Consider the following 284,353-nt stretch of genomic DNA (forward strand, 5'->3'; position numbering starts at 1 on the left):
AGTCAAAAGCGCTCAGTTTTAGTTTTTATGATTTTTAGGCCCTGTAAATTCACTAACGAAGTGTGGTTGTAAGCACTCTGTGTGCGACTGCTGGTTCATCGACTAGTTCAGTTTTTTCAAACAGCGGTGCCATTTACAACACTAAGGTGTGTTTATGTTATAAGCAGACATGAGTTTATTTACAAGTTCGGGGGGTCACGCAGCCCATAGTTAAAGATGGCGGTTAGGTTAGGAGAATGGGTAATGCAAAAAGTTGATTTAAGCTATTTAGGGTTTAATTGAAGTGTGGTTTAGGTTACTCTGTTATAACATTTAAGTTTGGATAACAAACTATGAAAAATAGGTTTTAACGTATGCTACGTTTTTTCCAGCGTACTAGTTACAGCGAAAACTAATGTGTAGTCCACATTCATGTAGTTTGTTACTTACATCTACGAATAGGGTACAGTATAGCTGAGTACGCCAGCTAGGCATTACGGGTTCTAGAAAACGCTTCAAGTGTGGTTGACAACGTACAGAGTAAATGCGGTCGAAAGATTTCACTTGCAGTATAGTATAGAAAAGGAGGGGATTGATAAAAACGATAGGATGAAGTTACTTCGCGAAGTTTGAAGTGACCAATCAATTCATAGTAATTATAATTTTTGAAATAAAATTAGCTTCCTCCAAAGAAAGCGATAGATCTGAAAATTTCCTTCATAATTCCCAATAAAAATCTTTTTTAAATGTATCTGTGTATTTTATTGTTGTTAATTTAAATACGCCGGGTCATAGTTTCGACCAAACATCAATTGTCAACGGCTTCTTGGCTTTAAAATAAGATAATTACAATTGGAAATGCTTTTTATGGAGTATTTCTCCGCGTCGTCGAATATTTGACATTAGACTACGTTTGAAACTTTGAAATACAGGTATATGACGGAAAATTGCCCTTATTTCCTATAGAACTTGCAAGATGCCCGATTCCAAAATTCGGGCCCGAATTTATACTCACACTCTACCATATTTGAGTTGTAATTTCACTTTCTTTACACGATTGTGCACGCGCACAGAGTGCTAAACACCTCCGACAGAGTGGAAGCGCAACTTAGAAAATAATAAAAAAAATGGGATATAGTTTGGTACTCTGAAGGTTAACTTTATATTTTTCCAAAAGAGCTTTCGCAAGCATAAGCTTTCTTTTTCAGATTTATAGATTCTTTAGATCAATAGATTTTCCTAGAACATCTGAAAAAGCAAGCTTATGCCTGCGAAAGCTCGGTTAGAAAAATATAAAGTTAACCTTCAGAGTGCCAAACTATATTCTGTTTTTATTTTATATTTATGCAGTTGTACTTTCAGATAGATATATACAACTAAAAGGACTTTAAGGAAAAATGAATAGAAATATCTAACATAATATAAAATGTAGGCCTACACCAAAATAAATGTAACATTATCTGAAAATAAAAAATGCTTTTCAAAAGAAAACTGTATTAACACTTAAATTTTATATTAATCAATTACATGGACCAGATTTTATCGGTTTAACAAATTCAGGTGTTATTTTGAAATTACCAAAATTACAAACCTCAAAGCAAGGTGTAAAGGTCTAGCATTACCTAGAACAGTTAGTACGGTAAGATGTGGGGAAAAGTTCAATACTTTACTGAGTCACAAATGACTGGAAAAAGTTTATTGTTTGGTAAAAATTTACCATTTCAACATATTCTAATTTTAGGTTTGATTTTATAATGTTTAATATAAAATGTACAAACAGAAAAGTTTGCCTTCTAGGTATTACGAATACTCACTCAATTTGACAGAAAATCAAAATAAGAAAACTTGCAAATGCATATAAAAATAACTTTTTACATAAAAATTTATTTAACGGAGAAAGTACATTAAAATTAACAAAACAACAAATTGAAAAAGCTAAAATTTCTGGACGTGGAGTCGAAAATTACATTACAATTACAAGAACAAGGAGGTTTGTTAACTGCTTTACTTAAGTTAGCAAAAATTATTTCACCGTTTCTAGCTAAAAAAGTTATACCAACCCTCGGATTAGCAGCAGTTACTAGTGCTATTCGAAGGAAAGTTAATAAGCCTGTACGAACATAGTTCGCCATTCAGTCCACCTTTCAGGTACGCAAATGAAATTCGTTTGTCAAGCATAATAATAAATGAAACTTTTATCAAGTTTAGATATTGATAAAATTATGAAAAATAATGCGTGATACTGAAGAACATTTAGTAAAGACATGTTATCTGAAAAAATTAATGAAAATGAATCAATTATTATTAATTACACGATTATACACGACTACTGTAAAGGAAATGAAAGTCATTAGGTTTTTTGTTATAATACCGAAGGCACAACATGTAATGAATCATTTGATAGTTTTGGACTTATTCCTCCAAATAAAATTATCAAATATGTACAAACCATTAGGAAAAATATCATTTATAATTATTGACAAATTCAAAACATAAATTAAATTTTGTGTAGGTATTACTGTAATTATAACATCATGGAAAGAAATAAGGGAAGAAAGGCAAATGAAGTTTTATTAGGTTTTCATGAAGAGTCTATAATATCTTGAACAAAATGGTTATGAGATTTGTCACAAAAAGTAGAGTAATACTGGAATTATGTTACATACAATAAACATTGAACATACTGCGTGAAAAAAAAACTAAATGTGTTACTGGTACTGAATTTATGTACAAATCAAAAAGGAAATAGATACATATTAAAATGTAAATGTGCTAGTTGTGGTATAATGAAACATAGTTTTCTTGGTACGAATGAGTTCGCCCTACGGGTAACAGACAAGGTGGATTACTGGATGTTCATAATTTAATTGGAAAATTATCTACACCAAAAGGTGGATTTACTCTGCCAAGGCATAAATAATCTTATAACTCCCTTGATGACAAACAACTTGATGCGAATGATAATCCTTTACCTTTAAAAGAACCATATAACCAAATAGACGCTATTGCAATAAAAAATAATAGGCTTATTTGTTACCGTGACCACAGTAATATGGCGATTGTAATTGTGAATTGTAATAAGTCATATAATTGGCATTTTAAGAAGCGATCGTGTGTTCTCCAGTTAGATGAAATGTAATATTTAGACAGCTGTGTTTTACTTGGTTAATCCTGTTATTCACACATTGAATCACTAAACCGACATAGGCTACTGACCTAGTATATGAGTGTTTTCAAGTAGCGTCGCATTTTAGAGTGTATGAAGTTTGATAGTGTTTGTGGTCAAAAGCCTCCGTGACGAAGAATATGTTACATATCTATACGTAGCAATGCAAGTAACGTGTCTTTCGCTGATTGGCTCATATAGGATATAAAAGCTTAGACTTGGTTAAAATCGCTCTGGCTCCTCTTCTTCTCGGTTTTTACCTTCTCGCTTATTCATCATTCAATTCAAGTGATAGTCCTATTCGGATGAGGTAATGGATATGAAATTGTTTCTGATGTGACTACGACTACATTTGGAAAAATTAACAATTTAGACTTTATGAATGTTGTGCTGACTTAAAGAAACAATCAGAGATAGCATACGCAACGGAGTCAAAGATAAAGTAGTCAAGAAATTCTAAAAGAAAGACTAAAACCTTTGGTTTTAGGCCAACCTAGAACAATCACATCGCCATCCCCACAGTAATAAGAAAGGGGAATCCAAATGTAATAAAACGATGTTAGATAATAATCTTTCGCAAACCAAAACAAAAGCGATTGGAGAATCTCTTGATAAAAAACTTGTTCAAGCCGCAATTGGAACTAAATATAAATTAGGATTGGGTGTATCAAAAAACACGGGAAAAGACGTCGTGGGAAATCGAACTAGCTAATAAATTACATAAACTAAAGAAGAAAGAATTTCTCTGGTGTCGAGTTATTTGTAAATTTATTGATGAGATTTGTGCAGCTGATTTGGTAGAAATGCAACAATTTAGTAAATGGAATAGAGGTTATAGATATTCAATTATGGTAATTGATGTATTTTTTAAGTTTGGTTGGATAGTTCCTTTGAAAGATAAACAAAGTTGAAACAGTTTAGAAACTATACCAAATGCCGCTGATTGTGCAAACATGATTTTTCTTGTTAAAGTTCTGTAAGAAGTGAGACGAATTGAGAACCTTTGATCTAGAAATGACTTTAAACACTGAACCGTTTTTGAATGCTTGAAAAATATAAACATGATTGCATGTGCGTTTTCGTATAATTCTGTGATGGGCAATCTGTATCGTAAAGTAACTCCATTGCCATGCTGTTTTGATCACTAATGATTGCTGGTTGCCTATTTTTTGTAATATTTTGAAAATAAAATATTTTGCATGCATAGGCCTATACCATGCAACTGTACATTGGGCCTTATTACCTTCGTTTGCTGATAATAAGGTCTGAAATTTCGAATCATTTTTAAATTATTTTACTGATACGCCTGAAAATAAAATAACTTGTGACCCATCCTATCAAACGACCAAATACACAGAACGAACATAGAGTTAAGAGCTTTTAAAAATTAGCGGGCCATATTTGCTGCATGTACCTTATATCATGTTTCATTGTAATAGCATCCACCTGTCTAGGTAAAGGTTGGTCGCTAGCATCAGGTTGTTTGTCGAGGGGTTATACGGTCCAGTATAGGCCTACCCACGATTTGACAAAGCCAATCAAACTTTCGGATTAGGTACTTTTCCTGTGAGTGAATGTACATCTAATAACGTTCTTCTTTTGTTAATGTAAATAAAACTATGTTTAAGAATACAGCAGTTAGCAAACACATATCGTAAAATGAGTCTGTTTCCTTTCATTTTAAGAGTTTTTTTGGTTCCTGGAACACATTTAGTCCTTTTTGTTTCGCGTACACAATAGGTTTCCACTTTATTGTATGATTAGATAAAATTTGCAAAGTGTTTTATGAACATATCATTATACAATGAAGGTTTATCATAAAAATCTAATAAAACTTACTCTGGTTTTTGATTGTTGTTTCGTCGGAAGACACAATAAATGCAAAGTAACAACATAAAATTGAACTAATATTTTGAATTTGTGTGTCATTGTAAACATTTTTTATGTTTGAAGTGTCGATGACCTTAAGTCATTATAAACAAAAACCCAATAAGTTCCAGCACCACTGAAGTAGTCTTGTACATTCACAATAGTTGACTCGTTTAGGTTAATTGTTTCAGGTAACATGTCCTTATTAAATGTCCCATGGTCATTCACTCATAATAGTGTCAAAGTCTAGATTAGGTAGCGGCTTCATTTTATAATACATATAGCCTAGTTATTTCTTACGGCTCCATTTGTTGCACCTTGGATAGCTCCAGAAGCTGCTGCTAATTCCAAAGTAAGTAATGCTTTTTGGCTAAAAAGGTTAGCACCAGTTTTCCCAAATTGACCAAAGCACCTAAGAAACCTCCTTGTCTCTGCAACTGTGTTTTACGAAATTTAATTTCAACCTCATGTCCGGAGCTCCTTGCTTTATTGATTCTCTTAATCTGTTGTGAGTTCAAACTTGCTTAATCTGGTTCTTACACCAGTTTTCTGTTTGCATGCATTTGCAATTTTCTTCTTTTGATTTTCAGCTAGGTATATCGAGTATTCGTAGTACATTTTATGCATAATATGTTTATAGCCTAATATTAATCCTAAAATCGGAATATTTTTAAATGGAGAATTAGGTCGAAGGATTAAGCCCTCTCCAAGAATAGGTTTCTGAAAGTATTAGAGTTGTCTCTGCGTTTCTGGTAAAACAAGTTCTTTACCGCCTAATAAACTAGGGAGCAGACTTCCAGCAAGATTTGCCGGAAGTGTACATAGAAAATCACCCTGTTTCGATGTTAGAGTTTTAGATAGTTTCAAAGTAACTTCAGATCGTTTTGCTTTTGCAGAATTAATTTTATAAACTTGTTGTTGAGTTAAACCAAGACATTCCAAGTTTAAGGCCAGTTTTCCTTTGAAAAGCGTCTTTAACTTTTTGTTTGTTGTCTCGTGTTAGTGATAAACCTACTTTCATACACATTTTATAAGTATGCCACATAATTTATATGATGACATTCATCTGTCCCGATAATTTTTAACTGAAGATATTGACCAGAAATAACTACCGCATATACATGAAAGGGACTATCAGCAGTATTTCTATACTCCTGTAATTACTCTATTGAGTGCTATTTGTCTTACAACTGATACGCCTTAAACTTGCGTTAACAAAAATCATATTATTCATCTCTTGTTTATCTGATCGTTCACTGGATTGATACGCTACAAGAATACATCTTGGAACTTCAATCCATGCTGGTGTTGTAATTCGCCATGTCATGTTTGTCTCTGTTGATTGGAACATCATCCAATACACTTTCATCTGTTCGAAATACAACTGTTTTATGTTTCCATTTGCTAACCGATAATTGGCGTAAAGTGAGAGGCAAGTCCAACAACAAGTTGATCTTATATGAAAGAACATTGCTAACTGAATGTTCAGGTAAAATAGTTTTGAAAAATAATTAATTCTTGGTTAGGTAATTAGAAGAAAAAGGGAATGGCAAAATTGGCGTTAATTGTGACGTAGATGAAGGCTATTGTGACGTCATAGGTAATCACAGAGAATATTAACAAATTCATAAATTTAGCAATACCTATTGTAGATCGCGTGTGTATCTGTTACAGCTGTATAGATTGCCCTAACTGCCAATAGCTTGATAGGTGACAGCTTATAGCCCAACCACGGCAATCAGTACGGGACAGATTTGACGGGTAGCCTATGGTCTATAGCAGGGGTGGCCAAACTGCGGCTCTTTGAGCCTTTGATTGCGGCTCTTTAATGAATTAGCATTGTTGAATTAGACATGCAATTTTTCCGGTCTAGACGAGTTGTTTGATCAGATTATGAAACAATGCGTTCTATCACACGTATTAACAATGGACTCATTGTTAGCAATAATCAAATTACACTCCAAAAAGTACATTATTGTACAGAAGTGTGCTAACTTGTACACTGTAGTTAAGTAAACTGTCAGATTGAAGCTGTACGTCAGGGCTGACCTAGTTTTAAGTCTTGGTTACGGTTATAATAATAATTGCAAAAAGAGTTGGTGAAGCCCAGTTGGAGACTCATAGTATCACCACGCAGCACTAATGTTAATCAATAGCTACACTTCTTTGTGAGTGAATAAATTCGTGTTTTTTGTTGTGTTTGTGTTGTGGCTCTTTTAAAACTGGAATATGTTATATGCGGCTCGAGCATGAAGCAGGTCTGGCCACCCCTGGTCTATAGTACAAACTATAGACTCTATACTCTAAGTCTATGCGATCCAAAGGGTACGTATATGCTATCTCTGATTGTTTCTTTAAGTCAGCACAACATTCATAAAGTCTAAATTGTTATATTTTCCAAATGTAGTCGTAGTCACATCAGAAACAATTTCATATCCATTTCTCATCCAAAAAAAATTGAATTGAATGATGAATAAGCAAGAAGGGAAAAGAAAGCGGTTTCAACTAAGTTTTTATGTCGCTATGTGAGTAGGGATGTGCCGCGAGGAAGATTATCATGAAGGTCGACACGAACGAATCCCGAATCTATTCGTATTAGAACGAAGCAATAAAATTTTCTCCAAAAGTTGTCAAGTCTTGCTTTTAAAATGACGTAATCGATAAACAAATCGCTTTCTTTCGAAAAATAGTGTTTAAAGAAATAATCGAAAAAGCAAAATCGTTAGGAAACGATCTTCATTGTGAGTACTGCTGACTCTAGTTTAGCATTGTCGGAAGACTAGATCATAATTTTTTACGAAAGTCAGTAAATATATAAGTAATATTGTATTCGGGTTCGCCATTGTTGGTGTTCGTGTTCGCCCGAATCTTCCATAAAGGCGATATTCGGCGAATCTATTCGGGTTTGGGTTCGTATCGACACATCCCTATATGTGAGTCAATCAGCGAAAAACACGTTACTTGCATCATGCTACGTATAGATCGTATTTTTACAATAATAACACTGAATTTTGAAGTGTTCTTGTTGACACAGTTCTGTGATGTAAATAGTGTTGTCAAATTGTTACTGGTTAGAAAGGAGATATTGTGTGACAAATCGTTATGTATAACTGATAACCTTAGCTTATTGTCTATACCAAACGGATAAATAGAATTGACCTTGGTTTAATCGTACTCCTTATAAAATCTCTCTTGAGGAAATCCAAGGTTTATGAAAGGTCTGTATGAAAAGTGTGTTTGTAGAAATGGGACGTGATAAGTTCTTCTGATGTAATTACGACTAGAGTTTGGAATATAAGAATTTGAACTTTATGAACGTTGTGTTGACTTAAAGTAACAAGAGATAGCATAATCATCGGAGTCAAAAAGAGTTATAAACGAACAATTAAAGCCTTTGTCTTTATGTCATCCAAAAACTAATAGGCTGTGATGATATTATAAAATTGCTTGCAAATCGAATGCCGCATAGAATACTTGTTTACGGAAATCGGCAAAGCAAAGCATTGCGTTACGTAATCGATTACTCTCTGCTTATCGTATTAAGTCGTGACAAAAATGTCGTGCATGCCTATATTGCGTGTGTTATTATTCATAGTTGTTCAATATGCGTTACAGTCTACTAAGTCAACCCTAGAAAGTGGTCGACTTTATTATGTAGCTGTCCCAATGCTTTTATTTAAAATGTAATCGTTCAAAGAAGCTTCAATATAATCAGCATATACAGTTGTCGTGGTGAACAATTAATTCTAAGATTAAGAAAAGCGAAACAACGACCTTGAGACTCATTTACCATCGAGGACATTAAACAATTCAACGAACAAACATTGTAATTGAAGTGGTCGCCCTTACAGGCTAAGGAACGATAAACAACCATTTCATTACAAGGCCTATAGGGTGATAATGTTCGAATGAAATTGTTATAACTTATTATTCATGAAATTGTTAGCTCATTCATCTTATTTTAATGAAATTGTTATTTTCTTTCATTCCTAACTGGCACACTACCTAATGGTGTAACAGTATGAGTAACTTCAGTTGCTGTTAACTAGGCCTAGGGGAAACCAGTGTAATTTGGACCCCTTAAGCAAAATCTTTGATAATAACGAAAGTCCTTGGTCGATTTCTTCCAAACTTCACTTGTTTATTCACATACATGAAAGGTACAACATAACGAAGTATCGGGCTTAAATAATTTAAACTGGAGGTGCACTACCAAATTAAATTTTTTCATGCTAAGGGTCCAATTTACACAACTGTTGTGTAAAATGGACCCCTTTCATTTTTGAACAAAACATACAACTTAATATTCAATTTTATTCGGATAGCACCTAACTTCACTGTATAAGTTTCTAATTCAATGACACTGCTGGTAAATAGTCAATTTTAATTTTTTCAAATGAGGGGTCCAATTTACACAATGTGTGATTGTGCAATCTGGAACCATCGATAACTCACAAAAATAGAACAACCCATGCAAAAACAGAAACACACATTTACGAACAGTTGTCGCAGTAATAATACTTGGAATCACTAATATCAGCACATTCTTCATGGGCCCATTCCTTGCAGTTTTTGCATTGAATCCAGTCTTCATCTGCAGAATCTCCACACACCAGGCAGATGGAATTCTGTTTGTTCTCTGTTTTCCTTCCTCTCTTCTGTTTCGTTTTTTGTGCACCGCCTCTTTTTGTCACATCACTGTCTCTTTTATTCAGAGTGTTTTTATGAGGAGAACTTGTCAAAATTGTGGCGCGTGAAGATTTTCGCCGTTTGGTACCAGGATTCATAGATCGGATTCGCTTTGGTAGAGGGCTGATATCTGTGACAGTTACAACACTTTTTTTTTTCTCAGAATAAGAAATGGATGAGAGTAAGCCTAGAGGGCTGGCTTGCATGTCAGAAACTAGATTGCTGGTTTCAGCTGTTTTGTTGATGCAAGCAGGAGTGGTGTTAACTGCAGTTGAGCTTGCATTTTCCACTAGAGCTGAGCTTGTGGTGGCGATTAGATCATCTGAATTCTCAGCTGGATCGGGTTGATCTGTGACATCAGCAGCAGCAAAATCACCGTCATTAGAGACCAGCATATTAACTGGATAAATTCCGGCCTTTCGAAATCCATTCACCGCACAGCTAACATTTGCAGCTTTTCCATATGCAAGACCAAACAAACGACAAATTTGAAACGCAGAGACTGCTCGTCCAGGATTTGCACGCAGCCACTGCTCAATTTGTTGATAATAATAGGTCTTCAGTGGTTTGAAAAAAGTTAAATCTAATGGCTGCATCCGATGACTGGTGTGTGGTGGTAATGAAAGCATAATAACACCACTTTTTGATGCCAACTCTAAAGCTTCGATATTGTGCGTGTGGCTTTTATGTCCATCTAAGATCAGCAGGACCCTCTCTTCTTGGCTAGGCTTTGCATGCTGGCTGAAGTGTTTTATCCATTCCAAGAATATGTCGTTGTTCATCCATCCCTTTTTCTGAAAAAAGGTTCAAAATTTATTACGAACTATTGAGCATAGAGAGACTAACATTTTGTAAAGCAAAGCCAAATTTATGCACCATACAGTGATAATAAAACCAACTTTTACAAATAACAAATTGTCAGTATGAGCATAGTTTAATTAATTTATAGCCCAATTGGTTGAAACATTTGAAAACACTAGCAAACGTAAATAGTGCAGGCTATAAAATTTGACATCTTTAGCATCCCAGTGGTAACAACCACCATTTTGACAGTCCTACATAGATTCAATGTCGGCACACATAGCATCAACATAGAAAAGATGGGTTTTGCCTGGTAGGATTGCTAGACAATTAAACATGACTCACTTGACAAGTGAACATGCTTCCTGGAGGAGCTCCATCCTTCAACTCTTCCTTCATACGCACTCGTGGAAAGATGAAGCCTGGTGGGACAAAATTTCCTGCTGCACTCATGCAACAAATAACCGTCACATTTTGTCCTCGCTCTTGACTAGTTATCGAGCCAACTTGATATTTCCCCTTCTTAGCTAAAACTTTTGACAATTTCTGAACAACGTTTATCCCAGATTCGTCCATATTATAAATTCTGGCAGCAGTTAAGTTGTTCTTTTCATAAATGTCATGAATGAGTTCAAAAAACTTAGCTATCTGTGGTTTGTTAAATCCGGATGCTCTCGCTAGTGATGTTGCCTCCGGGGATCGAAGAGATATTTCTGGATGCCTTTTCAGAAATCCTTTCACCCTATCATAGCCAGCAATTTTCTTTTCTTTGTTGAATCTAGTAGAAATGTTATTAGCTTCTGCAATTTGGAATGCAAGCTTTTGAAGGTCCATCAATGTCAAGCCATAAAACCTGGCTTCCATATCTTCAATATGCTTTGCCAATTGGTTTTCAATCTCTTCCGGGAGGTCAGTAGATCTTCCTAACATCTTGCGGCTGCCAAGAGCAATCTTGTTCTTCTTTTTCAGTCTTCTTAGAAGAGTCGTTTTGGGGACATGAAACTGTTCGGCTGCTTTTTTTATACCCATTGTGCCATCTCTTACAGCCCCTATTGCATGTCGCATCGCTTCTTCATCCCACTTTCCATACACTCCTTTGCTCTTACGCTCAGCTCTTGTGGTCATGTTTGTACTAAGTTCAAGATCAGAAGGATCACAAAATGAAAGTTTAATATCCTAAGAAAACAGGTAATGTTATCTGCCTCTACGTGTAATTTAGGGGGGGAGGTCCAAATTACACGTTTTATTGCGGTCCATTTTACACAAATCTAATGTGGCATTCGGATAGCCTAATAATTGCAATAATTTATATAAATTGGCATTTTGCATAAGTTTGCATTTTCTCTGGCTGGAATTAAGTAAATGTTAAAACAGACGTATTTATCGTGTTAATCTCTTATTCAAACAAGAAATTCTGAACCGACATATTTAACGCAGATTGAAGTGTTTCAAATAGCATTGTTTTCACGGCGTAAAGTTTGAGTGTACTTGAAAACGTTCAGATAACGACAATATGCGACACGTGGTTTTATGGTAGCAATGATTGGTTCTAGTATCTTTAATCACAATCGTAGTTTCAAACCAACATGTGATGTAGTAAGTGTGTCAAGTGGTTTTCTGTACTGGTGTAAAATCGATTTGAATTCTTTGTGATGAAAAGCTTAGAATAACATGGACACATGTACACGTGTGATAGCAGTTAATTTGGCACTCGCTCATTGGTCAATATTTTAGTATATAAAACAAGTGTTGGATTTAAATCGTCTCTTGGAAATTCTCTCTTCTCTGAGTTATTTCCCTTGTTCTGCTGAATTGAAGTTATTACTGAATTATTATGAAAGTGGGATCATGGTGTAAATATTGCTAATTCGATACAACTTATTCGGACAATATAACAACTAAACTTTATGAAGTTGGTGTTGATTTAAGAAGCAATATAGAGACAGTAAACGCAACGGAGTCAAAGACAATCATTAGCTCGGAGTCAAACAGTAGACTTGGCTCAGGCCAGTCTAAAACCAATCCAAACACTACCTCATCCCATAAATGGTGACCCGACTTTCTTCTACAACAAGAAGAAGAACACTGCACCTCTGAAGAGCAAGTAACAAGACGAGAAGTTCACCGCAACACACTCGGATTACCACTACTCTGCGACGTTGGATGTCTTTGGGATATATATCGAACTGCTTATCATTGCGGTAATGTCTTTGTTATTATTTCTTCATTACCTTGGTAGTTTTCTATTCATTTATTGTTAGTTTATGGCATCTTTTCCACCAATTTTCGGCACTAAGTATAATTTGCGCTCGACTAAAACCAAACCTACGTTATCGCCTATCTTTAATAGGACAACGCGATCGACGCCTACCCCAAATTTTATAAAGTCGCTCATAGAAACAAGTCCTACATCTAGAACCAGTATAATGTCTAACCCTACAACGGAAACCCTCGCTACTGTAACCTCCCTAGTAACTGTACCCGATAGTAATATAAATCGGTTGCCGGATTCAAATGTCGTTACTTCAGTTCTGAATGAGCCGATAGTTTCTCCATCGACATCGAGCAGACAAAACCCCGTCATGTCGACGTTCGTAGTCCCGCCAAGTGGTAGTTTTGCCTCCGATGGTTTTCCAGTCGATAGAGGTGTGCGCGCCTCAGGATCGTCGCTGAATATACCTAAGCTTTGGCCTAAGAATATTTTTGCCTGGGTATCTGTTGTTGAAAACATCTTTGTGGAACATAACATTCTATCAGAACGTGCGAAATTCTTACATGTTATTTCGGCTTTGGACTCTGGTCATATAGATCGTGTTAACCATGTAATTTTGAAACCGAACGCCGAGGAGCCATATCAACATCTGAAACATGAGTTAATCAAGCAGTTTATGGCCAGTGAAGCTTTGCGCTTGAACAAGTTATTATCTGCTACGGACATAAATAGCACGACTAGGCGTCCTAGTGATTTGCTGCGCGATATGCGAAATACACTTAATCAACATGGTCAAATTGATCCGATGGTGGAAACGCTTCTCAAAAAGCTTTTACTCGATAGACTTCCAGCGGATGTTCGCAAAATTTTAGCGGCTTCACCAGAATTGACTTTGAGTGAATTGGCGGATAGAGCAGATAACATTTTGCAAGTATCTAACCCACACATGTTTGCGGAAACGACAGAAGGCAAATTAGACGCGAAAACAAGCGCTCATCAACCTCCACAGGCGGATGCTACGCAAATGCTTATTAATGACAATTTTGAACAACGTATTACTCAACTTACTAATGCTCTAAATCAAAAACAAAACGATACAAGAGGTTCTGCAGCAGATAACGTGTACCGTTCGCCGCCGTCTTATCGTGCTCCACAGAGATATCGACATACTCAGGACCATGCAGGTCATACAAATTTTCGTCAACGAGTTCCGTTTGCGCACCAAGCAACATTTCGTCCGGCTTTTCGTCCTGCCCAGGACGGGCGTAGGGCTGGAAGTAGTCACTTCAACAGACCAGTTGCGCAACAGCATAACCAACCACCTGTATGTTACTATCATGCTATGTTCGGCCGAAATGCTTACAAATGCAAGGAACCGTGTGTTTACCATGCCAGATTTGCAAAAAACGACCAGGGTTCTCCTTCACGCCTTTATTAAATTCGGTGGAGGGGAACAGAAGTCAAAGACCAACGTTTTATGTATATGATTGTAACTCTGCCCTTTCATTTTTAGTAGATTCCGGTAGCGATGTCAGTGTCTTACCCAGTAGTTTTAAAGGCACGGGAGCCCGACATCCGATCACGATGCAAGGCCCCACTGTACGCTCCAGAATCCGTTGTTCTGCGTCGAGCAAGCTCAAATTGGATTTAGGTTTTTCTTTCTGCTGTCCATGGTCGTTTTATATTTGTGATAAGTTACGCCAGCCAATTTTGGGAGCTGACTTCTTACGCCATTACGGTCTTTTGGTAGATGTTAAGAACAGACGTTTACTCCATCCATATTCTCATGAACAGGTTTCCGCCCAGTATTGCGGAGGAATCAGGAAGAAAATTGGCATATCTAGCACTGCTCTGGATCATATTATCAGTGACGATGACGTGGGCATATGTGAACCACTTCAAGCTTCAGCGGCGAATACGTCACGCTGCGACCGAAGCACTTCAGTAGATAAGGACCCTTCGGCGACACAAACCGTTTTGGACGCGAACAACAGCGATTCTAAGCCACCTTTGGCGCTGCTGGAGGAGTTTCCAGAGATAACTGCACCCTTACGGCCGAATTTGAACCCTAAACATAACATTAAACATTATATCAATACAACAGGACCGCCTGTTTTCAGCCGCTGCCGACGTATATCACCGGAACTAGCTCGCGTACTACGGAAGGAGCTGGACAAGCTGCTGGAAGCCGGAATCATCACACCCGTTTCACAGGAATCACAATGGGCATCCCCCATTGTTCTCGTCAAAAAGAAGACAGGTTCATATCGATTGGCGATTGACTACCGGATTTTGAACCTCCAACTTCCGAGAGACACATACCCCTTACCTCATCTACAAGACTTTCTCAATGAACTCGATGGTAGTACCATATTTTCGGTTTGCGATTTAAAAGCGGCCTTTCATCAAATCCCCGTAAACCCTGCAGATGTCAGTAAAACTACCTTTACTACGATTTTTGGAAATTATTCCTATAAATTTTTGCCCTTTGGCGTCCGGAACGCCTCTCAGACCTGTCAGCGCTTAATGAATCATGTTTTTCAAGGTGTTTCCAACGTGGCAACCTTCATTGATGATATTTTGATTTTCTCCAAATCGCCGGAAGAGCATAGGGAGCACTTACGCGCTGTATTTGAACGACTTTCCAAATTCGGACTGGTGATTAACAAAGAGAAATCCATTTTCTTCCAGGAGGAAATCAAGTTTCTGGGTCACATGGTGAGCAAAAACGGGATTCTCCCCTTACGAGACCGCGTAGCTGTCATTCGTAAATATCCATTGCCCGATACGGTCAGGGAGCTTCGCCGGTTTCTGGGTATGTTTGGATTTTATAGACGCTTTATTAAAAATTGTGCTGCTTTACTTATTCCCCTAAATTCGATGTTGTGTAAAGTCAAACGGCCCAGTCAGAAATTGGTATGGTCTGAAGACGCCAAGCAAGCTTTTAACGACTGTAAAGAACGTCTAGCTTCTGCGACGGAGCTGTGTTTTCCCAAAATCAATGCTAATTATGTTTTGTCATGCGATGCATCTGGGAAAGCGGTTGGTGCGGTTTTAGCTCAATGCATTGACAATAAGTGGCAGCCCTTGGCATTCTTTTCCAAAGCGCTCAACTCAGCACAGAGGAACTACAGCACTTTTGATAGGGAACTAACTGCTTTATTTTTGGCCACCCGGCACTTTGCAGATATTCTGGTTGGCAGGTCGCTTACCCTGGTCACCGATCACCGCCCTTTAACACAGGCCTTCCAAAACGCTGGAAAATCTATGTCCCCGAGACAAACCCGTCAGTTCAGTTACTTATCTCAGTTTACAGACAAGCTTATTTACCAAAGTGGACTTAGTAATGTTATAGCGGACAGTTTGTCCCGTTTAGAAATCAATGCTTTTCAGTTGCAGGACTACACTATCGACTATGAACAATTCGCTCAGGATCAAATGGCTGACGCATCGGTAACAGCACTGCTGACCGACCAAACTGGCCTGAAATTGGAACGCCGTAAACTCCCGGATTCGGACCTATCGATCCTGGGTGACATTTCACAGCAGAGGTTTCGACCGATTGTGCCGACCGCGTATCGTGACGTCATTTTTCACAACATTCACTCGCTCTCACACAGTGGATTTAAGAGCACACTCAAACAGATTGGCGAACGCTTTGTATGGAGTGGTATGAAAACGGATATCAAAAATTTCTGTCGCACATGTTTGCCATGTCAACAAAGTAAAGTTAGCAGACATAACAAAACACCCTTACAGCCGCACAGTGAACCCACAGAACGATTTCGGTTTATTTTGGCAGATATTGTTGGACCATTGGTGGAAAGTGACAATTGTCGTTACATTTTAACATTTGCTGACAGGTTCACGAAATGGGTTGAAGCGATTCCTATACCAGACGCCACTGCAGCGACCATTGCCAGAAATTTTCTGCTGCACATTGTTGGACGCTACGGAGTACCTGAGCAACTTCACACCGATCGTGGTCAGGTGTTTATGAGCAAACTTTTCACAGACTTATGCAGGATCCTGGGAGTCAAGCTTGTTCATTCCCTGTCCTTCCGACCTTCATGCCTGGGATTTTTGGAACGCACCCACCGAACGTTAAAAGGTGCCTTGAGAGCGTGCGAATTTCCGCAGAATTGGACGGCCAACTTGGGACTAGTACTTTTGGGTTTGCGGACATCGCTCAAGGAGCATGTAAACTGTTCCCCAGCTGAGCTTGTGTATGGCTCTACCTTAAGAGTTCCCGGGCAGTTTTTCGAAGCCCTGGACGATGACACGCCCTCACCTTCTCAATATGTGCAACATTTAACGGACTTTATGGCTACCTTGCGGTGCACACCGCCAGTACATCATGCAACTCCGCCAGTGTACATAGACAAAAGTCTTGCGGACTGTACGCATGTGTTCGTTCGCGTTGATGCTTCTAGGCCTAGCTTATCTCCTCCGTATGCAGGACCTTATAAAGTTTTGGCCAAATATGACAAGTATTTCACATTGGCTATTGTAGGACAGCATCCTAATGTGTCAGTAGACCGTCTTAAAGTAGCTCATTTGCCTGTTTTTGATTCTGTAGATATAGTCATTCCGCCTATGAAAGAGACGGATATAGTTGATGAAGTGGTTCGTGATACTAATGATATCTCTATCGCTGCAGATTCCAACGTTAATTTGAGTGGACTTCCGACCTATCCGGTGGAAACTGCTGGAGATCTTGACGAAGAGGAGATAGACTGGGACGACTTGAACGATATTTCACCTATACGCACCACACGACGAGGACGTCAAATTCATTTGCCGAAGCGCTTTCAAGAATAAGCATGTACGTGCCACTTGCCTTGTACTTGATTTGCATAGTTGTGGTCTCCCAACCGACAATTGGCTTACAAACCTTTAACCTGTGTCAACCACATTACAAAAAGGGAGAATATTTTATACCTCCGCCGGAACCATGTTTGCATAAGAAACATACTGCAATTCACCAATGCACAGCCACAATTTATGATCCTAGTCACCGTTTAATCGACATCGAGGTTTTTGTATGCCGTACGTTTATAACTACCTCAATAGCAACCCATTATTTTTTTGGATCCAAAAGTCACGATGATAGTACAGTAGCTGGACCGGCTCCTAACCCGGATGCTTGCGATCTTTGGAGAAGAACCCTTCAAGCACCAAATGTTGGAGAGTTGAAGCAGCAAAACGAATTTACATGGGCGACCAGAAACAAAGTCAAACGCAGTTACAGCTGGCCCTCTACTACCACTACACGAACAATCAATGGCATCCTGAACAAATCGATTTTGAAGTATGATCCGGTAACGCAAAAGCTCATGTCGAGTATCGCCACTTTATCGAAGTGCCAAGTGTCTTCGGGTTCCTGTATTGTGGGAGCCAGAACATTTATATGGAAATTTAAACAATCGTTTCAATGTCCTCAGACTGTTCCTCAGGGAGTCCATAAACTGTTACTACATTACCACAAAGAACATTTATACCGAGTGCAAATCAAAGCTCTTGGGATTAGTGTGCATCATCGTGCAAAGTGTGCTGAAAAGACATTTCAATGCTACAGCCGAAACGCCATTTGCACGCCTACAGGATTGATTCTGGTTCCGCAAAATTGTTCGGAGCTTGCAGCTTTAGACTTTTACAAACCCGCGACAGTCAAACAGCAATCCAACGACGTACATAGCCGCTCGTCCAGTTCGGAAGCCGGTGCCCTTGCAAGATTCATGACGGAAAGCAATGACAATATGGCTGACCATGTGTCTAATCTAGTGGACGATATACATTACCTAGAGTGTCAAGTTGAAACACTCGTCTCATCTCTTTATGCGCTGGTCGCACGTCAATACCCCGGGGAAACCTTAACCGCAATTAGCGGACAGAAAAAAGCAGCCGTCACCATCGGTGATCTTATAACGGAAATTCAATGTTACCCAGTATCGGGAACCGTATTACGAAGTCTGGTATATAAGGGTCAGTTTTCTGCTAGGCCCTTAGTTGAATTCTTCTATAATAATGGTACCAAAACGCTCGGTCAAATCTACCGAGACGGAAATCTTTATAGAGGAGTTCGATATGTAGAATCCTATGTTCCTGGTCGCATATTCTCATTTAACATTGGTAACCAATTTTATCAATTTGAGAATTACTCTCTGAGTCAAATAGACTCGGATGTGCAAGCCTTACGTCCGTCCTTCGCACCAGTGAACTTTACAGAACCAGACATTGATTTTGAAACCTTTATCGATGACTATCCTTCAGAAGAAGACCAAGGATTTGAAGACATCCAAAATATGCTAGTATCGATGAGCCATTTCAAGCTCGCACATGATAAATTTTACCATTTTCTAGATGCAAATACTGATCAAACTAGGGATTACGATTTCTCTAGCGTCAGACACACGATCGAAAATACCTTCTCCAATGTATTTTTGAGTGTTTTATCTTCTATTACAAATCCTGTTTTAGGCGGGATATTGGTTATTTTACTATTCATGGCAATGTTTTGGGGCTTTGTCTTAACTATTTGGGCAATTAAGTTTTACAGAGGCCATGTAGTCGACTTGGCACGATCTCTCATCTCTCGTGTCCGTCGCCTCCGTCAGCCAGCCATGGAAGAAAACGTCCCTCCCGACGATGCTCCAGAAAACAGAGAGGATTTAGTTGTAACACAAGAGGTCCGGCATACCGATGAAAACCCCAATGAACCGCTATACCCTAATTTACGTCAGCATTAGGCCTTGTCGCGGCGTTGTCCTATTACGGTTATGACGTAGGTACAGCGCGAACGTCTTACCTTTACATTGCGTTTCCTCTTGTTCACATAGCTGATTCATACCTTGTGTTTGTGTGTTATTTTCTTATATGTAGGTGTCTACTTATATGTAGTGTGGTACTAGGCTTTGTGTGAAATTACAATTACGATTCTTTTATGTTCCTTTGGTTTATGGTAAAAGTATATAAAAAAAACATATCAAAATATTTAAAAACCCTTCTATATAACATAGCATTAGTGAAGAATGTTTACTGCTGTATTTTTTTCTTTTGCATATTTCCACATGTGTACGTTCATTGACTGCAAGATTCTGGCTGGAGAGAAAACAAATTCTGCATTCACATTGCAAGCTGACAACAACAATCTTGCAAGCTGCCAACGCCAATATTCCTACCTCGAAGCTTTTTGGGTTAGGGGAGTTATTGTGGCATTCGGATAGCCTAATAATTGCAATAATTTATATAAATTGGCATTTTGCATAAGTTTGCATTTTCTCTGGCTGGAATTAAGTAAATGTTAAAACAGACGTATTTATCGTGTTAATCTCTTATTCAAACAAGAAATTCTGAACCGACATATTTAACGCAGATTGAAGTGTTTCAAATAGCATTGTTTTCACGGCGTAAAGTTTGAGTGTACTTGAAAACGTTCAGATAACGACAATATGCGACACGTGGTTTTATGGTAGCAATGATTGGTTCTAGTATCTTTAATCACAATCGTAGTTTCAAACCAACATGTGATGTAGTAAGTGTGTCAAGTGGTTTTCTGTACTGGTGTAAAATCGATTTGAATTCTTTGTGATGAAAAGCTTAGAATAACATGGACACATGTACACGTGTGATAGCAGTTAATTTGGCACTCGCTCATTGGTCAATATTTTAGTATATAAAACAAGTGTTGGATTTAAATCGTCTCTTGGAAATTCTCTCTTCTCTGAGTTATTTCCCTTGTTCTGCTGAATTGAAGTTATTACTGAATTATTATGAAAGTGGGATCATGGTGTAAATATTGCTAATTCGATACAACTTATTCGGACAATATAACAACTAAACTTTATGAAGTTGGTGTTGATTTAAGAAGCAATATAGAGACAGTAAACGCAACGGAGTCAAAGACAATCATTAGCTCGGAGTCAAACAGTAGACTTGGCTCAGGCCAGTCTAAAACCAATCCAAACACTACCTCATCCCATATCTAAGCTGAAATTTCTTTCAGGCTCTTCACTAAAATTTTAAACTGACAGTCTAATACTGTCATGGTACAGTATCTGCGAATGTTTTAGTTGTCTCGAAACGTTTAAACTATTTTCCTACCTGCCTCTAGCCTCCGATTATATCGAAATGACGCATGACCTAAAATAAGATCAAGCACCCCTAATAGTTTACTTGCGTTTTCGTAACTAGACCACAAAAGAAACGAGACCAAACACAACTGCTGCCACATTTTCTTGCTAACTTCTTCCATGTCGCGTGATGTTTGTGACGTCACCTACCGCGATTAGTCTGAAATCAGCCTTGGTCCGATTTACACAGGGGTCCAAATTACACTGGTTTCCCCTACCATATTTTCAGCACCCAAAAAGAGGACATTTTTTGCCGGCAAGTAAAACGAAAGTAGAATTGTTACGTTTGAGTTTGATGATGTTTTACATTTCCTTGGTAGTTGCAGGCAAAAGTTACAAAAACAGACAGAAAAACAACAATTTTATTTCAAATTTATTTTTCAGATTCAGCCCATGAATACTTTGCGGTTCCCATAACTTTTGCCAATAAGGAATGATCATTTTTAACGAGATCGTGAAATTGTTTACACGAAATATCATTGAAACTATATACAACCGTCAAGATGCTCGAAACTGGTCTAACTAATAGGCTGTCTCTTTCTTTGCACCATTGTGGCTGCCTCAAAGAAAAAATGCGTTCAACATTTGCATTATGGGCCATAATGCTAAAGTAAAATTGCGCGATTTTTAACAGTTCACTAAACATTTCTTCGGTTCTGCAATGCTGGAAATATTCTGTCCATTTTTCATGTGCCATCATTTTAGAAAATGCAGCTGCATCAGTTTCATGCCGCCTTTGCACAAATTTACACAAGCTTTGGTACTGGTCGAACAGTTTAGCATCATCAATGTCAACGTTTTCTCTGCCAGATAATTTACACATGGCTCAACGTTAGCCCATTATTTGGCGTTGGACAGAAGCATCCCAATCAAAACATTTGAATTCAGCAAATGAATTGGTCCATTTATCCAAGTAGGCAACACAGGAATCGTACAATGGAGATACATCTGACATGAACAAATCACATTCCCGATCTTTTCCCTCTTTTCTGAGTTTTGTCAGTGTTGATTTTACTTGAATCGATACGAACATTTGTCTTTTCCTTTCTAAAATGGTTTGTCTTTACATAGTTGAGACTAGCTACAACTTCAACAAGAGATATCTTTGATTTCTCGATGTTTTGAACTTGTTCATGAAAAACAGCCACAAAGGATTGCATGTGTCTCAAATATTGTTCACCCAATGAATTTTCAAAAAAATGTTTTAGAACAATAGGTGGCTTGTCAATGGATAAAAAATACGACTTTAAAGCTGGATAAATTTGGAGAATTCTAGACAGGCTAGGATAAAGTGAAAGCCATCTGGTTACGCTGTGTGAAAGAAGTTTCTTGTACTCGATATCCACAAATAGACAGAAATCTTTCAACTCTTCTGTCCAAACAGTAAAAATAGAAAAATGTTGGTAGGTTTTGTAGATAATACTTTCAACATCAAGACTGATCTGATTTGCACCATGGTGTAAACAGTTATTCAAAATGTGTGCTGGGCAACCAACACCAACTAAAACAGGTACGTCATTTTTCAGATGAGTAAAAACGTTGTTACCTTTCCATCGGCGAACTTGCGACAGATCCTCGCATGTAAAAAGCCCAGCTGTTACAGAGAACGTCGAGCAATGTTTGCAATAACAATCAAGAAGGTAGGGCTGGTAGGGCAATTTGTTCGAAAACCTTTTTTAAACGAGCAATTCAGCATGTTTCATGGTTACAGAAATTTTTTGGAAATAAATACAACGTCTCGCCTAAAAGTCTGGTTGAAAGTATAAGCAACTAACTCGAAATGCAAAAAAAGAGGACATTTGGGCATTTTTGAGCGTCCTCGGAGGAACATTCACTTTTCTTGAAAAAAGAGGACAAATCCTCCGAAAAGAAGACATATGGTAGGCCTACTGTTAACCCTTAAACAGTAATTACGGGCCTGGGAGGCCCGGCGAGAGAGAAAATTTTTTTAATTTTTTTCTTTTTTGGTTTTTAGAGCTGTTGCTCCAGAAATGCCTAAAATAGTGTCGTTTGCAAAACTTAAAACCGGTTTACAAGGATTAATAAGTCCAAAAATTATTTTGTAGGCTAAAAACAAAAGTATACCTCAAATTGCAATTTAGGGCCTCCTAGGCCCGGTAATTGTAGTTTAGAGTAAACTTTAGAATTATAATCTATATAAGTTACAATGCATTTGTACAGTGGATCTCAATAAGATGAGTTCTTTTTTAAGTGCACTCAATAACAACCAAAATTTGTCATATGTGTGCATAGTTATGTGTCGCTGCTGCTAACCGGGGTAGCGAGATGCTCGGAGCGACTGCGGTTGTGTTTGTCAAAAACATTCAATCATTCACATTCCTGTTGCTACATCCGTGCATTATAGGCTAATTTGGCCTAAAATCATTTTCTCAAAACAAATACAGCCGATGTAATGAATTGAGATACGATTGAGTGACTTTTTCTTATTATGTTAGTATTGGGCCTGAGAGGCCCGTAATCGCTGTTTGTGTTACAGAAAAGTAATTACAGTTTAAGGGTTAATTAGTATTCCTTTTAAGTTTGTGTCGTACTGGTGTCATTCTGATTACCTTACGAGGTCATTAGATTGTACTAGCCATCGTCTTTGCAAGCTCTGTGTGAGTCCATGTTAAATCACCAAGTAACATTAGTTTGTTGCATGGTGTCAGAAGTGGGATTTAAACGTACGCCTCCATTCGGAGGTCCCAAAATCAATATATCGTCAGCGTCTCCTTCATGCAATATAATGAATGCTTTTTCATTGATCAATCCTTGCTTCTCTTTTATTTGAACAGCATGTTGACTGAGTAGAGTGATTCTAAAATTATATTTTGGTTTCTCAAAAGTAATTTTGAGAGTGACTGTGCATTTTAATTCAATCATTTTGCTGAGTTCCAACAATAATTTTTGTCGTAACCTACAATTGTATTTGCTATCTTGAGTAATTGAAATGGAATTTTCTCATCAACAATACTTACCTAGTAAGATAAAGGTTCTTAAGGAGGTGTCAAACACCTAAAACTAAGATCTTTATGAATTTGTTGGACGTCCTATGTAAGGCTTTAAAAAACATGTTTAGTAGACCAATCTGAATGCAGCATGGTTGGTGTTGTTTTCTAGCCTGGGAATTACCCTAGTGTTGGCGTGCTTCAATGTCCCAGGTCGCGTGCAGAATTATGCTAAAAATTAGCATGAAAGGAGCTAAAATTGTTTTTTTAGACCAAAAATTCTAGTGTTTATTTCGCGGCTCTATAAAAATAGTTTCAATCATGGTATTTGATGGCATTTTATGGAATGGTAGTTGAAACCATGCTAAGTTGACATGAAAAATTTCAGAGAGACCCATGGAGAATTTTTCGAGTAATCGTCTTTTAGTCAATTTACTGTATAATAAAACAAACAAAGATTTTATGGCATTTTTTGGTGTTTGACGCTACCTTAAGAAAGTCAAAATCGTTTTTGTTTTGGTCCAATGAGCATCAGTGTGGGTTGGCTTGTTATTGTTTTGGCTGGTTGCAGGACCAAGCTAAGGTTTGAAATTGATAGTGAACGTTTTGTGTTTTTTTGAGTATTTGTCTAAATCTCGTTGCTAACAAAAATTTATGACGTGTGTACGGGTAACAGCACGTTGATTTAATAACTTTGCACTGGAAAGCCTATCTCTTTAGATAGGTTACTGACTCCTTAAATTCCCCTGTTAACAATGTACGTATTTTTTGCAACTACGTTCAGCTAGACTGCTAGAGGATACTTATATAGTGTTTAAATTTTGTTTTCAAAAAAGTTTGATTGACTTGAACTAACTTGAAATTATTCACATGATTTGCCACAAAATTTGTGATGTGATTTATATATTCAACAGCTGCAAAATGGCTCGATTTCATGGTAGGCCTATATGTGTACAAATACAACAATGTAACATATTATAATCTAATCCCAATTAAAATGGGAAAACATTGTACCAAACAAAAGGCTGTTACGAATTTAACTGCAGCGTTGCAAGTTTTTGCAGTTTACGAATTGTCTTTTCATCGAGTCTGCACAGATCGAACTTTATACCATCGGTATCTTCAGTATATATCCCAGATTTTTGTATAATGGACGCAATCTATAAAAATATCAAAATCAAAGATAACTCACACTTCTATATATTTTTATATTTTGCGATTAAAACACTGACAATTTCAGGTTAATTTCATTGTATCGTATCACAATATTTGTCTTCGGACTGAGAAAAGTTTCTGCATGACATGGCAATGATTCCTCAAAGCCCAAGCAGCGATTACCGAACTTGTCTTAGTGCATTTTCTGATTGACACACACTTTTTATTTGGTTTATTGATTTTTTATATTGTACTGCTGAAATCTGAACTGTTTACAGGAACCACTGGACAGGAGTATGTGTCGTTTATGCCTTTATCAAGGTCAATACAATGGTAGCGTTGTGAGCATCCAACCCGGGTAGCAATTCTATAAGCCAGGCGCTCCAAACACTGCAACAAATAGAATTCAAACAGCAGACATGTTATATGTATTCAGCCATTCTACCTCTTGTTTTTCTTCGTTGTCAGCAGTGACCTTTCAAAATATAAACACTTCTAATCCTTTCCAAGTGCATAATCTTGACTAGGGCTTCTCAAACGTTTTGGGTATGCGACCCCATTTTAGACAAGTAATTTCTATTCAACCCCTTGATAGGTAGCCTACACGTTAATGATATTAAAACAATAAACGTCCAATTACAAATCTCAAGTTTTATTTTTGTCTATGGCTAAATCATATAAGTGCACACAATCCACAGAAGTACACTAACTGTAGCCTGCAGTAATAAAAGAATCTCGTAATGGAAACAGTAAAACAGATAAAAAATAAATCAATTTATAAAAATTAAATTTGTTTTGTGACCCCCAAACGGGGCCGCCAAAGGTTTGAGAAGCTCTGATCTTGACTCCTTTCTGCTAACTGTTTTAAAAATGGTTTTCTTGTTGAAAACAGATCCAGTTGTGCATCAAACGATAACCAAAAACCTCCGCGCCAGTGGTTTAATGATTTAATATTTAGTTAGTGATATAATTTTTGTTCAGTGACTGTCAGAAAAAAAAGATAATTACGATTAAGCTGCAGCGTTCTTTGGTTGTGGACGAAGGTGGCTGTGTGTCGGGACTGTACATAAAACAGAGCTCTTCGCAGTAGCACAAATGATTGCCCCATTGCCAATTTTGTACTTTATTTCTGTTGTTGTTGCCCCAACTCGACTGTGCACCTCTCGGTGACATGAATATAGTGATCAATGACCTTTAGCAACTGACCTTGATACTTGAACTGGGATTTCTATGTGACAAGAAGTAAGGCAATATCTCGCAGTAAATGAAAAGTCTTATCTCCCTAGCCCAATAATTCTTTTCTTTGAACTGAAATGTGGAAGCTTACCAAAATACCAAGTTAAAAACTCTAAACTACGCGACTGCACTGACACAATAAATATTTGGGACCTCACATTTATCAAACCAAAAAAGTGTAACAACATGCCACATTCCCACCTACCTTCTTCATTGTTTCTTCGTTATTGACATGGTTAAGATTATTTTGAAGAGTTTGCAAATCTTTAAAAAGTTGATCTGTGAGCCTTGAATATGTGTTCATATCAGTTCCAGTTTCCACAGAAACCAACACGGCTTTGTGAGAAAGCAATGTTGTATCCAAGTCGTTTCTTACGCCTCTGTAACATGATCAAGGACTAGAAAAGCACTTAAAGAGGGTATCTGTTGTTATTTTTCTCGATTATATGCTGCGGCTAAAACATTATTTTTTTGTATTCTTTATTCGGTTTTAAGTATGCATCAATTCTGTATCAGTCAGAAAGACCGATATACAGAACTGTATATTTTGCAGGGACGTAGCATCATTAGTTTCTGGGTATACACAAAGTCATTGCAACGGTAACACATGAATTAGGTAAATCAGATAAAAAAAGTGGTAAAATATTTAAAAAATTTTGAAATGAGCGATTAATAATTAATTCTTATTTAAAGTCTGTCATACTGTATAAAGGTTTTAGAAACGCACTTTAACTATTAAATTAAATGCCAACCAATTCTTTCAATCTAAATTACCAATAATTCTTTTTCCTAAGTCACAACCTACTCGAGCATTTTTCAAAGCAGGAGTGGCCAATGATTAAATTGGCTCATAAATAATTAATTCATGTCGCTAAATTGACTAAAGGGAATACAGTATATTGGTGCCTTTTCGCTAGGATATGTTTGATGAATGAGACATATTCTAAAATATAGTCTTCAGTGTTTGTCATTTATCACTGTGGTTGATGTAAACCGAATATAAAGGTAGAAAAATTGCAAATTTCCTGTGTTAATTTGTTATAACTGGCCAAATTGTTGTTAAAAGATTACAAAATGAACAAGAATATTTAAGCAAAATTTTATGTTTTCCTCACACACTGGCATAATTGTTTTCTCTTGTCTGTCTAACGTTTGCATGTGTTATCCTTTATTTCTCTTGCAGAATATCAGTGATTACATCAACCCCAGAATTTATATATTTAAATTCTTCCTCGAATCATATTTGACCGACCTGGAAATACTGATAAAGAACGGCCAAAATTCAGTTCCTTAATGTTGCTGAAAAAACGACATGCTGTACAAACAAATACGGCTGAAAATATAACCTTAAATAATATTAAAAAACACTAAAACTCTAAGTGAGATAAAAGTTTATGTGCCAATATTTTAAAGTAACAGCCTTTCTACAAACGTGTAAAAACTGAGTTTACTGTCATTAGGAGATCAATCGTAACCAAAGATTAAGTTGTATATTTGTCTGGTGACAAAATGTAAAGCTGTGTCATTAGTTTTTAAACACTTGCAGTACAAAGTGTTAGATTCGTTAGGAAAGTGATTGATATATCTGACAACGGCTCTCACATCTTAAATTGTATTATTGTGGTATAGTACTGTATTGACCTTATAAAATTGTTGGGTAGCTATACGAGAATGACAAACGCTAGAAATTTCACCTGTGATCATAAGTTGTTTCTAAATGACAAACTTCTAATGAATGTTTCATGGCAACCCTATCAGAAGATCCACAGGATGGATTTTCAGCTTCTCTAAAAACGTTGATGCTGAATCATCTAATTACAGCATTTTTGCAAAAAATACCACAAAAAATCTCCAGCAATTGACCACAACCTTATGTACGAATTTGATCCGGAAGTCGAAGAATCACTGTCTGAGTCGCTGGTTGCAGGACAACCAATCAGAGATGGCATATGAGATCCAGGTGGATGTAGTTCTAAGTCCATATGCAAAAATAGTAAACGTTAGCTGACTAAAAGTTTATAACTATTTTAAAAAATTTATTTCTCTACATACACGATGTCTACATCAGTTACACGATGTACTCTAGCTTACACCATCCTTACTCATCATATAATTTTTTGTTGAAAATAAAAAATTCACTGGTAATGTTGTATTCAGGGTCACCTAAATCTCCCAGGCCATACTTAGCAAATGTATGCGGGTTTGTATTGTTCCATCCCTGACAAATTAGTAACAAACTTGACAAACTCAAAACAAAAAATTTACAAAAAATGGCTTTATATAACTGCTTTTGAATCTGCTAATATTTATTTAGCCTTAACTTAGTAGCAGTATATTGGGCATTATGTCACTAATCTGGATGGAAAGTCAACGGCATTCTAGTTTACCTTTTAATCAAATCTAACGTTTGCCACATTTACACCAAAAACTAACCTGACCTTTTGGTTTTCTATAGCATTGATATATATATTTTTTATAGCATTTCACTAATACCAGTTTGACTAATCATGGCTAAATGTACAATACTTTTAGGTTTTTAATATACTTCTATCAATTAAAAACTTGATTTAGCTGATACCGCAAACAGGCACTGTTTAAAGTGTCTCTGCAATGAAATTTGTTTATTTTGAAGTAGTTGTTGTACCGAAAAAGGTTTTAACAAGACATTAAACATCCAAAATATGGACCAACTTCAGCAAGCTAATTTCACGTGGGCCGAGAATGTCTGCTTTTGTCTGAGGCTATGATGTCACGAGCACCAAATTTGTCACGGTGAAAGGAAGCAGGATCATAAGCCATAGAGAGAGTGCTGCATCCTGCTGTTTTCCAATAATACCCTGCTATTGTTTGTTGCTCAGTGATTGACAGGCTGCTGTTCATGATGTAATCAATAGCAGCATAGTTTTTCAACAAAGAAAGCGGTTTATGCGGCAATTTAAAAAAAAAAGTGTGCATAGGTTTTCAGAAAAAATGTAGATAAAGATTAGTTGTGTGAGTGGGGATAAGGTAGTTTATGTTCATGTAGACCTTAGACACCATTGATATAAAGAAAACAGTATGTTGTCCAGTTTTCAGCAGCAACCAAGTGTAGAGTTTATAGGGCAATCTCAGTCTGCTGTTCTTTACTTGATGAACACCAACCCAGCGATAAACATCACCACAGCAGCTTGTCAATTATTGATTGGTAAAGAACAGAAAGCTGAAAGCAGCAGGCTGCTGTTCAACAATAACAAGCCTCTCTAAATCAATCATCACTAAGTACATGACGTCACAAAATTCAAAGGTGCTACTCAAAAACAGCAGGCTGCAATTGGTGATATCACAAGAAAATTGTAGCATGTGCTCAGATAAAACAGCTGTTGGGCGTAAGGCTTTTCTTTTATAGTGTTCGATATTAGGTTGGCTGCTTCTTGAAAAGTTTGGAGTTGTATTTGTTGGTGTTTAGTACTAAAGTTTTTAGCGAATAGACTTGGGCGTTTTTTTGTCTGAAAAAATCTTTTGCAAGCCTGGCATAGTACCAGTAGTAATAGGCCAAGCCTAGTCCAAAGGGAAGGCAGTTGTTAGTGCTATTGTGCACACTTACCTAGACCTAACTAAGCTATTGTACTACTGGCGTCGATTCCCGGTGAGATGAGTGGTCATGGCTCCCTGGATTTTACAGAAATGAGAAAACTAAAGTAGTCATACTAAAGACACAGTGAACACCATAGTGAAAAGTGTGGCATAGTTTCTCATTACTCGATATCAATGTTGTACCTATATTGTTTCAGATAACGTTTTCAGAAATCATCTGCATTGTCACGAAAGGGGCAAAGCATATATATGATTAAATATAAATAATGCATTGTAATTTGAAGTACAGCAACACGATTATAGAAGTTTCTACCCGAATAGAAAATGCAAAACGAAACAAGGACGGTGAGAGCAAAACTCTTACCAACCAAAACTAGCAACAAATATTGTTTTAAAACAAAGTTGCTGCACTTGCCCCATCTTTGGTGTGGGCAAACCCGGTTAAATTAACAATTGCTGAATTTGTCGGCAAGGTTATCTGAGGCCTTATAATAGCATAGTAGCCCACATCTAGAAAGTGTGCACAAGCTTAATTTTCAGTTATTGGCTGTTCTGAACCAGTAAGCCAAATGTTTGAGTGTTACTGTATGATTGGCCAATCTACTAGTAAACTATAAGTTTACAAAACCATTTTAAACTATGACATCTGTACTGCAATAGTTACTGTGTATTTTGGACAGCATGCTTCTTGCATGGCTTAGTTTGGATTAATTAATACTATAGATACAGCAAAACCTATTTCTACCTTCAATGTACAATCAACTGCAGATTCTAACTATTGTGAAGGCAAGTGTATTGTATTAGCTGAGTTCGCTATAAAACTGTAGTTAACTTGCTTGCAATTAAAATTTCTAGAAAGTAAAGTTGGTGCTCATTATGTAATGGGAAAATCCAAAATTTTGGAATATATTTTGCGAGTCCACTAAAAAAGTCGCACCACAGGGCAAAAAGAAAGTTCAAATACAAGCCAAACTAAGCTTTTAAAAGTAAATTTATTGGTATAGAATACTTTAAAAAATCTCGTTTGTTATTATTTACAAAGATTATGGGTTGAAAACTTCATCGCAAGGGCCTTTCAACTAATGAAAGGTGTTGTTATAACGAAAACAAAATTACTTGCATATAAATTTTCATTAGTTGATTGTACTTTGATATCCTTTTCAGTCACACTTTGTAATACAGTACAACTTAAATACTCCTACTGACCACTTAAAATATCCATTGTCAAACTTAAACTATTAAATACGCAACTGTTCAAGTATATAAAATTGCCATTTATAGGCTTTGTTGCTATCGAATTAGAAATACATTGGCTGCATTCACTTGTGCATGATTCACTGCAGCTTTAGTTTACAAAAAATTATTGCTTTAATACATACCCCCACTAGAGTCACTGCCAGACAGCTCGCAATTTTTGGTAACTAGAAAAACAAAAATTCAATACACAACAAAAATAATACATTTTATGTTAAGTACAATTATAATTGGCATATAGTAGGAAAACATATCTAACATATCAAACACATATCAAAGTGGGGTAAAGTGATCAACAAGGCACGTTGTGCACATGCCTGTTTTTCCAAAACTAAACCATGTGCATAATCTTTATTTCGGCTAATTTATTCTACCCGTTTCGGATGAGAATCAAATTCTTCTTCTTCAGAGCATAGGTCAAATCGAATGAAATTTAAAAATATATATAGTATGGAGAACTGCTCAGTTTCAAAAGTGTAATTTAAATTATAAAAAATTTCTGTACATGCTAGTTACAGTAAACAATATTTATGGTTTGTTTAATTTAGCAAGCACTAATCGATAATAATTAATGATGGTTGATAACTGGTTACAGCATTAAGCAAACGTGAAGACTATTTATGAGCTAGCATTCGATTAGCTTTAAGGTTTTATAAAAGTGGCAGCGAGGGGGCCAACTGCACAAGTGCTGTTGGGGCAAATTATGCAAAGCATATGCAATGAAATGCTGAGCAGAGGAAGACCCAATGACCTTCACCAGTGAGATGAACCCAACAGCAACGAGGCACATCGACGTAATGGGGGTGTAAACATCCGCTCATGTATTATTAAGCACGAGAGAAAACTTCAAGGGTTGCGTTGGCAGCTGAAACAAAAGTCTACTACAAAATGCAAGAAGTGTGGACAGCAACACTTATTCCAATAACAATGCCTTGCGTGAGGGAAGGTCTACCACAGCTATTACAATAAAAACCAATTTGCCATAGCATGATGATTGAGAAGTGTCTATTGTATCGAAGCAGACCCAAATTACAAATTAAAACAACCACAGTAAGTAATCCTCATCACTTTTTTGCATATGTACTGTTTTTGCATTTGCGTTGTATGAAGTATTTGCTACAATCACTTCCGAAAATCTCTTACAACTGGCAAAAATATGTTTCAAGTTTTATGGTTGGGCTTTAAATTTTTGAGAATGGCTATTTTGTTGTATGTAGAGGTACGTTACGTGACCTGTTATTCAATATTGGCGCTTAAGTGGGGACAATTGACAGCGTACCAATGGTATTACTTTAATCAATAGGAGGTAACAAAGCAGATGAACTTACAAGATGCTGCATGTGGATTAGCTGGAGCAGGGCAGATGAAAATAAATACAGTAACAGGAATCTTTTTACCAAAGGAAAGGTGCCATCCATCAGATATTACATATTAAATTATAATTAAATGAAAGTAAAAACTTGAAATTAAATGCGCATGCTTTCTGGGTATACTTTAACTGAAGTTTCAATCAATGAAATATTTTGTTGCGTATATGCTTGAAGTACGTGGTCACATCCGAGAATCATATAGTAACATGATAAATATTTTTAGTGCAGTGACTTTTGAACCTTTTTTAATGATATACCTTCTCCTGTTAAAATAACACTAACACTCAAGTGAGCGAATGGACAAAAACTAACATAAAAATGTTGTGATAAAGTGTCAGACAATTTGGGTGTTTCTGTATGTATAGTTCATTGCATCAAATTTAATTTATTAACAGTGCATTTGCAAGCAGCAAGTTTGCATCCACATATCTGTGTGGACAAAGGTCATTTAATGAAGCAAAAAATTAAAAAATAACTTTTGACTATGACAGACAAATCACTTCTGAAATTAAATAGTTCTGATTTAACTCTAAAATTAATTAATAATGTCCTGCTAAAACAGAAAACTCAAAGGAAAGCAAAATAAGTACTTACACACTAAAACTAAAGCGGCTTTACGAGTTTTACATAAAACTTGTAAAATTGTTCGTAGGTATTACCTGACGTAACAGTTGCAATATTTGTTTCACTACTTGTAGTGCATAATGAAACATTTGAATGTTCTTTGGATCTGCATTAAAAAAGGTATAACTAAATTCCTTCAACCAGAATAACTGCAACAAAATATAATAATAATCATAAAAAGAAACTTCAAAATAGTTTGGAACAAAAGACATGTAGCATAATTCCACATATTACACAGTAATATTGTCATATTTTCCACAAAATTACAATCCCAACCAAGTTTCAGTTTTTGACAAAAATTGGCATGAAACATTACACAAAAAAAGAAATAATTTCTACAGAAAGTAAATAATTTGAAACTTCCTACCAACTGAAAACTTACGATTGATTTTGAAAAAATTTAAGTTTTTATGTAAATCATCAAATGCAGTATTTCATCATTGAGACATTCCTAATTTAAGATGTTAGCAAGTACAGTAACATATTTCTGAATATCACACTGTAGTAACTCAATCTAAATAATGCAGTAAGGGCCAAGATGAGTACAGCATATTATTACTGTTTAAGCTGCGTGGAAAGACTTACAAGTGGGCTGGATGTTTTATGATCTTTCTGTCCGGCTTATTTATCACATATGTCACACTGGGTCTTTGTAGTTATTAACTGCTTAATGATGTTAGCATACAATAGAAGTCTTGCTTTGAAAGAGAAATTACCAATGCAGATTGTCGCATAGTTATTGATCAAGCACAATGTTTATTGACGAACTCAGTCATAAACCGTTTGCAGATGTCAAACACTGTTAGTTAAGTAAAATTAACTATGGTAACTTATAACAGTAACTTATGGTTTGTTGGACTAAAACGAAATGTAACAACCGGCAAAATTTTTTACATTATGATAAAAAGCCTACTATACTCAAGGAGACAGTTCTGGTTTATGCCAATGTCAGCGAGTGAAAAAAAGGGCAGGTGATGTGTGCCGCAAAAAATTACCAAGCAAATAATTCTACACCTTCTCACATGCATAATAATTCTACACATTCTCAAGGCCACAATGACAGTGAAAGGTTTTTGTTCTAAAAACTAGCCTCAAATCTGATAATACTGCCTACAAGTTATAGCCATGGAAAAAATATAGATGGCTCTGGATTGAAGATATGAATAAAAAAAAACACCAGGAAGTATTAAAGGTGACAGCAGATAAAGATAACGGTAATATAGATCAGGGGTATTCAAACTACTGCCTGCGGGCCAACTGTGGCCTGGCACCTGTTTAATATTGGCTCGCATCCATGACAGAATCACGGACGAAAAGAAGGAAAGCCATTGTTGGTACAGCTGAAAAGAAGTTAGGGAACAAAAATGTTTGAACCTCCAATAAATACATATTTATCTTCACAACCAACAAAGGCAAGCTATTTCTTCTACTGACGTTAAATACAAAACTTGCTAAGCTTTTTTATGGATACGTAGAAAGAAATCCAAGAGTGAAAACAGTAGAAAACATTATATTTATCATAAGTTTCAGTTGATACTACAACCATCCTACATTTTTTACTAGTTTTTGGAAGTTGTTTACAAATTTTCAGAAATCGCTCAAACTAACTTTGTATTGTTTTTAATGCCAACTATTATTGTCATACTTCAGTTTTCAAAAGGTGAACAAAATGAAATTATACGCATTAAATTATAATTCGTCACAAATATGAATTGATTAAGCTGAACATTTAAAAGGTTTATGTACTGCAGTAGAAGTAGCACAAGAGCTGAATACGTTCCTTGGACTTCTGCAATTTGACACCGGTAATCGGCTGGACAGTTAGTGACCACATTAAACAGAGGAATTGCATTACTATGTCATATTTGAGGCGTTTACAGAAGGCCGATGTTGCATATCCAAGTTTATTTCATTATCTCATTTCAAACCTTCACCCTTTTTTTATCTCACTCATGTTTATCTGTTCGGTGCTGCGCGTTCTGCTCTTGCAGCTATCCTCTCTTTGTTGTTTTCTTCTCAATTTGTTATCTTTATTTCGTTTTGCGCTTTTTCTAATTATCACGCTGCCTTTAGATTTCAACGCACCAATTACCTTGAAGTGCATTTATGCCTATCCCTTCTACTGTATATGAAAGAATGACTTCGAAAAACAATATCTATTGCACTTTGGTTAAGACATCGATATTAATACTGAAAAATTAAACAACTTTAATTTAAAAGTAGTTGCACACATTAACTAAAGTGTCAAGTCTCGCCGGAGCTTTGCCAAAGTTTTGCCATTACAACAAACTAACCCAGAAGCTGTGTGTTTGGAACGGTTGTATATCATCTGAGTAACAATTCATTTGAGTGACAGTATTTGAGTGACATAATTATGACATAAATTATTCATTCGAGTGACGTAATTAACCCTCACCATCACCCTAACCCATTACTGTAGTTTGAACAGTACTTACCAATGTTTCACTCAAACGAACTGTCACTCAGTTGATATTGACCTAAGACAACAGTCTATTATCCAAGGCCATTCTGAAAAATCTCAACAGACTTCTACCCTAGGGGACTGATGCTGCCTAAACAGGGCCCACTGTAGAGTTGAACGAACCAAAGCCAAAATGGAACATGGCCCATGACCCAATGTGTGAATGTGGACTAGAGATTCAGACAATGGAACACATCTTGCCCCTTGTCCCTTGGTTCATCCTATGATGACAGCAATTTAAGAAATGTCACCAACAATGCTCTGGTCGGTCTCTGACACTGGCATAATAAGCTATAAATGACTAAATATCGAAACCAGGAGGGTGAACCGATATTCTGCCTCCTATAACATACAACTTGGGGGCACATGTACCAGCTGCACAGTAACTTTTACAACAAGTTGAAAATTCAAGTATCAAGGCATCTTTGGCAATCAACAAGTGGATCGTGGGGTGGCAAAAAAAGCCCTGCCAGACTTTGCAATTTTATCACCGTTATTAACTCCAACCTCACTGAACTTCCACTGCCCAGGATGGATTGGGTACGGTTAGTTGTTCAGCAACTCCAACAACTTCCCAACTAGTGGATAACCCTTTCGAAAGAGCATGTCTGTCGTTCCGCTATTAAAAAAGCGTACTGTGCCCAAACTTGAGTGAGCTCGTGCGCAGCTTTGTATGAAACAACAACTACAACACATTTTACTTGAATCATGGTAGTATGTCCAAATGCAACAGTTCATATCAAGTTTTGACAACTAGTTTTTAGATGAATAGCAAAGTTTTCAGCAGGGATTTCAAAACAAAGACCGTTAACTGGTGTAAAAATAAGAAAACTTAAGCTTAAGTCCTTGTGTTAATACCTACATGGAATGTTGCTACATTAGCTCATCAAAAACGCACATAGTCATATTCAATTCCAACATAGACAATATACCGATCAGTCGCAAAGTATTGACACAACGACAACAGGGTGTTGTTAAGTAATCCATTCATTTATTTTACACCATGCCTATCAAGTTCTACAAAGTCAATAAATTTTCTAACTTAGGTTAAGTTGAGGAGTTTCTACAGCTACTTTCAGATGGGCGGTCTGATGAGGTGTTGCGACAAGTCTTAAACCAGCTTACTTCAATTCAAAATGTTAATTAGCATACAGTTCATATACAGATATTACCCAAAATAAGCAAACAAGTTTGTCCAAAAGTACTGGGTCTGAGTGTGCTTTATGAAGAAATGTCTATGATTATGATGATTCTATGATTTCTAATTTACATATTAAATATATTTAATTGAAGTAAGCTAAATATAATTTAATAAGCTGCTAAATACAAATTAATCTAAAATAATCGAAATTAAACATACAGATGAACCATTTCATTATCTTCATTGCATTCGTGACGAAGTTTTCTACCACCGTTAATTCCAAGCTCTTCATTAAAGGAAACCATCGTCTTTTCATGTCTTTTTGGGTTGAGAAATGTCAGATGCTCTTTGCATAACAGAATTTTTAATAGTTAGAATGCTGGGAACTATAAATGAATAATAAAAGGAACAGCATTCACCTTAGCCTATACAGCGACTGTAACTGAAGTTTTAATACAGCTGCATTTTGCTTGAAGTTTATTTTGGTAAAAACATAGATGTGAAATTGTGAATAAGTATTCAACAGTCCTGGCAATAATCACAATGCAGATAACGTTTCGATGCCACATTCAGCAGCCACCAACTTTTAACTAGTTTAAAACAAATACATAGTTTGGCAATTTTGTTGACTGCGTGATATGAATTAAGCCCACTAACCTACTAAGTCATTGTCTGGACAATAAACAGCAAGAGTCCATCCAAATACCAGAACAAAATTCTACGTGCTCATATGCCACTTTGTATCAATGACTTAGCAAGCAGGGCTGACCATGTCTGTGTTTTCTTCAACAAACTCATTAAATGTGCCATTCTGCATACTGCATTCACATAAGTGATGAATTTGTCATGTCACATGCACACCTCATATTTTTAATTGGGCTAAAGACATCAAAATGTTTTATTGCAAGCTAAAACAAGTATCAAAAATAAACCCGAAAATTTTATATCTTACTTTTCACATGGTACTTAATGGTAGGTTGACATGCCCTTAAAATCTTAGAATCTTAAAACTGAGTCTGCCACTGTTTTCTATCATTTTTATTTCAACAGAAAATATCAAAAAGTACTGCTTTTAAAATATTTTCTGATTCTTTTCATAAGACGATTTACACCACAAATTGACAGAATTGCTGAGTGGCTGAGATATCTAACAATCTGATATAAATTTATGTTAATGTATTTCAAACCTGACTATCTCAGAAGATTAGGCATACCTGCTTTTGACTGAGAAACTATTAAAATCAACAATAAAAATAAACGAACTGTAGGCTGAACAAGATGTAAAGCAAAATACAGCTGTTCAGCTGGCCAATCTGACGTGGTGTTGTAACATGTCATAAATTAATTCTAGCTTCAGCTTTTTAAAATTCCAAATACTAATTAGCATACAGTTCAGTAAGTCTAAAAATGTTACTAAAAAAAGCCCACACATTTATCAAAAAGTTCTGGGACTAAAAGTGTGACACGAAGAAATTTTGATCCGTTTTCTTTGAAACATTTCCTTGATAACATTCATTACTATAACTTGGGGAGAGTTGAAACAGACCTGTACCAAATTGCTACAATTTGCACAATCAGAGCAGATTTATTCATGTTAAACTTATCCCTCATCCCTGAGTAATTCCCTCATCAAAGTACGGTATATATCAAAATTAAGAATAACAAGATGAAAACGTAACTTAGGAAAAAAGTCTTTTGACGAAGCGACGAGTTGGATGAAAAAAAATCATACTGAAATAATCTAAATTGTCAAGAGCATTTGCAGATCAACATTACCAAAACATGAACATGCAATAATGAACTTTCTGAACACTTGCAGAGGACAATCTGTTTATATCATCAAACCATACGACAACTTCGCAACAACAAGTACAAAAGGATTTTATTCAATTATTTGAGTTCAGCAAAGCAATTAATTTAAGTTCACCCAAAGGTCAAACTTTTCTTATAAATCTTGGTTCATCAACATTCGGTCATGAATATTTACTCTTTCTCTTTCCGAAAAAGACCATAGGTCAAAACCAGCGTGACTGACGGGACAAAAGATAGAATTTTTAAAATTATTAATGCATTATTATTAGTTTTATATAAGGTTGTAAAAAAAGAAATGTGTTTTCAGTTAATGGTAGTTGCATGTTATGAAATGGCATCATAAATTTTTGTAAAATAATATAGTAAAAGTTTTGAAAACCACCTTTTGTTAGCGTGACTGACGGGACAGAAATTAACATGCATTTTTGGGACAGTGTAACTGATAACAAATTTCTATCTCATTCTTTGATAAATCAAGGTGTTTACTTGTAGATTTCATTGTTGACCCGAACTGTGCTTTAAACTAATTTCAAACTTTGGCTGCAATTACTAAGTATAAAATTATAGTGTATTGTGTACGTGACAGACGGGACATTTTGTATGTGACTGACGGGACAACATCTGAAGTAATAAAAGGACACTCACAGTTTTTGGATCAAGTATTAAATAAAATCATCTACTCAATTTAACAACTAAAACTAAATAAAATTTAATTAGTTTTTTAATCTGAATAACAATTTTAAAGTGCAGTAAAACATTGAAAATACAAATTGACAATTCAAACAACTAACAAAATAGCAAGCTGTAAAAACATGACAATAAACTTCTATAGCACTGTATAAAAATAACATTTTTGTCCATAAAATCATTTTAAATTGCAAATTGACTTACAAATAAAATATATATGCCCTGCAACTTTTGAAGAAATGCATCTGAACTAGTAAACATAAATAAAAAAAAAACGACAACCGTAAACAACTCAAATCTAGAAAACTTTAAAACTAAAATAACAATATATTTTAGCATCTGATTTTTATATGTTCTAAGCTATGTTATGCATTCCTCGGCTATTTATAAGAATTGATACATCTTTCATCTGACTAAGAATGTTATCTTTGGTGTACCAAACAGTGTCATGATCCGGTTCTAGTTTATAACTTAAAGATGAGCTATCTGATTTTTTTAGGCATTGTATTTTATATTCACCAGCTATTTTATTTATTACAAGCCCATAAAAGTTTTCTGCTAAGTATTTTACTTTAACCTAAGATCCAATAGCAAAATCTTTATTATTTCCTCCTTTTGGCTGAACTAACAATTCATTTGACCCAATAAATGAAAAACAGTCCATTTGTTCATTATTCACAAGCGAATGCACAGCATACCTAATTTCGTTTGGCGTAACTGGTTTAAAAAAGTGTGCATCCCTGGCATTGGGGATTCTTTCAATTTCAATATCATTTGGGTGCCACATTTCATCTAGTTTTGGGATTTGGGATTTGGGATTTTATTTCTTTCTCGGAAACAAATAATACATTTATATACAACTTATACAACATTTCGTCATTACAAAAAACTATCAAGCTGCATACTGCTCTACAACTCCAGCTTAACAAAACCACAGTGACTGAAATAACTTGTTCAGTTGTTACATTTAAATACATATCCTTTGTTTGACTGACAATTTAAAATCAAGAATTACCATTGTTATGTAACAAATGGTTTTATCCAAACACAGAATAGTAATTTTAGTAAATTTAATCATGTTTGTTCAGACCAAAAATTGTCCCGTCGGTCACGTGACTGACAGGACAATTTTAGTTCACCTACAAATTTAAAGTTAAGATATATATGCCAAAAGCTTTTAGTTGTGAGAATGTCCTGCTTAATGTAGGAGATAGCTATGTGGAAAGAAAAACAATAATATCAGTAATGCATTTTTTATCAAACTATGTGCTATTTTTGTGACTGACGGGACAAATTAGTGGATGTTTTTTTGCAAACACTTACTTCCATAATATGTGCAAAAAGAGTAATAATTGTCCTATGTACTAAGCACTAGAAAAAAATTAATGTTATAAGAAGAGGTGAAATTTACATTTTTATATGAAGACTTCATACCAGATACACAAATGCTTTTATATATAAAATACAAAAAGTATAATAATTCAGAGTGTCTTTTTCAGAAAGGCATAGGCTTATACTCTAATTAAACATAAATTTATTTGTCATTTTTGTTGATTCAATTTTTGCTACTTCGCAACATTATCATGGAATCATTATCATAAGCAAGAGCTGAGACGACATATCACAAAATTGTCAACACATAGCCTGGATAAAATATAATAAAATCGTACATGTTCTGCAAATTACTCTATATCATTAGATATTATTTCTGCATTAAAAAGGCTACAGAAATTTTCTTTACATTTTCAAACAATGTTACCTATGAATTCACAGAAGTTGTGGTCATTGATGTTGACTGGATTGAATTGAATTGACATGACAAAGAAATTTGTGTAGCCATAGATGTTTTTCGTCACATTATGCAAGGGAGTTATGGTGAGTGTGATCATTCATACAAATAGTGCACAAATGCTTGCATGCAATTTTGATCACTTTTTAATAGACATGTTGATAACATTTTACTATTCTCTGATTTTACATGAACTTGTATTTGCTCTATCTAGTCCAGGGTTTCTCAACCGGGGTCCATGGGGGTGTTCTACAGGGGCAACATGCAGATGCTGAGCACTAGTGAGCTATGGTGTAGTAGTACGGGACGACGAGGAAAAGCGAGACAGAAGTTTCGCATGTTTTTGTGCTTGTGCCAGAAGGCTACTGCACATGCAGTAGCGAAGTAAAGTGTTTTGCAAATGAACAGTCTACATTTTTATTGATGAGCAGGGGGCCACGAACCACGAAAGGTTGAGAGCCACTAATCTAGCCACGTGTATTTTCATGATATGGAGGATGCAAGGGATTGTTTTGAGAGCAAATGAGGTACCGTATTTTACGGACCATAAGGTGCAATTTAAATCCTTTTTTTTCCTCATAAATTGATCGTGCGCCTAATGCAGGGCTTCCCAAACCGGGGGTCGCGACCCCGCAAGGGGTCGCGTAACGAACTTCAGGGGTCGCAGAGCGTATACCAATTTTACACGAAGTACAAATACAATCGAAACAAAATATCGTTCCAGCCTAATCAACATTGAAACCGCCTTGAGACCAGAATTAACAGATATTGAGCCACGGCTGGACTTGCTTTGTAGCAGAAAGCAGTCGCATCAATCACACTGAATAAATGTGTGTGCTTTTTTGTTTCCAGTAGCCTATATATGTGTAAAGTAGTAAGTAGACTTTGAGTACTGGTTGCTTGAATTCAGTCTTTACTCTTTGCATCTCAATAAATTTCACTAATGACTAATGTATGTTTCGCACTGCTAATTTAATCAATTTAAACGTGAAGGGTCGTGGAAAACTTCAGAAGTTTGAAAGGGGTTGCGAGCAAAAAAGTTTGGGAAGCCCTGGCCTAATGTATGTGCGTGCGCCTAACGCCTATAATAATGTATTATTATATAATTAAACCACCGTCTTACACAATAAACTACGATAAAACTAGCAACTCATTTTTTCTTTTGATCATTGTACTATTGTGACTTGCTTACATTTATTACGTAACAAGTAAACTTGCCGGTGCGCCTTATGTATGAACAAAAAACTAATCAAAGCAATTTATTGACAGTGCGCCTTATAATCGGGTGCACTTTATGGTCCGTAAAATACGGTAATAGTAAAAAAAGTTTGGGAAACACTATGTTAAATCTTGTAACTTTAAACTCTCAGGAAGTTATGGATAACATGAACAATTCTGCTGTAATTGTGCTCATTAAGTTTGGATAATAATTAGGTCATTACTATTCTAACGCAACTCACTTACCTCGATTAAGAATATACGTTGATGAAGTTGCACTTTTTTGTGAATAACCTTCTGAATGCCTGCCAGGTGAAGCATTATGGACGTCCAGATCATAGCTCATGGAAGTTTCGCTTGCTACACTTGACTCCTGTAAATGTTTGGTTGATTTGCCGTATAGATCATTGTAAGTTTTTTGTTGAGACTTTTTTATCTTAGATTTCTGTGGTTTCTGGAGACTTTTTTGTGGTTTCTCTTCTTTTCCAGTGCCATCAATATTGCTGCCAATGTCAGAGTGCAAAAACTTAACCATTGTCAAAACATTTCTGTCAGGTAAAAATAATGCTTCGCGACTAGCGCTTCGTTCTTGTTCAATCTTCGGTAGTTTCACTTCATACCCTTGTTTCCTGTAAGGCATATAAAAAGTATGGCTTAAGCAACTCCGTATATAAGAGGTTTGCTTTTATAATATATCAACAAATAACTAACATTATTATAAAATAAACAGGAAATAAAAGGGAATTCTGTACCTTTTCTTATTTTTAAAATCCTTTCCAGTATCTTTGTTTTTTATTCTTTTCATTTCAATACTTCCTTCTTTAGAGAACAAAGGACGTGAAGATTTACCCAGTTTTATCTAAAAATAAATTTTCAGTAAACAATTTCACAAAACATTGACCTGCTTATACACGAATGTTGCTAATTTGACAAACTCTAAGCCCATGATTAAATGCTACAATGACCACTAAATTTAAGACATATCGTTGACATTGGCATTATGAATGAAATGTTTTCAAAAGATTGCATATTTTTCAATTATGCTGTTTGATATATCACATTCTTGGTTTTTCACAAACCACCCCCTTAGGATTACTATTGTATTTGTTAATTTTCGAAGCTATGATAAGGTGACATACTTTACCACTACAATTGTGATTTACATGAGTTCTGCTAGTACATACAATCACAATAATTCTCTGTTCAGATAACTACTAAGTTTTTTATTAACATGCATTATTCCAAATCTGTTAAGTACCACCGAAAAAGGCTGAAATAGTTTAAATTGTAATGAAATAATTGTAACAAGGGTAAGTACAAACAACTTTCTCAAGCTTAGTTGTTTTAACTGACCTACAAACTAATACAAAGCGCAGAAAAAACAAGATGCACAATTATTGTAATCTCAGAAATAATGCCAATATTATTTGTACAAAACATCTTTTAATCAGTATTTGTTTTGTCATTAATATTCCAAGTTTTTGTATGTTACCCTATAATTCAAATTACTAAAGAATTTAAACTATTTCTAGAAAGTCACTAAGTACTGAAAGTACAAGTACAAACATCATTTGTGTAGGTATCTTACAACTTATTTTTTACTTTCAGACTGCAGTCTCCAAGTGTGACTCATGCTTATGTGTTGGTTGATCTTTAAAAACTGTTGCCATCTCACAATGTCACCAGGTATTAATGACCATTGCATTAGCAAAGTTTATATTCAATCATACTTTAATGCTAACTTTCAGGTCTCCCTTTATTTTCTTGTAAAATGCTAACAAAGTAGCAAGGAAGGAAGTCACATGTGGGCTTCATACAAAATCATCTGTATGTTATGAATAAAAAGGAGAAGAATTGTACACATACATGAGCAGATGATATTCAATTAAGAAAATATTCAATCTGAAAACTTCAATGGTCATCGTCATGAGAGCAGTTCTTCTTCTGCCAAACTTCACTTGTTATTGTTGTGGGAGCAGCTCTTCTTCTGCCATCAGGGCTAGATATCAGATTTAAGTTAAGCAGCTATCACGTTGCACTGTCGTCCAAAACTTGTAAGCCATTAATTCCACAAAGAACATGGCAGATAATACAACTGAGAATACATGGCCTGCAGTTTGCTCTTACTTGACATGCTCACAAACTGAAGAGTTTGTCACTCCCCATTTGAGTGGATAATGGATTCACCTGATGTCTTTTCTCAGGAAATCATTCATCATCTCTCATTACTTAATGCAGAATTGTTGCATTACTTTCCAGATGCCACAAGTTGTGCCTACAGCACCAATCCTTTCTCAGTTGATCCAAGCAACTTATATGTTGGGACTGGGGGGGGGGGGGGGGGGCAATGGGGACTGATATAGATTCATGAGGACCAGACGCCCAAGACAAAATACGAAGAATGTTCTGGCTTAGTATGGCCTCTTCATACTCAACGCTAGCTTTCCAAGCTGATTTACTACTGATTTTCCTTTCTATGTGGGAATGAAAGCAGGGATTTTCAGTCATGATGAACATCAAATCAAAAGGCCGAAACAGACTAGGTGCGCTTGTACATGACTTGCGATGCGCTGTTAGCAAATTTATGCTGCGCATGGATCAACTTGTGGAAGGTAAACAAAATCTCATTAAAATTTAGCTGTGGTAAACAAAATCTCATTAAAATTTTCTTGTTATTTTTATGTATATCATTCTTCTGAATAAATTAAGATTTGACCAAATTAGTTGTTCTGCAGCAAGTGGTATGTGTTGACAAAACAGGGTGCCCAAGTGGTACGAGATCGTAAAAAGGTTGGGAACCCCTGGGCTATAGGCTGTCACCTATCAAGCGGTTGGCAGTTAAAAGAATCTATACAGATGAAACAGATACATACCTGATATACTGTAGGTATTCTTAAATTTATAAATTTGCGAGTGTTGTCTGTGATTACCTATGGCATCACAAGGGCCTTGATCTACGTCACAATTAAGGTCAATTTTGGCATTTTCTTTTGCTTAAAATTACGTAACAAAAATTTTTTTAAAACTATTTCATGAAAATATTCAGTTCTTTCATATAAGATCAAATTGTTTTTGGACACACTCACTTTAAAGAAATTAATGGGATTATCGCATAAGACTTTTTTGTCCGAGTTTCTACTTTCATCTGTTTAAGTGCATATTTTCTTGAGCAAAACGTTGAAAAGAAAAATACTTGTAAAACATGTACTTGCAACACACTTAGCTGCCAAATACGCAATTGGACCCCCTGCTTTGAAAGGAAATTGTCGTCTAAAATATCATTATCATCATCATCATATGACATTTGGGTTTGAATCGTGTTTTAAAGTATGTGGTAACTTGACACGATTTTAAATGTTTATGCTGCACAGTGTTGTCGTCCAAATCAGATAGATTTATATTTGTACATTACATATCACGACTGCACATGTATGAGCGTAAGTCTTTCATAATTGTATTTTATCCTGAGAGGTGTTTAGTCACATGACAATGCAACGCTCAGTAATTAAAATGAGCAGCAGACGTGCTGGGAAAAACTTAACTGCATTCCCACAGAAACATTTATTTATATTAAAGCAATCAGTTTACAAAATCAAACTCTAAAACAAAAAGCAAGACATTTCAAAGCATGGATGGGTAAACAATAACATTCCGTCTTAATTACTTCATAAAAAAATTTCAAATGATGCACTTCACAACTCATCAAACCTACATATAAATAAGCTAGAAGTGCTTCAATGTAAACAATCGGCATTGCTTCTCTGCGAAAACAATTTAAACTCAATGATGATCAATGATTTTCAACCGCATGTCAAACAGAATCCAATGAATAATTTCAGTGCAAATTTTCATAGGTTTGTTGTTTTAACAGTAATTAATGACATGTGAACGGTTAAGTTACAGTAATTTGGCCGATGAAAAAGAAAAAGGTTTTGATAAGCCTTTAGAGCTGCTATGTAAGACCCCTCCCTCACATCTAAAGCCCAATGTATTTCTACGAAAGATAGCTCATATGCAAGTATATAAGGCAATGAAATTTGCATGGCTCTGTAAGGATGTAGTTTTCTAGTTCACAAAATCGTCTGTCCGCGATAAACCTTTTCTTAAGCAAATAGCTAACTGCATGTATCGGATAATCACATAAAAATGCCTGAAGAATTAGATATGCGATTGACTGATGTCATCTGTATACCTAACCTTTCAGTGTTAACAAGATACTTGTATCGCCCTGCTTGTTGCTACAACTACAACTGGTACCACAAATGAAAAAAAAAACTTCCAAAAGTCACTTCATAAGTGCAGTGCTCCTTACACTGAATGAGGGTGCAAGTCAGCCACATTTCTTAGTTTGGTTTTAACTAACCAGTTGGTAAATGAGGATTATTGCTGTTACATGGAGGCAATTGTCTGTTGTCTTATCTCTGATCCATTTTACTCCCCGTGGTGATCACCAAATCATGTTACCAGTACTTCAAGATGTTCTCATGATGGCTCATGCCTCCTCTTCAGGGGCAAAAAGAAAAGGTTGTGTAGTGCCAATTTGTCACCACAACTACGATTGGTACCAGAGGAGAAGTTGCTTCAAAAGGTCACCTCACAACACAAGGTTTACACCCTTTGACACAGGAGTTGGCCACATCTCTTTGACTGTGACTAGCCAACAGCAAGCAAAAATTATTGCTACTACACATTTAATTCTTGACTGGTTTGGTTTATTTTTAAAAATAGTTTGTCTTAATCCTAAAACTTTGATCTGATTCCTACGTTGATTTTATTGTTGCCGCAAGCTGTTAGTATTTGCTGTTAACATAACTTCTGCCACAGGCACAAACGATCAAAAAATATGTCAACACAGAAAATCTATTTTTGTGTGAAGTGAACCATTGAAGGTTGATACTACCAACTAAACGGTTAAATTCACACTGCTATTTTACAAGTGAACGCTTCCCTATTGCTCTCAAAGTGTAAGTCGGTTTGTTTCCATTAAGTGGTAAGTTTTTTGTTTTTTGAAAATTAAAATTCATTAACACAAATTTACCACCACAACAAAGCAGTTGATGGATTCAGCGACACTTTATGCTCATGAGTAATAACATCATGAAATAAAATGCTGTGGTTGTAGTAGTATGGAAGTGTTTTTATATAATAAGCATAATTTAGTAACCTTTTCCTCAGTCCCACTTTTCCGTTTCATCTCTTTTTGCATATAGAAATCTTCCAGCTTTTCAACCTCACCTTCATTCTCATCAGACTGCATTTTTTCATGGACGTCTAATAAATAGTACCATTAAACAAGAAGTGGCATAAATACTTCGATTTACTATTTGGTATGGAAAAATCGTATGCACATATAAGATGTTAAAAAGTTTCCAAACACTTGGAACAGTAATTCCAATAACCTAAACCTTTTTTAAATTGTCTAAAAGTGAAAACTTCACAAAAAACATTTGTCAATAATAATCACAATCCATATTGCATTCGTCAAACCAAAACTTTCTAGAAAAAGTCAATTTTGTTAATATCCAGTGTGGTAACGGGGTATGTTCAAAATAGAATAATTTACTATTCAAGAATAGAATGTTTCATAAACTATATGGCATGAGAGACTATGATAAGTTTTTCAGAAATTTCTAGCAATAATCATATCATACTAACAATTTTATTTATCTTAACCGGAAACGATTAATTTGGCAATTTTAATTGAAAATATAGAATGATTACAGTTAATATCTGTAAACAAAAAAAAGATGGATTTACACAGATAATTTTTCACGAAAAAGATTTATGCTTGTTTAACTCAGCCAGCTTACTCTTTCACCTGATTAAATCAAATGTAAAAAGCGCTGGAGCAAAACCTGTGTGGATCCAGTTGTACTGGATTATTTAGTGGAGTAAACCAGACTCCTTATGCTCTTTTGTTACAGCTTTTAGTTGCAGTAGGACAAATATTATTTATTAGGAAGCTTCATGCTGATTTTTATAAGTTTTCCCATCCTGACTCAGTACAAAAGACTTGCTTATATCGATAGTAACAGACTTTATACCTTTATCATAAACAAAATAAGAAAAACGGCAACAGTGATTATGACAAAAAGCAAACGGTTGTTGAAGCAACTTTTATAAGAAAACGAGCAAGAACAAAGCAAATTGACTTTCATTTATTTGAAAAAATTTATTCATTTAAGGAAAATGATGGTTACAGCTACCAAGAACCAGTCGAAAATTTAAAAAGTTTGTAGTCACAGGCACCTGCAAGTGAGTCCGGGATGAAAATAAGCACAAAAACTGAGGTACTCTACCATTCAAGAAACCCTGGTCAGTGCTCACTGGAGCAGATAGAGAAGTTAAGTATCTAGGAGTGCAATTCACAAGTGTTGGAAAACAGAACACTGAAACAAAGACACTGGAGAGAAAAGAATTGGAAAAGCAAGAGCAGTCATGTGTGAGCTTCAATGTCGATTGTCATAACTTGAGATCTTTCAAAGACCGCAAAGCTCTCAATTGTTAAATCAGTTTTCATTCCAAATGTCACAATATGGCCTTGAATGTAGGATAACAACCGAAAGCATGTACTGATGGGCGTAGGCTTTAGTAATGGGATTTTTATGAGGGTTTCATGGTGAACGTTACTCCATAAAGTGCATAGCAATAAAATCTCTTAAATCTCTAAACGTTGAGCCCCTGCCTCAGCGGATTGAGAAAAATAGCCAAATTCGATTATCGACCGAATTTATTTTAAGATTCAGCCAAAAACCAAATATTTAGATACTCCTAAAAACCTGTCTGAAAATTCTTTCATTGCAATAAAATTATAACAACAGCCGATAAGATTGTTGTTGTTCGTAACAGGAAATTAATATATCATTAACGTATCTTTCTGTTGCAAGTTACTACTAAGTACGCTTAAATTCAGTTTTTTATTTCTTTAATCACATAAGCCCCATAAGTTAACACATAAGTTCTTTTTTCTATAACTTCAGTTTCAAACTGCTTCTAAAAACACAATTCGGTACACCTTTACTTAGGACCCAATAGAAAGAGCTTTTTTATACATAGTTGTTCAAATAAGTCTAAACTTTAATTCAAACGAAAATAAGTTGAGCTGTAACTACAGCTGGACATACTATATACGAAAAAATCTCCCACCAAAAAATTGAAATAAAAAGATTTGAAATGTTGTCACAAAATAAACACTGAGGTAATTAACCTAGATCTTGATCAATGAGAAAATGCCGCTGAGTTTAGTGTAAGTCAATTAAAGACTTTTCTAGAATAAAATATTCAAGAATAGTAAAATATTCTGTATTGTACATCCCAAGACACAACCAAATTTGAATGCAACAGCTTTCCTTACGTATGTACTGTATACCTTTATCTATACTGAATTTTTTTTACACAAGCCAAGTATAACCCTGAAACAAGTTTGTCTTAAAATAAAGCAGAGTACAATTCGCCTATATCGACTTCGGCTATATCCACACCTTTTTTGATCCTCCAGAGAATTTAGTTCATTTATAGTGAAAGTTACAGCTCTTCTTTTCACTCAGGAACGTAATCCCACTTACGACTTTATGACGTTATTGTATGACGGCTTAGGTTGCGTAGTCATATTTGACGTATGATGTCACTATGACTTATTACGACTTAAGCAGTGTCCACAAATTGTCATGTTGGATAGCTGTCTTATTACTATGTGAAATACAACTACCATTATTTTTCACAATCTTGTTTGTGTTGTTCTTTGCCGTAGTGTACGCGAAAACATTAAATTAAGCGGCAGTCCTGATTAAAGTACACATTTAACCCTCACCATGCCCTCACATTGAACTAAAACCGGAAATTAGGAACAGTTTATATTAATTCGTCTATATCGACACTTTTTCTTCACCCCCTTGAGGTGTTGATATAGGTGAATTCTACTGTATGAGCCAAGCCAATATAGCTCTGTGAGTTTTACTCTAAAATCGTGTTGGTTTCATCATTAAAAGGAGACATTACAAACTAGGCACTTCACCACCAATTCAGTAAAGCCTTTCTAGGTATCCAATATTCCTGATAAATGTGAAAACATAAAGCACTGTACTTTACTTAACACTAGAACCACCAAGCACATCAATTGACACATTTCAAGTATTCAATTTCTTGTATCTCTGCCGGTCATCACCATTTTCTGCTAAGACTTTTTGACAATTATTTACTTCTTAAAACGTTCAGTTGATCTGACTTTTGGGGGTTTTACGATTAAAACAGCGAATTTAATCATGTACCTAATTAGAACAATCAAGCGCGTCAATTGACGCACACAGCTTAAAATTTCACACTCAGTCTACAGAAGGTGTGATTGCAGTCTACAGAATAATTATAACTTGCCCAACGCATTTCTGGCAGATTGAACTGGGATGTGACGCTTGATGAGCTGGACAAATTTATTTGACTGGTAATTGCAAGAGGGATTTTTGGACAGAGATCTCTGCCAATGGAAAGTTTGTGGGATGCAGCGTGGGGGTAAAAGATGTTCAATAAAACTCTACCAAGACACAGATTGAAGGAAATAACGCGTTTCTTACATTTCCACATGAAGAGTGAAAGCCGGCAAAGGGTAATATATGACAAATTTTGCTTCGATTCCTCATTGTGGAAGCCTTTTACTGACAACTCTCAGAGGGTGTATGTGCCTACCCTTACATTGCAATTGACGAACAACTACTTCCATGTAATTCTAGATGCAGACACAATACATGCCGAATAAACCTGACAAGTTTGGAATCAAGTTCTGGATGGCAGTTGATACGAAGACAAAATACCTGTACAATAGCTTTCCATATTTGGGGAAAAATGATGCAGGGATGCTTTTGTAAGGTTGGCAACATACATCGTGACGCAGCTGATGCAACCAATTTTCAAACGTGGCTATTATGTCACTCGTGACAACTTTTTCACAAGTCTTGATGTTGCTCTGCTTTTGGAAGAATAAAAATGTAGTATTGTTGGCACAGTCTGACAGAATCGTAGAGAACTACCACAAGCCTAAAAAAAGAAAGAGCATAGTTCCCTAGTTGCATCTACTCAAACAGCTTATGTTACTTTGACTTCGTAACAGTGTAAAAAACAAAAATTGGTACTAATAATTAATGAGCACACTACATCCTCATGTAGAGATTCCTTCTGACAACAACCATAAGAAAAAACCAGAAACCGTTTTATTCTATAATAATACAAAAGCTGGGGTTGACTTCATTAACCAGATGGCCAGTAAAGGCTGCAAGCAGAAGGTGGCCGATTCACATGTTTTACAATGTTATTGATCTAGCACTGATCAATAGCTGGATTCTTTTCTGATACATTTGCAAGTCAGGCATCAGTCGTCAGAAGTTCATACAACGCGTGGTTGAAGAACTTACTGGGACAACTCTAGGTGATGATACTGAACAAAATGCAGCTGCACGAAGAAGCTCCATTGAAACTAAAGAACCTGCAGAAAAAAGCGGAAAAAATGCGCAAACGCCGTAACACAACGACGGATTTGTGCAACACCTGCCGGAGTACAGTTTGTGAGAATTACACTATCAAAACTTGCCCAAAATGTGTTGATTGAATGTAACCAACGCTTGCTTATCTTTGTGAACTATTACAGTTATTGTTTTGCAAACAACAACATTTTTTATATTTTTTCTCCTTCAAGTTAATTTTCAAAATTTGCAGTTGATGCCTGCCAGGTTGCGCTTGAACTGTGTGCTTCCTTCCAAATAAAGTATAACATGGTGTTATTTTGCGTAGTGTGCGCAGTTATGTTTAAAGTGCAACAAATGACATTTATTTCCATTTCTACTTCAAGGATGTTATTCTTGCTAAATAAAATGAATGAATTGTATTTTATGAGTGCTATACGTCAATTGATCCGGTTGGTCGTTCTAGGTAGTTTGTAAGCGAGGTCGTTCCAGTGTTAAGAGATATAATTGCTATATGGAAATTAACCATGATAGTAACTTAATACTTTTGGTATATTTTATCTTGAAAAATACTAAAAACATGTTTTCATCTTACACATATTTACTTAGCTTATAGATGTAAACATTTTGTTAGAATACAAAAAATTCTGCGAGGTTCAGTGTCATAGCCTAGATGACTTGAACTAACCCAAAACTCGTATTTCGTTCATAACCTGCACATCAGGGGTTCCCAACCTTTTGTCCTTACACTCTAGAATACTTTTGATGTGTTTCGACCCTTACAAGAGTAGAGTAATATGAAAGCATAACTTTTAACTCCACTTCAAGCCTAACTGCATCCCAGTTTAAAAAATGCAGTATTCAACTCATAAAAGTTTCCCCACTCTTTCGCGATTAAATACTTTAGGACAAACAATTGCCTATCCATAGGTTTCACACCTGTTAAAAGACTATCTCGCACCCCTGATTGGGAACTCCTGCTGTACATCAAAAGAATAATCAATTTAAAACTATTTACATTTTTCCTTTCCAACATTTTTCATGATGCTTCCATCTGTGTGATTAAAATCCTGTAAAAATAACATCATATACAAACCTAAATGAGATAGTAAATGTATATAACCTACATCATCAAACAAAAAAATAATAACAAGTTAGATTGAAAGATGGATATATAATTTGAGGTTTTACTAATTATATTACTATTTACATTACATATACTAATTACACAAATTCCACAGGAATATACAAATGACACAGGAATACAGTACACCTGAAGCAGCAAGTTTATGCTTGCAAGAGTTCGTGTAGAAAAACATAAAGTTAACCTTCAGAATGCCAATAAAATATCCCAGAAATGTTGGTTAGGATGAAAAACACAATAATATTCAAAAATCAACAGTATTGAAAAATAGTTTACTCTTTAAAAATAAATAAGTCCTTTTTAGGTCAAATATAATGCTTAGATTTTGCCTAAAAATTTTATTCATTGCATTCCAATGTAAATTTGATCAGCTTTTCATTTATAAAGGATAAAGACAGTGCATGTAATACTTTGCGACACTTGGTGAAAAAATTTGCCACTTCTCCAAATAATCTTTTGCCAAAACTTCAGTGTGAATTGTTTCTTTATGAACGTAAGATGTTACCTACTTATGTGCATAGTAAGCAGTGTGGCATTACTTCAATAGTTTCGCAGTGTCACTACCCTACTCGATTTAGTGTTATAAACTTTTACTTCATGAAGGGACCAAGTTTAAAGCTATATCGCAGATCAGCGTGGTCCAACTTCTTTTCATCGCGGGCCAAAATCAGAAATTTTTTTTATCTTGCGGGCCAATGCTTTTAAATTAGAACTGAAGAAATGTGAAATTAGAACTGAAGAACAATGTGACATTGATATTAGAACTGAAATTAGAACTGAAAAAAGTTCTCTTGTTTCATTAAAACTGAAATTAAAATAGTTCAAAATTTAACTATTAAATGCTGATCAATGTGACATCTGCGGTCGAGGTTCTTCCTCGACTATAGCGTTGGTATCCACGGGAATCGTAGTTGTGGCCATGCGAAGGCAAGCCTGAAGAGTGAAGAGCCTCATTTCCAAATTGATTTCGATTTTTTGTTTTAATATTGTTCATTGCTGAAAACGTACGTTCACAAATGTATGTACTTCCAAACATAGAGTACAGCTTCATAGCAGCGTCTTTTAAAAGGGGAAACCTCTCCTTTGAGACAAACTTCCAAAAGCTTTCAGGATTTTCCATTTTCTTTGAAAACAAAAATTGATCGTTCTGAAGTTCACATATTTCGAGTTGAAGCTCTGGTGGCTGTGTACTAACGCTCACGTTCATGGGATTGTTGAATAGCGAGAGGAATCTTGAGCTTGCGAAAGTCCGCAAACCTGTTGCTAAATTCATCGATCAGCAAATCTATATTATTTTCGAATTGAGTAAAATCGGCACTTGGGTTTTCTTCTTTGATGGAGAGCAACAGGAAAAATGAGTCAGATCGTTTCGTTCCAAACAGTCCTTGAACAAGCCCAATTTTGAGCGGAAACCTTCTACATGTCCCACTAAATTCGAAATGCTCTGCCCTTTCCTCTGCAAACTCAAATTTAGCACATTCAAGTGATTTGTTATATCAGTTAGAAAAGTCAAGCCGCTAAGAAATTCATTGCTTTGAAGCTGCGCTTGAAACGCATCTGTGAAGTTTATCATCTGTTTATCAAATTGAAGTTATGTTGCCAGATTGAATCAAAGCTGAATATCAGTTCGCGGGCCAAAAAAAGGTGCTCACGGGCCAACTTTGGCCTGCGGGCCTGCAGTTGGACCACGCTGTCGCAGATGATAGCGCTAGGTTATTACAGGATGGTTATCACAAATGCTGTTTTCTGCTATTGCCCAGCTTCGGATAGTGCAGATATTCCAGGCATTTCTATTAAGTGTGCAGACATATAAAAAACTAGTTAGCAATATTTTGTGCTTATACACATATCCAAAAAGTAGGTTACTTAATTTGCACCAAACATTTGTAACAGCAGCTCTGAATGTTTAGGTAAGTTTCGTAACTATTGTTAGTTACATGCAACACCACCTTTGACGATGTTTATTGCTTGAACAATGTTCATAACACACATACAGACAAGTAAATCATCCTTTTTGCGCAAAAAACGGATGGAATTTTAGCTTGTCTGCATTGCAGTTAAGTAATGCTACATTTTGGACACATAGCTTAACATCTCATCGTTGCCAAATTGCACTCAAAAGTAGTGATATAACGCCTGCAACGGTTTTAGGAAAGAGAAAGGAGATGGTTCTTCAGGAGAGCTGTATCATCATCTTTTTCCTCTTGATCTTCCACAGCGTGCTCTTTACAAGCTTAAAGCTCAGCTCTTATGGTGATTTTGCTGTCATAATTTCTCGCATTTAGCTCAGCATGACCTTCTACGTATTCACTGAAGTTCATCGTCTTTGATCACAAACCAGTCACTTGTGATCAATTTCTAAGTTATCTTCTGGTTTTTAAGGAAAAAAGCATGCATTTTCGAAACAGTTTCTGATCTAAACAACAGAAACTGAGTTTTAAACTTTACTGAGAACCTTCATTACTTCCAAAAAATTAACTTTAAATTATTCCTGCTCCCCAAAAGTAAGATCTGATCTGAGCTTGCATCTGTGCAAGCTTCTTTCTGCAGCACGCTTTAAACAGAAAAGTACCCAGCATCCATAGGTTAGGTTTTGGCTGTTGTATAGAAAAACAGGAACATCAGCTTAACATTTGTCAGACTGCTGACGTAAGGATGGGAAGTGCAATTGTCAATAGTAAGTAAAAATTTTTGCAGTTTTTTCTTGTAATGTTCTGATGTACCTTGTAAATCTATGATTTAGAATCAGCTCACACAGAGCGAGCATACATGACTGTTGGTTTATTCGAATGACCTTAGTGGCAATCAGAAGGTTAACGAACGTACAACACCAGATTAAAGGGAACAGTAATCATTTAATCAAAGGAACAGCTTGTAATAATTTATGGGTAATTAAAGTTAAAAATGCTGTTTCCACATTAGGTGGCATAACATTTAGGGAGGTGGTGGCAAGGCTAGATCAAGCAGTTACCACGGTAACTAGTATAGCGACCAATATATCAGCAATAACAATTTCTTACAAACATTATCACATTTCTTATTTTAAGTTCAAGTTTTTTTTATCTATGTTTGGAAAATGGAGGGGTGTTCCATGCTTTAGAGTTGGATTTGTAAACCAGTGGAAGCTTTTTCCAGTGGAAATATAATATTCCATGTATACCCGCATATAAGTCAATTTTTTGACAAAAAGATGGGGCAAAAAACGAGAGGGGGCTTACACACCTGACTAAAAATTACTCATTGGCCAAATTTTGATGGTGTGATAAACAGACCACATGTGATCATCTTCAAACAACAAAATTAAAGAAATTTACATGCGAAGCAATTGCTCACATATGTTGACATGTTGCTGAAAATTATGGGCATCGATGTATCGGTAATTGAAATAGTTTTTACTTGACATTCAACTTCTATTATTAACTTTGTTACATTCGTAGCCTACTTTTATGTTAAGTTTTATTACGTTGTGAATACTGATGAAAGTCATTGCAAATACACCATTTGACATTAATATCTTTATATGAAAAGAATAAAATGAATGTTATGGTTTACCATTGACACATTGAAGTGTTCCGTGTTGGTTGTCGCATGTGAAAAAACAAATTGTGTAAAAAGTCTATTTTGAGGAATAAAGAAGTATAGAAAAAATATATGTTGAGTGTTTAGCACATTTATAGTTTAATAACAAAGTTGATGTCTACAAACATACATTTTAATTATGCCTACTGTCGGTAAGTTTCTTGGACAAATTTTGTTCATTCATTCACAGCACCAAAGCATAAAATAGGTAGGATATATAAACTCACTTCAGCAGTTTTGGGCTTGCATTACTGCTTCAAAAATAAGATTATGAACCAATGTATAAAGTACTTACAGAATTACGAAACAACAAAGTTAAAAATACTTTTTGCATCTTAATTATGCGTACAAATAAAGTTAATAAAGAAAAAAATCTGAGTACCGAGCTTTCACGACTTAAGATTGTTTCAGTAAAATTAGATTTCATTTTGTTAAAATCTTTACAACTCGCAACTTCACAAGGTATGAAACCATTACATTTCAAATTATAGATTTGCTATCTTTACACGAGAAACCATTGGGATCCTTATTAAAAAGATAATTTGGTGTTATTTTAGTTGGCTTTAAGCCATTTAGGTGTCGGTATTGTTTTGGGCCATTTGTCAAAAAAACTTCCACAAGAGCCAGTTAAAAAACTGCATGGAGATAAGATGTACTAAAAATGTTAAACATAAGCTGACACAGATTTCATTATTTAAAATTATAAATTAAGCATCACTTCAAACATAGTCTACTAAATACTGTTGAAATAAATAACATGTGCAAACTATGTTTACCTTGTAGATTTTTTTCACTTTAGGGGGTGACGGAATAGCTTGAGCTTTTACAGTACCTATGACATAACAAAACAGACTATGCAAAATATATTTATGCAGATTAAACAGAATTTCTGAAACATTATATTATAACCTCCAGCTTTTAGAAGTCTCTTCTTAAAATCATCAGCAGGATTTGTGAATGTCAACATTTCTACTCTAGTGTGATTAACTGGAGGCATGTTCTCCTTGTGCAAAAACATGTCGTAATGAAATCGAACAGTTCTGGGCTCCGACTACACCAACATCAAAGCATGATTATTTGACTTGTTTGAATAATCACAAAAGCATTATATGGTTACTTAAGCACCCAGCTTAAATGAGGGTGTAAGTACAAAAACAAGTTGAGCTTAAAATCAAAGAGCAGTAGCAAGTATACATGATGGTGAAAGGTTTTATAACATTATATAGTGGTTAAGCAATTATTGCCAAAATTTATATCGCAAATTTGCACTCCTTTTATGACAAAGAGAGCGTACATTATTACACTGTACCAACTAGTAAGCTCGTGGTAGAACCCCATTTCACATCATTATAAGCATCACATAAAATAATGTTTGGTTAAATACCGTATATTTCAATGTATAGGCACATTTTTGAGTGTGTCCAAATAATCTGAAAAATTAACCATGGGCTTATACGCCAAGTATAAAATGTTTACTAAAAATTTACTTTGACTGCATCAAAATATTTCTCCCGATATTACTAACCTGCGCTCTTTCCTAATCAACGCTAAATAATGCATCAACACAGATCTCGACTCCGATTACAGTATCACGCTTATGAAAACCATATGTTATTCAAAAGCTTATGAGGCTGTTAACAGTTATAGCTCCAGAATAAACCAATGTCAAACAGTAACTTTAAGTTGTTTGTAAAGAATCTTCTTTTGAAGTGGAAAAGTTTGAAATGCCTTGAATCATATTAATGATAATATTAGGCAACAAATACAACAAAGGTCTCCTTTATGGACTACTCTCTTATTGTAGCTTGAATGCCTCAAACTTTGAAGCTGGAGTGGAATACTGGAGTAAACTTTGTTTACAAATGGATACAAGTACCAGGGCAGGTTGAAAATACTAGAGGTGTACCAGACTAAAAGTGTACCAAGCAAAAAAACATACAAGAACGTCAAACACACCTCATCATTCGTCCCACGGGCAAACAAGGAACATGTTCCAATTTTAGAGGTTTGTTCGAAAAGAAAGCACACAAGCCACCTGGAAACCGAAACCCACCAATGTGACTGGGGATAGCGAAGAATACTTTTATTCTTGGAGATCCTGTGCGTATCCGCTCACCAATCGGTCCGCGGCTAACAGTTGGAAACTAGAATGTCTTTTCTCTAAAAGGAAAGCAGAAACTACGGTGTAACTTAAATATTGTAGGGATTTCTCCAATACTGTTCACCTGGCTGATGGGTGGAAACTCTTCAACTCTGGTGTCCAACGGTTTCTGCGCAGGAAGGTGTGTGGATACACACAGGTCCCCAGCTGGCAGATTGTTCAGAATGTAGATGAATGAATTCCTTTAGGAGGTCGAATTCGATTAGAGGGAAAAGCCTATATTGGGTACAGGTATATGCATCAAGTTCAACTTCGCAATACAATGAGTTTCTTGATGATGTGGAGGCTGCCCTGCAGAGGGTGGCACCCAATAAATTCACACTTCTATTGAGAGACTCCAATGAACATGTTGGAACTGATAACCATACATAGAAGAATGTGATTGGTAAACATGGTAATGCAGGTTATTAGGAGAATAGAAGGTGTCTCTTACAACTATGTTGTAACAACAATCTTAACATTATGAACTCAGGCTTGAGGCGAATACAGGAAGAAATGTATTTGTATTCAAATGCGAATACAGTAGCTCCATTTTTGTCAAATACGAATACAAATACATTTATTTAAAATGTCCAGAATTCTAATTTGGAATACGAATACTTCACCAACTATATTTATGTATCGACTGGGTATAAACCATCCTCAGAACTTCACAGTAATGCTCAGTCTATAACAATAGAATCTTTAAAAACTAATACACTACAGTAGACTCGTATAGACTATAGCAGATGCACTAGGAATAACGTTTACAGTCCCTTTGAGCAATAACAAGGTGATAAATACAGAAAAAGAGAAAGCAGCAAAAAAACTGGATGTTGAAAGCTACTTTTTGACAGTTTATTGTTAACCTAACTTCAATATTATAACATAGTAACCTAGACCTAACCTAAATCCACCTTTAATCAAACCCTAAATAACTAAAATCAACTTTTTTCATGTCCATTCTCCTTTTTCCTGGATGGAGCAAACTGATCAAATTTTCATTACCGTATTTTACGGACCATAAGGCGCAATTTAAATCCTTTTTTTCCTCATAAATTGATCGTGCGCCTAATGTATGGATCAAGTAGATACGGCTTTATACGGTATACGCTATAGCTTTATACGGTAACCCATACTCCTTAAAATACGTTGCGTTCTATAGCCTGGTGCGCCTTATGTATGAACAAAAAAATAATCAGAGCAATTTATTGACAGTGCGCCTTATGGTTCGTAAAATACGGTAAGTCTTGGGAATACGCAAGAGATGTTTATGACTGATTAGTTGATCTCAAAAAAAGTGTATGGTCAAGTTCTTCGAGATAAGCTCTACAGCAGGGGTGTCCAACCCGTGGCCCGCAGGAAGGTTTTGAGTGGCCCGTGCGGTATTTGTCGAAATGACTTATATTATCAAGTGAATCGCCTACATAATTTATGGCGAACTTACATTCCGAGAAATTGGCATTTATTGTTTGTTTACTAATTTCTGACAGCCATATGGAAAACTCGCTTCGCATTGCTACATCCTCCATCTCACCGAATATTGCCAAACTTGTTAGAGAAAAACAGTACCTAACTTCACATTGAAATGTCGACATGTAGTAAAAACTTTGTTGAATTTGCTATATCTTGGTATGTTTATTGTTCTTATAATTGTAAAAGAGGATAATACGTATTTCTAAGATTAGACTTTTGGTGTGAGGGTATTATTTAGAAATTAGCAGTAAACACTTAAGTGGCCCGCGCAATCATTCGTAAATCGCATGTGGCCCTTTGGCCAAAAAGATTGGACACCCCTGCTCGAGAGTGTATTACATGAGTAACGTATTGATGGTTGCTTAATATTCGCCATTAAATCAATGTACAATTGCTCTAAAGTTTGTGCTCGTTTAAACACTGTTAAGTCAAAATATTTCACTGTGGATGTAGAACTCTGCCATTGGTGTGTGTTGTCACTTCTCCTTTTCATAGTTTACATGTACTTGATGGACAGGCACGGCCTTGCCGAAGAGTGTGTCACGATTGAAAGCAATAGGATTGGCCATTTGCAGATGACCTGGTTCTTCTGGCTTCTTCCGAACCTGATCTTCAACATGCACTCTATCGTTTTGCAACTGTTTGCAAAGAATAGATATGCATAGAGAAAATTGAAGCAAGTTTGCCTTGTGTTAATTGTCATAATTAGCCCTTATTCCTACGAAATTCTCAAGCAGATCTGATGATATTATAATGTTATTAGTGTTTAATTTCGTGTGTTTAACAATAAGTGCTGTACTATATTTTGGTATTTATTTATTTCCGTGTCTAGTATACGCGACCAGGTTTTGATTACTTTCAAATAATGTCATTCGTACTACAGCGCTTAACATGTAAGCTCTGATATTAACAGTCTAGTAATAACAGTCTGTTATTTACAGTCTACCGAACGCAGCTCTATTCTGTGCTCTAAAAACAGTAACCGTTTCGTTGAAAACAAAAATATATCAATATTCAAAACATTGTCAGTTTGGTTTTGGTACTATGATTGTTAATCAGGCTATCAGGGGTTAATGAGCGCATTATCAATGGAGTCAGATTAGCGAACAATCGATCAAGCAATAATTAACAACAATACACAACCCAACAACATGCCCAGTTAGCACAGCCTCTCAAGAAATCCTGATCAATGCTGTGCGAAAAAACACTGAAACAGGTAGAGAAGTTCCAGTACCTGTAAGTGCAATCTACGAGTGATGGAAAACAGAATGCTGAATTAGACACCCAAATTAGTAAGGCAAGTGCAGTCACGTGGTGAGCTTCAAAGTCCGGTTGTCATGAAGTAAAAGCTTTCTAAGACAGCAAAGCTCTCAATTTTTAAGTTAACTTTCCTTCCATTTTTAACCTATGGCCATGAATCTTGGATAATGATCAAAAGAGTGTGCTCATGGGTTCAGGCTTCAGAAATGGTATTTTAAAAAGGGGCTTATGTTGCAACACTATTAGATCAAAAGCTGTCACAACTTAGTTACTATGTAGAAAATTTATTTTTGTTGACGCCTAACCAAGCAGTTTTACGTAGCCCAACGCAACTATAATAGTGGAAATAGGTCATACAAATCAAACAAGAAAGCACGGAAAACAGTCAGAAGCCTAATTCGTTACTTATAAGACTTATTGATGGTGACAAATGCGTAGCACATGAGGTCCAATTGCAATGGATTAGTCATGTCAACCAGAATGCATCTGCAAAGACTTGCAAACCAAGCCATGCTTGCCACACCAATCAGTTAAAGAAGTTAATCAAAATCCAGGTGGTAAAATTACAACACAGACCTGGCTTGGTCACGACTAGATACCCTTTAGCCGAACTGACAGACATGGCAAAAGATCACAAACTGTTCCAGGAGTTCCCAGAACTGCTGCGCTCACGACCATCATGAGATGATAAAGTGGATATTGAAGAGAGAGAGAGAGAGAGATACGATTTTATGTTTCAAGGCAAAGTTACGGAGTTAGTTTGGTTAGTTGGTATTACCATACCAAGAACGTCTGGGAAAATTGCAATTAATGAGATTGTTTGGACTCAAACAAAGGTGGGGTAATTAACTGAGTGGGTGAAATAGAAATAAACATAGTGATGAAATCATGCATTTAAGGCAGCTGGGGCGTTGAGATGTTGCAACATCACTCTCCGCAGTAAACATTTTTTGCACGCACTGCTTAAACAGTTTATTTTATTGCTTAAAAACAATTACTATTACTTTGTTTAAACGTTAGTTTGCGACACAACACATTTTCTAAAATGCTTTTATGACAAAGATGCAAGCATTTTCCTCACCTTGCTCTCTGCCGATTGCATAATTTTTTCCTCTTACGTTTCTTTGAAATACTTGTATTTGGTTTAAGTGCAGTCTAGCGGCAAATGAAACCGCACTGGTGCTATCAAAATGCCTGGCGGAAATGCAGTTAAAATTTTCCCACTACTAAGTGTGTCAGTGGCCCACGCTGGCTTTTAAATATTGTTAAATTGCTATTACGCTGTTATCAGTACTTCTGTTTCACTTCAGTACCTGCACCCCATCTGCAGCCCAATCCCAGTCATCATCCCTTAATCCGTCACTGCGGCCGAATATCTGTACCACATATCACTGATATACTTTGCTTTAGTGCTCTTGAAAAGGCTGCAGAAACTCTTATATGTATCCAATGCCAAATGAGAGTTGATGTCGTTGATAGAAATTTTTTCAACATAATATGCTTTCTTGCTCTAAGTTTACAAAATTTTAATTTAATATTTTTACATAATTTTTAATTTCTGTTTCATTGCCCTTTGGACACACAACCACTTGTGCCGTTTATGCCAAAGTAGAGTGCAGGTTTTCTTGTAGTACTACTGGTTTACCCTCTTCACGCTAACTTCTCAGAGTTGAAAGCCAAGCGAAGAAGCCAGGAATACCATTTTAAAGTTTTTGAATTGAGCTGAGAATCACACCCGAGTATCCTGCATGGAAGGCAGACACTCTAAATATGGGCACCAACTTAGGGAGTTCACACCCAGACTTTGGCAAGGTGTTGCCTCTTTTTTTGAAATCCTAAGACACATTAAAATGCTCAAAGTTTCCCCAAATTAAATTTTTAACAATCTCTGACTGACTTCTTAATGTGTCAATGTAAGCACAAAACTTTATTTCTGGAAATTGCCTTTTAGCCTATAGCCTTATAGCCCCATATAAGTCTTTTTTAAGCATAAACTATTCAAGATTTTTCCCTTAACAAAATTGTGTGGAAATGTCTTTTAAACAATACAAAAGTTAACTTTTACCTCTTTGGCAAGCGTTATGTTCTCTGTCTAAATTAAAATCAGGCGCTTGCAGTTTGAACCTTATTTCGTATCTATTGCCTATTTCTTATCATTTTAAAGAAGGTATTATTGTTTCAAAATAAAATTCTTTATTTCATTCAAAGTTGAATATATGGGTAAAAAGAGACACATTTTTTTGTGAAAGAGATAATTAAGCCTATTTTGTGAGGTATGTGTTCGCTCAATCTATTCTCGTCATTAATCATTGTTTTTTCGGGTGTCCGCATGAAAATGTTTCAATTACAGTAAGCAAGCATTTCAGTCGTCAACATTGTACATTCTAATAAGCGTTAATGCATACATATTTTGGCTTTGAATGGATGGTCGTATTCATCTCTAAAAAAATGTCGTTGTACAAATTTTCCAAATAACAGAACTGTACAAGTTATATCCTAGAAATTCTCTGAAGACATTTTATCTGAAGAAGTGTTTACAGTATTCTTATATCATACAGTATTCTTGTATTCTTATATCAAATCTAAGCGATGTGAAATATTTCACGATTTTACGCTGTGTGAACAGAAAGAGTAATTTTGACAATTACGTAACTGCAAAACTTGACATGTTCTGCTTTGCGCATGGGGTAAGTTACTTTTGTGACGTCGCCGCATGCCCGCTTGTTTTGCTAAGCTGACGCCTGTAACTCTAACCACTAGGCCTTCTCGCAACTCTTGTCTATTAGGAAAACAGCATATAATATGAGGGAACAATGCTTGTCAGTATTACTACAAGGATTATTTCAATATGCAAGTCATATAAAGCCAAAGTGAGTGACATCATCTTCACACATAGACACATAGACAAATATTAAAGCTGGCAATCGTGGGAGTGCAAACATGTTATAGTTCTTATGACATTGAAATAAAAACAAAATTTGATAAAAAATCACTTATCTCCAATGTTACAATTTAAGGTATTAATAGAATGTAAATCTTGAAAAACAAAACACTAGATCATTTGAATTTGTATTCCATAAATACCTACTTTTTCCAACTACCTTGGAAAATAAAATGAGAGTTTTTCCATTAGAAGTATGATCTAGATCAGGTATGCACAACTCAAAACAGTACACGGGCCGTTTTAGGGAAAAAATATTTTTCGCGGGCCGCGTGCTAACGTTGTTGTAACTAACGTGTAGCCTACTTTATATAATGTGACCGATTAACCGTCGAATAAGAGATATCGTTGAGAAGATGGTTACTATCAAGAGACGGTTGCCTCTCGCACTACAGTATCTAGTTTTTAACGCTTATCGGCGATAAAGCATCGGATTCGTTGATTGTGTAACTGTAACCGTGGAGAAAAGTTTATTACTGTTTTGTTCTATTTATCTCTCATAAGAGCTTGTAACTATGTTTCGACGGTTTTATAACAAAAGTAACCCCTCGACGGTGACAAACAATAACAAATCCAACGAAGTATAAATTCCTAACATTAACAAGAAATCTACATACAAGACAAATATCAAAAAATGAAATTTAATGAGAAACGTTACATCTTTCGTTCGCAACAAGCTAGTCATAATTAGGCGAGATGCTGGAAGTTGATATTTTTAGGATATCTTCCAAATGTCCATCAGTAAGCAAGGATCGTTGCTTACTCTTGTTATAGTTCATTACTGAGAACGTTTGCTCACATATATATGTGCTTCCAAATAAGCTGAAAATTTGTTTTGCCATGGTAAGCAAATTTTTAAACTTTTCTTTGGGCAAAGACTTGTAAAATTCTTGCAAACTGCTTTCTCCATACTGTATTTTGTTTTGTACAAAGATGAAGTTTGCAAATCAATGACCTCCATTTGTAAATGTGGAGGTGCTTCTTCCGGATCTATTAAAAATGGATTTTCAATGATTTTTAGCTGTAGTTTTTCTTCACTGGAAAGAGAAAGCCTGCTGTTAAATTCTTCAATCAGGAATTTGATTTGTTGAGCATATTTGATTCCTACCGCTGAATGCCTCTATTGCAAAATATGCTGTGAACAGGTTGGAAAATGTACCAATATTCCATCTATTTCGTAGCTAACTCTGGTAGCGGTAACATTTACCGGACGCTTAAAAAAATTTCGTTCCGAGCAAAGATTCTTAAGTAAACTGTCTGCTTTAAGGTTCCTTTCAGTAGCATCTAATTCAGCTAGGTTCGGGTGATTTGATTCAAAATGGCGTCTCAGATTATACTCCTTTGGGACTGCAACCACATTTCGGCAAACAAGACACAGTATTTTCGAGTTTGTTACTGTAAATAAATATTTACTTGTCCATTCTCGGTTAAAGATTCTGCCCTCATTTTCAATCTTCCTTCTCTTGTTTTCAGTCATAACGCGATTACGGGGTACTGTATATTTCACAAAATGCTGACAACTCAACCAACAGTAAAATTCTGATGTACACTAACACCTACGGTACCAGACACTACGTTTTGAAAATATTCATCCGCGCACGTGCTCTCTCGCTTTGTGCAGAAACAAGCAACAAAGGTTGGATTGTTCTTGTAAAATTTTTCAGCAAAAATGAGCGAAATCACGGAATATCTCGCGGGCCGCATGAAAAGGTTTCGCGGGCCGCATGTTGTGCATGCCTGATCTAGACAAAAGATATAAAATTAGTATACTTAAATGACCTTGTTTTTAAAATGGATATCAATCAAAATGTTAAATCCAGCATAACCACTTTTCTTCACTTCATAAGGGGGGTGTTTTACAACATGTTTTGGTGGGTCATATGATTCGTGCAGCCAAAATACAACCTTCAAAACAAAATAACAAGCAATTTAATGGAATAAGAACTGGTAATTGATGGCAAAAAAGTATGAATATAATATATAGGTTAATAGTGAACAAACAAACTAGAATAGGATGGCTCACGATAGAGTTAAGTTGATTACATATAGAGAATCCACAATTTGCTTGCTACAAGTGCAGCCATGCAGGTATGCGAAAGTTTCGCTAAACTATCAGACAATCGCAGTTACTAGTGATTCCAGGAAATGATTAAAATAGGCTAATGTTTGCTCACAAAGGAATTGTAACATTTCATCGGCAAAATGGCATGCAAAGCTTCCTTATCGTAGGACAATTGATGGACAAAAGTTGAGCTAATAAAAGTTTGATATTTTGGCTTGTCTCTGCACTTAATGCAAAACGCAAATAACAGTTTGAAAAGGAATTTTTTTATCACATTCTAAATCTTTTTATTAACGGACCAAACATATCTTGAGTGGTCCTAAAAACTTTAACACCTTTCAGGCAATTTTATCATATCGAAAATAACGCAAGTATTAATAAACAGTAATTTTCAAAGGCTTTTATCATGTAACCACAGTCGTACACCAGGGTTCTACGACAATTAACCGTGTGAAATTGACTGTGAACAAACTAACCGGGGACAACTGACCGTGACGTAAATTGACCTAGAACCAACTGACCGGAATCAAAATTGACCGGGAGGTAAATTGACCATGCAAAGTGCTGAATTATTGTGTTTAAGTTGATGGTAGTATATTATATGTAAAGTAAATATTTGTTTGTAATTATTTCCTTTTTTAAAAAAATTTATTTTTATTTCAATACAAATTTAAACATTTATTTAAATAAACAAAAAGACTTCCAGAAATACGAGTAATACATTAAAACTATTTAATTACTATTAAATTAAAATATTTCATACAATTGTACGGTTAAAATGCATAGCGGTTGATTTGTGTCGCCGGCCAATTTGTTGCCGGTCAGTTGATCAAGGCCAATTGTCGCCAGGTAATTTGTTCACGGTTAATTGACGTGATCCCGTACACCAGCAGCCAACATGATTTGACAACTGACATTTAGTACCAAGTAGACTTTGTAAGAAGTTTTAGTGAATGTTTGTGAGAGTATACAACTCCATAGTTGCACCCATGTCTGTCTGTAAATATACAAGAGGGTGATTTAGTTGCACAATTAACAAAAACGTTTTTGCATTTTTGCTGCGTGTCCATGCAGCTTTCTGTCTGACAAGCGAGTTGTATGACCCCATGAATGACCTCAACTATATTGCGCTGTTCACAAAAAATACGATGTACACATGACCGAATTTCAAAAGATTTCTTTTTGAATAAGAACAATTGAACATGTTAGCAATCAAAACATCAAAGTGTGTAAATGCAGTCACGTATAAAACAAACCTGCTTTTCTGTCGTGCATCTGCAAAAAAGTGAAGATGTAAGTGTGACCGCAGTCAGATTGTGTAAAGGTACGATACCCTTTATTGTAACACAAGGTGTCTATCCGTATCCGAAAAGATTACAAATCGAAACAACTGTGTTTAATTTATAAAAATAAACTTTATTACCCAACGATAAAACTTGACTGTTTATCGACTTTATAAGTTTGTCAATATCGCTCCTATCAACATGAAATTTGCTACAGTGTTCTCTCTATTCTTTTTTACCTAAAAAATTGGCTTCATGGAAAATAGTTTGCCTACTTATGACCCAAACGTGAGTTGTGACTGAGTATGTTTTTAATAGCAGCAACGTTTGTTTGTTGAACACATAAATTAAATTATTAAATAGCATATAATAACTAATTTTTGTTTCATATACATAAGGTGGAATTTTGAACAATTTTGAATGGTGAAGTAATTAGACTGAGAACCACTGACCTAGCACAACACAAGTTCATTGCATATATAACAATCACATAAGTTGACAATGTCTACAAAAAATTAAATGTTGTTTTGTTAAATACAAGACAAAACATCTAGGGGCCTGCATGCCAGGCATACACCGGATGCTGAAATTGTGTTTTTCACACAAAAGTAAATGAGGACTCATTACATTGATATAAAACAATAATTGTGCAATAACAAGTTTTGTAAAAAAACGTTTATCAATAAATACCTTTTCTACAAAGTTTTCAATGGTAATTCCATCAGCTCCTTTAACAAATACCTTCCATTCATGTGTATGACCTAAAGGTGACGGAACATCTAATGCTTGTGCTACATGGCCAAGTTCCAGTTTAACTACAATCTGTATTTAAAAATAAAATGCTCAAAAGTTAAAACCTCTGGTTTATGATAGATTAACAATGAATTACTATTACTGGCGATACAGAATTTACACACAATAAAGCACAAACACAAAAAAGTTTTTGGACAAAATTTTGGTAGGACTTGAAAAAAAATTGAAACAAACATGTACTTATACGGTACATGCACATCCCTTATACAGTAAAAGTTTCTATATATCCGTTTAAGTGCATCAATTCTATATGCCATCCTGACTCATTGCTTTTGCATAACCCATGTCAGGGAGAACAAGGCGAAGGAAGAAATCACACATCATACGTTGAAAGCTATACATTGTACAGGGTTAAAAAAATGATTTACTTTATCTTTTAAAGCAAATCTTTAAGAAAGTTAAGAATATTTGTAAGCTATACGTTGACATACCAACATTAATTTAAAAATTACTAAATAAAAATATTCATTAATCCATTCTGAATTCCATTTAACATCTGAAACTCAATGCCTTGCACAATACCCACGAAGCACACTTAAGTAGTTAAAAGGAAAAAGAGACACTTAGGTGGAGTCCTCGCACAGCATGTTATCACTGCATTGCAGGATTAACAATTATTTCATTTTCTCTTCTTTGCGTTACAAAATCGAGATGCCCAAGCAAAATGTAACGATATTTTGAAATATAATGAAACATGCGTTCAGAAAAATTTGAAAAATAGGTCAAAATGTTTCCCTGGCTGAGGTTTGTGCTTAATGAGCCCACTGGCCTGAAGCCTATTTTGGCAATTTGTTGTCTGATTTCTACAGTATATTGATTTCTGTCAGAACTGTGTCGGGCGACTTGTGCTGGCTTCTTGACGTTGCATCGCCATTTTGCTTTAGAAAATACTTTCATAAAAAACAATGAACACAATGCATAGTGGTACTGGAAGGCTCTACACCAGTGGTTCTTAAACTGGGGGGCGTGTAACATTCATAAGGGGGGGCGCGAGAGATAACAAACTGTCTATTACATGAGCTATGTCGAAACATACTTTCTTGACTTTCGCTATAGGTTCATTTTTACTAAAATTTTAAAGTGTGTCACGATGGCAATTGTATTTTTGAAATTTGGATTCTGAAATACGTCAATTGTTATGTCATAATATTCGGTGTCTCTCCGCATTGAAGCGTATTGTTTTCATTTACTCATTCACGCACTCCTAGCTCGACGAATTGTTCTCTTGTGTTCTCTTTTTGCGGTGACCTGTTTTTTTCTCACAACGGGGGGGGTGGCGTAACAAGAAAAACTTTTACAAATGTATCACTTGTAGAAATACTAAATTTACACTAAATGCATTTTCTTTAGTTTTACAATTATGATGTATACAGGAAGCCAGATGTTTTTGCTACTAACCTGTAAATATCTGATCAGTTTACGACGTATAATTTTCGAGTCATTAACGATTGAAAATTTGTGTGCAGTGTCGGCCACACATAATAAAAATAGTAATGTCGCGCACCCGGTTTAAATAGGGTAAAACCAACATCAGCCAATATTAAAACCGTAAAATGAAGTGAAACTTAATATATTAGTATTCATTTAATAACCAGGTATTTTAGTAATTAAACTAATTGTATTGACACAAAATGAGTGGAAAAAAGAGAAAGTATGACCAAAATTATCTGAAGTATGGCTTTATAGCAGTGGTTCCCAAACTATGGTACGCGTACCACTAGTGGTACACGAAGGTCTTCCAGGTGGTACGCGAGCAACTTATCAAGTTCACACCAAACGATCACAAAAGATCTTTTATTGTCGTCGGCATTATTTTAATTCACATAAATTAGGTAGAGCGTGAAATTTCATGCTTTATTCCCTACTGAATACTAATTCCTTAGGGTATTGACGCATTGGATTGTAAAACAGGGTTTCTTTGTAACGAAACAGAACGTCATAAATTACTACGTAACAAATCCTTGAAGTCAGTTTTTGTAATACCTTAGTTATGCTGTAGCACTGTAGCGAGGGCGGTAAAAGTCCGACTAATTTTTGTTTAATATTCACGAGCCTTTAGTAAACATTTTGCCTATCATTTTTTATTTTTGAATTCTGGAGTTTTGTGGGACCACCTACAATGTAGGATTGTAGGTGGTACGAGAACGCTGCATGAACCAAAAAAATGGTACGCGAGTAGATAAAGTTTGGGAACCACTGCTTTATAGATACCACAGTGAACGGAAAAGTCGTACCGCAATGCGTGATATGCTTAGAAAAGCTAAGCAACAACGCTTTGAGACCAAGTCGTTTGCAGCGTCATCTTCATGAATATAAAGACAAAACCTAGGAACAAACTTGACTGTGAAGCCGACCTAAGATGTGCATTATCTTCTACAAAGCCTCGAATTAAACGATTGGTTTCCCAAAAACAACTCGATCCTTCACATTAATGAAAGTTAATTGAAAATAAATTGTTGTTTTGTTTAATGCTTTTTTATTTTGCAATGAGGTGGGGCGCGAATTTTTTAGGTACCGTCAAGGGGGGCGTGTGCCAAAAAGTTTAAGAACCCTGCTCTACACCCTTGTGAAAAAAGCATATAGAAATCTATCAGACTTGAGTGACCACACTGTGCTGCATGAAGGCTTGCAACTTGCAACAGCGTCATTAAAAGCAAAGTAAAACGAACAAAATAAAACGAGGTGGATAAGTAGCATTTTGCCATACAGTTATCTGGTTAGTGGTCATCGGTGTTATCTCATTTTATTTAATTAATTTATCAATTTCTTCTTATCTGTAATCTGCTGATTACATCATTTTAGTATTGCCATCTTATTTAACAACATGTTGCCAGTAATTTGAGTAATCTGCAAGTCCGATTGCCAGGTGGTGGAGACTTGTGCAAAAGTATATTTTTCACAAACTGCAAACTTCACTCCATGGTATCAGTGCCAATGCTAAAAATTTGTCTTTAAAGCGGTTATGTCTTTATTTTCTTTAACTATCAGCAAAGGAAGAAGTTTTGGACATGTCTAGAGCGTATTGTTGCATTATAATAACAAACATTTTAATTGCGTGAATAAATGAGCAGCAATCACAAACACAACTTGTGTCATTGTTATTTCGTTACACATGTCATTCCAGCTAAGCTAAAAAAAGACTAAGTTTAGTTTAATATAAATAGACAAAAAGGGCTCAAATCTTAATAATTCATACAATAATATATGTGGATTTCCTTATTCATTGCGATTTATTTTCTGCAAATAAGATGTTTTTACAAAAGTTCCCTGGAGCTATTAGTCATCCAGGTTTTGTAAAACACATTGTATCAAAGGCTATGGTGCAATAAAGATATAGCTTTACATTTATATGCATCTGTGTCTGGTGTGTCTGTGACTCTGGTGGTCAGGAACACAGTACATCCAAAACCGTAAGTTTTCGTTCAAATTCTTACAATTTCACCTCTCTTAATAGTGCATCTAAACCAGTTTTAAAAACCGATGTTAAGCTCTTATCTCCATTTCCTAGGCACAATATTCAGGCTTGGTTTAGAACAGCAGAAGCTATTCTCTCTTATTATGGTGTGTCTCAATGTAAATGAGGACAAGTAAATTCTGTCCTTACTGCCCTACCTAATGCAGTAACAGCTGATATTGCTGATTTGATTGTATGAGTCACGGTTGCAAGACCTGGGAGCACCCAACGTGCCGAACAAGTGGGCAATCGCACCCCTAACGCCCACACTATTGCGGGGGACCACCCTGACAAACCTCCTTCTTAGAGTTTTTCAAAATCAGAAATTGATACTCTTGTGAAGCAGAAGGCTAATTTCATGGTAAACAACCCGAAACATGACAATTACAAAGACAAGCCTTGTGGTGATAAAGGTAGGAGAGAACAACTACAGAATCATGGCAATAACTGACGTCAGCAAAAACGCAGAGAACGAGGTAACCATGAAGATTCAGGCTTCTGTTGGTATTAGTATAATTTTAAATCTCGTACTCAAAAGTATGAGACTCCCTGTCGTAGGGTTCCCAATCGGAGAACCAAAAGATTCACCTTTAAACGGCCAAGGCGCCTTAGAGTAGCAGTTTCCGACGATCCATCGTCTGCGCTTTCTAGCCGCGCAATTTTTTTAGAAGATCATATTTCTGCTATTTCTTACTTAGTTGATTCCGGTGCATCATGTTCCATTATTTCACCCGCTTTTGCCGCCTGTAAATTGACTCGTGTTTCTGAAAACGAATTGATTAATGCTTCCGGCAGTACCATTGCAAACTTCGGCAAACAACGAATAACCTTACGTTTTCAAGTTCTTGGTTTGTTTGAACATGTTTTTCAGATTTCCCCAGTAGTTCACAACATTATGGGTGGCGCATTATTTATTTTTAAGTTTGAAATCGTGGTTGATTTATCCCATACAACTTTGCGACCTCGAGAGCTTCTCTCTCAGGCCGCGGGTTGTGGCTTTTGCGTCATCACTCAGAACATTTTTGGTAACGTACAAGCATACAGCCATTTTGTCGAATTACCCTGATTCATACTCCATTGCATCTTTTACAGTACCTCACTTGGGTCAATTTTGCTACAAGAAATTGTTTTTTGGCATTAAGTCCGCACCAAATTTTTTCCAATATTTTATGGACAATTGCTTATCCAGCACTGAATCCTTTGCTAAAGTTTACTTGGATGACATTATCGTACACACTCCGCAGTACCTATGAGGATGAACATCTGAAGCTTTGTAGATCATTTTTGACAAATTTAATGAATATGGTATCATCATCAACCCGAAGAAATGCATCTTTGGGAAAACGACTGTATGCTATTTGGGTCATTTGCTCTCAGAAAACGGCATCTCCCCACTGCCCGATAAGGTCTCTCGAAGCTGTTGAGGTATCTCCCCAAAGCCGTTCAAGATTTTCCTTTACCCACTTCTTTTTGCAAATTACTGTCTTATTTAGGACTCATCAACTATTACCACAATCATGTCCCCAAACTGACCTAAGCGGCCACGCCCTTGACTAATTTTTTATAGAAACGCTTTTACAAGCGAAGCAAAATTCCATGGACACTTGAAGCCGAAAAGGCTTTCCACGATACCAAACGCGTGTTAGCGGATGCTGCTATCTTGGCTTACCCCATTGAAAACACAACCATGACCATCTACGTCGACACCAGTGACGATGCCGCAAGGGCGTTTCTACATCAGAAAGTTGGTGACAAATTACAGGTACTTGGATTTTTCTTTCATAAATTTCCAATGTGATCGTAAAATGTGCATTATGGACAAAGAATTAGGCCTTGGGTTAGAATTGAAACTTTTTCGAAACGAGATTTCAAGTCATAAATTGCTCTTGTACATTGACAATAAAACTGTTGCCCGAGCATTTTTGAATAACCATGACACCACGAATGCGAAACGCACATACATTTTTGTATTCATTTGATAGTGGGTCGACAAGATTCACACAGTATCTGGCACCGACAATGTGTGCACTGCTTTGACTGCACTGTATTGACAGCTTACATAAATCTTGCTTTAACCAGGAATCATTTCCCACACCCGATTGACTATGCTGACTTAGCCGCAGCACAACGAACCGATACTGCCATTCAAGCCATTTTGGCTCATCCTGAACGAAGTTCAACACAGATTGAAGAACTTCTCGTTTCATCGAATTTTACATTGTACTGCGATGTTAGCCAAGGCGTCACACACCCAATAATTCCAGCCACTTTTCGTAAGCAAATTTTTGATATGTATTATTCCCTTAGTTTTGATGGTATTGCAGCTACTAAGTCCCTCATGTGCCCGAAGGTTGTTTGGCCTTTCATGAAAGACAATAAGCAGGTCTCGAGATATTATAGTTTGTTTGTTGCTCTTTAATTTGAAGCTGCCTAGTGATTAAATACGTTTTTGCTCTTAACTCAAAAACAGCTAATCCAATTTTCACCATTTATTTTAGAAAACTGAACAGAATGATTTGATTAAATTAAAAACTGGGTAGCACGCCTATAATAATGAAATGACTCATGTACAAGTGTCAAGACGTGTTTCATATAATATATTTTAACCACTCCACGCTATAATAATGAAATGACCCATGTACAAGTTTCAAGACGTGTTTCATATAATAATATTTAACCAAGTTATGCCGAATATGCAGCTAATTACTCGGACTCGGCATGATAGATAGTAGGCCAATTCGCCCTCGAATCCAACTCATCACTTGCAAAAATCTGGGCGTGGTTGAAGGTAGCATCTATGCTCATAATCATCTCGAATACTTTACAAATGAGGAGGCTTAGCGACCATGTTTAAAATATCTATTTATAAACACTTTTGATAGCAAACATACTCACAGCAATAACCATTCTTCGATTTTCTTTTTCTTCAATCTTTGCGAATGAAGTCCCAAACAAAAGTAAATAAACTTGTGAAGATTAAAGATAGTAGATTACATCAAGCTTGCAAAGCATCAGTGAAAATAGAAAATGCACTTTACCTCTTCGATTCTAGTACAGCAAACAATTAATGTATGATAACAAATAACCTACAGGAACTGTCAAATGGAATGTATTTGGTACTGAGTTCATAATTTTTTTTTTATTAAATTGGTGAATTCTATTATCATCTAGTTATCCTAGTACTAATAAATCATACAGAGTAAACTTAAAAACTGAGCGTAGGCTTGTGGTATGCACAAAAAATTAACCAGATTATATTTCAGGAAACATATTCCAGAATATGATACTACTAACAATGTTTGCTCAGACAAAGATGGAAAAATATTCGGCTGGTTCAGAATATAAATATGTAATACATTTCTTCTGGGATTTGCATTCGCTCATATGTAAAAGTATGATAGCTCATAAATGATGAACTACTGCAAAATAAAATGGTCGTGTAAACTAGAAATCAACTTGGCTAAGTTCAATGGGTCAAGTAAAGTTTGTCGTACATTTGGTGGTTTAGTTTTGAACTAGTTCTAATTCAAATTTTTTTTAGTTTGGGGGCCATGCAAATCTTCCGTGCTGTAGAAAAACTGAGTTCACAATTTGTATATATAAGACCCTTGAAACTTTGCCGTTTTTCTCTCATTCATTGATTAATATAAATGGATATTCTGGATTTTTCAGGGGGAAGAAAGATTAAAAAGCAGCACAGTATGCAATAGATATTATACGGGATGCATAATTACTATTGCTTCATGTTCAAAGGTTTCTGAAGACATTATTTTTATAATTTAGGCTACTGTTTTATAATAGTTTTTTCTTGAACTTAGTTAATTTTCTGCTTATAAGTTAAACCAAACACATCCATCTAAAAGTATAACTAGTTACCACATGTATGTACGCTAATAATTCTCCGCTGATTTGTTTGATGTGATTCAAACTAATTTTAGTTGCAAAAGATAAATTTCGACTACTAGTGAAGTATTTTAAACTATATATGAAGCAAGTAAAAGAAAGTGAATTTTTTATTACCAATAGCTAGTCAATTAACTCCATATTAGGACTATTTCATACTTGACATTGTTTGTCATGATGTGGTTGAAGTGTACAAAAAGCAGATATAAAATCCCTTTACTGTTATGCTGCAAAGTGCGATATTGTTTACTCCATTAATTATCATATTTACTGGGGTATGATCCGCACTATTTTTGAAAAATCACATACAAATGCAATATGATCTGGGTACCACAGAAAATCAAATGAACACGAATGCAGTGATAGAGATTAAGTAATCCTTAAATCATGGTAGCTTACTTATTTTGTATTATTTTTAATAAAATCTCACTTAAACTACTATATCTCTGTTTGGTGTCATGGACAAAAGACTTTGACAAAGCGTATGCAAAAATTATGTGGTAAGTTTCATGGGATGATATTGAGTTTATCTCCTGATATCAAACACTCAGGAACAAGTATTCATATTTGGTCAATAAATAATTTATTATCTCTGGAAACATATTTATGCACAGATACATCAATAAAAACATTTTGATAAAAAGCTTATGATATCCATTACTTATTTTTGTTATTGTAACATTTACGTTAGTGTCCATTATTTTTCTTAATTATACAAAATTTTCTCTTAACCTTCCGTCGAGCGCAATAGATTTTTGCATAACGTAATTTCGTTTATCTTGGATTCTGATTGGTGGAGATAAACCCGCATTTGAACCACCCTCATAAACCACGTGCCTATAACAATGTAAACATTAGTTGCAGATTCGAGATTGTAGAAGACAGATACAATGGATGAGATCTAGCAGGCACATTGCGCCCAAATATGGCAACAATGATAAGGGTATCTAAATTTTTAATGTTTACTTTACTTGTCTGAGAATGTCTGTTGTTATAAATGTACAAACAATGCATTGTGATTTACTCTTTATTTCAATGTTACTCCGTATTTTACTATTTTTCTGTTAAGCACATAGCATGCGATCGCGTAAGTTTACTCCATACATAAACCAAGTCTAATTCTTTGCTTGTTATATGGCTTATCTTAGACTACTGAACTAAAAAGACAAGTAAGAGATATTTTGATCATAACAAGGTAATATGTATGTTGGAAAATTCCAATGATGAGAAGGATTGTGATGACGGCAAAGATGATTTCATCTAGATATCGTATGTTCCAAAGCCCAAGAAAACTTTTATTCTGGTATCTACTCTACATGTGGACAAAGAAATTTACCGATTCAGAAGACCTACTAAAAGCATCAGCAATCACGTTTTACCATGCAACAAAAAGTTGTGTTGATACTGCAGACCAAATATGTGCTACATACAATGTCGCTCGAAACATAAAGCAATGGTCCATGGTAGTTTTTTTTGCCATGCTGAATATAGCTGGAATTAATAGTCAAATGGGAATGGGAATCTGGGGAATGGTTTTAAAACTGGCAGGAAGTCAAGACACAGGAAACACTCCACAACCACCAGCAAAAGGACAAGATGCTCTCCATGCAGCCGAGACAGCAGTTGCAGAAGGCTTTCAAGATACGAATAAAAGAAATGCCACATGGCGCTTTGCTTAGAGCATGCCAATTTTGTTTTTAAAATCATGCTTTACTGAAAGTGATACTAGAGAGCAAAGCAATTGAAGCCCAGTGAAAATGTATACATATATCATACTTCTACAAAACTTTGTTGCAGAAACATGTTCTATGCCAGATACATAACATATTGCAAATTGTACTTTTGATTTTTTTTTTGTTAAAAATTAATTAAATGGATAAAACTGATAGAAATGAGTTGAATTTTTAAAGCAGTAAACTAAACTCTCGATATATGATATTTCAAATTTTACAAAAATTTTTGACATGTGCCTGATAGACACATTGCGCCAGTACATGTAATAAATTGCATTGCGCCCTACCAAGGTTTAACTAACCTATTTCTAATTGCATTACTTAGGGTTTATTGCGATGAGCAGGCTATTCTTTGGCAACGTTGTTTGCTTGTGCGAAGGAGATTTTTTTGAAACAAATTAGTGCGAACAATGTATTTGAAAAGCACTGTCTCAAAAGAAGTAAAAGTGTTACTCGGTATCTCTCTCTTCCTTTCGTTTTGCGCTTTCTTTTCGACAATGTGTTTCTCCTATGGTCACGTTCCTTGAATTTCAATGTGCTGCGTATCTTTTATCGTATTTATGCCAAGCATCTTCAACATCCTAATTAAGCGAACTTTTTTGGAAACTTTCCAATTACAAGTTTGCTTGTGCATAAACTTGCAATAAGTCACACTTGGGTGAAACATAGTACTGTGACGGTTACGTCACGAATCATGAGTTGTTTTTCGAAATGCTTGAATTTTATTTTGGGATCATGTAATGCAGTTGTTGACCGGACTTAATTTCTCTTTAATGACGTCAGATAATTTCCTCGATTGAACTGGTGTGTCATATATATATACCGATGTAATGTGTGCAATCTTTCCTTTTTTACCGTTTTCACATGTTACCGAGCGCAATGTAACATTCAGTAAGCTTTGCCCGAAGGTGAAAGCCTTCGTGTCTGATAATAAATAAAAATGGGAACTTTATCATTTAGTAATATGCATAGACAGAATTAAGCAACTAACAGCATAGTCACGTCGTTTGAGAAATGAGAACTCATATCATCGAAGCAGAAGTAAAACAAGTTATCAACCATCAATCGTCCTCGCTCATATTCCAACAATAACCGCCAATGCACGCGGTCTTTATGACAGATATGTTTGTTGTGTAATACTTCACACGAGTAATACATAAACGAAATATTAATTTGTCATAGTACCTACCTACACTTTATTAGTAATAAAAGTTTTAAATAACAGCAACTACTTTTCAGGTAATTAGCAATATCCACTGTGATTTTATTGCAGGCCAAAAACATCAAATTAGCCGCACTGGTCCGCAAACAGACGCGGTGGCCGGTGAGTATAGATGTTTACAAAAACGATTAACTAGATTTGCTTCACGAGGCCTGTGCAAAATAAACATGACAAACGATGCACAACTAAATACAATAACGGGCAACTGTACTTTATGATTATTCTCGGTACCTAACTAGCTCAGAAATTAATTAGTTACTCTGGTAAATCTGAAACTTTCATAGTTTATTACATCGTAGACCTAATGCTATTGAGTTGCAATGCCAATAACGATTCGAATTAAGACTCACTACTTTTTGTTAATAATAATATGTACTGTATTATGTTTGGTGAACGTACAATGTATATATTGCAAATAGTATTGTCTGCCAACAATATCAAAGTCAATTACTTACCTCTTTGAGTTTCTTGGCGTGTGGCTTTTTTCAACTTAGTCATGAAACCTTATCAAATGTTATTGCTTAACCTAATAAAATTTATGCGTACAACAAATTGGGCTAAGACGATGTTTTTCACCTTTTTACGCAATTTATTGAAGTAGTAAGGCAGTAGCATTATATAAACGGCCCGCGGGCCGAATCCGGCCCGCCATGCGAAATCGTCCGGCCCGAGACATATTAATTAGTTATCACAAGAATACGACCCGCCGTGTCTTATTGAGTTTCAAACTGCAGTGTTTGAAAAAATTGTGGTATTGTTACGCCATAAGTACGTCGTACTAGTCTATTGTTACGCAATAAAACTGGTGAGAAGACGGTAGACTAGTATCTCGTAATAAGTACGAGATTGTCTGTAGAGTAGACTAGACTAGTCGTTATAGATATAAAGAGAGACGCACACCAGCTTTAACCTAAAGTTTGTTATAATTTAGGATGTTAGCGAAACGTCGAAAGGTTGATGATGAGTGCCGAGGTTTTAATGAAGAATGGACGGAAAAGTACTTTTCCATACTACACTTTGGTAAACCCACGTGCTTAATTTGCAATCAGTCTGTTTCTGTAAACAAGGAATTTAATATTAAGCGTCATTATGAGACAAAGCATTTGAAGCTTTCGGAGTACAGAGGCCAAACGAGAAAATACAAAATTAACTGTCTTAAACTCTGCTTGGAAAATCAGTGTAGTATATTTCAAAAGCAAAACACTGAATCAGAAAAAACACTCAGGCAAGCTATGAGGTCGCCAAAGTAATTGCAAAAAACATGAAACCTTTCACTGATAGTGATTACGTGAAAGACTGTTTGATGGCCGTTGTCGAAGTCATATGCCCGGAGAAAAAAAAATTATTCTCCGATGTTAGCCTTTCTGCAAGAACTGTCACCCGACGAATCGAAGAAATGTCACAGGATGTAAAAACTGGCCAACACGATTGTCTAAAAAATTTGCAACTTCAGGGGAAAAAACAACTGATACATGAGATGTGGAGGCACATACTCGCATTTGAAAGAAAACTGCGACTCTGGGAATGTCAACTGGACAAAGAAAATTATGTTCACTTTCCTATACTGGAGGAGAGCAAACCTAGTAGCAACACTGCATTTGTCACTGTGATACGAAATTTAATTACTGAATTTTCTTCACGCTTTGCCGACATTCGTTCTCTACAAAATAAATTCAGGCTATTCAGTACTCCGTTTGATGAGGACGCCAATAACATTCACGAAAAATTTCAAATGGACCTTATTGAAATGCAATGCAGTGACGAAGTGAAGGCAAAATTTCATACGAAGAGCATATCGCTGCTTGACTTTTACAAAACGTACCTTCTTGAAAGTGGTCTTTATCCTAGCTTGACCAACAATGCAAAAGAAATGGCATCGATGTTTGGTAGCACGTACACATGTGAAAAAATGTTTTCAACAATGAAATTCACGAAGAGCAAGCTAAGATCACGCATTTCCGACGCCCATTTAGAAAATGTTCTGGTTCTTGCTTCATCTGACTTGTCACCAGATGTTGAAAAACTTTCACAAAGCAACCAGCATCAAGTGTCACATTAATATTGTGTTGTTGAAGTGTGAATACATAAATTTTGCTCTTTTTGTGATTGGTATGATTGAGATTGCAGCAATGTAGCGTAATATACTCAAGTGAGTGTGAATTATAGGAGTAATGAAAATTCTGGCCCGCCAAAGAGTTGTACACTCGACATTTGGCCCGTGACTAGCAAAAGGTTGCCGACCCCTGACCTAAGGCATAACACCTGATAAAATAGAAAAAAGCACCAATAAATAATAAACAGCATTAGATGCTACAAAACGTTACAAAGCAAACAAACAACAACACACGAGCAATTCACATCAGAAGCTTCGTTGCCAACTCTCGTCTATTTATAGACTTGACATCATTTAATACACGCCTCAATGCAGCAAACTTTGGAACACGCCACTTGCTTCCTTTTCCCGGTTCGGTCCTCGAGGGACCTTTGATATGTTGTAGACAGGAAGAAAATAAATATCGCGCTGCGTTAATGATGTTTGCCTTCTTCAGCGAGATTTTGTTTTGCTGCATAAAAAAATTACCCGGGGTCTACCTGGCAAATCGTCCTTGAATTTGTTGACTATAGTGCGGTCATATCTATAATCTTGCACCATAGCGCACCGGATGGGCTTAAGCCGAAATAGTTTTCCAATACATTGCCCTAACTAATTTTCAACTTTCTGTTCGAGAGCAGGTTTTCGACCTCTGCTGATAATAAGCTGATCTTCTTTAACTCGTTTCACCCTTTTTTTTAGTGAAACCCTCTGGCATATTTCATGCTAGGCTAAACTAAGTGTCTCCCCTTATCTCGATTACTTAAGCTGCAACGATACTCCAATAACTTTTCTCTTTTTGCGGTCACCACAATTATGATATCATCTTTTGCATTCCTATCAGGAGAGCTTTTATTACTCACCACGCTGAAAGCGAAAATGATAAGGCTGAGTGATTTTGAAGTTATAAGGCAGTAAGCGCTTTAATGCCAGCAGTAGAAGTGTGCCTTTTAACGACAACTACAAGGTAGCTTTTCATTCACAATTCGAAAGTAGCGACCCACTTTTCATCTCTTAAATCAGGGGTTCTTAACCTTTTTATAGTCGTGGCCCACTTTCTTTTGCTCTTGGCCCACTTTCAATGCTGATCAGCTAAATTTTGGACCTGGACCTGAACCTGGAGTTTTGGGCGACACAAAATCATATAAATCATTATCACTTAAATGGTATAATTTGATCAAACAACAATGCTAATTTGGACGTTACAAAATTGTCACCAACTAAATAAAACTAAAATTTTCACCAACTTTATAATTTTCCAAATAGCTATGTGGCCCACCAGTTAAGAACCCATGTCTTAAATGGTTAAAGGCTTTACCATCCTATTTCATAATTTAGTGAGTCATAGGCGGAAATAAACTGCTTTATGAAACATATTTAACATATAAGATGAAGGTTTACATTTTAAAAGACATTAAAGAAAAAAACTTCAGTCACGTGAAAAGTCATTTCAAGACCACTCAGGTGATCTGCGTTTTTTAATGTGCGAAATGTGTACCAAATTCAAGAGCATGTTACTGTGTCTGACTCTGCGGAAGATTGAAAAATGTTTTACCTGTGATCGAAGATTAAGACCCTGCATTAGTAAATGACATAAAAACTTCTTCGCATTACCAGCGGAGAACGTGCAACAACAAAGTTCAGACAGCCAATACAAAACATGTTATTGGCCTAAAATCAATAGCCTGACAAAATACATTCAGATAAGAAGGTCAGACCACAAGCAGTGACCTTATCTTTATCGTGTGGTTAGATGTAAGATGGGTCATAAAAAGTATAAAGGCGATAATTTCTTTTTTGTTTGTTTGTTATAATGATCGGTTCGCATTTTTTTGGGGACAAATCTGTGTTTATTATTGAATCTTAAAACGCACATGTCAAAATTATCAAGGGTTCAAAGTGATGAACATTTTTGTCTCAAATGCAGTCTAACTAATTTCAGGGGAAACGTTTCTACATTAAAACTTCAATCCAAGAATAGGCACGGAAATGATCCCAACTTTGACATCAGTAAAAACATAATTAGGTCTGATCACGTCACGCAGTGGAATATCAAAAATTGCTATCAACAGCTCATAAAGAACAGGAAGAACAAACTTCGAATGCAACCGAAGTGGAAAATAATGTCGTTTACTTTTCTACATGACAACAGTCTACGTGAAAACATTCAACAATGCCAATTTAAATACAAAAAAATTGTTGCTCAAATGTAATCACAACGTAATTGTTAGGCATAAATTAAAAAAACACGCATGGCTGCGTATGTTTCACTTCTTAGTGATACTGTAGGACAGCAGAAGTTTCTATCCCCATGGAAAACAAGAAGTTAAGGTAATTTATTACATGAAAGAACAAACTATCAACTCGGTATATATAACTAACTATAATAATCATATATATATAACTATATATAAAATACAACAGTGGTTCTTAATCTTAACATGGGGTATGTAAAAAGGTTTTGGTAAGTTGGCGAATGTCATGAAAGGTTTTTTTAGTTGATTGCTGAACCGATTATTATTCAATAGGATAATCGGTCATTATGATGTCATAATAAGTTACATATTAATAATATGAGGTGCTTTGCCAAGTGCATTAATGGTATGTAACACGTGATGACGGTATGGTTCTGCAAGGTAACAAAGGCTACATACATGGTAATACGTATATACACTGTTGATTAAGTAATGAGATCATTAGAATAGTTTTATCACAAGATCTCTATATCGGTAAAGAAGTAATAGAAAAATAACATTCAAAGATTAACTCGTAAACTGAAAGTCTTGCAGAGGTTGGTAATACAGATGCTGAGTTTATCGGTCTTAACTTATGTTATTTTGACCTAATTTGCCTGTGGAATTAATTGTCTGACTCTATTGTTGCGTGCGGTTAGAATTCTCTAACCTCTGGTCAGCCGAAAGTTAGCAATATTACAACAGATATAGTTTACAAGAAAAGTTTTTTATTGTAGGTGCTGTACACTTTCTCAATATTACGCATAACCAAAAACATAGTAATACCACTGCTAATAAGATGTCTATTGAATTGCAATCACCATGACTAGCGTAGTACGGTCGTACAACTCTCTGTATCTCTCCGTCTGATCACTTTTCGCATAGAAGTTCGAGCTTATAAAATGTGGAGCGATGTGAGCGGAAATATCCGACAAAAAAAACACGAACATTACAAAACGTGTAAGGAGAAAAACGTGCGTTTTGAAACAACCTGGTAACGTACTAAAAGGAGTTTTCACACGAAGTTATTCAGTGCAAGTTTTCAAAGATCCAACGATAATTGCAGTGTTATCAAAAAACAGAACTCCAATCAATAACTGGAAAACTCTTTTCCAAGAATTATGTAATGGTATTAAAATAACTGGAAAGCTCTTTTCCAAGAATGACGTAATGGTATTAAAAATGCCACCCAGGCCGCTAGATTCCTCCCCGCTACGGAAGGAAAAAGATAACAATTAAAATGTAACATACTGATAATAACAAGGGTGAGCATTCACAAACAACAGTCGTGTAATGGAGTTATAGACAAATGAATGAATAAGTTTATTTACAGATGATAAAATAACTACATGTTGGAGGGTAACTCCGAGAGCAACAGGTTTTGCAAATATTGTTTGAACTGTTCGTATTGCAGTGTAGCGATCGTGATAATAATTGCAATAACTTATATAATTGGCATTTTGCATGAGTTTTTGCATTTTCTCCAGTTTAGATAATGTAATGTTTGCAAAGCTGCGTAGTCGTGTTAAGCAGTTATTCAAACAAAGGACTTTAAAATGTTTCAAGTAGCATTGTATTTTACCGCGTAACGTCGATGGTACTTTGGTCAAAGTTTCGGTATAATAGAAGATGTAACATAGCTTGTACGTAGCAATGTATTGTTTCCTAGTAATCTTTATTCAATCGTAGTTCCAAATTGACATGTGACGTAGTTAAGTGTGTCAAGTGGTTTTCTGTACACGATGTAAATCGATTTGAATTCTTTGTGATAAAAGCTTAGATTGTAACATTTGACAAGTAGATACGTTTGACTGTATGGCTAATTTGGCAAGCGCTCATTGGTTAATACTGGAGTATAAAAGCAAATGTTTGGTTTAAATCGACCCTCTTGGAAATTCTCTTCTCTCTGAGTTATTTCCTTTGTTCTGCTGAATTGAAGTTATTACTGAATTATTCGGAATTGGGATCATGGTGTAAACATTTCTAATTCGATACAACCTATTCGGAAAATATAACAATTAGACCTTATATGAAGTTGGTGTTGATTTGAAGAAGCAATATAGAAACAGTAAACGCAACGGAGTCAAAGATAATTATCTCGGAGTCAAACAGTAAGACTATCAGGCTTGGCTTAGGCCAAACCTAAAGCCTAAACACCCGACACTACCACCATCCCCATAGCAGAGTTTCATCATTCATCATTTCGTCAATAAACTGCAGCAAATGGGCCAAATGGACAGCAGATGTGGCTGCTATCATGGTAAAGATTTTTTCCACTAAATGAAATTGTGGAACCAGCTGGAACGTTTCCTCCAGTCGCTGGAACCAAAGTAGTAGATCCTCAGCCGAAGTGGTTGGTGGCGCAGGAAATGCAAGAATCGGCACTGAAATGTCTTTTCCATACAGCTGAAATTGTTTGTGTACTGGCCGAAGCACCGTTCTTTGCCAATCCGCCAGATCAGCGCGCCGGGGCATGAAGGAACTAGAGCCTTGTTCCCCAGGTCTGATGATCGGTAGTTGCGGTTTCGGTAGTTTCCATTGACTCTATAAATAAACTAATATTTATATACTCTCTTCGAGTAGCCCGATTGCGTCATCTGACGATAGGTTTAATGGTAACGCTTTTTTGTCTTGGGCTTTGTTTTCTTTGCTTTATTAATTGTGAGCAATTGAAAAAGCTTACGCCTAGCTGCTTTGGATGTCTGGTTTTCTAAGCAAAAATATTCAATTTCACCATTTTTTTTTCTCGTTTTCATTCGCTTGTTTTAAAGTAAGCCATGCGTTGTACATCGGTTCCTCACTTTTAATCTTGTTCTCAAATCTATTAATTATTGAACAATGATTTTTCTTTGGATGTCAAGCTTAACTCCAAAGATTCTAATCTTGCTGGGGATCTTCTTCTCAGTGGAGACAATACCTCAAGAAACTGTTTTTTGGGGGTTTCTGTCGTGACTATGCTTGGATTAAAAGAGATTGACCGACCAGCAATATCTACATTTTCTCCTTCCTTCGAAGCACTGGTTGAAACTGTATACGTTTTAAATGATTCATCTCACGTGTTTTCTTCGGCCACCACCGGTGCAGTGTTCAGGTCAAAAGAATTATACCAAATCGTTGAGTAAATCGTCGGATAGATTCTGATCATGTAAATTTAAAAAAGTAAAAAAGTAATCATGCGTGGCTGCAGAAGTAATTGGAGCACTTGGGGAAGACGTCGACACATCATTGCAGATGCCGGAAGGAAAAGAAGCCATTGGGAGTAACGTGATGTAACAACCACTATTTCGTCTATTGACCATAAACCACAAGCTTTGAAAGATTCTTTGATTGTCACGGGCTCTGAACTTTTTTGCAAAGTAATGGTAAGTGCTTTACTACAAGTAAAACCGGACAACAACGCGTACTTATGATATCTATGGAAGTTACTATAGAAACAATGTACACTATTGATTTCAATATACGTAATCTAAAAACATAAGTTTAATTAGGATAAACTAAGTTGTTGCTTAGGTAGTACAGTTTTGGTTGTAGTAGGATTGGTAATGACAATAAAATGGTATGCAAAGTCATCCGTATATAGCAAACAGTTTTAATCGACTACAGTAATTCTACCCCAAAATGGAATCGGTAGGCTGGATAAAAATTTTTTTTGGCTGCCACAAGGCTATTTCCCCAGGAAAAGTCGTACATTCGAAGCTATTTTTTACAGTTAGTTGTAAACTCAACTTTAATGTTATAAAAAATTAACTTATACCCAACTACCTTGTAAATTAACTTTAATTAAACCTTAAATCCACTATTTGCATAACGATTCTTTTTGCCTAACCGTTTATCATTAACAACAGGCTGTGACTGCGTGACCTACTTTTGGTTAAATAGTCACTCTCTCTTTAATCTAGTCTATTGTTGTTGTAATTTTTGGAACTATTAATTGCAACATCTATTATTGTCTGAAAAGTTAAAACACTGCTTCCGGCAAATCCGGATCTCCCGGCTTCGTTATGCACACACTACGAGTTAATTCAATTACAATAACGCACCGGATATTGGCATGTGATAAAATCAATAGCTGTGAGGGTTGGGGGAAACAATGAAATGATTTAGATTTTTGTTTCGGGAAAAACAATTTTCGACACTTGCATACAGAATCCTAGTTTTGTACACTGATGATACCGGTAGTTGTAGTCAATTTAAATTGAAGGACAAACTCAAAAATAATTAATTAAACAACCTGGCATTCCTTTGCCTTAAATCTCAGAATAGGCTAGTAACCTACCGGCCGTACTGCAGAGTATGGGCTTATTCAGCAAGATGTTATGTGCACCAAACAACCAAAAATGACAAGTGTGGTTATACAGAAATGCTCGGATGCACCAATTCATAAGTCATTTTATTTTTTGTCAAAAGCATGGTGGGGCCGAAAAGATCAAGCCAGTTGTTATTAGCGTGTGCCAATAAACAGGAAAAAGTGATAAAGCTGAAAGGCTTAAAAAGTGCTCAAAAAAATTAAGGTCATAATTGCTAAACCCATTAACACCAGAAATGTGTGGTTCACAAATACACAATAATGTTTGCATTTTGACTAATTCAAACTCTAAATCAATTAAAAATTAAGTGGCATAAGTTCTTTCCCAGTTATACAAATTGCAAAATTATGCACTTGAAGTGTGCCACTGTACCTCATTGAAAGCAGTATTAAGTGCACCTATCAGAGTAATGGTACATATCAGTCGATAAGGCGGCCTTCATACCTAAGAGGAAGATTTTGACGATTACAACGTCACACTATGAACTTAATATGCTTGGACTTGCTGAGGTTTCATTCAAATACTGTATGGTACATGGTATATAATCATCTTTATCCTCAGACTGAGGAAAGTCTTTGCACAACTTAAATTCCGGGACCATTACTCAAACTCTGATTACCAAACTAGTCTTTGTGGAAGTTCCAATTGTCACACAATTTTTAGTTTTCTTCTTGATTTTTGTAATGATGCCCAAATTTATAACTGTTCATCAGGTCCATTGAACAGCATCAAGTATCGTTAGTGCTTTGCTCAAGGGCATTGTAATGGTACGCCACTGAGTATTGAACACGGAGCTCTGCCTGCTTTATTGCGAGCCCCGCACCCTAACCACTCAGGTATCGAGCCGACAGATAGTTTTAAAATATGAAAGCAATGCCATATATAAATACAAGTAGAAACAATGAATTAACAGGAACAAACGGACAAAACCTTGAGGGCTTGAAACTGGCAAAGTGTATATGAGGTGTACCATTCTACAACTATAATAAGTTTGCTACCATATTTTTTCCTCCTCATAGTCAATTATTAAAAGTGGTATCACAATCTTTATCTTTAAACTGATGGTAATCTTTGCATGATTTAAACTTAGACTTGCCAAGACTTACCAAGCTTGTCCTTTGTGCCATTTTTGATGGATACACCTTTTTTAATTATTTTTTGTTATTGCCTGAACTCGGAATAGTTCACCAGGACCACCTAAAAAAACAAGCTTCGTTCATACTTTGATATGGTATGGTAATCTTTATCGTCGAACTGAGGATAATTTTTGCACGACTTAGACCCGTTGATTATTCCTTATTGCTCGAACTATAGTTACCTAGCTAGCCTATGTTCGAGTCACGTTTTTCACACATTTTTAATCTATAGTATTGCCTAAATTTAGAACTGTCCACCCGGTTCACTAAATAGGAGCAAGTGTGGTTAATGCCTTGCCCAACAACATTACAATGATATGACGCCACAGATCCTGGGTTGCATTTGTTACGCGGCCAGCACTCAAACCACTCGGCTATTGAGCTGAGGACATTTGGTAACACAAAAACTGGCAACTTGACAGTGACAATTGTGCCACATATATTCTCAATTCACTTACTCCTGTTCACCATAATGTTGCTGTTTAATCTTAATGAAATAAAATAAATAATGATGAATTTGATGTTTTTTTTGTTAATTTGTGCCTAACTGTATCGTTCCTGGTTTGGTTTAACGGTACTGTAGCAGTTTTGGTTAATGTAAACATTATGATACGCACGCATATTATGACCATAATGGTCTGTTTCCAGGATGGTCATAATAAGCTACTGTAAAGGCTACTGTATACCAGTACTGGGGAGACTTGAAATCATTTAAATGCAGTATTCTAATTCAGCGCCACCAGGTCACAGAAAGATAAATTTCAATGGCAATCCTTGTGATGATTTATGCTTTGTTTTTCTAGTAAAAGACGTCTTAATTATTTTGTTTTACCAAATTTGGAATGATACTGTTTTAATATTTTATTAGTAGTATGAAATAAAACTTGGTAAAAGTGTGGATAAACTTCCAAAGTAATTAGTTTACATAAGTAGCACTGAATGGCTCATCTGGTATTAATTGAACCAACCGAGTTATATAATATCATTAACCAACACTCCTTACATCCATGTGTTAGTGATCCAAATTTCTTGTTATTGCTAGGTAAGTGCTACTAATTTTTTTAATGTTTTTATCCCTTATACTTGAACATACACGCCCTGTATAACTGGCAATTTTGCCTAAAAATAGGGTTGTGACTGATAATAGCTTGTATAACAAAAAGTACAAATAAATGATTTGAAAATTTATAAATCTTAAATATAATATAATGATCTTAAATTAAATATAATCCAAAATTAAACAACTGTTTCCATTTTCTTATTTACTACTGGTTTTCTCATAGTTGCTATTACAGTTTACTTTGTGCCATATCTCATATTTCTGTTGTACTCTTATTACGCAATATCGCATTTTGATACTCTTCTTAATTATCATTTTTTGAATTTATCTATGTACATCCGCAGCATGCAAATACACAGGTTTACTTGCTGTGACACATTTTTTTCACCTTTTTCTATTAATTTATCTTATTGCAACTTACAATTTGTAAGATTTTTATGATGAAAGAAAGATGTATAGCCTGAAATTATGGTCAACATTTCACATAAAAAGTAATGTATAATTACCGTATGAACTTGCTTTTGTTAATCGTTGCAATTGCAACTATGTTGTATCTTTCCTGAAATGGTCTCTTTTAATAACAATAATTATATATTAGACGTGACTCCCACTTGTATTCACACTCAGTTTAATTTTAAACCTTACATGTAAAAACAGTTTTTGTGTTATCCATAAATCATGCGCTGTTCAATGCTTTCTTGGCCCGCAAAAGTTAAAAAAACGCTTAGGCATATGACAACATGCATTCCAGCAAGGCACATAAATTTATGCGTTCGATTAAATTGGCATAGGTCTAATACGCAACTCAGTGCCGGACAGCAGAAACAAGTAGGATTGTCAGGTGTTGTTTTCTACCATTTAAGATGCTGTCACATTTTCTAGACTGGTACTAAATGTTAAGTTTACCACTATGTCATAGGTGGTGACATTCTGAAGGGCATCAAACCTCTTTGGGACTTTGCAGAACACTTATAAGCAGAAGCATACTTATTGCAAGTTTTTTTGAGATTACAGAAACAGTTGTATGGCTATAGTGATGCTTTATAATCATATGATTTCCAACATATTTTCACATAAATACCATTATGTTGGACTGAATGTATAGATGCATGTATGTGTTAAATCTTTCTGTTATATTTTCAACCTAGTATTTGAAATCTGTTTTCCGTATGTGAAAAATTTAAATAAGTCAATTAAATCGTAAACAATACATTAATCTACCGTAAATACCATCATATAAGCTTCCTCCTAGTTTTTCAAGCCAAAAGTTTGTTTTTAACATATACCTGGGGAATAAGTCCCCTCGCGATTTTTACCTGCGACAAATGTTTTGCGTCATCAAGAAGAAGACTATTTATCGCTACTTGAACGTCTACTTGATAAAGACAGTATAACTTTTGCACGTGAACCCACTACCTGCCAATCAATTGTAGCCCAACGACCAAATTTGTAAGTTAATTAAATTAAATTGTGCTGGCACATGAAGTATTACAATTAACATGACAAAACATGAGCCAGGTAACCATGTTTCAAAATACGAATTATTGCAACCGATCTTATTTGTTTGTCTTGCTTCACTTTTGAAGGTGGCGTATGGGTGTCAAAAGTGGGTCAATTTATTTATGCAGTAAAATTATTAAAAATGCAACTACTTCAAAATTGCTTCATGGGGGTTCGTTTTGGGAACTTCGTCAGGGCAGATTACAATAATATATTATATTATAATACATTAAAGAATTAATTCACCAGCTGAGCACCTTTTGTTGCTGTAAATAACAGAAATTGTATGTCAGCCAAAAAGCATCTTGAATAACCGGTATGTCGACACTCATGATTTCCAGTCCATAATTTCCAATTACTTAGTGTGCAAATTTCTTCAAATTTGTTGTTTAAAGATGATCACGTGTGATCTGTTTACCACACAAACAGAAATTTATCCGATAAGACATAAATTTTTTTCCAGATTTTTGGTGGGACGTATTAGCCCCTCTCGTTTTTTGGTCCAATGGTTTCATCAAAAAGGGGTCTTATACGCCGGTATATATACGGTACTTCCGAAGCACATCATTTATGACAAAGAATTGTTCATCAACATCGGATCATTAAAATTTACATTGGTCTATCTTGCTAAACACGAAGATATGTAAAAGCCTGAAAGAGCCATAAAAGTGTCAACACACAGCCACAAAAAAATTATTATAGAAAGTGACTATTTAATTGTAAGCAGGTCAAAATATTTTTTGTTTTGCATTATATATATCCTGTGTTGATCAGTGTTTAGTTTTTTGGTGATCACTCATACATTTAGTTTCATGTTTCAACCATGGTATTCCTAGACTTCTTCTTTAAAACCACAATTTTTTGATGCAATTAATTTTTTATTTTAAGGTTTAAGGTCCAAAGGTTCATAGCCATAGATAACTATTGATCAGGAAGCCCTTGAGCAAGCATATTTTTAATCCAATTTGTATTTTTAGGCCAGAGTGGAGTGCTAGAGAACTACTCTTTGTTGGCTTGAATTAATTATTGGAAAACTGATTACAATATGAGTTACTCACACTTAATTCAAATAAATCAATTTTGTTACTTTATTTCTCTACAAAGGGAATATAATCTATCGATTAATATGGCTTTAGTGCCTAATAAATCAATTACTATGGTCAAATCCTAAAGTTATTTGAATCAAATTTATTACCAATAAAATGCTTTCGTTTAATAATTTGTTACAAATAACAATTACCCCAACCTTGATACAGTGTTCTCTAAAGATAAACCTGCTTTAACAATTTTTAAATTGAAGCTTTTCCATAAAAATACAATGAAGCACAAAAAAAACATTTACAACTTGAAGACCATATGAAGGTATCAATACAATTACATATCAATCTAGTAATATGGAGTACTCATAAATTATTTTTGGGTGCCTGTATGTTACAGGAATTCAAAGAACAATAAAAATTACCAAAATAGGAAAAACAAGCTTTGTAATCAGTAAGAGGAATAACTATTGAAAGCCGTTTTGCATAAATTGTAATTTGCATTTAAATGATTTAAAAAATATTTTTCCAACATACAATGATAGCATACTGGTATATGAAGAACATAGGAAAAATCTGTGCCAAAGACTTAAAGCTTACTTTATCCTATAAGAGTGGTTTGTGTTATTTCACTATGTTTGCTTAAAAACTAATGCAAGTTTAGCCAGACATTTTGAAATGACAACATTGTTTAGTAAAAGTAGAGATTCACCCATAAATGTGAGTGGAAACATTGCGCTTGGCTATTCAAAGGATTTTTGTATCAAGGAATTTGCCAAGCCCATGTGATCACCATATTAATCTATTATAAGCTTCAACACGTCATGAAAATTCTCTGATATACCTCAGTAACATAGAAGGTAGGCTAGTAATTGACCACTCCCTGATCATAGTTTAACTTCAAAAAAGGTAATTTTTAAGAAATAACTATTTTACCATGAGGTTATCAGACAGACTGCTGTTAAAGATAAGCAGTTAAATTAGAAGTTCTTTAACTTGAGGCATGAAAGTTTCTAGAAGTTACAGCTTGCAGCTCTTGTCTGTCAGTCTTTTTCACACATCTTTTCTGTTCTCAATTCCAATAAAACAGTAATTCTGTTCAAGCTATTTTCTGCATGAAAACTGGAGACAAAATAAAATTTTTAATTCAATTTCACTTCAAATTAAAAAATTTGTCTAACCCAAAAATGTAATGAAAAATTGAGTGTGTCAAGCAGCATTGAGGCCAGCTGCCGATCAAATATTTAATATGTACCATCTGATAAGAGTGGAAATAATGATCTATCAGTTTTGAAGTGCAGGTTAATGCAAAGGTAATAATCATTACAAGTACGATGTCTCACCTATCGAAAAATACTTGCAGCAGCATCGAATGACCTTTATGATTAAATCAAATATGAAGGAAAGAAAGACATAACTTTTTTTGCCTTCTGTCATGTGAAAAAACTCCCACCAAGGATTATTTCCTAAAGGTTTTTATTACTAACCAACTATACATAACAAATTATTGTTGAGTTAAGTTATTGTTAAGTTAACAAGTTGAAGAATTACTTTGCATGTAAAAAATCCTTAATTTTATTGTTTAAAGATGATCATTTGTAATGAGTTAATCGTACAAACGGAATTTGGCCAGTCGCATAAGCACCCTCTTGTTTTTTTTAGCCCAACATTTTCGTCAAAAAAGACCGCTTATGTGCCAGTATATACGGTATATCCAAGGTTCCAGTTAATACACCAGTTGGCAGATCTGTCAACTTCTACTGCTACTAAATTATAGATTAGAAAGTAAATTAGGTTAAGTTTAGGGTAACAGGTTAGTATGCAACAACTTTCAAGTTAAATCAAGAAAAAAATATGAGAAAGGGGTTCAAATACACGATTTCTTCCAGTGAATAAGTGACAGCCTGTTATAAAAGCGGCAAAAATAATAATACAAATGTGCTTGGCTAGCATTTTGTGTACGCTTTGTTGGTTATCATGAGGAAGTTTAGTTCCATGACCAACGTGCAAGCACCAAGCAAGATATTTATATTTCTGATTTCTTGTGGAACCATTTTACTTGGTGAATAGTAAACAACTTACATTTTCTCACCAGAATTAACAATTGTAATAAGTTTGTGTACTTGGAAAAATATGTTATCGTTTGTTTTCTCATACTCTTTGATGCTAAAATGATTTTTACGTTTAATAACAAAATCATTGTGTTTTGGGGTGTAGGCATCAAAATTTCTTCCAATTTAAAATGATAGGTTATGTTAACTATATTTGGTGCTTTGATTCCAAATCTGGTGTCAGATGTTTCAATCTTGTTCCATTTTTCATTTATTACCTTGCATTTTTTGTATTTATAGAGGACGTTAATATTGGGCTTAATTGTTATCAGTTAAAACATAATGTCCCGTTGCAAAACATACACCTGACGTTAATCACACACTTTCATTATTTTATCTTGTCAATATGGTAAAATCAAAATAATATTTAAAGTTAAGCAAGTTTTGTTGTAAGTTTTTAAGAACTTTTCATTCTGGACGACCATTTAAAATCTCGATGTAAGACAAGCATAACCCACTCCCTTGATGTTGGCATGAAAAAGACATTGATAACAACCTTCTTATCACTGTTATATTTTGGAGAAATCTTTATTTTTATATGCTTTCAAGATGTTACTTACAGCACGGTTTTCCAAACTAGGCTTCTGTGGACCACTTGGGATCTGTGCCCATGTAAAAAAATACAAAAGGTCAGACATAGATAATTAAATTAATCGCTGCAGTGATTTGTAATTAAAATGATTTCAGAAGCTTTCGCAATTGTACAAGCGACCCCGTCAGTCCCATTGATGTTGTTAATTTTGTTAATAAATATAATTCAATGTTATTTATTTTGTGTTTTTTGATTTGACAGAAAAATTTGACTTGACAAAAGACTGGGGCCCCAAAAATAACAGATTCTCAAATAGGATTTATGGCCCAAACGTTTGGGAAAACCTGATCTACAGCATGTTACCTATTGCATATTAGCTCGGTCTGTCTGTAGTTTGTTTAAAAATTGGTCACAAGGAAATTAAAATTTTTCAAGTAGCGAGCTTTAAAGAGTTATACATACCTTTCTTGGAATCTAGTGCCAACGATAAACTTTTTGATATCAGAACCTATAAACATGCCAGCTTTTAATTTTGCATCGCTCTTAAACTGAAACACCATATCGTATTTTCAGACATTTCAACACCACAGCTTAATATGGAGCGATTGTAAATATACATTATCTGAACCAGCCAAAATACATTGTTGGACATTTTTTTTTCTATTGTGTAAATTTTCTCACTGAGGCCAAACCTTAATAGCTGAATGACTGTTGTCATGACCACCATATCAATGACATTAGAAGCACACGTTGTTTAAATCCAACGGAAATCCGAACAAAAAAAGATATAGCTTTCACATCACTGCATATTTTCCAGCTACATTTCAAAATTTTTGTTGCACTGTACGTTTTTATTTCCTTGCAGTGCTTTTCCCTATATATGTAAATGGCTTGTTATTGGTTTTGTGGAATCAACAAATAATTTCTATTCAACAGTTTTGTATGTTATTCCAATCCATTTATCAATCAATCCACATTTGTAACAAAGCATTTATTAATACAATGCAGTTGTTTCTTAAAAATAAAGGCTTTTTCGCCTAAGAATGAAGATGTTGATTTTCTAGGCCTAGTGGTTTCTATTGCTGAAACCTTAAACACATAATTTCAGCTATCAATGAACAAACCTACATAGATATTTACATTTCATGAGCAAAATTTGACATTAACCCATTTAACGACACATGTACCAAATTCATCACAAGCAGTATGTGACTCTATCAGTATAGTGCATACCAAAAAGTGTTACGCATTTGTAACCGAATGTCAAGAAAAAGTGACAGATTGGTCTTTTTGATTAAACTTGTAATTAAATGTCATCAGGTGCTTACAAATTCCACGTGAACTTATCTTTTTGAAAATTTTTTTTTGAGTTGAAAGTGTTTTAAGGAAGGAGTGCAAGTGTGTCTAGCAGTGAAAGTATTTTTTTGTAGTATCTATCAAATTTAATTATTTTGTTTTTCAGATGATCTATAAACAAAACATCGGTATATTATGCCAGCACTTGCAATTGGGCTATGGTGACATAAAACTTGTACATCCCGATTTCAGTATACTAGTTATTTAATGCAAACTGCATAACAGGACAGTGTATATACCTACACCTTTTTTGTAATCAAAATTCGAAATATTATTTTAATCACATTATATTTACTTTTTTGATACCATACCAACTTACTGATATAAAAACCACAATAGACTTACTATTCAAGAACCAATAGCCAAATTGTTACTGCGTTACCACCCATATAATGGTTACCCATATTGTCGAAGGAAAAGTGTATTTGAGAGAGAGAGAGAGAGAGAAACTAGCGTCCCAGAATTCTTAGAGAAACCTTGATTTTCCAAAGATGATGACTGTAGGAGCTCTGTGACAGATAATGTGATAATTCTTGTTGGCAACGATGTTTCACAGAGTGATTTGTTTTTGAATAGCGAATGTTCAGTCAGACTGGTGTGTATGATGTAACAAAAGCTTTGTTTGACTTGAATGGTGGTGGTGTAATAATGCTTGCTACATGGTTTGATATCTTGACTGGAGTTAAGCTTGTAAATAATTTATTTATTCGCTTATTGATGTAGTTAAAAGAAAAGTGATTATTCAGTTCGAAAGAGGAATGCCTTACCGTATTAGAAATGATTTAGTTGTAAAAATTGACCTATCCTACGTTGAGTAACTATAAAAATTTAACGCTCATTTTAGTGCTGCTTTTGCAAGCATGTATGTGTTTTTTTCTGTTTCTCGAATGGATACTAAGTTTGTTTTTACTTTTTTCTTGAATGGGAGTTTGATAGTCAGCAAGTTGTTCAGGGGCAGGCATTAAGTTTGGGAAACACAGGCTTAAATGACGATAACTTGACCAAAATTGGATTAGAGATTTTTGGGCAAAAATGTTTTGACCGCTAGATGGTCTTAGATCAAGGAGCAAAAAACAAACAAACAAACTGTATATCTCGAGCTTCATTTGTTGATCCCCATGTTTTCAGGGGGCCTATTGGGCTTTCTACTTTTCCACATGAAAATGAGCTACAACCTTTACTTTTTGAGATAGGAATTTTTAATCCCCTAACTTTCAATGACAACTAGTGCACCAGAAGTAGACAGACATGCATATCAACGGAGACAGATTAACGATTAATCAATTAACTACTATAACCAAACCACTAGTTGACACAGTATAAGTATAAAGTATTACGCGTATACTTAAGGCTATTTAATATTAAATTATACCCAAGCCAATCCTAAAAAATCGACATTCTAATTGATTTTGTTTGAGATATTTTCTTTTTGAAAGATGTCTCTTGCAATATCATTCCAATAAATTTTCAAATCCAGCTGATGCTTACCAAGGTCTAATGGTTCGAAAATGCCCCCCAACCAGTTTTGTAATAATATTTTAGATGTGTCATGAAATTTTCATAGGCATTAGCTTAGAAATATACACTGTTAGTCTTCCTTTTTAACTCATGCTAGAATTTCTAATTTACTAAATATTTTACAGATGCTCGAAAAAAAACTGAATACGAAGAAAGTCATGTTATCACAGCCAGACAAGTAAATTTAGATGAGGCAGAAAGTTATGTTGTTCCATATGATGCTGAATTGGAATGCAAAACACACATCATTGTATATGACAGTAATACTCGTTCATTAAGAGAAAAAAGTAAGTACTAGTTACTACAATGCATTGTTACTAATAATAACCGGTTGTGGCTCAAGCTTAGGATTATATGTTGTAACACCTCCACTTTTGGTTAATATTCCACCTTTGTTGATGGTGGCAGAATAATGTTAACCTCAATAATATAATGCAATAGCAGAATAAGGTTGAACGTCAAACTCAATGAGCAACTTTACCTATGGTATATTTGATATATTTTCTGTAGTGAACCTTATTTTCCCTAGGATACCATATTTCAACTGTCTCTTCATCTCATTTTCAGTTAAAAATGCATTCATTGGTAAGAGCCGTAACAGATTACCTGACTATTTGATTATTCAGTAATTTCCACCAAAAATTGGAAAATTTAATTTTTGGACAAAATAGTTAGTTTTGTGTATTCTAATAAGTGTATTTCTGTGCAACTTACATGGTAATTTTGCTTGATTATAGTTGAATTCATCAACTTTAATGCATTATAACATTGCAAATTATAGGAATTGTGGATCAATCTGCAACTTGTTTTCATCTCCCCCACCAAAAACAATTTATTTTACAATTTAAGCTAATTCATTGAAAAATGCTTGTAAAAGTATGCAGACATTCAACAGAAATGTCATTGAAATTACAATACAAAAATACTTTAGGGAAAAAGATACCTTTGTCATATTTTTCTCATACATTAGTGGTTGCTATTAACACAATTTTTAACTTTACTTTACTAGTAATAGTTTTATCCCCACCAATCCAATGGAAAAAAAAAACTAAATAAAATGATTGATTGCTTTGTTGCAAAAAAATGTAAAAATAACCCATTTTAACAAGTTTTAATCATTATAGCACGGAGAGAAAGATTTCTGGAAATGGAATGTTGAAATATCTTTAAGTTAAAATTGAATAATTTTACATGAAACACAACAAAAATTCAAATTTTTTAAAAAGTTTACTTAAAAATTAATAATAACTTAGCTGACATATTTATTTTCTGAATTTCGAAATCCTCACATATAATATCTTAACAATAATATACTTAACCATTTGTTGGCCAAAGTTATCAATCAAAAATGCAGAAACTTATAATATAATGCCTTAACTACATTTGTTGATAAGCTTTTGCATTGCTTTCTTTATCAGATGAAACACAAAGTGTATAACCATAAAATGACCAGGTGGGTGAAAACTGGCATATCGCTGTATATTATTCAACTGATGCTATAGATTGAATAAAAGTTAGAAAAAGTTGCTTACTGTCAACATAAGTAGAATGTGTTGGATGACATGCATTTCGAATCTGAATGGTATAAGTATGTTTGTGTGTGCATATTTGCAGAATTTATGAATATACTGTATCTACATAAACGTGTAAAGACACAATACTGTATGGTGCAATACTTTACACTTAAAGTGCCTTTGCAGTAAAACTTTTTTATTTGTTTAAAAAGCACTAGATAATACATTTAATACTTTTCAAAATAACTGATGAATTTTTTTCAGGTTCAGCAATAACATGTGCTTCAGTAATGGCAAATAATGGGAGTAAAAATCCAGTCAAAATTCTACGGGGTGGTTTTGAAGACTTTTCCGCTATGTATCCATTTTTAAGGACACAAAAGATTATATATACGCCTCAGGTACTATTTGTACGCTTAATCAGAAAAGTTCAAAATATATTTTTTTATCGATACAACTTTTACCTTGTTTTTTAAAGTCATGTTATTGCTTACAATATTGCCAGTAAAGTTTTGTAAAGTTACTGTTACAATGTTTTTAATGTTGGTATATCATGGACTGGTAGCATTGTAAAATAAAAAGCTATAACTATGAATTTTATACTGTATAAAATATTGCATAAAAATATTGTATATATATCATATAAATTATGATACTTTTTTTAATTTATAAAGATAGAATAGCAATTAGACAGTTAAACATAAGTTTCATTAAGGGTAAAAACTCTTTATTTGCAGGAACTTGATTTAGTTGAAACGTTTCCCTGTGAATTGCTTCCAGGAATACTATACATTGGGTCTAGTGAACAAGCACAAAGTTATCATATTCATAAAGAGTTGAAAATACAAGCACATATTAATGTTTCGAAAGAAAATGATACTATGTATGTTACAGTTAGCAAAATTATATTATATTTTTCACTGCTTTTTGTCCAATTCATCATATATAGTCAAGTATGTTTATAAATATAATATGCTACAGTATTTGGTCATAATTCAGTTACACAAGAGATGATACCAAAGCTTATTTACAAATTCCGATTGATGATACTGATGATAACAATGAATTTTCTTCTTACATTGAGCCAATTGTCAACTTTATTGGTGAGTATAAGTGAGCGAGAAATATTATCTTTTGCTTGAAATCAAGACACATTCCTGTCAATTTATTATGGTAATGTCATTATTATTATTATTATGATGGTGCTAACGTAGCATAGATACAAAATGTTTTCTGTCTTATAAAAATACAGTTTAAAAAGTACATTGGTGTACATATATATTTTGAGCCAATTTTCGTTAAAGAGAAGAAGCATATCAATTCCTAACAAAACATTGTTGTAACTCTTATGTTTTTTGGTATCGAAATCTTTGTTCACAGGCCAATAAAACTTTTTGCATTACAACTTAAACTCATAACACAATGATTCTTCATCACTTAAACACTTATAGCTGTGATTTGTGCATTTTCTTGTGGTTGTATTTTTTATTTTTTGTTTGGAGTGTTGCCCAAATATTTGTAATTGTTTTCAAGTACTACTGAACAGGTTAACAGACTTTTAATGCATTGCTCAAGGTTAAAATTATAATAGGGTAAGGCCTCCAGATAGTACGCTTTGATTGCTTAGTTATGTTTTAAATGTAAGAGTAAAGTCTTGGGATTTCCGACTTACGCATAAAACGAACACAAGGATGTCATCTTCTGTCTCGGCTCTTGTATTCTATATATATACATATCACAACTGTATCATAGCTCTTTAAGGCATAAATCTATTCTGTCCAGACTTAAGTGAAATATTTTGCAACCTATTTGCATTTTTTGGGATGGTCTGATCATCTCTTAGTATACACCAGATAAAGCAAGGCTTGTGATCTAGGCTTGAGCCGCAATAAACTAAAAACAAAGCTGGCAAGAGAACTGAAAGGAAAATATCAAAAATGTTGCGCTTGCCACTACACTACTTCGCCCCCCAGATAAGGCTTGTGATCTAGGCCAGAGCTGCAATCAACTAAAAACAAAGCTGTCAACTGATCTTTTAAAAAGAGCGTTGCCCTTTTTTGTTAATGAAAAAAAGAATGTTTTCGTTCTTTTATTTAAAAAGAGCGTACTTTTTTATATTTTTTTATCAATTGAAAATATTTTCACTCGGTGTGTTTTTGAAAACCAATCATAATTTTTACACTGCAAATTTGTTTTGTTAACCACGTGTCAAACAGCAACTGTGATTGCTTACCATTATATGTAGTAAATGTTAGGAAATTTTATGGAATCCCATGTTGAATAGTTTTGTTTTGATTGTACCTGCCACACACGATTGCTAGACGAGTAGAGTATTAAGAACCTTTCGGAGTTGCAGATGCCGACGTTCAACATTTTAATATTCTTCACTTTCCTAGTATATATGAGTTAAGTTATAAATATCACGGCAACATGAAGCAAATTACGACACTATGGTGACAACTCGGCTCATATGAGTGAGTCTTTCTATCGTCTTATCAGTCACCAGTCTCATCGATCATTGCTATCAGCATAAAAACAGAGTTTATATTGAATCGTCATCTCATGGTTCGGACATGCTTTGTGTTGTTCATTTTTTTCCATCAAAAACTCTGTTTGAAAAAGTGCGAAGAGTGAATAACTCTGGAATTGTTCTCTTGTTACTTAAAAAAAACGTCGCTCTAAAAATCATTTCTAAAAAAAGACTGCATTTGTACCCAAGTGCAAAAATGGAAGCAGCACACCAGAAGTGAGGGAACCCTTATAGTTGCAGGACTCCTCAAAATAATAAGCAGACATTTGATCCATGTCGGACATTGTGATTGAAGACATTCTATCCTTGTCCTATGTTGTGGTTGCGGGCGCATTTAAAATCCTGTCGGAGAAACTCGGCATTAATTTAGCTTGCTCTATACTCCCTGAGCTTTGTTGCGGTCACCATTGAGGTCGATCAAGATGTCAGTACATGCATGAAGCTTCATCTCACTCTCGTGAAGGTCAGTTGTTCTTCTCCGGTAGCACTGGCATAGATGCATATCGGCAAATATAAAAAACTTCATTTGCAGAAATTAACTAGAACTGATAATCGTTAGGTAATCTAAACCACTGAACAAAGTTAAATATGGAAGGATGAAGACGCAAACGTTTAAAGAAGAGTAATCATCGAAGAAACACAAATTAAAGAGAAACGAGAACTTAAAGCAAAATGCCCAAAGCATGCCACTTGTTGCCAGAAAGCATTATCATACCATTATGTATAAATCTATGATGAATTGAAACAACCTTTGTTAAATTGAAAGGACGTGTTATGTGCATTGACTTGTACCACAGTCAAGATGGAAATAATCTTCTTGACTAGTCTAGATGGTAGAAGAAAAACTCCACTACAATGAACTCTATTAAAAGAAACAGTTGCTTTTAAAGAACCTATGTTAAATACAAGTTGGTTATAGGAGTGAAGTGGATGTTGGATGATACTACAATTAAAGTACTGCCTTTTAGCTTGGTTAGCATAATCAAAGTTACATACATTGACTGTGAGTAACAGTATTTATCTGAAATAGTGGAACACATTAAAATTCTTTGAGTAAATGTTTTTCTTTTCTTTTCGTCTATTTCCTAAGTTTGTCATAAAATTTTCTATTGTGTCACACTATTCTTGTTCTAACTATTCTTGTTCTAAAGTCCTCCTGCTGGTGTTCTATAAACAGTATTCACCACACAGGTTTACATTAATGTGGCCCGCATTCGATATCTATTGGCTCTACCATTGTAATGCTTTTGGACAAGGCATTGACAATGTTTGTTCCTGTTTAGTGGTTCTAGTGAACAGTTCCCAATTTGGGCAAAAAGATGCGGAAAAAATCAAAACAATAAACAATAAATGTGTGCATTTATTGAAACTTGTATAAAGACTAGCTCGGTAACCAAGCTCGATCAATCACGAATCATCGCCGAGTTTGTCATCACAAGGATAAAACTTATCACTGTGCTGCGTTAATTTTTAGGTTACTAAAGTATTGACGGTTCTTAGTGTACTTTTTGATGCTGAATCCAAAACTGTTAACCGTTTTCTTCCATCAGGTCTAGTTTTTTGGCAAATTGCATTTGAAATTTTTGACAACTTCAGCTTTCAGCGTCTTGCGATTGAGATGTCATAAAAATGATTTAGCAATTGAATTAAGTTTTGATGAAACTTCAGTGACATCACAATGAGAAGAACATAATGAATGCACCTGATGCTTGAAAAGTTAAACATCTGAACTTGTTTTTACAGGCTAGGTTAGTGTGCAGTTTAGATGATAGTTATTAAATTTTATTTGGAAATTAGCTATGTAAAGACTTATGTGCACTCAATACTTTACTGAGCTTGAAGTGAGCTTGAGCTGAATTACCTAACACGGGATTTAAATCTCACCAAAGAATCCGCTCAGCTCCTAGGATCACGACTACGTGAGAACAACTTGCTAGCTCCACGCACCACATATTTCTGGTATCGGTATAGAGATAAAGAGTTCAGAGAATATTTCAATTATGACGAAGACCATTCCCTAGTATACTGTCAAGATGTTTCAGGATTAATATCAGCTTTGGGCATAGACTACAGTTCGGCAGAATGGCGATTGTTTTTGGACTCATCTGTAAAGAGTTTGAAGGCAGTATTACTAGACAATGGCAATGAGATTGGTTCTGTTGAGCACTGTTGGACATTCAGTGAAGCTCACTGAATGCTATGAAGACATGAAATCTCTTCAGTATAGCCAACACAAATGGAAAATATGTGGTGACTTAAAAATGATTTCGATACTTCTTGGGTTACAGGCCAGTTACACTAAACATCCATGTTTTTTGTGTCTGTGGGACTCGAGGGCTAATGATCGCCACTACACACAAATTAACTGGCCACCCAGAACAAGTTTTACTCCTGGTTTTAAAAATTTCAAATCTGCTTACTCTCCACATTAAACTTGGTCTCATGAAAAACTATACCAAGGCACATAAAGATGGCCCAACCTTCACGTTCTTACAAATGAAATTTCCCCGTATCTCTGAAGCAAAGCTACGAGCAGGAGTCTTTGATGGGCCACTTCGTTTTTATTTCACACATCGCATTTAAAACACATTTGTGATGTAAGTGTTTACATGTCTAAAGTGTAATATATTAACTTCTACTGTTAGGTTGAGCGCCGTTGAACAAAATTATGTGTTAGGAAGCTTTCTTGGTTAGTTGTAAGTGCCTTTATTTCAACTTATTGAAAACCTTACCTTTATTTCTTACCTTTATTTCAACTTAACTTTAAAATGGCTTTCATTGCAAAAACCTTGCATTCAAATAAAAATACCATCTTGCGAAAATTGACAACATGCATGACCAATTAAGCTGCCACAGAAATTAGTTTCTTTGTGCACAATAATGACCAAAGCTAGCATAATTAAATACGTGATGAAAAAAAAACTTGACCTGATTGAAAAAAACTGGTTGCATTTTTGAGTTCAGCGCAAAAAATGATTCAGAAACAGTTAAAACATCTTTGAATTTTGCGAAATAATTTTCAAACGCAGCACATTTTATGATACCATAACAAATTTAACAAAAATTGACATTTTTAACACTGCTGACAACTTAATGATAAACTTTAGATTCATAGATATTATTATTTATTACTTTATTATTACTAAAATATTAATTAAATTATTATTACCATTATCATAGAATAGATTCAATATATTATTTTTGTTATTAATAATAATAATAATTATATAATAATAATATATAATATTATTATTATCATAGAATAGATTCAATGGAAATAAATTTGCTGTGTATTAAATGCAGATGTTAACAGAAGTAATTTGAATGCAATCCTAGTATGGTCTAAAAATGGTGTAAGTAGGAGTGCTGCTGCTTGCCTTGTATATCTGATGGTATACTACAAATGGACTTTGAAGGTAGGTATTTTTATTATATGCCCACACTATAAGTATGGAAGAAAATAACTGGTCCAATTAAAGCTTTTCCTCTGCTGAGTGCTCAAGTATGGCGTCACACAGTCACTGGTCTATATATCATTATTAATTATAGTGTTATCATATTTATTCATCTACAAACACACATTGGGGTGGCATTTTATTTTTCATGAATAATTTACTTGAGACTGACCGCGGTTGTAATGCTGGAAAACAACATCTAACAACTTTTTGTTGTTTCTGTAGCCTACTTTATTATGGGTCATTCCATACAAAATCAACCAACCTCAAACACCCTTACCTCTCAGATTTTTTTTGTGTTTTAAATATGACAGGGTAGAAGAATTAATACAACACAAAAAATTTTAGGGTTCTAGCGTAACTGAGTTTTAAGATAGAGGCCTTTGAAATTATGGCATTTTTGTCACATGAGGAACCTCTTTTCTTTATTTGCTTCTGGCATCCACAGCTTTCATGGTAAAATACTAAAAATTAGCAGGATTCAATTCTTGATTATATTCTCTACATTACAATAAAATTGAATCGTTTATTGCTGAAAATTTAGGATTTAATGCTAACTGTTCCAAAGTTTGGATTTTAGCGAGGGAAATGTAATAAAAAAAATTTTTGCTTTTAATGTTTACGTAGATATCATACATTTTATTTCAGCTTTAACATCCCATGATCAATCTCAAACTCAGACCATGTTAAATTTTTCTTAGCGTAATACATGAATTTGTAAAAACTATTGGGAAACACTGTGATTTTGCAGAAAGCTGCATATGACAAATTATGTAAAATAAATGATTTTTTGCTTGTTTGTACTTGGTTTAGTTTTCCGAAGCTGGCTTGTATGTGTGTTGTTGTCCTTTCATGTCCTTCTCTTGCCTCAAATGCATAAGATTTAGATCGTTGCATAAATGACACATATATTAAAACGAAGCGCTTTGGTTGTTTTAAAAGTAATATTTGTGTAAATACAATTCTTGGTCGCATCTAGATATTGTTATTACAAAAGGTGACCATAGTTTTTACAATCATCTGCGAATTAACCGATATGTACATTTACTGTCTCTAACTAATTTTTTTTTAATATTATCTTTTAGTTTCTTACTACGTTGAATTTCTGAATAACAGGGTAGTTTTAACAATAAAATATGCAGTACTGAGAATGGACAATCTGTGCCATCAGTGTAATCAGTAAAAATTACTCGAAAATTTGCCTTAATTATTGTGATCTCATGACTTGAGTAACTAATTGTTTATTCATACAATTGCAATTTAAATTGAACAAATACGATACCGATGTGTTTAATGTCAAGTATTAGACTCTACTGATTTTGAGCTTTGGAAATTTTCCAATATAATTGGCTGATTAATGAAACTTGGATTCAATTTGCACCACCCCTATTGCTCAATGATCTGCAAAATGCTTAAAATATCGAACTGCATAATCATTGTAGGAGATTTTCATTGAACTTCTCATTAATTCTTTTATGTTCATAATCATAACTGTTATAAAAGCGTGGTATTCCAGTAACTGTTGACAGCTGTGAGGATGTATGCACATTTATATATAAATCACAGTACAGTATTATTCATTCGCTTGTTTTGGTGGGCCTTTTGAGGTGGGGAAGGCTTTCAAAGCACAACCATCACGCTCAGATTTTCCCTAAACTGCTGGCAAAGACATTTTGCGATGGCGCTCTGTACAACCTGCACTCTGCTGTAGAAAACACTTGGGCTTTTTTTGCTAGATTGTTTATTAAATCATTTCTGCGAGTTTTAGGATCAATTACAAACCTATCTGTGTACAGGGGTAATGGAGTTTTGAATTGCTTGTTATGGGAAAAGAATCTTGTTCTACAATGTACTTAATTGTGAAATTCTGATGAAATTATCGCTAATACGTTTGTTCTAAAATCAGTAATCGATCCATCAGAAAAAAAGACGTTGGCAAAAGTATTATAAGTTGACATTGTGGAACACAGCTTGTGTTACTCTTAAACTCGCTGTCATATTCTTGAGAGATCACATGCTTCCTGATAATAATCTTAGCTTAACGAAAGAGACACGCTCATCTTTCTCCATTCCTTGGAGGATAACTGGTCCGCAGCTTCTTAATATTTCTCTATTATATTGATGTTCTTCCATTTCTGGAAAGCACTTTAATGTGCACTAGTTCAACCTAAAACTGTTTACAGCTGTGCAATACTTGAGTCAGGACCTGCTGGCAGTAAAAATGCTTAAGATTGCTTAACTTAAAGACTAACTTTTTATGATGTTTCTGAACAGTTCCATATATATTGTAACAGTTCACAAAAATAACAATAACCATGTCTTCTGAAACTTCTTCTGCTTTGCAATTAAGAAGCTTTCACTCAATTTGGTAATCCGTTTTTCATCTTCAAGACGACGCACTATATGACAAAGCTTATTATGCAATTCAAAAATTTGTACCTGTTTTAGGTTCGACAAATCTTTTTCATCATTACTTAAGAAACAATTTACCTCGAACTTTTCTGTGGATTGAAGAGTTCCAAAGTGTGTACTGGTGTTAGGTTTGACGTATCTTCTTCATCATTACATAAGAAACAGTTATTTACCTTAGCATTTTCTTCACTGAATCTTCTGCGGGTGCTGGGTGGATTGAAATTTTTTACCACATTGTCATCAGCATGTTTCTTGGAACATGTTTTTAAATAATGGTGATAATTATACTGGTTTTTGTGCGTTGAGCTCCAGAAGCAAATTAGTTCTAACACCATTTGCCGAAACTATGGTCACAGGCATACGTTGGATGTGATGACGTCATTTTTGGTAGTAGTGTATGTAATTCGTTTTGAACGTTCTTCCCTCATTTGAAAATATTGAACTACAAAAAAACATTTTTGATGTGCGGCGAACCTTAATATGAGGTCATACGCATACGTCATATAAACTGAAGTCAGTTTGTGGCTTGTCATGCATCAGATAATTATTTAAATGCTGTAACAGAAATTCAAATGGGTTTACAAAGGTCAGAAAAAGTGTATTTAGAAATAAGAAAACAAAAAATATGCCTCAAATGCAAGCATTAAGTTAGATCCATATGAAATGCTGAAGCTAATACTCGTGGGATTAACTTTGCCAAATTTCGAGGTAGTATCACTTTGTGTACAAGTATGTGGCCTATTTGCCTCACTATTCAGACTAATTGTGTTCTCATGTGTGATCAAATTGTGTACTTGCTTTTGACTAGCTGCAAACTCCCTAGGTGCTGCCAGCCATCATGTATCTGGCAAACTAAAAAATGTTTGTGATGATTTTAGCAGACAGCGATGTAGTAAGCGCCAATGTGAGAAAATCCAAACACCCAATAACATCCTCAGCAACTGTCATGCATTTCGGCCTCCATGCTTGATCATTAACATAAACAGCTATTCACTCAAGAGATGCCTAAATAGCCTAATTTTTGATCAGCATTTGGTCTCAATTGCACATGTGAATTTTTTATTCAATCAATTTATTGTTTTATTAGAGGACGAAAAATTGCGCTGATGGTTGCAAATTTATTAATAATACTGCACAACTAAAGCAGCAAAATTTCGAAAGGGTAAAAATGTGTATCAAATTGATATAATTTTCAGAAAGACAAATTTATAGCATCAGCACAGCCACTAAACCTGAATAAATAGAAATAGTTATATTAATTATTTAAATATATTACATTAAAAGAGTTAAAAGCAACGTTCACAGAATTGGAAGACCATTTCAATGTCAGAAAAATGTTTTACTGAATAGTTTTTGTGCGATGCTTGCATTTATATCAGACTTAACTAGAAATATTCTTTATAGTCAGGAAAATTTTTCAAAGTTTCTAAAAAAAAATGTTCAAAATAGCGTTTGTTAAAATAAAAAATTTTACATTTTTTTTTCTTAAATCTGTAAAATCTAGTTTCTTCTCAAACAATTTCTTTTTGTAAGAAGAAAACATGATATTTATGTTTATGTATAATCTAAAAAATTATTCATTGAATGTTCCTTTTATTTCTCAGAAAAGTTTTACTGTGATACTCTTTGGAAATGTTTGTACTTTTAGGGTAAAAAGAATCTGTAAGGTCCACAAGGTGCCAGTTATTCGGTCATTTTTTTAATAAAATTGCGGGAAATATAAATGCCACATGACAAAATACTTAAACTTTTGATATTTTTTACTGAATATGCAAAACAATTAACAGTGTAAAAAGCAGTTGTTTGGACAAATTTTGTTGAAGTTTATTATTTCTTGTGATACAGATCGCTGTACAGTTTATGTAACCATTTTCAGCATCTAACACAGCACAGTGCTAATTATTCTGCACAGTGTGTATCTTTGTGTATCACAGTGTGTATACAAATTTGAGATGGTGATTGGTCCAACCTCATATCCAACAATGCCTTTAGCAAAAGGCTGATATTTTTGCAGAAGTTTTAGCTGAGAAGCTTATAAAAAAAGAATGCACTCAGACTTAGATGCAAATAGGCTTATATTAGTCTTTACCAGAGGTGAGGCAGATATAGTTATCTGCCCTCTATTCTGATAATAATCATGAGTAGCCTCTGTGTTTTTAGATGGTGGGTTTTCGGGGGTCTACAAGACTTTCCTAAAAACCAATTTTCATGAATAACAATAACCTGCATTATACTAATTCAAAATGTATGAATCTTACCAAATTCACAAATTCATACAATGTTTATGGTTGGGAGTAAAAGTGTTTTCGGGATTTTGTCACTGGAAAAAGTGCTTATTTGAAAATTGGGTGGGGTTTCCGATTACTTAACAGAAAGTAATAGTAAAGTTTGAAAATGCCAATTAAGTTCTAAACATTGGCCTCAAGCTAAAAATGTTAAACAAAGTAATTTGAAATAAATCCCAACCGAGTGGTTTGCGAATTTCTGTTTGCGCTACTACGAGCATGTAAAACGAACTCCATCCAAGGAACCGACATCCCTTTCAGATGATTTAAGTTGATACCAAAGTAACAAAACCCTGTTCAACAGAGGTTGGTTGTGGGAGTGAGGTAGAAGACTAGATGTTGTGTAATGTATAGTACACTCAATGTATTGCCTGGTAGTTTGATTGAAGCTGATCAACTTTTCAATATCACGTACACATATAGCGTAATGCAATAAGGACTTAATTTAAACTCGTGTCAAACTCAATCTTTTGCCTCAGGAAGCAGTTTTATCACACAACGGTATAACTTGTTACGTTTTGGTGTGACTTCAGCGAAAGGCTGGAGCACACTGGCCTCCAAGTAACAGAACTTAATACAGCTTGTCCTTTTAAATTGATATAGGAGCTCAACGTATCGTGTCAATTCATCCAACTATGATATAAACAAAGACTTTATTTTAATTTTCGGCAGTTTAAAGACTTGGCTGAATCCAGTCAAACAGATGGTAGAAGGATAATTATGCGTGTTCCGCAGGTTTAAGTACACTTTGTAACACATGCGGTATGTAATTAAGATAAACTTGGCAAAGAATTCTGAAAGTAAACGCTACGCAATAAATAAAAGTTAAACTTCCATTAATAAAAGTAATGAAAATTATAAATTTCCCGACCAAATTGATTCAAACTAAAGAAATTGATATAAAAAATAAATTTTTGGTCCATTGATGATAATGATGATTGCAGGAAGGATGATCATCTGAAATGTAAGCATCGTTCGCCAAAGATACAAATAACAGAACAGGTACTCAAGACCAACGATCGCTGGGAACATAAGCCAGGGCAGGGCTTAAGAAATGTCACTCGAACACAAAACCGACCATTGCCACAAGCGTAACCTAGGGCACAGTGTAAGCCTAGTTATAGAAATAAAAAACCGACCATCGCTGGGAACGGAAACCAAGGCACAGTAACGGGAGCACAGGAACAAAGACACAGGACTGACTGCTGGAAAATCAAGTTTAACTCCAAAAAAACTGCTGATAGTTTCATTTGTTTTGGACATTCTGCCGTTTCACAGTTAGTGCTGCTCAGAAGGTTTGTTGTCAGCGGAGATAACCACGCACAGTTTATTAATGGGATGGAGGAACTTAGAACCTTTGGCCCTAACAAAAGCTGTTTGACCTATGCCATGTTTTTTTAGCAAATGTCTTTACGACACGGCCCATTAGCCATTGAGATCGTGGTAAGTTATTTTCGGCAAGAAGAACAATGTTGTCGACCAGGAGATTTTCTTTTGGCGTGCATTGATATTGCGCTAATACTCTCTTGACCACCTCAACCAAATTTGGTCAGCTGGGTACTGTACTTAATTCCACCTCTCTGTAATTCCAACCGTGCGAAGTGGAACATGTCTTCCGTAGGGCATGGTTGGTGTCCGGTAGTGTCGTTTACTCATAGCAGATGATTTGGTGTCAAACCTGTTTTGCCATCAATGTCAAGAGTGATCGGGGTCAGTGGACATGCTTCATTCATCATTGCTTCTGTCTTCGCAAGAAAAGTTTGCAGTTGATTGACCGTGAGAGGGCGTTTGCCAGATAGGGATAATAAGATGCGACGCACAGACCGGATCATTTTTTCCTATGCACCGCCCATGCGGCTTGCGCCAAATGGCTTAAAGGACCATACGATGTATTACTGTTGGAAGAAAGGCAGCAGCTGGGGTTTTGTTTCAATTTTCAATGGATTCTCTTAGGAGGCGTCTGCACTGACCATGTTGGTGCCATTGTCGAAGTACATATGCTTGATTGGAACTCTTCTTGAAATGAACCGCTGGAAAGCGTGTGTTGACAGGTCGCATTCTTGCAGACATGCAGCTGGGAGGTGGATCATAACCTATGGACCTAGTTTGGCAGCGAAACGTCGATAGTAGAGGCAGTTTGCTAGCGTCCTTTTGACTGCAGAAGTGGATTTAATGATCCAGAAGCATTGTATGATGGAGTTGAGGGTAAACTGTAAACCCATATGGCCGGAGAGTTCATGATGTTGCCAATTCCGTCAAGTGGGACATTTGTGGGATGATAACAGGGTGGCCGTCTGAAGACAGTCATTGGTACTTTGTCCAACTTTCCGCATACGCATAAAATGCCGTTTATTATAACGAAGAATGTTTCGGGTTTCCTGTTGAACTGTTTAAAGTCATTGCCAGAGAACACCTTTCATTCGAATTGTGCAGGCAATTCATCAACCGAACCTGAAAAAACAACCTGGGCCTTTGAAACAGCCTGTCTTGAGCAGTCCGCGTACGTTGGTTGCTCGGGGGACAAAGTCTACAAGATTTTTTTTGTTGGCACATGTCTGAAGTTGGGACAGAGGAGTGTTTGGCGATGAAGTCCAGAGGACTGGAGAAAAACTGAGGAAAACGTTTACGCTCATTTTGCAGGCTCTGGATGACAATAGAGGATTACGTCTAGAAGATAGGAGAACACAGTTGAAAACTCATTTCTTTCTTAACCATTAAATTTATTTTCATGGCCTAACTATGGCTGCCATCGGCTCGAAACACGGGTTGCTCCTTTTGACCCTGGGAGCGAGGTGTCATTTTCCCATGCAGAGAACGCAACGTGCATTGTGTTCTGCATCCAAGATAATTAGATAACACAAAGCTCAATATGCCAGTCGTGAGGCATGGGAAAAGTAGTGCAGCTGGCATCGTTTGACGTCATTTACCGAACGAAGGTCAAAACTCTGTGGTATTGAGACTTCAAGTAGTTTTGATGAGGTTAGTAACCAAGTGCACCATCGTTTGCTTCCATTTTCGATAGTAGGTTTGTCCCATTCCAATTCTTGCTTGTAAATCATAGGGGCCTCCAGCACAACGGGAGTGAAAAAACCAAGAAGGTCGAACAATGAGTTTTTGTCGATAAGATTCTTCTTAGGGTGTGGGATCTCGCCAGTAAAAAGATGGCAAACCGTAAGGTGTCAACGTCCCATTTCATACCCAACATGCGTTGATGCGAGACATGCTCCAGTAAACCAATGCATCGTGATGGTGATCGTTTCTCTTCCGGGATGGAATCCGTTACCGAGTATTAGAACCACTTCGTAAGCCTGAAATCTGCTTGGGATAATAAAGAAGAAAAGAACAAAGGGCTTCCAAACCACACCAAAAATCTTACTCATTTTTATCATCCAGTTATGATTTTATAGCACTTCATCCGCACCCTATCTGAACTTGCACAGAATTTAACCAGATGCTTTACACATCTTGTGTAGTAGCGATACATTTGTCATCTAAGAGAAATGTGTCCAATAAAAATCATCATAAATGGTCACTCTTTGTTTGTAATGTAAATAAATTGTAATTAATGTTTGTACATTAAAATACAACAAGACATAGTAAATGAATAATTTTTTTCCAGTATGCTTCAGAAACCCTGTGTTAATGTTGTGGGGATGGCGATGTTGCTTGTTTTAAGGTTGGCCTACAGCCAAAGGCTTCTAGTCTTTCTTTTAGAACTCCTAGACTATTTTGTCTTTAACTCCGTTGTAGGTAGGCTTTTTCTAATTGTTTCTTTAAATCAGCACCACATTCATCAAGTCTAAATTGTTATATTGTCCGAAATATAGTCATAGTCACATCAGAAACAATTTCATCACCATTTCACATTCGAATAAAGCATTTACTTCAATTGAATAAGCCAGAAGGGCAAAACAGACAAAACTGAAACGAAGAGAGAGTCTGAACCAAGTCCAAGCTTTTTATATCGCTATATCTTAGCCAATCAACGACAGACATCTCAGACCATACTACGAGTAACATATATGTCAAATGTATTATTCTACGTCATCTAAGCTTTTTCACCAAAGTACCATCAAACTTTACGCTGTGAAACACAATGCTACTTGAAAGACTTCAACTATAGGTGGTATGTCGCTTTGGCGCTACAATATTTGAATAACAAACTAAGCAAGAATAATACACTTGTTTAAATATTCAATTTACATCTAACCGGAGAACACACAATCGCTTTTAAAATGCCAATTATAGAACTTATTTAAATTTATTATCACGACCGTCACAATGTTATGCCAAGTTTTAAATAGTTGTAGTTCAACCCTTCAACGTTTTGCAAATGGCCAAATGTTTAAGTATTGTTAAAGGTAGGCAAAACTTAAATTAGCGCACATTTTCAATATGGTGGGGGATAAAAAGACCAGTCTACATTTGTAGATTTTTGCAAAATGAGCTACCGAATGAGGTTTTTCGTAATGATAAGTTTGTACATAAGTCTTTTTATTCATATTTTAAATATATTGCACTAACTCGCCAAAGTTCAATATTTACTTTATACTTAACACTTTTGAGTTGCAGGGCAAGACTTGAATTTCATGAATTTTTTTATATAAAATAACACAGGATGCATGGAGGCATTTGCGTTCATGCAAATTTTCAATAAGACCGAATCGTGGACTCATTCGTCAGTTATCTTCATTTGAAACAAAACGCAGGGGAAAGTTGGTTACTGACACTAAAGATCCTTATTTTTGACACAATTGAAGGACGAAAGTGTGCTGTGCCTATGTACATTTTAGCGTAGAATCTTTTGCTGGAATTTGTGTTTGAATTCACTTGTTAATATTTCAGATAATCTTGATAATAAATACAAACTCTTTAAAAACATTAACTCCATAAACATTAAAAATAAGTATCTCCATTAATTTGAATTGTTTGTAAGTGTGTGTATACTGTAAGTGCAATTTTGCACCGCAAAAACTTAAATGGGGAAAGTTGAAATGATGTTAAGGTTGCACTTGTAGTTAGTGATATTAGGGTTAGAACATTTTTTGTCGGATATAATAATTTATTAGTGGTATAACTGCTAAAACTACAATGTATAATGTAATGCATATGCAATTTGTCGATGGTGTGTGTGTTGCATAACTATGTATTGCGCCAATGGTTTTTGCTTGGTGAAACTTCTGTTTTCCTTTTCAATGGTATGGTTATCTTTATCCTCGGACTGAGGAAAGTCTTTGCACGACTTCCGGGCCTCGGTTACTGAGCTGACCTTTGTGCAAGTTCCGATTGCTACTAATTTTTGTTGTTGTTGTAGTTGTATATAAATGTATACAGTGTAATGAAGTGGTTGTTTATTGTACCTCAACCTGTAAGGTTGAACCATTCCACTACAATGTTTGTTAGTTGAATTGTTTATTGCGGGTGATGATACATGAGTCTCATAAGGTCGTTGTTTGCTTTTCTCACCCACAGACTTAATTGTTCACCTTAACGGCTTATTGTCTTATGAAGGTGACAACAAAGTTGTATAACTTGATACTGAACTTCTTCAAATTGAATTCGCAATGGTTGCACAGAAATGACAACTATATATTCTGATTATATTGAAGCTTCATTGAACGAATACATTTAGATAAAACATTGACACAGCAACAGCGGGGAGCTGCCACTGCAGGAACTATGTTACAGCCATCTTCTTAGCACACAAAATAAGAAAGAATAACTCACGTCACGATTTATAACGATACACAGGAAGTCATGCATAGGCGACACGTAAATCAGCGCTTCGCAAAGTAGATTCCCCAAACCAGGAAGTATGTATTATTTTCCATCTGTGTGCTATTGTAGCGGCCGTTATGTGGCTTTTTAGTTTGTCGCTGGTTGGCGCCCTCGGGATGCTCCCAGCACGTGTTGATTCCCACACTGTACGTTCGTTTACCAGTTACCACTCCATTCGTTTTTGCACTGCCTGCGCGCAGGACATTAGTTCGAGTAAAGACTTGAATTAAGAAGGCCGTGTTCTTTTCCTTTAATATGTGAGTGAAGGTAACAGACAACTGAAGTAGCAGCCTTCTGAGTAAAGGAGTCAGCAACGTAACAACACAACAACAACTTACCTTCGTCATACTATAAAATACTCCGTACATCACAACAGTATTGCCCGAATTCACCATGTCCACTAAACAGGAGCAATCGTTGTTAACGCCTTTCCCAAGGACGTTATGCGCTCTACGCAGTTATTTTATTTCATTGCAATTTGACTCTTACAGACAATTAGAAGGTTGCGAATTCTGTCTAGAAATTCCTTACTGAGGATCCGATTAATTTCAATTTTAATGTTTTCAATATTACTTCAAACAAACACGAGACTTACAATAATTTCACTGCTCATAAAAAGGATTTTGAAAACCCATTAGCAATCAAAGCCCATCTTACTACATTACAAGATCACTTAATCTCTTCTCATTTATTCATATTTATCACAAAACATTAAACTGAATCCTCAATACTGGTACAGAAATTATAGAATGCAACGGTACATACAGTAGCCTATATACACTGACACTGAAGGGGAGAAGTAAAGAAACAAAGTTCTATCTAGAGAAGCGATGCACTTATATATTTTGGTCTAGAGGATTTATAGCTTAAGTGTTAATTATAACAATGCATTTACAAGCAAAGGATTTTTAATATGTACATATACAAGCAAAAGTTTTTATTGTAGGTGCTGTACACTTTCTCAATATTACGCATAATCATGAACAAAATAATACCACTGCTTATAAGATGTCTATTAAGTTACAACCACCATGACTAGCATAGACAGCTCATCTGTTCGTTTTGGTGATTTTCTCCCTCTACACTTCTACAGTCTACACTCCACACTACAGTGACTGTAGAGTCTACTTACTCTACACCCTCAGGTCCAAGACAATTTTAGCCTGAACGTGTGCAGTATTTATGCGTTAGTTAGACGTTTTTTGAGTTAAAGAATTTGACTTTGATTGATTAAAAGCACTTAGTTAGGACTGTAGTAATCATAAGCTAATCTAAATTGAGCCTGCTTTTAAAAAGTCTACATAAACCGAACCTTCTATATACGTACGGTGCCGCAGGCCTACATAGCTTACTGCTTATTATACCGCATGCAGCTTACCAAGTACAATACCACATGTAGCCTAATGTGTACTTTTAAGAGCTGTTGCTCCAGAAATGCCTTAAATAGTGTCGTTTGCAAAACTTAAAACCGAAGTGTAAGGATTAATGAGTCCAAAAAAAATTTTATTGGCTAAAAACAAAAGCACACCTCAAATTGCAATTTAGGGCCTCGGAGGCCCGGTTCTAGTTTAAAGTAAACTTTAGAATTATAATCAATGTAAGTTACATTGCATTTGTACAGTGAATCTCAATAAGATGAGTTCTTTTTTAGGTGCACAACAAAAATATGTCATAACAACCAAAATATATCATATGTGTGCATAGTTAGGTGAAGTACTGCTAACCGGGTTTGCGAGATGCTTGGAGTGTCTGTGGTTAGAGTTGTGTTTGTCAAACACTCATTCATTCACATTCCTGTTGCTACATCCATGCATTATATAGGCAACTTTGGCCTAAAATCATTTTCTCAAAACGAATACAGCCGATGTAATGAATCGAGAAACTATTGACTTACTTTTTCATATTATTTTAGTATTGGGCCAGAGAGGCCCGTAATCGCTGTTTGTGTTACAGAACAGTAATTACAGTTTAAGGGTTAACACTAATTAGCCGATATTAGCTGCTGTGATGTTTAGTTTTGCTCTGTAATCAATTGTTTTATAATGATGTCCCATTCATATAATGAAATGAAAACTCAATGAATAAATTAATACAGAGAAAGGATGAGGCTACACAAATGTTTATTAAGTTAAACGATAAAACAAATTTTGCTGCCAGCATGGTCTTACAATCTAGATACCAATTAAGAAATGGTAAACTCGAAGATAAAAGAAGTGTTTTTCTTAAAGTTTTGAAATGCATGCCAATGCTTTTGTCTTTCTTACTAAAGCTTTTGTGCAAACTTTTGCATAGTTTCCACGCTTTAACATTTAAAGCATAATTATTTAGATTACAGTTATTGTGCAATGCAACAGCATACGCCACATTTAATTAGAAAAAATGCATATGTTTTGTTGTTGTTTATCTAAGTGTTTTGGTCTACTTAACCCATGTCAATATATACATTTTAAGAAATGATATTTGTGACAATGTGACAATGACAAGAGCAAGTTTTGCGCATGCTTTTGATGCTTCTGATTACTATACCTATAGCCACAAGGGTACCGGTATTCTGTCATCCCTTTTCTCCAAATTTGCCACTACATTGTCATCTGCTTTTATTTTGCCACATGTTCTTATATAGAGGTGATGATCGTACTGTTTTCTGTTGCGTTTGAAAGAAAAACCTTTTTTGTTATGGGGCGAGCCTCATTATGACGTCATTTGTTACACATCAGATAATTATTTAAACGTTATAACTTATATCGCAATGCATTTATAAATGATTGTAGAAATGCAAAATAATTCAAAATTTGACGTTATTTATTGTGTCACACAAGTAAGGGCGAAGTTGGGTACATATAAAATCTTTTCAATAAAATTATTTGGTTATTCCCCCGCACTATACTACATCATCAAATAGTTAGCTGCAAGCTAAAATGTTATTAATCGTGACAAAAGAAATTCAATATGACATAATGGAGGATATTTGAGTCGAGTTTAAAATATCAAGGGATGGTAAAATGAAAATGCAGGGTATTGGATTGCAGTATAGGGTTAACTTTTTTTTGAATTTCTCTTCACAAGTTTTTGCCAACATTATTAGGTGTATTAAGAAAAGAACTTGATCTAGGTCAGCGTGGTCCAACTTCTTTTCATCGCGGGCCAAAATCAGAAATTTTTTTTATCTTGCGGGCCAATACTTTTAAATTAGAACTGAAGAACAATGTGACATTAATATTAGAACTGAAAAAAGTTCTCTTTTTTATTAAAACTGAAATTAGAATAGTTCAAAATTTAGCTATTAAATGCTGATCAATGTGACATCTGCGGTCGAGGTTCTTCGTCGACAATAGCGTTGGTATCCACGGGAATCGTAGTTGTGGCCATGCGAAGGCAAGCCTGAAGAGCCTCGTCTCCAAGTTGATTTCGATTTTTTGTTTTAATATTGTTCATTGCTGAAAACGTACATTCACAAATGTATGTACCTACTTCCAAACATAGAGTACAGCTTCATAGCAGCATCTTTTAAAAGGGGAAACCTCTCCTTTGAGACAAACTTGCGGCCCGCGGGCCTGTAGTTGGACCACGCTGGGCTAGGACAACAAGGCGTGTAACTAAAACCTAAGAGAACCTTTTGGACAAAGTGGTATTGTTACGCATTACAAAGGATCATTCACAAAGTTTTTGTCAATAACAATATTATTACACAATAACAAAGAAACAAAAATTGAAGTTATGTTGCCAGATTGAATCAAAGCTTATTATCAGTTCACGGGCCAAAAATCGGTGTTGGCCAAAGTTGGACCACGCTGATCTAGGTCATTCAACGCTCTTCGGTAAATCACAAATTTCGTTATCCATGAAGTCGTTCGGTATTCATAAACCTGGTTTTACAAATTTGCAAAATTGAAGTATTCCAAGGACTGTTTGTTGTAGCTAGGGCTGGGGCGGACAGTTTATTATACCTTTGCTTGGCTTGCTTTCATATCGCCATCAACAATGAATTGGTTAGTGACCTTAAAATATCTGCACATAATTTAGATACTGAATCATGCTTGGCCTAACTCACTCCACTGCTTGCTTTCCGTTTAAACTATCCAAAGTATAAAACTACATGCATTTTTATAAGGCTTGTTGGTTATGGGGGGAAACGTTCAGTACAGTAACTATTGGCCATTAATATCTTCACAGAAAATATCGAATGTGTTCATTAACGATGCTATCTGAAAAGCGATTGTTATATCCCAACTTACACGCTGCTTAAGTGCACACAGATGCATCTAAGTGCAAAGCTGCATCTGTATTGTTCCATAGCCTTTGATAAAACGTGTTTTAACAAAGCCAGGAAATCAGGTAACACCAGGGAACTTTCATAAAACATCTTATTTTAACTTAGGAAGACTTAAAGTTGATTATAAATACCTTGTGGTTGCGATTGTATTTATAAGAACAGGCAGGTTTATAATATCGTCTCAGAACATATATAATTAACATGCTGACAAATTTTGGAGTTGGCAAGTCTTCTTCATCAGAGTGTGAGAAACAGTGCGATAAGAGTGCAGCCAAACAACTACTGTAAACATATGAACTCATTAATTGTAGATTTTTTATAAGAAAGAAGCCCCATTTTCAAAGGTTTCTTTGTTACGATATGAGTTTAATTGTTTGATCAATAGTGCTTCGGAAATTTTACTCAAGGGTTTTTGCATAATTTTTATATTTTGAAGTTATCCATCAGGTTTTGGTTGTATGTGCATTTTTGGCAATCAAATATGTGATCTTTGACTGTGCGTGGTCTTACCTACATAAGAGCATATGAAATGGCATGAATTGATACACTATGTTTGATTGTAGAGTTTTTGGCTGTGGTTACCTACTATGAAGGATGTGTATATGCAACATAACTGAAGGTTCAAAGTTTTCTTGATGAGGTCAGTTGTCACAATGTAAACGTTATAAACAAGTATACAACATCGTACATAACAATATTTGTCTGTATTTAAGTGTTATTTTATGTACTGATTTCTATACTAAAATTTCAGCAACTTAAAATTGAAGTGACAAATAAATTGAGTAAGGTTAGCATGGATGATTATACAGCTTCATTAACCGATTTAAAAGCCTGTTCAAGTGAAGATAACTCAACCTGTGAAAGCCTGTCTTCAAAACCAAAGCGAGGCAAGAACAAAGGAAAAGTATCTAAAAAACCTTTGAGTAAAGGGTTATTTAAATGCACAAATTCCTTAAAGGAAGATCATGGGATGCCGTTGTTTGGTGTTTCATTTTGTATCAATGGAACCAGAAAAGACTATCCCATGTTTGCTACTGTTGGAAGCAACAGAATTACAATTTATGAATGCAGAGAAAATGGTTATATCAAGCTTATCCAAGCTTATTCTGATCCTGATTCTGAGGAAAATTTTTATTCTTGTGCTTGGACATTGGATACCACAAGTGGTCATTCTCTGCTTGCAGTCGCAGGTTCAAGAGGAATTATTCGAGTGCTTAATGTTTCTACAAAAGAGTGTGTTAAGCATTATATTGGTCATGGTAATGCTATTAATGAACTAAAATTTCATCCTTATTTACCTCATATACTACTAAGCGCTTCAAAAGATCATTCTCTCAGAGTGTGGAATATAAAAACCGATGTTCTAGTATGTGTATTTGGTGGAGTGGAAGGACACAGGGATGAAGTGCTAAGCTGTGATTTTGATCTGAGTGGCACGAAAGTAGTTTCTTGTGGTATGGATCATTCTTTAAAAATCTGGAAGTTTGATACAGATAATTTGAAACTGGCGATGAAAGCCTCAGAGGTGTATCAGCCCAATACTAATGAAGAGCCATTTCCCACGCTTCATATCCACTACCCTTATTTTAACACAAGAGATATACATAAAAACTATGTTGACTGTGCAAGATGGTTTGGTGACTTTGTTTTATCAAAGTCATGTGAGAACTGCATTATTTGCTGGAAACCTGGTGGTGTAAATACACATATCAAGGACCTCAAACCAAAAGAAAGTAATGTTTCTGTTCTTAGTAGGCTTGATTTTCAACATTGCGATATATGGTACATGCGGTTTGCAATTGACTACTGGCACAAATATTTAGCTGTTGGAAATCAATATGGAAAGGCTTTTATCTGGGAACTGGATCACCTGGACCCTGTTAAATCCAAATGTTTCACACTTTCTAACATACGTTGTACAACAACAATCAGACAAACAGCTTTTTCCAAAGATGGAAATATTCTTATTTGTGTTTGTGATGATGCAACAATATGGAGATGGGATCTTCAGTCTTAGGTCGAAAAGGAAAAGCTTTGTCAAGGAATGTATATCATAAGAACAGTTAAGACTAAAGAACTTTACACTGTTCAGTTTCATGTTATTTTTAACACCAACGATTTTCTATGTTTTTTATGTAGTCAGTGTATTACTTTTGCTGGTCAAAAGAGCGTCTCATTCACGCACCTTGCTGAGAAAGATTGCAGTGTTTTCGCTGCGCCTGCTCTTTTTAGCAATACAAAGGTAAATGCCCAATTACCACCATCATCACTTGTTAATTACTTTTAAGTTGGTCTCGAAGCAGTCTTCCTTTATTCACAGCATAAAATTAGTCCCCAAGTAGCCAAAAGTCTTTTTTACTTTCATAGTGTTGTTTGTGCAAAAAAAGAGCCAAGAGCGGATAGTCCTAAAGTAGGAGCATGCTAACGCTCCCAATCAGAAAAAAAGACTGTCGCTCACGCTCCTAAAAAAAGGAGCGCGCTCGTGCCCATCTGTTGTTAAAAGTTTAGGCTGTGACATTTTAACTTTAAAACCAGTTTGTGAACACAATCCTACGCGATTTTACATGCATAATTCCATACAAAATGTGCCCATATGAATATTAACATAAATCTTTTGCGTTTTTTAAATCGTGCTGAAGATGCTTTCAGAAGCTAATGTTAAATTCTTACAAAAGCATTAAAATGGTTAGACCAATTAGAGATTAGAGTATTAGACGATATGAAAATGATGTATGAAATAATTGGAAATGGAATTATTAAAAATAATACACTTTTGACTAAACCTTCTGGTTAAATATTTATCAAAAATAATTGAATTAGTGGTTAGGTAGTTATCGGCAAAATATCATCGCGAAAGGTCTCAGTTTTTGGCCTTAATTGTGACGTACATCGAGGCTCATGTTATGTCATACATTAGTCAAGTTGCTTGAAAACGTGGTGTTACTTACCTTGCACAGTAGTCAGCTGAAGCCTGACGTGCATAGATATCTTATATATAATAACTAGATATCCAACTACCTTGCGCTTTCAGAAGTGAAGCCAGTATGGGTCCGCCATTTTGTCAACATATGCGACCAGAAATGCTCTGGCGCATATGTGTTGAATGCAACATATGAAAAGATTATGTGACATTGGAAAATAGTTATGAAATGGAAAGACGTTTTTTGATGCAGACGATGCTAAGCAATATTGCTAAAGCTCAATTGCATAGTTAAAGGGTGTTTGGCGTTTAAATATGGGCCCAGATACTGGAACGGCCCGTACCGTACCGGTATCATTAGTGAGCATTTTGTGCGAATGGTAGGATGTTGTGGCGTTCAGATATAATCAAATTAAACAAGTTCTATAATTGGCATTTGTTAAGCAATTTTTGTGTTTCCAGTCAAACTCTAAACAAATTTGAAATGTATTGTTCCCAGTAATCCTTATTCAATCTTAGTTACAAATCGACATGTGACGTAGTTAAGTATGTCAAGTGGTTTTCTGTACCTGATGTAAATCGATTTTAATTCTTTGTGATAAAAAGCTTAGAATGTAACATAGACAAGTAGATACGTGTCATTGTATGGCTAATTTGGCATTCGCTCATTGGTTAAAATACGGGAGTATAAAAGCTAATGTTTGGTTTAAATCGCTCTCTTCTAAACTCTCGGATTTTGGCTATTTTTTATGTTCTGCTGAATTATTCGGAATTGGAATCATTACTGAATTGGAATTATAGCGATGTTTAAATGTGGAAAGATGGTGTAAATGTTCTAATTCGATACAACCTATTCGGACAATATAACAACTATAGACTTTATGAAGCTGGTGTTGATTTGAAGAAACATTATAGAGACAGTAAACGCAACGGAGTCAAAGACAATTATCTCGGAGTCAAACAGTAAGACTATTAGTCTTGGCTGTAGGCCAACTTAAAGCATACCACCACCATCATCCCTATAATGTTTCTGGCAATAAATTGTTGAAAGAAATTATTTATGTATCAATTATTTGCTTTGGATTATCAATTAGGGCAATCACATTGCCTTATGCTAGGCCTATACGGTACCGGTAGGCAATTAGCCTAGGCAACCTTACTCATTGATACAGCTAAAATACAAATATTTACAAAAACAATCGGTGATAGCGCAGTGCAAACAGCTCGGCTTTTCGAAAAACTTAAATAGAATTAGGCCTATACAGAACGAATTTACAATCGGCTTTTAGCCTTTCTCTCACTCTCTCCCAACGCTTTTGGGCGCATGTGTCATCGCAGGCTTGCTTCACTTTTCAGCGAGAGTTGGATATCTAGTTATTATATATAAGATATCTATGCTGACGTGTAAGTCATGGGAGTTTAGCCTATGTCCAATTAGGCGTGATGTGCAGAAGTTTGCAACGTGAAGGGTTGTAATTAAATACATTATGAACCGTTTTAATTAAAAAAAAATAAAATCAGGTAGTCCAATCATTTGGACCACATAGGCAAACCGGCATACATACATTATATTTGCCAATATACATGCATTGGCAAAAGTAACGGTATCATATCGTACGTTTTCTGCTGAATCAAATCCTTCATCACACAAGGAATTTAATACATCCCAGACGGGGTCACTATTTGATACTATACCGGTACAGTAGGCCTATTGGTTGCCGTGGTTTGGCTATAAGCTATCACCTATCAAGATATTGGCAGTTAGAGCAATCTATGCAGCTGTTACAGCTCCATACGTGGTATTCAGTAGCCTATGTATTGCTAAATTTCCGAATATGGTCTCTGATTACCTTCGTCTACGTCACAATTAAGACCACTTTGCGATTTTCTTTTGCATATTATTTAACCAAGAATTATTTTTCAAACTATTTTACCAGCATATTCAGTGAATAGTGTTCTTTCATAGAGGACTTGCTCGATGACTCAAAATTTAACTGTGACGTGACACGTCTGGCCCTTGGCGGAATAACTTGCAAAGTAACTTTTCCATTAACTTTGGTAACTTGGCTCTATTGCTTAACTTTAGGTTTCATGAACTTCTAACATTTTTCTTGGTTTTACCACAAATATTTGCTAATTTTTTTTATAAAAAAAAGTAGATCGTTATTGTGTAGATGCACGCTTTTGAGAATCATTTAAGCTAGGATTACTACCCGACTGCTGATATTAGTCTACGTAGGTTTTATAAGCGATAGCTGTAGGCCTACTACTCTCCTAAATTTTCTTCCTGTACAACGGTATTAACTTAAACTAATATAATATAGATATAGACACTTTGCACAAGTTTTCAAAAGCAATAGTTACCTTTGTTTGTGCAGTACATATGCTTTTTTACAGGATTAAAGATTACAATTGTCTATAGCTGCACTAGACACCGCTATATCAAGGGCGATGCTATATTAATATATTGAAAATTGAAATTATCTAAAGCCAAAGGCCGTAGCCTATTTGTCCTTGAGAACTCCTTTGTCTATTTAACTCTTGATTCCGTTGTGTTTGCTATTGCTTATTGTTTCTTCTAACAACCACATCATTCATAAAAGTCCAATTCTAATAATCCAAAATGTAATCGTACTAATAGTATATTAGAAGACTTTCACTCCAATTCATTTGCAGATGTTTTCCAAACTAACAGCAAATCATGAAACTTTCCCAAAACCAAAAGTATATTTTTAACATGTTCAGTCGATGAAACATACATACTTTATGTGTGTCGTAACCAATGACAAATCGACACGAATGCGATACGTCATAGAAAGATATTTTTCCTGACCAATGAACTTGAAGGGACCGTTTTGACTTATGAGGGTGTCTTCAATTAATTACCTGTCGAATTATCTGACTCTTATTGTTGCGTGCGTTTAGAATACTCTAACCTTTTGTCAGCCGAAAGGTTTTAATGTTACAACACAAATAGTTTACAAGAAAAAGTTTTTATTATGGGTGCAGTACACTTTCTCAATATTACAAATAATGAAGAATGTAAGTAATACTACTGCTTATAACATGTCTAGTACATGAGTTGCAATCACCATGACTAGGTCGTCTGCTGATTTACGCAGTTAACGCTCTCTAACTCTATGATTCACTCGACTATCCCTGTTCGCTGGTAAAAGTGCGGGCTAATATAAAGTGAAAGCGATGTGAGTAAAAATGTTCGGCAAGAAAAAAGCTGCGAGTCGTAAAAGGTGCAACGGGTGAAACAATATTTTCACATTGTGATACATAGCCTATAGCTAAAGTTGACACATTGAGAAATAAATTTAAATCAGTGTCAAAGTCAAGAAGAGGGCATTTCCAAAAAAAACTTCTTATTAGCACAGATGTTAGAAAACAACCTGGGAACATACTAAACATTCACATGAAGTTATTCAGAGCAAGTTTCCAAATATCAAAATTTCGCACGGGATGGAACAGTGGAAGTGTTGAATACTGATTTTTAGGCCACTTCCGGTTGTGCGTCTTTGCCGTTATATTATGACAATCATTTTTCGTCAGACTTGCAACTTTTACGCCTTCGCAGTCTCTGATTTAAGTGCATTTACGCTTTGCCAATACTTCATTAACCATTACCTTTCTGGTTATGGTATTTCGAAAAAAATTATTTCAGACAGAGGATCGAATTTTACATTGTCTGCTTGGTCACAATTAATGAAATAAAATTATTTAGGATGCAAGGTCAAGTTTACCACAGCTTAAACGCCTCGATCAAATGGACTTATAGAATCGTACAATGGTAAGCTTTCGAGCGCCATCAATTGTGCAATTGGTCAGGGTGAAGACTGGTAAGATCATCTCATTATTGCATTAGGCCTATCTGCATGATCGTGCCCATGCACTGTCAAAATCAGTCGTCCAACCGTATTCATTTCTGTAGGCCTACAGCAAATGTTCTGGGTCCTTATCACTATATATTTTTCTTCGGCAGCTATCAGAAGTCTCACAACACTTTTTCGACAACTCCCCGTTCTTTCGACAATGTCTTACTTACTTGGAACATGAGTCTTAAGCAATTCAGCCGCACCCCTTTATCTTCTGGAAATTTTTTATTCAACTGGAGCTGGCCTACTATGGAGGAAAGTGAAATGTGCAACTTCCTTTTCCATACCACTATTTTTTACGTTTTCGTCAAGAATACCTTGTCCTCTTCAATGGTTTCGTACGCTTGTGGGGGTGGCGATGTGTATTGTTTTGAGGTTGGCCTAAAGCCAAAGGCTTTTAGTCTTTCTTTTAGAACACCTAGAAAATTGTTTCTTTAACTCCGTTGCGCCTGTTTTCTCTAATTGTTTTTTTTTTCTAAATCAGCACCACATTCATAAAGTCTAAATTGTTATATTGTCCGAAATATAGTCGTACTCACATCAGAAACAATTTTATCACCATTTGACATAAAGCTATCACTTTTGAATTCAATAATGAATAATGCAGAACGTAAACTGATACGATGAGAAAAGAGATTTTAACCTGACCTAAGTTTTTATACCGCTGTATCCAACCAATGGGCGACAAACTCTTTCTCCAAAAACACGTGCCCCCGCATCAATTCTTGTGTCACTACGATACGGAACTTCTTTCAGTCAACGACCGTTAATTCAATACTACGAACAAACCGTAGACAACAAGTGGGACTACTGTATCATGGGAATATCGTACTCCCAGCTGGAGTAAATCGAGTTGAGGTTTACAAGACCGGCAGATCTTTTGTGGTCCAAATTCAGAAAAATACGTCCTTCACTCCAAAGACAAAACTTTCATCCACCATTTGAACATCCCGCTCACATCTCTCAGGAAAAATATAATTCTTGAGATTAGGAACGCATCCTCAGCGAAATCCCGTCCCCTCCAGACACCTTTTCTGATATAGAATCGGTTCTGAGCACTATTTCTCAAACTGCCATTCCGAAACACCTGTACGGCCTGGGTGGTATTTTTAATACCATTACATAAATTCTTGCAAAATTAGCCAATTTTGAGCCTTGTCAAAGCGTCATATTAAAAAAACTAAGAAATTTTCCGGTCGAATGCGCATGTGACGTCGATGTTGACTAGTTTGTTACATAGATATCTTATATATAATAACATTATTATAACATACAGTATATAATAACTATGTTATAAGATATCTATGGTTTGTTATTGTTTTGGCAATAGCTGGTTGCAGGTCTTGGCTAAGTTGTAAATTTGGTCTGGGTTTGAATTCTTTGGTATTTTGGAGTATTTGTCCTAAAATTTTAAGCTCAAAACTTGCTGCAAAGTTTAGGTAGTTGTTATAGAAAATTGAGTACAAGAATTTTTTCCAAATTAAGACTGTAGACAATCATAGCCTAGATCTCGTTGCAAGCCAAAATTCAGGGGAGGTTTATGATGTGGTTTTGCAACAGTAGCGTCTTGATTTAATATACTTTGCATTGAAAAGCCTATCTTTTTGAATTGGGTCATGACCCCTTAAGGCACTATTTGCAACTTTGGAGACATTGTGATACAGTGACAACCCTAAGACTTATCTGGAATATTAGTTCATTTTAGAATCTACCACAGCTATAGGTACGGTAATATTCACCAGTAACAATAGTTAAGCTTACGCTCGGTATGATACAGACTATTGCAATACCTACTTAGGCTACATGCGGTACCGTAGGCAGTAGGCTCACGGGCCTCGGCACAATACATAGAAATCTAGGGTTTGTAGACCAAGTTCTAAATAGGGCTCAATTTAGATTAACTTGTGTTTTCTACAGTCCTAACTAGGTGCGTGTAATAAATCAACGTTAATTACTTTAGCTCAAAAAACCTCTAACTAATGCATAAATCCCGTGCATGTTCAGGCTGCAATCATTTTGTGTCTTGGACCCGAGTGCATTAAACAAAAAATTTGTATGAAAGCATTCCGCTGATTCACACTATGGCTTGTATGTCATAATGAGGGGACCTAGATTTCTAAATTCATGACACCTGTACATGTTGCACAAAGCACTTATGCGGTAGACTATTTGCTTTAACTGTTTGAGAATTTTTGCACTATTATCAAATGTAGCGCCTTTGACTTCTGACAATTGACCCATTTAGGGTTACCACATTTGGAGTATATTGGTAACGCACCAATCAGTTCTCTAGCATATTAGACTAAAAGTTTAAAATTTACTGTAAAAGTTTAATATTGCTGCATGCTGATTTGCTCGCTCAATCACTTGGGCAACTTTCAATTAGAGAGTTTGTTTGCAATGCACTCGATTAATAAGCCATTAAATTGAACACTAAAATTTAAGCCATTCCGATGGAATGCTTGCAAGTCTTATACCCTTTCTCTTATCAAACAAGCAAATTTAGGCGTAGCATGTGTCAACTGTTGAAGAGGGCCTTCATGCTGCATAAGGAGACCCAAAGAGTGAAAGTAGCCCAAGCAGAGGCGCCGACGTCCGGGTTACAGGGTGGCCACCCAAAAACCATTGCCAAAGGGCGGTGGCCAATCTGTTGCTTAAAGAATAAAAATACTTTTTGCCTTAGAACAACTTAAAGCCAACTAATAGGTCAAGGCAGTGCAACAATTTGCAATGAACACATCTTGCATACCATCAGATAAACTGCTTCCCTACTCTCGTGAGACTGTATTTTATTTAGGCCTGGCCTCATAATTCTTGGGAATAGAGCTATGAATCGTCCTCGTCGATGAGCGATTGTGTCAACTGTACAGTGCTTCCTTGAACCATTTCACACATTACATTTTACACTGTTTTTGTGTTTACACCAAAATTTTTATTTTTTTCCCTAACAAAGTAAAGAACAGGAACAACTGTAACATGCAAAAAGCTAACCAAAACATATATATAATACTATTGTTTTTTAAAAAATAGGTTTTAAAAATTTTTCGAAAATTTCAAGTCGCAAAGCATGTGAAACTGTCTGAAATGATGTTACGAGCTTGACATGAAGTAACCCAAAGCCGATATGTACGATAAATTGTTCACTGCTGAGGCCATTTTCTTTATTGCAACAAAAATAATAAAATTTGTACCTGAATTCATTGTTAAAGTTTGTTTGATGTGTTGTTGGAAGTTATTGACCATCAACATGGTTGAAGTATGTTAAGGCCTAAGGGGACATTCAATTTTGAGTATTTACATCAAAGCATTTGTAGTTTATTAGTGTTCCGGTTTTGGCACGTTTTTTTTCTACTAATGAAAGGCATTGCACTACGCTGTTTGAATAATGTTCTTTACAAAACGATTACAATAGCATGTTATGTTATCGTTTATATTAATCATGATGTTTTGAATTGTCCTTTATATTAATCATGATGTTTTCAACTGTATCCCTTGTTTGGGTTTTTGTCTTCTTTAAACAATTGTTTTAGTATAAACAGTTTCTCAATGAGATGGGGTTAAATTCCCCCACACAACGCTCCTTGTTTTATTCGTAATGAATTTGGAAAAATTCAAATATAATACAATACATACAGGTAATGGAAGCCCACACGCTTGTGACCCGCATGTGACCCGCATGTGTAAAAATGAATTAGAATTGGGTAATATCGTTTGATTATTGTGCAACATAGTAATTTGCAGCTGTGCCAAATTAATACGTTGTTAAAAGCAAAGTGAATATATGCGATTCTAAAAGTTGTATTTTGCCACATGATTGGTCGGTTAATTACGTTACAGTAATTGCGTATGCTAGTGCAATTTAGTTGACTTGCGACTTTGGCTTACTGCCTACAATTGATTGACAGGCAGTTGATACAAGTGTAAAAGTTTATTTGTCTTTGTCCTTTACAACAGTTGCTCCATGTTGTCAAGGCTAATGTCTGCCACCTACAGTCTAAAGCTTTTGTCTGTTTAGTTTAGGCATTAACAAAGAAAAAGTCAGACACCTCTTGAGAGTTTTATTTTGCCATTATTGTTTCGTTTGAAATTACTACTACATGACGGGATTTATTTTTGTGTTTTTTGTTTGTTTCTGACATGAACTTATGGATTAATTGCCTGGATGATTTTGTCTTGTAACGTCACGCAAGCATAATTTTCTTGTAGTGTCACACAGTCAATTCAGTAAGTTAAAAAGGTACTGGTTCTAAAATGTCAATTTTTACATAAACAATGGAACTATGTTCTTGATAATTAGCAATTAACTATTGCTTGTATCTACTATATTGCTTTCTAAAAATAGTACAGGTAGCATTCCGTTTTTAAGAAATTGGTAGAACTAACCTGCTATAAATAATTTTTTTTCTGCAGCAGAAAGAAAAAAGAAATCAAGAGAAAAACAAAAGGTTACAAACACTAAAAATATACGTAGAGAGGGAGAGATGAAAAGGGTGGAAATGAGGAAATACAGAGAAACACAGAAAAAAGGGAAGAAAATTTGAGATCAAAATAGCTTAAAACCATATAGGGTAGGAGAGAAAAAACCAAGGTTACAAAATAAGACCGTGAAAATGCAAAGTAAAAATTAGTAAGCGCAACGTTATCAGAAAGCATGTTTGGTTCTGCTTTTGCAAGAGGTGAGGCTATGGAAAAAGTTTCCAGACCATTGCCAAAGAGAGCATTGCCCAAAGAAAGAGAATATCAGCAATTGTTTCCAAAAAGTATAGCATAAAAAACTTCCATCGAAGTTTCACATAACTGCTCACCAAAAGCTCTTCGATACTCATATATATATATATATTGGATAATCGCTTAAAAATGTCTGACAAAATGGGTGCAATTAACCAGTTTCGTCTGTATAAGGAAACAATATAGAATCTATTACTAAAGTATAACTTTGTAAGAATATGATTATAATTATAAATTTTATAAATAAAATAGTAAGATGTTCAATAAAATTAATTTTTCACAAGCTATGAAGGTTTCGTAAGCGAAAGAACTAAGCTGCTAAATGAAGAAAAAAAATCAGTATATGCAAGAAAAAAACTAACAGCACCAAATACGTATTACTGTTATTTACGGACCATAAGGCGCAATTTAAATCCTTTTTTCCTCATAAATTGATTAAATTATAAGCCGGTGCGCCTAATCTATGTGCATAATGTATGTGCGTGCGTCTAACGCCTATAATAATGTATTATTATATAAATAAACCACTGTCTTACACAATAAACTACGGTAAAAGCAACTAGCAACTGTGATATTCACTAGGCTCATTTTTTCTTTTGCTCATTGTACTATTGTGACTTGCTTACATTTATTACGTAACAAGTAAACTTGCCGGTGCGCCTTATGTATGAACAAAAAACTAATCAAAGCAATTTATTGACAGTGCGCCTTATAATCGGGTGCGCTTTATGGTCCGTAAAATACGGTACATATAAGCTATAAACTGTCCAAAAATAAATAAACTCAACTTAAGCTATAAAAAGCAACAAGTATATGTGCGTACAAGAAAAACGGCTCTAAGAATAGAGTAAGACAAATTCTGAAGAATTGTGTAACTTTTTCAGTAAATTGAAAGGAAAAGCAATAAAAACACTTGGACAATTAATTGCATTCCATTTTGAAACCAGAAAAGAAAAATAATTTCGCAATTTTTGAGGATGCAGCGGGTTACAACTTACAACGATGATAACAAATTCCATCTGAAATGATAGGCGATTTGCAAGATGTTCCCCAACGTTATATTGCAGAAACTCCATAATTATTGTTATCAAACAGTTTTTCAACTTGTCCAGCATAGTGAATTCTGTTATACTGAACGAAGCAAAAATCGCCCACACTAGTTTTTGTTTTTTAAGCATTGATGGTCATTTGTTAGCGTATATCAAACAGGACTTTCTAATTTGGAATGGATACAGTGAAAACCAACAATGTCTGGTATTTTGCGAGCATTTGCAAGTTCTTCAAGCTTTAGTTTTTTTTGTAAATTGATGATCTCATGAAGTGGCAAGTAAATCACTTTGGTTTTTTCACTATGCAGTCTGGCTTTAGTAAAAAAGAAAATGTGTCCTCAACAATACTATGTCGAAACGGCCGACCATATGTTTCACTTCACAGCACCGCCTATGCCATCTACAGTTCATTTTCTGTGGGAGGTGGCAAAGACATTCCATGAGATGACAGTGAAATGTTTTTTTTTACAGTTGTCCCAATGCCACATGTTGCTATGCTGCATGTTGACAAGCTATGTTGTATAGTTAGCTTTATAGAGATTATCTCTTATATTCATAATTCATAATTTGTGTGTCATAGTTCATAATGTGTATGATGTGGCTCTTTGCGGTTAACACAGTAAGAAGTGAGGCTCTTAGTGTCTGACTGGTTGGCCACCCCTGTCTTATACCAAACATAAAAGGAAAACCAAATTAATTAACTTCAAATTTTGATTTTTTGGTAAATGACCATAAGAATTTTTTTGTGCAATATATAGCCATGCCACCATTTTAATTACTGTACGATGCCTCTTTACAATGTGTTTTTGATATACTTAAATCTAAACAAATCATACTCAATATGCAACATAATATTTATGTTGCTTGTATCGGTAATTATTTGTATACTGCATGCTGGTAAGGTGTGGAATGCTTGTATGTATCTTGTGATATGATTAATTAATAAATTGTCATTATTTTATTCCACTGTTTGTGTACTTTGGGAGAGAGCATATTATTTTTTTTACAGAATTTCAAGTATTTTTGTGTTTCTTTGCTGTTTAGCTTTGGGTTTTTCCTATTATTCAAATGGAGGTGAGTCTTGAAATAACGTTGGTTTTATTCTGTGGTTAACTACAGAAATTTACACTAAAGTATGAATTTTTGCGATAAAAGTATATATTATGTTAATGGAACTGTTAGATGGTACGATACATGTTGTCCAGAGCTGTAACTACAAAAATATTTTTGATGTTTTGAGCTTTTAGGAGGTACTGTTCTTCATAGAATATCCAGTCTACGTGGGACAATATTTTTAGAAATTTAAACAGATAAACAAAAAATGGACAATTGAATTCATACAAAAGATAAAAGAATTCTTACACATTTTACGTTGCCCTTCGAATATGAAGACGTATCAAAAATTCTTAATGCATTGTAGGATATAGAATTTAATGATGAATTGCATGTACAATAACATTGATGAGAATACGCTATATCAGACACACTGTAGAACTAAAGCTGCAGGAGGCTTCACAGTTGGTTTGTTTTATTATATTGTTATGTTATAAAGAAGCTTCATCAGGTGACGCAATACTCAAATGTGGTTAAAAAGAGGTACGAATAATTGAGGAAGCGCTGTATATACCAAATAACTTTTGTATATATAATATAAGTTACAACTTTAAAAATAGCCGTAATTTGCTAAGGGACTACTGAATTAGTCTACAAATTTGATGCTGGCTGAAGCGTGTTAACCCAATATAATCAGCAATAAAAAAACAAGGTATCATAGGATGATACTCTGGAGTTCATTTTTCATTTTTCTCAACACAAGATTTCGCAAACAAAAACTTGCTTCATCAGGTGTACTAAAACATGGCAAAATTTATTTCAATACCGCTAGGTTATGGTCTGTTTGGAAACAACAAGCACAATAATGACGATATATCTACATGCATCCGAGCTATCACAATGTACTTAATGACATAACAGAGTTTGAACAGAACGCTTATAAAATTTACTGCGGCAAAATATAGCCAGTTTGCAGTTAATGAAAAACATTAATAAAGCTATAGTGCACTGTATTAAAAATTAAAAAATGAATGTTTATTTATGTAGTCCCATAAAACTGGCATCTCTGTTTTGGCCGTCATTAATGCAATTAAAGAGGTTAATAATATGTTGTTCAATTCTATGCTCAGGGCGATTGTTAGAAATTAATTTTTGTAATACGATGATGCGTAAGACTGTGATGTTGTAACCAGATGAGTTGAAATGTTCAGCTACGAGTTTACATTGAACCCACATAACTAATAATGCAGTATGACTGGTATACTTGTGCATATTCCTGTTGTTTTTGGTTTTGGACCTCTTTTAGGCCACGAACCTATATCATCATTTCTTTATCGAGCTATTAATTTTATAAGTGTTTTAGTGAAGCAGTTAAGTATGAAAAACAACGTCTTTGTGCACTTTGTGATAAAAGCACTAAATTTGCAACAGTGCTACCGGTAGTCTATGATATAAGTTCTGTATTTAGATAGGAAGGCACTTCTGATTTTACCAATGGAACTTCTTCCGGATCGATGTGAACGTCTGTATAACACAAGTAACTTAGTTATCAAAAGCAGAATTTTAATTATAATTACAGAAACGAAACCTGTTCATATTGAAACCAAAACTATAAATCAAATTATACAGACGTTTTCAATGCTTCTTTACTTACAATGGTATTCACATCAATCATTTCCGAAAATGTTACCAAAGTGACATGTATTACTGAACTAGACATCAGACCCGCAGTAAACCTAACGCAGTTATAGTCACTATTTAAATATGTTAGACTACTTTGAAAAACCACCATGAAATCCATCCACATGCAGTATGCCTCATCTCAGTGCTTTTGTTGTACCCTAAATGTCTGGTCTACTGTTTAAATACGTTAATCTCCTTAGCAGAAACATAACTCAATACACTTAAATCCAGCTTTCACACATTTGCAAAAGCCAGTACCACCTTTTTTGCACTTGTTGTGAATGAAAGCTTGACACGATTGAGCAGACTCAGTAAGACTTGTCCAGATGGGCTCCCAATCTTCTGCTTTCCTAATCCACTCCCACTTACAAGAATATGGCACCTGAGTATTCTGTTGCAAGGCCTGATTCCAGCAATGTAAATATCAAAAGTTAATTGCTGTATGTGAGTATTCTGCGGGATCACACGGATCCAGACCATCCTCCAGGAGCAAAATCGGAAATGCCTTTTTATCTAAAAACAAATTTTATATCATAGATTACAACTTCTGTAAATTTGGTGCTTTTATGACAAAGTGCACAATCATCTTGCTTATACGCTATATTATTTGAGTTTGTTGTTGTTAGTATTCGTGTTTTCCTGAAGATGACATTTGGCAATTCTTTTTTCTTGTAGTGATAAAGAAGACTGTAAAACTTGGTCATCGCCAACATGAAACTATAATGATTTCCAAACTCACGCAACTCGTATATTTAAATTAGTTGCTTACGCAGTGGAAAAATGCCAAACAGATAAAATGCTAATTACTATTAAAGAAGCGTGTACACTTTATTAGAAAACACGATTGCCCGAGGGATCAAACACAATTTACAAAAACACATTAAAGTTATATAACACAAATCGTATTATATTAATTTTTGTGCTCGTCTCGTCCCATCCCTACTTTTTATTGATGCTCTGGCAGCTGTAATTTTGTTTAACTGTTACAGGTAAATGAAAAGAAGATTGTTGTTGGAATATGTGCAATGGCAAAAAAGACCCAATCAAAGCCAATGCAGGAAATTCTTACACGGTTGGAAATGTTTGAATATATTTCAGTCAATGTTTTTGAAGAACGTGATGTCATTGAAAAGCCTGTCGTTGAGTGGCCACACTGCGATTGCTTAATATCATTTCAGTCATCAGGTATATTCTTTCGAAATATTGTAGTTCAAAAAGTGTGCAAAGAACGAGGTATTATTTTTGCAATATAATGACAGAATATTTGCCCATATACTGTAAATACCAGGATTGCCCAAAGTTTTAAGTGTTTGGGCCACAGCCCCCTTACATTATTCTTTTGCCTTAGGGGGCGCTGCAAACATATGTTCTTAATTTTTTGTGCTAAAATTTTGGACATTAGCTTATGAAACGGGCTATATACGATTATATTGACTTTAATTGCTAGACTGGTGGAGGGCTGAAAAAGATTTTCGTGCTGGCCACACTTTGCACAGTCCCGGTGTATACCATATACAGCATATATACCATGCTCATCTTGTGCGTGTATTTTTAAGCAGAAAAAAGTAATAACTCAAGGTGTGAAATAGAAACACAAAACATATCACCAAACTGTAACTTTATAACTGTATAATAATATATATAATATAATAATTTTAATGCCAGGCCAAGATTATAACTGATGAAGAACATTTCCCATTTGTAAATACAGTGGAACCCCCGTTAATGACACCCCAATAACGCGACTACCCCGCTATCACGACCACTTCAACGCGGCATGGAATATCCTGTATTGCAATGTATAACATTATGATTCGCCAATGCAGCCACTCTGGTATCCAGACCGCTCCTGCAATAAAGTTAGCATGAAGCCACTAATCGAACCCCACCTAACATGACCATTAATCCATTTTTACAAAAAAAATTTCAAAATTTTTATCTCGCAATTAATTGCAGATGCACCATAACCATCTAGGACTGTATTTTAGCAATGGCTGCCACTATATAACTAGAGGCCATGGGCAGATGCCTCACTAGTCAGCTATAATGTGGTAACAGGGGAAGACGGGGAAAAGGGGGACACAAGTTTCTCACATTTTGTCATTGTACTTGCTGTACAAAATTAGTGGCACGAAGGCTACTTCACACGCAGTAATGAAATATAAAGTATTTTACAATGAACAATCTGTAATTCTTATTAATGAGCAGGGGACCACAGATTTTGAGTGTCATGAACCATGAAAGGTTTAGAACGATTGGGTTAGTGCATGGCATAGGTGTGCTGAAAATAAATCCACAGCGACTGTTCCTTTTTATCATCAGTTTTCATCTGGTTTTAAAATTTCCAGAAGCTATGAAACCGTTTCAGAAAAAAATATTGACCATATTCTATATGTTATGATTACGAGATTCACAACGGTATGTACAAAGTTTCAACAGTTGCATTAAAACAAGCGTTTTTCAAAGAGTTGTTAAAGCACAGTAGAGAGTGATTGATCTCTTATCGCATTTATTAGATGCGTAGCGCAACAACGCCTACTATTTCGAATGAAATGATTATTCTGCATGTCTCGTATACAAGAGGATTACAATAACACACTTTATACTCTAGGGCCTAGGCTATATAAGCTATACTGTCCTATGTCCTATTGTGACATCATAGTTCAGTACGAAATCCACTAAAGCGGCCACTCCGCTAAAATGACCACCTCGTTATGGTCCCACAGGTGGTTGATTTACTGGGGTGCTACTGCGTAACAAGAGTTTTTGCTGGGATTAATGTTTGTGTTTCCAGCAATTCAATAAATCAACTTCCTACATGGCGTGAAATTCTCACTTCCAAACCAAGAAGTTCTTGTGTTTCTTGAACTACACCTTACATGTATCGCCTGAGTTATAGATAAGTAATAGACCATGAACAGAACAATCAATGCGTGTTCTTCCACTGCAACAGACTAACGCAATCTAAGCCTAAGACCTTTCGGAACTGAGCCTGAAAAGCTTGAGACATACTGTACAAGCCTGGTTTGTTTACAATCTTTTTCTTTATATTGTGCGCGCCGCACACAGCTACCTACAGGTATTTAAAAAAATTGATTTCATTTTTTGTTCTGATATACAAAATAAATTGAAATACTTCTTCGATTTCAGATATTCTTGCTGGTTACGGACCTGAAGTAACGGGTGTGAAATATCATTGTACCATTGCCGATGTATCGGCCCTTCTCAACATTGGCCGTTTTTACCTCACACAAAAGCAAAATTTAATGTTATATGGTATTTTTCTTGCGTGCAGCACCATCTAATACTGTATATACCGGCACATAAGACTTTTCCCATTTTATCAAGCCAAAAATATGTGTTGATTGTATGCCTGACGTATAAGCCCCCCTTGGCGTTTTTCTCTTGCAGCAAACGTTATGCGTCATTAAACTAAACAACTGTTTACCTCTACTTAAATGTCAACCAAATTGTGTGCATTGACGTTTTCAATTGTTACTGCTGCAAAAAGGATACATGCAACCTAAATTGCTAGTTTTCCACAATAATCGCCAAAGAAAAAATTCAAGACATGTCTCATTTTACACATCTCTTTTCTTGGCTAGCAGGTAATTGTTTTAGATAGGTAATATTTTTAGTAATGCAGAAGACTGTAAAACTGATCGCCAACATGCAAAACTTAAAAAAAAACTCAAACTCAGACACGTTAACCATGAGTAATGAAAACAAAGACAAGATGGCGTTAAATGGAAATTAATTATTCGTCCTAACCATAGCCATAGCACAAAGTTTGCAAGCAATAAAGGCAATTGAATTTTCCAGGTGAATCCACTACCTGCCAATCAGTAGGCCATGGGCCAAATTCGCAAGTTGATTAATTTGTGCTAGCACATGCAGTATTATAATTAAGATGAAAATGCGAACTAAATAGCCGTGTGTCAAATACTGTAATGAATTATCTCAACTGGCCTTATTTGTCGTCTGTCGTTTTAACACAGTTGTAACACGAGCAGTTGAGATGCTTTGTCTGGTGAAAAATTTAACCGCATTCCCACTGAGTCATTGTTTATATTAACCCTTAAACTCTGGGCGTTTTGCCAATCACTATTACCTATGATGTGAGTTGCTAGCAACCCGGTGTATGTTTTTGTGCTAAAACTGTACTAAGAATATGTCAATCATGTGAACAAAGAAGGGAGATGGTAACATGTATCTTTTAATCAACGAAATATTTAACAAAACTCCAAAAACTTAACAAAAGATAGTTAAAAACAGCAACATAACGAAGTGCCAGTGACAAATTGCTTGGCTACTCTACACAGTATGAACAAGTAACAGTGACAACTCTGTGCTCAGTGCAGCAAGGTTCACTGTAGTTGCTGCAATATTCTGTTGTCTTGCGATCTAACGTTGACGGGCAAATGTAACATCTTCTTCTTTTTTACTCATCAGAATGGCAAGTCTCAGTGGTTGGCTGTTGCTTCTGCTGTAATAAACATTTTTGCACTGCCACTTTTGTAGGTCTTGAAAGCTGTGGAATTTGCGTTCAACAAAAAAACCAAGGTTGAAGAAGCATCATTCCGAGACTTTCCAAAAGCAGCTTTCTCCATATTTGTTCGTTTGCTCAATAACCATCTCTAGTATGTTTTCTTCAAAAAAGCATAAGAGCGCTTCTACTTCATTTTCAATTGATTTTGCATCTCCTAATGGACCTTCATCTGTGTGTCTTATGTTGCAAGCGCATATGCGAGAAGGAGCTGAGCAAGCTACAGACCATACACTTCAATTTTTTCCTTTGAAGGATGAGTTGTCCATGCTCTGTGACGTTGATGAAGAGAGCTGATTGTTTTCATCTTCATTGCCGCTACTTTCGGAATCGGAAACTTTTTCTTCACTATCATCAGTGGCATTGTCCACTTCCTCTTCATTCGGTTCAAGATCACTCACTTCACTAACAACAGAGCAGTCATCATCAACCTCTTCGTAATCTTCCGACCAGCTATGGATCTTTAATCTAATGTCAGCAATATTTAGTCTTCTTTCCATTCTAGAAAATTTTTTACAACAAATGCTTTTATTACAAGTTTTATTGTATATTGTCCACATACTTTTATGTTTGTGGTACATGCATTTGTTATTTTATCATAACGCACACTGGAGATTGTTTGTTACACTATTCCCTAAGTGAGTCGCCAGCGACCCTATAGGTTTTACAAAAAAACTTTAATTAATTTTTACCAAGTTACACTTGGTGTTTATAAAAGTAAAAAAAAAGGAATACACAGAGCAAGGCGGTAGTGGGGTGTATAGTATGGGAGGTACATGGTTGCAAAATTTCATTCGGGTCGCTAGCGACTTAACCTAGGTGTTTAAGGGTTAACACAATCATTTTGAAACATGGTCGACAAATCAACTATGTGAGACACTTCAAAGTATCAATGGTAAACCATAACATTCAACTCACTCTTTTCCTATAACGATATTGATGTTAATTGATTGCGTGCAGTGAATTTTATCAGTATTCATAACGTAATAAAACCTAACATAAAATAGGCTACGAATACAAAGACGTTAATAACGAAATTTGGATGTCAGCCAAAAATCTTCTTAATTACCGGAACGTTAATGCTCATGATTTTCAACAAGTCAATGGACTTGTATGGTCTAGTCTGGTTGTACGAACAGAATTTGGCCGATGAGACAAATTTTTTCCAAATTTTTTGTTGGGTTTATATGGTTCTACTATTTTTTGCCCAATATTTTCATCAAAAAAAGGGGGAAGGTGGGCTTATATTCCAGTATATACAGTACAGTCGAATTCGGTTAATTGCATAGTCAATTTGCCAAGCCTTTTTATGCGATTAAATGAATTATGCGTTTATGCGAAAGTGCAAAGTCAACTTGTTGTCTTACTTGACGTGCAAAGCTGGTCACGTGTAAAACATCAACACGCAAAACACAACGTTTATTGTGCATTGCGATCATCCATTCATTCAAACATGCAAAACACTCCAACATTTATTGTTTAATGAAAAACAATACTGTGCGATTATTGTTTGTTTAATTTTATTTTGCATGCTTTCATTCATTTGTGTTTCTAAATGAACAAATGTGGTCATGTCCGCCCCTTTAAACTGTATTCGTCGGAAAATTGTATCAAGTGCATGCAAAACTTCTTTATTTTTTAGTGTTGTCGCAGCGATTGCGTCAGCAGAGCTTTTTTTGTTGATGTCGTCTTTTTCAACTTGTTTGTTTCATAAAACTTCTTCACATATTACGGCATCATCTTAATGCAACGCTTAATTCAAACTAAAATAATGCGAATGTAATGTCTGCGTATTGACAGTCACGTTTTAATGCTTAAATTCGGCATTGTCTGTTTGATTGTTTTGTAACAAAGCGCAGTACAAGTCGCTAAGCGTACAAATTGCGTGTGCGCTCCCAGCATAGACACCTTAAATAGAAGGACTGGTATCTTCTATGCTCGGTATCTGGAACTTGGGTCCCAAGTTGGAACTTGGGTGCCATCATAATTTGTGTCAAATACAGAACCTACATGGTAAAACCTTCATTCTGGTGTCTCTTGGGGGGTTTTGAAGGGTGAGGAATTACTTTTTCATACTTTTAACCTTCTACAAGGTCATCTGAAGGTCATTTAAAGGTCAAATCACGAAAAAGTAGCGCAAAATCACTCAAAATATTGCATATTTTCTCACTTAAACAACTGAAACACACAGTATGTTCTTCTGTGACTGAATTAAAATGTATTCATGGACAGTTTAGCCTGGATAGTTCAACACAAACATGTCCAAGACGAACAATTTAGTTATTCTTGAAATAAGATAATTGAAAGTTAATTTTTCTACAATATATATTTAACATTTTTAGGTAAAAATTGCTAGAACAATGTTATTTCAAGGGACTCATCGCAATGAAATTTTTAGAAATGAGTAATCAAACTACTTGTTGGCATACTAAAGATACTTGTTCAGTTTTTAGTAGAGAGTTTTTCTTTTCTTCTCAAACAGCCGAGTTGTCTTTCTTTGTCACTGCTGTCAAGCACAAATGCTTTCAAAAGAATGTTCGATAAAGTAAGACATGCTCCTTGAATTACAACCATTGGACTATCGATACGACGCAAAGCATGGCTGAGATGAGCTCGGCAGCAATGCAAGTTGCACTTACCAAACAGTTTATACGCTGAGTGTACGAAATGTACTGTTGAGAGTAGACGTACAGTTAGTCCAGCTCTATTTAAGTTTGTGAGAAACTCCGAATTAATCCGATGGTCGTCATCATTTTCAGTTTCGATACTCAAGATATTAGCTAGATATTTGTGTTCCAAATATCCAGCTAGAAAAATACGTTTATGTTTGACACTGAGATTGATTGCACTAGGTCTTCAGTGTCAGCAATGTTGATGTCAAATTGATCATCATCAATGCAAATGTTAGAGGTGCAAGGCACATCATGAGACTCGCACGGAGTTAACTCATATTTTAAAAGTGCATGGAGGTTTTTGGTTTTTGCAGCTGCCTTGATATCTACAATGTCAATATAGAAATTACCTCCACTGCGTTGTCTGGCTTGACCAAAGAACTTTTCAAGGGCCTCATCAGCAAACACACCAGGTAGAACGTATATGAAGTTGTGCTGAGTCAGTAGCAACTCTGCGGCTTCGATGTTGGCTCTTGTAGACAGTACAAATGCTTCTGCAGTTTGATTAGTAAGCTTCTGCGTCCGACCTCGACCACCTGACCATGCACAAGAGGATATAATGTCACAAGTTTCATTAAGTTTTTTGAAACTAGTGCAGTTCTTGGTCCGTGGTTGACGACACTCATCACGCATGTTAATACCGGAATATCGATCTTTCACATTCATCATGTGAAACCAATCAGTGATGAGTTTGACAAAAATGATGGTGCCCTCGTTAATGCCTCGTTAATGCATGGCATCAATCCAGCGGTTTCGTTCTACTTCATCAGTTGGAAATGATACCACTTTGGAGTACGGTTCCACCCTGTAATTGCCTCGACAACCATATACATTACATTTCTTAGGCATTGTGTGTTATTAACAGAGACCCCTGAAAAAAATTTGTTACGATTATGCAATAGAACTAAATCTAGAGTCTATGATTGGGACCCAAGTTCCGTAACCCGAGAGTGCGAGTTACTAGTCCTTCTATTTAAGGTTTCTATGGCTCCCAGTGCATGTTGTTTTCAATTTTATTACTTATTTTCAATTGTATTTCCGTGAGAGCTATATAATATTTTTCAACACTTGATGCAACTAATGGGCAATTTTAAGCAAAACCAACAATTTTTGACAATGATAAATGTCTGAATTTACTCTTTGATAACATGCTTCTTACTGTTAATGTGACTTACAATTTCAGAAAAAGTTTTATTTGTAATAATTTTGCCAAGAAATGCCAGTTTAGATTTATCTGCGAGTTAAATGCCGTCATCAAAAGAGCCACATCTGGCCCGTGAGCCAACTGTTCCCGACCTCTGGTTTAGAGTGATGGCTGCTTTGAATCTGCAGTCTCTGATGTGTAATCTCTTTTTGCTTGAAGTGTGGGAAGTCTTATTTCTATACGAGTAAATGTTCTTCATTAAGAGAGCTAATAAAAGGTTGAAAAGTATTTCCAGAAACTAAGGTTATACAAAACATCGACCGAAGCATTTGCGAAAATGTTCCAACGCTGATGCATTTGTAAAGTGACCAATAAATTGGTTTTCCAATGGTTAACATCAGCATCGGTACACCTCTAATGTGAAATAATGTCATAATGAAGTTAACAACGCTGAGAAGCGTAACTTTTTATTTAGAATTTGTTAACTAAATATAATTTACAACTGTCATTATGTCACTTAAAGTTTGTACCTCCACGGCAAGACATCGTTTTCGCGACGTCTTTGGCAAATCCACAATCTAGGCTTTTCCGAGCACGGAAAACATCCATGCTTTTGGCCATGATGGTTTTGTAGGGAGTGGGAGTGAAGGATTAAGGAAGGATTTACTTACCATGTTCTGGTGCCAATTGCTGCTGTTGTTTGCTGTTTAAGCAGATACAGCTCTTTTCTGACTCGTCGCTGTAAGAGACAAATATCTTTTGGCAGCCAGAAAAGCTTCTTTTTCTACTTCACGTTTGAAACACTTCAACCTATACCGCTCTGCTTCCTTTTTTAGTTAAACTTTGTAGTCTAAAGGAGCCTTCAACTTTTCCCTATAACAGTATTATTTTTCAGTATTTTGTGAGAGCCATTATTTTTTATTGCTTGGCCATGGTAAATAATTAACATTATAAGCTTAAATTTATGTGAAATTGAAGCGTAAAAAACGTCTTATTTTTAATTTAACACACTTTAAATCTAAAAAACTTTATATAATAAACTTAATTACAAGTTTGTTTTCTTGTGTTTTAATTCAACATATTGCCAGTAATAGTCCTACTTTGCTGTAACGCATCTTTAACGCTTAAATTGTTGTACCAGTACCGTGTTTCTTGAAACATTTTAATTATAGATTATGGTGTGGCTTTGGTTTATTGTTAAATCACGAAGTTTGAAGAAATACAAACCATTTTACCAGTTAACGTGGTAAAATGCTGGTGTCATCAAACATATCGTCCTTCAGCATTCTAAGTTTCATATTGTTTACAGTATTAAATCGGTTATATAACTTTGTGGCAAATAAATAACCTCTCGGTTTGCTCGACGAGTACTATGCCAATCCCTTGATCATATACTCCCCCTCCTTCAGTGCATAGGTCACTGCTGCTTATGGTGACGTATCAGATCCGGAAACAATCTTTGAAATAACAATGAGCTTTTGGTCACCTGGAACTTCACTTATACACACATGAAAACGTTCAGATGAGACGGTTTTCTCCAGCTGAAGGATTTTTCCATCCCATTTTAGTATAACACATTAAGGAATTGTGTACTGTATTTTTTGGAGTAGAAATCATGGCTACTATTTTTCAATTTTGAACATTTTGTACTGATCACAGCTTGCTTTACATGAGCAACTTTTCTTTGACGCCGTGCTGTCGTTTCTGATATATTTGTTGAATCAATTTTTTGGCCAGCAGCTTTAACCACATTAGCAGCTACCAAGCTAGGGATGGGTAATTCAGAATACCGTATCCGGAGGATTCGAGTCCTAAACTATTCAAATCCCAAATGCTCATTTATACCGAATAATAGGATTCGGTTCTAAGAGCGTGAGAGTGCAAGTGACCTAAAAAATTGTGGCGGAAGAATTGAGAAAAAATGAACATGCGACACAAAAGCAAGACAAATACATGCTAGTTTCATTGCATGCATTCGGTTGAAGAAAAGAAGCGTAACCATTATTAGCATGTGTCGCACACACACATATGTGCATTTTTTTGAGTTGAGCAATTTGAGTTTGTCTGCTGTAGGTCTATTGATGCTCGTAATGTCTTTGTTATGCCTTTTTATATCTTATATTTTCACATCAACTGAAGTATCTTCTGACTCTATGCCATTTCCCAAGGAACATTCTAGTTGATACTTTGTCTTCTTCTGCTTACTTTCAGACTCTGCTTGCTGTTTTCTTTCTCTATATTATTGAACTCTTCTTCACTTGGCACTGTCGCACCGGTATTGCCTCATAGCAAAACCGATGACACAACCAATCTGATCTCTAGTAAGCCGCTGTTTCAAATGGTCTAGGTCTTATTCCTATTCTTATTCAATTATTACCGATTATTTACAGTTTTTTAATATTTCTTTTGGACTTTTCTTGCTTATATCCATTGGTATGTCTAAATGTGTTTTAAATCTTTCTTTTTTATGCTACATCATACATCTATCACTGCACTTGCTTGATTTCTATAATCCTTCCATTTATCGTTTAGCTGAAGTATTGTCTTTTCAATTATACCTCTCATTATGATTAAATGTTTAGATGTGTGTTCTTTCTTATCAGCCAAAGTCTCTTTGCCTATTACCGGTCATAATCTAACCCGAAGTTTATCAAATTTCTCTATGGTCACATGCAGTCACACTACCAAATTTTTTACAGTTCCATTCCTTTTTACATTCAACTTGTGAAGGAATCAAGCAAGAACTTGAGATTTTTTGGTAATGTACTATTATGAAACCTTTCTAATGTTATTTGAATCAGGTAAAATTCTATCATTATTCTCATCTTGTTATCTAGATTGTTAGTTCTCTAATCTCTGAAAATATAAATGGATGAATCAACTTTGAAACAACAATCACATTCTGTCATCAAAATGAGTAGAATATATCACTCTCAATCAAACATGTCCTGGCTACTGAAAGCATCATGGTTATGCCAATTTTGAAATTAAAAAAAGCAACAACCATGTCCAAAATTTAAACACTGAAACGTTCTTGTAACTTTGCAGATCTGAAACTCCTTGCATGAAATCGGTCCGTGGAGAGTGAGAGAAAGAAATATTTTTTTTTACCATTCAAAGTAAAACTAAATTATCACAATACAATTCAACACAATTAATTGCTGTGGGGCAGCGAAAAGACCTCACAGTCATCCAGGTCAGTTGTCCCGGATTCTATTGCAAAAAAAGTATAATGGAAACTGATAGAAAACAAAACTGAAACTCAATTAGTTAAAACAAAATCAGAGACATACCACAGAAACAACAGCAGAACAGTTTCTTTTAACCAAATCAATAACAATATGATGCAAAAGAAATCAACAATCATACATCACCCTATTTACAATTATCCGAACATCACATCCCTTGCACTTCTGAATTTATAGGAGAAATATTTACAAGACCTAATTTTTTTATAATGTTTAATAGTTTATTCCAAAGGTCCTCAAAATGTTAACTTTTACTATTTTGGTTCGGGGCAAGAATAAGTTGTCCTGTGATGATCTAGTGTTATATTTGTGTACTGTTTGGATTTCGCTGAAATAGTCATTAAATCTTTGGGGAAGAAAACGTGTGTAATAATTATGCATGAATTTGCCTGTATATAATAAATGTTATAAAAAAGTTATAGGCCGCTGCTTTAAAAGAAAACAAGGCAAAACAACAAACCAAATGACATACAGTGGTTTAGCTGAAAGTGCTAAGCAATATGGCGAATGAATCAGACAGTGGCCAAAATCAGAATTCACAGTTTAGTGTAATTCCCGGATTTTTTGTTGTGGATATGTTCAGTTTATCAGTCAGATGTATGTTAGAAAAGATATGGTGTCATTTGCAGAAAAGTGTTAAGCACTATACTTCTATGAACAAATTCCATTTGATATGTGTTGCATAGAAGCCCCTTTTTAAGAAAATAGGTAAGACCAGTAACTACCAAGATGATGAAAAGGCTTTTGGCTGACATTTATTTTTCGTTATTTAGGTCATAGCATCCTCAAGCTATCTATATTCAGACTTGGTGTATTGTGAATATTGATTTATTTACTGCAATCACACTGTTAGACTGCCAGGGAGAGTGGAACGAAAATCACGAGCGCCACATTCAATGCGGTTGGTTGTATTGATTCAAGATACTGGTGCAACGGATAAACAAGCAAACTTGACTTGCTCTTGTCTTCAAAGTTATTATTTTACAAATACAAACCAATACAATACAGTAACTGTGTTGAGTGGTGAACTCGAGTCCTTGGCAACCCAACCTGTCAACTACCAGAAAAACCAGCCCAGAATTTTTGAGAAGGAATTAAAAAGGAGCTTCATCTACCTCTTACACAAGACATGAAATCAAATCATGTTCATTCATCGCAATTTTAATGCACTGTTTAGATCTCTTTTTATAACAATTAATTAGTGTAGTTTACCAATAATTGCAATAATAATGAAATGCAGATTCAATGAAATTGTAAACATAACGAAACTATTTACTTACATTCTGCATTTTTTGCCAATTGTTTAATTGCGTTCATTATCCCAATGGTTTCTTGGTTTGCTGAATTATTTGATAGGTAAGTAATCAACACACAGGAAAATGAATTTGACACCAAACCAAAATAAATAGTTTTGGTCGTGCTTAAGCTGTTTACTTGCCTAGCAGCACACCATGCCATAGTTTAAGGATAATTCTATTTACTGCTGCAGAGGCATGATGGTGACATTCTCTTACACACGAGAAGTGACGCTTCTACACTGTGTACTATCCTGTTAATTGTAGTAGTTTACAGGCTATTGAAAAAATATTAATATGGCATTCATAGGTCAGTGTGCCAATGTTCCAACACTCTAAAGTCGCCATGACACACTTACTGTACTCTTTATCCCAAGATATTTGTTTTGAGTACTGCCAGTAAATAAACACACTCAATGCTTGACATTGTTTTGTGTACTCTTATAAGTTTTATAGGCACCACTCATTTTTAGAATAAATGGTTGTGTTACATTGGAATAAGTAAATTACAGGAATGTTACAGCATAAGCATAAAATAAACCATAGAATATAAGGAGTTTTTAAAGCCCCATATATTGCATGTCGCAACATTTGTTTCATTAAATTACAAATATCATTTGGAATGTTATACTTTTATATAGTAGTATGTCAGTAATAGTTTACTTGTATTTTTAATGAAGGATTTCCGCTGCAAAAAGCTTTAGATTATGCTGCATTACGTCAACCATTTTTAATCAATGACTTGGAAAGGCAATTTGCTATACAGGACAGACGCCTTGTATATAAGATTTTGCAGCAAAATGGAATTGAAACTCCACGTTACGCTGTATGTGACAGGAATTTCGGAAGAGGTACCAATATCGAATTTACATTTTTGTAAATAACAATATTTTTATTACTGTTAAATTTTTTTAGTTTATATTTAATATAGTATATATCCAAAAATCTAAAATAAAATTTTGGTCACCTGTTTTTTTAAATTACTCACATACTTAGCAATATGTGTTTGTGTCTTTTTCTTCTTCGTGTGAAGTAAATGGTTCTTTTTTCTTGAGAGTGGAAACACAAACCTCATATTGTAGGGCAGGTCTTTGTTAGCCAGCTCACCAGGTTTTCATCCATTGTTGTCAGATCACGGTTCCCACAAGGATGGCGGTATGTGGGACAAGATGTTATGACGTGGTCTGCAGTCTGCTCTTCTGCACCACACTCACAGGCCGCAGATGGAGCCATACCCCATTTGTGTATAGTTGAGCGGAAGAGGCCAACGCCAGTTCGAAGGTGATTGAGCTTGGTCCAAGTACACCTGGGAAAATTCATTCTCGGTGGTTATGTTCTGGCCTCCGAAATGTAACCATGGAGTCTGGAAGAATTTTATTGCCACTCCATGCCCCATTTGTAATCCGCCCAGCTTGCCACATTGGTGCTTGACTGGTTAAAGTCATCCAGTAAATCCAATGCAGTAGGGAAAAATGGGTGCCTCGACTTAAGCTGCCGGTGTCCTCTAACTGAAGGAGGCAGGAGCCGGTCATGCAGAAGATGCCCAGGCTCCAGTGCTCGGCGTGCTAGAGACAGTGTGGCTCTCTTGCGGCGGAGCTCAGATGGGTGGATACCTGCTAGGACAAACAGGTTGTCTGTTGGTGTGAGGCAAAGACATCCAGTCACTAAACGCAGAGCGTCATTAATTGGCTTATCTATGAGACGAGTGTGAGCACTACGAAACCAAACTGGTGTGCAGTACTTGGCGGCAGAGTGGAACAAAGCCAAGGTAGCTGTGCGAAGTGTTGTACCTCCAGCACCCCAGCTAGATCCTGCCAGTCGTCTCAAAAGCCCAACGCGTGTTCTTAGTTTTTTGCGAAGTGACTCCAGGTGTCGACGAAACGTGAGTGCCCTATCCAGCTTTATGCCGAGGTATGTTGGTTCGGCAGTGAAAGGTTAAGGGAGAGGACGTCCATCAACAGTGATGTTGACCTCAAGTTGTGCCTCCTTGTTGTACAGGTGGGAGGCAGCCGTCACCGTTTTGGTTACACTGAGTTTCAGCTTCCATTTCTGGAGATAAGTGGATATGGTTGCCATATCCTGGGTTAGGGACCCCTCCAACTCCTGCCAGTTTTCTGCTCTATTATTAATTGCCAAATCATCAGCGTAAGCAAACTTTTTTGCAATTGTTTCTGGCAGGTCGTGCGAATAGATGTGGAAAAGGAGGGGAGCCAGGACTGATCCCTGTGGGACACCATTTTGCAGGCGTCGCAATCTGCTTTTTGTGCCATCACCGGTGGTGAGGGTAAAACTGCGATTTCGGACAAGTTCCATGATTAGAGAAACCATGTGCCTGTCCGGCAGTAGGCGCAAAAGCTTGCAGGTGAGGCCACACACGGCACCTGCTTTTTTCTTAGCCGAAAAGCTGTCCTCGATTTCTCGAGTCAAGAGAGTAACTTGGCCCACGGTTGATCTTCCGTGTCGAAATCCAGCTTGCTCTTGAGGGAGCAGTGGGTCTATAATAGGTTCGACACAGGCGTAGATCAGTTTCTTCAGGATCTTCAAAGGGATACACAAAACGGAAATTGGTCGATAACTCTTGGGATCCTCTGTCGGCTTCATCGGCTTTGGGATGGCAACCACAAGTGCTTTTCTCCAGATTTTCGGAAGCTTGAGTGTGTGTAAGCAGGAAGACAAGAACTTGTTTAGCCAGGACTTTAAAGCAGTTCCGGCATGGATAATCAGCTCCGGGCAAATTGAATCAGGGCCTGGAGCTTTCCCAGACTTTAGCAGCTGGAGGGTGCTGGCAAACTGTTCTGGAGTAAAATCTCCAGAGATTGTTTCACCAGGAGGTGTAGGGATCCTCCAGAGCTCAGCCACTTCATTGTTAACAAGGTAGGCTGATTTGCGATCTTTTGCTCCATAGACCCAATTCTTTACTAACTGTGAGGCAATACAGTTGGCAGAGATGGGGCATGAGCGATGCGTTTGTCTGGACCTGCCAGTCAGGTTGTTGATTGTGTTCCATGCCAGTCGACTGGAATGCGTAAAGTCGATGGTGTTGAAAGCCTCTGTCCAACGCTCTCTTCGTTTTTCATCGAGTCGAGCGTGCAATTCAGAGGCCGCTGATTTTGATGCCTCGCCCTGCTGGGCCTTCAGAAAGGCCGGTTAGAGGCTCTCATACTCCGCATCCCAGCACAGTCTGTAGTTATTTCTACGACCGCGTGAGATTGATCGCATGGCTGCTTTAACGATGGCAGAACAGAACTCCTGGTAAGCCTCGTCTACAAGGCCCGTATCCGGAGGTGGAACGTCATGGGCGAGCTCGTTGGTAGTGAGACTATATAGTTCTCAATTAGCCTTGCGGAAGTTCCAACACTTATATGGCTCACTTGGACCTGGGAGAATAGTTCTTAGAGTCATAATAAACGAGGGTCGATGTTGGGACCTTGGAAACTTCTCTAAAACATGCCTGTCCAAGTTCCAGCTAATGTGGCCAGTACTCGCGAAAGCCAGGTCTGGGTTAGTACCAGTGTTCCAGCGACCAGAGAAGAAGCTTAGAGCATCCATAGGGTTGTGCAAAAGCACAACGGTACTCTTGGTTGCCCAGTCAATCAAGCATTCTCCATATAGACTGGTGGAATTATAACCCCAGTTCGTATGCTGGTAATTGAAGTTGCCAGCATAGATACTAGGGTGTGGGAACACTGGGATGGTTGTTGGTGTTAGTCGCGAGGTCGGTGGCTTGTACACATTGACAACTTTAACACCATCACTGTCCACACATAGCCAAACGTTCAGCTGCAAGATGTAGGGCAGTGGTTGCCCGTACTGAACGTCCATATTGTCACCTCTTTGTTTCCGTGGCCGAGGGTCTATCCTTTTACCACCACGGAGACGTCTCCTTGTTTTCATCATTGGCCTGGTTAACATCAGATTTCCCAGTTTCCAGGACTCACCGTGAGGAGGTTGATAAAATGATCCCCATGTGTTTGTGTGATTTCAGGTAATTTATTTTTTTTTAATTATGTTGGATATTCACAGAAAACAACTTTGAAGAGTATGAAGATCACATTGTGGTTGGGAACGAGGTATTTCATAAGCCTTTTGTTGAAAAGCCAGTGGATGCTGAAGATCACAACATTCACATATATTATCCTTCTTCAGCCGGTGGTGGATGTCAGAAATTGTTTAGAAAAGTAAAGCAAGAGTAACATTATGACATTGTTTCTCTAACCAAATTAAACTGTTGTGGATAAATAATTAAAATTCTATTTAAATTTTTGATATATTTGACACAAATGAGGAAAATACGGATTTCTAGCGGCCTGGGTGGCATTTTTAATACCATCACATCAGTCTTGGAAAAGTGTTTTCCAGTTATTGATTGAAGTTTGTTTTATGATAACATTTCAATTGTCGTTTTGATATTTGGAAACTTGCTCTGAATAACTTCGTGTGAAAACTTCGTTTAGTACGTTACCAGGTTGTTTCAAACGCGCCAGTTTTAACTGAATGTAATCCCCATTGTCAACGCATTGCATCGGAAATATCCGACAAAAAGACACGAACATTTCGAAACGTGCGAACGAGAAAAACAATGCGTTGGCAATGGGGATTACATTAAGCTCATGCCAAGCAATCATTGAGGTTTAGTTTAAGGAAAAATAAATTTCTGAAAGCGCAAAAAGTTGTTAGAGTTCAAATCGAGTTAAAAATCTGCTGAAGATTATTGGAGAACATTTGAAATATTACCGTAAATTCTGTTTAATTTTTTGCAAGCATTCAGTAAATAAATAAATAAGCAAATTGTAGTTTCAGTCTCGTTTGTGCAGAGATTCAATTAAGTATACTAATACTGCAGGTAATGACATGTCAGCTTGACATAGTTTTGTTTTTTTCTAGATTGGAAACAGAAGCAGTCAGTACTCGACACAAAGCTGTGTAAGAAGATCTGGTTCATACATTTATGAAGACTTTATGCCAACAGATGGCACTGATGTTAAAGTTGGTTTGCTTTCGTTTATTTAAAAATATCCTCTAGCCGAGCGCTTCACATGCAAAAATAATTTTTTGTGACCAAGTGTTGGAATTATTTTTTTTTCATATCTGGCCTATTTTTAGTTTTATGCAATAATGTTTATTGTGTAGTTTTTAGTTTTAATTTATAAATTCTCACATGACACATAGATTATGCTTTTGAAAAACCTTAAAATTTGCAAAAATCAAACTGAGATGTATGAGGGCATACAAAACTGAAAATAAGGTTTAATACCATTTTTCAAAAATTAATTTTAAAAATACTATGCCTACTACAATCACCAATTGCCTTGTCCTGTTATGAAAATCATGCTATCATTAAAATCGCAATGCATTTTTTTAACTTCATTTCAGTAAGGCAGTAAGGTGCAATGTGCAAAACAGCCTCAGGCTACCAGTTAGGAAGATTTATTGTGCAGGCTAACTCTAGTATAATAGTCTTTTAGTTTCTAAAAGCGAACCTGCAGTACTCGGCATAATGCACAGTGTTGCTCTGCCCTTTTGTCTATACCTACTGCATTGTGTCTTAAATTCCATTGTGTGGATAAAGATTATCTGCCAAGTCAATATGTTGCCTTAACTAATAAAAATTTTGCAGTTTTCCTCAAATTTTATAGTGAATAACCTCCACACCAATATACAATAATCAAAAGAACCAAATTTATCATAGTTTAGTTATCTTATTAACCAGATAGTTGTTGTTTTAGAAATATATATGTCACATAATACAAGGCATCTTTAAAAATCATTTCATTATTCTACAAAAAGAAACACTATAACTAACAACCAATAATGACAGACAATAAATATTCTTAATCCGGGTTTTTTATTTCGTTAAATTAAAGAAATTTATGTTTGTCATGTGTCAGTTAACAATTGTTAATGGATAGAAGTTGTCAACTTGTTGTTATGTTGCTTTTCATTTTTATTAGTGAATGTTTTTATGAGCCAGACATTATTCAACCATCCAGACTAGATGTTGTGGCATGAGTTGGGCAGCAACTGTATTGTGCTATTGTCCAAAGCTTGCAGGCAATGTATTCTGTGAGGATAATGGTAAAAAGACAGTCGAATATAAAACATGTGCTACAATCAAGGACACCCCACACTTACAGACTGCTTAGTTTCCACTGCCCATTTGTACATAGTTTACCGATAATTCCTTAGTTTGTTTGCAAGCAATTAAACCATATCCAGACCATCCCGGGTAAAAATAGTTTGGCAAGGTGTAACTCGACATCAGCGATAAAATTACGATGTCTGGCAAGACTTTTCGGTCACTCCATGTTCTGTTTTTATTCCACCCAACAAGCTGCACTGACATCTGAGTTCATGACTTGTTCTAACAGTTGCTAGGCATCCTGACCAAATTGGTGTCCCAATTTTAGTTGTCAGGCTTGCTTCTTTACTGAAGCAAAAAACTTCGAGTCCGACAGTTGAGGTGGTTCCGTTACCCAACAAGTGAAAGAAAGAACAACTTTGAGGCGAAGTCCAGTACATAGGATGTTCGCACAAAGTTATCTAGTGGTGAAGATGTCCAGTCACAGTATGCGATGTCCAGTTAATGACAATGGTTTGACGGTTGGTGTAATCTGACACCAGAGATAAGTTCAGTATCCAGCAAGAGAGCAAATTAGATCAAGAGCTGTTATACAGTGAGTAGCAACCCCAATACCTCTGCCTGAGCTCACCAGTCATCTTATCAGACACCTGTTAACCTGTTGCTTTTTGGTTGATAAGTTGGACTGTTGTCCATGCCATTTTGGTTTTGTTCAACATTAATCTTGATTTCTAGAGGAAAGCCGTTTAGGTAGTCTTGTCAACCAACAGTGTTCTTACTAGGTTGTTTTGGTTGTAATCAGTTATTACTTGATCGATTGTTAGTCTGACCCCATTCATATGCTTATTCGTTAATCACTGATAAGCTAGTTGTGCATCACTGTACAATAACCAAACCCACAATGTTCTTGAGTATATTTGTATTATTGATTTACAATGAAATGGTAATTGCTTTCAGAAGAAAAAAGTCCTACTAGGCGGTACTAGGCGGCAGATCTGTCGTGCGACTTAATTATTTTATGACATTACTTTTCAAGACACATTACTTACAGTACATTTTATCAAGTGGACTAAGCATAGATTTGAGTTGGATATTAAATACAGTAGGCCTTGTTCTTTTCATGTTTTAGTTTTTTCAGAATTTTTTGTTACATCTTTTGTAGTGGTGATTGAAGCATATATACATTTTATAGGTATACACAGTTGGAGCCGAATATGCTCATGCGGAAGCACGTAAATCACCAGCACTTGATGGAAAAGTCGAACGTGATAGTGAAGGGAAAGAAGTTCGATTTCCGGTTATCCTGTCAGCCAAAGAAAAGCTAATAGCTCGTCAAGTTTGCTTGGCTTTCGAAGTAAATTTCTTTAATTTTGATAATATTTCTATTAATATAAGAGCTATAATGATTTATAATGCAATTATTTGATAAAATAATAGACAGCACTGATATTGTTACTGGTATAGCTTACATGACTTTGTACCTTTGTTTTGTTCAAGTGCTTTTCAACCCTTTGAAATCGTTTCGCACTTTTTTATGTCACAAAATCATTACATTTCACTGAAGGAAAGCCAACTGAAAGTAACTGTTCGCTCTTTCACAATAAACTGTCTAAAAATGTTTGCATTTTAAAACGCAAAACCTTCTGAAATATTGTCATATGTCACCATTTCTAACAAAATCATAGCAAGTTAAATATTGTTGACACGTTAAATGATTATTAAGAAATTAACTAAAAATATACGATGTTGAAGTGTGAAGATTCTGAAAAAATTTTACACATACAAATGATTTTTATTCAGATTTTATCCGCATTGTGTTTTTCCATTTTTTCTACAGTTCTTTTGTTTACAATCTGACAGGTTGAAAAACACTGTTCTTAATAACGGTAATTGTAAATTGAGGAAAGTATTGGTGCTTTCGGTAAAATGTACCAGATCCTTGTATGGAATAATTCTTTTTAAAGAAATTTAGTCGGTCCCGGTGTTAGGTGCTTGATGCCTGGTTGTCTGGCTTTTGCTATTTGGTCCGAACCTTGCTGTGGAGGTAGTAGAATCCAGTTTTTTTTTGTTTTGAACATTGTTATGGTGGCAGTTCTGTCTGGTATTGTTCTGGTTACGAACCCTGCTGTAGAGGCAGTCGATTCCGACCTTTTAGGTTTGCCTATTGCCTAGCTGGCAATATATAGCCGCTTAGCCTACCGAGTAGCGCAATTCTGGTTTCCACTATTTGGTTTTGAAACGTGGCGTAGCTGAAATCGATTTCGGTTTTAGGTTAGTTTGCTTAGGCGGCTTTGCTTAGGTATTCACCCATTAATTTCTGTGGATTAGCAACCATTATGCACTGTGTATTCTAATACACTCATTTTGAATTTACCACAGCTAAAGTAGAGCCATGGTTTGAAATTGTGCCTTTGTCCATTTTTATGCCTCTGTTTAAATATTTGTTACATCTTTGGCTTGAGTTTTGTGTTTGTTTTGATCACCTTTTCACTTTTAATGCATATGGTCGAAGTGATTTAGCATGATGATGCACACATCAGGGACATGTAACATGGCAAAGGTCGTCAAAGGAGGTTGTTACAGGTTACTTCCCTCATGTCACTTAGATAGGATTGGGGCATTTGTTTAGGTTAAAGTATATGTTTCATTGAAAACAATAGTAAAGGGAAACTGTAAATGTAATTGAATAGATTCGATTATAAATTTCTTTTGCTTAATTATTTACAAACATAACAATTTCCCAATCTTCTAGGTTGTTGACCGCTGATTTATACCACATATAACAATATTTGGCAAGTTTGTACTTTTGCTAATTTGCTAGATAGATTGTCAATAATTGCCTAACCACTATATATTAGTAAAAAAATTTACTCCATACATAGCTAACCTCAATTTTTATATAACGTTAGTTCAACTTGTTTTAGTACTTGCCTTAGTACTTCTCAGTAAAAATATTGAATTAACTAAGCAGCTTTTGCAAAAGATGTATCATCAATTCGTCATAAAGGACCGCCTTGGTATCATGACCACTTTAACTTAAATCAAGAAAATAAAATAAAAACAGTATAAATGCAGAATAAATAATAGAAGAGAGTTATTCATATAACAATTTAGTATTTTATGTGTGTTATAATAGCAAACTGTCTGCGGATTTGACTTCTTGAGGGCCCATGGAAAGTCATTTGTTTGTGATGTCAACGGGTTTAGCTTTGTGAAAAATTCTATGAAATATTATGATGACTGTGCAAAGGTTCTTGGGTTAGTATTCACAATCTGAAAAAAAATTAATTCACAAGTTGCTATAATTTTAATAAATTACAGTTTTTCTTCTCAGAAATATTATAATGCGGGACTTGGCCCCACAATTTCACATTCCATGGTCAATTCCAACTGATGCAGAAGATATTCCTTTTGTCCCAACAACTTCAGGAACTATGTAAGCTAGATAGCTTTCCGTGCACAGTAAATCCTGATAGCTTTATCGCCTTTATGTGATTAATTACAACTGTATTTGAAAATAGACATCAGTTAACAATGTAAATGCTAGTTGCTATGTATTAAAAACTGAAAGCACTTGGGCTCATTTAACTTATTTGGACAACATGGGTGGTACAGCATCAAAGCATTTTCATACACTAGTCATGATAAAATTGTTTGGGTGTGGTCCAATGTGCTTAATTTCTTTGTTATCACTACAATATCAAGATTATTCTTGTCAAAACAATATTATGTTGCTGTTTTGATGACTACAAACTATTTTTGGCACCCCTTACATATGAGTTGAAATGTTGATGACACTTTCTTTTTGCGTATGCTACCCATAAATGTGATGTGACATCTTAACACTTTTGTAATATCAAACACTTGTGTTTTCGACATTTAATTGGTAACCTGTTCAGAAATTTTAAGCCTTGTTTTTTTTCTATCCTGCCCAGGATGGAACTACGTTGTGTTATTGCTGTTATTCGTCATGGTGACAGAACACCAAAGCAAAAGATGAAGATGGAAGTTAGGCATCAGAAGTATTTAAAATTTCTGTTGTTGAGTATCAACTTGTTTTAGTATAAAAACATATAATAAATAACCTACTAAGTGCTGGAATCAAGAGGTAAAAACTGATTGCTCTTGATTGATTCTTTGAATGCTCTTATTTATTTGTGTAATGTAATCTAATTAACTCAAAACTGTCCCCAACTGTAAGTTAGGTCAGGCCTAATTAACGCAAGATATTTCTGATATGCACCTCCGGCGTCGTTGAGCCTTCAAAAAAGTTCTAACTTATGGGTTTGTGTAAAGTGAGGGTCAAGTCCAGAAAACAAATTGACCTTAAATCAAAAATTAGTTGTCAATAAATTTCCTGGAGAAAGGATTTGTACGTAGTGGTTATGGAAAAAATGCAAATACATCGCTTAATTATGACGAAGACAGTGGCTCTTATTTTGTCACAATAAAAAAACAGTAGGGTTGACTCAGATATTTGATCAAATAAGAATAGAATGTTTCATGTGGCCGACAAGTTATAGGTATAATTAAAGCGTATTTTAGTGTATAACAGGTATATTTTGCGTTAAACAAGCTTAAAGTAGCTTATTAGTATTTGTGATGGTATGTGTGGATGCTAAAGTACAACTCAGTTGTGGCTGGTAGGGTTAACCCTAGTCCGGTACTGGTAATTGCCGTAAAACAAGAATGCTTTACTAGTTTATATAACGTCATCTGTCGTGACTCGACAGTTAATCGAACGACAATTAATCGAACGACAGCTGATCGAACCGACAGCTGATCGAACCGACAGTTGATCGAACCGATAGTTGATCGAACCGACAGTTGATCGAATCGACTGTTAAAAGAACGACAATTTGTTAAGGGGTCAATTCCCAATAGAAAGACAATTTTGATTGGGCAACACAGTGATGTTGCGTGTTCGCACTCAATGCGTCATATTAAAAAAGTAAGAAATTTTCCGGTCCAATGCGCATGTGACGTCGATGCGGAGTAATTTGTTGTTGTTTTGGCGACAGCTGGTTCCAGGTCTAGGCTTAGTTGTAAATTTTGTGTGGGTTTGAATTTTTGGTATTTTGGAGTATTTGTCCAAAAATTTTAAGCTCAAAACTTGTTGTAAAGTTTAGGCAGTTGTTATAGAAAACTGAGTACATGGATTTTGTCCAAATTAAGACTGTTGGCAGTCATAACCTATATCTCGTTGCAAGCCAAAATTCAGGGTAAGTTTATGATGTAGTTTTGCGTTGGTAGCTTCTTCATATCTCTTTGAATTGGGATGTAACCCCTTAAAAGAAACACAATTTATCGAAACAACTGACGATATACACTGTTAAAAGAACGACAACTGACGAAGTGCACATTTCAATCGCATTCATTTATTTACAAGTTGTGTGCAATTGCTCGAAGATAAGTCAATATTCGTTGAGTCATAATTTTCGACTATGCTCTTCAGCCATTGTTTGACAGCGTCGTAGCGCTTCTTCCGAGGTGGGCCAGCAATTCCAGCATTCAATTGCTCAATCAAGATTTCGTTGGAACCTTTTTCCTGCTTAATTTTTTTGACGAGTCTGCGAAGCGTCGGATGGGATATTGAGACACGCTTGCTGAACGTATTGTGCCATCCTTCAATGCTATTATTCGTTCGTGGAAGGTCATCTTGAACCCGGTGGAAGACATTCCAACACCGGATAGTATATAGAGGTTGACGACGATTCCTGCGACGCAATCGTCCAATCCAAGTAGTTTCGAAATAGTCAATGTATTCAGACAAGTGCTGCTCATCGTCGTCACTGAACGTGGCCAAGAAGTCCTCGAACCGTTGTACAACGTCTTCAGGCGGAACGAATGCCAGTGCCTGGAAGCATTTTATGCGAAGGGCGTGCTCGGCATCTTCAGTGAACCACCGCTGCAGAGAGAGAGCCTGAATTTTCCGGAAGCTGCATTGGCCAAAATGAAAAAGGCAGCTGAGAATTTCTGCCCGAGGGAAGCTGGAAGACAGAGCATTATATGCTGCCATTTCAAAGTCTATTGTTACGGTTTCTGGGGCTATTCCTGGTCGCTGTTGTTCCAATAAACAAAAGATGCGATTGTACGGGATCACGTCAATTGACTGTGAACAAATTAACCGGCGACAATTGGTCGTGATCAACTGTTTATCAAACGACAGTTTATCGACTATTACCATATCTAATTTAAACCTCGGTCATGAAGCATATTGTTTTTACATTGCGACGGTATAAAGTACTCCATCTACGTCATAAAGGAGACAAAAATTGCGATACAATTTCGGAAATAAATGCTTAATCACAAAAAATTATATTAGACCAGTTTTGACTGTTACAAACTATGGAATGAGTGACAATTTCAACTGATGATTCTCAACTTACTAGAGCAACCTGACATGGAGCAACACATATTTGGTACAAAAAGCAGTCAAAGAGTGGCCTTTGCTGTTGAAGCTTGATGGTGCTTAGAAAAGCTTGCTAGCACTTAGAGCAGCTTGAAATGTGACAGCACCTGTATAGCTCAAAACATGGCCCCTCCTGTCAGAGCATGATCATTATATGATTGCTCATATTTAGGTCATGTTTAAAACGTTCAAATTAATTAAAGTAATCCCATTCTGTATCAACCAAAACTAAACATAATTTTTGAAAATCTTGTTTTTCTGGACCCGCTGATAAACCGCAAGTTCTTCTTTAAAAATTGCTAAACTTGGGAATTCTTCCATACCGCAAATACTGAAAAATTTAGATTTATAGCGCTGTGAAAACCTTAAAATATTTTTTGTTTAATATACTTCTAAATATGACATCAGTAAACATCTATCTGTTTTATTTCTTTATAAAAGCAAGATTGTACTTGAAAAAAATTGCTCGGTTTATAACCAGTATACCAGATTTCAGATTTTAGTCATCATAACTGTACTTTTTTAATGCCCAATTTTCTGCTTTTATAATACTGTACGCAAAAATTCTAAAATCCTAAGATACTTTAGTGCTTAGGTTTTGAACCCATATGCAAGCACTCAGTAGGGTTCTGACTAGGAAATTTTTTTTGCCTGTAGCAGGAATCAATGAACATTTTGGTATCAATTTAGAAAATTATAATTATTTTGTTCAAATCGTAAAAATGTCCCGCACAAACTGACTTTAATTTTTGACATTGGTCCAAATGTAAAAAAAAATTTACAATTCAAAACTTATTCTTTGCTACAAATTTAATGTTCAAATATTTGTCCTTTTTGCACTTCTGGTAAAGTTCTTCCATCAATTTGACTCCCCTTTCTGCAATTATGTTAGTGCGTGGGACATCTACAACGGACTTATCCAAATTCCAAAGGGTTTTAAGGCTCCAGGACATTCGAGCTCAAAGATAGCATCAAATAATCTTTGTTATATTCCATCTTTAAAGGTTTGGTTAGAAAACCAGGCTTCCTGCCACGCATTTGCGATGAATGAGCATGATATCTCCAAAGTTACTCTCCATCTAGGGATGAGGAAGTAGGCAATCATAGCATAAATGGCTCTTGAATTCCATCTAGCATTGTGTAGAGATGGAAGTTCGTGCCATTTGATTAGTGGAAATCTACCATTTTCTTTGAAGAAGCGGAATGCTTTGCACAACTCAAAGAGAAACTTAAAATCATCCCTCCATCCTGAGTTTTCAACCATTTCCATCTCAATTTCTGGCTTGTAGGATTGCTGCAAGTTTTCGTAGTGTTTCACCACATCATCTACAAATTTGTAGTAGTTGAGGGTTAGTTTTGCTGAAGACGTTGGATTGAAGAACTCTAATACATGCTTTAAGACTCTATCAAGAATATGATGTTGGCAACCAATATACTGTGGTTTATCAAAACCCTTGCTGATCATTGCATTTTGCAGTTTCACAACAACGCCATTCAGCCGTCCAGTATTAACAGATGTTGTATCACATATGATCATTTTCAAATTTTTCCATGCATCATATTCATCTAATAGGTTTTCTATACTGCTGAAAATATCTTGAGCTGTTCCACTTTCGCATTTTAGAACACCCAGTTTGATTTCTCTTGATGGACTTTTCAAGCATACTACCTGATATTCATGTTTGCCAATCTTTTTTCCATCAAAGTGTCAACAGAAATTATTCTCCTCTTTCATAATTGATTTTAATTTTAGCTTTGCGCATTGTTGCTATCTCTTATAACTGCTCTCCAAACACCAGATTGTGATGGTGTAGGAACACTGATTCCATCATCAGCCAGGCTAGCACAGACAACTGCGACCTTGTTGGTTGAAAGAGAATTGCGTATAACCAATTTTGATGCATGCGATGTAGAAAAGTGCAACACTGGTTTTGACTGGGTAATATTGTCACTGTATTCTGCCATAGTACTGTCTGCATCACTTGTACAACTCTCGACATCAGTTGATGTTGGCTCATCTTCTTCATTTAGTGTGACATGATGTGAAGCCACATTGGTACTGGTATGTGAAGCACTTGATGTTCGCACTCTCTTTGAAGGGTGGATTGAAGATTTTGGAGCACTATTGTTGGTTGAATAGCCAATTTTTCCTTTAGGTTCAATTTGTAGGTTATATAGTTTTTTGTCTTCTTGGCACAGTCACTCTCCTTCTATCTTGGTAATGTCAAACAGGTTTTCTGTTTCATCTTTCAATGAATCCAGTTTTCTTTTTCTATTTTTCTCCTGTTTCTCCATCAATTTCCGTAGCTTTGACATTATTGTTTGCTTTTTCACCGCTGGAAAGTTCAATTTTGCCCAGAGAATAATTAATTCATCAGCTATTAGAATCGTTCTTGTAGTCCTGTCCTTAGCTTGGTCCAAAAGTTAGTGGTATCGCCCGATAATGTCTTTCTTTTTGGGAATGCGAACATATTTACTCAGGGTTTCAATCATTGGCATGTTTCTTCTTCTTGTTGGCTTTACAGCAAGATTTTTCGTCCAGGATACCACATTCTTCTTAACAGGTTCACTTGACTTATGGTAAGCCATGATATGAAAAATTTAATCTGTGCAATCACAATTTACCAAAATAAAATTTCAAATCTTCGCAATTGAAATTGTGTCAGTCAAATTCAAATTATTCTATATATATATATTATATAGTCTATATCTACAAAAGAAAGCCCATCCTTCATACATTGAAAACTGGAAAAATTTGGTGCGGGAGATTTTTGTTTAAACAGTCTTAACTTTTGTGAGTTTTCAAATCAAGACATAAAAGTTCATCATTTGTGACTACAGGACACACAAAATTTTGAATTTTTTTTCAAGTTATAACCCTAGTAAGCAGTAGTAATAATAACTACTCAAGTGTCAACTCTGGTTAATTCAGTGACAGCAATCGCTGCAGCTTAGAGTAGTTCAGATTCTGAAGGAGATGACGAAGGCAACCTAGAATTTGTAAATGATTTGACTAATGGATCACTGAAATTGGTCTCCATAGACTGTATTGACTGGAACTGTATTTTGAGCTTACCATAGTTTCACAAACCAACCAGGAGTTTAACGTGGGAAACAAAAGACACGAATTGTCACATACACTGCTACGTCAACCTGATTTCCAAACAACTTTGTACAATACACGCTCATCCTGACACACCGTGGATTGATCGGGACTGACTTTCGCCATTTCAACTGCTCCTATAAACATGGATTTTGCCAAATTCTCCTTAAAACACCCCTAGCTGCCGCTACATTGAGCCATTAGGCAAGGGTTTTATGCTCCGGTTTTTAAATGATGCAGGACAGATATGCAGCAGAACTTCCTTAATCCTCCATCACACTTTATAGTTAAATAAATTGCTCAAACTGCATTAAAAGACTGTCACAGTGTGATACAACTCGTAATCAAAATGCAGCACTGTAATGATCTCATCACCAATTCTACTAAGCTCAATCACGGAGGAACAGGCCATACTTTTGTTGATAGATTTTGCTTGCAGAATATATAAACCACATTTATAAGACTATCTACTTCTCTCTATAGAGCACAGCATATGAGCGAGTAAACAACAAAACCTTTGCAGACGGGCGCAGCCGAGAATGAAGCCACCTACAAAAACAGTAGTTGTTTTGTTGTGAATCAATAATACAACTATATTCAAGAACACTTTCAGTTTCGTTAACCTGCTATGATGCTCAACTAGTTTATGAGAAGTTAATGAACACGCATATCAACAGTGTCAGATAAACAATTAATCAATTAACCACGATAACCAAACCACTAGTTGGCACAGGCCATTGCGCAGCAATGGATATTTGGATATTTTATTGTATTTGGATATTTAAATATCCAATATTTGGATATTTCATTACAAGTAAAAATATCGTTCATTTTATTAATATCGCAGAAGGTAATGCGTTATACCAATTTTCAAAATGTAAATTAAACGCTAGACCCCAAATAACGGTAGTTATAGTCAACATTAATTAATGACTACCATGGTGAATATATTTGTGAAGAGCGCATTGCTCCTGGACTGTTTGAATGCTGAACATGTTTAAGGTATTTGGATATTTCATTGCAAGTAAAAATATTTTTCATTTTATTAATATCCTGCATATTGTTAATACGTAACAAAAGTAGGGTATGCAGCAGGTACAAGCACGGTTTATGGGTCTGCTGCACATACCCGGCATACACATACTTAATGCCAATGAACTGTATATTACATAGGAATCTGACCGGTTTGACTATCATACCAAAGTTGTTAGTTAACTAGAATTACAATTGTTGTTTCAATGCATTGTTTAATGACTTTTTTCAGGAAATTAGCAATTAGTTGACCAATCACAAAGAATTGGTTACTTGCAGCATGTGTAACAGTTGCGTTATATACGGTACCATGAACACTATTTTATACATCCAGATTTTTTGACTTGTTTACCAAGTACAATGGCCACAAAACAGGCAAGTTGAAGTTAAAACGTCCCAAGCAGTTACAGGAAGTGCTGGATGTTGCTAGATGGTTGCTTGCTGAACCTGGAGCTATTATTGAGGAAAAACATCACAAAGTGGAGCAATTAAAATCTGTACTAGAAATGTAAGTGGTGAAAAACAGTTAAATAATGTTGCATAGTCAATTTATAACAAGCTGGTAAGTAAATCTTACTTGGTTTATCAAGGTATGGACATTTTTCTGGCATTAATAGAAAAGTACAGTTCAAATGGAGAAACCCCAATCGAAGCTTATTTTCCAGTTCAGAGGATGGTATTACATTAATTTTCTTGCTTCTTTATAAATAATGTCTTTTTTGTTTGATAATCATCGCTTTGGTACCGAATTTATTCGCTTTAATAGTAATGGTACATAGATTTCCAGAAAATGTCAGCTACTTGTTAGATGCTAGAGTTTTTGGCCATCTTGCTACATATTAATATTTTGTTTTTTTTGTGAGAATTGTCATATGCACCCTTTTGCACCCTTTTGCAAGGTTAATTTTCCCAGGGTTTTGTTATTTGTCTCCGGGTAATAGTTTTTTTTTGGCATTTTACATTTTCTCCCAGTTATCAGGGCCATTGCCCATTACAGATATGTGCAAAAGTTGAGAACGGCGAAATTTTCAGTTAAATCAACATTTACAGCGACCCAAATCTTGTCAGTATTCTCTCTTTCATAAGAATTTTATGCAAGTAAATATGGTAGTGATTTTGTTTGTAAATGCAAGTAGAAGTTTTACAAACCCTAAAAGTGCATCACATCTGAATGATGTACATTTAAAGCCAGAAAAACTACCAAAGTTTGGATTACAATTACTTTTACCACAGATTGTTCATTGTTTGTTAATGGAGGACATTTGTCATTCAAATTAAACAATTCATGATCAAATTAACCTCCATAAACAAATTAACAACAGATGTCAAAAATTTAATAAAGATAGTTTCGAAAAGTTTTTTAAAGGTCAACATAAAAATTGCTTTAGTCCTAATATTTAATTTAAATCGCTTCTTTTGGTTAAAAATTTATTCTATGCTACATGCTACAAAATGTCACCATATTACTGAACAAAATGTATAGATTCGACAACTATTGATACATCAAAGTGAATGTGAAAAATTCCATGTCAATAGAACGTCAATGCGTATCAACTATTGATACGTCAATGTGAAAGTTTTTCTAACTTATCACAACCCCAGTTAAACACTGTGTTGAATGATTTAAATAAGACAAAGCTGTTGGTCTAATATTGGACTGTTATTATGGTCTGTATTGGAAGCTTTGCAACAAAGTATGCTGGCTGTTGTGGTCATGACCAGTATATTGATATATATGTATGCAGAAAATTTTTTTTAGATCTGGTTCCAAAATTAGTGTATTGTAACTTTGTTTTAATACATAGTACTTTGAGTCAATTCATTGCTTCTGTTGACTCAGGACAATATATCTTAAACAATGACCATATTTGATTCATGAAACTCGTTTGAAACTAGTTACAGTATATGTAATGTAAATTTTGAACTTGCTCAGTTCCTTGTATCCTTTGTTGTTCAGTGTATCTTGCAATTAGATCAAAATTACTGTGGGCCATCCTTACTTTTGATATTAAAGTGGGGCGGGGAACTAACCCCTGCAGGAAGATCACAGGCAGAAAAATTGGGACAAGCTTTTCGTTGCATGTATCCAGGTGGTCACGGTATGAAAGTGTTTCATGGTAGATTATTTAGGCTTTTTTCTAACTACTTGCGAACAATGTCTTTTTAGTATGGTTATGAGATTTTTAAAAGTAAGATCTATCTTTTGTGATATTTAGGTGATTATGCTGGATATCCTGGATGCGGCTTACTGCGTTTGCACAGCACATATCGTCACGATTTAAAAATATATGCCTCAGATGAAGGAAGAGTTCAAATGACTGCTGCAGCTTTTGCAAAGGTGTTGTATGTAGGATTTTGCCTGATAATGTATAGCATTCTGTTCACCGAGGAGATGATGTTTTTAAACATTATTTGTGTCTTAACAATGTTACAGTAGTCGCTACTTTATAAGCCCACCTTGCAACCGGACCATTTTTGGATTATTAAACGGATGGGCTTATAACACGGAATGTGTGTTTTCGTCAATCTAGAACAGGGGCGGGCAACTTCTTCGGTCGGCGGGCCTGATATGAGAAAATGAAGTACTTGGCAGGCCGGATTCCTGAATCGATACATTAATCGTGTATTTATCCACCTATACAATTTATCTTTCAATTTATTTATCCACCTATTTATCCATCTTTATGTGACATTACCATTCAGATTGTTAAACTTCTTCTTAAAGAATAACTAACAATCACTATATTTGACGTAGTAAGCAAGTAGTGAGGAATTGTGGCAGACTGTGGCCGCAGGCCACATTATCATGTAAGACTGGAAACTGTCTGCGGTCCACTCAAAATCGCATCGCGGGCCGGGTCCGGGCCGCGGGCCGTATGTTGCCCGCCCCTGATCTAGAACCTATAAATGAGAGCCTGTAAATCAATGCCTGACAAGATAACAAAAGAATATAGTTTCAGCGATTTTTTATAACTTTTCACTGCACGCTTGTCTAAGTTTCCAAGTTACTGTAGTTCTTAAAATTCTGAATCTTTCACACCCCGCAACAGTTACAGTACATCACAGTACGATTATAGACGAATAAGGACCAACAATCACGCTTCTGACACAACACTTGTATGGGAAACTGTAGTTAGTTTGCTGCCCAGACTGAGGGTGTGCAGCAACAACAGCTGCTTGGTTGCATTTAATGTATAGCCTGTCGTAGTACACTACTTCAAAAACATCGTCATCCATGTACTCACGCTCAAATTATGCAAAATATTTATTAAATTTGGCTTTTTGAACAGAGTTTTAGGCTTATAAAGCAGAGCATTTTACTACAGGAACATATGGAGTAAATCGGGACCATGCTGAATTGTGCTTAATAGGCGGCTGGATTTATTTTTTAACCGCTGGCATGTAAAGCCACGGCTACGGTACTAGCAATGAATTTTTTCAATAAACCTATTTGGGTCTTCGGTGTAAGTGACAAAGTTATTCCAGGCATATCTGCTTGCTTTTCCTTGGGAGAGATTATAGCTCAGACAGAGAAGTAAAAGAATCAAACATTTTGCAAAAATTCAATGTTGCACAAAGTTACATAACAAAATTATCTAGTTCTTAATAATGGCTTAGGTGTAAGCTATAAGGCAATTGCTTACACTAGGTATAAGCTGCTTTCAATAATAAGTTAAACAAATTAGACTTAAATGTAATTTTAAATCTAGTTTTGGTAAAAGTAAAAATAAAGCAAAATGGTTTTACATTAAAAAACACTAGTATAGTTCTGACATTATCACTTGAAAGTAGGGATTTGCCTTAGCAGAGTTATACAATCTTTGAATTCTATCTGGTTGAACAAATCGTATTGGAATTTTACCGGTTCTTGATAGCACTTGGATATTATATGTCAGCCTATTTTTAGTTTATTAATATGTGGCATGTATTGAATATTCTCATAGATTCTAACAAAACTAATTTCCTCAGGGTTTGTTGGCTCTGGAGGGAGAACTCACCCCAATTCTTGTACAAATGGTTAAAAGTGCTAACATGAATGGCTTGCTTGATAATGAAGGTGACAGTGCAAGTGAATGCCAACAAAAGTAAGTGGTTTTCCTTTATCTTAAAGTAACAGGAGTTTTTTGTGCATTTCTACATATTTTTAATTGAATGCTTCATCATCTATTGTTACCTTGCGCTATTGCTTCCATATTTTTGCAGCAGAGTTTGAAGAAAAGTTTTTTTGAGTTCAACCCAACTGGGAAATTTACATTTAATACACTTTGATCTCATATAGCCTTAAATGATTTATTGCCAAATCAGAGTACCTATGGCAATCTTACTCCTACCTACAATTGAAATATAAATTTTCTCTCTAGCAAAAAGGTTAAAAATAAGTTTCTAACAAACATAAGCAACAAATGCATTCAGTAAAAACAGAAGAAATAAGAAATTGTCTGCAGAATATGCTGAGTATCCGACGAATCGCAATACATATTTTATTTGTCATGCGGATACACATTTTTATACTAAATGTCATGGAGGTTTGCATTTTTTATCAGTGTATTATTTTATCGGCATGACTTATCAGATAATTAATGTTTAAACCAACTTGAGACGTTGGCTGCAGTGATTGGTTTATTTTTTTGTTACCAAATAGCTGCCTGGCTCAAAATTAAGTAACAGTAATTGAAACCTTTTTTTGAACTGTACAATATTTGTCATAATCTGGTATAAAAACATTTTTCCTGCAAATTGCCTTCCGTGAGGGCTGCTACTGGGTAGCTTAAGTTGGCACTAAGTAAAGATTTGCAATCATATTATTTCTATGAATATCAGTAAAAATTTTGTGAATGATAAAAATTGTACCGGAGGTTTGCTGAACATATGTACATTAGAATATGCCATTCTTCTTTTTTGTTTAGAGTTAAAGCTAAGCTGCAGGAAGTCTTAAATAAACCTGGACCAGTTTCCACTGAAGATATATCACGGGTAAGACATAATTTTAAAATAGTTGACATAGTTTTTTTCAATAAAATATAAGGGAAATGATTTTTTCTATAGCACATTAAATACTGTATATACTAAACTTTGTTGGTAGTGGAATCCAGATAATGGATAAAATCATAAATACCAAATCTAAAGTCTGGACGGGAATATTTCGTATTCTTTTAGAGCAGTTTAAAATCAGGTATAAGGATTTCATTTCATCTAGTGGATAAACTAATTAATCATTCCTATTGAGATATAATATTATGGGAAATCTGCCATTCGTATGTATCATGCTTATTATGACATTTACGTTGAGCTATGACAACGTTTACTATGCGTAAAGTACAGCGCTATGTCAATAATATTGCAGGCTAATTTTCACCAAACCGTATTAATTTCGGAGCTGTCTTTAAAAAAAACAATGACAACTTAAAAATACACGTGCAACATTTTTATTGTCCGGAGGTGACATATGAGAAAAAACACTGTAAATTTTCTAATTTCGAAAATGTGTGTGAAGCTGTGATAATTAATGAAACGTTTCAAACACATAACGAAGAAATAAAGAATATATCTTTGTAACGAAGCTTGTCAAAATAACAATGCAAAATATGTGGTCTATAATGGATGCCACTGATACACCTACAAATCGAGTTGGTATGCGCAGTGCTAAAGTCGCAAACAAACAGACCCAATGAATGAAAACATAAAAACGCTGATGGCCCCCAAAAATTGGGTTCAAGATGGCAGTATGGCCCAATGGTTCCACCCCTGAATAAGCTAGTGGAGCCTCTCATCATCAATGTTGGGAACCTAATGAAAACCACTTAATTCAGAAAATGGAGCCTTTTGATTATTTCCTTGCTTATAAAAACCAACATTGTTTTATGGTCTCTCTTTTTTTCCACAAACCCCAATAAGTTTATATAGTTTATACTTTACAACCAAGTAAGGTAAATATCAAAATGTCACACTTTTTCCAGTGAAGAGTGGCAATGCGGACTCCATACTGAAGTGCCAATGTGCAGTACTGGTTTGACCAAAGTTTATGGTGTGTACTGGTGAAGGGTCGTACTAACTGCCTTGGCTGGCCGGATTGTGTCTCGTTAGCTACATGTTGAACATGTATATTCTAAACCCAGCTAGGGCATGATCAAAAGCTTGCAGCCTTACACTTACTAAGTCTATTATGCGATAGCAATAAAAGAGAATTGTAGTTGTGCAATGAGACATGGAAAGTTTGTCATCAAAATAGTATACTGAGGTGAGTACAGTGAGACCTCGTTAATCCGGACCACTTCGTTTCGTCAAAAAATGTCGGTTTAGTGGGGTATCCAGATTATCCGAAAGTAAAAAATCAATCAATCTTGCAAATGCAGTACCGTGTTCAAAACGCAGTATGCACCTTACTCCAATTCTAAGTACCGAGTTTCTGGCTGGACAGCAACTAAAATAAAATTATATTTTTTGTATGATCCGACCCAGTGTCGAACCCCAGAACCACCGTATTAAAGACGAATGCTCTAAGCCAGAAGTGACGAACATGCGGCCGCAAATCGGTTTGACAACCGCTCTTGCATGGCAAAGCATTCCGGCGGGACCAGCAGTCTTGAACTTTCTTTGACCTGTTTCTAATCTTTGCGCAATGCGATATCAAAAGCTGATAGCACGATTGAGTTGCAGCAGTATGTCTTCAATAGATTGCCGCACTCAACCAATGTACTGTACGTATTTTTTTTGCGTCTGCGGAAGCGTTGTTTGTTACTGTTGATGAACAATTTATTTTTTCAATTCTAAAATACTGTACAGTATTTCATAGTATGACTAAAAAGCTGTGCGGCTTACTCAGCTGTAACAAAGCTTTTTTATTTTTTTTTACAAAGCGCAATGCTGTACAGTACTGTACTTTTGAATCAATAAAGACCGCAACGTTATTATGCGTAAATAATCGGCTATTGTTTCGTCAACTAACTACATACTGTATTAGGACAATCGTGAATCATTTTCGCTTAACTGTTAATAATCCGGTTTATCGAATTTTATTGCTATTGATTTAACACATTTGTTCCAAAACTTTTGTGTCGGAGTCGGACAGCGGGGTTTCCGGATTAAAGGGGTAAAATGCATAGGAAGAAATCCGTTCCCGGCAGTTTTGTGTCGGATAGCGGGGATTCCGGTTCATCGGGGTCCGGATTAACGAGGTCTCACTGTATATGGGGAGATCAGTAATATTCCCAACTGATTCGAATTCTGGATTTTTTTGTTTTTATTTATTAGTGTTGCAACTTCTCCTAATGCATATTTTTATATCCATTAATGCACAACACTGGTAAGAGGTCACATGTTCAAATGCATCAAGATGTACATACATATGTCATGCTATGCACCCACAATCATTTTCTGGTATTTGATTCTTAATTTTTAACGGTTTTTAGACGTGTTCCTTTTATACATGATTATCACTACGGCTTAACCAGGGTTTAATAAAATGTTTGTGTAAAACCAAAATTTCTTTGTTGGGATAAGGCAGCATGGTTTCAAGAATTACATACATTACATTACAATACATAGGAGGAAATTCATTTCATGATAAATGTGAAACAGTGGAAGTTTCAGATTAATGAAAAGTCAAAAAATAAGAAATATTGTATTTCAGAATTGCTTAACTACTGTTCATAAATATTTTTGAATGATAGCATTTTCCCAAAATGTTTCTTTTCAGTGGAAAAACCTTGACTTTCATTTGTAAAATTAAAATAACTTTCTGTGACCTTTCATGTTTTTAATTGGGTGCGATGCCATTAACCATTTTCATTGTGCTTATTTATCAGAATGCCATTTTAAGTTTTCTTTAAATGAATGTTAATTTTTAAATTTACTTGGCCTTTATGCTATGTTTGTTATTTAATTAGGACAAACAGCCTTTTACATGATTTTGACAAGGAATCATCTTCATTTTTAGTATTCAGTTACCTAATGCGCCTGAAGACATACCGTATTTATTTTAAACCTTAGAAATGCTAGGATTGTATGTAATTCGATGTGCATTGTTAAAACCATATTAAATTGTTTTCTCCCTATTTTCCTGTTAGTTATTCTTATTAGTTAGTGTATATGTTTATATTAAATGCAGGTTTTGGATGAAATGTTAGTGTTTAAATAATCGTTTTTCTAGATTGTTCCACTTAATTCTCAATCAATCCTGAAAGCCATAAAATACTTAGAAAATCCACAAGAAAAATGTAGAAAGATTTACAAGCTTATGAAAAATTTGACATCTCAGGTTAATCAAAAGCTTGCTGCAGACAGAGGGAAAGGTAATATTTTGTATCCTGTGTGTGATTGTATTTTGTAATCTGTACTTGCTTTAATTTTCCTGTTTTCCTGTAATTGATATTTGGCATGAGTGTTCCAGCACTATGATGTTGACACTACGACCAGCTGGTGGTTTTCACACATAAGCATTTTTTGTTGAGTATGAAACAGTGAATACTCAAACTCCATTCGTAAAGTTGACATCATAGAATGTTCAATTTTTGTGTCAAATTAAATATTTAAAGTTTGAACTTTTAATTCCTGACAAACTACAAAACTGTTGATGATACACTACATGGAAGCTATGACATCAAAATGACCATCAGCAGATCTACCTTCCATTACAACATAACCTACCATATGAGTACAGTAGCTGTAGTCTATAAGAGCAGTCTGACAGTAGTAGTCTTATAGTAGTAGCCTAGTCAGCATCGTATAGCAGCGGTGAATAGGCTAGTAGTCAATAATCTGGTCTGATCTCAACCTTTCGTTAACAGTCTATTGGGGAGTATTGTTTCATGGTAGGTAGTGTGTAGGTATTGTGCTGTAGTAATTCTAATTGGCAATTTCTGAAGACTTTTCAATTGTGACATGATATAGGCAGTACGTCTTGGCTACATACTGGTAGGCGGCTTGCAAAAGTTTTTGGCGACTTGCATGATAAAGTGTGCATGACATTTTTTAGTGTTTATCCCTTTCAAACCTGAATTTTTATTGAGTGAATTTTGAAAAGGTATTGACGTCTTTTTTAAATATGTGTTTCCAAAAAAAAATGGAAAACTTTGTTCGCTGTACATTGTAATACTTCATTGATACTTCTTGTATAAAATAATTTGTGCTTTGAATGGTTTAAAAATTACTTCTAGGATTCACAGAAGAACACTATGGTATAAAACAAACAAATTTATTACAATTACCGTAATTTACACTTCAAAAGTAATTAATTTATGAAGACAAATTTCCCATTAATACGCTGTCAATTTTAAACATCAACGTGCCATTCTTTAAAACAGTCTTTTATGCTGGTTTGGCACAGATCACATCGGACACAAGATTGGGAGTCAGTTTTTTGTCTCGTGAACTGCAGCAGATCATATAATTTTGCTGTGTCCGTAACAATATTTAGTGATGATACTAACTTCACCAGACAAACTACAACTTGTGATCTAATTAGGAGAAGAAGCCTTTACCCAACAAAATGTGTGGTCAAGTTGTAGTACAAATTCCTCATCATTACGTTCAGCAAGAGTGTCATCGATATTAATTATTGCTTCATTATCACCAGCAGGAGATGCTGCATTTAAAAAACTAGATCTTTCTCATCTACAACAATCAGAATCATTACCTGTGACCATCTACACAATCTCCTCGAAATTAACCAAGAAAAGCCTATATCTCATTTGTTTACTAGCCATCTAGATACGAGAAAAGTATGTAAAACAATTCATTGTTTTACGTCACAGGTTACTCAAAATACGAAGTTCATTGTTACATAAAACGATGACTGTATAGTTTAGGATGTGACATTTACTCTTTCGAGCAAACGTAAAATAAAAATTCACACAAACGAAATGTTGAATAAGACAAAAGATCACAACAAAACAGTAGATTTGGGTTGCTTGTGAAAGAAATAGTGCTGATTTACGAAATGAATATTGTTGCTCATCGTCTGTAACTAGTAAATTTTTTATAGGGTGCAAGTGGAAGAATTACAATTAAAAGAATAATAAACTGGTTAAAGACCATGGACGGAAATATAGTTAAGTAATTAAGCTGGATTCTGTACATAAACTATTGTAGGTGTAGGATATGTATAAGACACTTCAAATATTTTCAAATAAAGAAAAAGTACTCATAAAGCTGAGTGGGACTAAATACTTTTAATTTTCTTTTAATTTACAACATACGAGGTCTGTTCAAAAAGTATCCGACCTTTTCCATTCCCTCCAAAAGAAGTGCCATCTGCTCCAAGTTTTTCTTGGGGCATGTATGTCACTATTACTCTGGACGTGTGAATCATTTCAAGCCGATCGGCCATGTCACTCTCTCTGTGTTAACCATTAAATGCAGGTATATAGAATGTGCTTGGCGATTTTTTTCATTCAAAATCGCATTTTAATGACAGAACGCATTGAACAGAGACATTGCATCAAGTTTTGCCAAAAGCTTGGTGATAGTCAAACTGAAACAATTCAAAAGATTCAGCAGTTTTTTGGAGATGAGGTCTTGGCCTAATTCAGATAAAAGAATGGTTTAACTTTAATCGCTTTAAAGATGGATTAACATCACAATGCCATCCACAAGCTGAAACGAGGAGGTGATCAGGAAGGTTCGCCAATTAGTACTGAAAGATCGTCACTTAACAGTATGAGAAATCGTTGCAGATGTGGGAATAAGCACGGGTTCAAATCATTCCATCTTAATCGAGAATTGGCATCTGCGGTTGGTGAAATTCGTTCCCAAGCTGCTGACGGAGCAACAGAAGGAAATTGCCCAGGACGTGCTGAATTATCAAACCATGACCCAGAATTTATGAAGACTATCATCACTGGCGATGAAACATGGGTTTATGGTTACGACCCACAAACCAGGTTTCAATCCTCACAATGGAAGCATGTGGAATATCAAAGGCCCAAAAAAGCACAACAAGTTTGCACCGATGTAGAATTGCTGATGAGCTGTTTATTTGATTCTTGTGTCATTGTGCATGACAAGTACTCACCAGAAGACCAAGAGTACTATTTCGAAGTTCTATGTCGCCTTCTTGAAAGAAATTTTGTTATTACTGGTAATGACTCAAAGTAAAATGTTCCGTGTGTTTGCTTCAAATTACTCAATGTTCCCAACAGTTTGCTTTTAAGAATAATATGTGTTTATGGGTCTGAAATGTTATTAATAAAGATGATGTAAATGTACATTGGTTTTAAAAAACATAGCAGCTTATTTACAAAGGTTTGATGCAACATTCACATCATGGTTGTAACAACATAGCTAATATTTGGAAGAGAAAAAAATATTTCTGTTTTTTTTAGCTAGCTCTGTAACTGGTTATAAATAAAATCACTATCTGAATAGTGTGTTTCACTCATTGCAGAAAGTATTTTCATTTTCTGTTTTTAAGTTAATAGTTTATTACCATTGTTACTGCCAATTCTTGCGAATTGGACCTACAGTACATCTGCATTATGCAACTGTTTTATCTACTTGTAGACCACAGACTGTATCATAATGAATCTCTAGAAATCATGCTGCAACGTTGGACAAAACTGGAGAGGGATTTTAAAATCAAGCAACATATGTTTGACATTAGCAAGATACCAGATATTTATGACTGTATAAAGTATGTATTCAAAAGCTTAGTGTAGCTTATAGACTATGTTTTCCTTATTGAAAAAAACGAAGTATTTTATTTGCTTATTGCTGTGTTTAAGCTAATCTGTTGTGACCACCAAATACAACCTTCTATTTTAGTTTTAATATATTTAATATCATAAATATTTTTCTATGCGTAACATTGTAGTTATAATGGTTAGTATCGTCGCTTCAGGGCTAAGCATAGTCATACAGAATAAGAAGTAGCCACAGATTTTTGTGCAGCAAATTTGCTTTTCTATGTATGTGTGATAGTGCCTGGCTTGCATTATTTTCATAGCATTATAGTAGTCAGAAAATTTTTTGGTGTACAGTAGTTGTGAGAGCGCCTGGCTTTTTTGTATTTGTTGCACGGGGTTGCAACATGATGACACCAGCCTCCCATAATCTCCTTCCTTATGACATTATAGTTGCTTGTTTCTTTTGGTGTGTCTTACAAATATAGTAGTGCCAAATTCAGGCCAAAATACAAAATCTTAATAAAAGCAGATTAAATACCTGCAAATGGTACTTGTACTTGGTAACTACGGCTTGAGCAGTGATAAACTTTTATCAATATAATTCACAAAGGCAGAATCCATAGTTTGAGGATAAAGATTCTGATGCCATACTTCAGGTTTACTGTTCATGTACTGTATTTGATGTAATTAATACACGAAGCGCAAGTTAATATAATGTATTGATGTTTTGCCTATGGAGAATTTGTTTTGAAGCTGGTTATTTAGTCATAATTGTTTTAGATACGACCTTCAACACAACAGCAATTTACAACTTGTAAATTCAACTGAACTCTACACCATTTCAAAAACACTGGCAGATGTGGTTATTCCCCAGGTACATGTCTGTAATGTTGAGAAATTGTGTGATAATTAATTATCTTTATGCACATTTTTAATGTATATATTGCATGTAGAAAACTGTTTCTCCAAGCATTAGAACATCTCATGAATTTATATTCATCTTTTGGCTTTTGTAGTTTTTTATTTTTAATTAGGGCGGCATTGCTCAATAAATTATACAATGCATTCACAGAGAATATAAAATCATTGTGTGTTGAAAATCTAAATCATGTTGTGCAAAATCGTGTGTGTTGTTTGGAATTTTTTAAGGTGAAAATGAGGCGTGGAACATAAGACATACATAACCAATTGCTAAAATGTTTATTACATTCTAGGAATATGGTATAACAAAGTTAGAAAAAATGGAAATTGCTCTGGGATACTGTGTCCCGTTGCTGAGGAAAATAAGAGTAGATTTGCAAAGAAATTTGGATGAAGACACTTACAGACTTAATCCCAGGTATATATCAAAGAAATCAAAACGAAATTAAAAATAGATTATTCAAGTGATTATAATTAAGATAATTGTCAACAGTTTCAAAAACACTGTATGCTAATTCAAATACCAGATTCATACACCAACGGAAATAACACAATTACCTTGCATGACTCAAGTCAAATATGTATCACATCTTTAATAAAGATAGTTGTTAGTTTTAAATTACAGCAAGGTTATAAAAGCTTTGCATTCAAACAGTGATAAATGTAGATGACTTTAGACATGTGTTTCTTGTTCAGCAGTTCAGAAGTCAACCCAAATTTGGTTTGCAAGCCCTTTTACTTTGGATCACAAGAAACTTATGCAGCGAGATTGCCGACCAGACTAAATACAACATAACCTATAGGCTATAGATTTATTGAAATTGATGAAAATGGGAGTTTATTTTGCTGGCTTGCTTCAAAAACAATGAGCATTTCTTACAATTACGTAATTTCCAATACGGCTGAAGTTTTTTATTCACAAAATAATTATCGCATTTTTTCGATTAATAAGTTTCAGTTGCTGGTTAATAGTAATCTGTTGATCTTTTTAGGTAGGTGGTGGTATTCTAAAGGGTTTTGTAAACAAAGACGACTTGTAATATTTTTCGTTTTACAACATAGCAAAATAATATAGACTAGCAAAATAACATTACACTCTTATGAAAGCATAAATATATATAATGTTTTATATATATCTACTACTTTATATACTGTATTTTAGCCTAAACGTACCTGCAATTTGCTCTGTCAAATTTCCTTTGTGTCTTTGCAAACATTCACATAAACATACTGCATTCGCCGTGGTATTATCTTCATATTAGGGGAAATCTCTGAGTTATGGTAAATACAACCATTATCTGAAGTTTTTCGCTCATTTCACTCGTACTTTGGTATTGTACTTGCTCTTTAATATGATGGATTAAAACTAGTATTGGGAATTTGGTTGATTATCCCCAGCTGCATTGCATTATACATTGGCCACTCTATAATCATAAATTGTCAAATCACTTTTTGTAGGCAAAACTATTAAGTGAAATATGACATGGTAGATTCCAAGTTTTGTTGTGAAATTAGAATGTTCCAATGTTTGAGTTTTCAGCAAAGCAGAGCAGTTTCATAGGTCGATGAATTACGAAAAATGTTACCCCCAAATTCTGTACATTAAATGTACATTTTTGACTAATCTAGGGGTATGTACATGCACCTCCACTGGTTTCGACAATTGCAAAACCGCTTTTGTGATGTAATACTGCACAATGGCTGCGCCACTAGTACAAATCTGGCCTTAGCCTAAGTGATCATGTTTTCTGCTATGAAAGGTTATTAATACAATGTGTTTCTTGCAAAGCGGTCCATAGTTTTTCACAGCCCAAGAATGTTATAGGGATATGTTAACCAAAAAAGGTTAAGAAATACAGGGATAATCACTAACAAGTTTTGGCTATCAACCTGATCGTATTTACACTTATTAGCTCAACAAATATTTTCAGCCTTAATTGCAACAATGATTTTCATGAAAAGCACATTACTCTCTGTTGTCAATAGCGACTATACCCGATTGTTGTTGGCCACCAACCCTCTCACTATGACTTCCCTAAAACTTTTACAAGCAAATTACTAAATTGTAGCATCTGAAACAGAAACCAAAAAGTCTACTGGACATCCAAAAAAGTATGTAAATTTGTTATAAGACAACATTTCAAATGAAAAAATAAAATTTTTGATCAATAGCAGGTTGCCAAATAAATCTGTGACAATCAACATAGAACATTTAAAAAATTGTTAGCTTTTGTTATAAGAAGTAATAACTGGTAAGCCAACAGATCAAGAACAGTTTTTGCACACTAAACATTATCTTGATCATAAAACTGTCAAAATAAAATTTTGTACATGTATGAATTTTTAAGATAAAATGCATTGATTTCATAGTGAAATAACCCTTATACACATTTTCTAAATGTTCCATGTTTTGTCTTCTGTTACAAATGCTCACTTATAAAGTTTTCAAACAAAGGTATTCAAGGGGAGTCCTTTCACCTGGGCGCCATGTTAGAACACGGTTGTACTTCACTAGTGAAAGTCATATCCACTCTCTATTGACAGTGTTGCAGTATGGAGGATTATGTGATGTATGAATTTTTTAATTTTTATAAAATTAAACGTTTTACTTTTTGGCTTTCTGAAATTTGTGTACAATTTACATTTTGTAAATGAAATACAATTGTAAATTCCTTATGCATTGATTTTTCTTTCAATCAACACTTCAGAGTTTCTAAAAGAATACATTATTGAATCAGTATGGTTAATTAATCATTTTAGTATAAATTTCCATTATTTTAATATGTATATTGTGTATATGTAAACATCATATGTTTTGTAATGCTATGCAGGTAAATAATGATGAGCAGTGGAAAGGGGCAATGGAGTATGTTGATGCTGTATCTGAACTCAATTATATGACTCAAGTAATATTATATATTGCTCGTCTGCATGATTTGATTAATGCAATTTCCCATAGGTTCTCAAACAAATTTTGACACACCTCTCGATTTAAAGGTTTAAAATGATTCCAGCAAAGGAAATCTTAAAAATATCATTAAATGAAGGCAAGCATTTCAGTAGAACTGATGTTTTATAATGAATCTGGGTGCTGTTTTACTATTATGCACAATGTCACTCAATATTGAATACCTTGACCTTGTAACATAAAACAATCCCGGAAATTGATTTCACTAAAGCCTTCCGCTAAATTGTGTGCTTTCTATCAAAAAACTGAAATTTATAGACAAGCTTTATGGCGCATTGTTTGGAGACCACTGCAATATGTAAACTAATTTGCATGTACCTGTAAAGTCAAAGGTCATTAGTTCAAATCCAATATTTAAGATGACTTTAGGTTACGTGTGAATTATGCCAACTCAAAACTCTTCACCTACAGTACATGGATAGACATAAATAACATTTAGTTCACACAATGACAATGAAGAAAACTCAGTAACTCAAGGTTGGATAAACTCGCTGTATTTTATCAGCACTGAAGCATGAGCAGTACTTATTAATTATTTCTAAATTACAGTCGAAATAGGTTAATCGCATACATCGGTTAATCGCATAGCATTGCATAATCCCAAACCATTCCCATTGACTTGTGAAGAAAATTCAACGGTTAATCGCATAAGGGTTAATCGTATAAATCGGTTAATCGAATAGGAATTCTTGATTGATTTGTAGACTTGTATCACTTAACCGCATATTTCCTTTGATGAAGTGTTAAGTTGCTGAAGATTATCCTCACCAATAAACAAAAATCGAAAAAAGGCCTTCTCTACAGTGATTATGAACCACAAAACTACGTTTCATTTAAGGATTGTTACGGATGGTTACATCACAATAGAACAGCAAGACTAATTTTTATTTAAGGATTCATTTCAAGATTTATTTAATTTTATTTTTCAAGATTTTATTTAAAGATTTTTAGGATTTATTTAAAGATTCATTTTTTTTATATTTGTTGCGTCATAATGCATTGTGTCATTCCAAAAATCGGCGGAGGAGCAAGAATGCGTGCGCCGGTGTTTAAAAAAAAGAATAGCGGAGAAAATGTAGGAAATGCATACATCGGTTAATCGCATAAAAAAGCTTGGCAAATTGACTATGTGATTCACTGATTTCCACTGTACTTCAATAAAAAACTCATCATTTCAAGGTGTCCGCTAGCTGTCACGTTAATGCTGATTGTTGGTGTCCTGTGAAATTGTTTTATCTCCTCACTGTAACTCAATAATTTGTCTCATTGGAATTAGGACCACCAGCAAGGTTCAATTACCGGTATGGTGCTAAACTCGGTATGGCAGAGTTACACTTGCTTTTTGTAATGAGCCGTAACTTGTTTTGCCAGTGAAGGAAAGGCTGATATTTCTGGATTAGGTTACTTTTTATGTGCCTACATTACCATAGGGAGGTGTACAAGAGTGCCGACACACAATATTACAAGCACCCGATAAATAGTGGCTTTTTTTCTAATCATGGTATTCTATCATAATATTTATCTCCAATCAAAGGAAAATCTTTTCCTGATTTAAACTTGGCAATGATTCCTCAACACTTGAGCCCCAATTACCAAACTTGTCACTTAAACAAGTTACGATGGAGTCTTATTTTTCTTTTGTTTCCTTGCTACAGTTCAGAATTATTCATCAGGACCATTAGTTTCAAATAACTTTGCTCAGAATGTTTCAATCAAGTTGTAATTATTGTTTACTTTTGCACTCTAATGCTAGTATTAATAACAATTTTCCATACCATTTCAACCTCAAAAGATTCAATGTGAGACGTATCGGCAACTTTAAATGGTAAACTATGGGGTAACCCATGTAAAATTTAGGTCTGTACCAATGTTACAGATGTTGTATCATACTTGTTATATGGGATTTATTAAATGCATTGAAATAAATGAAATGGACATTGAAACCTGTGGACTTGAAATATTTGTTTTATGGTCCTTTAGCTAAATCATATAGTGCGGGGGTGTTCAAATGGCGGATCTCGATCCGGATCTTTTCAACTTTTTGTGTGGATCTTCCAATGTAGTCTTGAAACATTCTTGCAGCTGTAGCACACTTCACTTTTGACATTTACAAAGTTATAAATATGTTGTAGGCCCTACAATGTAGGGAACATTTACATAAATAAAGCACCATTAAAATTAAAGCATGTCCAATATGTTTACTATTCGTATCTAGTGGATCATCACGTTGTGTGGTTTGGCTGTGGTGGATCATGGCAGAAATCATTGAACACCCCTGATATAGTGTATGTAACAATAAGTCGCTGATAGCCAAAGCATTGTACAGTTTGAGAACAGTCACATTGAAGCGAATTATCAGGAAATGTAAGTTGCACATAGTAATGCAACTCTAGCTGATAACACACTTCCGATGACATTCTTTTAAATAGCAGGCTTTTTCTTGGTAAAGTATCAGAAACCAAACTGATTTTAGGGTACCAAAATGCGCAATTTAATGTTTGAAAGCTGTCACAATGAATATACCTTATGTGAAAACCGATAAGACCTTGATTTATTTAATAAATAACTGCAGCTTTTGTTTCGCTGTAATTACACTTTAACTAATTGTAATTACTGCCTGCTTTTGTCTTATAAAACAAATTTCATAAACAGATTAAAATTTAACTTGTAGCTAAGGCGTCCAAAAGTCCTTTGTATCAATATTTTGCACCATGAACACACAGTTATAGTCAGCGCTCTTAATAATGAAAAATAGTGAAATTATTTGCATTTTTATACTTGTCTAAAATTTTTTACATCACCTTTGCTGCTTGTTCTTCAATTTGCGATATGGACCCAAACTTAAAATATGCTGTTAAAGCAAAAACACTGAACAAAATCACAATCACGCAGCATTTTGTATTTTTTATCATAATATTAACCTTGAAACATAACAACAGAACAGTGACGTCACAATTCAACTGATTAAAACAACTAATTGATGCTCAATGATAACAGAATAGTACCTTGTGTCGTCATAGTAGCAAAAATAAAAACGTGAAAATAAAGCAATAGAAATAGTATCAAGTTATTATACAATAGTTAAACTAATGTAACTAACAATTGCACGTTCAAAGGTCAGTGCATTCTAAAGGTTGGTGTATTGGTGCTGCCACTATTTCACTGGAAAAAATGTGTATTCAAAACTGTCTTTTACAAAATTTTTCTTAACTTAACTTAATTGTTATGACATAGCAACCTAAATCTGCCTACTAATATAAATCAAACTTAAAATTAAATCATAATTAGCACTCTCATTTTGTCATCCCACTTTTTCCATCCATATTTCATGTATTTTCTGCCACTTGTCAATGCAATGTATGTGAAATGTCAACTGTGGTGACATTCCTTTGTTTACGGCCAGTTTGCCTCGCGCACAATCACGCCTCCTTAATTAATCGCCTTAATTGCTTCGCCACCTTAAATGTGTTGGTCTCATCTGTAGAATGTCATTCTGTAGTAACCGCAGTGTTGGTGGGTTGGCTGCTCAACAGTACGAGTTCATATATATATAAGTATTATATAGCTTTCACGTTTTGCCTAACTGATTCTATTTGTTTTAGGACTGTTCTGTTATGTTTTTAATAAAGCCCAAGTTGCTCGAATTTAGTGTTTGACTTTCATGGTCATGACATCAACGATTTCTCATTAATATCATGTTCATAAGGCGGTACTAAATAAAAAACGTTGGCAGAAATGGATGTTGGATGATTCAAACCATAGTCAATCCAACCCACAGAAAATTGAACTAAGGCTTGTTCAATCCATTTTACAGTTATTGTGAGTTTATACAATTAAATATTTCAAATTACATAAATACTTGGCTTGCCTTACATAAATTACTTTTACATCCCTGGGAAATAATTGGACCACAAAAGTTTAGGTCTTGTAGCAGTATATGAGAATAAGGATTGTGATAGCATTCTAACCGCAAGCAAGGAGTATAAAATGTGATTGTTTTGGTTTTACCAGTCACTTTGACTTTCATTAGCCTCATGCAGATAAATTAAAAGGCTTCTAGCTGTATATTATTGCTTGTTTTTATGTATGTTTTAGTAACTTTTTATACCTTAAAGCAGGGCTTTCCAAACTTTTTTGCTCGCGACCCCTTTCAAACTTCGGAAGTTTTCCGCGACCCTTCACGTTTAAATTGATTAGCAGTGCGAAATATACATTAGTCATTAGTGACATTTATTGAGATGCAAAGACTGAATTCAAGCAACCAGTACTCAAAGCCTACTTACTACTTTACACATATGTAGGCTACTGGAAACAAAAAAGCACACACATTTATTTAGTGTGATTGGTGCGACTGCTTTCTGCTACAAAGCAAGTCCAGCCGTGGCTCAATATATGTTAATGCTGGTCTCAAGGCAGTTTCAATGTTGATTAGGCTGGAACGATATTTTGTTTTGATTGTATTTTGTACTTCGTGTAAAATTGGTATACGCTCTGCGACCCCTGAAGTTCGTTACGCGACCCCTTGCGGGGTTGCGACCCCCAGTTTGGGAAGCCCTGCCTTAAAGTACTTCAGTGGTTCTTTTCAATGTTAGGGTTTGCAATAAAATAGCAGTCTTGTGAAGAGATAAACGTATATGTTATTATGGCGATATATTCACCAAATAATTCATACATACTATCATGTTTTACCATAGTAAATGTATTTACAGATAGTAATCATGTTGTATGAAGATCCCAATAAAGATCAACATTCTGAAAATCGATTTCACATTGAACTTCATTTTAGCCCTGGAGCTAAAGGTAATAGTCAAGATGAAGACTTTCCCCAAGGTGGTGGATTTAGACCAAGTTCTCAACCACCTAGCAGAGCTGTATGTTATTTTTACAGATTTTTTTTGCGTTGTGATTATAGAAGTTCTGTTTTTCAAGCTTAATTTCTTAATAAATCAAATATTTGCTAATTATTTGGCTCTAAATATTGAACAGCTTAAACACATGCAGAGGATAAATACATTCCACCAACTTCGTTAGTAATTCTTTTACACAATACTGCTATAAGAAACATTCAAAAGTTTGCATTAAGTTTTAATAACAACGTTTACATTTTTTTATTTGTGCATACATCAGCATTCACCTATAAATACTTCATCAGAGCACTCGATTTACAAATCAACTGAGTCTTACCAAAGTGAAAGTGGCAATATTACTCAGGTAAAGAATGTTTTTGTATTTACATTTCTTCTGTCATGTTTCCAATCATATTCATTCCTGTGCAATACACTAAAGTTCGTTGGTTCTTTTTCGATATTGCACATATCACTTAAACCTTTTGTTTTTTTCAATTTAATTACACAAACAGGCAACTTTTTTATTAGACATTGGAATTTATTTTTGATATAAAAAGTACATGTGGTTGCAGCTGCCAAAATGTTACAAAAAATGTAACCAAATTACATTTTTAGTTTTGGATTGTCTGAAAAATTTGCCAAACCAAGTTTTAAAAGTTGTCCCATAAGGACAGTTTCTATTAAGAAGCAATGTGACTCATTTGAGACCTATGATGGAAATAAAAACCCTGACTTGAGTGCTTGTTGCAACTCAAGTTGCAATTACAAGTCATTGCTCGACGATAGATCAATGTTTCACCTTCACATTTTTGACTGAACATCCACAATTGTTGAGTCGGTTATGTTTGAAACGTGAACGTGAAGATTGGAAAAATTATTGAGTTAATATTAAAAATTTAACATACTGGGTATTGGAAACTTTGCATTTTAAATTGATAATTCCAATGTGAACTCAACGTTAACAACAATGTCAATCAAGAGAGCCCAACTAAATTTGCTGAAAAGAAATTTGTACCAACGACCTTATTATGGCTATGGTGATTAGCACCATGTCATTTCGTAGTTTTTTCAAATTTCTCTTTCTTTGTAAACTTTTGTATTTTAAGTTGATGGTATGAGTTCACATCATCATTACGTTTTCAGTTTTAGTTTGGGTTTTGTGGCCATTTAAGAGATTTTAATCATTGTTTTGGAAGGACCAGTTGCTAGGTCAAATGCTTATTGAAGAGAATATTCACTTTCTATTGAATTCAGATGACGTAGATTTCAAGAGACAGTACAAGGCTCTCATTGTCTCATAACAGTAAGCAATGATGATGATGTCTGTGCTTATTCTAATCATCAAGAATATATACTCAAGATTGCTCAACCCATGCACAGGGCCAAATTGTCATGACCTATGTACCGAAGATAAAATTTCTATTACACCAAAAACCCTTTGGTAGTTTGGAGAAAATTTACACTTTCCCACTTAACTTCAAAAAATATTACCCCCCTACTACTGGTAAACTCATCAATAAACAAGACAAGTATTATATGCTTTTTTTTGTCAAAAGCGTAGCGGGATGACAAATCAAGAAAGTTGTTACTAACACACGCCAATAAACAGGAAAACGTGAAAAAGCCGGAAATGCTTAAAACGTGCTCAAGAGGAATAACGTTAATATTTGCTGGTAACAACTAGCACGGCTACTAAACCTATGATTAGTTAAATCCATAAAGCATAAGTTGAAAAAGCGAAAATTTAGCAGACGAGCGGATGGTTTGTTCAAATAACTAATGAATGAAAATTGCTTCAATGCTGTACATCAGTGGATGATTGGAAAAGAAACCTCATCCCGGGAAAGAGCTCGGTTTCTGGTGGCCATAGTGCTAAGGAATGGCGAATTGTGGATTAGCCCGGGTTTGTACAGCTATAATGCACACCAATGATAATCTTCGGAAGATGTGATGACAATACTGCTCGTTGCAAGATGGTAACTTCTCTGGTACATCGACAATGATATACGGAAAAAGATGCTGTCCAATAGATGGTAGTGCTGAAAGGTAACCCCTCTTGGTCCAAAGCTGAAGAGTTGAGTGGTGCTGGTAGTGACTTTTCAATCCAGTAACTGGTTCCAGTCTTTTATTTTGAAAGTATGTAAAAGCGATCTGCAGTAATTGCTGTAAATGTCCAAAATTATTGTGTAACAAGTGTTGAAAATTAACAAGTTAATAAATAAACAGACTGAAGTATAATTTTCTTATCCGATTCGAAATTTCAAATATCGTTGTCTTATCATAGTGCTTTATCAAAAGGTACTTACTGTGTGCATGCTGGATGCTTACTGCATATGACTAGAGTTTGGCAACAACAAATTTGGATGCATGTGGTTGAGGAAAGCTTTAACTATTTTGAAGCTAAAAGAAAGATACAGCAAGTGGATGTGTTTTAAAAATGTATTGAAACCTTGTCAATATGATTACTGATCCAGTGTTACCAAATGTTGCCTACACTCAATAACAAAATGTGACCTAAAACCAGTAAACATCAATTAGTGAAATACAATTGAAAATATATGCATAATAGAGAAACGCAAGTGTATAGTGCAACAAAATATATGAAAGTGCTAGGTGCTGGAGTGCAGATTTACTCAGTGCGTAATTACAATTTTCACATAGTGTCATGCAAGCGTAACAAAATAACTTTTTATGAAAAATTGTCTTATTTCCCAAAAGTTTTAAATGAATGAATAAATTAAAGTGTTAAATGCATGAAAACCATTTCCGTATACATGCTATGTAAAATTTAAGCCCCTCCAGAATATTTTTGGCCCCCTGATGACCTAAGGTAGTTGCGGACCTGGTTAATAAGGTAGGGTTAGCATGAGTGATGGTCTTGTATGAGGAATATAGATCGCTTAAGTGCCGTAATAATGAAAGTAAAATAAGGATTGTTAAACTGTATAATTTATATAAAATAACGTAGTGCACTAGCAGCAGCATGCGGAGGAAAGAATGGTGACTGGGTGCTGAAAGGATCGGTTACTGTCACACGAACAAATTTAATTTAAGTAATCTAAGTAATAATAACGGCGTAATTGTGTGATCAGACATGTGAGTTGAGATTTTGGGCAGGTGTAAATTTGTAAATTCTCGTTCAGGATAAAAAATGTGGATTAAGGTATCAAGGTAGGCTATACGTCAGTGGTTCCCAAAGTTTTTCAGCTTGTGGCACACTTAGAAAATTATTAAACTCTCGCGGCACACTTACAAGAGAAAAAAAGTTGCTTTAAAAAACTTTATTTTCGCGTGTTAATCAGTTAATGCGATGGATGTGATTGTTCATACGAACATATATGACTGAAACGAGGTTGCATTGTTGACAAACATACATGCATTTTGTCTTCAATTCCAAGCAGTCTCTCTCATTTACAGCTTTTAATTTCAGTCAAAGCAGAAAAGCGATGTTCACATAGCCATGAAGATTCAAATTGAAATATAATTTTGATTGCTTTTGCACCGATCATGGAATAGAATTTGGAAGCAGACAGCCAAAACTCATCCAAGTTTTTTTGTGGAAACAGCGCTCCAAAAAACCGGTCGTTTCGTAAATCAATGAACTGTTCTTCTTCTGCAGAAAGATTACTTGATGAAGTGAATAAAAGCCAACAGATGAGATTTCCCAGTTCTGTCAGTAGATTTGTCAACTTGTAAAGACCATAGTACAGACAGCTCGTTGTCTGTAGCAACAAAGTGTTCGCCAACTTGATCCTTTAAATCTGAGGATAGCTCTTCTATCCTTCGGGAAATTGTACTACCTGACAACGGAACTCCTTCAAATTTTTCGGCCGCAGCAGTACCAAGCATTTCTTCAACAACAATGGCTAATGCTGGTCCACTTGCTGATTCTGCATCCGTCTGTGCTTTTTTACGTTTCACCAACAAGTGAGCCACTTTGTAACTTGCAACCAATCCATTTTCCGGCAGCTTGAGGTAGCTATTCATGACCTTTGCCTGCTTGTTTGTTTGGGACTTCAGGTTCGCAAAATATGCTTTTGGTTAATCCTTCAATGTTGGATGATTTTTCTGTTTGGGAAATCAGTTTTGGAATCGACAGTTTGGGAATCACTGCTATATGTGGATAGGGACAGAGGGCAGACAATAGCACAAAAACGTTATTGTGCTTAAAATACCGGCACATAAATACAAGCCACATTTTACTGTTCACCATATTCCTACAGCACACAGCTATATTTAATTCTGCAAATGCAGTAAGCAATGTATAACATAATTTAGTTTTAACTCATTAAGTGCTTTTGTAGCGGCCGGGATGGCATTTTTAATACCATCATATCAGTCTTGGAAAAGTGTTTTCCAGTTATTAATTGAAGTTTGTTTTATGATAACATTTCAATTGTTGTTTGATATTTGGAAACTTGCTCTGAATGACTTCGTGTGAAAACTTCGTTTAGTACGTTACCAGGTTGTTTCAAACGCGCCAGTTTTAACTGAATGTAATCCCCATTGCCAACGCATTGTTTTTCTCGTTCGCACGTTTTGAAATGTTCGTGTTTTTGTCGGATATTTCCGCTCACATCGCTTCACGTTTTATAAGCTCGAACTTCTACACGAGAAATCGCCCGACGGAGAGATACAGAGAGTTGTACGATCGTACTACCTTAGTCATGGTGATTGCAATTCAATAGACCTGTTTTAAGCAGTTATTTTACTGCGTTTTTGATTATGAGTAATATTAGGAACGTGTACAGTACCTACAATAAAAAACCTTTTCTGGTAAACTGTATCTGTTGTAACATAAAAGCTTTCGGCTGACAAGAGGTTGTAGAATTCTAACCGCACGCAACAATAGAGTCAGACAATTAATTCAGCAGGTAAATTAAGTCAAAATAACAAGTTAAGACAGATAAGCTGTGCATCTGCATTAATAACCTACGCACTTTCAGTAGGCAAACGCAGTTGGACTGATATCCACCATCACAGTCAGGTTGCGTTTTTGGAAAGAAAGACAAAGGTGTGCCAGCTCGCCCAAACATCTCCTAGAGCAGTGAGAGTGAACTTAAACTTTAAATCGATCAGCTTTTTGTAACAGTAATCCGCCACTGGATTCTCTTTTGCAGTATTCTTCGAGGACAGTGTAGTTCCTCAGAACAGCATTCATGGCTTGGTCCCGCGACAACCACCGCATTTCGTTCATAGGCCTGAATCACAGCAAATTCTCATCAAGAATCTTTTCTACGCATCTTCCCCTCTTTACAGTGGATCTAGAGAAAGTGGAATAAACTGTTCTAAGAAAAGTTTACCTCGTGACAACCATCACACACAGCTAATTTATTTTGTGCTGTAAATGCTGTCATAACATTTTTTTGATCTTGAATCGATTTCAACTTGCTCTTAAAAAATTCAACAGGCTTATTCACGCAGTTTGGATGATTTTTCTCTAAGTGTCGTTCCAATTTCTTCTTTTTCATTGATTCTGCCGAGATAACTTTCAGACATACCACACATTTTGGTTTCCCGTCTAGTTCTGTGTAACCAAGTTTTAAAAACGCTTCATTGTATGATCGTTTTGCCATTCGTAAACTTAAAAATTAACAAAAATATAGTTCACTCTGCGATACCTAATGCAAACAATAATTGTCAAAAGTTCTTATACGTACTATGAACATGCTACAAAGGTTTATAGCACGCTGCTGAAGCTAGCAAGCCAAAATTGCATGCAACTTGGCTATCAAACTATCTTCCCAATGAGTCTACCTTCATGAAATAAGTCTGCGGTCTTCAGTGTTCACACGACGTGCTCAAAACTTTTTCACTGTGGGAGGTCTTTGTACGAAAAAATGCAACTGATGTGAAATTACTGAACTGTCACGCAGAACAGTTTTCTGATGTCTCAACATGAAACGCTTCATGACTTGGAGTTTTTATTTTCAAGTTTTGTGATCTCTTCAAATTTTCAATTTTTTATTGTAATTTTTGGCCCAAGATACAATTGCTCTGTAACAGTTTTGAATAAATACCTATAGCACCAGGCCTTAAGGCTTTTGTCTCGTGTTTGTGTAGCAAAATCGCCTTGCATACATGTGTTTTTATTCTTTATGTAATTTTTTAGAAATAGATTCTGGAAACAACATTTTCCGTTATTATTTCATTATGACAAAGCCAACAACAACAGCAACTAAAATTAGATTTAACTCCATTCTATTGATTCAAAAAAATATAGTGGGAGCAAAGGCATTAAAAAAGCAAAACTAGTCAAAAAATTCCAATAAATTAATCTCATAAAGTCATAACCAAAGTTTGAACTTTCTGAATGCTCATTTTTATTGATTTAGATTTTAGACCATACTAAATCACAAAATAATAGTTTTAACCCATGGACAAATTTTGTGTTACATGGTGAATAATTAGTAGTCAATTTGGGATAGTACTATTCAGCTAGAAGACCCATAAAAACATGTCGGCCAGCCGCACTTTGCCCACCTTTGCCATAGAGTATAGAGTCTATACTCTATGGCAAAGGATATATATGGAATTTTACGATTCGACTAGAAGAGCCACAAAAAACATGCCGGTGAGCCGCATGTGGCTCGCGAGCCGCAGTTTGCCCACCACTGCACTATACTGTCAAATTAAGTATTCCTGTGAGAAAACATTACTTAAACAAGAGCTGGCTTAGATAACAATCTCATGTATGTCGGCAAAGGGGTAAATATATTGAGAGCCTGGGACATTTATGCTTGATAACTTTATATAAGACAGCTCTAACATTCAAGTGTTGCTTTGTTATTTCCAGTTTAAGAATTCCAATTATTTCTTTGACATGTTTACTATGCATTATTTTAACCTTACTTTGTTGTGTTGATGTAATTAGCGTTCTCATGCTACATTTTATAATGATTCTGATGAAGAAGATATTGTGGTTGAAGACGATAAGGAATCAGTCGATGACGATGTTGATAACTTATTCAGTGGAGCATCAGATGCAGTAAAAGCTTTTCTTAAAAAGAGTAAACCACATCGTTCAGCTCCTCCTCCTGCTATTCATATCAGAAATCAAGTAAATTGTTTAAATAAGCTTTGTCTTAATAATGACTGCAATTGAATCAAAAGATAACTGAGAATTTAAGGGTGTTCTGATGCATTTACAAGTTTGATTTTTACATGCTGTTGCTGTGCTTGAAGTGCGTGGCGCCGGGGCACTTTTGGCACGAGGTCCAATTTTTAAGAATTGTTGAATTCACCTGTAATCGGCCCTGATTTTGCAAATTATATACATGTTTTCGGTGTTATCTCATTTCTAGAATAGTTTCACCTTAACTGCATTAAAGTTTTGAGTGGTACTACATAATTGACGGTATAATAAAAATATGCGTTATTTTCATGTGCATTTTCTTTACTGGCTTATATTTCTGTTTTTGTAGAACACACATAGAAAGTTTAGTGCTCGGGCAGTGCATGTATCAAACTTTCAGGATGAAACATATGGATCCCGTCGACCATATGAGCTGCAAGGTGGTTTAGGTGGGTGTTGAAATTTGTTTGTTAGATTTTTATGCAATCTTGTGAACTTTTAATGTCGGTAAATTTACCAGGCTGGACTTTGACCCTTTTTTTATTTGATTAACTAGTGTCATAACGCTTGTTTACTTGACTAGTGTAAAATCATTCATGTCATAAAAAGTTCTTTTTATTGTAATTTTTATAATAGCTGCTTGTGCGTGGTTTAATACCTTCTTAGTTTTATATTCTCTATGCTACGAACAGGTTCACAAAGCAGTCTTTTCAGTAATCGTGTGCTGGCTGGGACATCTGCATCGGTACCAGCACTGAGAACAGAGAGGATTTTTGAAAATGTTTCTTCTGTTGATCAAAATGACGGTAAAATTCTTAGTTCATTCATTCAATTCATTTTCTTAGTTCAAAGAAAAAGTTTATGCCGTTGTCAGTTACAGGTACTCTTGTTTTCTACAGAGTATGGACAGTACTTAGTTGCACCTCCGATTCGACCGTTAGAGACATTGCACAATTGTCTTTCTTTGAAGCAGATGAATGATTTTCTTGATAAGTTTGTGAAAGTGAGTCTGATCTCTTAATATTAATAAATATACATTATGTCTTGATATACTAAATTTGGCTTTTGCAGGCCGACGATTCAGTAAATCTGTTGAATAACAGCTCGGCTGCAGCAGTTCAAAGTGACCATCTGTTCAACTCATTTGTTCCAATTAAAGTTCAACCCAATGAATATAATTGAAGCTATAATATTTATATTTCCGCGGTGTACTTATTGTTTCCCTTTTTTTCAAATGGCTTTTGCCAAAGTTAATTTGCTAATCAATAATATATTATTAAATTGAATGGAAATAAACCATACGTTAAAACTCTCTGTTGTTTCCTTTGATTTTACTGTGGCCTGTGGAGGATATGATATGACAAGAAGGCCTTCGAAACATTGGATAGCAAATATTTGTAACAAAGTTTTTTTTCTAATTACGTTATTGAATCCGTGTAATTTTATTTACTTTTGCTACTACTCCACATATACTGTACAGGATGTCGTCTCTTTATCCATTGTAATGCAAAACACCTTTGTTTTCATACATTGATTGAAGTAATACCACTTTTGCGTTGAAATACAAAGACATTGCATTGTTTCTGTTCAAAACGACAATCATAAAGTTTCGTTATATGTTAATACTCCATTTATTAAAAATTATTTTCTCCCTTTCACAGTTTTTAAACGCAAAACTTCTTTCTTAATTTCTCTTGTCAAATATTAAAGTAAATTTTCCAAATTAATTCCTTTGAAAAACAACTGCAAGAAATAACTCGAACTATTTGGTGTATTCTCAGAAAGTGCTGTTCATTAAACAAGTTCTCTAAACGTTTAAAAGGGTTCAACAAGTGTAAAATTGGTAAACAATCAAATAATTGACTAACAAGTAACAACTGCATAACAATTTAGTAACAACTTAAAAACAGTTACATACCTACCGAGAAACAACTGGTGAACTATTTGATGTATTCTGTGCAATTCACGTTCATGAAAGAAGTTAAAGCGTCTCTAAACGTTTCAAAGGGATCAACAGGTAAGAAAAAAGTGTACAACTGGCAAAAAAATCAAAGAATTAACTTATGACGCTTTGAGTTTGTTGCCTAGTCGTATTGACGTCACTAATGACTTGTTACGACTTAAGCAATATCCACCAAACGTCACAATAGATAGCTGTCGTGGATTTAGCTATCTTCTTTGTCGGCGGATGAGTCTCTCTCTTCTAACCATGAAAGTCGATTGTTTCGTTTGTATCAATATGTAAATGTAATTTAGCGCACACTTACTTATTGATTTAATTGCCCGCAAGGAAATGAACACCACAGCAGCAAACAGAATACACTTTTATTTACAACTTCCAGTCGCACGATATTATAATCGTGGTAATGACGTTTGCTTTGAATGCATTTTGTTTTATGGTATAAAATTAACTTTTCATTTCTCCTCTCTCTCTCTCTCTCTCTCTCTCTGCTTAAAAATGGAATTCATCGTTTATTTATATGATGACGTAACTTCTTTGTGATGCATAAATTCTTCTTCTGTTCATTGTGTTGTTGACTTCGAAAAGTTGCACCATCTTGGCTAATTTTGGCCTCTCAATTCCCATGTGTGTGTTTTCTAATTTTTATACCAGTTCAATTGAGGTAAGGTCTTTAATCCATTTCTGATCACGAGGTTTTCGCATGATCGTTTCCGATGTATATGTTTTCCACACGTAGGCTTCTGTCGTAACATAAAATCACGTGGTTGCGGTTCGGTTGTCACATAATTCTCCACCCGAGACCGGAACGTAACGTAGGAACGTTTTTGCAGAAGGAGCGGGCGACCTAAGGAAAAGGTCGGAAGAAACAATGCATGGCACAAGAGAAGAGGCGTCGCTCTGGAATCATGATTCCTTCACGACGTAGGCGAACATTTAAGATACAATGTCTGAAACTCAAAAGCATATCGATTAGTAATATACTAATATCACAAACACAAGTGCAGAGGTCTTGCACTGTTTGTCAGTCTTAACTTATGATATTCGGATTTAATTTACCTGCCGAATTAATGATCTGACTCCGTGGTTGCGTGCGGTTAGAATTCTCTAACCTAACGTTTTACTAGCCGAAAGCTCTTACGATATTACAGATACAGTTTATCAGAAACGGTCCTTTATTGTAGGAACTGTACAGGTTCCGAATATGACACAATCACAAACTTAGCATTCACCATTTAAAACAAGTCTAACAGATTACAATTAACACGACTAACGTAATACGTTCGTACGATTCCATATCTCTGTCTGCGCGGTTACTCGCGTATCAGCTCGAGTTTATAAAGCGGAGCGATGAGAGCGGAAATATTCAACACAATATACACACATATTTCAGAATGCGCGAATGATAAAATAAGCGTTGGGCAATGGGGATTATTTACAGTTAAAACTCAGATGTTATGAAATCACCTGGTAACGTACTAAACGGCGCTTTCACATAAAGTTATTTAGAGAAAGTTTCCAAATATTAAGCGTCAATTGCAGTTTCATCAACAAACAACATTTCAATAAACAACTGGCGAATACTTTCCCACGAATGATATATTGGTATTGAAAGTGGCTCCCAGGCCACTACATTCCTCCCCCGCTACGGAAGGGAAAAAAATTGACAATTAAAATGTAACATTCTGATTACAACAGTGAGCATGCAATACGACGGAAAATCGGTAACGATACAAGCACAAGACAAAACGACGCAGCAAAGAGAAGGTTATTACGCATGCACTAAGCGAGAGATATACTAAAAAATGTCGGCGCCGACAACTACAAAGGGAAATGGTAAAAGGTTACATGCATAAGACATTAGCGCCACCGAAAAACACGTTGATACAAAAAATGAAACTCAAAGTGTGTGTGCGTCCGCGAACTCATCACGGGACGACGCAGCGGGCGGCGCGTCATCAGAAGATCCAGAAGAAGACGGTTGGTCACGAGATCGTCGAAGCAAAGGCGACGGTTGAGTTTGTTGCGGACGTGCATCTCGTGCTTGCTGTTGGTGGCGCCCAGCGCGAATACGGGATACAAGAGATCTGGCATACCGCAAATGCTGCGGAGATGGTCGGATAAACCCGATGGTATGGAAGAAGGCCCACATCATGGCAAGCAATTGCAGGATGAAGACAAGAGCTGAGAGAAATGGATTCGTAATCTGCGACAATGCAAGCAGTAACGTTTGTTTCGCGGCGTGCGCGAATGTGTCTACGACGTAGGAGCCGTTGATCACAGTTTCATCAGTTGTAGTAAGACTTGTTATGACATGTCGCATTTTCTCCTTAAGCAGGTTGGCTTCAGACATAGAGCTGAGCAGCGATTGAAGGTCAGTGAACGAGTCGGAGTCAGGTAGCTCGTTGAGAATCTTCTCGTAGTCGGGAGCATTGTAGTTGATGTGTATAGTCGACAAAGATAAGTTGAGTTGGTGCACCTGCACATGTTCGTGCGATAAAATGTAATTGTGATAAAGGACAGTGTGTCCCAGAACTCGAAAGACAAAACTTCTCGCTGGTCGATACGATTCCAGCAGATGTACTCACGGTAGGACAATGTTGTCTGAAATGAGTTGGCCGTATTGACTGTGGCCGTTTTGATCGCGATATTGGATGAGAGGGCGTTGGCTAAACGCGTTGCGGTACGCAAGTGACGGTAAGACGGTACCGTTGATAGAGTGACATGTTGCTCTGGACATAAAATCTCCAAGGCTGGAAGCCATGGTTTGATGTCCAAGAGTAGTAGTGAGTATCTCAGTAGGGAAGATCTTCCCAACTGCTTTGTAGAGTGTGCCAATCAGCTTCGTGAGTTGACAATGTAGGAACTTGTTCTCTTCGTTGAAAGTAGTGAGAACTTCGGAAATGTAAGCGAAACATGTAAGCAGCAAACAAATGAACATGTTGTGTTTGTAATCAGAGAAACGTTTCGGTGGAAGGATTTTGCAACCAGTCCAAGAAGTCCTGAATGTGGCAGAAGAGGTTGTAGCGTCGTCATCATCGCCGTCTTCGTCAACTCCGTCTGAAACTGAACTACTTTGAGCTGGAGCCATTGCTGTCGTTGTTGTTAAATCAACTTGTTTACAAGAATAAAGTTAGCAGTACCAGCCTCATTGAAACACGTCGGGTGTTCACCAAAATGCAGAGGTCTTGCACTGTTTGTCAGTCTTTACTTATGATATTCGGACTTAATTTACCTGCCGAATTAATGATCTGACTCCGTGGTTGCATGCGGTTAGAATTCTCTAACCTAACGTTTTACTAGCCGAAAGCTCTTACGATATTACAGATACAGTTTATCAGAAACGGTCCTTTATTGTAGGAACTGTACAGGTTCCGAATATGACACAATCACAAACTTAGCATTCACCATTTAAAACAAGTCTAACAGATTACAATTAACACGACTAACGTAATACGTTCGTACGATTCCATATCTCTGTCTGCGCGGTTACTCGCGTATCAGCTCGAGTTTATAAAGCGGAGCGATGAGAGCGGAAATATTCAATACAATATACACACATATTTCAGAATGCGCGAACGATAAAATAAGCGTTGGGCAATGGGGATTATTTACAGTTAAAACTCAGATGTTATGAAATCACCTGGTAACGTACTAAACGGCGCTTTCACATAAAGTTATTTAGAGAAAGTTTCCAAATATTAAGCGTCAATTGCAGTTTCATCAACAAACAACATTTCAATAAACAACTGGCGAATACTTTCCCACGAATGATATATTGGTATTGAAAGTGGCTCCCAGGCCACTACACAAGCATATAATTACAAGTATAATATATAAGTAGATTATGCTCAAAGTAATAACACATGGCATGATATATTTGTAGAGTAACATGAGCTGAGATGACATGGTTCCAGGTCGTTTCAACCCCCGGACGATTCAACCCCGGACAATTCAACCCACGGACGATTCAACCCAGGACGATTCAACCTAGGACGATTCAACCCACGGACGATTCAACCCACGGACGATTCAACCCGCGGACGATTCAACCCACGGACCTTTCAACCCACGGATGATTCAACCCGTGGACGATCCAACCCGCGGACGATTCAACCCACGGACCTTTCAACCCACGGACGATTCAACCCAGGACGATTCAACCCACGGACGATTCAACCCGCGGACGATTCAACGCAGGACGATTCAACCCAGGACGATTCAACCCGCGGACGATTCAACCCGCGGACGATTCAACCCAGGACGATTCAACCCAGGCCGATTCAACCCAGGACGATTCAACCCAGGACGATTCAACCCGCGGACGATTCAACCCAGGACGATTCAACCCAGGACGATTCAACCCGCGGACGATTTAACCCGAGAACGATTCAACCCACGGACGATTCAACCCACGGACCTTTCACGTACTATTGGCTTAGGTTATCACCAAGTTACTTTGTAGCCAATATTATGAAAGCTAAATAAAGCTAATATGTAGGCCTAAGCTAATATAAAGCTTTTTGTGTTTCCTTTTTTTTCTTTTACCACTTCTTGTTAGCATTGGTTGTACATCAAAACACTTATTGTTTTCTGCTTTCCAGCAAAACCTTGATTATTGTTGTTTTGCCCTGTACTTTGCGTACATTTCTGTCTACGCCTGCTATTATTTTTTGTATTGACCCGTGTAGATCGGTTATTATATAAAATGTTCTCCTTTTAGCATTAAGTTAACATTTTTGAAGTTTTTGAAAAGACAAAATGCATGATTTAGTTAGCTTTCGACCCACGTACGTAAATTTGTGTATTTATTTTTTTGCATGTACACAAATTACAGATATTTTTATAGACACCTGTTTATACATCGATTGATTAGAAAGAAAATTGTTTTATTTACAGGCAAGCTTAAGAACATGAACCTGAGCACAAACACAGCACGTATAAAACACAAGACTGAAAAGGGTTAATTAATACAAACGGAAGTAGAACAAAGTTACAAACGTTAATTAATTAGCACATATGAGCGATTGCACGCAGATACATCAATTTATCTGGCTCATTTGCATAAGTGCAAACCTTTGCCGAAAGTCTGTGAGCCAAGTGCGTGTAATATTTGCTTCGTGGTCGGTCCAAATTAACAACTGCTGCGTTTTGAGCACCGAGCCGTTGTATCGCGATATCGCGTTTTATTATACCGTCCATAAATGACCAAATGTTCGGATGAGAACACAGAAATAGTGATTTGAGGGCATTGTGAAACCCTTCTGTGCAATTTGTTGTTTTGGGCTCGCAAAGTACCGCGTCGTCGTAATGATTCCACAACGAAGGGGGAAATCTAGCCTGTCGTTGATGGCGTCCTGTTCTTGGACCACGGATATAATTGCTTTCAAAGTAAACTAAAAGATCGTTGCAGGCTACCTCGTCTGGAAATGTGTTGGCAAGTTGTTCAAAAATACTCTCCAGGTCAGCGACTGCAACAAAAGACAATGCAGACAGCGACTTCACTAACATTTGGAAGATGCCGTCGGTTTCATACCTGGTTCTCAGACCGAGTTCGTTTACTTTTCTTAAAACGGACTGAGCCAAATGAAAATAGCAACCGGAAACGGTTGCTGAAAGATATTCAGACCTAAATGCATTTATAGCAGCGATTTCAAAATCCAAAAGAATTTTATAGGGCTGTGCCAGGACGTATACATTGGACGTATAATCCTGAGGGCTTGCAACATCGGGTATACGTTTCTTGAGACTTGTTGGGCAAGAGAAAGTAAACTATAGGTCGATAACTGTGTCCAACCTTGCAGTGAATTGTGTACAGCTGGAAGAAGATGCCAGGAACGACGTCGAAAGTTCCGTCTGCGATTGTGACATAATAGATGAAAGAAATTGTCGACAACTTAGATCTACCAATGCCACCTAGAGAAGTAATAACTTGTGTATTGTAAAGCTCAAACGGCTATGATTGTTATTGCATTTTAAAATCAAAAATCTTGCATGTTGCTAACTGAAAAACGCTATACTGATAGTCTCTACACTGTCTACAGCAGTGGTTCCCAAAGTGGGCGCCAGCGCCCCCCTGTGGGCGTTGGCGCCTCTCAAGGGGGCGCTGGCTACTAAATGGACGATTGGGGGGCGCTAATAATAAAGTGGGCAGTAACAAGAACAGTGCCGAAGTAAACATTTGCGCTGTTTATATAATAGATTTATGCTTCGATTTACTTATTTTACTTTCCTGTGTTCGGTTTCATAGTCTGAGAATTTTCGATTAATCCTAAAATAAAATACATTTATTGGTCTCACTATTCTTATTGTTATGTTAATAGACGAATTCCAACAGTATTGCGTCATAATAATCTTGCGTTTTTTCTCAAGTTGCATATGCGAAAGGGTATTTAAGCCACGAGGAAGCTAGTGTGATTGTGAATAGCAATATTCTTAGATTTTAGTTAGTGAGCCGGTACCTAGGTATAGTTATTTTATTCAGTCATTAGAGTGCTAAATAATGAGTTCAGTCAAACGAAAATGCAGGCAATACAGTTCAAGTTATCTCCAGTATGGATTAATTCCAGCCCCAAATTCCGAATGACAGCCAATGTGTTTGCTGTGCTCTAAAGTGTTTTCTAATGAATCGATGAAGCTGTCCAGACTTTCCGAGCATTTAACGAAAATTCACCCAGATTAAGTAGCCAAGAGTGCAACATTTTTTCAAATGGTCCGGGACAATTTCAAAAAACGGAAAACTGTTGGAACGATGTTTTCAAACCTTTCCCATACAAGTAATGATGGATAATGTGCGTCTTACAATTTGTCTTTGATGCTTGCAAGATGAGGCAAGCCGCACACGATCGGCGAAGAATTGATCTTGCCATCAGTGAAGGAAGTTTTAGACACCGTTTTGCATCACAAGGCCTCTTCTACAGTTATTAAATCTATTCCTCTGAGTAACAATACTATTCAGAGACGGGTGGATGAGATGGCCACCTATATAGAAGATAGCTTATGCAGCATCATCAGGAATACAGAATTGAGTTTACAACTGGATGAGTCAACTTTGCCAGGAAATGAGTCTCTCTATTACTTGGGTATTTTCGTTTTGTGAATGATGGAGTTTTACATGAAGAGTTGGCAATAGCTTTAGCACTGGAATCAGATACTCGGGGTGAGACAGTATTTCAAGAAGTTAAAACATATTTCAAAAAAAAAACAAATTCCACTTACCAATATCATAGTGTGTGCAACTGACGGCGCCCCATCTATGATGGGCCGTTACCGTGGCTTCATGGCATTCCTAAAAGCAGCGAATCCAAACGTGCTTACAATTCATTGTGTGATTCATCCGCAGCATTTGGTGGCCAAGAATATCAGTGGTCGTCTTAACGTCTCATTGAAGACTGTCATTAAGGCAGTAAATAAGTTTAAAGGTCATGGACTTAACACACGCTTGTTTAAGCAATTGTGTAAAGAGAACGACGAGGCCCTTGAGCGCTTACTTCTACACACGGAAGTAAGATGGCTCTCCAAAGAAAACTGCCTTGCACGATTGTACACACTGATAGATACTGTTGTGGAATTCTTGGAAAGCTGTCACCCTGGCCTTGCCAAAGAAATTATTGCTATGAAATGATATCGCATACTTGTCAGATATATTTTCCAAATTTAACGAATTAAACCTATTCTTTCAGGGTAACGAGGTAAATCTAATCAAGGTAAAATCAGCACTGTGTTGATTCAAAAATAAGCTTGCGTTGTATGGACGAAATTTAGCTAGACGCAATTCTTCCAGTTTTCCAGCTTGCAACAATTTGCTATCAGCGACAAAGGTATTTCTAATGTTGATGTTGAGACATACAGCAAGTATATTCAGGAATTGCATGAAGACATGGAAGTTCGGTTTCAGGATGTAATACAATTGGAGATTCCTGACTGGATAATCGACCTATTCATTGATATTTCCGAGCAAGGGATTCTTGCAAAATGATTTTGAACTCAAACCAAAGTTCCGTATCAATAGTGGATGATGTAATAATCCCTGCTATCTAGTTTTGATGGCTGGAGCTAGGCTTGTAAACGTTCAATTTATTTGCTTATCGATGTAGTTAAAGAAAAGTTACACAAAGATTACACAGTTCGAAAGAGGAATGTCCTGCCGTGTCAGAAATGTTTTAGTTGTCAAAATTGACCCATCGTACGTCGAGTAATTGTAAAAATTTCAGGCTAATTTTAGTGCTGGTTTTGCAAGCGTGCATGTGCTTTTTTCTTGCTTCTCGAATGGATAGTAAATTTGTTGTTACTTTTTTGTTAAATGGGCGTTTGATAGTCAGTAAATTGTCCAGGGGGGCGTTATCGGAAAAAAGTTTGGGAAACACTGGTCTACAGCAACTTTCTAATCTAAAGCTGCATTTAAAATTGACAAAACGCTTTTCTAGTGTTGACTTTTTTCGTTTCTGCGTATTAAGATTGTCAACTTGCAGTTTCAAATGCAATGCCTTCACATCGTGACGTCACCAGACGCGCTGAAAGGCCTTCCCTCTCTTGGTGGCTTTGGTTCTAAGTAGGCCTCTAATTTGGGGCACTGGAATTGTTTGCGGTACAAAAAAAGAGAAAAACGGAAGAATAATATTACAAAATGGTTACAAAATTACAAGTTTAATAGATTTTGACCTAAAAGAAACAATTTGACCATATTTTGACCTAACGTAACATTTTGACTTTATATTGGCCTAATAACTTCTATACTACACGTCGTTATAGTGGTGAAGGCGGCATCCGTGCCTGATAACGAACTGCGTAGACGTTTTTGTAAATGGGTTAAATCGCCCGTGGGTTGAATCGTCCTGGGTTGAATCGTCCGTGGGTTGAATCGTCCGTGGGTTGAAAGGTCCGTGGGTTGAAAGGTCCGTGGGTTGAATCGTCCTGGGTTGAATTGTCCGTGGGTTGAAAGGTCCGTGGGTTGAATCTTCCGGGGTTGTATCGTCCTGGGTTGAATCGTCCGTGAGTTGAAAGGTCCGTGGGTTAAATGGTCCGTGGGTTGAATCGTCCGGAGTTGAATGGTCCGTGGGTTGAATCGTCCGGAGTTGAAAAGTCAGTGGGTTGAATCGTCCGCGGGTTGAATCGTCCACGGGTTGAATGGTCCGCGGGTTGAATCGTCCGCGGGTTGAACCGTCCGTGGGTTGAATCGTCCTGGGTTGAATGGTCCTGGGTTGAATCGTCCGGGGGTTGAATCGTCCGACCACCGTCAGCGTGTAGTTATCGTATACATAGAAATTTCCATCAATAACAAAAGTAACTGTTTTTCCAGGAATGTAGTTTTCAACAAAACGCGCATCTTTGTGTACAAATCCAAATTTGTCAAGCTGTCCGATATACGAGGCATGGTTGATGTTAAAAGCCACGAGAGGTTGACTAGAATATGTTCCCTATTATCATAGATCATGTAGAACAGTTACGTTATCTGGAGTGGTTGCTAATTCCACAATTAGGTCACCTACGGTTATTGCACATGCTGGACGTCCAAGTAGATGGCTGAGGACTTCACTAGGGAACAAAGGGCCTATGACGTAGAAAATGTCAGCCAGAAATGATTGGATTTGGCATTCAAGTAATGGATATCACTCGTCAAATGATGAATTGCTTCTTTAATAAGATCTGTTGCTTCATTCAACAAATAAGCTTCTGCAGCGTACATAGAAAAACTATGTAAAGGAATTGCAATTTTTTTGAAGTATCCCAGCAACTTGCAATGTGTTGATGCGATTGCAATTGAAGGGGACAAGTATAAGTCCGCCAGGTGTGCATGTTGCTGTGTCATGGAGGCAAGTCCTTACCGGTATAGGACATGTCACCCGTTTGTGGATTGACACACCTAGTGACTTAAAATCAAGACGAAAAAGTTCATTGTGCTTATTGAAATGCATTAAAAGCGTCTCATTGTCGTGCCCTATGCGTTTGTATCGACAATTTACTTTGCTACTTATGTAGTCCCATATGTAGAAACTTGTACCCGAAACACATGAGACTTGAGTGATTCTGCAAGAGGACATCGATCCGATTGGACTGCTCATTTTACCTCTCGAATGATCATATACAGCTAAGGATTTAATAAGAATGACGTTGTATACAGTATTAGAAGATTCGATAGGCCATTTGTAAGTTATGACGTTTCTGGTAGAAGTCTTCCAAGTAATGCCATCGGTCGTCGCCAGTGGTCCGCAGCCAGCTGCGTGTTTTGTTCTTGCCCATTCTGCACATGCAGCGGGACTGGGCGCTTGTTCTATACGCGTTTGCGCATGATGGGTTTTCGCTCCAAAAAAGAAAAAGACAGTCTTGACCGTGCTGCTGACAAGGTAACATTTGTGTATCGGAATGTGTACACTATGGGGTGTGGGGTCATAAATCTCAACACGGCATTTTTGAATCAGTGTGCCTTTTTGCCTTACACAAGGGGAAGGTGTCGGCACAAAATACTCATTGATAATAACATTGCGGTGACAGAGGTTCAGAGAGAGGGATAATATTGCTCCTGGTAATGTCAAGAGAATCACATATGAAATAAAATGCATGACTAACGATATCGGTGTGGTTTGCGGATTATTCTGCCTCGTCTAGTAGTATAGGCATCTGCCGGTAGTTCATCAATGTCTTGAGAAATAACACTATCGGGAATATCCTCTTCCGTGTCTGAGTCTTAGGTGTCGACGAAGTCAGTGAGCGGAAACGGAAGGTTGGAGTGTAAGTTGGTGTCATGGAAGGCGGAAGGCATTTGCTCCTCTTGTTCAGTATTAATATCAGCGAAATCTAAGCCTGGTAAATAAGCTTGCTTTAAACGATCCAAAGAAACATTTTCAGGTTTATTCTTAATTAATAGGGTGAAATATTTGTCTGTTCGATCTAAGACAAGGAATGGACCATCATAAAAGCGTGAAAGGGGCTTCCTATGCGCATCATGTCTCACAAAAACGTGAGAACAAGTCCGAAGGTCTTTGTGAACGTACGTTTTAATGGGGTAGGGCTCACGCGGAGGAATGTATCTAAGTTTTTCCATGTCTTTGCTGAGGGTAGTGACATACCTAGACAGGGGAAGGTAATTTTCATCAGGTGGTTAAAAGAATTCTCCTGGGAGACGAATAGTGGTTCCAAACGTTAATTCAGCAGGAGAAGTTTGTATATCAGCGTTCATCGTTGCGTGTAAGCCGAGTACAACCCAACCAAGGTTGTTTATCCAATCAGAATCTTGTGTGTGAGCTCTAAGGGCTCTCTTCAGTGTTTGTATTTTTCTTTCTACAGCGCCGTCACTACTCGCATGATAAGCTGTTGTATGAATCAGATGAGTACCCATGAAAGCCGTTAGATCACGAAAAAGTACGGAGGTAAATTGGGAACCGCGATCAGTTGTTAATTTCATAGGAACACCAAAGTACGAGACCCAATGTAAAATGAATGCATTGGCAACCTCTTTAGCAGTTATATCTCGTAATGGAGCTACAACCATAAACCTGGTAAATCTATCAGTGATCATCAGAATATAAGAGTAACCGTTACTGGGCGGTAAAGGGCCAAGTATATCAACATGAATATGGGAAAATCTACCATCCGGTTTCTTGAATTTCTGCAAAGGGGTTATGGCATGTCTATGTATTTTAGATTGTTGACAAGCTATGCATCTTCGAACCCAATCCCTACAATCCAAAAGAAGTTGAGGCCACACGTATCGTTTTGACATCAATTTTTGCGTTGCTTTGATACCACCATGAGAAAGTCCGTGTATTTTATCGAATATTTGTCGACGAAACGACTGTGGCACAAGAGGTCTTGGTTGACCTTTACTGACGTCACACAAGATTGAAATGTTTTGATAAGTTATCTTTATCTGGCGAAGCTGTAATGACGTGTCGCCTGAAATCAAATCCTGTAATGTGGGGTCTGTAAATTGTTCGGCCGCCATTCGCTTAAAATCAAGCGTTGGAGAATCTTCGACAATCCCAGCAACAAGTTGGTATTGATTTTCAGGTTGTTCGTTCTGTTTGTCATCGGAAACAGGGGAGGCATCTTGAGCTGGATCATTCGCGGGCGAACGTGACAAGAGATCTGCAGTTAAGTTCTGATCTCAAGGTATGTATTGAAAGTCCGACGTGAATTCTAAAACAAATGACAAGTATCTATACAAACGTGGGGATACTGAGGACAAGTCACGTTTAACCATAGCCACTAAGGGCTTGTGGTCAGTCAAAAGAGCAAAGTCTCTTCCCTCTAAATAATATCGGAAATGACGTACAGCCATTGAAGCTGCTAAAGCTTCTCTCTCAATAGTGCTGTATTTCGATTGGCATTGGTTAAAATTCTTTGAGAAAAATGCAAGTGGCCGCTCAGTGTCGTCAACGATCTGTGTCAGTAAACCACCTGCTGCATGAAGTGAGGCGTCAGTGTATAGGCGTGTTGTTGCATTCCTGACAGGAAAATCTAAGGTCACCGTATTTGCAAGCACGTTTTTAGCTTGGTCAAAGGCTTCATTGGCTTCCGTTGTCCAATTGATGGGCTTCTTTCCTCTTTGACTGGGTTTGATCATCTTGTTTAGTGGTGCTAAAAGGGTTGAGCATTTAGGAATAAACTTGCGATAAAAATTAATCATTCCCAAGAATCTGCGAAGATCTCTCATATTAGCCGGTTTTGTAAATTCAACAATAGCCTTTACCTTCGATTCCAGAGGCTGAACTCCATGTTTAGAAAGTCTATGACCAAGAAATGTTAAAGAATCAGCACCGAATACCCACTTATCTTTGTTCACGATCATATCAAACTGCAAAAGCCTATCAAAAACTGCTGTGAGATGGGCTTTGTGATCTTCGGCCGAACAGGAAAAGATAATGATATCATCACAATACACAAAACAGTTAGATAAACCTTGTAACACATGGTTTATTGCTCGTTGGAAAGTGGCCATAGAATTTCGAAGTCCAGATGGCATTCGTTGGAAGCAATAAGTAGCTCCCTTAAAAGTAAAAGCAGTCTTAGGAATATCTTCTGGAGCCACTTTAATTAGCCAATAAGCACTCTTTAAATCAAGGCGGGAGTAAATGCAACTCCCAGCCATGTGATTAACAAAGTCAGACAAAAATGGGGTAGAGTAAGTATCCGGTGATGTGATAGCGTTCAAAAAGCGATAATCAACACAAAAACGAAATTCCCCTGGGGTTGACTTCTGTATTAACACAATATTGGAACGAAATGGGCTTGAGCTGGGAATTACTACACCCAAATCTAACATCCGGTCTAATTCCTTACGAATAATGGCTTCTTTTTCTGGCGAGAAATGAAACATTTTCTGCTTGATTGGTATTGCTTGAGGATCGGTAACAATATGGTGAGTTACGCCCGGTATTGCACGTTGAGAAAAATTAGTGACGTCAAATACCTCAGAATATTTCTGGTAAACAAAGTCAAACTCGGTACTCGGTTGGCTCTGTTCAGCATCTGCAGAAAAATGCGGGGTTTGTGAAAAAGAGCAGTCTGGTGTAGAATAAGCCGTGTTTGAGGCCTTCGTCAAACGCTTAAGACATATATCCACAAGCAAACGATTGGACGCCAAGAAATCACAGCCAATGAGATTGGACGTAATGTTTTCAGCTACTAAAAATTCCCAAGTAAAATCATCCTCTAAACCCAAAGAAATAGTTAAGCATTTCTTTCCAACAACTCTAATAGTAGAGCCATTTATTGCTTGAAAATTGTAATAAGTTCCTTTTGCAAAATCTGAGCAATGTTTTGCACACATAAAAGATTTAGGTGATCCGGTATCAATCATAAAATCAAGCTTAGTATTATCATCATATATGTACATCAAAGAAGGTGATTTTACGCCGCCGATAACTTGTGATGGACCAGTCGGCGGCGCTAGGCGTTTTTTGGCAATGATTCACGCCTCTAACTACAAGGTAATTGACATCTAAAGGCATTTCGGCCATATCTGCTATGATAAAAGCATAAATTGGGAGCATTCGATTTGCGGTTAGGCGGATTAAAATTTCGCCTAGTTCTTTGGGCCGAATCTATGGAACCAGGAAAGAAGGGTGGTCGTTCATTGTTAAAAGCTCTGCCTGAATATTCAGCACCTCGGCTATTAGGAGAAAAATTCGGCCGAAATTAATTGCTGTAAAAGCGGTCACGCTGGGGTGATCGACTCGACCGGCTGGGTCGGACGAACGAGCGTTGGTTTGTATCAGGCCTATTGCTAACATGACGTTGCATTCGCAGCCTTGCGAGTTCGGTTTCTAACATGTCCACACGTTTGGTAAGAACTGCATTCATGGAAGAGAGATTTGAATTGACATTTTGGACGCCGACTTCTGTTGGGTGAGTTTGATCAGAGTGCGACATAATTTCGTCTGCGCGCCAAGCAAGGATATCTAAATCAGCCTCCAAATAGCCAGCAAGAATTTGACGGCACTGTAATGGCAACTTGTCAAGAAATAACTTTTTCAACAAAGACGTAACAACTGGATTATCATCAGAAAAGTTTCCAAGTAACTTTTTCATTTGAAATAAAAGTTCGGTAGGTTTTAAGTCACCCAATTGGACATTATACAATAACTGATTTAACCTCTGAGATTCATCAAGTACGAATTCCTTTAATAACGCTTCCTTCAACGCAGTATATGGCTTATCTTGTGGTTTATGACAAATAATATGTTCAACACGAGTCATATGTCTTGAATCTAGCGCACAAAGCACAAGATCATATTTTTCATACTCAGAAATTATTCCGTTCTGTCTAAAGACTCCATCTGCTGATTGAAATCATACGCGCGGGGCGTCTGACCAGAATGGCGGTAAAGAAATTTTAATCTCAACGCGAGGAGGATAATCTAGAGTCGATTGGAAGAAATTGAAATCAGGATTTCGACTGCTAGTAGGGAAATCAGTGCCAAATTTCACTCGAGACGTTCGGGACGGTCCAAAGCCATTCATAAAAGAGTCCGCTCTAACACTTTCTGAAATCGGCGATGCGCTCGAAGTAGGGGTCAAAGTTGTCGAGGGGACTAACTTAGAATCAGTGGCAATCTCGCTCATGTTATTGGAACACTAGTGGACATAACGCTCAATTGCGGTAATGTGTTAGGAGAAAAATGGCTATCAATAACGTGTTCTAATGTGTTAAGAAAATTCAATTTAGAAAATATAAGACAAGTTTAACAAAGAGCCATTAACCATCAATTATAATGTACAATAAAAACACAGTACCAGTTAGAAGTGGCAAGGGTGAAGTTCCGTAAAATTAACAGCTGTAGAAATCTTGATAACGGTACGACGAAAGTCCGCTGAAGTCCCACGTTGTTAAGTTATTGCATACAAACTCTCACGGTGAAGGTCTTGGGTCCTCACTCGGGGCACCACTTATGACGCTTTGATTTTGTTGCCTAGTCGTATTTGACGTCACTATGACTTGTTACGACTTAAGCAATATCCACCAAACGTCACAATAGATAGCTGTCGTGGATTTAGCTATCTTCTTTGTCGGCGGATGAGTCTCTCTCTTCTAACCATGAAAGTCGATTGTTTCGTTTGTATCAATATGTAAATGTAATTTAGCGCACACTTACTTATTGATTTAATTGCCTGCAAGGAAATGAACACCACAGCAGCAAACAGAATACACTTTTATTTACAACTTCCAGTCGCACGATATTATAATCGTGGTAATGACGTTTGCTTTGAATGCATTTTGTTTTATGGTATAAAATTAACTTTTCATTTCTCCTCTCTCTGTCACTTTCTCTCTCTCTCTGCTTAAAAATGGAATTCATCGTTTATTTATATGATGACGTAACTTCTTTGTGATGCATAAATCCTTCTTCTGTTCATTGTGTTGTTGACTTCGAAAAGTTGCACCATCTTGGCTAGTTTTGGCCTCTCAATTCCCACGTGTGTGTTTTCCAATTTTTATACCAGTTCAATTGAGGTAAGGTCTTTAATCCATTTCTGATCACGAGGTTTTCGCATGATCGTTTCCGATGTATATGTTTTCCACACGTAGGCTTCTGTCGTAACATAAAATCACGTGGTTGCGGTTCGGTTGTCACAAACTAACAACTTATGATTTGAAAAACATTTAAGGAGGCGTCAAACGCCTAAAACTCAGATCTCTATGAATTTGTTGTACTCCTATGTAGGGCTTTAAAAAACCTATTTAGACCGATCACAAGGCAACTTGGATGGTGTTGTTTTCTAACCTGGGAATTACCCTAGCAGTTGGCGCGCTTCAACGTCCCAGGTCGCGTGCAGAATTAGGCTAAAAATTAGCATGAAAGTAGCTAAAATTGGGTTTTTTAGACCAAAAATTCTAGTGTTTATTTTGCGCCTCTGTAAAAAAAGTTTGAATCATGGTTTTTTGATGGTATTTTAACGAATGATAGTTAAAAGCATACTAAATTGACATGCAAAATTTCAGAGAGCCCCATGGAGGATTTTTCGAGCAATCAGTCTTTTAGTAAATTTACTGTATAATAAAACAAACAAAGATTTTATGGCATTTTTTGGTGTTTGACGCCTCCTTAAATAGCTGCTAACTTTTTGGTGTATTGCGTGATACTGACGTCCATCACATATGTTAAGCTCAAACGTATAAAAAGTTTGGAAGACGCTGTTTCCGTTGTCTTCCAAGTTTTGATATTATAAATATGTATCAGCTATTTATCGATCTATTATATATATAACATTATATTTCATATAAATCATTCTTACTTCACAAAATAAATGCTATCCAATTGAAGAATAGTTTGTAATGAAATGGTTGTTTATTGTTCCTTAACCTGTAAGGTTGACCACTTCACTACAATGTTTGTCGGTTGAATTGTTTATTGCGCTCGATGTTATATGAGTCTCAAAGGTCGTTGCATGCTTTTCTCACGCGCAGACTGTAACCAGCAAATTTATAAATGCCGATTACCTAAGGGGTGTCCTTCGGGCCAGCAAGGCCTGAATTCTACCCTACCCTGGATATTAGAAATGCACACGGGTTTCTTGTAAGGCTTATATTGAACAGCTAGAAAGAAATGATCACTTGAACAGACGAACAGAACAGCTACAGTACAAATCTATGAGCGTGTATGGGTGTGTGTGTGTGATTTCTATAAGTACAGAACCCAGGGTAATATAACATATAATATAACCCAGGTAACTTATCATCTGAAAGTACAAACAAGGCCAAAGTAAGGAAATGAGCACTACCCTGTGAGTCTGCATACAATAGTAATAATCGGCAATAGCAGTAAATTAGATCTCAATAACGTGGCTAATAAATAGGCATTACAACAGGTTGAATGGCAACTAACTCATCATACTGCATGCAACACTCACTTAAACAAGTAAGGCTAACAACTGCCAATACATACTTAATAGGCTGGGATTAAACTGATGCGTTAACAAAGAAACTGGGCGTTAAGCAAGCAAGTCACGGCTCATCGGCTCTATTGTATTAGACTCTAATAAACATTTTGAGACGCGTTATTACTTTTGGAATGTGAATTAATCATTTTGCACCATATAGTTCACAAGTTTCATTATTTGGACCTATATAACTAATGCATAATGCATAAGTTGTAATTAAGTTCTTTTAACGATAACAGACAAAGTTTTTATTGGTTAACTGTTATACTTTTATTATTTACTTATTAGACTCTAATAAACATTTTGAGACGCGTTAGAACTTTTGGGAATGTGAATTAAAGATTTGGCACCATATAGTTTAAAAGGCTCTTTTTAGGACCTATATAACTAATGTATAGTGCATATGTTGCAGTTAAGTTCTTTTAACGATAACAGACAAACCTTTTATTGGTTAACTGTTATACTTTTATTATTTACTTATTAGACTCTAATATACATTTTGAAATGCAATAGAACTTTAGGGATTGTGAATTAAACATTTTACACCATATAGTTCACAAGGTTGTTTTTAGGACCTATATAACTAAAGTATAGTCATAGTGCATATGTTGTAGTTAAGTTCTTTTAAAGATACCAGACAAACTTTTTATTGGTTAACTGTTATACTTTAATCATTTATTTATTAGACTCTAATAAACATTTTGAGACGCGTTAGAACTTTTTGGAATGTGAATTAAACATTTTGCACCATATAGTTCACAAGGCTCTTTTTAGGACCAATATAACTAAAGTATAGTGCATATGTTGTAGTTAAGTTCTTACAACGATAACAGACCAACCTTTTATTGGTTAACTGTTATACTTTAATTATTTATTTATTAGACTCTAATAAACATTTTGAGACGCGTTAGAACTTTTGGGAATGTGAATTAAACATTTTACTCCATATAGTTCACAAGGCTGTTTTTAGGACCTATATAACTAAAGTATAGTCATAGTGCATATGTTGTAGTTAAATTCTTTTAACGATAACAGACAAACCTTTTATTGGTTAACTGTTATACTTTAATCATTTATTTATTAGACTCTAATAAACATTTTGAGACGCGTTATTACTTTTGGAATTTGAATTAAACATTTTGCACCATATAGTTCACAAGTGTTATTTTTGAACCCAATTATCTAATATATAGTGCATATGTTGTAGTTAAGTTCTTTTAACGATAACAGACAAACCTTTTATTGGTTAACTGTTATACTTTTATTAATTACTTAGTAGACTCTAGCAAACATTTTGAAACGCGTTAGAAGTTTTTGAAATTTGAATTAAACATTTTTCACCATATAGTTCACAAGGCTATTTTTAGGACCTATATAACTAATGTATAGTGCATATGTTGTAGTTAAGTTTTTTTAACGATAACAGACAAACCTTTTATTGGTTAACTGTTATACTTTTATTATTTACTTATTAGACTCTAATAAACATTTTGAGACGCGATAGAACTTTTGGGAATTTGAATTAAACATTTTGCATCATATAGTTCAGAGGGCTCTTTTTAGGACCTATATAACTAATATATAGTGCATATGTTATAGTTAGGTTCTTTTAACGATAACAGACAAACTTTTTATTGGTTCACTGTTATACTTTTATTAATTACTTAGAAGACTCTAGTAAACATTTTGAGACGCGTTATTACTTTTGGAATGTGAATTAAACATTTTGCACCAAATAGTTCACAAGTGTCATTTTTAGGTCCTATATAACTAATGCATAGTGCATAAGTTGTAATTAAGTTCTTTTAACGATAACAGACAAACCTTTTATTGGTTAACTGTTATACTTTTATTATTTACTTATTAGACTCTAATAAACATTTTGAGACCCGTTAAAACTTTTGGGAATGTGAATTAAAGATTTTGCACCATATAGTTTAAAAGGCTCTTTTTAGGACCTATATAACTAATGTATAGTGCAAATGTTTTAGTTAAGTTCTTTTAACGATAACAGACAAACCTTTTATTGGTTAACTGTTATACTTTTATTATTTACTTATTAGACTCTAATAAAAATTTTGAGACCCGTTAGAACTTTTTGCAATGTGAATTAAACATTTGGCACCATATAGTTCACAAGGCACTTTTTAGGACCTATATAACTAATGTAGAGTGCAAATGTTTTAGTTAAGTTCTTTTAACGATAACAGACAGACCTTTTATTGGTTAACTGTTATACTTTTATTATTTACTTATTAGTCTCTATTAAACATTTTGAGACCCGTTATAACTTTTTGCAATGTGAATTAAACATTTGGCACCATATAGTTCACAAGGCACTTTTTAGGACCTATATAACTAATGTATAGTGCAAATGTTTTAGTTAAGTTCTTTTAACGATAACAGACAAACTTTTTATTCGTTAACTGTTATACTTTTATTATTTACTTATTAGACTCTAATAAACATTTTGAGACCCGTTATAACTTTTTGCAATGTGAATTAAACATTTGGCACCATATAGTTCACAAGGCACTTTTTAGGACCTATATAACTAATGTAGAGTGCAAATGTTTTAGTTAAGTTCTTTTAACGATAACAGACAAACCTTTTATTGGTTAACTGTTATACTTTTATTATTTACTTATTAGACTCTAATAAACATTTTGAGACTCGTTATAACTTTTTGCAATGTGAATTAAACAATTGGCACCATACAGTTTACAAGGCACTTTTTTGGACCTATATAACTAATGTATAGTGCAAATGTTTTAGTTAAGTTCTTTTAACGATAACAGACAAACCTTTTATTGGTTAACTGTTATACTTTTATTGTTTACTTATTAGACTCTAATAAACATTTTGAGACCCGTTATAACTTTTTGCAATGTGAATTAAACATTTGGCACCATATAGTTCACAAGGCACTTTTTAGGACCTATATAACTAATGTATAGTGCAAATGGTTTAGTTATTTCTTTTAACGATAACAGACAAACCTTTTATTGGTTAAAGGTTATAATTTTATTATTTACTTATTCGACTCTAATAAACATTTTGAGACCCGTTATAACTTTTTGCAATGTGAATTAAACAATTGGCACCATATAGTTTACAAGGCACTTTTTTGGACCTATATAACTAATGTATAGTGCAAATGTTTTAGTTAAGTTCTTTTAACGATAACAGACAAACCTTTTATTGGTTAACTGTTATACTTTTATTATTTACTTATTAGACTCTAATAAACATTTTGAGACCCGTTATAACTTTTTGCAATGTGAATTAAACATTTGGCACCATATACTTCAGGGGGCACTTTTTAGGACCTATATAACTAATGTAGAGTGCAAATGTTTTATTTAAGTTTTTTTAACGATAACAGACAAACCTTTTATTGGTTAACTGTTATACTTTTATTATTTACTTATTAGATTCTAATAAACATTTTGAGACGCGATAGAACTTTTGGGAATTTGAATTAAACATTTTGCATCATATAGTTCAGAGGGCTCTTTTTAGGACCTATATAACTAATATATAGTGCATATGTTGTAGTTAGGTTCTTTTAACGATAACAGACAAACTTTTTATTGGTTCAATGTTATACTTTTATTAATTACTTAGAAGACTCTAGTAAACATTTTGAGACGCGTTACAACTTTTGGAATGTGAATTAAACATTTTGCACCATATAGTTCACAAGTGTCATTTTTAGGTCCTATATAACTAATGCATAGTGCATAAGTTGTAATTAAGTTCTTTTAACGATAACAGACAAACCTTTTATTGGTTAACTGTTATACTTTTATTATTTACTTATTAGACTCTAATAAACATTTTGAGACCCGTTAGAACTTTTGGGAATGTGAATTAAAGATTTTGCACCATATAGTTTAAAAGGCTCTTTTTAGGACCTATATAACTAATGTATAGTGCAAATGTTTTAGTTAAGTTCTTTTAACGATAACAGACAAACCTTTTATTGGTTAACTGTTATACTTTTATTATTTACTTATTAGACTCTAATAAACATTTTGAGACCCGTTAGAACTTTTTGCAATGTGAATTAAACATTTGGCACCATATAGTTCACAAGGCACTTTTTAGGACCTATATAACTAATGTATAGTGCAAATGTTTTAGTTATTTCTTTTAACGATAACAGACAAACCTTTTATTGGTTAACTGTTATACTTTTATTATTTACTTATTAGTCTCTATTAAACATTTTGAGACCCGTTATAACTTTTTGCAATGTGAATTAAACATTTGGCACCATATAGTTCACAAGGCACTTTTTAGGACCTATATAACTAATGTATAGTGCAAATGTTTTAGTTAAGTTCTTTTAACGATAACAGACAAACCTTTTTTATTCGTTAACTGTTATACTTTTATTATTTACTTATTAGACTCTAATAAACATTTTGAGACCCGTTATAACTTTTTGCAATGTGAATTAAACATTTGGCACCATATAGTTCACAAGGCACTTTTTAGGACCTATATAACTAATGTAGAGTGCAAATGTTTTAGTTAAGTTCTTTTAACGATAACAGACAAACCTTTTATTGGTTAACTGTTATACTTTTATTATTTACTTATTAGTCTCTAATAAACATTTTGAGACCCGTTATAACTTTTTGCAATGTGAATTAAACATTTGGCACCATATAGTTCACAAGGCACTTTTTAGGACCTATATAACTAATGTATAGTGCAAATGTTTTAGTTAAGTTCTTTTAACGATAACAGACAAATCTTTTATTGGTTAGAGGTTATACTTTAATCATTTATTTATTAGACTCTAATAAACATTTTGAGACCCGTTATAACTTTTTGCAATGTGAATTAAACAATTGGCACCATATAGTTTAAAAGGCACTTTTTTGGACCTATATAACTAATGTATAGTGCAAATGTTTTAGTTAAGTTCTTTTAACGATAACAGACAAACCTTTTATTGGTTAACTGTTATACTTTTATTGTTTACTTATTAGACTCTAATAAACATTTTGAGACGCGTTATAACTTTTTGCAATGTGAATTAAACATTTGGCACCATATAGTTCACAAGGCACTTTTTAGGACCTATATAACTAATGTATAGTGCAAATGGTTTAGTTAAGTTCTTTTAACGATAACAGACAAACCTTTTATAGGTTAACTGTTATACTTTTATTATATACTTATTAGACTCTAATAAAAATTTTGAGACACGTTAGAACTTTTTGCAATGTGAATTAAACATGTGGCACCATATAGTTTACAAAGCACTTTTTAGGACCTATATAACTAATGTATAGTGCAAATGTTTTAGTTAAGTTCTTTCAACGATAACAGACAAACCTTTTATTGGTTAACTGTTATACTTTTATTATTTACTTATTAGACTCTAATAAACATTTTGAGACGCGTTATAACTTTTTGCAATGTGAATTAAACATTTGGCACCATATAGTTCACAAGGCACTTTTTAGGACCTATATAACTAATGTATAGTGCAAATGGTTTAGTTAAGTTCTTTTAACGATAACAGACAAACCTTTTATAGGTTAACTGTTATACTTTTATTATATACTTATTAGACTCTAATAAAAATTTTGAGACACGTTAGAACTTTTTGCAATGTGAATTAAACATCTGGCACCATATAGTTTACAAAGCACTTTTTAGGACCTATATAACTAATGTATAGTGCAAATGTTTTAGTTAAGTTCTTTTAACGATAACAGACAAACCTTTTATTGGTTAACTGTTATACTTTTATTATTTACTTATTAGACTCTAATAAACATTTTGAGACCCGTTATATCTTTTTTCAATGTGAATTAAACATTTGGCACCATATAGTTCACAAGGCACTTTTTAGGACCTATATAACTAATGTATAGTGCAAATGTTTTAGTTAAGTTCTTTTAACGATAACAGACAAACCTTTTATTGGTTAACTGTTATACTTTTATTATTTACTTATTAGACTCTAATAAACATTTTGAGACCCGTTAGAACTTTTTGCAATGTGAATTAAACATTTGGCACCATATAGTTCACAAGGCACTTTTTAGGACCTATATAACTAATGAATAGTGCATTTTTTGTAGTTAAGTTCTTTTAACGATAACAGACAAACCTTTTATTGGTTAACTGTTATACTTTTATGATTTACTTATTAGACTCTAATAAACATTTTGAGACCCGTTAGAACTTTTGGAATGTGAATTAAACAATTGGCACCATACAGTTTACAAGGCACTTTTTTGGACCTATATAACTAATGTATAGTGCAAATGTTTTAGTTAAGTTCTTTTAACGATAACAGACAAACCTTTTATTGGTTAACTGTTATACTTTTATTGTTTACTTATTAGACTCTAATAAACATTTTGAGACCCGTTATAACTTTTTGCAATGTGAATTAAACATTTGGCACCATATAGTTCACAAGGCACTTTTTAGGACCTATATAACTAATGTATAGTGCAAATGGTTTAGTTATTTCTTTTAACGATAACAGACAAACCTTTTATTGGTTAAAGGTTATAATTTTATTATTTACTTATTCGACTCTAATAAACATTTTGAGACCCGTTATAACTTTTTGCAATGTGAATTAAACAATTGGCACCATATAGTTTACAAGGCACTTTTTTGGACCTATATAACTAATGTATAGTGCAAATGTTTTAGTTAAGTTCTTTTAACGATAACAGACAAACCTTTTATTGGTTAACTGTTATACTTTTATTATTTACTTATTAGACTCTAATAAACATTTTGAGACCCGTTATAACTTTTTGCAATGTGAATTAAACATTTGGCACCATATACTTCAGGGGGCACTTTTTAGGACCTATATAACTAATGTAGAGTGCAAATGTTTTATTTAAGTTTTTTTAACGATAACAGACAAACCTTTTATTGGTTAACTGTTATACTTTTATTATTTACTTATTAGATTCTAATAAACATTTTGAGACGCGATAGAACTTTTGGGAATTTGAATTAAACATTTTGCATCATATAGTTCAGAGGGCTCTTTTTAGGACCTATATAACTAATATATAGTGCATATGTTGTAGTTAGGTTCTTTTAACGATAACAGACAAACTTTTTATTGGTTCAATGTTATACTTTTATTAATTACTTAGAAGACTCTAGTAAACATTTTGAGACGCGTTACAACTTTTGGAATGTGAATTAAACATTTTGCACCATATAGTTCACAAGTGTCATTTTTAGGTCCTATATAACTAATGCATAGTGCATAAGTTGTAATTAAGTTCTTTTAACGATAACAGACAAACCTTTTATTGGTTAACTGTTATACTTTTATTATTTACTTATTAGACTCTAATAAACATTTTGAGACCCGTTAGAACTTTTGGGAATGTGAATTAAAGATTTTGCACCATATAGTTTAAAAGGCTCTTTTTAGGACCTATATAACTAATGTATAGTGCAAATGTTTTAGTTAAGTTCTTTTAACGATAACAGACAAACCTTTTATTGGTTAACTGTTATACTTTTATTATTTACTTATTAGACTCTAATAAACATTTTGAGACCCGTTAGAACTTTTTGCAATGTGAATTAAACATTTGGCACCATATAGTTCACAAGGCACTTTTTAGGACCTATATAACTAATGTAGAGTGCAAATGTTTTAGTTATTTCTTTTAACGATAACAGACAAACCTTTTATTGGTTAACTGTTATACTTTTATTATTTACTTATTAGTCTCTATTAAACATTTTGAGACCCTTTATAACTTTTTGCAATGTGAATTAAACATTTGGCACCATATAGTTCACAAGGCACTTTTTAGGACCTATATAACTAATGTATAGTGCAAATGTTTTAGTTAAGTTCTTTTAACGATAACAGACAAACCTTTTTTATTCGTTAACTGTTATACTTTTATTATTTACTTATTAGACTCTAATAAACATTTTGAGACCCGTTATAACTTTTTGCAATGTGAATTAAACATTTGGCACCATATAGTTCACAAGGCACTTTTTAGGACCTATATAACTAATGTAGAGTGCAAATGTTTTAGTTAAGTTCTTTTAACGATAACAGACAAACCTTTTATTGGTTAACTGTTATACTTTTATTATTTACTTATTAGTCTCTAATAAACATTTTGAGACCCGTTATAACTTTTTGCAATGTGAATTAAACATTTGGCACCATATAGTTCACAAGGCACTTTTTAGGACCTATATAACTAATGTATAGTGCAAATGTTTTAGTTAAGTTCTTTTAACGATAACAGACAAATCTTTTATTGGTTAGAGGTTATACTTTAATCATTTATTTATTAGACTCTAATAAACATTTTGAGACCCGTTATAACTTTTTGCAATGTGAATTAAACAATTGGCACCATATAGTTTAAAAGGCACTTTTTTGGACCTATATAACTAATGTATAGTGCAAATGTTTTAGTTAAGTTCTTTTAACGATAACAGACAAACCTTTTATTGGTTAACTGTTATACTTTTATTGTTTACTTATTAGACTCTAATAAACATTTTGAGACGCGTTATAACTTTTTGCAATGTGAATTAAACATTTGGCACCATATAGTTCACAAGGCACTTTTTAGGACCTATATAACTAATGTATAGTGCAAATGGTTTAGTTAAGTTCTTTTAACGATAACAGACAAACCTTTTATAGGTTAACTGTTATACTTTTATTATATACTTATTAGACTCTAATAAAAATTTTGAGACACGTTAGAACTTTTTGCAATGTGAATTAAACATGTGGCACCATATAGTTTACAAAGCACTTTTTAGGACCTATATAACTAATGTATAGTGCAAATGTTTTAGTTAAGTTCTTTCAACGATAACAGACAAACCTTTTATTGGTTAACTGTTATACTTTTATTATTTACTTATTAGACTCTAATAAACATTTTGAGACGCGTTATAACTTTTTGCAATGTGAATTAAACATTTGGCACCATATAGTTCACAAGGCACTTTTTAGGACCTATATAACTAATGTATAGTGCAAATGGTTTAGTTAAGTTCTTTTAACGATAACAGACAAACCTTTTATAGGTTAACTGTTATACTTTTATTATATACTTATTAGACTCTAATAAAAATTTTGAGACACGTTAGAACTTTTTGCAATGTGAATTAAACATGTGGCACCATATAGTTTACAAAGCACTTTTTAGGACCTATATAACTAATGTATAGTGCAAATGTTTTAGTTAAGTTCTTTCAACGATAACAGACAAACCTTTTATTGGTTAACTGTTATACTTTTATTATTTACTTATTAGACTCTAATAAACATTTTGAGACCCGTTATATCTTTTTTCAATGTGAATTAAACATTTGGCACTATATAGTTCACAAGGCACTTTTTAGGACCTATATAACTAATGTATAGTGCAAATGTTTTAGTTAAGTTCTTTTAACGATAACAGACAAACGTTTTATTGGTTAACTGTTATACTTTTATTATTTACTTATTAGACTCTAATAAACATTTTGAGACCCGTTAGAACTTTTTGCAATGTGAATTAAACATTTGGCACCATATAGTTCACAAGGCACTTTTTAGGACCTATATAACTAATGAATAGTGCATTTTTTGTAGTTAAGTTCTTTTAACGATAACAGACAAACCTTTTATTGGTTAACTGTTATACTTTTATGATTTACTTATTAGACTCTAATAAACATTTTGAGACCCGTTAGAACTTTTGGGAATGTGAATTAAAGATTTTGCACCATATAGTTTAAAAGGCTCTTTTTAGGACCTATATAACTAATGTATAGTGCAAATGTTTTAGTTAAGTTCTTTTAACGATAACAGACAAACCTTTTATTGGTTAACTGTTATACTTTTATTATTTACTTATTAGACTCTAATAAACATTTTGAGACCCGTTAGAACTTTTTGCAATGTGAATTAAACATTTGGCACCATATAGTTCACAAGGCACTTTTTAGGACCTATATAACTAATGTAGAGTGCAAATGTTTTAGTTAAGTTCTTTTAACGATAACAGACAAACCTTTTATTGGTTAACTGTTATACTTTTATTATTTACTTATTGGTCTCTATTAAACATTTTGAGACCCGTTATAACTTTTTGCAATGTGAATTAAACATTTGGCACCATATAGTTCACAAGGCACTTTTTAGGACCTATATAACTAATGTAGAGTGCAAATGTTTTAGTTAAGTTCTTTTAACGATAACAGACAAACCTTTTATTGGTTAACTGTTATACTTTTATTATTTACTTATTAGTCTCTAATAAACATTTTGAGACCCGTTATAACTTTTTGCAATGTGAATTAAACATTTGGCACCATATAGTTCACAAGGCACTTTTTAGGACCTATATAACTAATGTATAGTGCAAATGTTTTAGTTAAGTTCTTTTAACGATAACAGACAAATCTTTTATTGGTTAGAGGTTATACTTTAATCATTTATTTATTAGACTCTAATAAACATTTTGAGACCCGTTATAACTTTTTGCAATGTGAATTAAACAATTGGCACCATATAGTTTAAAAGGCACTTTTTTGGACCTATATAACTAATGTATAGTGCAAATGTTTTAGTTAAGTTCTTTTAACGATAACAGACAAACCTTTTATTGGTTAACTGTTATACTTTTATTGTTTACTTATTAGACTCTAATAAACATTTTGAGACGCGTTATAACTTTTTGCAATGTGAATTAAACATTTGGCACCATATAGTTCACAAGGCACTTTTTAGGACCTATATAACTAATGTATAGTGCAAATGGTTTAGTTAAGTTCTTTTAACGATAACAGACAAACCTTTTATAGGTTAACTGTTATACTTTTATTATATACTTATTAGACTCTAATAAAAATTTTGAGACACGTTAGAACTTTTTGCAATGTGAATTAAACATGTGGCACCATATAGTTTACAAAGCACTTTTTAGGACCTATATAACTAATGTATAGTGCAAATGTTTTAGTTAAGTTCTTTCAACGATAACAGACAAACCTTTTATTGGTTAACTGTTATACTTTTATTATTTACTTATTAGACTCTAATAAACATTTTGAGACCCGTTATATCTTTTTTCAATGTGAATTAAACATTTGGCACTATATAGTTCACAAGGCACTTTTTAGGACCTATATAACTAATGTATAGTGCAAATGTTTTAGTTAAGTTCTTTTAACGATAACAGACAAACCTTTTATTGGTTAACTGTTATACTTTTATTATTTACTTATTAGACTCTAATAAACATTTTGAGACCCGTTAGAACTTTTTGCAATGTGAATTAAACATTTGGCACCATATAGTTCACAAGGCACTTTTTAGGACCTATATAACTAATGAATAGTGCATTTTTTGTAGTTAAGTTCTTTTAACGATAACAGACAAACCTTTTATTGGTTAACTGTTATACTTTTATTATTTACTTATTAGACTCTAATAAACATTTTGAGACGCGTTATAACTTTTGGGAATGTGAATTAAACATTTTGCACCATATAGTTCACAAGGCACTTTTTAGGAATTATATAACTAAAGTATAGTCATAGTGCATATGTTGTAGTTAAGTTCTTTTAACGATAACAGACAGACCTTTTATTGGTTAACTGTTATACTTTAATCATTTATTTATTAGACTCTAATAAACATTTTGAGACGCGTTATTACTTTTGGAATGTCAATTAATCATTTTGCACCATATAGTTCACAAGTGTCGTTTTTTGGACCTATATAACTAATGTATAGTGCATAAGTTGTAATTAAGTTCTTTTAACGATAACAGACATAATTTTTATTGGTTAACTGTTATACTTTTATTAATTACTTAGTAGACTCTAGTAAACATTTTGAAACCCGTTAGAAGTTTTTGGAATGTGAATTAAACATTTGGCACCATATACTTCAGGGGGCACTTTTTAGGACCTATATAACTAATGTATAGTGCAAATGTTTTATTTAAATTCTTTTAACGATAACAGACAAACCTTTTATTGGTTAACTGTTATACTTTTATTATTTAATTATTAGAATCTAATAAACATTTTGAGACCCGTTAAAACTTTTTGCAATGTGAATTAAACATTTGGCACTATATAGTTCACAAGGCACTTTTTAGGACCTATATAACTAATGTATAGTGCAAATGTTTTAATTAAGTTCTTTTAACGATAACAGACAAACCTTTTATTGGTTAACTGTTAGACTTTTATTATTTACTTATTAGACTCTAATAAACATTTTGAGACCTGTTAGAACTTTTTGCAGTGTGAATTAAACATTTGGCACCATCTAGTTCACAAAGCACTTTTTAGGACCTACATAACTAATGTATAATACAAATGTTTTAGTTATTTCTTTTAACGATAACAGACAAACCTTTTATTGGTTAAAAGTTATAATTTTATTATTTACTTATTAGACTCTAATAAACATTTTGAGACCCGTTATAACTTTTTGCAATGTGAATTAAACAATTGGCACCATATAGTTTACAAGGCACTTTTTTGGACTTATATAACTAATGTATAGTGCAAATGTTTTAGTTAAGTTCTTTTAACGATAACAGACAAACCTTTTTTATTCGTTAACTGTTATACTTTTATTATTTACTTATTAGACTCTAATAAACATTTTGAGACCCGTTATAACTTTTTGCAATGTGAATTAAACATTTGGCACCATATACTTCAGGGGGCACTTTTTAGGACCTATATAACTAATGTATAGTGCAAATGTTTTAGTTAAGTTCTTTTAACGATAACAGACAAACGTTTTATTGGTTAACTGTTATACTTTTATTATTTACTTATTAGACTCTAATAAACATTTTGAGACCCGTTATAACTTTTTGCAATGTGAATTAAACATTTGGCACCATATAGTTCACAAGGCACTTTTTAGGACCTATATAACTAATGAATAGTGCATTTTTTGTAGTTAAGTTCTTTTAACGATAACAGACAAACCTTTTATTGGTTAACTGTTATACTTTTATTATTTACTTATTAGACTCTAATAAACATTTTGAGACGCGTTATAACTTTTGGGAATGTGAATTAAACATTTTGCACCATATAGTTCACAAGGCACTTTTTAGGAATTATATAACTAAAGTATAGTCATAGTGCATATGTTGTAGTTAAGTTCTTTTAACGATAACAGACAAACCTTTTATTGGTTAACTGTTATACTTTAATCATTTATTTATTAGACTCTAATAAACATTTTGAGACGCGTTATTACTTTTGGAATGTCAATTAATCATTTTGCACCATATAGTTCACAAGTGTCGTTTTTTGGACCTATATAACTAATGTATAGTGCATAAGTTGTAATTAAGTTCTTTTAACGATAACAGACATAATTTTTATTGGTTAACTGTTATACTTTTATTAATTACTTAGTAGACTCTAGTAAACATTTTGAAACCCGTTAGAAGTTTTTGGAATGTGAATTAAACATTTGGCACCATATACTTCAGGGGGCACTTTTTAGGACCTATATAACTAATGTATAGTGCAAATGTTTTATTTAAATTCTTTTAACGATAACAGACAAACCTTTTATTGGTTAACTGTTATACTTTTATTATTTAATTATTAGAATCTAATAAACATTTTGAGACCCGTTAAAACTTTTTGCAATGTGAATTAAACATTTGGCACTATATAGTTCACAAGGCACTTTTTAGGACCTATATAACTAATGTATAGTGCAAATGTTTTAATTAAGTTCTTTTAACGATAACAGACAAACCTTTTATTGGTTAACTGTTAGACTTTTATTATTTACTTATTAGACTCTAATAAACATTTTGAGACCTGTTAGAACTTTTTGCAGTGTGAATTAAACATTTGGCACCATCTAGTTCACAAAGCACTTTTTAGGACCTACATAACTAATGTATAATACAAATGTTTTAGTTATTTCTTTTAACGATAACAGACAAACCTTTTATTGGTTAAAAGTTATAATTTTATTATTTACTTATTCGACTCTAATAAACATTTTGAGACCCGTTATAACTTTTTGCAATGTGAATTAAACAATTGGCACCATATAGTTTACAAGGCACTTTTTTGGACTTATATAACTAATGTATAGTGCAAATGTTTTAGTTAAGTTCTTTTAACGATAACAGACAAACCTTTTATTGGTTAACTGTTATACTTTTATTATTTACTTATTAGACTCTAATAAACATTTTGAGACCCGTTATAACTTTTTGCAATGTGAATTAAACATTTGGCACAATATACTTCAGGGGGCACTTTTTAGGACCTATATAACTAATGTAGAGTGGAAATGTTTTATTTAAGTTTTTTTAACGATAACAGACAGACCTTTTATTGGTTAACTGTTATACTTTTATTATTTAATTATTAGACTCTAATAAACATTTTGAGACCCGTTATAACTTTTTGCAATGTGATTTAAACATTTGGCACCATAACGTTTAAAAGGCACTTTTTAGGATCTATATAACTAATGTATAGTGCAAATGTATTAGTTAAGTTCTTTTAACGATAACAGACAAACCTTTTATTGGTTAACTGTTATACTTTAATCATTTATTTATTAGAATCTAATAAACATTTTGAGACGTGTTAGAACTTTTTGCAATGTGAATTAAAGATTTTGCACCATATAGTTCACAAGGCTGTTTTTAGGACCTATATAACTAAAGTATAGTCATAGTGCATATGTTGTAGTTAAGTTCTTTTAAAGTTAACAGACCAACCTTTTATTGGTTAACTGTTATACTTTAATTCTTTATTTATTAGACTTTAATAAACATTTTGAGACGCGTTATTACTTTTGGGAATGTGAATTAAACATTTTGCACCATATAGTTCACAAGACTATTTTTAGGACCTATATAACTAAAGTATAGTCATAGTGCATATGTTGTAGTTAAGTTCTTTTAAAGATAACAGACAGACCTTTTATTGGTTAACTGTTATACTTTAATCATTTATTTATTAGACTCTAATAAACATTTTGAGACGCGTTATTACTTTTGGAATGTGAATTAAACATTTTGCACCATATAGTTCACAAGTGTCATTTTTTGGACCTATATAACTAATGTATAGTGCATAAGTTGTAATTAAGTTCTTTTAACGATAACAGACATACTTTTTATTGGTTAACTGTTATACTTTTATTAATTACTTAGTAGACTCTAGTAAACATTTTGAGACCCGTTATAACTTTTTGCAATGTGAATTAAACATTTGGCACCATATAGTTCACAAGGCACTTTTTAGGACCTATATAACTAATGTAGAGTGCAAATGTTTTAGTTAAGTTCTTTTAACGATAACAGACAAACCTTTTATTGGTTAACTGTTATACTTTTATTATTTACTTATTAGTCTCTATTAAACATTTTGAGACCCGTTATAACTTTTTGCAATGTGAATTAAACATTTGGCACCATATAGTTCACAAGGCACTTTTTAGGACCTATATAACTAATGTATAGTGCAAATGTTTTAGTTAAGTTCTTTTAACGATAACAGACAAACTTTTTATTCGTTAACTGTTATACTTTTATTATTTACTTATTAGACTCTAATAAACATTTTGAGACCCGTTATAACTTTTTGCAATGTGAATTAAACATTTGGCACCATATAGTTCACAAGGCACTTTTTAGGACCTATATAACTAATGTAGAGTGCAAATGTTTTAGTTAAGTTCTTTTAACGATAACAGACAAACCTTTTATTGGTTAACTGTTATACTTTTATTATTTACTTATTAGTCTCTAATAAACATTTTGAGACCCGTTATAACTTTTTGCAATGTGAATTAAACATTTGGCACCATATAGTTCACAAGGCACTTTTTAGGACCTATATAACTAATGTATAGTGCAAATGTTTTAGTTAAGTTCTTTTAACGATAACAGACAAATCTTTTATTGGTTAGAGGTTATACTTTTATTATTTATTTATTAGACTCTAATAAACATTTTGAGACCCGTTATAACTTTTTGCAATGTGAATTAAACAATTGGCACCATATAGTTTAAAAGGCACTTTTTTGGACCTATATAACTAATGTATAGTGCAAATGGTTTAGTTAAGTTCTTTTAACGATAACAGACAAACCTTTTATAGGTTAACTGTTATACTTTTATTATATACTTATTAGACTCTAATAAAAATTTTGAGACACGTTAGAACTTTTTGCAATGTGAATTAAACATGTGGCACCATATAGTTTACAAAGCACTTTTTAGGACCTATATAACTAATGTATAGTGCAAATGTTTTAGTTAAGTTCTTTCAACGATAACAGACAAACCTTTTATTGGTTAACTGTTATACTTTTATTATTTACTTATTAGACTCTAATAAACATTTTGAGACCCGTTATATCTTTTTTCAATGTGAATTAAACATTTGGCACTATATAGTTCACAAGGCACTTTTTAGGACCTATATAACTAATGTATAGTGCAAATGTTTTAGTTAAGTTCTTTTAACGATAACAGACAAACGTTTTATTGGTTAACTGTTATACTTTTATTATTTACTTATTAGACTCTAATAAACATTTTGAGACCCGTTAGAACTTTTTGCAATGTGAATTAAACATTTGGCACCATATAGTTCACAAGGCACTTTTTAGGACCTATATAACTAATGAATAGTGCAATTTTTGTAGTTAAGTTCTTTTAACGATAACAGACAAACCTTTTATTGGTTAACTGTTATACTTTTATGATTTACTTATTAGACTCTAATAAACATTTTGAGACCCGTTAGAACTTTTGGGAATGTGAATTAAAGATTTTGCACCATATAGTTTAAAAGGCTCTTTTTAGGACCTATATAACTAATGTATAGTGCAAATGTTTTAGTTAAGTTCTTTTAACGATAACAGACAAACCTTTTATTGGTTAACTGTTATACTTTTATTATTTACTTATTAGACTCTAATAAACATTTTGAGACCCGTTAGAACTTTTTGCAATGTGAATTAAACATTTGGCACCATATAGTTCACAAGGCACTTTTTAGGACCTATATAACTAATGTAGAGTGCAAATGTTTTAGTTAAGTTCTTTTAACGATAACAGACAAACCTTTTATTGGTTAACTGTTATACTTTTATTATTTACTTATTGGTCTCTATTAAACATTTTGAGACCCGTTATAACTTTTTGCAATGTGAATTAAACATTTGGCACCATATAGTTCACAAGGCACTTTTTAGGACCTATATAACTAATGTATAGTGCAAATGTTTTAGTTAAGTTCTTTTAACGATAACAGACAAACTTTTTATTCGTTAACTGTTATACTTTTATTATTTACTTATTAGACTCTAATAAACATTTTGAGACCCGTTATAACTTTTTGCAATGTGAATTAAACATTTGGCACCATATAGTTCACAAGGCACTTTTTTGGACCTATATAACTAATGTAGAGTGCAAATGTTTTAGTTAAGTTCTTTTAACGATAACAGACAAACCTTTTATTGGTTAACTGTTATACTTTTATTATTTACTTATTAGTCTCTAATAAACATTTTGAGACCCGTTATAACTTTTTGCAATGTGAATTAAACATTTGGCACCATATAGTTCACAAGGCACTTTTTAGGACCTATATAACTAATGTATAGTGCAAATGTTTTAGTTAAGTTCTTTTAACGATAACAGACAAATCTTTTATTGGTTAGAGGTTATACTTTTATTATTTATTTATTAGACTCTAATAAACATTTTGAGACCCGTTATAACTTTTTGCAATGTGAATTAAACAATTGGCACCATATAGTTTAAAAGGCACTTTTTTGGACCTATATAACTAATGTATAGTGCAAATGTTTTAGTTAAGTTCTTTTAACGATAACAGACAAACCTTTTATTGGTTAACTGTTATACTTTTATTGTTTACTTATTAGACTCTAATAAACATTTTGAGACGCGTTATAACTTTTTGCAATGTGAATTAAACATTTGGCACCATATAGTTCACAAGGCACTTTTTAGGACCTATATAACTAATGTATAGTGCAAATGGTTTAGTTAAGTTCTTTTAACGATAACAGACAAACCTTTTATAGGTTAACTGTTATACTTTTATTATATACTTATTAGACTCTAATAAACATTTTGAGACACGTTAGAACTTTTTGCAATGTGAATTAAACATGTGGCACCATATAGTTTACAAAGCACTTTTTAGGACCTATATAACTAATGTATAGTGCAAATGTTTTAGTTAAGTTCTTTTAACGATAACAGACAAATCTTTTATTGGTTAGAGGTTATACTTTTATTATTTATTTATTAGACTCTAATAAACATTTTGAGACCCGTTATAACTTTTTGCAATGTGAATTAAACAATTGGCACCATATAGTTCACAAGGCACTTTTTAGGACCTATATAACTAATGTATAGTGCAAATGTTTTAATTAAGTTCTTTTAACGATAACAGACAAACCTTTTATTGGTTAACTGTTATACTTTTATTATTTACTTATTAGACTCTAATATACATTTTGAAATGCGATAGAACTTTAGGGATTGTGAATTAAACATTTTACACCATATAGTTCACAAGGCTGTTTTTAGGACCTATATAACTAAAGTATAGTCATAGTGCATATGTTGTAGTTAAGTTTTTTTAACGATAACAGACCAACCTTTTATTGGTTAACTGTTATACTTTAATCATTTATTTATTAGACTCTAATCAACATTTTGAGACGCGTTAGAACTTTTGGGAATGTAAATTAAACATTTTACTCCATATAGTTCACAAGGCTGTTTTTAGGACCTATATAACTAAAGTATAGTCATAGTGCATATGTTGTAGTTAAGTTCTTTTAACGATAACAGACAAACCTTTTATTGTTTAACTGTTATACTTTAATCATTTATTTATTAGACTCTAATAAACATTTTGAGAGGCGTTATTACTTTTGGAATTTGAATTAAACATTTTGCACCATATAGTTCACAAGTGTTATTTTTGAACCCAATTATCTAATATATAGTGCATATGTTGTAGTTAAGTTCTTTTAACGATAACAGACAAACTTTTTATTGGTTAACTGTTATACTTTAATCATTTATTTATTAGACTCTAATAAACATTTTGAGACCCGTTATAACTTTTTGCAATGTGAATTAAACATTTTGTACCATATAGTTTACAAAGCACTTTTTAGGACCTATATAACTAATGTATAGTGCAAATGTTTTAGTTAAGTTCTTTCAACGATAACAGACAAACCTTTTATTGGTTAACTGTTATACTTTTATTATTTACTTATTAGACTCTAATAAACATTTTGAGACCCGTTATATCTTTTTTCAATGTGAATTAAACATTTGGCACTATATAGTTCACAAGGCACTTTTTAGGACCTATATAACTAATGTATAGTGCAAATGTTTTAGTTAAGTTCTTTTAACGATAACAGACAAACCTTTTATTGGTTAACTGTTATACTTTTATTATATACTTATTAGACTCTAATAAACATTTTGAGACCCGTTAGAACTTTTTGCAATGTGAATTAAACATTTGGCACCATATAGTTCACAAGGCACTTTTTAGGACCTATATAACTAATGAATAGTGCATTTTTTGTAGTTAAGTTCTTTTAACGATAACAGACAAACCTTTTATTGGTTGACTGTTCTACTTTTATTACTTAGTTATTAGACTCTAATATACATTTTGAGACGCGTTACAACTTTTGGGAATGTGAAATAAACATTTTGTACCATATAGTTCACAAGGCAATTTTTAGGACCTATATAACTAATGTATAGTGCATATGTTGTAGTTAAGTTCTTTTAACGATAACAGACAAACCTTTTATTGGTTAACTGTTATACTTTTATTATTTACTTATTAGACTCTAATAAACATTTTGAGACGCGTTATAACTTTTTGGAATGTGAATTAAACATTTTGCACCATATAGTTCACAAGGTTCTTTTTAGGAATTATATAACTAAAGTATAGTCATAGTGCATATGTTGTAGTTAAGTTCTTTTAACGATAACAAACAGACCTTTTATTGGTTAACTGTTATACTTTAATCATTTATTTATTAGACTCTAATAAACATTTTGAGACGCGTTATTACTTTTTGCAATGTGAATTAATCATTTTGCACCATATAGTTCACAAGTGTCGTTTTTTGGACCTATATAACTAATGTATAGTGCATAAGTTGTAATTAAGTTCTTTTAACGATAACAGAAATAATTTTTATTGGTTAACTGTTATACTTTTATTAATTACTTTGTAGACTCTAGTAAACATTTTGCAACCCGTTAGAAGTTTTTGGAATGTGAATTAAACATTTGGCACCATATACTTCAGGGGGCACTTTTTAGGACCTATATAACTAATGTATAGTGCAAATGTTTTATTTAAGTTCTTTTAACGATAACAGACAAACCTTTTATTGGTTAACTGTTATACTTTTATTATTTAATTATTAGAATCTAATAAACATTTTGAGACCCGTTAAAACTTTTTGCAATGTGAATTAAACATTTGGCACTATATAGTTCACAAGGCACTTTTTAGGACCTATATAACTAATGTATAGTGCAAATGTTTTAATTAAGTTCTTTTAACGATAACAGACAAACCTTTTATTGGTTAACTGTTATACTTTTATTATTTACTTATTAGACTCTAATAAACATTTTGAGACCTGTTAGAACTTTTTGCAGTGTGAATTAAACATTTGGCACCATCTAGTTCACAAAGCACTTTTTAGGACCTACATAACTAATGTATAATACAAATGTTTTAGTTATTTCTTTTAACGATAACAGACAAACCTTTTATTGGTTAAAGGTTATAATTTTATTATTTATTTATTAGACTCTAATAAACATTTTGAGACCCGTTATAACTTTTTGCAATGTGAATTAAACAATTGGCACCATATAGTTTACAAGGCACTTTTTTGGACCTATATAACTAATGTATAGTGCAAATGTTTTAGTTAAGTTCTTTTAACGATAACAGACAAACCTTTTATTGGTTAACTGTTATACTTTTATTATTTACTTATTAGACTCTAATAAACATTTTGAGACCCGTTATAACTTTTTGCAATGTGAATTAAACATTTGGCACCATATACTTCAGGGGGCACTTTTTAGGACCTATATAACTAATGTAGAGTGCAAATGTTTTATTTAAGTTTTTTTAACGATAACAGACAGACCTTTTATTGGTTAACTGTTATACTTTTATTATTTAATTATTAGAATCTAATAAACATTTTGAGACCCGTTATAACTTTTTGCAATGTGATTTAAACATTTGGCACCATAACGTTTAAAAGGCACTTTTTAGGATCTATATATCTAATGTATAGTGCAAATGTATTAGTTAAGTTCTTTTAACGATAACAGACAAACCTTTTATTGGTTAACTGTTATACTTTAATCATTTATTTATTAGAATCTAATAAACATTTTGAGACGTGTTAGAACTTTTTGCAATGTGAATTAAAGATTTTGCACCATATAGTTCACAAGGCTGTTTTTAGGAATTATATAACTAAAGTATAGTCATAGTGCATATGTTGTAGTTAAGTTCTTTTAAAGTTAACAGACCAACCTTTTATTGGTTAACTGTTATACTTTAATTCTTTATTTATTAGACTTTAATAAACATTTTGAGACGCGTTATTACTTTTGGGAATGTGAATTAAACATTTTGCACCATATAGTTCACAAGACTCTTTTTAGGAATTATATAACTAAAGTATAGTCATAGTGCATATGTTGTAGTTAAGTTCTTTTAAAGATAACAGACAGACCTTTTATTGGTTAACTGTTATACTTTAATCATTTATTTATTAGACTCTAATAAACATTTTGAGACGCGTTATTACTTTTGGAATGTGAATTAAACATTTTGCACCATATAGTTCACAAGTGTCATTTTTTGGACCTATATAACTAATGTATAGTGCATAAGTTGTAATTAAGTTCTTTTAACGATAACAGACATACTTTTTATTGGTTAATTGTTATACTTTTATTAATTACTTAGTAGACTCTAGTAAACATTTTGAAACCCGTTAGAAGTTTTGGGAATGTGAATTAAACATTTGGCACCATATATTTCAGAGGGCACTTTTTAGGACCTATATAACTAATGTATAGTGCAAATGTTTTATTTAAGTTCTTTTAACGATAACAGACAGACTTTTTATTGGTTAACTGTTATACTTTTATTATTTGATTATTAGAATCTAATAAACATTTTGAGACCCGTTAGAACTTTTTGCAATGTGAATTAAAAATTTGGCACTATATAGTTCACAAGGCACTTTTTAGGACCTATATAACTAATGTATAGTGCAAATGTTTTAATTAAGTTCTTTTAACGATAACAGACAAACCTTTTATTGGTTAACTGTTATACTTTTATTATTTACTTATTAGACTCTAATATACATTTTGAAATGCGATAGAACTTTAGGGATTGTGAATTAAACATTTTACACCATATAGTTCACAAGGCTGTTTTTAGGACCTATATAAATAAAGTATAGTCATAGTGCATATGTTGTAGTTAAGTTTTTTTAACGATAACAGACCAACCTTTTATTGGTTAACTGTTATACTTTAATCATTTATTTATTAGACTCTAATAAACATTTTGAGACGCGTTAGAACTTTTGGGAATGTGAATTAAACATTTTACTCCATATAGTTCACAAGGCTGTTTTTAGGACCTATATAACTAAAGTATAGTCATAGTGCATATGTTGTAGTTAAGTTCTTTTAACGATAACAGACAAACCTTTTATTGGTTAACTGTTATACTTTAATCATTTATTTATTAGACTCTAATAAACATTTTGAGAGGCGTTATTACTTTTGGAATTTGAATTAAACATTTTGCACCATATAGTTCACAAGTGTTATTTTTGAACCCAATTATCTAATATATAGTGCATATGTTGTAGTTAAGTTCTTTTAACGATAACAGACAAACTTTTTATTGGTTAACTGTTATACTTTAATCATTTATTTATTAGACTCTAATAAACATTTTGAGACCCGTTATAACTTTTTGCAATGTGAATTAAACATTTTGTACCATATAGTTCACAAGGCACTTTTTAGGACCTATATAACTAATGTATAGTGCAAATGGTTTAGTTAAGTTCTTTTAACGATAACAGACAAACCTTTTATTGGTTAACTGTTATACTTTTATTGTTTACTTATTAGAATCTAATAAACATTTTGAGACCCGTTATAACTTTTTGCAATGTGAATTAAACATTTGGCACCATATAGTTCACAAGGCACTTTTTAGGACCTATATAACTAATGTATAGTGCAAATGGTTTAGTTAAGTTCTTTTAACGATAACAGACAAACCTTTTATTGGTTAAAGGTTATAATTTTATTATTTACTTATTCGACTGTAATAAACATTTTGAGACCCGTTATAACTTTTTGCAATGTGAATTAAACAATTGGCACCATATAGTTTACAAGGCACTTTTTTGGACCTATATAACTAATGTATAGTGCAAATGTTTTAGTTAAGTTCTTTTAACGATAACAGACAAACCTTTTATTGGTTAACTGTTATACTTTTATTATTTACTTATTAGACTCTAATAAACATTTTGAGACCCGTTATAACTTTTTGCAATGTGAATTAAACATTTGGCACCATATACTTCAGGGGGCACTTTTTAGGACCTATATAACTAATGTAGAGTGCAAATGTTTTATTTAAGTTTTTTTAACGATAACAAACATACCTTTTATTGGTTAACTGTTATACTTTTATTATTTAATTATTAGAATCTAATAAACATTTTGAGACCCGTTATAACTTTTTGCAATGTGATTTAAACATTTGGCACCATAACGTTTAAAAGGCACTTTTTAGGATCTATATAACTAATGTATAGTGCAAATGTATTAGTTAAGTTCTTTTAACGATAACAGACAAACCTTTTATTGGTTAACTGTTATACTTTAATCATTTATTTATTAGAATCTAATAAACAATTTGAGACGTGTTAGAACTTTTTGCAATGTGAATTAAAGATTTTGCACCATATAGTTCACAAGGCTGTTTTTAGGACCTATATAACTAAAGTATAGTCATAGTGCATATGTTGTAGTTAAGTTCTTTTAAAGTTAACAGACCAACCTTTTATTGGTTAACTGTTATACTTTAATTCTTTATTTATTAGACTTTAATAAACATTTTGAGACCCGTTATTACTTTTGGGAATGTGAATTAAACATTTTGCACCATATAGTTCACAAGACTCTTTTTAGGACCTATATAACTAAAGTATAGTCATAGTGCATATGTTGTAGTTAAGTTCTTTTAAAGATAACAGACAGACCTTTTATTGGTTAACTGTTATACTTTAATCATTTATTTATTAGACTCTAATAAACATTTTGAGACGCGTTATTACTTTTGGAATTTGAATTAAACATTTTGCACCATATAGTTCACAAGTGTTATTTTTGAACCCAATTATCTAATATATAGTGCATATGTTGTAGTTAAGTTCTTTTAACGATAACAGACAAACTTTTTATTGGTTAACTGTTATACTTTAATCATTTATTTATTAGACTCTAATAAACATTTTGAGACGCGTTATTACTTTTTGCAATGTGAATTAATCATTTTGCACCATATAGTTCACAAGGTTCTTTTTAGGAATTATATAACTAAAGTATAGTCATAGTGCATATGTTGTAGTTAAGTTCTTTTAACGATAACAAACAGACCTTTTATTGGTTAACTGTTATACTTTAATCATTTATTTATTAGACTCTAATAAACATTTTGAGACGCGTTATTACTTTTTGCAATGTGAATTAATCATTTTGCACCATATAGTTCACAAGTGTCGTTTTTTGGACCTATATAACTAATGTATAGTGCATAAGTTGTAATTAAGTTCTTTTAACGATAACAGAAATAATTTTTATTGGTTAACTGTTATACTTTTATTAATTACTTTGTAGACTCTAGTAAACATTTTGAAACCCGTTAGAAGTTTTTGGAATGTGAATTAAACATTTGGCACCATATACTTCAGGGGGCACTTTTTAGGACCTATATAACTAATGTATAGTGCAAATGTTTTATTTAAGTTCTTTTAACGATAACAGACAAACCTTTTATTGGTTAACTGTTATACTTTTATTATTTAATTATTAGAATCTAATAAACATTTTGAGACCCGTTAAAACTTTTTGCAATGTGAATTAAACATTTGGCACTATATAGTTCACAAGGCACTTTTTAGGACCTATATAACTAATGTATAGTGCAAATGTTTTAATTAAGTTCTTTTAACGATAACAGACAAACCTTTTATTGGTTAACTGTTATACTTTTATTATTTACTTATTAGACTCTAATAAACATTTTGAGACCTGTTAGAACTTTTTGCAGTGTGAATTAAACATTTGGCACCATCTAGTTCACAAAGCACTTTTTAGGACCTACATAACTAATGTATAATACAAATGTTTTAGTTATTTCTTTTAACGATAACAGACAAACCTTTTATTGGTTAAAGGTTATAATTTTATTATTTATTTATTAGACTCTAATAAACATTTTGAGACCCGTTATAACTTTTTGCAATGTGAATTAAACAATTGGCACCATATAGTTTACAAGGCACTTTTTTGGACCTATATAACTAATGTATAGTGCAAATGTTTTAGTTAAGTTCTTTTAACGATAACAGACAAACCTTTTATTGGTTAACTGTTATACTTTTATTATTTACTTATTAGACTCTAATAAACATTTTGAGACCCGTTATAACTTTTTGCAATGTGAATTAAACATTTGGCACCATATACTTCAGGGGGCACTTTTTAGGACCTATATAACTAATGTAGAGTGCAAATGTTTTATTTAAGTTTTTTTAACGATAACAGACAGACCTTTTATTGGTTAACTGTTATACTTTTATTATTTAATTATTAGAATCTAATAAACATTTTGAGACCCGTTATAACTTTTTGCAATGTGATTTAAACATTTGGCACCATAACGTTTAAAAGGCACTTTTTAGGATCTATATATCTAATGTATAGTGCAAATGTATTAGTTAAGTTCTTTTAACGATAACAGACAAACCTTTTATTGGTTAACTGTTATACTTTAATCATTTATTTATTAGAATCTAATAAACATTTTGAGACGTGTTAGAACTTTTTGCAATGTGAATTAAAGATTTTGCACCATATAGTTCACAAGGCTGTTTTTAGGAATTATATAACTAAAGTATAGTCATAGTGCATATGTTGTAGTTAAGTTCTTTTAAAGTTAACAGACCAACCTTTTATTGGTTAACTGTTATACTTTAATTCTTTATTTATTAGACTTTAATAAACATTTTGAGACGCGTTATTACTTTTGGGAATGTGAATTAAACATTTTGCACCATATAGTTCACAAGACTCTTTTTAGGAATTATATAACTAAAGTATAGTCATAGTGCATATGTTGTAGTTAAGTTCTTTTAAAGATAACAGACAGACCTTTTATTGGTTAACTGTTATACTTTAATCATTTATTTATTAGACTCTAATAAACATTTTGAGACGCGTTATTACTTTTGGAATGTGAATTAAACATTTTGCACCATATAGTTCACAAGTGTCATTTTTTGGACCTATATAACTAATGTATAGTGCATAAGTTGTAATTAAGTTCTTTTAACGATAACAGACATACTTTTTATTGGTTAACTGTTATACTTTTATTAATTACTTAGTAGACTCTAGTAAACATTTTGAAACCCGTTAGAAGTTTTGGGAATGTGAATTAAACATTTGGCACCATATATTTCAGAGGGCACTTTTTAGGACCTATATAACTAATGTATAGTGCAAATGTTTTATTTAAGTTCTTTTAACGATAACAGACAGACTTTTTATTGGTTAACTGTTATACTTTTATTATTTGATTATTAGAATCTAATAAACATTTTGAGACCCGTTAGAACTTTTTGCAATGTGAATTAAAAATTTGGCACTATATAGTTCACAAGGCACTTTTTAGGACCTATATAACTAATGTATAGTGCAAATGTTTTAATTAAGTTCTTTTAACGATAACAGACAAACCTTTTATTGGTTAACTGTTATACTTTTATTATTTACTTATTAGACTCTAATATACATTTTGAAATGCAATAGAACTTTAGGGATTGTGAATTAAACATTTTACACCATATAGTTCACAAGGCTGTTTTTAGGACCTATATAAATAAAGTATAGTCATAGTGCATATGTTGTAGTTAAGTTTTTTTAACGATAACAGACCAACCTTTTATTGGTTAACTGTTATACTTTAATCATTTATTTATTAGACTCTAATAAACATTTTGAGACGCGTTAGAACTTTTGGGAATGTGAATTAAACATTTTACTCCATATAGTTCACAAGGCTGTTTTTAGGACCTATATAACTAAAGTATAGTCATAGTGCATATGTTGTAGTTAAGTTCTTTTAACGATAACAGACAAACCTTTTATTGGTTAACTGTTATACTTTAATCATTTATTTATTAGACTCTAATAAACATTTTGAGAGGCGTTATTACTTTTGGAATTTGAATTAAACATTTTGCACCATATAGTTCACAAGTGTTATTTTTGAACCCAATTATCTAATATATAGTGCATATGTTGTAGTTAAGTTCTTTTAACGATAACAGACAAACTTTTTATTGGTTAACTGTTATACTTTAATCATTTATTTATTAGACTCTAATAAACATTTTGAGACCCGTTATAACTTTTTGCAATGTGAATTAAACATTTTGTACCATATAGTTCACAAGGCACTTTTTAGGACCTATATAACTAATGTATAGTGCAAATGGTTTAGTTAAGTTCTTTTAACGATAACAGACAAACCTTTTATTGGTTAACTGTTATACTTTTATTGTTTACTTATTAGAATCTAATAAACATTTTGAGACCCGTTATAACTTTTTGCAATGTGAATTAAACATTTGGCACCATATAGTTCACAAGGCACTTTTTAGGACCTATATAACTAATGTATAGTGCAAATGGTTTAGTTAAGTTCTTTTAACGATAACAGACAAACCTTTTATTGGTTAGAGGTTATAATTTTATTATTTACTTATTCGACTCTAATAAACATTTTGAGACCCGTTATAACTTTTTGCAATGTGAATTAAACAATTGGCACCATATAGTTTACAAGGCACTTTTTTGGACCTATATAACTAATGTATAGTGCAAATGTTTTAGTTAAGTTCTTTTAACGATAACAGACAAACCTTTTATTGGTTAACTGTTATACTTTTATTATTTACTTATTAGACTCTAATAAACATTTTGAGACCCGTTATAACTTTTTGCAATGTGAATTAAACATTTGGCACCATATACTTCAGGGGGCACTTTTTAGGACCTATATAACTAATGTAGAGTGCAAATGTTTTATTTAAGTTTTTTTAACGATAACAAACATACCTTTTATTGGTTAACTGTTATACTTTTATTATTTAATTATTAGAATCTAATAAACATTTTGAGACCCGTTATAACTTTTTGCAATGTGATTTAAACATTTGGCACCATAACGTTTAAAAGGCACTTTTTAGGATCTATATAACTAATGTATAGTGCAAATGTATTAGTTAAGTTCTTTTAACGATAACAGACAAACCTTTTATTGGTTAACTGTTATACTTTAATCATTTATTTATTAGAATCTAATAAACAATTTGAGACGTGTTAGAACTTTTTGCAATGTGAATTAAAGATTTTGCACCATATAGTTCACAAGGCTGTTTTTAGGACCTATATAACTAAAGTATAGTCATAGTGCATATGTTGTAGTTAAGTTCTTTTAAAGTTAACAGACCAACCTTTTATTGGTTAACTGTTATACTTTAATTCTTTATTTATTAGACTTTAATAAACATTTTGAGACCCGTTATTACTTTTGGGAATGTGAATTAAACATTTTGCACCATATAGTTCACAAGACTCTTTTTAGGACCTATATAACTAAAGTATAGTCATAGTGCATATGTTGTAGTTAAGTTCTTTTAAAGATAACAGACAGACCTTTTATTGGTTAACTGTTATACTTTAATCATTTATTTATTAGACTCTAATAAACATTTTGAGACGCGTTATTACTTTTGGAATTTGAATTAAACATTTTGCACCATATAGTTCACAAGTGTTATTTTTGAACCCAATTATCTAATATATAGTGCATATGTTGTAGTTAAGTTCTTTTAACGATAACAGACAAACTTTTTATTGGTTAACTGTTATACTTTAATAATTTATTTATTAGACTCTAATAAACATTTTGAGACCCGTTATAACTTTTTGCAATGTGAATTAAACATTTTGTACCATATAGTTCACAAGGCACTTTTTAGGACCTATATAAATAATGTATAGTGCAAATGGTTTAGTTAAGTTCTTTTAACGATAACAGACAAACCTTTTATTGGTTAACTGTTATACTTTTATTGTTTACTTATTAGACTCTAATAAACATTTTGAGACCCGTTATAACTTTTTGCAATGTGAATTAAACATTTGGCACCATATAGTTCACAAGGCACTTTTTAGGACCTATATAACTAATGTATAGTGCAAATGGTTTAGTTAAGTTCTTTTAACGATAACAGACAAACCTTTTATAGGTTAACTGTTATACTTTTATTATATACTTATTAGATTCTAATAAACATTTTGAGACCCGTTAGAACTTTTTGCAATGTGAATTAAACATTTGGCACCATATAGTTTACAAAGCACTTTTTAGGACCTATATAACTAATGTATAGTGCAAATGTTTTAGTTAAGTTCTTTTAACGATAACAGACAAACCTTTTATTGGTTAACTGTTATACTTTTATTATTTACTTATTAGACTCTAATAAACATTTTGAGACCCGTTATATCTTTTTTCAATGTGAATTAAACATTTGGCACTATATAGTTCACAAGGCACTTTTTAGGACCTATATAACTAATGTATAGTGCAAATGTTTTAGTTAAGTTCTTTTAACGATAACAGACAAACCTTTTATTGGTTAACTGTTATACTTTTATTATTCACTTTTTAGACTCTAATAAACATTTTGAGACCCGTTAGAACTTTTTGCAATGTGAATTAAACATTTGGCACCATATAGTTCACAAGGCACTTTTTAGGACCTATATAACTAATGAATAGTGCATTTTTTGTAGTTAAGTTCTTTTAACGATAACAGACAAACCTTTTATTGGTTGACTGTTCCACTTTTATTACTTAGTTATTAGACTCTAATATACATTTTGAGACGCGTTACAACTTTTGGGAATGTGAATTAAACATTTTGTACCATATAGTTCACAAGGCAATTTTTAGGACCTATATAACTAATGTATAGTGCATATGTTGTAGTTAAGTTCTTTTAACGATAACAGACAAACTTTTTATTGGTTAACTGTTATACTTTAATCATTTATTTATTAGACTCTAATAAACATTTTGAGACGCGTTATTACTTTTGGAATTTGAATTAAACATTTTGCACCATATAGTTCACAAGTGTTATTTTTTAACCCAATTATCTAATATATAGTGCATATGTTGTAGTTAAGTTCTTTTAACGATAACAGACAAACTTTTTATTGGTTAACTGTTATACTTTTATTAATTACTTAGTAGACTCTAGCAAACATTTTGAAACGCGTTAGAAGTTTTTGAAATTTGAATTAAACATTTTTCACCATATAGTTCACAAGGCTATTTTTAGGACCTATATAACTAATGTATAGTGCATATGTTGTAGTTAAGTTTTTTTAACGATAACAGACAAACCTTTTATTGGTTAACTGTTATACTTTTATTATTTACTTATTAGACTCTAATAAACATTTTGAGACGCGTTATTACTTTTGGAATGTGAATTAAACATTTTGCACCAAATAGTTCACAAGTGTCATTTTTAGGTCCTATATAACTAATGCATAGTGCATAAGTTGTAATTAAGTTCTTTTAACGATAACAGACAAACCTTTTATTGGTTAACTGTTATACTTTTATGATTTACTTATTAGACTCTAATAAACATTTTGAGACCCGTTATAACTTTTTGCAATGTGAATTAAACATTTGGCACCATATACTTCAGGGGGCACTTTTTAGGACCTATATAACTAATGTAGAGTGCAAATGTTTTATTTAAGTTTTTTTAACGATAACAGACAGACCTTTTATTGGTTAACTGTTATACTTTAATCATTTAATTATTAGAATCTAATAAACATTTTGAGACGCGTTATAACTTTTTGCAATGTGATTTAAACATTTGGCACCATAACGTTTAAAAGGCACTTTTTAGGATCTATATAACTAATGTATAGTGCAAATGTATTAGTTAAGTTCTTTTAACGATAACAGACAAACCTTTTATTGGTTAACTGTTATACTTTAATCATTTATTTATTAGAATCTAATAAACATTTTGAGACGTGTTAGAACTTTTTGCAATGTGAATTAAAGATTTTGCACCATATAGTTCACAAGGCTGTTTTTAGGACCTATATAACTAAAGTATAGTCATAGTGCATATGTTGTAGTTAAGTTCTTTTAAAGTTAACAGACCAACCTTTTATTGGTTAACTGTTATACTTTAATTCTTTATTTATTAGACTTTAATAAACATTTTGAGACCCGTTAGAACTTTTGGGAATGTGAATTAAACATTTTGCACCATATAGTTCACAAGACTATTTTTAGGACCTATATAACTAAAGTATAGTCATAGTGCATATGTTGTAGTTAAGTTCTTTTAAAGATAACAGACAGACCTTTTATTGGTTAACTGTTATACTTTAATCATTTATTTATTAGACTCTAATAAACATTTTGAGACGCGTTATTACTTTTGGAATGTGAATTAAACATTTTGCACCATATAGTTCACAAGTGTCATTTTTTGGACCTATATAACTAATGTATAGTGCATAAGTTGTAATTAAGTTCTTTTAACGATAACAGACATACTTTTTATTGGTTAACTGTTATACTTTTATTAATTACTTAGTAGACTCTAGTAAACATTTTGAGACCCGTTATAACTTTTTGCAATGTGAATTAAACATTTGGCACCATATAGTTCACAAGGCACTTTTTAGGACCTATATAACTAATGTAGAGTGCAAATGTTTTAGTTAAGTTCTTTTAACGATAACAGACAAATCTTTTTTTGGTTAGAGGTTATACTTTTATTATTTATTTATTAGACTCTAATAAACATTTTGAGACCCGTTATAACTTTTTGCAATGTGAATTAAACAATTGGCACCATATAGTTTAAAAGGCACTTTTTTGGACCTATATAACTAATGTATAGTGCAAATGTTTTAGTTAAGTTCTTTTAACGATAACAGACAAACCTTTTATTGGTTAACTGTTATACTTTTATTGTTTACTTATTAGACTCTAATAAACATTTTGAGACGCGTTATAACTTTTTGCAATGTGAATTAAACATTTGGCACCATATAGTTCACAAGGCACTTTTTAGGACCTATATAACTAATGTATAGTGCAAATGGTTTAGTTAAGTTCTTTTAACGATAACAGACAAACCTTTTATAGGTTAACTGTTATACTTTTATTATATACTTATTAGACTCTAATAAAAATTTTGAGACACGTTAGAACTTTTTGCAATGTGAATTAAACATTTGGCACCATATAGTTCACAAGGCACTTTTTAGGACCTATATAACTAATGAATAGTGCATTTTTTGTAGTTAAGTTCTTTTAACGATAACAGACAAACCTTTTATTGGTTAACTGTTATACTTTTATTATTTACTTATTAGACTCTAATAAACATTTTGAGACGCGTTATAACTTTTGGGAATGTGAATTAAACATTTTGCACCATATAGTTCACAAGGCACTTTTTAGGAATTATATAACTAAAGTATAGTCATAGTGCATATGTTGTAGTTAAGTTCTTTTAACGATAACAGACAGACCTTTTATTGGTTAACTGTTATACTTTAATCATTTATTTATTAGACTCTAATAAACATTTTGAGACGCGTTATTACTTTTGGAATGTGAATTAATCATTTTGCACCATATAGTTCACAAGTGTCGTTTTTTGGACCTATATAACTAATGTATAGTGCATAAGTTGTAATTAAGTTCTTTTAACGATAACAGACATAATTTTTATTGGTTAACTGTTATACTTTTATTAATTACTTAGTAGACTCTAGTAAACATTTTGAAACCCGTTAGAAGTTTTTGGAATGTGAATTAAACATTTGGCACCATATACTTCAGGGGGCACTTTTTAGGACCTATATAACTAATGTATAGTGCAAATGTTTTATTTAAATTCTTTTAACGATAACAGACAAACCTTTTATTGGTTAACTGTTATACTTTTATTATTTAATTATTAGAATCTAATAAACATTTTGAGACCCGTTAAAACTTTTTGCAATGTGAATTAAACATTTGGCACTATATAGTTCACAAGGCACTTTTTAGGACCTATATAACTAATGTATAGTGCAAATGTTTTAATTAAGTTCTTTTAACGATAACAGACAGACCTTTTATTGGTTAACTGTTAGACTTTTATTATTTACTTATTAGACTCTAATAAACATTTTGAGACCTGTTAGAACTTTTTGCAGTGTGAATTAAACATTTGGCACCATCTAGTTCACAAAGCACTTTTTAGGACCTACATAACTAATGTATAATACAAATGTTTTAGTTATTTCTTTTAACGATAACAGACAAACCTTTTATTGGTTAAAAGTTATAATTTTATTATTTACTTATTCGACTCTAATAAACATTTTGAGACCCGTTATAACTTTTTGCAATGTGAATTAAACAATTGGCACCATATAGTTTACAAGGCACTTTTTTGGACTTATATAACTAATGTATAGTGCAAATGTTTTAGTTAAGTTCTTTTAACGATAACAGACAAACCTTTTATTGGTTAACTGTTATACTTTTATTATTTACTTATTAGACTCTAATAAACATTTTGAGACCCGTTATAACTTTTTGCAATGTGAATTAAACATTTGGCACCATATACTTCAGGGGGCACTTTTTAGGACCTATATAACTAATGTAGAGTGCAAATGTTTTATTTAAGTTTTTTTAACGATAACAGACAGACCTTTTATTGGTTGACTGTTATACTTTTATTATTTAATTATTAGAATCTAATAAACATTTTGAGACCCGTTATAACTTTTTGCAATGTGATTTAAACATTTGGCACCATAACGTTTAAAAGGCACTTTTTAGGATCTATATAACTAATGTATAGTGCAAATGTATTAGTTAAGTTCTTTTAACGATAACAGACAAACCTTTTATTGGTTAACTGTTATACTTTAATCATTTATTTATTAGAATCTAATAAACATTTTGAGACGTGTTAGAACTTTTTGCAATGTGAATTAAAGATTTTGCACCATATAGTTCACAAGGCTGTTTTTAGGACCTATATAACTAAAGTATAGTCATAGTGCATATGTTGTAGTTAAGTTCTTTTAAAGTTAACAGACCAACCTTTTATTGGTTAACTGTTATACTTTAATTCTTTATTTATTAGACTTTAATAAACATTTTGAGACGCGTTATTACTTTTGGGAATGTGAATTAAACATTTTGCACCATATAGTTCACAAGACTATTTTTAGGACCTATATAACTAAAGTATAGTCATAGTGCATATGTTGTAGTTAAGTTCTTTTAAAGATAACAGACAGACCTTTTATTGGTTAACTGTTATACTTTAATCATTTATTTATTAGACTCTAATAAACATTTTGAGACGCGTTATTACTTTTGGAATGTGAATTAAACATTTTGCACCATATAGTTCACAAGTGTCATTTTTTGGACCTATATAACTAATGTATAGTGCATAAGTTGTAATTAAGTTCTTTTAACGATAACAGACATACCTTTTATTGGTTAAAATTTATAATTTTATTAATTACTTAGTAGACTCTAGTAAACATTTTGAGACCCGTTAGAAGTTTTGGGAATGTGAATTAAACATTTGGCACCATATACTTCAGAAGGCACTTTTTAGGACCTATATAACTAATGTATAGTGAAAATGTTTTATTTAAGTTCTTTTAACGATAACAGACAGACTTTTTATTGGTTAACTGTTATACTTTTATTATTTAATTATTAGAATCTAATAAACATTTTGAGACCCGTTAGAACTTTTTGCAATGTGAATTAAAAATTTGGCACTATATAGTTCACAAGGCACTTTTTAGGACCTATATAACTAATGTATAGTGCAAATGTTTTAATTAAGTTCTTTTAACGATAACAGACAAACCTTTTATTGGTTAACTGTTATACTTTTATTATTTACTTATTAGACTCTAATATACATTTTGAAATGCGATAGAACTTTAGGGATTGTGAATTAAACATTTTACACCATATAGTTCACAAGGCTGTTTTTAGGACCTATATAACTAAAGTATAGTCATAGTGCATATGTTGTAGTTAAGTTTTTTTAACGATAACAGACCAACCTTTTATTGGTTAACTGTTATACTTTAATCATTTATTTATTAGACTCTAATAAACATTTTGAGACGCGTTAGAACTTTTGGGAATGTAAATTAAACATTTTACTCCATATAGTTCACAAGGCTGTTTTTAGGACCTATATAACTAAAGTATAGTCATAGTGCATATGTTGTAGTTAAGTTCTTTTAACGATAACAGACAAACCTTTTATTGTTTAACTGTTATACTTTAATCATTTATTTATTAGACTCTAATAAACATTTTGAGAGGCGTTATTACTTTTGGAATTTGAATTAAACATTTTGCACCATATAGTTCACAAGTGTTATTTTTGAACCCAATTATCTAATATATAGTGCATATGTTGTAGTTAAGTTCTTTTAACGATAACAGACAAACTTTTTATTGGTTAACTGTTATACTTTAATAATTTATTTATTAGACTCTAATAAACATTTTGAGACCCGTTATAACTTTTTGCAATGTGAATTAAACATTTTGTACCATATAGTTTACAAAGCACTTTTTAGGACCTATATAACTAATGTATAGTGCAAATGTTTTAGTTAAGTTCTTTCAACGATAACAGACAAACCTTTTATTGGTTAACTGTTATACTTTTATTATTTACTTATTAGACTCTAATAAACATTTTGAGACCCGTTATATCTTTTTTCAATGTGAATTAAACATTTGGCACTATATAGTTCACAAGGCACTTTTTAGGACCTATATAACTAATGTATAGTGCAAATGTTTTAGTTAAGTTCTTTTAACGATAACAGACAAACCTTTTATTGGTTAACTGTTATACTTTTATTATTTACTTATTAGACTCTAATAAACATTTTGAGACCCGTTAGAACTTTTTGCAATGTGAATTAAACATTTGGCACCATATAGTTCACAAGGCACTTTTTAGGACCTATATAACTAATGAATAGTGCATTTTTTGTAGTTAAGTTCTTTTAACGATAACAGACAAACCTTTTATTGTTTGACTGTTCTACTTTTATTACTTAGTTATTAGACTCTAATATACATTTTGGAACGCGTTACAACTTTTGGGAATGTGAAATAAACATTTTGTACCATATAGTTCACAAGGCTGTTTTTAGGACCTATATAACTAATGTATAGTGCATATGTTGTAGTTAAGTTCTTTTAACGATAACAGACAAACCTTTTATTGGTTAACTGTTATACTTTTATTATTTACTTATTAGACTCTAATAAACATTTTGAGACGCGTTATAACTTTTTGGAATGTGAATTAAACATTTTGCACCATATAGTTCACAAGGTTCTTTTTAGGAATTATATAACTAAAGTATAGTCATAGTGCATATGTTGTAGTTAAGTTCTTTTAACGATAACAGACAAACCTTTTATTGGTTAACTGTTATACTTTTATTATTTACTTATTAGACTCTAATAAACATTTTGAGACGCGTTATTACTTTTTGCAATGTGAATTAATCATTTTGCACCATATAGTTCACAAGTGTCGTTTTTTGGACCTATATAACTAATGTATAGTGCATAAGTTGTAATTAAGTTCTTTTAACGATAACAGAAATAATTTTTATTGGTTAACTGTTATACTTTTATTAATTACTTTGTAGACTCTAGTAAACATTTTGAAACCCGTTAGAAGTTTTTGGAATGTGAATTAAACATTTGGCACCATATACTTCAGGGGGCACTTTTTAGGACCTATATAACTAATGTATAGTGCAAATGTTTTATTTAAGTTCTTTTAACGATAACAGACAAACCTTTTATTGGTTAACTGTTATACTTTTATTATTTAATTATTAGAATCTAATAAACATTTTGAGACCCGTTAAAACTTTTTGCAATGTGAATTAAACATTTGGCACTATATAGTTCACAAGGCACTTTTTAGGACCTATATAACTAATGTATAGTGCAAATGTTTTAATTAAGTTCTTTTAACGATAACAGACAAACCTTTTATTGGTTAACTGTTATACTTTTATTATTTACTTATTAGACTCTAATAAACATTTTGAGACCTGTTAGAACTTTTTGCAGTGTGAATTAAACATTTGGCACCATCTAGTTCACAAAGCACTTTTTAGGACCTACATAACTAATGTATAATACAAATGTTTTAGTTATTTCTTTTAACGATAACAGACAAACCTTTTATTGGTTAAAGGTTATAATTTTATTATTTATTTATTAGACTCTAATAAACATTTTGAGACCCGTTATAACTTTTTGCAATGTGAATTAAACAATTGGCACCATATAGTTTACAAGGCACTTTTTTGGACCTATATAACTAATGTATAGTGCAAATGTTTTAGTTAAGTTCTTTTAACGATAACAGACAAACCTTTTATTGGTTAACTGTTATACTTTTATTATTTACTTATTAGACTCTAATAAACATTTTGAGACCCGTTATAACTTTTTGCAATGTGAATTAAACATTTGGCACCATATACTTCAGGGGGCACTTTTTAGGACCTATATAACTAATGTAGAGTGCAAATGTTTTATTTAAGTTTTTTTAACGATAACAGACAGACCTTTTATTGGTTAACTGTTATACTTTTATTATTTAATTATTAGAATCTAATAAACATTTTGAGACCCGTTATAACTTTTTGCAATGTGATTTAAACATTTGGCACCATAACGTTTAAAAGGCACTTTTTAGGATCTATATAACTAATGTATAGTGCAAATGTATTAGTTAAGTTTTTTTAACGATAACAGACAAACCTTTTATTGGTTAACTGTTATACTTTAATCATTTATTTATTAGAATCTAATAAACATTTTGAGACGTGTTAGAACTTTTTGCAATGTTAATTAAAGATTTTGCACCATATAGTTCACAAGGCTGTTTTTAGGAATTATATAACTAAAGTATAGTCATAGTGCATATGTTGTAGTTAAGTTCTTTTAAAGTTAACAGACCAACCTTTTATTGGTTAACTGTTATACTTTAATTCTTTATTTATTAGACTTTAATAAACATTTTGAGACGCGTTATTACTTTTGGGAATGTGAATTAAACATTTTGCACCATATAGTTCACAAGACTCTTTTTAGGACCTATATAACTAAAGTATAGTCATAGTGCATATGTTGTAGTTAAGTTCTTTTAAAGATAACAGACAGACCTTTTATTGGTTAACTGTTATACTTTAATCATTTATTTATTAGACTCTAATAAACATTTTGAGACGCGTTATTACTTTTGGAATGTGAATTAAACATTTTGCACCATATAGTTCACAAGTGTCATTTTTTGGACCTATATAACTAATGTATAGTGCATAAGTTGTAATTAAGTTCTTTTAACGATAACAGACATACTTTTTATTGGTTAACTGTTATACTTTTATTAATTACTTAGTAGACTCTAGTAAACATTTTGAAACCCGTTAGAAGTTTTGGGAATGTGAATTAAACATTTGGCACCATATATTTCAGAGGGCACTTTTTAGGACCTATATAACTAATGTATAGTGCAAATGTTTTATTTAAGTTCTTTTAACGATAACAGACAGACTTTTTATTGGTTAACTGTTATACTTTTATTATTTGATTATTAGAATCTAATAAACATTTTGAGACCCGTTAGAACTTTTTGCAATGTGAATTAAAAATTTGGCACTATATAGTTCACAAGGCACTTTTTAGGACCTATATAACTAATGTATAGTGCAAATGTTTTAATTAAGTTCTTTTAACGATAACAGACAAACCTTTTATTGGTTAACTGTTATACTTTTATTATTTACTTATTAGACTCTAATATACATTTTGAAATGCGATAGAACTTTAGGGATTGTGAATTAAACATTTTACACCATATAGTTCACAAGGCTGTTTTTAGGACCTATATAAATAAAGTATAGTCATAGTGCATATGTTGTAGTTAAGTTTTTTTAACGATAACAGACCAACCTTTTATTGGTTAACTGTTATACTTTAATCATTTATTTATTAGACTCTAATAAACATTTTGAGACGCGTTAGAACTTTTGGGAATGTGAATTAAACATTTTACTCCATATAGTTCACAAGGCTGTTTTTAGGACCTATATAACTAAAGTATAGTCATAGTGCATATGTTGTAGTTAAGTTCTTTTAACGATAACAGACAAACCTTTTATTGGTTAACTGTTATACTTTAATCATTTATTTATTAGACTCTAATAAACATTTTGAGAGGCGTTATTACTTTTGGAATTTGAATTAAACATTTTGCACCATATAGTTCACAAGTGTTATTTTTGAACCCAATTATCTAATATATAGTGCATATGTTGTAGTTAAGTTCTTTTAATGATAACAGACAAACTTTTTATTGGTTAACTGTTATACTTTAATCATTTATTTATTAGACTCTAATAAACATTTTGAGACCCGTTATAACTTTTTGCAATGTGAATTAAACATTTTGTACCATATAGTTCACAAGGCACTTTTTAGGACCTATATAACTAATGTATAGTGCAAATGGTTTAGTTAAGTTCTTTTAACGATAACAGACAAACCTTTTATTGGTTAACTGTTATACTTTTATTGTTTACTTATTAGAATCTAATAAACATTTTGAGACCCGTTATAACTTTTTGCAATGTGAATTAAACATTTGGCACCATATAGTTCACAAGGCACTTTTTAGGACCTATATAACTAATGTATAGTGCAAATGGTTTAGTTAAGTTCTTTTAACGATAACAGACAAACCTTTTATTGGTTAAAGGTTATAATTTTATTATTTACTTATTCGACTCTAATAAACATTTTGAGACCCGTTATAACTTTTTGCAATGTGAATTAAACAATTGGCACCATATAGTTTACAAGGCACTTTTTTGGACCTATATAACTAATGTATAGTGCAAATGTTTTAGTTAAGTTCTTTTAACGATAACAGACAAACCTTTTATTGGTTAACTGTTATACTTTTATTATTTACTTATTAGACTCTAATAAACATTTTGAGACCCGTTATAACTTTTTGCAATGTGAATTAAACATTTGGCACCATATACTTCAGGGGGCACTTTTTAGGACCTATATAACTAATGTAGAGTGCAAATGTTTTATTTAAGTTTTTTTAACGATAACAAACATACCTTTTATTGGTTAACTGTTATACTTTTATTATTTAATTATTAGAATCTAATAAACATTTTGAGACCCGTTATAACTTTTTGCAATGTGATTTAAACATTTGGCACCATAACGTTTAAAAGGCACTTTTTAGGATCTATATAACTAATGTATAGTGCAAATGTATTAGTTAAGTTCTTTTAACGATAACAGACAAACCTTTTATTGGTTAACTGTTATACTTTAATCATTTATTTATTAGAATCTAATAAACATTTTGAGACGTGTTAGAACTTTTTGCAATGTGAATTAAAGATTTTGCACCATATAGTTCACAAGGCTGTTTTTAGGACCTATATAACTAAAGTATAGTCATAGTGCATATGTTGTAGTTAAGTTCTTTTAAAGTTAACAGACCAACCTTTTATTGGTTAACTGTTATACTTTAATTCTTTATTTATTAGACTTTAATAAACATTTTGAGACGCGTTATTACTTTTGGGAATGTGAATTAAACATTTTGCACCATATAGTTCACAAGACTCTTTTTAGGACCTATATAACTAAAGTATAGTCATAGTGCATATGTTGTAGTTAAGTTCTTTTAAAGATAACAGACAGACCTTTTATTGGTTAACTGTTATACTTTAATCATTTATTTATTAGAATCTAATAAACATTTTGAGACGCGTTATTACTTTTGGAATTTGAATTAAACATTTTGCACCATATAGTTCACAAGTGTTATTTTTGAACCCAATTATCTAATATATAGTGCATATGTTGTAGTTAAGTTCTTTTAACGATAACAGACAAACTTTTTATTGGTTAACTGTTATACTTTAATCATTTATTTATTAGACTCTAATAAACATTTTGAGACCCGTTATAACTTTTTGCAATGTGAATTAAACATTTTGTACCATATAGTTCACAAGGCACTTTTTAGGACCTATATAACTAATGTATAGTGCAAATGGTTTAGTTAAGTTCTTTTAACGATAACAGACAAACCTTTTATTGGTTAACTGTTATACTTTTATTGTTTACTTATTAGACTCTAATAAACATTTTGAGACCCGTTATAACTTTTTGCAATGTGAATTAAACATTTGGCACCATATAGTTCACAAGGCACTTTTTAGGACCTATATAACTAATGTATAGTGCAAATGGTTTAGTTAAGTTCTTTTAACGATAACAGACAAACCTTTTATAGGTTAACTGTTATACTTTTATTATATACTTATTAGATTCTAATAAACATTTTGAGACCCGTTAGAACTTTTTGCAATGTGAATTAAACATTTGGCACCATATAGTTTACAAAGCACTTTTTAGGACCTATATAACTAATGTATAGTGCAAATGTTTTAGTTAAGTTCTTTTAACGATAACAGACAAACCTTTTATTGGTTAACTGTTATACTTTTATTATTTACTTATTAGACTCTAATAAACATTTTGAGACCCGTTATATCTTTTTTCAATGTGAATTAAACATTTGGCACTATATAGTTCACAAGGCACTTTTTAGGACCTATATAACTAATGTATAGTGCAAATGTTTTAGTTAAGTTCTTTTAACGATAACAGACAAACCTTTTATTGGTTAACTGTTATACTTTTATTATTCACTTTTTAGACTCTAATAAACATTTTGAGACCCGTTTGAACTTTTTGCAATGTGAATTAAACATTTGGCACCATATAGTTCACAAGGCACTTTTTAGGACCTATATAACTAATGAATAGTGCATTTTTTGTAGTTAAGTTCTTTTAACGATAACAGACAAACCTTTTATTGGTTGACTGTTCCACTTTTATTACTTAGTTATTAGACTCTAATATACATTTTGAGACGCGTTACAACTTTTGGGAATGTGAATTAAACATTTTGTACCATATAGTTCACAAGGCAATTTTTAGGACCTATATAACTAATGTATAGTGCATATGTTGTAGTTAAGTTCTTTTAACGATAACAGACAAACTTTTTATTGGTTAACTGTTATACTTTAATCATTTATTTATTAGACTCTAATAAACATTTTGAGACGCGTTATTACTTTTGGAATTTGAATTAAACATTTTGCACCATATAGTTCACAAGTGTTATTTTTTAACCCAATTATCTAATATATAGTGCATATGTTGTAGTTAAGTTCTTTTAACGATAACAGACAAACTTTTTATTGGTTAACTGTTATACTTTTATTAATTACTTAGTAGACTCTAGCAAACATTTTGAAACGCGTTAGAAGTTTTTGAAATTTGAATTAAACATTTTTCACCATATAGTTCACAAGGCTATTTTTAGGACCTATATAACTAATGTATAGTGCATATGTTGTAGTTAAGTTTTTTTAACGATAACAGACAAACCTTTTATTGGTTAACTGTTATACTTTTATTATTTACTTATTAGACTCTAATAAACATTTTGAGACGCGTTATTACTTTTGGAATGTGAATTAAACATTTTGCACCAAATAGTTCACAAGTGTCATTTTTAGGTCCTATATAACTAATGCATAGTGCATAAGTTGTAATTAAGTTCTTTTAACGATAACAGACATAATTTTTATTGGTTAACTGTTATACTTTTATTAATTACTTAGTAGACTCTAGTAAACATTTTGAGACCCGTTAGAAGTTTTTGGAATGTGAATTAAACATTTGGCACCATATACTTCCGGGGGCACTTTTTAGGACCTATATAACTAATGTATAGTGCAAATGTTTTATTTAAATTCTTTTAACGATAACAGACAAACCTTTTATTGGTTAACTGTTATACTTTTATTATTTACTTATTAGACTCTAATAAACATTTTGAGACCCGTTATAACTTTTTGCAATGTGAATTAAACATTTGGCACCATATACTTCAGGGGGCACTTTTTAGGACCTATATAACTAATGTAGAGTGCAAATGTTTTATTTAAGTTTTTTTAACGATAACAAACATACCTTTTATTGGTTAACTGTTATACTTTTATTATTTAATTATTAGAATCTAATAAACATTTTGAGACCCGTTATAACTTTTTGCAATGTGATTTAAACATTTGGCACCATAACGTTTAAAAGGCACTTTTTAGGATCTATATAACTAATGTATAGTGCAAATGTATTAGTTAAGTTCTTTTAACGATAACAGACAAACCTTTTATTGGTTAACTGTTATACTTTAATCATTTATTTATTAGAATCTAATAAACATTTTGAGACGTGTTAGAACTTTTTGCAATGTGAATTAAAGATTTTGCACCATATAGTTCACAAGGCTGTTTTTAGGACCTATATAACTAAAGTATAGTCATAGTGCATATGTTGTAGTTAAGTTCTTTTAAAGTTAACAGACCAACCTTTTATTGGTTAACTGTTATACTTTAATTCTTTATTTATTAGACTTTAATAAACATTTTGAGACGCGTTATTACTTTTGGGAATGTGAATTAAACATTTTGCACCATATAGTTCACAAGACTCTTTTTAGGACCTATATAACTAAAGTATAGTCATAGTGCATATGTTGTAGTTAAGTTCTTTTAAAGATAACAGACAGACCTTTTATTGGTTAACTGTTATACTTTAATCATTTATTTATTAGAATCTAATAAACATTTTGAGACGCGTTATTACTTTTGGAATTTGAATTAAACATTTTGCACCATATAGTTCACAAGTGTTATTTTTGAACCCAATTATCTAATATATAGTGCATATGTTGTAGTTAAGTTCTTTTAACGATAACAGACAAACTTTTTATTGGTTAACTGTTATACTTTAATCATTTATTTATTAGACTCTAATAAACATTTTGAGACCCGTTATAACTTTTTGCAATGTGAATTAAACATTTTGTACCATATAGTTCACAAGGCACTTTTTAGGACCTATATAACTAATGTATAGTGCAAATGGTTTAGTTAAGTTCTTTTAACGATAACAGACAAACCTTTTATTGGTTAACTGTTATACTTTTATTGTTTACTTATTAGACTCTAATAAACATTTTGAGACCCGTTATAACTTTTTGCAATGTGAATTAAACATTTGGCACCATATAGTTCACAAGGCACTTTTTAGGACCTATATAACTAATGTATAGTGCAAATGGTTTAGTTAAGTTCTTTTAACGATAACAGACAAACCTTTTATAGGTTAACTGTTATACTTTTATTATATACTTATTAGATTCTAATAAACATTTTGAGACCCGTTAGAACTTTTTGCAATGTGAATTAAACATTTGGCACCATATAGTTTACAAAGCACTTTTTAGGACCTATATAACTAATGTATAGTGCAAATGTTTTAGTTAAGTTCTTTTAACGATAACAGACAAACCTTTTATTGGTTAACTGTTATACTTTTATTATTTACTTATTAGACTCTAATAAACATTTTGAGACCCGTTATATCTTTTTTCAATGTGAATTAAACATTTGGCACTATATAGTTCACAAGGCACTTTTTAGGACCTATATAACTAATGTATAGTGCAAATGTTTTAGTTAAGTTCTTTTAACGATAACAGACAAACCTTTTATTGGTTAACTGTTATACTTTTATTATTCACTTTTTAGACTCTAATAAACATTTTGAGACCCGTTAGAACTTTTTGCAATGTGAATTAAACATTTGGCACCATATAGTTCACAAGGCACTTTTTAGGACCTATATAACTAATGAATAGTGCATTTTTTGTAGTTAAGTTCTTTTAACGATAACAGACAAACCTTTTATTGGTTGACTGTTCCACTTTTATTACTTAGTTATTAGACTCTAATATACATTTTGAGACGCGTTACAACTTTTGGGAATGTGAATTAAACATTTTGTACCATATAGTTCACAAGGCAATTTTTAGGACCTATATAACTAATGTATAGTGCATATGTTGTAGTTAAGTTCTTTTAACGATAACAGACAAACTTTTTATTGGTTAACTGTTATACTTTAATCATTTATTTATTAGACTCTAATAAACATTTTGAGACGCGTTATTACTTTTGGAATTTGAATTAAACATTTTGCACCATATAGTTCACAAGTGTTATTTTTTAACCCAATTATCTAATATATAGTGCATATGTTGTAGTTAAGTTCTTTTAACGATAACAGACAAACTTTTTATTGGTTAACTGTTATACTTTTATTAATTACTTAGTAGACTCTAGCAAACATTTTGAAACGCGTTAGAAGTTTTTGAAATTTGAATTAAACATTTTTCACCATATAGTTCACAAGGCTATTTTTAGGACCTATATAACTAATGTATAGTGCATATGTTGTAGTTAAGTTTTTTTAACGATAACAGACAAACCTTTTATTGGTTAACTGTTATACTTTTATTATTTACTTATTAGACTCTAATAAACATTTTGAGACGCGTTATTACTTTTGGAATGTGAATTAAACATTTTGCACCAAATAGTTCACAAGTGTCATTTTTAGGTCCTATATAACTAATGCATAGTGCATAAGTTGTAATTAAGTTCTTTTAACGATAACAGACATAATTTTTATTGGTTAACTGTTATACTTTTATTAATTACTTAGTAGACTCTAGTAAACATTTTGAGACCCGTTAGAAGTTTTTGGAATGTGAATTAAACATTTGGCACCATATACTTCCGGGGGCACTTTTTAGGACCTATATAACTAATGTATAGTGCAAATGTTTTATTTAAATTCTTTTAACGATAACAGACAAACCTTTTATTGGTTAACTGTTATACTTTTATTATTTAATTATTAGAATCTAATAAACATTTTGAGACCCGTTAAAACTTTTTGCAATGTGAATTAAACATTTGGCACTATATAGTTCACAAGGCACTTTTTAGGACCTATATAACTAATGTATAGTGCAAATGTTTTAATTAAGTTCTTTTAACGATAACAGACAAACCTTTTATTGGTTAACTGTTATACTTTTATTATTTACTTATTAGACTCTAATAAACATTTTGAGACCTGTTAGAACTTTTTGCAGTGTGAATTAAACATTTGGCACCATCTAGTTCACAAAGCACTTTTTAGGACCTACATAACTAATGTATAATACAAATGTTTTAGTTATTTCTTTTAACGATAACAGACAAACCTTTTATTGGTTAAAGGTTATAATTTTATTATTTACTTATTCGACTCTAATAAACATTTTGAGACCCGTTATAACTTTTTGCAATGTGAATTAAACAATTGGCACCATATAGTTTACAAAGCACTTTTTTGGACCTATATAACTAATGTATAGTGCAAATGTTTTAGTTAAGTTCTTTTAACGATAACAGACAAACCTTTTATTGGTTAACTGTTATACTTTTATTATTTACTTATTAGACTCTAATAAACATTTTGAGACGCGTTATAACTTTTTGCAATGTGAATTAAACATTTGGCACCATATACTTCAGGGGGCACTTTTAGGACCTATATAACTAATGTAGAGTGCAAATGTTTTATTTAAGTTTTTTTAACGATAACAGACAGACCTTTTATTGGTTAACTGTTATACTTTTATTATTTAATTATTAAAATCTAATAAACATTTTGAGACCCGTTATAACTTTTTGCAATGTTATTTAAACATTTGGCACCATAACGTTTAAAAGGCACTTTTTAGGATCTATATAACTAATGTATAGTGCAAATGTATTAGTTAAGTTCTTTTAACGATAACAGACAAACCTTTTATTGGTTAACTGTTATACTTTTATCATTTATTTATTAGAATCTAATAAACATTTTGAGACGTGTTAGAACTTTTTGCAATGTGAATTAAAGATTTTGCACCATATAGTTCACAAGGCTGTTTTTAGGACCTATATAACTAAAGTATAGTCATAGTGCACATGTTGTAGTTAAGTTCTTTTAAAGATAACAGACAGACCTTTTATTGGTTAACTGTTATACTTTAATCATTTATTTATTAGACTCTAATAAACATTTTGAGACGCGTTATTACTTTTGGAATGTGAATTAAACATTTTGCACCATATAGTTCACAAGTGTCATTTTTTGGACCTATATAACTAATGTATAGTGCATAAGTTGTAATTAAGTTCTTTTAACGATAACAGACATACTTTTTATTGGTTAACTGTTATACTTTAATCATTTATTTATTAGACTCTAATAAACATTTTGAGACGCGTTATTACTTTTGGAATGTGAATTAAACATTTTGCACCATATAGTTCACAAGTGTCATTTTTTGGACCTATATAACTAATGTATAGTGCATAAGTTGTAATTAAGTTCTTTTAACGATAACAGACATACTTTTTATTGGTTAACTGTTATACTTTTATTAATTACTTAGTAGACTCTAGTAAACATTTTGAAACCCGTTAGAAGTTTTGGGAATGTGAATTAAACATTTGGCACCATATACTTCAGAGGGCACTTTTTAGGACCTATATAACTAATGTATAGTGCAAATGTTTTATTTAAGTTCTTTTAACGATAACAGACAGACTTTTTATTGGTTAACTGTTATACTTTTATTATTTAAATATTAGAATCTAATAAACATTTTGAGACGCGTTAGAACTTTTTGCAATGTGAATTAAAAATTTGGCACTATATAGTTCACAAGGCACTTTTTAGGACCTATATAACTAATGTATAGTGCAAATGTTTTAATTAAGTTCTTTTAACGATAACAGACAAACCTTTTATTGGTTAACTGTTATACTTTTATTATTTACTTATTAGACTCTAATATACATTTTGAAATGCGATAGAACTTTAGGGATTGTGAATTAAACATTTTACACCATATAGTTCACAAGGCTGTTTTTAGGACCTATATAACTAAAGTATAGTCATAGTGCATATGTTGTAGTTAAGTTATTTTAACGATAACAGACCAACCTTTTATTGGTTAACTGTTATACTTTAATCATTTATTTATTAGACTCTAATAAACATTTTGAGACGCGTTAGAACTTTTGGGAATGTGAATTAAACATTTTGCACCATATAGTTCACAAGGCTGTTTTTAGGACCTATATAACTAAAGTATAGTCATAGTGCATATGTTGTAGTTAAGTTCTTTTAACGATAACAGACAAACCTTTTATTGGTTAACTGTTATACTTTAATCATTTATTTATTAGACTCTAATAAACATTTTGAGAGGCGTTATTACTTTTGGAATTTGAATTAAACATTTTGCACCATATAGTTAACAAGTGTTATTTTTGAACCCAATTATCTAATATATAGTGCATATGTTGTAGTTAAGTTCTTTTAACGATAACAGACAAACTTTTTATTGGTTAACTGTTATACTTTAATCATTTATTTATTAGACTCTAATAAACATTTTGAGACCCGTTATAACTTTTTGCAATGTGAATTAAACATTTTGTACCATATAGTTCACAAGGCACTTTTTAGGACCTATATAACTAATGTATAGTGCAAATGTTTTAGTTAAGTTCTTTTAACGATAACAGACAAACGTTTTATTGGTTAACTGTTATACTTTTATTGTTTACTTATTAGACTCTAATAAACATTTTGAGACCCGTTATAACTTTTTGCAATGTGAATTAAACATTTGGCACCATATAGTTCACAAGGCACTTTTTAGGACCTATATAACTAATGTATAGTGCAAATGTTTTAGTTAAGTTCTTTCAACGATAACAGACAAACCTTTTATTGGTTAACTGTTATACTTTTATTGTTTACTTATTAGACTCTAATAAACATTTTGAGACCCGTTATATCTTTTTTCAATGTGAATTAAACATTTGGCACTATATAGTTCACAAGGCACTTTTTAGGACCTATATAACTAATGTATAGTGCAAATGTTTTAGTTAAGTTCTTTTAACGATAACAGACAAACCTTTTATTGGTTAACTGTTATACTTTTATTATTTACTTATTAGACTCTAATAAACATTTTGAGACCCGTTAGAACTTTTTGCAATGTGAATTAAACATTTGGCACCATATAGTTCACAAGGCACTTTTTAGGACCTATATAACTAATGAATAGTGCATTTTTTGTAGTTAAGTTCTTTTAACGATAACAGACAAACCTTTTATTGGTTGACTGTTCCACTTTTATTACTTAGTTATTAGACTCTAATATACATTTTGAGACGCGTTACAACTTTTGGGAATGTGAATTAAACATTTTGTACCATATAGTTCACAAGGCAATTTTTAGGACCTATATAACTAATGTATAGTGCATATGTTGTAGTTAAGTTCTTTTAACGATAACAGACAAACTTTTTATTGGTTAACTGTTATACTTTAATCATTTATTTATTAGACTCTAATAAACATTTTGAGACGCGTTATTACTTTTGGAATTTGAATTAAACATTTTGCACCATATAGTTCACAAGTGTTATTTTTTAACCCAATTATCTAATATATAGTGCATATGTTGTAGTTAAGTTCTTTTAACGATAACAGACAAACTTTTTATTGGTTAACTGTTATACTTTTATTAATTACTTAGTAGACTCTAGCAAACATTTTGAAACGGGTTAGAAGTTTTTGAAATTTGAATTAAACATTTTTCACCATATAGTTCACAAGGCTATTTTTAGGACCTATATAACTAATGTATAGTGCATATGTTGTAGTTAAGTTTTTTTAACGATAACAGACAAACCTTTTATTGGTTAACTGTTATACTTTTATTATTTACTTATTAGACTCTAATAAACATTTTGAGACGCGTTATTACTTTTGGAATGTGAATTAAACATTTTGCACCAAATAGTTCACAAGTGTCATTTTTAGGTCCTATATAACTAATGCATAGTGCATAAGTTGTAATTAAGTTCTTTTAACGATAACAGACAAACCTTTTATTGGTTAACTGTTATACTTTTATGATTTACTTATTAGACTCTAATAAACATTTTGAGACCCGTTAGAACTTTTGGGAATGTGAATTAAAGATTTTGCACCATATAGTTTAAAAGGCTCTTTTTAGGACCTATATAACTAATGTATAGTGCAAATGTTTTAGTTAAGTTCTTTTAACGATAACAGACAAACCTTTTATTGGTTAACTGTTATACTTTTATTATTTACTTATTAGACTCTAATAAACATTTTGAGACCCGTTAGAACTTTTTGCAATGTGAATTAAACATTTGGCACCATATAGTTCACAAGGCACTTTTTAGGACCTATATAACTAATGTAGAGTGCAAATGTTTTAGTTAAGTTCTTTTAACGATAACAGACAAACCTTTTATTGGTTAACTGTTATACTTTTATTATTTACTTATTAGTCTCTATTAAACATTTTGAGACGCGTTATAACTTTTTGCAATGTGAATTAAACATTTGGCACCATATAGTTCACAAGGCACTTTTTAGGACCTATATAACTAATGTATAGTGCAAATGGTTTAGTTAAGTTCTTTTAACGATAACAGACAAACCTTTTATTGGTTAACTGTTATACTTTTATTGTTTACTTATTAGACTCTAATAAACATTTTGAGACCCGTTATAACTTTTTGCAATGTGAATTAAACATTTGGCACCATATAGTTCACAAGGCACTTTTTAGGACCTATATAACTAATGTATAGTGCAAATGGTTTAGTTAAGTTCTTTTAACGATAACAGACAAACCTTTTATAGGTTAACTGTTATACTTTTATTATATACTTATTAGATTCTAATAAACATTTTGAGACCCGTTAGAACTTTTTGCAATGTGAATTAAACATTTGGCACCATATAGTTTACAAAGCACTTTTTAGGACCTATATAACTAATGTATAGTGCAAATGTTTTAGTTAAGTTCTTTTAACGATAACAGACAAACCTTTTATTGGTTAACTGTTATACTTTTATTATTTACTTATTAGACTCTAATAAACATTTTGAGACCCGTTATATCTTTTTTCAATGTGAATTAAACATTTGGCACTATATAGTTCACAAGGCACTTTTTAGGACCTATATAACTAATGTATAGTGCAAATGTTTTAGTTAAGTTCTTTTAACGATAACAGACAAACCTTTTATTGGTTAACTGTTATACTTTTATTATTCACTTTTTAGACTCTAATAAACATTTTGAGACCCGTTAGAACTTTTTGCAATGTGAATTAAACATTTGGCACCATATAGTTCACAAGGCACTTTTTAGGACCTATATAACTAATGAATAGTGCATTTTTTGTAGTTAAGTTCTTTTAACGATAACAGACAAACCTTTTATTGGTTGACTGTTCCACTTTTATTACTTAGTTATTAGACTCTAATATACATTTTGAGACGCGTTACAACTTTTGGGAATGTGAATTAAACATTTTGTACCATATAGTTCACAAGGCAATTTTTAGGACCTATATAACTAATGTATAGTGCATATGTTGTAGTTAAGTTCTTTTAACGATAACAGACAAACTTTTTATTGGTTAACTGTTATACTTTAATCATTTATTTATTAGACTCTAATAAACATTTTGAGACGCGTTATTACTTTTGGAATTTGAATTAAACATTTTGCACCATATAGTTCACAAGTGTTATTTTTTAACCCAATTATCTAATATATAGTGCATATGTTGTAGTTAAGTTCTTTTAACGATAACAGACAAACTTTTTATTGGTTAACTGTTATACTTTTATTAATTACTTAGTAGACTCTAGCAAACATTTTGAAACGCGTTAGAAGTTTTTGAAATTTGAATTAAACATTTTTCACCATATAGTTCACAAGGCTATTTTTAGGACCTATATAACTAATGTATAGTGCATATGTTGTAGTTAAGTTTTTTTAACGATAACAGACAAACCTTTTATTGGTTAACTGTTATACTTTTATTATTTACTTATTAGACTCTAATAAACATTTTGAGACGCGTTATTACTTTTGGAATGTGAATTAAACATTTTGCACCAAATAGTTCACAAGTGTCATTTTTAGGTCCTATATAACTAATGCATAGTGCATAAGTTGTAATTAAGTTCTTTTAACGATAACAGACATAATTTTTATTGGTTAACTGTTATACTTTTATTAATTACTTAGTAGACTCTAGTAAACATTTTGAGACCCGTTAGAAGTTTTTGGAATGTGAATTAAACATTTGGCACCATATACTTCCGGGGGCACTTTTTAGGACCTATATAACTAATGTATAGTGCAAATGTTTTATTTAAATTCTTTTAACGATAACAGACAAACCTTTTATTGGTTAACTGTTATACTTTTATTATTTAATTATTAGAATCTAATAAACATTTTGAGACCCGTTAAAACTTTTTGCAATGTGAATTAAACATTTGGCACTATATAGTTCACAAGGCACTTTTTAGGACCTATATAACTAATGTATAGTGCAAATGTTTTAATTAAGTTCTTTTAACGATAACAGACAAACCTTTTATTGGTTAACTGTTATACTTTTATTATTTACTTATTAGACTCTAATAAACATTTTGAGACCTGTTAGAACTTTTTGCAGTGTGAATTAAACATTTGGCACCATCTAGTTCACAAAGCACTTTTTAGGACCTACATAACTAATGTATAATACAAATGTTTTAGTTATTTCTTTTAACGATAACAGACAAACCTTTTATTGGTTAAAGGTTATAATTTTATTATTTACTTATTCGACTCTAATAAACATTTTGAGACCCGTTATAACTTTTTGCAATGTGAATTAAACAATTGGCACCATATAGTTTACAAAGCACTTTTTTGGACCTATATAACTAATGTATAGTGCAAATGTTTTAGTTAAGTTCTTTTAACGATAACAGACAAACCTTTTATTGGTTAACTGTTATACTTTTATTATTTACTTATTAGACTCTAATAAACATTTTGAGACGCGTTATAACTTTTTGCAATGTGAATTAAACATTTGGCACCATATACTTCAGGGGGCACTTTTAGGACCTATATAACTAATGTAGAGTGCAAATGTTTTATTTAAGTTTTTTTAACGATAACAGACAGACCTTTTATTGGTTAACTGTTATACTTTTATTATTTAATTATTAGAATCTAATAAACATTTTGAGACCCGTTATAACTTTTTGCAATGTTATTTAAACATTTGGCACCATAACGTTTAAAAGGCACTTTTTAGGATCTATATAACTAATGTATAGTGCAAATGTATTAGTTAAGTTCTTTTAACGATAACAGACAAACCTTTTATTGGTTAACTGTTATACTTTTATCATTTATTTATTAGAATCTAATAAACATTTTGAGACGTGTTAGAACTTTTTGCAATGTGAATTAAAGATTTTGCACCATATAGTTCACAAGGCTGTTTTTAGGACCTATATAACTAAAGTATAGTCATAGTGCACATGTTGTAGTTAAGTTCTTTTAAAGATAACAGACAGACCTTTTATTGGTTAACTGTTATACTTTAATCATTTATTTATTAGACTCTAATAAACATTTTGAGACGCGTTATTACTTTTGGAATGTGAATTAAACATTTTGCACCATATAGTTCACAAGTGTCATTTTTTGGACCTATATAACTAATGTATAGTGCATAAGTTGTAATTAAGTTCTTTTAACGATAACAGACATACTTTTTATTGGTTAACTGTTATACTTTAATCATTTATTTATTAGACTCTAATAAACATTTTGAGACGCGTTATTACTTTTGGAATGTGAATTAAACATTTTGCACCATATAGTTCACAAGTGTCATTTTTTGGACCTATATAACTAATGTATAGTGCATAAGTTGTAATTAAGTTCTTTTAACGATAACAGACATACTTTTTATTGGTTAACTGTTATACTTTTATTAATTACTTAGTAGACTCTAGTAAACATTTTGAAACCCGTTAGAAGTTTTGGGAATGTGAATTAAACATTTGGCACCATATACTTCAGAGGGCACTTTTTAGGACCTATATAACTAATGTATAGTGCAAATGTTTTATTTAAGTTCTTTTAACGATAACAGACAGACTTTTTATTGGTTAACTGTTATACTTTTATTATTTAAATATTAGAATCTAATAAACATTTTGAGACGCGTTAGAACTTTTTGCAATGTGAATTAAAAATTTGGCACTATATAGTTCACAAGGCACTTTTTAGGACCTATATAACTAATGTATAGTGCAAATGTTTTAATTAAGTTCTTTTAACGATAACAGACAAACCTTTTATTGGTTAACTGTTATACTTTTATTATTTACTTATTAGACTCTAATATACATTTTGAAATGCGATAGAACTTTAGGGATTGTGAATTAAACATTTTACACCATATAGTTCACAAGGCTGTTTTTAGGACCTATATAACTAAAGTATAGTCATAGTGCATATGTTGTAGTTAAGTTATTTTAACGATAACAGACCAACCTTTTATTGGTTAACTGTTATACTTTAATCATTTATTTATTAGACTCTAATAAACATTTTGAGACGCGTTAGAACTTTTGGGAATGTGAATTAAACATTTTGCACCATATAGTTCACAAGGCTGTTTTTAGGACCTATATAACTAAAGTATAGTCATAGTGCATATGTTGTAGTTAAGTTCTTTTAACGATAACAGACAAACCTTTTATTGGTTAACTGTTATACTTTAATCATTTATTTATTAGACTCTAATAAACATTTTGAGAGGCGTTATTACTTTTGGAATTTGAATTAAACATTTTGCACCATATAGTTCACAAGTGTTATTTTTGAACCCAATTATCTAATATATAGTGCATATGTTGTAGTTAAGTTCTTTTAACGATAACAGACAAACTTTTTATTGGTTAACTGTTATACTTTAATCATTTATTTATTAGACTCTAATAAACATTTTGAGACCCGTTATAACTTTTTGCAATGTGAATTAAACATTTTGTACCATATAGTTCACAAGGCACTTTTTAGGACCTATATAACTAATGTATAGTGCAAATGTTTTAGTTAAGTTCTTTTAACGATAACAGACAAACGTTTTATTGGTTAACTGTTATACTTTTATTGTTTACTTATTAGACTCTAATAAACATTTTGAGACCCGTTATAACTTTTTGCAATGTGAATTAAACATTTGGCACCATATAGTTCACAAGGCACTTTTTAGGACCTATATAACTAATGTATAGTGCAAATGTTTTAGTTAAGTTCTTTCAACGATAACAGACAAACCTTTTATTGGTTAACTGTTATACTTTTATTGTTTACTTATTAGACTCTAATAAACATTTTGAGACCCGTTATATCTTTTTTCAATGTGAATTAAACATTTGGCACTATATAGTTCACAAGGCACTTTTTAGGACCTATATAACTAATGTATAGTGCAAATGTTTTAGTTAAGTTCTTTTAACGATAACAGACAAACCTTTTATTGGTTAACTGTTATACTTTTATTATTTACTTATTAGACTCTAATAAACATTTTGAGACCCGTTAGAACTTTTTGCAATGTGAATTAAACATTTGGCACCATATAGTTCACAAGGCACTTTTTAGGACCTATATAACTAATGAATAGTGCATTTTTTGTAGTTAAGTTCTTTTAACGATAACAGACAAACCTTTTATTGGTTGACTGTTCCACTTTTATTACTTAGTTATTAGACTCTAATATACATTTTGAGACGCGTTACAACTTTTGGGAATGTGAATTAAACATTTTGTACCATATAGTTCACAAGGCAATTTTTAGGACCTATATAACTAATGTATAGTGCATATGTTGTAGTTAAGTTCTTTTAACGATAACAGACAAACTTTTTATTGGTTAACTGTTATACTTTAATCATTTATTTATTAGACTCTAATAAACATTTTGAGACGCGTTATTACTTTTGGAATTTGAATTAAACATTTTGCACCATATAGTTCACAAGTGTTATTTTTTAACCCAATTATCTAATATATAGTGCATATGTTGTAGTTAAGTTCTTTTAACGATAACAGACAAACTTTTTATTGGTTAACTGTTATACTTTTATTAATTACTTAGTAGACTCTAGCAAACATTTTGAAACGGGTTAGAAGTTTTTGAAATTTGAATTAAACATTTTTCACCATATAGTTCACAAGGCTATTTTTAGGACCTATATAACTAATGTATAGTGCATATGTTGTAGTTAAGTTTTTTTAACGATAACAGACAAACCTTTTATTGGTTAACTGTTATACTTTTATTATTTACTTATTAGACTCTAATAAACATTTTGAGACGCGTTATTACTTTTGGAATGTGAATTAAACATTTTGCACCAAATAGTTCACAAGTGTCATTTTTAGGTCCTATATAACTAATGCATAGTGCATAAGTTGTAATTAAGTTCTTTTAACGATAACAGACAAACCTTTTATTGGTTAACTGTTATACTTTTATGATTTACTTATTAGACTCTAATAAACATTTTGAGACCCGTTAGAACTTTTGGGAATGTGAATTAAAGATTTTGCACCATATAGTTTAAAAGGCTCTTTTTAGGACCTATATAACTAATGTATAGTGCAAATGTTTTAGTTAAGTTCTTTTAACGATAACAGACAAACCTTTTATTGGTTAACTGTTATACTTTTATTATTTACTTATTAGACTCTAATAAACATTTTGAGACCCGTTAGAACTTTTTGCAATGTGAATTAAACATTTGGCACCATATAGTTCACAAGGCACTTTTTAGGACCTATATAACTAATGTAGAGTGCAAATGTTTTAGTTAAGTTCTTTTAACGATAACAGACAAACCTTTTATTGGTTAACTGTTATACTTTTATTATTTACTTATTAGTCTCTATTAAACATTTTGAGACGCGTTATAACTTTTTGCAATGTGAATTAAACATTTGGCACCATATAGTTCACAAGGCACTTTTTAGGACCTATATAACTAATGTATAGTGCAAATGTTTTAGTTAAGTTCTTTTAACGATAACAGACAAACTTTTTATTCGTTAACTGTTATACTTTTATTATTTACTTATTAGACTCTAATAAAAATTTTGAGACCCGTTATAACTTTTTGCAATGTGAATTAAACATTTGGCACCATATAGTTCACAAGGCACTTTTTAGGACCTATATAACTAATGTAGAGTGCAAATGTTTTAGTTAAGTTCTTTTAACGATAACAGACAAACCTTTTATTGGTTAACTGTTATACTTTTATTATTTACTTATTAGTCTCTAATAAACATTTTGAGACCCGTTATAACTTTTTGCAATGTGAATTAAACATTTGGCACCATATAGTTCACAAGGCTGTTTTTAGGACCTATATAACTAAAGTATAGTCATAGTGCATATGTTGTAGTTAAGTCTTTTAACGATAACAGACAAACCTTTTATTGGTTAACTGTTATACTTTAATCATTTATTTATTAGACTCTAATAAACATTTTGAGAGGCGTTATTACTTTTGGAATTTGAATTAAACATTTTGCACCATATAGTTCACAAGTGTTATTTTTGAACCCAATTATCTAATATATAGTGCATATGTTGTAGTTAAGTTCTTTTAACGATAACAGACAAACCTTTTATTGGTTAACTGTTATACTTTAATCATTTATTTATTAGACTCTAATAAACATTTTGAGACCCGTTATAACTTTTTGCAATGTGAATTAAACATTTTGTACCATATAGTTCACAAGGCACTTTTTAGGACCTATATAACTAATGTATAGTGCAAATGTTTTAGTTAAGTTCTTTTAACGATAACAGGCAAACGTTTTATTGGTTAACTGTTATACTTTTATTGTTTACTTATTAGACTCTAATAAACATTTTGAGACCCGTTATAACTTTTTGCAATGTGAATTAAACATTTGGCACCATATAGTTCACAAGGCACTTTTTAGGACCTATATAACTAATGTATAGTGCAAATGTTTTAGTTAAGTTCTTTTAACGATAACAGACAAACCTTTTATTGGTTAACTGTTATACTTTTATTGTTTACTTATTAGACTCTAATAAACATTTTGAGACCCGTTATATCTTTTTTCAATGTGAATTAAACATTTGGCACTATATAGTTCACAAGGCACTTTTTAGGACCTATATAACTAATGTATAGTGCAAATGTTTTAGTTAAGTTCTTTTAACGATAACAGACAAACCTTTTATTGGTTAACTGTTATACTTTTATTATTTACTTATTAGACTCTAATAAACATTTTGAGACCCGTTAGAACTTTTTGCAATGTGAATTAAACATTTGGCACCATATAGTTCACAAGGCACTTTTTAGGACCTATATAACTAATGAATAGTGCATTTTTTGTAGTTAAGTTCTTTTAACGATAACAGACAAACCTTTTATTGGTTGACTGTTCCACTTTTATTACTTAGTTATTAGACTCTAATATACATTTTGAGACGCGTTACAACTTTTGGGAATGTGAATTAAACATTTTGTACCATATAGTTCACAAGGCAATTTTTAGGACCTATATAACTAATGTATAGTGCATATGTTGTAGTTAAGTTCTTTTAACGATAACAGACAAACTTTTTATTGGTTAACTGTTATACTTTAATCATTTATTTATTAGACTCTAATAAACATTTTGAGACGCGTTATTACTTTTGGAATTTGAATTAAACATTTTGCACCATATAGTTCACAAGTGTTATTTTTTAACCCAATTATCTAATATATAGTGCATATGTTGTAGTTAAGTTCTTTTAACGATAACAGACAAACTTTTTATTGGTTAACTGTTATACTTTTATTAATTACTTAGTAGACTCTAGCAAACATTTTGAAACGCGTTAGAAGTTTTTGAAATTTGAATTAAACATTTTTCACCATATAGTTCACAAGGCTATTTTTAGGACCTATATAACTAATGTATAGTGCATATGTTGTAGTTAAGTTTTTTTAACGATAACAGACAAACCTTTTATTGGTTAACTGTTATACTTTTATTATTTACTTATTAGACTCTAATAAACATTTTGAGACGCGTTATTATTTTTGGAATGTGAATTAAACATTTTGCACCAAATAGTTCACAAGTGTCATTTTTAGGTCCTATATAACTAATGCATAGTGCATAAGTTGTAATTAAGTTCTTTTAACGATAACAGACAAACCTTTTATTGGTTAACTGTTATACTTTTATGATTTACTTATTAGACTCTAATAAACATTTTGAGACCCGTTAGAACTTTTGGGAATGTGAATTAAAGATTTTGCACCATATAGTTTAAAAGGCTCTTTTTAGGACCTATATAACTAATGTATAGTGCAAATGTTTTAGTTAAGTTCTTTTAACGATAACAGACAAACCTTTTATTGGTTAACTGTTATACTTTTATTATTTACTTATTAGACTCTAATAAACATTTTGAGACCCGTTAGAACTTTTTGCAATGTGAATTAAACATTTGGCACCATATAGTTCACAAGGCACTTTTTAGGACCTATATAACTAATGTAGAGTGCAAATGTTTTAGTTAAGTTCTTTTAACGATAACAGACAAACCTTTTATTGGTTAACTGTTATACTTTTATTATTTACTTATTAGTCTCTATTAAACATTTTGAGACGCGTTATAACTTTTTGCAATGTGAATTAAACATTTGGCACCATATAGTTCACAAGGCACTTTTTAGGACCTATATAACTAATGTATAGTGCAAATGTTTTAGTTAAGTTCTTTTAACGATAACAGACAAACTTTTTATTCGTTAACTGTTATACTTTTATTATTTACTTATTAGACTCTAATAAAAATTTTGAGACCCGTTATAACTTTTTGCAATGTGAATTAAACATTTGGCACCATATAGTTCACAAGGCACTTTTTAGGACCTATATAACTAATGTAGAGTGCAAATGTTTTAGTTAAGTTCTTTTAACGATAACAGACAAACCTTTTATTGGTTAACTGTTATACTTTTATTATTTACTTATTAGTCTCTAATAAACATTTTGAGACCCGTTATAACTTTTTGCAATGTGAATTAAACATTTGGCACCATATAGTTCACAAGGCTGTTTTTAGGACCTATATAACTAAAGTATAGTCATAGTGCATATGTTGTAGTTAAGTTCTTTTAACGATAACAGACAAACCTTTTATTGGTTAACTGTTATACTTTAATCATTTATTTATTAGACTCTAATAAACATTTTGAGAGGCGTTATTACTTTTGGAATTTGAATTAAACATTTTGCACCATATAGTTCACAAGTGTTATTTTTGAACCCAATTATCTAATATATAGTGCATATGTTGTAGTTAAGTTCTTTTAACGATAACAGACAAACCTTTTATTGGTTAACTGTTATACTTTAATCATTTATTTATTAGACTCTAATAAACATTTTGAGACCCGTTATAACTTTTTGCAATGTGAATTAAACATTTTGTACCATATAGTTCACAAGGCACTTTTTAGGACCTATATAACTAATGTATAGTGCAAATGTTTTAGTTAAGTTCTTTTAACGATAACAGGCAAACGTTTTATTGGTTAACTGTTATACTTTTATTGTTTACTTATTAGACTCTAATAAACATTTTGAGACCCGTTATAACTTTTTGCAATGTGAATTAAACATTTGGCACCATATAGTTCACAAGGCACTTTTTAGGACCTATATAACTAATGTATAGTGCAAATGTTTTAGTTAAGTTCTTTTAACGATAACAGACAAACCTTTTATTGGTTAACTGTTATACTTTTATTGTTTACTTATTAGACTCTAATAAACATTTTGAGACCCGTTATATCTTTTTTCAATGTGAATTAAACATTTGGCACTATATAGTTCACAAGGCACTTTTTAGGACCTATATAACTAATGTATAGTGCAAATGTTTTAGTTAAGTTCTTTTAACGATAACAGACAAACCTTTTATTGGTTAACTGTTATACTTTTATTATTTACTTATTAGACTCTAATAAACATTTTGAGACCCGTTAGAACTTTTTGCAATGTGAATTAAACATTTGGCACCATATAGTTCACAAGGCACTTTTTAGGACCTATATAACTAATGAATAGTGCATTTTTTGTAGTTAAGTTCTTTTAACGATAACAGACAAACCTTTTATTGGTTGACTGTTCCACTTTTATTACTTAGTTATTAGACTCTAATATACATTTTGAGACGCGTTACAACTTTTGGGAATGTGAATTAAACATTTTGTACCATATAGTTCACAAGGCAATTTTTAGGACCTATATAACTAATGTATAGTGCATATGTTGTAGTTAAGTTCTTTTAACGATAACAGACAAACTTTTTATTGGTTAACTGTTATACTTTAATCATTTATTTATTAGACTCTAATAAACATTTTGAGACGCGTTATTACTTTTGGAATTTGAATTAAACATTTTGCACCATATAGTTCACAAGTGTTATTTTTTAACCCAATTATCTAATATATAGTGCATATGTTGTAGTTAAGTTCTTTTAACGATAACAGACAAACTTTTTATTGGTTAACTGTTATACTTTTATTAATTACTTAGTAGACTCTAGCAAACATTTTGAAACGCGTTAGAAGTTTTTGAAATTTGAATTAAACATTTTTCACCATATAGTTCACAAGGCTATTTTTAGGACCTATATAACTAATGTATAGTGCATATGTTGTAGTTAAGTTTTTTTAACGATAACAGACAAACCTTTTATTGGTTAACTGTTATACTTTTATTATTTACTTATTAGACTCTAATAAACATTTTGAGACGCGTTATTATTTTTGGAATGTGAATTAAACATTTTGCACCAAATAGTTCACAAGTGTCATTTTTAGGTCCTATATAACTAATGCATAGTGCATAAGTTGTAATTAAGTTCTTTTAACGATAACAGACAAACCTTTTATTGGTTAACTGTTATACTTTTATGATTTACTTATTAGACTCTAATAAACATTTTGAGACCCGTTAGAACTTTTGGGAATGTGAATTAAAGATTTTGTACCATATAGTTTAAAAGGCTCTTTTTAGGACCTATATAACTAATGTATAGTGCAAATGTTTTAGTTAAGTTCTTTTAACGATAACAGACAAACCTTTTATTGGTTAACTGTTATACTTTTATTATTTACTTATTAGACTCTAATAAACATTTTGAGACCCGTTAGAACTTTTTGCAATGTGAATTAAACATTTGGCACCATATAGTTCACAAGGCACTTTTTAGGACCTATATAACTAATGTAGAGTGCAAATGTTTTAGTTAAGTTCTTTTAACGATAACAGACAAACCTTTTATTGGTTAACTGTTATACTTTTATTATTTACTTATTAGTCTCTATTAAACATTTTGAGACGCGTTATAACTTTTTGCAATGTGAATTAAACATTTGGCACCATATAGTTCACAAGGCACTTTTTAGGACCTATATAACTAATGTAGAGTGCAAATGTTTTAGTTAAGTTCTTTTAACGATAACAGACAAACCTTTTATTGGTTAACTGTTATACTTTTATTATTTACTTATTAGTCTCTAATAAACATTTTGAGACCCGTTATAACTTTTTGCAATGTGAATTAAACATTTGGCACCATATAGTTCACAAGGCACTTTTTAGGACCTATATAACTAATGTATAGTGCAAATGTTTTAGTTAAGTTCTTTTAACGATAACAGACAACTCTTTTATTGGTTAGAGGTTATACTTTTATTATTTATTTATTAGACTCTAATAAACATTTTGAGACCCGTTATAACTTTTTGCAATGTGAATTAAACAATTGGCACCATATAGTTTAAAAGGCACTTTTTTGGACCTATATAACTAATGTATAGTGCAAATGTTTTAGTTAAGTTCTTTTAACGATAACAGACAAACCTTTTATTGGTTAACTGTTATACTTTTATTGTTTACTTATTAGACTCTAATAAACATTTTGAGACCCGTTATAACTTTTTGCAATGTGAATTAAACATTTGGCACCATATAGTTCACAAGGCACTTTTTAGGACCTATATAACTAATGTATAGTGCAAATGGTTTAGTTAAGTTCTTTTAACGATAACAGACAAACCTTTTATTGGTTAACTGTTATACTTTAATCATTTATTTATTAGACTCTAATAAACATTTTGAGACGCGTTATTACTTTTGGAATGTGAATTAAACATTTTGCACCATATAGTTCACAAGTGTCATTTTTTGGACCTATATAACTAATGTATAGTGCATAAGTTGTAATTAAGTTCTTTTAACGATAACAGACATACTTTTTATTGGTTAACTGTTATACTTTAATCATTTATTTATTAGACTCTAATAAACATTTTGAGACGCGTTATTACTTTTGGAATGTGAATTAAACATTTTGCACCATATAGTTCACAAGTGTCATTTTTTGGACCTATATAACTAATGTATAGTGCATAAGTTGTAATTAAGTTCTTTTAACGATAACAGACATACTTTTTATTGGTTAACTGTTATACTTTTATTAATTACTTAGTAGACTCTAGTAAACATTTTGAAACCCGTTAGAAGTTTTGGGAATGTGAATTAAACATTTGGCACCATATACTTCAGAGGGCACTTTTTAGGACCTATATAACTAATGTATAGTGCAAATGTTTTATTTAAGTTCTTTTAACGATAACAGACAGACTTTTTATTGGTTAACTGTTATACTTTTATTATTTAAATATTAGAATCTAATAAACATTTTGAGACGCGTTAGAACTTTTTGCAATGTGAATTAAAAATTTGGCACTATATAGTTCACAAGGCACTTTTTAGGACCTATATAACTAATGTATAGTGCAAATGTTTTAATTAAGTTCTTTTAACGATAACAGACAAACCTTTTATTGGTTAACTGTTATACTTTTATTATTTACTTATTAGACTCTAATATACATTTTGAAATGCGATAGAACTTTAGGGATTGTGAATTAAACATTTTACACCATATAGTTCACAAGGCTGTTTTTAGGACCTATATAACTAAAGTATAGTCATAGTGCATATGTTGTAGTTAAGTTATTTTAACGATAACAGACCAACCTTTTATTGGTTAACTGTTATACTTTAATCATTTATTTATTAGACTCTAATAAACATTTTGAGACGCGTTAGAACTTTTGGGAATGTGAATTAAACATTTTGCACCATATAGTTCACAAGGCTGTTTTTAGGACCTATATAACTAAAGTATAGTCATAGTGCATATGTTGTAGTTAAGTTCTTTTAACGATAACAGACCAACCTTTTATTGGTTAACTGTTATACTTTAATCATTTATTTATTAGACTCTAATAAACATTTTGAGACGCGTTACAACTTTTGGGAATGTGAATTAAACATTTTGTACCATATAGTTCACAAGGCAATTTTTAGGACCTATATAACTAATGTATAGTGCATATGTTGTAGTTAAGTTCTTTTAACGATAACAGACAAACTTTTTATTGGTTAACTGTTATACTTTTATTATTTACTTATTAGACTCTAATAAACATTTTGAGACCCGTTAGAACTTTTTGCAATGTGAATTAAACATTTGGCACCATATAGTTCACAAGGCACTTTTTAGGACCTATATAACTAATGAATAGTGCATTTTTTGTAGTTAAGTTCTTTTAACGATAACAGACAAACCTTTTATTGGTTGACTGTTCCACTTTTATTACTTAGTTATTAGACTCTAATATACATTTTGAGACGCGTTACAACTTTTGGGAATGTGAATTAAACATTTTGTACCATATAGTTCACAAGGCAATTTTTAGGACCTATATAACTAATGTATAGTGCATATGTTGTAGTTAAGTTCTTTTAACGATAACAGACAAACTTTTTATTGGTTAACTGTTATACTTTAATCATTTATTTATTAGACTCTAATAAACATTTTGAGACGCGTTATTACTTTTGGAATTTGAATTAAACATTTTGCACCATATAGTTCACAAGTGTTATTTTTTAACCCAATTATCTAATATATAGTGCATATGTTGTAGTTAAGTTCTTTTAACGATAACAGACAAACTTTTTATTGGTTAACTGTTATACTTTTATTAATTACTTAGTAGACTCTAGCAAACATTTTGAAACGCGTTAGAAGTTTTTGAAATTTGAATTAAACATTTTTCACCATATAGTTCACAAGGCTATTTTTAGGACCTATATAACTAATGTATAGTGCATATGTTGTAGTTAAGTTTTTTTAACGATAACAGACAAACCTTTTATTGGTTAACTGTTATACTTTTATTATTTACTTATTAGACTCTAATAAACATTTTGAGACGCGTTATTATTTTTGGAATGTGAATTAAACATTTTGCACCAAATAGTTCACAAGTGTCATTTTTAGGTCCTATATAACTAATGCATAGTGCATAAGTTGTAATTAAGTTCTTTTAACGATAACAGACAAACCTTTTATTGGTTAACTGTTATACTTTTATGATTTACTTATTAGACTCTAATAAACATTTTGAGACCCGTTAGAACTTTTGGGAATGTGAATTAAAGATTTTGTACCATATAGTTTAAAAGGCTCTTTTTAGGACCTATATAACTAATGTATAGTGCAAATGTTTTAGTTAAGTTCTTTTAACGATAACAGACAAACCTTTTATTGGTTAACTGTTATACTTTTATTATTTACTTATTAGACTCTAATAAACATTTTGAGACCCGTTAGAACTTTTTGCAATGTGAATTAAACATTTGGCACCATATAGTTCACAAGGCACTTTTTAGGACCTATATAACTAATGTAGAGTGCAAATGTTTTAGTTAAGTTCTTTTAACGATAACAGACAAACCTTTTATTGGTTAACTGTTATACTTTTATTATTTACTTATTAGTCTCTATTAAACATTTTGAGACGCGTTATAACTTTTTGCAATGTGAATTAAACATTTGGCACCATATAGTTCACAAGGCACTTTTTAGGACCTATATAACTAATGTAGAGTGCAAATGTTTTAGTTAAGTTCTTTTAACGATAACAGACAAACCTTTTATTGGTTAACTGTTATACTTTTATTATTTACTTATTAGTCTCTAATAAACATTTTGAGACCCGTTATAACTTTTTGCAATGTGAATTAAACATTTGGCACCATATAGTTCACAAGGCACTTTTTAGGACCTATATAACTAATGTATAGTGCAAATGTTTTAGTTAAGTTCTTTTAACGATAACAGACAACTCTTTTATTGGTTAGAGGTTATACTTTTATTATTTATTTATTAGACTCTAATAAACATTTTGAGACCCGTTATAACTTTTTGCAATGTGAATTAAACAATTGGCACCATATAGTTTAAAAGGCACTTTTTTGGACCTATATAACTAATGTATAGTGCAAATGTTTTAGTTAAGTTCTTTTAACGATAACAGACAAACCTTTTATTGGTTAACTGTTATACTTTTATTGTTTACTTATTAGACTCTAATAAACATTTTGAGACCCGTTATAACTTTTTGCAATGTGAATTAAACATTTGGCACCATATAGTTCACAAGGCACTTTTTAGGACCTATATAACTAATGTATAGTGCAAATGGTTTAGTTAAGTTCTTTTAACGATAACAGACAAACCTTTTATTGGTTAACTGTTATACTTTAATCATTTATTTATTAGACTCTAATAAACATTTTGAGACGCGTTATTACTTTTGGAATGTGAATTAAACATTTTGCACCATATAGTTCACAAGTGTCATTTTTTGGACCTATATAACTAATGTATAGTGCATAAGTTGTAATTAAGTTCTTTTAACGATAACAGACATACTTTTTATTGGTTAACTGTTATACTTTAATCATTTATTTATTAGACTCTAATAAACATTTTGAGACGCGTTATTACTTTTGGAATGTGAATTAAACATTTTGCACCATATAGTTCACAAGTGTCATTTTTTGGACCTATATAACTAATGTATAGTGCATAAGTTGTAATTAAGTTCTTTTAACGATAACAGACATACTTTTTATTGGTTAACTGTTATACTTTTATTAATTACTTAGTAGACTCTAGTAAACATTTTGAAACCCGTTAGAAGTTTTGGGAATGTGAATTAAACATTTGGCACCATATACTTCAGAGGGCACTTTTTAGGACCTATATAACTAATGTATAGTGCAAATGTTTTATTTAAGTTCTTTTAACGATAACAGACAGACTTTTTATTGGTTAACTGTTATACTTTTATTATTTAAATATTAGAATCTAATAAACATTTTGAGACGCGTTAGAACTTTTTGCAATGTGAATTAAAAATTTGGCACTATATAGTTCACAAGGCACTTTTTAGGACCTATATAACTAATGTATAGTGCAAATGTTTTAATTAAGTTCTTTTAACGATAACAGACAAACCTTTTATTGGTTAACTGTTATACTTTTATTATTTACTTATTAGACTCTAATATACATTTTGAAATGCGATAGAACTTTAGGGATTGTGAATTAAACATTTTACACCATATAGTTCACAAGGCTGTTTTTAGGACCTATATAACTAAAGTATAGTCATAGTGCATATGTTGTAGTTAAGTTATTTTAACGATAACAGACCAACCTTTTATTGGTTAACTGTTATACTTTAATCATTTATTTATTAGACTCTAATAAACATTTTGAGACGCGTTAGAACTTTTGGGAATGTGAATTAAACATTTTGCACCATATAGTTCACAAGGCTGTTTTTAGGACCTATATAACTAAAGTATAGTCATAGTGCATATGTTGTAGTTAAGTTCTTTTAACGATAACAGACCAACCTTTTATTGGTTAACTGTTATACTTTAATCATTTATTTATTAGACTCTAATAAACATTTTGAGACGCGTTACAACTTTTGGGAATGTGAATTAAACATTTTGTACCATATAGTTCACAAGGCAATTTTTAGGACCTATATAACTAATGTATAGTGCATATGTTGTAGTTAAGTTCTTTTAACGATAACAGACAAACTTTTTATTGGTTAACTGTTATACTTTAATCATTTATTTATTAGACTCTAATAAACATTTTGAGACGCGTTATTACTTTTGGAATTTGAATTAAACATTTTGCACCATATAGTTCACAAGTGTTATTTTTTAACCCAATTATCTAATATATAGTGCATATGTTGTAGTTAAGTTCTTTTAACGATAACAGACAAACTTTTTATTGGTTAACTGTTATACTTTTATTAATTACTTAGTAGACTCTAGCAAACATTTTGAAACGGGTTAGAAGTTTTTGAAATTTGAATTAAACATTTTTCACCATATAGTTCACAAGGCTATTTTTAGGACCTATATAACTAATGTATAGTGCATATGTTGTAGTTAAGTTTTTTTAACGATAACAGACAAACCTTTTATTGGTTAACTGTTATACTTTTATTATTTACTTATTAGACTCTAATAAACATTTTGAGACGCGTTATTACTTTTGGAATGTGAATTAAACATTTTGCACCAAATAGTTCACAAGTGTCATTTTTAGGTCCTATATAACTAATGCATAGTGCATAAGTTGTAATTAAGTTCTTTTAACGATAACAGACAAACCTTTTATTGGTTAACTGTTATACTTTTATGATTTACTTATTAGACTCTAATAAACATTTTGAGACCCGTTAGAACTTTTGGGAATGTGAATTAAAGATTTTGCACCATATAGTTTAAAAGGCTCTTTTTAGGACCTATATAACTAATGTATAGTGCAAATGTTTTAGTTAAGTTCTTTTAACGATAACAGACAAACCTTTTATTGGTTAACTGTTATACTTTTATTATTTACTTATTAGACTCTAATAAACATTTTGAGACCCGTTAGAACTTTTTGCAATGTGAATTAAACATTTGGCACCATATAGTTCACAAGGCACTTTTTAGGACCTATATAACTAATGTAGAGTGCAAATGTTTTAGTTAAGTTCTTTTAACGATAACAGACAAACCTTTTATTGGTTAACTGTTATACTTTTATTATTTACTTATTAGTCTCTATTAAACATTTTGAGACGCGTTATAACTTTTTGCAATGTGAATTAAACATTTGGCACCATATAGTTCACAAGGCACTTTTTAGGACCTATATAACTAATGTATAGTGCAAATGTTTTAGTTAAGTTCTTTTAACGATAACAGACAAACTTTTTATTCGTTAACTGTTATACTTTTATTATTTACTTATTAGACTCTAATAAAAATTTTGAGACCCGTTATAACTTTTTGCAATGTGAATTAAACATTTGGCACCATATAGTTCACAAGGCACTTTTTAGGACCTATATAACTAATGTAGAGTGCAAATGTTTTAGTTAAGTTCTTTTAACGATAACAGACAAACCTTTTATTGGTTAACTGTTATACTTTTATTATTTACTTATTAGTCTCTAATAAACATTTTGAGACCCGTTATAACTTTTTGCAATGTGAATTAAACATTTGGCACCATATAGTTCACAAGGCTGTTTTTAGGACCTATATAACTAAAGTATAGTCATAGTGCATATGTTGTAGTTAAGTTCTTTTAACGATAACAGACAAACCTTTTATTGGTTAACTGTTATACTTTAATCATTTATTTATTAGACTCTAATAAACATTTTGAGAGGCGTTATTACTTTTGGAATTTGAATTAAACATTTTGCACCATATAGTTCACAAGTGTTATTTTTGAACCCAATTATCTAATATATAGTGCATATGTTGTAGTTAAGTTCTTTTAACGATAACAGACAAACCTTTTATTGGTTAACTGTTATACTTTAATCATTTATTTATTAGACTCTAATAAACATTTTGAGACCCGTTATAACTTTTTGCAATGTGAATTAAACATTTTGTACCATATAGTTCACAAGGCACTTTTTAGGACCTATATAACTAATGTATAGTGCAAATGTTTTAGTTAAGTTCTTTTAACGATAACAGGCAAACGTTTTATTGGTTAACTGTTATACTTTTATTGTTTACTTATTAGACTCTAATAAACATTTTGAGACCCGTTATAACTTTTTGCAATGTGAATTAAACATTTGGCACCATATAGTTCACAAGGCACTTTTTAGGACCTATATAACTAATGTATAGTGCAAATGTTTTAGTTAAGTTCTTTTAACGATAACAGACAAACCTTTTATTGGTTAACTGTTATACTTTTATTGTTTACTTATTAGACTCTAATAAACATTTTGAGACCCGTTATATCTTTTTTCAATGTGAATTAAACATTTGGCACTATATAGTTCACAAGGCACTTTTTAGGACCTATATAACTAATGTATAGTGCAAATGTTTTAGTTAAGTTCTTTTAACGATAACAGACAAACCTTTTATTGGTTAACTGTTATACTTTTATTATTTACTTATTAGACTCTAATAAACATTTTGAGACCCGTTAGAACTTTTTGCAATGTGAATTAAACATTTGGCACCATATAGTTCACAAGGCACTTTTTAGGACCTATATAACTAATGAATAGTGCATTTTTTGTAGTTAAGTTCTTTTAACGATAACAGACAAACCTTTTATTGGTTGACTGTTCCACTTTTATTACTTAGTTATTAGACTCTAATATACATTTTGAGACGCGTTACAACTTTTGGGAATGTGAATTAAACATTTTGTACCATATAGTTCACAAGGCAATTTTTAGGACCTATATAACTAATGTATAGTGCATATGTTGTAGTTAAGTTCTTTTAACGATAACAGACAAACTTTTTATTGGTTAACTGTTATACTTTAATCATTTATTTATTAGACTCTAATAAACATTTTGAGACGCGTTATTACTTTTGGAATTTGAATTAAACATTTTGCACCATATAGTTCACAAGTGTTATTTTTTAACCCAATTATCTAATATATAGTGCATATGTTGTAGTTAAGTTCTTTTAACGATAACAGACAAACTTTTTATTGGTTAACTGTTATACTTTTATTAATTACTTAGTAGACTCTAGCAAACATTTTGAAACGCGTTAGAAGTTTTTGAAATTTGAATTAAACATTTTTCACCATATAGTTCACAAGGCTATTTTTAGGACCTATATAACTAATGTATAGTGCATATGTTGTAGTTAAGTTTTTTTAACGATAACAGACAAACCTTTTATTGGTTAACTGTTATACTTTTATTATTTACTTATTAGACTCTAATAAACATTTTGAGACGCGTTATTATTTTTGGAATGTGAATTAAACATTTTGCACCAAATAGTTCACAAGTGTCATTTTTAGGTCCTATATAACTAATGCATAGTGCATAAGTTGTAATTAAGTTCTTTTAACGATAACAGACAAACCTTTTATTGGTTAACTGTTATACTTTTATGATTTACTTATTAGACTCTAATAAACATTTTGAGACCCGTTAGAACTTTTGGGAATGTGAATTAAAGATTTTGTACCATATAGTTTAAAAGGCTCTTTTTAGGACCTATATAACTAATGTATAGTGCAAATGTTTTAGTTAAGTTCTTTTAACGATAACAGACAAACCTTTTATTGGTTAACTGTTATACTTTTATTATTTACTTATTAGACTCTAATAAACATTTTGAGACCCGTTAGAACTTTTTGCAATGTGAATTAAACATTTGGCACCATATAGTTCACAAGGCACTTTTTAGGACCTATATAACTAATGTAGAGTGCAAATGTTTTAGTTAAGTTCTTTTAACGATAACAGACAAACCTTTTATTGGTTAACTGTTATACTTTTATTATTTACTTATTAGTCTCTATTAAACATTTTGAGACGCGTTATAACTTTTTGCAATGTGAATTAAACATTTGGCACCATATAGTTCACAAGGCACTTTTTAGGACCTATATAACTAATGTAGAGTGCAAATGTTTTAGTTAAGTTCTTTTAACGATAACAGACAAACCTTTTATTGGTTAACTGTTATACTTTTATTATTTACTTATTAGTCTCTAATAAACATTTTGAGACCCGTTATAACTTTTTGCAATGTGAATTAAACATTTGGCACCATATAGTTCACAAGGCACTTTTTAGGACCTATATAACTAATGTATAGTGCAAATGTTTTAGTTAAGTTCTTTTAACGATAACAGACAACTCTTTTATTGGTTAGAGGTTATACTTTTATTATTTATTTATTAGACTCTAATAAACATTTTGAGACCCGTTATAACTTTTTGCAATGTGAATTAAACAATTGGCACCATATAGTTTAAAAGGCACTTTTTTGGACCTATATAACTAATGTATAGTGCAAATGTTTTAGTT

General features: G+C 33.6%; 8 protein-coding genes and 1 long non-coding RNA gene across 19 annotated transcripts; 5 read left to right on the forward strand and 4 right to left on the reverse strand.

The window, feature by feature from the left end:
- Nucleotides 1-9,310: 9,310 nt before the first annotated feature.
- LOC143446896 (uncharacterized) lies at nucleotides 9,311-12,524 on the reverse strand. Its single transcript, XM_076946751.1, has 2 exons — nucleotides 10,850-12,524; nucleotides 9,311-10,497 (listed from the first exon to the last, which is right to left on the reverse strand). Exons 1-2 carry the CDS (start codon nucleotides 11,627-11,629, stop codon nucleotides 9,508-9,510), a joined length of 1,770 nt encoding a protein of 589 aa, XP_076802866.1. The 5' UTR covers nucleotides 11,630-12,524; the 3' UTR covers nucleotides 9,311-9,507.
- A 12,146-nt stretch (nucleotides 12,525-24,670) lies between these two features.
- Nucleotides 24,671-74,851, reverse strand: LOC143446123 (uncharacterized). Of its 3 annotated transcripts, XM_076945620.1 has the most exons (16): nucleotides 74,634-74,851; nucleotides 68,162-68,293; nucleotides 65,906-66,031; nucleotides 57,219-57,360; nucleotides 57,086-57,141; nucleotides 52,605-52,656; nucleotides 47,302-47,408; nucleotides 42,890-42,996; nucleotides 42,384-42,766; nucleotides 36,851-36,977; nucleotides 33,044-33,114; nucleotides 31,140-31,181; nucleotides 28,057-28,159; nucleotides 27,882-27,974; nucleotides 26,393-26,567; nucleotides 24,671-24,956 (listed from the first exon to the last, which is right to left on the reverse strand). In XM_076945620.1, the coding sequence occupies exons 1-16, from the start codon at nucleotides 74,643-74,645 to the stop codon at nucleotides 24,825-24,827; spliced, it is 1,860 nt and encodes a 619-aa protein (XP_076801735.1). In that variant the 5' UTR covers nucleotides 74,646-74,851; the 3' UTR covers nucleotides 24,671-24,824. The 3 variants fall into 3 exon arrangements, with proteins under 3 accessions (XP_076801735.1, XP_076801736.1, XP_076801737.1); XM_076945621.1 differs by lacking the exon at nucleotides 65,906-66,031; XM_076945622.1 differs by lacking the exons at nucleotides 65,906-66,031; nucleotides 68,162-68,293; nucleotides 74,634-74,851 and adding an exon at nucleotides 58,266-58,601.
- On the forward strand, nucleotides 31,614-32,449 carry LOC143446369 (uncharacterized). The gene is made up of 2 exons (XR_013113923.1): nucleotides 31,614-32,064; nucleotides 32,318-32,449. It is a non-coding gene; the product is annotated as an uncharacterized LOC143446369 (long non-coding RNA).
- Nucleotides 74,852-85,085: 10,234 nt separating the features above from the next.
- Nucleotides 85,086-88,744, reverse strand: LOC143444896 (uncharacterized). Its single transcript, XM_076943689.1, has 2 exons — nucleotides 88,336-88,744; nucleotides 85,086-85,466 (listed from the first exon to the last, which is right to left on the reverse strand). Exons 1-2 carry the CDS (start codon nucleotides 88,354-88,356, stop codon nucleotides 85,086-85,088), a joined length of 402 nt encoding a protein of 133 aa, XP_076799804.1. The 5' UTR covers nucleotides 88,357-88,744.
- A 406-nt stretch (nucleotides 88,745-89,150) lies between these two features.
- Nucleotides 89,151-115,211, forward strand: LOC143446124 (serine/threonine/tyrosine-interacting-like protein 1). Its single transcript, XM_076945624.1, has 7 exons — nucleotides 89,151-89,407; nucleotides 97,605-97,766; nucleotides 99,258-99,394; nucleotides 99,731-99,876; nucleotides 99,993-100,096; nucleotides 104,827-104,939; nucleotides 114,293-115,211. Exons 1-7 carry the CDS (start codon nucleotides 89,305-89,307, stop codon nucleotides 114,422-114,424), a joined length of 897 nt encoding a protein of 298 aa, XP_076801739.1. The 5' UTR covers nucleotides 89,151-89,304; the 3' UTR covers nucleotides 114,425-115,211.
- Nucleotides 115,212-115,253: 42 nt separating this feature from the next.
- On the reverse strand, nucleotides 115,254-116,285 carry LOC143446125 (uncharacterized). Its single transcript, XM_076945625.1, has 2 exons — nucleotides 115,792-116,285; nucleotides 115,254-115,701 (listed from the first exon to the last, which is right to left on the reverse strand). Exons 1-2 carry the CDS (start codon nucleotides 115,846-115,848, stop codon nucleotides 115,453-115,455), a joined length of 306 nt encoding a protein of 101 aa, XP_076801740.1. The 5' UTR covers nucleotides 115,849-116,285; the 3' UTR covers nucleotides 115,254-115,452.
- A 267-nt stretch (nucleotides 116,286-116,552) lies between these two features.
- On the forward strand, nucleotides 116,553-123,528 carry LOC143446126 (polycomb protein eed-like). 3 transcript variants are annotated; one of them, XM_076945628.1, is made up of 3 exons: nucleotides 116,553-119,788; nucleotides 120,290-120,366; nucleotides 120,478-123,528. In XM_076945628.1, exon 3 carries the CDS (start codon nucleotides 120,520-120,522, stop codon nucleotides 121,741-121,743), a length of 1,224 nt encoding a protein of 407 aa, XP_076801743.1. In that variant the 5' UTR covers nucleotides 116,553-119,788; nucleotides 120,290-120,366; nucleotides 120,478-120,519; the 3' UTR covers nucleotides 121,744-123,528. The 3 variants fall into 3 exon arrangements, with proteins under 3 accessions (XP_076801743.1, XP_076801741.1, XP_076801742.1); XM_076945626.1 differs by having other exon boundaries at nucleotides 116,553-120,366; XM_076945627.1 differs by having other exon boundaries at nucleotides 120,290-123,528.
- Nucleotides 123,529-127,893: 4,365 nt separating this feature from the next.
- On the forward strand, nucleotides 127,894-193,585 carry LOC143446127 (inositol hexakisphosphate and diphosphoinositol-pentakisphosphate kinase 2-like). Of its 4 annotated transcripts, XM_076945629.1 has the most exons (29): nucleotides 127,897-128,250; nucleotides 133,314-133,378; nucleotides 136,030-136,225; nucleotides 148,626-148,796; nucleotides 151,969-152,123; nucleotides 152,830-152,931; nucleotides 155,217-155,378; nucleotides 157,161-157,282; nucleotides 157,359-157,460; nucleotides 157,960-158,046; nucleotides 164,906-165,079; nucleotides 165,162-165,247; nucleotides 166,545-166,670; nucleotides 166,788-166,909; nucleotides 168,541-168,656; nucleotides 169,479-169,545; nucleotides 172,721-172,862; nucleotides 176,071-176,200; nucleotides 176,973-177,066; nucleotides 177,407-177,531; nucleotides 179,569-179,683; nucleotides 179,945-180,019; nucleotides 184,791-184,952; nucleotides 185,209-185,292; nucleotides 191,803-191,988; nucleotides 192,353-192,452; nucleotides 192,696-192,809; nucleotides 192,903-193,006; nucleotides 193,075-193,585. In XM_076945629.1, the coding sequence occupies exons 2-29, from the start codon at nucleotides 133,373-133,375 to the stop codon at nucleotides 193,183-193,185; spliced, it is 3,336 nt and encodes a 1,111-aa protein (XP_076801744.1). In that variant the 5' UTR covers nucleotides 127,897-128,250; nucleotides 133,314-133,372; the 3' UTR covers nucleotides 193,186-193,585. The 4 variants fall into 4 exon arrangements, 3 of the variants coding, with proteins under 3 accessions (XP_076801745.1, XP_076801744.1, XP_076801746.1); XM_076945630.1 differs by lacking the exon at nucleotides 191,803-191,988 and having other exon boundaries at nucleotides 127,896-128,250; XR_013113892.1 differs by lacking the exons at nucleotides 192,696-192,809; nucleotides 192,903-193,006; nucleotides 193,075-193,585 and having other exon boundaries at nucleotides 127,894-128,250; nucleotides 191,843-191,988.
- LOC143446129 (uncharacterized) lies at nucleotides 172,876-176,063 on the forward strand. Of its 4 annotated transcripts, XM_076945635.1 has the most exons (3): nucleotides 172,876-174,290; nucleotides 174,554-174,619; nucleotides 174,771-176,063. In XM_076945635.1, exon 3 carries the CDS (start codon nucleotides 175,228-175,230, stop codon nucleotides 175,663-175,665), a length of 438 nt encoding a protein of 145 aa, XP_076801750.1. In that variant the 5' UTR covers nucleotides 172,876-174,290; nucleotides 174,554-174,619; nucleotides 174,771-175,227; the 3' UTR covers nucleotides 175,666-176,063. The 4 variants fall into 4 exon arrangements, with proteins under 4 accessions (XP_076801750.1, XP_076801747.1, XP_076801749.1 ...); XM_076945632.1 differs by having other exon boundaries at nucleotides 172,876-174,930; nucleotides 175,000-176,063; XM_076945634.1 differs by having other exon boundaries at nucleotides 172,876-174,619.
- Nucleotides 193,586-284,353: the final 90,768 nt, after the last annotated feature.

Source organism: Clavelina lepadiformis, chromosome 2, assembly GCF_947623445.1.
Source record: "Clavelina lepadiformis chromosome 2, kaClaLepa1.1, whole genome shotgun sequence".
In the NCBI taxonomy this organism is placed as follows: domain Eukaryota; kingdom Metazoa; phylum Chordata; class Ascidiacea; order Aplousobranchia; family Clavelinidae; genus Clavelina; species Clavelina lepadiformis.

Bases quoted from the DNA above. Each gene is read 5' to 3' on its own strand.
- LOC143446127 (XM_076945629.1), top strand. The intron at 158,047-164,905 runs GTATTTAAAATT...TTATACATCCAG, and splicing joins ATGGAAGTTAGGCATCAGAA to ATTTTTTGACTTGTTTACCA. The intron at 172,863-176,070 runs GTAATATTTTGT...ATCTACTTGTAG, and splicing joins TGCTGCAGACAGAGGGAAAG to ACCACAGACTGTATCATAAT.
- LOC143446126 (XM_076945626.1), top strand. From the start codon at position 120,520: ATGGATGATTATACAGCTTCATTAACCGATTTAAAAGCCTGTTCAAGT.
- LOC143446125 (XM_076945625.1), bottom strand. From the start codon at position 115,848: ATGGTGAATTCGGGCAATACTGTTGTGATGTACGGAGTATTTTATAGT. The intron at 115,702-115,791 runs GTAAGTTGTTGT...CACATATTAAAG, and splicing joins TATTTTATAGTATGACGAAG to GAAAAGAACACGGCCTTCTT.
- LOC143446124 (XM_076945624.1), top strand. From the start codon at position 89,305: ATGGCTCATCTGGTATTAATTGAACCAACCGAGTTATATAATATCATT. The intron at 99,877-99,992 runs GTATGTTACAGT...GTCATAATTCAG, and splicing joins TCGAAAGAAAATGATACTAT to TTACACAAGAGATGATACCA. The intron at 100,097-104,826 runs GTGAGTATAAGT...TATTAAATGCAG, and splicing joins GCCAATTGTCAACTTTATTG to ATGTTAACAGAAGTAATTTG.
- LOC143446129 (XM_076945632.1), top strand. From the start codon at position 175,228: ATGAGAAATCGTTGCAGATGTGGGAATAAGCACGGGTTCAAATCATTC.
- LOC143446123 (XM_076945620.1), bottom strand. The intron at 31,182-33,043 runs GTAATACCTACG...TTGTTTTTCTAG, and splicing joins TATTGCAACTGTTACGTCAG to TTACCAAAAATTGCGAGCTG. The intron at 26,568-27,881 runs GTGAAATTTCTA...ATCATGTTACAG, and splicing joins GAAACAACTTATGATCACAG to AGGCGTAAGAAACGACTTGG.
- LOC143444896 (XM_076943689.1), bottom strand. From the start codon at position 88,356: ATGGCACAAAGGACAAGCTTG. The intron at 85,467-88,335 runs GTAAGTCTTGGC...GTTTATTTATAG, and splicing joins TGGCACAAAGGACAAGCTTG to AGTCAATGGAAACTACCGAA.
- LOC143446896 (XM_076946751.1), bottom strand. From the start codon at position 11,629: ATGACCACAAGAGCTGAGCGTAAGAGCAAAGGAGTGTATGGAAAGTGG. The intron at 10,498-10,849 runs GTGAGTCATGTT...ACCTTTTTTCAG, and splicing joins GAAGCATGTTCACTTGTCAA to AAAAAGGGATGGATGAACAA.